Source organism: Paramormyrops kingsleyae, chromosome 16, assembly GCF_048594095.1.
Source record: "Paramormyrops kingsleyae isolate MSU_618 chromosome 16, PKINGS_0.4, whole genome shotgun sequence".
Taxonomy (NCBI): Eukaryota; Metazoa; Chordata; class Actinopteri; order Osteoglossiformes; family Mormyridae; genus Paramormyrops; species Paramormyrops kingsleyae.
Window position 1 is genome coordinate 929,333 of NC_132812.1, and position 288,358 is coordinate 1,217,690.

At 43.9% G+C, this 288,358-nt stretch overlaps 4 protein-coding genes and 2 long non-coding RNA genes across 8 annotated transcripts; 3 read left to right on the forward strand and 3 right to left on the reverse strand.

Annotated features, from left to right (window-relative positions):
• Positions 1 to 20,105: 20,105 nt before the first annotated feature.
• On the reverse strand, positions 20,106 to 193,667 carry LOC111836461 (sodium/potassium-transporting ATPase subunit alpha-1). The gene is made up of 23 exons (XM_072700679.1): positions 193,498 to 193,667; positions 192,499 to 192,612; positions 191,784 to 191,843; positions 191,156 to 191,359; positions 190,608 to 190,721; positions 190,377 to 190,511; positions 190,077 to 190,194; positions 188,359 to 188,627; positions 187,933 to 188,241; positions 187,693 to 187,827; positions 187,412 to 187,604; positions 187,043 to 187,218; positions 186,811 to 186,947; positions 186,545 to 186,695; positions 185,516 to 185,684; positions 185,273 to 185,427; positions 185,062 to 185,185; positions 184,587 to 184,732; positions 183,601 to 183,731; positions 183,358 to 183,459; positions 183,139 to 183,230; positions 182,908 to 183,045; positions 20,106 to 20,177 (listed from the first exon to the last, which is right to left on the reverse strand). The coding sequence occupies exons 1-22, from the start codon at positions 193,507 to 193,509 to the stop codon at positions 183,017 to 183,019; spliced, it is 3,075 nt and encodes a 1,024-aa protein (XP_072556780.1). The 5' UTR covers positions 193,510 to 193,667; the 3' UTR covers positions 20,106 to 20,177; positions 182,908 to 183,016.
• On the forward strand, positions 74,376 to 102,123 carry LOC111857798 (uncharacterized). The gene is made up of 4 exons (XR_002841445.2): positions 74,376 to 74,458; positions 92,129 to 92,326; positions 101,601 to 101,692; positions 101,995 to 102,123. It is a non-coding gene; the product is annotated as an uncharacterized lncRNA (long non-coding RNA).
• Positions 136,811 to 154,445, forward strand: LOC111836463 (calcipressin-1-like). 2 transcript variants are annotated; one of them, XM_023797746.2, is made up of 4 exons: positions 136,811 to 137,326; positions 145,149 to 145,322; positions 151,949 to 152,012; positions 152,097 to 154,445. In XM_023797746.2, the coding sequence occupies exons 1-4, from the start codon at positions 137,207 to 137,209 to the stop codon at positions 152,264 to 152,266; spliced, it is 528 nt and encodes a 175-aa protein (XP_023653514.1). In that variant the 5' UTR covers positions 136,811 to 137,206; the 3' UTR covers positions 152,267 to 154,445. The 2 variants fall into 2 exon arrangements, with proteins under 2 accessions (XP_023653514.1, XP_023653513.1); XM_023797745.2 differs by having other exon boundaries at positions 136,878 to 137,326; positions 151,853 to 152,012.
• LOC111836457 (small integral membrane protein 11-like) lies at positions 162,363 to 165,372 on the reverse strand. 2 transcript variants are annotated; one of them, XM_023797741.2, is made up of 3 exons: positions 165,228 to 165,372; positions 163,983 to 164,177; positions 162,363 to 162,549 (listed from the first exon to the last, which is right to left on the reverse strand). In XM_023797741.2, the coding sequence occupies exons 1-2, from the start codon at positions 165,240 to 165,242 to the stop codon at positions 163,989 to 163,991; spliced, it is 204 nt and encodes a 67-aa protein (XP_023653509.1). In that variant the 5' UTR covers positions 165,243 to 165,372; the 3' UTR covers positions 162,363 to 162,549; positions 163,983 to 163,988. The 2 variants fall into 2 exon arrangements, with proteins under 2 accessions (XP_023653509.1, XP_023653508.1); XM_023797740.2 differs by having other exon boundaries at positions 163,963 to 164,177.
• Positions 165,443 to 172,653, forward strand: LOC111836458 (uncharacterized). Its single transcript, XR_002836435.2, has 2 exons — positions 165,443 to 167,561; positions 170,895 to 172,653. It is a non-coding gene; the product is annotated as an uncharacterized lncRNA (long non-coding RNA).
• Positions 193,668 to 276,540: 82,873 nt separating the features above from the next.
• Positions 276,541 to 277,794, reverse strand: LOC140578607 (uncharacterized). The gene is made up of 3 exons (XM_072700207.1): positions 277,416 to 277,794; positions 277,031 to 277,183; positions 276,541 to 276,800 (listed from the first exon to the last, which is right to left on the reverse strand). Exons 1-3 carry the CDS (start codon positions 277,792 to 277,794, stop codon positions 276,541 to 276,543), a joined length of 792 nt encoding a protein of 263 aa, XP_072556308.1.
• Between the last annotated feature and the right edge of the window lie 10,564 nt (positions 277,795 to 288,358).

A 288,358-nucleotide genomic window follows, 5' to 3' on the forward strand; every position in this document is an offset into this window, starting at 1 on the left:
AGACTGGCCCCATTTTAACTGGAATTTATTGCAGTCTTGATGGAGTATAGTTTAATGTTAAAATCTGGATTTACTGAATATTTAATTTATAACCTGCATGATTTCCAAAAATGTCTAAAAGCCTAAACAGTTTGGGAAGAGAGTTAGAAAATTCACTTAGAAATGGGCCTGCAAGGCACGAATCGAACATGGCATGGATGGTATGTCCCCGCCTCCCTTTTTGAAAAACTCAAACAGCCCCTTTTTGAACATGGTTTGTCACGGTGGCTGTGCAGGGACCCACAAAGCTGGACTCAGGGCAATGCTCAGAGGATCCCACTCTAGGTCCTCTTGGCTTGACGGCCAGAGCTGGTGGCAGCTTGCATGTCAGGCACAGGGCTGGCAGCGCCATGCATGTCAGGCACAGGGCTGGTGGAGGTCACTAGTTGGCAATGGTTAGGTGGGGGTCTGGACAACCACCAGCAGCCTTGCGGTGGGCGCAGGTGTGGAGTTCAGTCAAGGCAAGACGTACACCGGTGAGGGGCCAGGCAGTGAAATTGACAGGCAAGCAGGTGGGATCCGTCTAGGATGCAATAGCCGTGGGCAAGCAAGCAGGAACCAACGAGGTGAAAGCTGTGGGTGAGCAGGCAGGAACCAATGAGGTGATGGCCGCAGGCAGGCAGGTAGAAGCAGGCATGATGGTTGGCAACTGCATGGCAGGAGCAGGTGTGATGGCTGGCAACTACGTAGCAGGAGCAAACATGACTGCTGGTGACAGCATGGCAGGAGCAGGCGTGACTGTTGGCAACAGCCTGGCAGGAGTAGAGATGGGAGCGAAATGGCCTTCCAGGGTGACTATGAGCCAAGGCCATCTTGTGGTGGGCCCAGCATGGTAGGACCCTCAGATGGTGGGCGCAGCATGGCAGGACCCTCAGGCGACGGGTGCAGCACAGTGGGACCCTCTGACAATGCTTAGATCCAGGGTGAAGACTGAGCGGCCTCCTCTGGGCCCGGGAGCCGCTAGCATAAGGGTATGCATGGTGGGGACCTCAGGTGGTGACAAGGTAAGGCTGGGACCTCAGGCAGCGAGAAAGGCATGGCAGGGAGCAGTATAATGTCTCTTTTCCTCCATTTGCATTCTTCACAGACTTCATATGTAATGAAGCACGCCGAAGAAATGACCCTAGCTTCACTTAACAGTTCCTACAATTTAATACATCTTTGCTTAAAGATGGAGATTTTACTAACTATTTCAAAAAAGAGTGGGCTTTATATTTAGACTATAATGACCTGCCTGGAACATGAGAGGTAAAATAATCTCATTCTCATCACATAAAAAGAAAAGAGAAAACAAGTGTATTCAGGAATTAGAAGAAACCATAAAATCCTTAGAAGAAGCCTATATATCATCCCCGGAACAGGAAATACTGAACAAAATACGTAAAGCAAAATTAGAATTAAATGAAATTATTAATAAAAGAACTCAATTCTTAGCACAAAGACTTTGATGGCAAAATTATGAACATGGTAACAAATCAGGTAAATTTCTAGCAAACCAGTTAAAAATAAATAAAGAGAAAACAACTATATGTGCTGTTAAAGACTTAACCGGCGATACAGTATATGACCCTGATAGAATAAACAACACTTTCAGGGACTTTTACAAATCTTTATACTCACCACAGATAAACCCATCTAAAGATGAAATTGACCAGTTTCTTGATAGTATAACCCTTCCAAAATTATCAGATAATCAAACGATGGCACTGGATTCTCCGCTGACACCAAGTGAACTCCAGGAAGCTTTGAACAGTATGCCCAATAACAAGGCTCCAGGCCCAGATGGATTTCCAGCAGAATTCTATAAAGAATTCTGGGCAATTCTGTCACCAACATTCTATAGAATGTTGCAGGAAACCAAGGAAAATGGTAGACTACCACCAAATATGAATTCTGCCAACATTAGTCTCTTGTTAAAACCAGGCAAAGACCCTATATTGCCTACCAGCTATCGTCCAATATCCCTTATTAATGTTGACCTTAAAATAATCTGCAAAGTTCTCTCAAAAAGAATAGAGAAGATAACCCCTCACATAATTCATCCTGACCAAACTGGTTTCATAAAAGGGAGGCAACAAACACACGTAGATTACTTAATCTGATAGACTATTCGTGCAATAAAAACCTTCAAATTACAATATTGTCTCTAGATGCAGAAAAAGCATTCGATAGAGTTAACTGGAATTTTTTATTTGCAGCATTACACAAATTTGGTTTTGGAACCTCTTTCATAAACTGGTTAAAAATATTATATAGTTCCCCAGCAGCATGTGTTAGGACAAATGACCAAACATCCTCCAGCTTCTGTCTCAAGAAGGGCACCAGGCAGGGATGCCCTCTCTCCCCCTCACTGTTTGCAATTTTTATTGAACCACTAGAAGCAGCAATTAGACAGGCTATAGTGATTAAAGGCATTAAATGTAAGAATGTAGAACATAAGGTCAGTCTTTATGCGGATGATGTGTTACTCTTTCTCCAGCATTCACAAACCACTCTCTCTCAGGTAATTACATTAATAAACTCTTTCTCAAGAGTCTCAGATTATTCAATAAACTGGTTAAAATCTACAGTTCTTCCAATTAACTGCTCCTTTCAGAACTCTTCCTCCACTCCACTGCAATCTGGGGATATTAAATATTTAGGTATTAATGTTTCACCTAGGCTGGCAGATTTAACTAAATTAAACCACATCCCACTTTTAAAGAAGGTAGAGGATGAGCTGGTTAGATGGAAGTCCCTGCCCATATCACTCATGGGAAGGGTTGCATCAATAAAAATGATGGTGTTACCAAGAATTAATTATTTATTTGCAATGATTCCAAGTAAACCATCACCTGACTGGTTTAGATCTCTGGACTCCGCCTTCTCTAAATTCCTTTGGAAAGATAAACCACCACGTATTAACTTAAAAACGCTGCAAAGGACCAAGGACAAAGGAGCACTAGATCTGCCTAACTTTCACCACTACTTCTTAGCCAACAGGCTTCAAAACATCTCAGGATGGCTAAAACATACCCTCTTAGATGAACCTTGGCTAGACGTAGAACAGGCTCTATGCAATAACATAGAGATTTCGGATCTACCATTCATTAGCTCAAACATTAAACGACACGAATGCTTCAAAAGCATCGGTATCAGCTCTTCTCTGACAGTATGGTGGGAGTTTCTAAAAATGACTGAGTCTTCATTAATCCCATGCAAACATACTCCCATCTGGAACAACCCTGACATACTACTAAACAATAATATGATAAATTTCCCGGATTGGAGTGGTAAAGGTATTAAATACTTGGAACATATATTCGAAGAAATAGACTTTATCCCGTTTGACTTATTAGTTAAAAGACATGGGATTAACAAGAATAGATTTTTAGAATATCAACAAGTTCAATCTATAGTAAAAAGGAAATTCAAGTCTAATCAAATCAAATTACAAATACCACCAAGTGTGGCAGAATTCCTTAATCTCAAAACCCCCAAATTACTGTCTAAAATATACAGGATACTTTAGAAAATGGATGAATCAATATCCCTTCCTATTGCAAAATGGGAGGCAGATTTATCAATCAGCTGGGACCACAATTTCTGGTCTAAGACATGTTTAAAAACCTTTGAACTGATTAGAAGTCCCAATTTACAATTAATACAATACAAAATCCTGCATAGAGTGCACTATACAAGGCATCGGATGTTCAGGATGGGTTTTACATCTTCTAACAACTGCTCACACTGTCAAGGTGATACACCTGACAATTACATCCATGCTCTTTGGTTCTGTCCACTTGCTCAGATGTTCTGGTGCAGGACTTGTGAGGACTTATCAAAGTGTCTGAAATGTACCATTCCAGCCTCTCCTTCAGTCTGCTTGTTGGGCGACCTAGATGGTGTCACTACAGAGATTAACACAACCCACATGGCTTTCACCGCTTTATGCATTGCTAAGAAGACTGTCCTCATGTACTGGAAAAATAAAAATAACCTTAATATCAACCAATATAGAGAGAGTTTGCTGGACCGTATTAGTCTTGATACAGCTTCTGCCGCCACATTAGACCAATCTCTCTGGGCTCCTTTGATCAGCTCCATCACCTAGTGGCAGTGGGGGGTCGCAGGTTTGTCCCACTTCGGTCTTTGTTGTTGGTGTGGGGGGGGGCATATGGGCTTGGGGCGTCTGGGGGTTTCTGGGGGGGTTCGGTGCTGGGACTGCGGTCCTGGCCTGGATGGGGCTTTGGTGGCTCTTGGGTGGCGTCTTTCTGGCGGCTGCATGCAGCGCTGCTGGGGTAGCCTGTGCCGGCGGACGTAGGTTGCTGGCCTGGCGGCCGTGCTGCTCCTGGGTGGGTCCGGGTTTAGCTGGTGGGGAGGTTGTTACCATCTGTCCGCAGGTGGTCCCTGCCTTAGGGGTATCCACTCTGTGGGGGTGGGGGTGAATCCAATAGAGTAGGAGAATGGACCCAACCTGGGTGTCTATTGTCTTATGTTTTCTGGGAGTTGACTGAATGGTGGGGTGGGTGTAGTTTTTCCCTCTGTGGTGGGGTCTGGTTGGCCTCGGCCCTTCCGCCCTGGGTGGATTTTGGGGAACGGGGGTGCTTATGGGGGTCAGTGGGGGAGCTGGCTCCAGAGGGGGGGTACTTTGCCCCCCCCGATCCTTTCCTCCCCATCCCTAAATGCTTCCCTCCTCCCGCTCCGTCACCCCAACACACATGTAGGGCTTTGAGGTGCAGGTGCGTCGCTGGGATGCAGGGAGGTATTCCTCCTCTGTCCCCCCGTGACCACCTGTGTCTCAATCACACATCACAACTTAGACACTCTCATTACTTACTCTCTCATGACACATACATTTAGGGCCTTGGGGGTGGGCACACGGAATGGCGTCCAGAGGGCAGTCTGTTCATTCAGCCTTACCTCTGGTGCCAGTGCCCACTTCTCAATTTTAAGTTGCACATAGACATTGAGGGTTCTGGGGAGGGACCAAGTTGACACCAGCTGCTGATTGGCAGAGGGTGGTTAGCACCATGCCCTTCCCCTGTTTTAAAGCACTTTAGAACAACACGCACCAACACCACATCTGAGCGGGCGAAGGGAAGCATGGGGTCTTTTCACACCCCCGTTCTCTGTTCACCATCTGGAGTGGGGGGCTGGGGGGAGCTGGTCGTCCGGTCGGGGTCTGGGCTGGTGGGCTTCTCGGCTGCTGTGGGGTCCGGGGTGGTCTTCTTGTCCCCATGCCAGAGGAAAAAAGGGATCCATCTCTGAGGTCTGGTGGTGGATTGCCCCTCTGGGGGTGGTGGTGCCTGGAGTATAGAGTATATATGGGGAGTGTGAGTGTGTGTACGGCGTTCATTTCTGTGTCTTCATGTTGGGCGAATGGGTGAATATTTGTTTATGTGTGCATGAGGGTGGGAACGTATGCTTGTGTATGTGTACGCCTGTTTGTCTATACGCATGTGTCAGGTTGGGTCTTAGACTCCACCTGAAATAACATCTCAGGCTCTATTGCCCCCTGCTACACTCCTTGCTGGTGGATGAGGCCCCCGGCTGCCGATGCGTTGGTGGTTCTCGATGTCCGGGGCTGGATGCTCTGGTGTGTGCTGGCTCACTCTCGGCGGTTGCCTGTCGGGGCCTGGTCCTTCCGGCTCTGTCGGGTCCCGGCTGGGGGGTGGGGAGGCCCTTGGACCTCTGGGCCCGGGGTCCGGTCTGCCCTTGTGTGGCCGGCCGCCGACGGAGCCTGCGTGTTCGCTGCCACGGCCCCCTGGGGCTCCTGCGATGTGGTTGCCGGATGGCCCCCCTCCGGAGCACTCCTCTGCCCTTTTCTGGGTGGGGGCTGCAATTGTCCCTGCAGTGGTCCTCCTGGGGTTCCCGTGCCCTGGGGGGCCTCTGGATGTCTGGGGCCCGGGTCTCCTCCGTGTCGGCTTCATGTCCTTGGTGGGCGGGGCTGTGGCTCCCCACACACACTACTAGACATTTACATGGAGAAACCTTAGGAACACCAGCGCACTGACACACACAGGTGTGCACACAGGTGCTCACGGACACGTGCTCACGGACACACACTGTCTTGATCAACTGTTGTTTCTGGGCATGTGTTGTAATGCTGGTTGTGTGTGCTGTTCAACAACATTTAATGTTTGATGGTCGTTGTGATTAGTACAGATGTTGTATGTTGTCTTTCTCTTTTCAGCAGACATGGAAGCAGATTATCTGTTTTGTTTTTTTTTTCTCCCTTTTTTTTCTCTCCACTCCTCTCTCTTCCTCTCTCTCTCTTCCCCCCTTCTTCTCCTTTGTTCCCCCCCCCCTCCCTCTCCTTCTTTTGAGGAAGTAAATAAAAATATAAAGTAAATAAATAGATACAAATAAAGTAGTCCTCCGCAGAGGGGGGGTGAAGGAGGAAATAAAAAAAAAAAAAAAAGTTCCTACAGTCTCTTCAAACAATTTTCAGAGATTTTCTACAGGTCCACCAAAACCTGAATGAGTGGAAAGGAGACTGGGATACATCAAAGATCATGTGTCCACTCATAAGACTGAAGTTGCAACACAGCACTCAGTGTCTCAGTTAGACAATTCAAGTAACAAGCTGAGCTATGTCAACAAGCAATGCCCCATGCATAAAAAACGCCATCCTTTAAAAAAGTGCAGAGGTTTTTGGAGCAAGTCACTGGAAGAACGCAAGGCCTTCCTTAGAGTGAATGGTATTTGTTTTAGGTGTTGTTCTAGGGAAAGTGAAACTAGCTCCTGCAGCTGCCCACACTGTCCTGAGGTTGGAGCTGGTTGCAGCTGTGTTAGCAGTGGAAGTAGCATGGGTTGGTAAAAAGCAAGTTAGACATCAGTATCGACACTTTGCAGTTTTATACGGATAGCAAAGTTGTCTTGGGGTACATACAGTCATGTGAAAAAATTAGCACCTGAATCTAACTAAACATTTAATGGGGTGTCCTAATTTTTTCACATGACTGTATATAATCAGACTAGGCGATTTTACGTGTACGTTTCCAACAAAGTACAGCGAATCAGAAAGGCTCACCAGGCCTCCTTTTCTGTCCCTACTTAAAGGAGCATCTCCTTCAGAAGAGGAGATATACGAGCTTGTTACTCCAGATCTTGATACAGAGGTGCGTTCTCATACTACCACGCTCTCTGTTCCTCCTTCTAATCTGCGATGTCATCGTTTCGAGCGATTCTCATCCTGGAAGTCTCTGGTGCGAGCCATAGTTTGTCTGAGGCTCATCACTCAGTCACAAAGGAGAGCAGCTGATGCGAAGTATGGGAATGGCAGTGGCTGGCGTCAGTACAAAAGGCCTTACAAAGCAGAAGAAGTGCTAAAAGCAGAAACTCTCATCATCAGATGTGTGCAAAGGGAGACTTACAGTAAAGAGTTCTCTTGCTTGACCATTGGGAAGGACATTTTGAAGGATAATCCTCTGAGAATCTGAACCCTTGGGTGGATGAAAATGGCCTTCTGAGAATAGGAGGCAGGCTTACCCACTCAGCACCCAACACAAGAGAAAAGTTCCCTCTTGTCATTCCAGGCCTCAGCCACATTGCAACACTAATCGTGAGGCATTATCATGGAAAGGTCAAACACCAGGGTCGTGTCTTCACAGAAGGATCTGTCCATGCAGCGGGATTCTGGATTGTTGGGGCCAGGAGATGTATCAACGGTTTCCTCCACAAGTGTGTTATATGTAATAAGCTTCATGGGAGAGCTGCTGAACAGAAGATGGCGAACCTACCCCCTAACCATCTTAGCATGGACCCACTCACCTATGTGGGTGTTATGTCTAGGTGTTGATCCGCCACGGGAAAACCACCATAACTGGTGAAGAATGACAAATAACCCAAACGGAGTTTTACGGTTCTTTATCTCAAAAGCGCAAAAAATTAGGTAAATAGAAAAGGTACAAGTTGGGCATGAGACGACACCAAAGCAAAGAACAGAATAAAACAAAACAACCCTACTATTTAATTTAATCTATCCCTGTGATTGAAAACAAAAAAACAAAATCTCCTATCTGTTCTAGGGCTGTAAAATAAAACCTACAGGGGTTGGTGTCCGCCTCTAATCTAATGCCACCAACACGATCAAGTTCTGCACACAGACTGCGAATGAATAAACCAAACAGCAATAAAACAAAAACCGAATATGAATATGACCCACCCTGACCAAAATAATCAGGGTGAGCTGTATATATCAGAGGAGCTACAACCAGTGAAAGGAACAGCACAGCGGTAAAAACAACCGACAAACACCCCACGACCCAGAGATAATCTCTGGAGAGACGCTTCAGGCGGGCTTTTAAAGCCTAGGGAACAGGAACTCTGGGAGCGGTGTCTCCAATCGCTGAGCACGCCGGGCATTCAAACAATCACACTAGTAGGTAGGCGGGACAAGCAGTTGTGTGGTCAAGCTGGAGGCGGAATGTCCGAATGCTGGCCCATCGGCTGACTAGATCCATCTGGGTCCTACAAAGAGCAGTAAAGGAGAGAGAAAACACAAAACCTGATGCGCCACTGCATGTAACAGTGGGTCTTGATGTGTTTGGCCCTTGGACTCCCATAACAAGGCGAACTTGTGGGGGTCAGGCTAACAGCAAACAATGGGCTGTACTCTTCACGTGCATAAGAACACGTGCCGTACACATAGAGTTGATTGAGGCAATGAACACCTCAAGCTTCATTAATGCCTTGTGTTGTTTCTTTGCTTTGCGGAGACCTGCTAAGCAAATCCGTTCCGACTGTGGAACCAACTTTACAGGTGCCTGCACGGAGTTGCACATGCTCATTACTGATCCTGAAGAGCCCTATGTCAGGAGGTACTTGGGTGAAGAAGGCTGCACTTGGGTTTTTAACTCGCCCGACTCTCTCCACATGGGGGAGCGTGGGAGCATATGATTGGCATTTCTAGACGAATACTAAACTCCATGTTCACTCAAAGCAGCCCCTCATGCCTCACTCATGAGGTGTTGTCTACCTTGATGGCAGAAGTAACGGCGATCATTAATGCCAGACCGCTCGTGCCTGTTTCTTCAGACCCAGAGTCACCTTTTCTTTTGACCCCTGCTTCACTCCTCACACAAAAGATTTGTACTAATCCTCCTCCTCCAGGGACCTTTGACAGCAAAGACCTCTTCAGCCAGCAGTGGAGACAGGTGCAGCATCTAGTCAATACCTTCTGGAACAGATGGAGGCGTGAGTACCTCCCAATACTTCAAAGCTGTAGCAAGTGGCAGGACATGCATCCCAATCTTAAGGAAGGTGACTTGGCCCTTCCTTTCCTTCCAACACTCATTTCCGCTGTTTCCTGCGTGAGCGAAACTGGTTGCTACCGCGCGAACTTTAAAACTATAGATATCACCTAAATAATAATTAGAATTAAGTCATCGGAAAAAATTAAAATCCTTACAAGCTTAATAGTCTTCTGATAATTCTCCAAACCCCTACGGATTAATCACCTTCGCAAGCACCGACCCACGATCTCCATTCAATCAAAAAGGTGCTTCCAGCTTTAGAACTTACCGTTTCACGTAAGTACAACATCATGTCTCCTGTTCCGTGTTCTGAGTGCAATATGTTTAGTTATTCTTCTCCGGTTATTAGCGGTACGTTTACCTGTGAGAAGTGTCAGTTAGTCGCTAGGCTGACGGAGAAGATTGTAGTTTTAGAGGGACGTATCCGGACGTTACGGGACATTCAGGAAATGGAGAGTTTTATTGATTCAGTGTTAGCGGCTCCGGATATGTCCGCCATAGGTATTCAGTCTCCCCCCGCTCCGGCAGCAGAGCCTACGCAGCAAGGCGAGTGGGTGACGACCCGGCGGCATAGTCGTAAATCCAACCAAAATTCACACCGGCACCATTCGCCCATTCGCGTTTCCAACAGGTTCTCCCCACTCAGTGAAACTCCCGCTGAGACACCTGTTGAAAGTGCTCCAGTAATAGGCGACTCTATTCTAAGAAACGTGAGAGTAGCGACTCCAGCGACCATAGTTAATTGTCTCCCTGGTGCCAGAGCGACCGACATCTCGGCAAACTTAAAAGTGCTGGCTAAAAGTAAACGTAAATACTCTAACATTATTATCCACGTCGGCACTAATGATGTCCGATTGAGGCAATCGGAGATCACGAAATCAAATTTTATAGAGGTGTGCAACCTTGCGAAGAAGATGTGTGTGTCAGTAACGTGCTCTGGCCCTATCCCTGCTAGACGTGGCGATGAAATGTACAGCAGATTATCGTCGCTACATCGCTGGCTGTCGGAATGGTGCCCGATAAATGGTGTGGGTTATATTGACAACTGGCGGATGTTTTGTGGTAGGCCTGGGCTTTTGAAGAGGGACGGTATTCACCCCTCGCGGGCTGGTGCTGACCTCTTGTCTAAAAGCATAGCTCATAGTCTCCAGACAAATCGCTGACTAACTAGAGCCAAGCCCAGGCGGCAGGCAAACCGGCATAACCGACCGCCTGCTAGTCGCCTAGAGTCGTCACCTAGGGTTCATTTTATTGAGACTGTGTCTGTTCCCCGCGTTTTTAATCATGGAAGCCGATTCCACCGTAGTGTGTGCCATAATAACTTAATAAAAATTACAATGAATCCGTTACTAGAAAACAGCTGTGATGCAGGGCTTAAACTTAAACTTGGACTTATGAATGTAAGATCACTGGCTCCTAAGGCACTATTAATAAATGAAATAATTACTGATTTTAGTCTTGGTGCCATATGCCTCACGGAGACCTGGCTTAAACCAAATGAATTCATGGCACTGAATGAATCTACTCCAGCTGAATACAGTTACAAGCATAACCCTCGACCAAATCGCAAAGGTGGTGGTGTTGCTGCAATTTTTCAATCCAGCCTAGGAGTGACTGAGAAATGTGGTCTTAGTTTCAGCACATTTGAAACTCTTGTTCTTAGTCTTGCTGGCTCATCTCTTTCTTGCTCTTCACCCCAAATCACCATTGTTATTGTTTATAGACCACCTGGGCCGTACAGTAATTTTCTTAAGGAGTTCGCTGATTTTTTAACTAACCTGGTGGTCAGTACTGACAAAGCTGTTATTGTGGGTGATTTTAACATTCATATGGAGAAAGATAGTGATCCTTTAAAAATAGCGTTTACAGCTATTCTTGACTCCCTAGGTGTATGTCAGAATGTAGTCGGACCTACTCATGCCTGTAACCATACCCTTGATTTGATTATTAGTCATGGCATCTTGGTGGAACATGTATCTATTATGCCTCAGAGTCCCCTTCTCTCTGATCATTACTTGTTAACGTTTGAAATCCAGTATAGCCTCCCGTTGACCGCAGCTCCAAAGTACAGAATCAGACGTTCCATTGCCTCACTAACTACAACAACATTTATGAAACAACTTCCACAGTCCTTCAGCCTTACATCTGAAGCATCGTGTATAAATGAACTTGAACAGGCGACTGCAAACATGGATAAATCCCTTCGTAGCACACTAGATCTTGTAGCTCCACTTAAGAAAATAAACCATAGAGATAAGAAACCTGCCCCCTGGTACTCTGATCATACACGTGAACTCAAACAGGCATCACGCAAGCTAGAGCGCAAATGGCGCTCAACTAAACTAGAAGTTTTCAAATCTGCATGGAAAGAGAGCCTGTCTAAATACAGACAAGCACTAGTGACTGCTAGGTCTGTGTATCTCTCCAGATTAATAGACGGGAACAAAAACAATTCAAAATTCCTATTTGAATCCGTGGCTAGGTTAACACAGAATTCTCCATTAAACTCGCAAGTCCCACAATCTCTTAAGAGTAATGACTTTATTACATTCTTTAATGGTAAAATAACTAAGATTAGACAGACCATCCAGTGCACATCCTTAGCTACCTATGACTGCCAGACTCCTGCTAGTCTTATGCCTATCAATAATGAGACTTTTGAATCTTTCATTCCTATAAAACACCCAGAACTCCTGAGCTTAATTTCCTCCTGTAAATCCTCTACAAGCCTCATAGACCCAATTCCTACAAAATTTTTCAAGGAAATCGCACCACAGATTAGCAATACCCTGTTAAATGTGTTAAACTCTTCTCTTAAGCTTGGATATGTTCCTAAACCTTTTAAATTGGCTGTTATTAGACCCGTTCTAAAGAAACCAAATCTTGACCCTAGTGTTTTAGGAAACTATAGACCAATCTCAAATCTTCCTTTCATTTCAAAGATCATGGAAAAGGTTGTAGTTCGTCAGTTGTCTACTTTCCTACAAAAAAATAATACTAATGAATTATATCAGTCTGGCTTTAGACCAAACCATAGCACAGAAACTGCTCTAGTCAAAGTAATGAATGATTTACTTATGGCTTGATATCGCTGTTGGTATTACTAGATTTAACTGCAGCATTTGATACTGTGGACCATAATATCCTCTTGGACCGGTTAGAAGGTGTAGTTGGCATTACAGGGACAGCACTCTCTTGGTTCCGCTCATATTTAACTGATCGCTATCAGTATGCACATGTGAACAACGAATCATCCAAGGCCACCAAAGTCACATACGGTGTCCCACAGGGATCAGTACTGGGCCCACTACTGTTTACACTATACATGCTACCGCTTGGTAACATTATTAGAAAACATGGTGTTGGGTTTCATTGTTATGCAGATGATACACAGTTATATATATCTGTTAACCCTGATGATACATCACTCCTATCTCGGTTAGAAGATTGTCTGTTAGATATTCGGTGCTGGATGGCAAAAAATTTTCTAATGTTAAACACAGAAAAAACAGAAGTACTGGTGATTGGTCCCAAGGCTGCAAGAAATAAGTTTCACCACCTCAGCATTAGTGGCCTTCCTACACAACCTAACACAGTGGTTAGAAATCTTGGTCTTCTAGTAGATTCAGATCTATGTTTTGATGCTCACATAAGAAGTATTACTAGAACTGCGTTTTATCATCTACGAAACATAGCCAAGCTTCGTAAGATGCTCTCACTTCGTGATGCAGAAAAATTAATACATGCCTTCGTAACTACCAGACTAGACTACTGTAATGCCCTCCTTTCTGGTTGCCCGTCTGGTTCCTTAAATAAACTTCAGCTGGTACAAAATGCAGCAGCCAGGGTTCTCACAAACACTAAAAAATTTGATCACATCACACCAGTCTTATCCTCCCTTCATTGGTTACCAGTTAAGTCTCGGATTGACTATAAAATACTGCTGTTAACCTATAAAGCACTGAATGGCCTTGCACCAGACTACCTTAATAATCTGCTGACCACATACAATCCCCCACGCTTGCTTCAATCTCAAGGTGCGGGATATCTGTTAGTACCTAGGGTAGAAAGATCTACGGCAGGCTGCAGAGCTTTCTCCTATAGAGCTCCTCAGCTGTGGAACGGTCTTCCACCGGATGTGCGGGTTTCAGGCTCACTTTCAATATTCAAGTCTAGACTAAAAACACACCTATTTAGTTTAGCTTATAGGGACACTAGTTCTAGCTCTAGCTAGCTTCTCACTCCCAGTTAAACCTATAGTGTGAGGTGTAGAGCTGGGTGGGGATCGGTGCCATTGGCTTTGGATAAACTGAATGACAGTGCTGTCACTCTAGCTTCACAATTGCTTGTGGGATTGGAGTGCTGACATTTCAGGGACTCCCCATGCCTGCATTCCCACCTGCCTCTCCCTCCTACTTATGCTGCCATAGCCATATCTGCCGGAGCATTGCACTTCATATTGCACTCATCTAACTTTTAGCACTGCCTATAGTCTCCCTTACTTTGACTAATTGCATTTATTTCCACCACCTTCTCCTGGGTGGTGCTACCTGGAGCCTTCAATCTATCAAGATGTCCAGCACACCCTGCAACATGTGACGTCGCCACTGCCAATGACGACCGTGCATCCAGCTCGCCGTTCTGCCAGTGTCATCTTCCTTGTATGACCCGCTCCCTGCCTTCTGGCTGCCTGGCGATTGGAGGAAGTGTTGGCACCGGCTTGTCATCTCCCCCCTGCTCTCCGTTTGTGTTTCAGACTAAACTGTATTTGACTCTCCCTGCCGGCCCCTGGAGGATGGGCTCCCCCTTTGAGTCTGGTCCCTCCCAAGGTTTCTTCCTTCTAGGGAGTTTTTCCTTGCCACTGTCGCCTATGGCTTACTCACTGGGGGCTTTGGGTGGGGATGCTGTAAAGCGCTTTGGGACAATGTAATGTTGTGATAATGCGCTATACAAAAATAAATTTGTTGTTGTTTGTTGACTTGGTGCTGCTGAAAGATAGCCAGGTGAAGCTAAATAAGTGGCCCATGGCTCTGGTCACGAAGACGTTCCCTGACTAAGATGGGAAGGTCAGGAAAATTCAGCTTAAAGTCACTAGATCCGGATTCCGGAATCATCTCTGAGATGATTCTTCTCAGGAGTGCAGAAGACACAGATTGAATTTTGTTCTCCTAGGGACCTTTAGACATGTTTAACTTATTTGCATAGTGGTCTTTGATTAACAGGGGCCTCATGTATAATGACGTGCGTAGAATTCACACTAAAACATGGCGTACAGACAAAACTAGGAATGTACGTATGCAAGAAAAAATCCATATTCACAAAACTGTGCTTAAGCACAGATCTACACACATTCCCTTTATAAATCCCAATTAGCGTGAAATTTTACGCACATGAATGAGCCCACGGTCACGCCCTGACTCCTCCCATAATTTTACATAGTGGAATATGCAAATCAATATAAGTACCCACTTTGTTCAGCGTTTTGTTAAAAAACAATGGCCAAGGCACGCGGTAAAAAGAAAACTTTCAGTGAATGCTAAGTGGAGGTCTTGCTTACTGAAATTGAGGCAAAAGAAAAAAATTCCATTTGGTGGATTAGTGGCATCAGCAACAAAAGAAAATTGATGGAGTGGAACTTAAAAATGTAAGTTAAAAATGTAATGGTCGGCCATTAAAGTTGATGTAAAAAAGCGAGTAGCGGCTCACCATAAGAGTCTCAGCACCACTGGAGGAGTTAGCAGAATTCCGGGGCTCATACGTTTTGGGCAGCGAGTTGCTGTGATTATTGGGGACACACTTTTAATGGGAATTTTGCCAGCAGGTGAGTTTTTATTTATTTATTTATTTTTCGTACTGTACTTGTTTGCATGGTTAAGTTGAGCAAGCAGGCAGCAGATGCGGCAGTACTCATGTTTATTATGTTTCAGACAATAGTACAAGAATGTCTCATTCTCGCCAGTACGGGGAAGCAATAAAAAAGGCCAATAGGATGTTGGGGTATATCTCCAGGTGTGTGGAGTTTAAGTCAAGGGAGGTAATGCTAAGATTATACAATTCCTTGGTGAGACCTCACCTAGAATATTGTGTGCAGGTTTGGTCGCCATATTTTAAAAAGGACATTGCGGCCTTAGAAAAGGTGCAGCGTAGGGCCACAAGAATGATTCCTGGTCTTAGAGGAATGTCATACGAGGAAAGGTTATTTGAGCTAAATCTGTTCAGCCTCAAGCAAAGGAGACTGAGGGGGGACATGATCCAGGTCTATAAGATTCTAACAGGTTTGGATGCTGTTCAACCGAATAGTTACTTCAGCATTAGTTCAAATACAAGAACTCGTGGCCATAGGTGGAAATTAGCGGGAGAACATTTCAAACTGGATTTAAGGAAGCACTTCTTTACATGGCGTGTAGTCAGAGTATGGAATAGTCTTCCTGATAATGTAGTGCAAGCTGAATCCTTGGGTTCCTTTAAATCAGAGCTAGATAAGATTTTAACAACTCTGAGCTATTAGTTAAGTTCTCCCCAAGCGAGCTCGATGGGCCGAATGGCCTCCTCTCGTTTGTATAGTACTTATGTTCTTATGTTCTTAAGTGACCCCCGTGCTGTGGACGAAACTTCTGGTGGTGATGGCTGCAGTCACAAAATGCAATAGTCAATGCTGTAACAGATGTTGCCAATGAACTAAAAAAACATTCAAACAAAGTAGTAACGCTGTCCCATTTGGTGGGACATTTGGTGGGTCGAGGTCAGGTTCATCAGGTACAGGCAAGCCACAATGTTGTGCCACATTCTGCAGCACACTACATGCGTGCACAATGCGACACACTTTCTGTGGACTATAGAGCAGCACTCCACCGGTCTTGTCCAGGCATCACCAATAGCCCTTAAGCTGCCCTATAATGCGCTCTACCACCGCCCGTGCCCGATAATGGGGCATCATTATAATGCCACAACATTAATGAGATGCATTTTCGCATCACATATTATTTGCATATTAATGGATGAAAATGCTTTCTATTCACATAAGCAAATTCATTCTCTGAAGGCACCTTTATAGCAATGTGTGTGCAGTTGATGGCTCTGATTACATTGGGAAAACAGGAAATGAGTAATGCAATTCTTACTTGAATGCCTTCTTCACATACTGGACGATTAACCAAATAAAGCAGCTCAACATTACAGTAACTAACAATAAATAAACCACTAACTTACGTGTAGCCTACTATTAGAGCATTTATGTAATTTATTTAAACTTTATTTTACCAGGTAAATTAACTGAAAACCAGTTCTCACTGCTTTACGTGATATTCGCGAGAAATAGCAGATTACGCATCGGAACTGCCTGGGATACAAACGTCATGCGTGTAACTAAACTCTTCAGCAAATATCTAAAAACATTGACTGCCCTTCTTTAACTTTTCAAGTAGTTAAATTTGGCCTACAAACAGTAAATAAAAAAATAGAATTTGGGATTAACAACTTATTCATAGTTGCAAAATTTTACATTCACAAATGCCGCTTCTTGAAGATTACTCCGTTTTTTGTTGGCTTTAAGAATGAAGTTCTCCTGTGGATGGCATCATTAGACAAATGTAACTTAATTGTAACTCACACCTTACTTGAATTTTTGATGCTGCTTTTCGATTGAGGTAACGAGATTGTATGTGCGTACTTATATCCTTATATGATAGGTCACTTTACTGTACTTGTATGCTGCCTTGTGGTGTTCCTGACCTATATTATTCTTTTGATGCTTTTTTTTTTTGACAACTGCTTTGTTCTTGGCCATTTATTCTTGTGTACTGCGATTTGTTGTATTGTAAATGCACTATATTGTTATCTTGTTTGAGAAGTTAAACAATAAAAAAAAAAAAAAAAACTCTTCAGCAAATAAGGGCAAAGGTGTGTCATCACGGAGGCGGTTCCAGTTTGTGCAGCCGGGTCGCAATGCATTAACTGTAATGCATTGCGTCAGGATCAGAATGCGTTGCTTTAAGCCAGCGCTGTAAGCAAGTCGAACGCACCCAATGACCGGACTGGGGAAACAAACTGAAACGCGGACTTAATACAGAGGACTAATGACAACAACCAGAAACAGCTGATCACATGGGGATCCCACACGAGGTTAACGAGGGGGCGTGGCACACGGAAGGAGCTGACGATCGGAGCAGGACACGGGTAATGTTGGGATAAGATCTTTCGTTTTGGAAGCCATTAAGAAAAAAATGCTCTTCTTGTTTTATCCTGTTCATTTTGTGTTTTAATGCTAAAAATAATACAAAAAATTAAAAAACATATTTAACTGTAATTTAGGGGGGCCGGGAACCAATTAATTGGTTTTCCATTATTTCTTATGGGAAAAATTCGATCAGAACTCAAACTTTTTAGGATTAGATCCGGAGTCTGGAACGGATTAAGTTCGAGAACCGAGGTACCACTGTATATATATGTATGTATGTATGTATGTATGTATTGCCCAGGTAAGCAGTGTAAATGTTTAATTACCAATTACCATTATGAAATGAATCAAAACAACTTTTTCATGTACTTTTCCCATCGGGTTACATGTCTGTCTGTCTGTCTATCTATCTCAGTCAGTCATGTTTTTTTGCAGTCACTTTGGTACATTTCTCGAATCATCCTTAACATTTGGAAAACAGTAAGTACTTTTCTCTAAACAAACAGCACCACAAGATGGATTACCTGCAAAAGCCTGTAACTTTCTCAAAATCCTTAGTTTATCCCTCAAAAGTAAATATTTATTTCAATGAACTTGTCATTGCCACCAAAATGACACGTCCTTGTGTCATTGTTCATGGACAAGATGGTCAAAATACACGAGAGACCATGTTGTCATTACCACAGTGCACTCTGTATTTTCTGATGTAAACTAGGGCTAAGGTTTTGAATACAATGATTGAAAATGCAATTGAACTTTTTCTGTAGAAAAAGATCTTCTGTAGGAAGATTGCATTGGAGGTTAAGGATGACATTAAAAGTTTCTTCCAGTATTTTAACTGCAAAAGAGCTCTGAAAGCTGAAATCACTAATTTGCAGGATAGTAAGGGTCTTCTAATTGAAAATAAATGTAATAAATAAATTAATTTAGTAAATGAGTTTAATGATAATTTTACACGAGTGTTCACAGTACAGAACACAAGTAAACCTGCCACCATTTAGTACAAATATAGTGTCGTCTATGACCAATATATGTATAACTGAGGCTGATGTGGTTCAAAGCCTAGCTAAACTCAAAATAAATAAATCACAGGGCCCTCATGGCATCTTACCTATAGTTTTAAAAGAGATGAGGGATATTATTAACCAACCTTTAATTTTACTATTTCAGAAATCCTTATCTACTGGTGTGGTACCTTATATTAGCATGCTTCCTATCAGAACATCAATATTCAAAAAAGGGGATAGAAGCAGGGCTGGCAACTCTCACGCATCTGGCATGACATTCACACTTTCAATCTCACGCTCATGTAAGATATATTACGGGAAATTTATTAAATAATTATTATTCAATTGTAAAGTTAAAATTAGCTGCATAAAAAGCGTTGGGGTAGTTTGCAAAGCTTACAGACTATTTACAAGTTAATAAAAGTGTAACATACATTTAAATGAGTGTGCAAACTTATCTCGAATAGAAAATCTCACGCCAGTCAGCTGGCCAAAATTGGTGGCACTGTAGAAGTAATCCAGCAAACTATCGGCCAATCAGTTTAACTTGCATTACAGGAAAGGTAATACAGGTCCTTCTCAAAAAATTAGCATATTGTGATAAAGTTCATTATTTTCTGTAATGGACTGATAAACATTAGACTTTCATATATGTTAGATTCATTACACACAACTGAAGTAGTTCAAGCCTTTTATTGTTTTAATATTGATGATTTTGGCATACAGCTCATGAAAACCCAAAATTCCTATCTCAAAAAATTAGCATATCATGAAAAGGTTCTCTAAACGAGCTATTAACCTAATCATCTGAATCAACTAATTAACTCTAAACACCTGCAAAAGATTCCTGAGGCTTTTAAAAACTCCCAGCCTGGTTCATTACTCAAAACCGCAATCATGGGTAAGACTACTGACCTGACTGCTGCCCAGAAGGCCATCATTGACACCGTCAAGCAAGAGGGTAAGACACAGAAAAAAATTTCTGAACGAATAGGCTGTTCCCAGAGTGCTGTATCAAGGCACCTCATTGGGAAGTCTGTGGGAAGGGAAAAGTGTGGCAGAAAACGCTGCACAACGAGAAGAGGTGACCGGACCCTGAGGAAGATTGTGGAGAAGGACCGATTCCAGACCTTGGGGGACCTGCGGAAGCAGTGGACTGAGTCATCTTGTAGTTATCCATCATGCCTTGTTACCACTGTGCAGGCTGGTGGTGGTGGTGTAATGGTGTGGGGGATGTTTTCTTGGCACACTTTAGGCCCCTTAGTGCCAATTGGGCATCGTTTAAATGCCACGGCCTACCTGAGCATTGTTTCTGACCATGTCCATCCCTTTATGACCACCATGTACCCATCCTCTGATGGCTACTTCCAGCAGGATAATGCACCATGTCACAAAGCTCGAATCATTTCAAATTGGTTTCTTGAACATGACAATGAGTTCACTGTACTAAAATGGCCCCCACAGTCACCAGATCTCAACCCAATAGAGGATCTTTGGGATGTGGTGGAACGGGAGCTTCGTGCCCTGGATGTGCATCCCACAAATCTCCATCAACTGCAAGATGCTATCCTATCAATATGGGCCAACATTTCTAAAGAATGCTTTCAGCACCTTGTTGAATCAATGCCACGTACAGTAGAATTAAAGGCAGTTCTGAAGGCGAAAGGGGGTCAAACACCGTATTAGTATGGTGTTCCTAATAATCCTTTAGGTGAGTGTATATTGACAGAGCACAACACAGTATTACAATTTGGCAATGGAAGAACAACAAGGAAATGAACAGAGTCAAAAGCTGAGGAGTAAGGCTGCATGGTGGAAGGGTAGGGAGGCAAATCAGAGGAAGAGGCAAAAGAGGAAAAGAACAGAGGCACCATCCTGATGAAATAAAGGCCACAGTTGTGGGTCACGTCTCAGGCCAAGGCTGGTGGAAGGGTGTAGCCTAGGGTGACCAGATAATCCATGTCAGGGAGGACACTCTGAGCTAGGACAGGAATTGTAAATTACCATTTCAATTAAACGGACCTGGATTTCACTTGAGCACTCAGCTCTTGCTGTGTGCTGATTGGACAGTCCTATAATGTATGTGCATGTGTCACTAATGCTAATGTGAAACAGCTGGATGAGTCTTTCAGTCAAGGAAACAAACCAGTCAAAGCACAAGAAGAGCTAAACTATTTAGCCGAGCACAGGAGCCTTTCAATTAGAAAGTAGTTTGTAAAACCCAAAGTAACTCAAAGTGTCCTCCCTGACATGGATTGTCTGGTCACCCTAGTGTAGCCAAATGTTCGGAGAACGACCGTGTCCTCAATCATTCAGATGTTTCATAGAGATAACAGGTATGTAATCCAACAATGTGCATTGTACTGTATTTCTTTATACACTGCTCAAAATATTAAAGGAACGCTTTGAAAACACATCAGATCTCAATGGGGGAAAAAATCATGCTGTATATCTATACTGATATGGACTGGGTAATGTGTTAGGAATGAAAGGATGTCACATCGTTTGATGGAAATGAAAATGATAAACCTACAGAGGGCTGAATTCAAAGACACCCCAAAAATCAAAGTGAAAAAATGATCCGGTAGGCTGGTCCATTTTGCCGAAATTTCATTACAGCAACTCAAAATCGTACTCAGTAGTTTGTATGGCCCCCACGTGCTTGTAGGCAAGCCTGATAATGTCGGGGCATGCTCCTAATGAGACAACGGATGGTGTCCTGGGGGATCTCCTCCCAGATCTGAACTAGGGCATCACTGAGCTCCTGGACAGTCTGAGGTGCAACCTGGTGGCGTCGGATGGACTGAAACATAATGTCCCAGAGGTGTTCCATTGGATTTAGGTCAGGCGAGCATGGGGGCCAGTCAACGGTATCCATTCCTTCATCCTCCAGGAACTGCCTGCATACTCTCGTCACATGAGGTCGGGTATTGTCGTGCACCAGGAGGAACCCAGGACCCACTGCACCAGCGTAGGGTCTGACAATGGGTCCAAGGATTTCATCCTGATACCTAATGGCAGTCAAGGTGTCGTTGTCTAGCCTGTAGAGGTCTGTGTGTCCCTCCATGGATATGCCACCCCAGACCATCACTGAGCCACCACCAAAACGGTCTTGCTGAACAATGTTACAGGCAGCATAATGTTCTCCGCAGCTTCTCCAGACCCTTTCACTTCTGTCACATGTGCTCAGGGTGAACCTGCTCTCATCTGTGAAAAGCACAGGGTGCCAGTGGTGGACCTGCCAATTCTGGTATTCTATGGCCAATGCCCATCAAGCTCCACGGTCCTGGGCAGTGAACACAAGGCCCACTAGAGGACGTCGGGCCCTCAGACCACCCTCATGAAGTCTGTTTCTGATTGTTTGCTCAGAGCCAGAGTTGCTCCAGAGTGGCCTGCTGGAGGTCATTCTGTAGGGCTCTGGCAGTGCTCTTCCTGTTCCTCCTTGCACAAAGAAGCAGATACTGGTCCTACTTATGGGTTAAGGACCTTCTACGGCCCTGTCCATCTGTCCTAGAGTAACTGCCTATCTCCTGGAATGTCCTCCATGGCCTTGAGACTGGGCTGGGAGACACAGTAAACCTTCTGGCAATGGCACATATTGATGCACCATCCTGGAGGAGTTGGACTCCCTGTGCAACCTCTGTAGGGTCCAGGTATCACCTCATGCTACCAGTAGTGACACTGACTGTAGCCAAATGCAAAACTAGTGAAAAAAACTGTCAGAAAAGATGAGGAGGGAAAAATTTCAGTGGCCTCCACCTGTTAAACCACTCCTGTTTTGGGGGTCGTCTCATTGTTGCCACTCTAGTGCACCTGTTGTTAACTTCTTTAACACCAAAGCAGCTGAAACAGATTAACAACCCCCACTGCTACTTAACGGACTAGATCAATATCCCAGAAGTTAAACTGATTCGATGCTATACTCTGATTAAAAAGTGTTCCTTTAATTTTTTTGAGCAGTGAATTTAATGAAATGCTTCATATTACAGTATTCCAATTCATTTTAAAATGTTCTCCCGCTAATTTCTATGGCCACAAGTTCTAGTATTTAAACTAATTTTAAAGTAGCCATTTGGCTGAACAGCATCGAGACCTGTTAGAATCTTCTATACCTGGATCATCCATCCACCATCTATACCGCTTTATCCATTTGGGTCATGGGGAAGCTGGAGCCAATCCCAGTCTCTTCAGGCAAGAGAAAGTTTATCATTCACTCCTATGGGCAATTTAGAGTAGTCAGTTGATCTAATCTCCATGTCTTTGGACTGTGGGAGGAAATCCACGCATGCATGGGGAAAACATGCAAACTCCACACAGAAAGACACCCTGGGCGACCTGGTGATCAAACCCAGGACCTTCTTGCTGTGAGGGGACAGTGCTAACCACTGCACCACCGTGCCGCCCATACCTGGATCATGTCCCCCCCTTAATCTCCTTTGCACGTTGAACCTTTTCCAAGGCAGCAATGTTCTTTTTAAGGTATGGTGACCAAACCTGCACACAAAATTCTGAATGTCTCAACAGAAATCGAGACTCATCAGACCAGGCAACATTTTTCCAGTCTTCAACTGTCCAATTTTGGTGAGCTCGTGTAAATTGTAGCCTCTTTTTCCTATTTGTAGTGGAGATGAGTGGTACCCGGTGGGGTCTTCTGCTGGTTGTGCATGAAAATCCCAGTAACTGAGCAGATTGTGAAATACTCAGACCGGCCCGTCTGGCACCAACAACCATGCCACGCTCAAAATTGCTTAAATCACCTTTCTTTCCCATTCTGACATTCAGTTTGGAGTTCAGGAGATTGTCTTGACCAGGACCACACCCCTAAATGCATTGAAGCAACTGCCATGTGATTGGTTGATTAGATAATTGCATTAATGAGAAATTGAACAGGTGTTCCTAATAATCCTTTAAGTGAGTGTATGCTTGCCAACTGAAGTTCCTGAGATGGATCTCTGAGATATTTTAGAGAACTGATTGATCACTGGTCGATCTAATGCTTCAAACATTCCCCTGTATTGATGAAAGTTCAGATTAAACTGAGAGAAATTCATCAATTAAGGACACGTACATAAAAAAACAAGCAAAATACTGTAATAGAAATATCAGAAAATATGCTTGACAGATTATGACAGCTATTTTGCATATAATAGGGTGACCAGATAATCCATGTCAGGGAGGACACTCTGAGCTAGGACAGGAATTGTAAATTACCATTTCAATTAAACGGACTTGGATTTCACTTGAGCACCGAGTTCTTGCTGTGTGTTGATTGGTCAGTCTCCTATAAGCATGCATGTGTCACTAATGCTAATGTAAAACAGCTGGATGAGTCTTTCAGTCAAGGAAACAAACCAGTCAAAGCACAAGAAGAGCTGAACTCTTTAGCCGAGCACAGGAGCCTTTTAATTTGGAAGTAGTTTGTAAAACCCGAAGTAGCTCAAAGTGTCCTCCCTGACATGGATTATCTGGTCACCCTAGCATATAATGACTTATACAATGAACTAATACCTAGATTTTGTTGGGGTAAGACTATTTAACAGAAAACCAGTAGATTTTGGCATGATTATTGATAATGTAGAAATCAGCAGAGGCTTTGCACAGTGGTTAGCACTGTCGCCTTCCACCTCTGGGACATGGGTTTAAGTCTCTGACTGGATTCCATGTTTGTAGTTTGCATGTTCTCCCTGTGTCGTTGTGGGTTTCCTCCAGGTACTACAGTCCCCCTCACCTCCACATTCCAGAAATACACTGAGGCTAATTGGAGTTACCAAATTGCCTGTAGCTCTGCATGTGTGAGTGACTCATTTTATTGAGACTGTGTCTGTTCCCCGCGTTTTTAATCATGGAAGCCTATTCCACCATAGTGTGTGCCATAATAACTTAATAAAAATTACAATGAATCCGTTACTAGAAAACAGCCGTGATGCAAGGCTTAAACTTAAACTTGGACTTCTGAATGTAAGATCACTGGCTCCTAAGGCACTATTAATAAATTAAATAATTACTGATTTTAGTCATGGTGCCCTATGCCTCACAGAGACCTGGCTTAAACCGAATGAATTCATGGCACTAAATGAATCTATTCCAGCTGAGTACAGTTATAAGCATAACCCTCGACCAAATCGCAAAGGTGGTGGTGTTGCTGCAATTTTTCAGTCCAGCCTAGGAGTGTCTGAGAAATGTGGTTTGAAACTCTTGTTCTTAGTCTTGCTGGCTCATCTCTTTATAGCTCTTCACCCCAAATCACCATTGTTATTGTATATAGACCACCTGGGCCGTACAGTAATTTTCTTAAGGAGTTTGCTGATTTTTTAACAAACCTGGTGGTCAGTACTGACAAGGCTGTTATTGTGGGTGATTTTAACATTCATATGGAGAAAGATAGTGATCCTTTGAAAATAGCATTTGCAGCTATTCCTGACTCTCTAGGTGTATGTCAGAATGTAGTTGGGCCTACTCATGCCAGTAACCATACCCTTGATTTGATTGTTAGTCATGGCATCCTGGTGGAACATGTATTTATTATGCCTCAGAGTCCTCTGCTCTCAGATTATTACTTGTTAACATTTGAAATCCAGTATAGCCTCCCTTTGACCACAGCTCCAAAGTACAGAATCAGACGTTCCATTGCCTCACTAACTACAACATTTATGAAACAACTTCCACAGTCCTTCAGACTTACATCTGAAGCATCGTGAGAGAGGTTAGTTGGTACATTGGGAGGAGCTTAAAGCTCTCTCCCATCTATGACGTCATAAGCGGGAGGTGGGCGTATCCTTTGTTCTGATTGGTCGGGAGGAGGGGGTTTTGGCCAAATGGTATCATACATGCTTATGCCACGTGTTGCCGATAGGGGGTCATATGGTTTGGGGGGGTTGTTAAACTTTAATAGAATAAAAATACATTACATGTATTTTATTAATGTGTTATTTTTAATTACGTTTTTAAGGAATAATAAAACATATAGCAGGATGAACATAAGCTAGGGCAAAACTTTAGTGTTACATTTAAAAAGAAAGAAAGAAAAGCAGGCGGAATTTAAACAAGTAGAGGCATACCCAAGCGAACCACCGTATTTTAAACAAACGACACAAGTCCCAAACTTTAACTTTTAAAAGAAAGAAAGAAAAGCAGGCGTAATTTAAACAAGTTGAGACATGCCCGAGCGAAACACTGTCAAGATAAAACACCGTATTTTAAGCACAAACGACACAAGTCCCAAACTTTTAACTTTTAAACAAGCACAAAAGAGCAAATGCGAAACAAGCACAAACATTTTAAACCCATTACATTTAACCAATGTGTTTAAAGAAGAAGAAGAAAAACTTTTAGCAATATTTACCAGTGTTAGGTTGAAGAAAACATTTAACCAGCAAACATTTTAGCCCGCAGCTCGTCCGTACATGGCCTGCCAGTTCAAACTTGCGGGTCAAATGAAGCACGGTGGGGGCAGCACGCGTGACGCAGGCGCCCTGACGCAGACACACGTTCAAAATGGCAACGGCGGAAATTGTAATCGCTAACCCATGGCCCTTAATTGTGTGAGCACGCCACCATCCTGACAGAATGCGCATTAACTCTATTTGTTAATCTGACTTATTTGTAAATAGTATAAATAATATATTTCTAAATTAAATAAATGTCCATTTGTAATAGCATTTTTTAAGTAGACAAAATGTATGGGCAGTAGTGACTAGCCTGAGCGCATGCTCTCTCTCTCTCTCACTCGCTCTCCATGTAGAGACACTTAAATAGCAGCGTCGCTGTCAAATCGGTGGCAAAAATGGCGACCGACGGACAAAATGTTTCCGATCTCATACAGACAGAGCTTGCAATGAGTTTGAAGACGACACCTACCCGTAACTTGGTACTGCTAAACCCGACTTGGGCTCCACGCAAGCCGTCGAGACAGCGCAAGCACGGAGCACTATGCAGCATATTCTCGCATAAAGAATGTATCTGTATAAAACTCGAGAAAAAATTTTGAACAAAGTGTGGTCGGCCCACTTCTGGTGATGACGACCAATGAGATGAGAGAGGACCATGTTGAAAACGTATTAAAACCCCGCCATCCTGTGAGCAAGCACTCACGACGAGACACATCTCCCAGCAAGCAATGGCAAGCGAACTGACATCTCCTGAAGCCGACCTACTGGAGCCTTCACCGCCTTCTGGCCTGCGATTCCCATCATGGCCTCGGGCATCAGGTTTTGGGCTGCGACTGGAGGCCCCGCCACCGCCTCCTCAGATCTTGCAGCAGTGGCCCCTGCCGCCACCGCGTCCTCAGATCTTGCAGCAGTGGCCCCTGCCGCCACCACCTCCTTCTAGCCCGACCTGGGCTGTGTGGCCGGGATCACAACAGCAACCTCCGCAGGAGACCTCCAACCTAATGGACACATCGAGGCCCCCTTTGCCGACAATGGATGAGCTCAGCGATCGTTTTGTGGGACTGTCATTATCTGAAGATGCTGTGGATGGGAGCATCACCGACTCTGCCATGAAGATAATCAAAGGATCACTGGCCTGTATTCTGGACCGGATCATCGAAGATGACATGCAGGAGAATTGTATCGGCTGTTCTGCACAAGTGTCTCTATGGGTGTGTCCGAAATCGCGCACTTGCGCACTTTTAGTGCGCGATTTTAGGGCGTAGTGCGTTCACACTGACAACTAAGCCAAAATTAAGTGCACTGAAAGTACCAGGATGGTGCACTGAAAACGGCCAGAAAACGCAGTGCAGAACGATGGACACTACTCGCACTAAACGGACACCATTTTGACTACGTAGCGGAAGGGGAGGGACTTTCAGCAAGTTTAAATAATGGCGGACAACACAGACACGCAAGCTCAAGCGGAGGCAACACGCGTCATATAAATGTAACATTAATAAAATTATTTTACTGATGTATACTTCGGTGTGTAGCCTGTCACTCTCTGACGACAGTTATAGATAATTTTGAGTTTGCGATTATATCGGCTTGGAAGAGTTCGCACACGTAAATGTTAGCAGTTTTTTAGCCGGTTAGGCGGTCGTAGATAAGTTATATACACGCAAATAAAACCACAAGGAAATTCATTGTAAACAAAACACGGCAAATATTTTGGGCCGCTGGAGAATCGCGATCAAATGCTAGTCCGTCACTTCCGGTAAGTGCAAAACGGACATTTATGACAGCACTTACCCATGGTAGTGTGCACTACAGGAGGAAGTGCGCAGTGCGCACTACATCTCAGTGCACTGAGGCAAGTGCGCGATTTCGGACACGGTCTATGAACCTGAAGCGTTTTATTTCTTTAACAATTTTGAAAAGCTGATGAAAACTCTGTATAGACCATGGTTTAAATATATTATCACAAAAGCAGTCGCGATGTTTCACCCCCACCCCCCACCTGTCAAAGTCCAAGGTTCAGTCGAGGCAGTAATTTCTGAACTTAAAACCGAAATTAATGTACGGGAAAAATTACGCGAGCTGAAACATGATGTTGAAGGGAAAGATTATGAGTGTGCTGTAGATGGGGCAATTAGTGATTTCTGGGATATGCACAAGTTTGAGCAGACTCTGGCTGGTGTGTAAACGTCTGTCAAAATGTGATTGGATGGCAATTTTTACATGCTTTTCTAAATAAAATGAGTTGATTCATGAAAGCATTGTGTTATTATTGCTAGAGGTTCACGATGGATAACAAGCACTTGAAATGTGTCTATTATACGCTATCAAACCCTGGGTCATTTGGTGGTGTCGATAGATTATACAGGGCACAGATAAATGACCAAAGTGGACATACTGTGGGTAAGAAGCAAGTTGCGACATGGCTGTCTGGTGAAGATGCATACACATTACATAAACTGATCAGATTTAACTTTAAAACTTTAGTCTTTGTGACTAATATCGATTCTCAATGGCAAGCTGACTTGGTGGATATGTCGGCTTACGCGGACCAGAATGATGATTTTAAATACCTGTTGACGTGTATAGATATTCTATCAAAATACGCATGGGTGTGCTGCCTTAAAAGCAAGACAGGTGCAGAGGTAAAGAAAGTGTTTGAAAACATTCTCTCTGAAGGCCGGATACCCAAAAAGCTACAAACCAATCGAGGGACAGAGTTTTTTAACACATTTCATAAGCTTACGGAGAAACACGGGATAATACATTTTGCAACCGGTAATGATGTTAAGGCATCCATAGTAGAAAGATTTAACCGCACTTTAAAGACACGAATGTGGCGTTATTTTACGGCTTATAATACAAGAAGGTATGTGGACATTGTACAAGATCTGGCGAGTGCTTACAATAACACCTGCCATAGCACCATTAAAATGAAGCCGGTTGAGGTGAATACGGAGAATGCCGGACAGGTTTTCAACAACATGTATGGCGTGACGCCTGGTGCAGCTGAAAAGCGTCGTTATAAGTTTAATATCGGTGATGTGGTCAGGGTATCGAAAGCACGGGGGAAATTGTGGACATTGTACAAGATCTGGCGAGTGCTTACAATAACACCTGCCATAGCACCATTAAAATGAAGCCGGTTGAGGTGAATACGGAGAATGCCGGACAGGTTTTCAACAAAATATATGGTGTGACGCCTGGTGCAGCTGAAAAGCGTCGTTATAAGTTTAATATCGGTGATGTGGTCAGGGTATCGAAATCACGGGGGAAATTTACCAAAGGATATGAGCAAACTTTTACGGACGAGTATTTTACAGTCACCGAACGTCTGCCTAGATCACCACCGGTGTACAGGATAAAAGATTATGATGGGGAGATCATAGACGGCACATTTTATGCAGAAGAGCTACAAAAGATCAGAATAGACAAAGACAAAAACTTCAAAGTTGAGAAAATCGTCGCGGAAAAAACGCAAAGGGGCAAAAAAATGTTTTTAGTGAAATGGCTGGGGTGGCCCGACAAATTTAACAGCTTGGTCCCCACTAGCCAAGTAGTCGACGTATAAGGGCGATGATGCGTATTTGTGGCAAGCATTCACATCAAAAGCAGCCATGGCGGAGGAAAGCGGTTTTTATGTTACGCTCCCTAGCAACGCGTCTATGGATGTTTTCCCGCACAATACCATATCAAGCTACACGACAAAACTAGCCAAGCCGATCGATCTGAACGGTAAATGGGAAGTAGGATTAGCGGAAATCCACTACCCGCGAACGTGGGATACGCTGGTGGAAGAAGACACATTATTTTACGTGGCTGGAGGGGTGTCAATACCGCCAATCCTGCAATACAAGCTAAAAGCGGGGCATTACAGAGATACTAAAAACCTAATCAGTGAAATTAACGATGCTCTAGGAATGTCAAAACTAAAACTTGACTATGGAGCGATAAAAAACAAAGTGTATATGGTTGGACCACCACACATGGCTTTAAAAATGAAAGGTAACCTTGCAAGGATGCTGGGTTTTGTTCCTGATGTATTTCAAAAGATTGCTGATAGATCAGCGGCACCAAATCCAGCAGACATATGTGCCGGAATTTACACAATTTAAGTGTATTCAGACATTGTCGAGCACCAAAGAGTGGGTGACAGTTTCGTGCCTCTATTACGGGGGGTACATATTACGGGGACTCACAACTCGATGGTCACAATATCGTATGACAGGATCCATTACGTGTCGCTCTGCAAGAATCACATTGATAATATTGTAATCGAGTTTAAGTCTGACCAGAACAAGGCGATACCCTTCCGGTACGGAAAAACGATCGTGAAGCTGCATTTCAGACCGGTTAAGCACTACCCCTAATAATAATAATAATGTACAGCGCTGACGGTTTTTCAGATCCACATAGATATGTGGAATACTACAGAAACCAAGCTGGTAACGGACTCCCCGGATACAACGGAGCACCCGTCATGTACGGAGGGGGTCTGGGGGGCCTTTTTCGAGGGCTCCTGAGAATGGCCGTACCATTTCTGAAAAGGACTTTCAATATGGCGAAGCCGCATTTAACTCTCTGGGGTCGAGTATGTCGTCGGCGACATCGCGTACTTTTCGCGTCTATTTCAGTTTATATCTCGCTGAAATCTTAATGTAGAATCATGAAAAAAACGCTGGATAAATCCGTAATCTGTCTTCTTTTCAAAACGTCCATTGTCGGAAGTATTAAAGTTTTTTTAATTAGGTTAAATCGGCAAAAAAGTAAACCTTGTCATCTTACTTTTTTTTACCTGCATCGGGGGCGTGTATACCGCTCTCACCTGAAGATCGCTATTCACATTCTAAATAGCCGCATTAGCGCGTATTCAAATCGCATTCGCATGGTAATTTGATTAACAGCGCAACGGTGAAACGCGATCCAGATACATCCCCTTCAGCGCCATAAAAGGGGGTTGGGGACGTGGCCAGGTGACAATGGCTCATTCATACACATGAAAGTTGGGTAACACTTTATAATAACGTTCCTTTGTAAGGCATTTATAAGTGATTAGTTAATGATGAACTAATTATTTATAAAACATTCATAAATGATTAATAAGTGATATGCTAACAGTTTGTATGTTTTGTTAATACATTTACAAGTCATTTACAAGTGATTAGTTAGTGATGAACCTACCATTTACAAAACATGACTGCATTCAAAAAGGAATGATAAATGTTAATATTTTTGTGTATGGTTTGTAGACTAAGTTATAAATCATTTACAAGTGATAAGATAATGATAAAATAATCATTTACAAATCATGACTATATGTTCACAAAGATTATTAAGTAATATGCTAATGATTTACAAACATGTCGTTATTTATCTTTAAAACAATAGCATATTACGAAATGATCAAACAAATCCTAAGCAAATTCTTATTTAGGTGCTATTTAATATGCTATTAATCACTTATAAATCATTGAAATGTCAACATTGTATACACAGTAAAGGTGTCAATTATGAAAAAATGATGATCAAACCATTAGTAAATGATATATGTATATAATTTATGTATGCTTTGGTAAAGTTGTAAGCTGGTCGGTTAAAAAGCACAAAAATGCAATTATGCTAAAGCTCTTTTTTTTAAGAATACTAAATTATTTGGAGTCAAGTGAATCAACGTGTAAATGACTTACAGTTAGGGGATTACAGTGGGTTGTGTTAAACCCTTTCTTTCATCAGCATACACTCTAAAAAACGCTGGGTTGTTTTTTCAACCCAAATGCTGGGTTGAGACTGCTGGGTAACAAAGTTGGGTTGATTTAACCCAATTTGGGTTGAAAATCGGTCTTGATCTATAACCCAGCAGTGCTGGGTTGGGAACGCGGACGTGAAAGAGAGCACGCACGTCACGTCAACATCCAGGGACATCAGCGAGAATTGACGGAGTTTTGCGCCGTCTTTAGAGGGAAGCCAGTGAAATTCTGTCTGAAACGTAAGTTATTCAGTGTGTATTTAACAATGTTCATAATAAAAAAAACATTTGCTTTACTGTATAATATATATACATGCAAATTTTAGGCTTTCGGTCAGTTGAACTGAGATTACCTAATGACTAAGCGACGGCCGTGCTCCGCCTCACGGCCGATCTCTTGCTCAGTGGACGGGAAAGCGCGCGTGACATCGTCATCGGAAGGAGCTTGGAAAGGATAACGTAAAATTTTTAAATATTACTTTTGTATATGTTAAATCTACTTTATTTATTATTAATTATTTACTGTGTTAGATACGGTTTTCATATAGCGGAGTTTACTTAACTAATTTGATTTTGTCAGCACATCCACATAAATTTCCCGCTCTGCTTGTAAGGTACATTTCGTTCAATTCGTTTGACTTAGTTGTACATTCGACAGCAAACGATGTTAATTTACTACGAACATGTAATTTCTTTAATCCTGTAAATGGTTTGATGCAGGCGGGAATGTCTGAGCTCAGCTCAGGCTAAAGGAGGCTTGAAACTAAGCATGTTCGACAGACATTTTCTAAGCATAGTGCTAAGGCCATGGTCAGTGGTTAACTAATGCTGATAGCTTGGTGTGTTATGGTCTTTAATGCTCCTAAAGGTTTTTTTAGGTGTTCTGAAGGTAGCTCTAAGGATATTTAACTTTTACACATTTTTGAGTTCTTAATGAATCTATACCATTTCTTTTTTATTTATTTTTCCTTTTTTCAGATTGGGACCAATATGGCTGAGTACCTTCGTTCAGAAGAGTCCATTGAATTTTCTTATGTTCTCATGCTTGGAGACAACCACTGCTTTCAAGCCTTTGCTATAATAAATGGCACAGCATTTGAGCAAAGTACATTACTTGCTGCAGTGGACGTTTGAAATGTTTTCATATTTTAAATACATATTTTCTTGGAAGTAAATTTGACTTCAGTCACTTTATATCTCAGGATATATTGATGTTTGCACATAATTGTTAATGGGAAAGTTATAAAATGTTTTCCTATTTTTTCCTAATCTTAAATTTGTATTTTCTTAAGTTTTTTTTTTGTTTGTTTTTTCAGTCAGTTTGATGGCGTTTCATTTTTACTTCTACATATTTTTTTTTCTACATTGCAGTTGATGATTTATATATATCAGGATATGTTAATGTTTATGCACAAATTTGTATTTTAAAGTTAATCTTTCTGACTTCAGTCAGTTAGATGCTTTTTCATTATTACTTCTACATACTTTTATTTTTCCTCTACACTGCAATTACATTGCAATTGATTCTTACTGATGATTCCTGTATATCTCAGGATATATTAATGTTTATGCATGATGTAAATGTTATGAAAAGTTTTCATATTTCAAATTGTGTTTTTCTAAAGTTAATTTTTCTGACTTCAGTCACAGTGTTTCTGTGATACATTTTGATAAATTTTAATAGAAATTGTCTTAATGCTGAGGTGGAGATGGGAAAAATGTCTTAAATTCATATGGACACATTTTTTACATGTTTTGTCATAAATAAAATTCCATTACTGAAGAATGTATTGCTGTAGAATTGTTTTTATTTTAGTAATTTTAATCACCAAAGTTTCTAGATTACATTTCTGACCCATTTTGGGTTACATTCAACCCAGCAGTGTAGTCATTTTGAACTAATAGTTGGGTTAAAAATCAGAACCCAATATGCTGGGTTAAAAGTGTAACCCAACTTGTTGGGTCAAAATAACCCAGCGTTGGGTTAGTCCCTTTTTTACCCAGCGCTGGGTTACCAAAATAACCCAGCAGTTTTTAGAGTGTAGTCTTGGAGAGTGTGGGATCTAGTGATAATGTGAACCAGTTTCACCTTCCACAGCGTTACAGTGTTAACATACTCCATATGTCAAAGAACACATCTGTCTGCAGTCAGCCCTTACATTGCAGCACACGTTTTACTCATCATTCGTAGATCTTTCTTACCTGTTTCAAATGATCTGTAGCTGTACACAAGGCATTTACAACACTTTCTGCATCCCCTAATCTAAAGTGTAAACTACTCATCACTTGTAAATGTTTTACTCATCATTCGTAGATCTTTCTTACCTGTTTCAAATCATCTGTAGCTGTACACAAGGCATTTACAACACTTTCTGCATACCCTAATCTAAAGTGTAAACTACTCATCACTTGTAAATGTTTTACTCATCATTCGTAGATCTTTCTTACCTGTTTCAAATCATCTGTAGCTGTACACAAGGCATTTACAACACTTTCTGCATACCCTAATCTAAAGTGTAAACTACTCATCACTTGTAAATGATTTACTCATCATTCCATACACAAACCATACACAAAAATATTAACATTTATCATTCCTTTTTGAATGCAGTCATGTTTTGTAAATGGTAGGTTCATCACTAACTAATCACTTGTAAATGACTTGTAAATGTATTAACAAAACATACACAAACTGTTAGCATATCACTTATTAATCATTTATGAATGTTTTGTAAATAATTAGTTCATCATTAACTAATCACTTGTAAATGACTTGTAAATGTATTAACAAAACATACACAAACTGTTAGCATATCACTTATTAATCATTTATGAATGTTTTGTAAATAATTAGTTCATCATTAACTAATCACTTATAAATGCCTTACAAAGGAACGTTATTATAAAGTGTTACCGAAAGGTGCTACATATTCAATGAAAGGAGCCAGAAATAGTTACATGAGTTAGGTTTTTCTTATTTATTTATCCAAATGAATGTTGCAACTACACCATTTAGTCATCTTCATGTAGCCAAGACTTTGGTGATCAGATATCTGGGATCAAAACAAACTGCCAGCATTGCTTACGATGTACTTTTATAATGTTTCTGCAAATGTTCCAAACTGCATTTTGCAATGTCTATATTTTGATGTCAAATTTCAAACTTAACAAACATCTGACATATTTACAATATATATTAAAATAAAGATGAGTGTGATGGCAAAACAAATATATAAGAAATAATTTATTTGTCATGAATTAAGTTTATGATATTTGAAGAAATGTGTGATCATGCCCCAGTCAGTGAGAGTGTGTTTCCTACCCCTAGGCTCCAGAGGGTTAAAATCGGCAGCGCAAAATATTGCAAAGGATGTCATTTCCGGTGCGATTACGGGGCAATTAACAACACGACAACAAGAGGGCTCTGGGCTCATGGTGTTGGCGCGTGGTAAGCGTCAAAGACCCCCCGGGGCTCGAATTACCGCGGCTAAAAAACGCAAGGTGTCGACCAAGAGATGCTCAGTAGGCAAAAAGAAGCGAGAGAAGAAGTTGCCCAAAAAAGTACAGAGAAGAAGATACATTTTCTAAAACTATGGCCCTCATACACAGCCTGTCAGAGGAGTGCATGAAATCAGAATTGGATATTTTTGCAGTGCCATACACACAAGCAAGCATCGATAAGAACATATACGTGGAAGTGCCGCCACTCTCAGCCTTGACAGATAATGGCCCCCTGGAGTTTTTCATCGCCGGTAATGGGGAAGATTACCTAGACCTCAACAACACACTACTGCACCTGCGGTGCCGAATCACAAAAGCTAATGGGACAAACATTGACCCAGCCGCGAAGGTGGGGGTCATAAATTACCCTATCGCCTCAATTTTCTCACAGGTGGACATATCCTTGGGTGACAGGCTAGTAAGCCAGTCTAGCAATATGTACCCTTACAAAGCCATGATAGAGTGCCTGCTTAATTGCAGCGCCGGAACGCTATCCAGGCAGTTTACCTGCGGGCTGTTTTATAAAGACAGTTCTGGTGCTATGGAAGATACAGACCCTGATGGCGATAACAAGGGCTTAGAGAAAAGAGCAGCATTTTCAGCAAGAAGCGGCATTTTCGATTTGATTGGCCCCATACACTCCGACATATTTTTTCAAGAGAGGTTAATGCTAAATGGGCTCGATACCAAAATTAAAATGGTTCGAAACAAAGATGAGTTTTGCCTCATGAGCGGAGATGCTGAACAGTACTCGCTCAAAATCGTATCGGCTTCCCTGTTTGTTAAGAAAGTTTCTGTGTCGACGGCTGTCAAACTGGGGCACGCCAGCGCCTTGCTGACAACCAATGCGAAATACCCAATCGAGAGAGTCTGCATGAAAACATTCAGCGTTGCTGCAGGCAGCCGGGTCTGCGCACAAGAAAATCTGTTTCTAGGCCAGTTGCCTAAAACCGTTGTCATCGGGCTAGTGGACAACATGGGATTTATGGGAGCTTACGATCGAAACCCTTTCAATTTTCAACATTACGATGCTGAATTTGGAGCACTTTATGTCGACGGTCAGCAATTCCCTGCAAAACCGTTTCAGCCTGATTTTAACAGGGGTAAAGTTGCACGTGAGTTAGAGCTTAGATCGGGCCCAAAAAATTAAACCCGATCCTACCCGAGCCCATGCACCTTGTGTCCGAGCCCGACCCGGTCCGACACATTAACTGTAATTATGAGCCCGAGCCCGATTTAAACCAGACTATTTTTTAATACGTGAGCCGTTGTAACAGACGTTCTCAACTACAATTCTAAGTTGTTTGAACTACAGAAATTAGTTTAGATTTATCTTAATGAAAAATGCAACAAGGACGAAGCATGTAAACTGCATTGTTTGTTTATTCAGAATGGATCGCAAATAGATCCGAATGAAAAAAAAACGTGAACAATGATAAACACAGAAAATGAACAAGTAATTAACTTTGGATGGCATATTTAATAAATATGATAAGTTTTAGAATATTTTTAAACAAAATAAGTAATAGCGGAACTGTTGTTCTGATGTCCGCAATTATTGAGACACGTTTAGAAGAAAAGCACGTTTTCACTTATCCAGTTCGCTTGCTGCTGGAACCAGTTTGTGTGCTCGGCATCGAACTTTAAGTAAAGGGTTAAGAAAAAGGTTAAATCCTTCCGTAAGCAGCCAACGAGGTATGTGTTAATTAAGTTTTAGTTAAGTTTGTTGTATTTAGCCATGTAAATACTAACTGAGGTTCGTGTTAACTGTATATGAATTCTCTAAGCTGTCTTTATTGTTATTTATGTTTATATTTAATTTGAATTTCAATGTTTGTTAGCTAATATTGTAAGTAAATGTGCTTGATTTTGTGTTTCCGTATCTGTATTTAGTTCTCACGTCTGCCATGATGGTGATAATAACGAAGCCACTGTCTTTCGAATAAACCTTCGGCTCAGTTAAATGCAAAGGACTCTTGTGCTCGTGTCTTATAGGAGGGAGCTACATTTATAATTATGGCATAGCTCTCCACCCAATTAGGCTAATTAAGTAATGATTTAAAAAAAAAAAAAAACACACACAAATGCTTGATCATGGCCCCGCCCAGCCCGGCCCGGCCCGGCCCGAAGATAGTGGCAGGAAATATCGGCCCGACCCGGCCCACGGGTCGGGTCGGGTCAAGTCTGGGCTCGGCCTCGGGCAGAGAATCTAAACTCTAACGTGAGTATTACAGCTTGGTTCTGGCCACGGGGAGACATTTGAAAAACGATCCTGTAGCTGTTGACAGAAACGAGTACACTTTGTACGCCTTTAACTTGTCACCGGACGAAGGATGCAATCAGCACCTATCTATGGTTAAAAGCAGAAACATGCGCCTAAAGATGAGATTCCGTCAACCTCTGACCAGGACTGTCACACTGATAGTTTACGCGACCTTCGACAATATAATCGAGATTAACCAAAGGAGAAACATTTTGTATGATTACTACTAGTCATGAATACCCTGGAGCTATCTAATATCCTTAGTAGAAACCGATGGACCGCGAGACATTTTTATGATGTTTTAGCTTGTGATGAGCTGGAGGAAGTAAAGCTTAATAAATTACCCGCAATCTTCATCGTCAATACACATCCTAGTTCTGCCCCCGGAGAACACTGGCTGGCGCTCTTTATTAACAATGACAGCTCCGCAGAGTTTTTCGTACGGGAATCCACCTGATCACTCCAACTTTCCGAGAATCATAAAGACATTCATGACGAGGAACTGTGACCGGCTTGTTTACAAAGCAAAGCAGGTTCAGGACGATTTTCAGCGTGATGTGCGGCCAACATTGCCTTTTTTATTTAATTAACCGCTGTAGAGACTTTTCTTTTTCTAAAATTCTATCGTTTTATAGCAATGATTTTAAAAAGAACGATGCCATGATTTCTCATTTTGTTTCTAAATTTAAAATTCTAAACAAATTCTAAATTTTGTAAGGCTTTGAAAAAGACTGTATGTTAAATAAAAACCACAAAGACAAAATATCACGTTTCAGTGTTTTATTAAGTAAGCACAAAAAACATTTTTAAAACATAAGCCAGTCTGGTTTTAAGAATTTCCGCGGGGTGCTACGGGTCCGTGGAGAATGACAAAAACTTTTGGGGGTACTGTCACGCGACACATCGGTGGGATTCTTGATCGCTTCTATGAGACGGCAGACATCTTGGTTAGGGATGAGGGAGCAAGGCATGTTGAGCCTTGCCAGTCCTTGTAGAAACTCGCCCCATCCCACAGGTCTTCTCGCATCGCCAACATTACGAGGGTTGGTAATGTTTTTAAGCAAATCGAGCATGTGCGACCCCGCGATAGTCTTTCCATTAAAAACAAACTCCCCGTGCGGGTTCCACGCGGTGACGGCAGAGTTTTCAAGCATTTTACCCATCATATATTCAACCTTTTTCTTGTTACGCGGGGCTGCATTTTTCACAACATCATCTATGACTGTGTCCCCAGCATCAACAGTGGCGCGTGCTGTCTCTTCAGTGGGAAGTGTCAAAGATAACGGTTCATTTTCACCTTGCCTGGCCAGATTCAAATATCTCTGTAACACCTCTGTATACAAGCGGACCTTTTCGTGATCAGCAACATCCGTTCTTGATAAAATATTGCGTATTGCAATGTCCAGCTCGCTTGCGGCAGTCTGCCTTATCGTATCTTTAGGCGCTGTGGCATCATGCAGTTTTTCAAGTTGTGACTTTGGGACCAGATACATTTTCCTAGCGTAATCCATTTTACTTAACCCCGATGAAAAAGACTGGTGAGAAACGGTATGGCGATGCTTAAAAGGGGTAGAATGAACCCCCCACCGGTCTGGTTAATAGCCTTCTTCTTTCTTTTTAACGATGCCCGTTTGCTCGCAAGTAGTTTAATACCGGTTTTTTTGCTTTTTAAGTCTTGCAGTCTGTGATTTCGTTAGCGGGATGTTACCGCACAGTACGTTCAAAGCTATTTCACAAAGAGTGTTCAGCAAACCCGGCGAGGCCGTCTTTAAAATTTTCTTTCTCTGTCTGGCGTTACTGTCAAATAAAGCTTTCAGGGCACTCCAGTTTCTTTTTATACGAGCCGACATCGTTAATATTTTTTCATGAGAACGTAAGCAACAGGCGTCTCCGGTCGAAGTAAACCAGATCTGAGTCTGTAGTCCTCGGGTGTCACGGCTTTTAAATCCACGAGCAGGTACCCGTAAGGGACTTTTGTGGCGTCTTAGAAAGCTTCTAGAAAAAATTTTGAATGCCGCGGGTACATCTGACGTGCCAGTACGCTCGTCTGTAATTTATCTCTGGGGTTTTTAAATAATACGATGTAATTGGCATTCAAATTGATGGTCCGACTTTTCTTACCTTGGAAGAAGAGATTCTGCACCAGATAAATAACACTCAGATTTCTGTGATGCGTGTACTTGGTGAAAGCTTTTTCGACTTCGTTATTGTCGCAGGCTTTTTCCATTAGATCGTCAATGATGATTAGGTTGATTTTATTTGGAGGCAAAAGTTCATCGTCACACAGAGACTCCGGAATTCCTTCCACAAATTTAATGTTCTTTATTTTGCACAGCAATTCATCATACAGCGGTTGCCAGCAAGAATAGCACCATACAACATTTTCAGGAACTCTGGATAATGTACAATCCACATTTTCCATTTCCAGAACTGTCTTTATAAAACAGCCCGCAGGTAAACTGCCTGGATAGCGTTCCGGCGCTGCAATTAAGCAGGCACTCTATCATGGCTTTGTAAGGGTACATATTGCTAGACTGGCTTACTAGCCTGTCACCCAAGGATACGTCCACCTGTGAGAAAATTGAGGCGATAGGGTAATTTATGACCCCCACCTTCGCGGCTGGGTCAATGTTTGTCCCATTAGCTTTTGTGATTCGGCACCGCAGGTGCAGTAGTGTGTTGTTGAGGTCTAGGTAATCTTCCCCATTACCGGCGATGAAAAACTCCAGGGGGCCATTATCTGTCAAGGCTGAGAGTGGCGGCACTTCCACGTATATGTTCTTATCGATGCTTGCTTGTGTGTATGGCACTGCAAAAATATCCAATTCTGATTTCATGCACTCCTCTGACAGGCTGTGTATGAGGGCCATAGTTTTAGAAAATGTATCTTCTTCTCTGTACTTTTTTGGGCAACTTCTTCTCTCGCTTCTTTTTGCCTACTGAGCATCTCTTGGTCGACACCTTGCGTTTTTTAGCCGCGGTAATTCGAGCCCCGGGGGGTCTTTGACGCTTACCACGCGCCAACACCATGAGCCCAGAGCCCTCTTGTTGTCGTGTTGTTAATTGCCCCGTAATCGCACCGGAAATGACATCCTTTGCAATATTTTGCGCTGCCGATTTTAAATGCGGCTTCGCCATATTGAAAGTCCTTTTCAGAAATGGTACGGCCATTCTCAGGAGCCCTCGAAAAAGGCCCCCCAGACCCCCTCCGTACATGACGGGTGCTCCGTTGTATCCGGGGAGTCCGTTACCAGCTTGGTTTCTGTAGTATTCCACATATCTATGTGGATCTGAAAAACCGTCAGCGCTGTACATTATTATTATTATTGGGGGTAGTGCTTAACCGGCCTGAAATGCAGCTTCACGATCGTTTTTCCGTACCGGAAGGGTATCGCCTTGTTCTGGTCAGACTTAAACTCGATTACAATATTATCAATGTGATTCTTGCAGAGCGACACGTAATGTATCCTGTCGTACGATATTGTGATGCTGAAGTCTATTGTCGAACCCTTCACTAGTAGCCATAAGGTAAGGTCGTGTAGTCAGACTGAAGCTGTCGCTTAGTGTACACGACCTTGAAACACTTGCTGACTGTCTTATTTTTTTAATGGATACCCCTTTTATCCCGCACAATCTGCTGCGTGGATGTCCTGATCTCTCTAGGGGTGTCACGTGGGTTACTCACATAGTCCTGAACCAATCCTGTCAGAGATGCAATATTGACAACTTTTGAATTGGTGTTATGCAACGTGACCCCCTTCACTTTCATGCTCGTTTTGCCCTTTGCCGTTCTGTACCCATAAGTTTTGGGTCCCCCTGAGACAAATTCCACAATGTGGTCATCTGGGTCCAGCTCGCTTGTTAGTTCACCGAGAAAATCGCCCAGAGGGGGCGCCCAGTCACCTGGCTTGCTAACAAAAATGACAGAGTCTGTATCATGATACAGTGAGTGCCGTCCCAAGCGGTCCATGAGATTGTACAGCTCAAGCCTGGCATAAGCTGTAGTGAAAGCGGCAATAAATACATTGACGTGCCGCGGCATGCTAGGGGCCACCTTTATGTGGCGCCATTGGACCATGGCCACATTGTCATTCAGGAAGGAAAAGTGAGACACATTGACCAGCTTTGAAAAAATGAAGGTGAGAAACTCATCGGGATCTTTGATGAGCGTCGTGCTCACCTGATTTATTCTCTGACCAAACTTTCCCCAAAGACTGTTAAGAAACAATTTGGAAATTTGGCGTTTCACTTTGTTAACCCCGATGTTCTCGGGGTTCAAACGGATGCCCTCCTTCTCAAAGTAAGTCTGAATGTATCTCTCTTTATCCTCAGCAGTCGTTGCCCAAGAGGGATATCCAGAAGCCTCCTGTTTTCCCTTTAAATGATTATTAATATAGCCAGCAAAAAGTGTGTCTGTCCGGTCGGGGAAATGCCAGACCTCATAAATCTTTACGACTTTGTAGCCCTTTTCAACAGCTTTGTTGATTTCGACACTGCACCACGTGCCGAGCAGAGCTCTCTGCTCATCTGTATGATTACAGACCCCTCGCATCTCGGTTTCACAGCAAGTTCTGCATAGTGTGAACATTAGTTTACCACCGCACCTGTAAGGCAGAACCGGTAGGTAAAGGCCTCTCGGTGGGTAAACTTTGGCTTTGATAACTCCAAAATAGTTTTCAATGCTGTCAAAATCACTGTAAATGATTACAGGGTGGCCTACAGGGTACTCCTTAAACTTGTTGACTGAGGGGTAAAGGCTAGTAAAGTCATAGTAATCTATGCGCTCATCACTCTGCCCTTTATAGTGCAGATGCAAAGCATTAGTTCTGCCACCAAACAGAGCATCCCGAGGATCGATGCGGTCTGGAAAGTCAAATTCTCTCAAGAATGCCTGCACATCAGCCTTTTCAGCCTTCAATTTATTCCACTGGTGCTCCCAAATAACATATACATTGAGGTTGTATGTGTTTTTAAGGGCAAAGATTTTGTCCTGAAACTGTTGATGCATGTCCCCAAAACACAGTTTTGTTACAGGATTCACTTCGTGTGAATCAAAGCATTCTGGGCACCCGTGAAAAAAACAACCAGCAAATTCGTACGCCGTACGAACCCCACCGGTTTCGGCATAGCCATCGAGGTAGTAGGGACCCATTTTCACCTCCCCTCTACACAGCGCGTGCTGAATCTGTATTTGTTCGCGATGGGCTATGTATTCCAGCCATTGAATAGATGGTGTGGAATATGCTTTTTGGCGCTTGATATAATTATCCGTAGTGGTTAGCGCGACCGTATTTTCAGGCAAAAAACTCATACAAAACTGTTTCATGCATACTGAGGCTATGGTCACACATTGAAAAGGGTCTAGATTACAACTGATGATGATCTCACCCCTGAATCTGAGACAGCCCTCTCTTAAGATGACAACATCATTTTTACAGTACTCTGCCATTTTTTTCCTAAAATCAAACACACCCCCAACAACAGTGTCGTACCAAGCCATAAACTCTCTCTTTTCCTTTTCCATCATGGTTTGCACACCGTATGCCTCAGGTGGTGGGTAGGGTCCGATGTAATTTTGATTTTCTACAGTGTTCCAAAAATGGGGGAAATAGCCTTTCTTTTCACTCTCAAAACCCAGAGCTGCAGGGAATGCGCTCAGCTTCATGGGGAGAAAGCAAAGTGAGTCAATGTATCTTTGGTTAAAGTCCTCGTCTGTCACACATAGCAGTTTGCTGCCCTGCGTGATAATGTGTGGGGCGACGCCATTTTCAACTAAATATTTCATAAGCAGGTAACTGTCATAGCCTTTAGAGTTGTGCGCTATGAATGTATACCCCTTGTATTTACAGTTGCGGTACTTCTTAAAAAATGCCGCAACACACCCGCCCCCTTTAGCGGACCAGCAATTGCCTGCATAGTCAATGCAACAGATGTAATTTGCAATGTGAACCCCCACATCTTGTCTGCATTCAAAATCATAAAACACATAGCGCTCTGAGAGGTTCTCAGGTGCTATTGGCTTGATAAAACACTGATGTTCACACCCATGCGTCAAGTCCTCTTTACAAAAAACACACCTTGTATTAGGTGTACATTTATGAGCCTTTGGGGTTTTTTTTTTAGTGACGACGTACCGTCGGCAACACTTGTCACAATACTTGACCGAATCACACAAAATATAAAAACTGTCGTCTGGCTGTTGCTTTGAGATTTTGTGCTGCTCATAGCAATACCGCGAGCAACAGAAAGAGCCACAGTCCTCACAATGGATGTGCGTTGTGACGTGCTTATACATTACAGTGATACTTGCATTTGTGTTGTGTTTTATAGCTGTACGCGGTATAACAATAATCACAGACGTACGATTCCCCAAAAAACGCAGTCAAGCTTTTTATGCCAAAATAATGTTGATCTTGAAGGTACAGAAAGATTGTTTTATCACAAGGCTCGGGGTTTGTCTGAAATTTCTTAAAAATGTCAGACTTGTCACAGCGGTACCACACAACAATTTTGACCCCAAGCATTTGCTCAAACTCTGCTATGTTTGAGAATGACACCATGTCTGACTCAGTTAGAACTACTGCTTCCTGCAAACGCTTAGCTTCGATCTCAGCAACCTGATGTGACATGTCGGGGTTTAACAGGTGGACTACGCAGTAAGCAAAGCATAGATTATTGCCAGAGTTTTCAGAAACGATAAGACAGCTGAGCTTCTTTTGCAGAATGTCAGACTTTAAAAGCTTTGTTAATTTCTGTCGGTTGGCTGCACCACCATTTCGATTATGAATAATTTGTACGACTAATTCCAGCGTATCATCGCTGAAAACCTCGGCGTTGCTCTGTGAAAGGTTGTCTACCATCGATAGCAGATCATTTAGATCGATCTCGCCTCGAACATGTATAGCTGTGTTATTGGTTACCCACGCCCCTTGCAGTTCCAACTGTATTATATCCCCATCCCCCACTAAAGTGTTCACTCTGTCCACCAAATTCTGGAATGTATGTATCACATCCCTGTAAACGTCTACTATATCATCATGCTGGATTCCATCAAAATGAAAACGCTGCCTTATTTCAGTGTTGTTAGACTGCGGCCTGCGTATCACATTAACATTTGCATCACCATTATCTACACCCCCACCTTGTTGTTGTACCCCATTATCAACATCCATTATTTCTGGCTCCCCCGCCGCCGCTGCACCCACACCCCTGCCTTGTGGCGCCCCATTATCAACATCCATAATTTCTAGATCCCCCGCCGCCGCAGCACCCACACACCCGCCTTGTGGCGCCCCATTATCAACATCCATAATTTCTGGATCCACCTCCTCTGCCCCATCATCATTTAAATCATTTAATAAGTTTTGCAAGATGGAGTTAAATTCGCCCGGATTCTCACCGTTCAGCTCTGTTAGCATCTGGTGCAGTTCACAGTGCATTTCCGCATCTGCGTCCAGTCCGCTGTCACTCCTAACACCAGATCCGGTCACGTGGTCGTCAGCCATTTCCGCCTCCATAGACACATATGCATTTCGTGGCCCCCCGTCTACATTATTACCCATATTAACACAGTCCATAGCTTCATCAGTACCATTCTCATTTAACTCATTTATTAAGGCAAGCAAAAGGGGGTTAACCTCAGCCGGCGGTCCGTCATTCATTTCATTTATCAACTGTTGTAGATCACGGTTAATCGTTGCTTCTCCGTCGTCGTTTACATGCATCGTTCTAGACCCCCCAGCCCCATCAAAACTACACATCCACCGTTTTTCAGACATGTCCCCCTGCTTATTCTTTAGATCTGGTCAGACAGATCCACCAAAAAATCACACATCTGATCCTGAAAAAGGAAGAATGCTAGTTTGAGCGCCTTCAAACGCTCCTCTTGGGAATCTGCTCCGGCTGGGGAATTTACAACAGGTAATTGCCAAGGTGTTAAGGGGGAGGTATCTTGCGACCACAGCGGTGGCTCCGTTAAGGCACGGGGTGAGGATGCTGGAACACCGCACGCAGATTCTCCTTGGTCCGATGGTGCACTTTGTGAAGCCCCAGGTCGCTCAAATTCCAGTTGTCCAGTCGGCTGGTCCTGCACGCTTTCCGTTGCTAGCTCCGCTTCAATTTTTTCGGCCGCAGCGACCAGCAATTCATCATCAACCGTGTCTATTAAAGAACAGTCACTGTTAAGCATTTCATACAGAAAAACCAATGATACGGGGTAAGCGATATAGGCCTACATACCGTTAAAACTATCCGCTCTTTTCCATTTATGGATAACTTGCCGGGGTCCGGGCCCTTCACAATTATCTCTGACAATAACCGTTGCCGTGCATAGCAGTTCACGCAGTTCAGTGTCGTCGTCGTTAGCTGCAAAATGTGAGCAAAAACACTTTCAGTCTTTTGTCACATTTAATCAGTAAAATCCATAGCTATGTTCAAAAACTTACCGCTATTCCAATCCTCTGTATCACAGTGTTGCCAGGATCTTTACAGCATGGAAAATTCTTGGTCAAAATAACAATAATATGTTTTCACAGCAGAAAAAAATCTATATCAGCAATTGTAAAAAACATTTAAATGAAAATGTAGCTTACCTCGAGAGTTCCATTTTCGAACGTTGATATGTCGCAGCTCAGAAAAATGAAGTGTCCGCTTCTTTCGCTCCTTGACGTGAGTGTTAATGTGGACCTAGCGCTCGCCCCCTTAATAAACCCCCAGCTTGGTGGGGGTATACTTGTCATCTGGTTTACCAATCAATATTCTTTGTTTGATGTACGGTTTCGGGAAAACATTAGCGACGTTTTATGACATTACGACAAATGGATAACCTGGGAACGGATGATTCTACCCCCATGTTTAATGGCTTGTGAACGGATGACCAGTCTATCCCGAGACAGACGTCAACAGGTGCGTGGCCCCCCGCCGTTTCATAGCCCCTGGTGTGAACCCATTTTAACAAAATAAGAACAGTAGACAGCCCCACCTAGCGGTATGTGCTGAGGCCGTACCACACCCCATGCTTGTAAACCCACGCGGACATACGTCCATTGAATCTTAAGTCCAACGCCTTAACCACTCGGCCACCCTGGTGAACATGGCACATGTACATACATTTTGTCTATTTAAAAAATACTATTACAAATCGACATTTATTTAATTTAGAAATATATTATTTATACTATTTACAAATAAGTCAGATTAACAAATAGAGTTAATGCGCATTCTGTCAGGATGGTGGTGTGCTCACACAATTAAGGGCCATGAGCTTGCATTTACAATTTCCGCCGTCGCCATTTTGAACGTGTTTACGCCCCTCCCCTTCCCCCAGTGATCGACCATTTGAGAGGGAAGCTTTGAACAGGCAGGCCGCATGCCGGCTTCGCTCCGTTGCGGGATAATGGCCGCCTTGCTACACTGACGGAACTGACTTCGCGTTTGGTGAAAATGCTTTTTCTCTTTTACATTGAAATAAACTGTTAAACTGATTACGGCTTTTCTCGTTTTTAAAAACTTGTGCTAAAATGTTTGCTGGTTAAATGTTTTCTTCAACCTAACACTGGTAAATATCGCTAAAAGTTTTTCTTCTTCTTCTTCTTTAAACATCGAAAAGAAGTCATCGAAAAGAAGTCGCCCGGCAGACTCCCCCGGAACAACTTCGCCGACCAGTAAAGACTTTACCGACATCCTGGAGTCAATCGACAAGCGATTGTCCAGCTTCGACGCGAGGTTATCTCTGGTCGAGATTTTACATCAGGAGTTCAAATCCCTGAGGGAGTCTTTGGAATTCAGCCAGCCACAGGTGGAAACACTCGCTCCCTACGGGACTCGGTCAAGTCTCTAACTGAGAATGTGACCAATCTAAAAGAAGAAAATAAAAAAATAAAAGAGACTGTCATCGATCTCCAAGCCCGTAGTATGAGAGATAACCTGGTGTTTTCAGGCATCCCGGAATCTGCTGAAGAGGACGCAGAAATTACGGTTAAAACATTTATCAAGACCCACCTGAAGCTTCCAGAGGACACTGTGGAAAGCATCTCCTTTGACAGAGTCCATCGGCTGGGAGCTAAGAGGCCTGGTGCCCTGAGACCGCGTCCTATTGTGGCCAAATTCGGGAATTTCAAGCAGAAGCAGCAGGTGAAGAGTCGTGGCAGGGAGCTGAAAGGAACGGACTTTGGCGTAAACGACCAGTTCCCCAAAGAGATTCTGGAGCAACGCAAAGTTCTGTTCCCAATCCGACGCAGCTCCATTCAGAAGGGCTCCCGAGCTGTCATCGCCGTGGACCGGCTCTAAGTGGATGGGCAGGTCTACCGCGACCCTAACATCACTCCCTGGTTATATTAACGCCACTCCAGATAAGAACCCGTTATATTTTTCTTCTTCTTTTCCCTAATCCTATTCCGTTCACATCAATCTAGCTTATACATGTTAATTCGCTAATTTAATGTTATGTCATAACAAATACACTACCGTCAGTCTCCGCAGCGCTTCAGTCCTAACAATGTTTTCGTTTCTATGTTTCTTATTTATACCCTTACTCGCGTGCCCCTTTGTATGTCTTTTTCACTTCTCCCTGCTTTCCCTGCACCGATCACCTGCTTTAAATCTCGACTCAGTCACTCACAACACCCTCGATTTTTACGCATCTGCACGGCACGACCATGTACATATGTACTCAGCTTCACCACAACCACTCCGACCTTATAGTGCACACAGACATATAGGATACACACGCACACAAGCGCTCACATGCTTGCTCATATCTAACTCATTTGCACGTGCAATATTAGCTACACACACATGTCTATGGGCACACTAAGGTTTGTCTCATGGAATGTGCATGGAGCTGGCTCCAGAGAGAAGAGGTTAAAAATATTTAGCCAGCTTAAAAAACTACAGGCAGACGTTGTTTTATTACAAGAGACTCATAGACCTGCCACAGCTACAGATGAACTTAAAACACCTGAGTTTCCTAATGTGTTCTCAGCCTGTTATAACTCTAGGCAAAGGGGAGTAGCAATTTTAATACATAAAAATGTTAATTTCACATTACTCAACACAATTATAGACCCAGAAGGTAGATTTATAATCATTAAATTATCTATACTTAACAAAAAGTTATGTATTGTTAGTATATATGGTCCAAATGTTGATAACCCTTCATTCTTCCACGTTTTCTTTACCGCACTCTCTGAACACCTAGATAGCTCACTCGTTCTTGGGGGCGACCTCAACTTCGCAGTAAATAAAGAAATGGACAGGCTCAGTACAGCTGCTCAGCGCAATTGGGAATCCATAAATATAGTTAAGCAGTACATGAGCGACCACGGACTTTGCGATGCATGGCGTTCTCTTCACCCCAACCGTAGGGAATATACTTTCTTCTCACACGTCCATCACTCGTACTCCCGTCTGGATTATTTCCTAGTCAGTAGCTCACTGCTGAGTGACATTTCAGACACTGAGATACACCCTATAGCTGTCAGCGATCATGCTCCTGTATCTTTAACCCTAATAAATAAGAAAGCCATTCCACCAATTAGAAACTGGAGATTTAATACATCATTGCTTAAAGATGGAGATTTTATTAACTATTTCAAAAAAGAGTGGGCCTTATATTTAGACTATAATGACCTGCCTGGAACATCAGCATCTGTTCTCTGGGAAGCAGGCAAAGCTGTGATGAGAGGTAAAATAATCTCATTCTCATCACATAAAAAGAAAAGAGAAAACAAGTATATTCAGGAATTAGAAGAAACCATCAAATCCTTAGAAGAAGCTTATGTATCATCCCAGGAACAGGAAATGCTGAACAAAATACGTAAAGCAAAATTAGAATTAAATAAAATTATTCATAAAAAAACACAATTCTTAGCACAAAGACTCCGCTGGCAAAATTATGAATATGGTAATAAATCAGGTAAATTTCTAGCTAACCAGTTAAAAATAAATAAAGAAAAAACAACTATATGTGCTGTTAATGACTTAACTGGGGATACAGTATATGACCCTGAAAGAATAAACAACACTTTCAGGGACTTTTACAAATCTTTATACTCACCACAGATAAACCCATCGAAAGACGAAATTGATCAGTTTCTTGATAGTATAACCCTTCCGAAATTATCAGATAATCAAACGATGGCACTGGATTCTACGCTGACACCAGGTGAACTCCAGGAAGCTTTGAACAGTATGCCCAATAATAAGGCTCCAGGTCCAGATGGATTTCCAGTAGAATTCTATAAAGAATTCTGGACAATTCTGTCACCAACATTCTACAGAATGTTGCAGGAAACCAAGGTAAATGGTAGACTACCACCAAATATGAATTCTGCCAACATTAGTCTCTTGCTAAAACCAGGCAAAGACCCTATTTTGCCTACCAGCTATCGTCCAATATCCCTTATTAATGTTGACCTTAAAATAATCTGCAAAGCTCTCTCAAAAAGAATAGAGAAGATAACCCCTCACATAATTCATCCTGACCAAACTGGTTTCATAAAAGGGAGGCACTCATCAACAAACACACGTAGATTACTCAATCTGATAGACTATTCATGCAATAAAAACCTTCAAATCACAATATTGTCTCTAGATGCAGAAAAAGCATTCGATAGAGTCAGTTGGAGTTTTTTATTTGCAACATTACACAAATTTGGTTTTGGAACCTCTTTCATAAACTGGTTAAAAATATTATATAGTTCCCCAACAGCATGTGTTAGGACAAATGACCAAACATCCTCTAGCTTCTGTCTCAAGAGGGGCACCAGGCAGGGATGCCCTCTCTCCCCCTCACTGTTTGCAATTTTTATTGAACCACTAGCAGCAGCAATTAGACAGGCTATAGTGATTAAAGGCATCAAATGCAAGAATGTGGAACATAAGGTCAGTCTTTATGCGGATGATGTGTTACTCTTTCTCCAACATTCACAAACCACTCTCTCTCAGGTAATTACATTAATAAACTCTTTCTCAAGAGTCTCAGATTATTCGATAAACTGGTTAAAATCCACAGCTCTTCCAATTAACTGCTCCTTTCAGAATTCTTCCTCCACTCCACTGCAATCTGGAGATATCAAATATTTAGGTATTAATGTTTCACCTAGGCTGGCAGATTTAACTAAATTAAACCACATCCCACTTTTAAAGAAGGTAGAGGATGATCTGGCTAGATGGAAGTCCCTACCCATATCACTACTGGGACGGGTCGCCTCTATAAAAATGATGGTGCTGCCAAGAATTAATTATTTATTTGCAATGATCCCGAGCAAACCATCACCTGACTGGTTTAGATCTCTGGACTCCGCCATCTCTAAATTCCTTTGGAAAGATAAACCACCGCGTATTAGCTTAAAAACACTGCAAAGGACAAAGGAGGACTAGATCTGCCTAACTTTCACCACTACTTCTTAGCTAACAGGCTTCAAAACATCTCAGGGTGGCTAAAACATACCCTCTTAGATGAACCTTGGCTAGACGTAGAACAGGCACTATGCAATAACATAGAGATATCGGATCTACCATTCATTAGCTCAAACATTAAACGACACGAATGCTTCAAAAGCATCAGTATCAGCTCTTCTCTGACAGCATGGTGGGAGTTTCTAAAAACGACTGAGTCTTCATTAATCCCATGCAAACGTACTTCCATCTGGAACAACCCTGACATACTACTAAACAATAATATGATAAATTTCCCGGATTGGAGTTGTAAAGGTATTAAATACTTGGAACATATATTCGAAGAAATAGACTTTATCACATTTGACTTATTAGTTAAAAGACATGGGATTAACAAGAATAGATTTTTAGAATATCAACAAGTTAAATCTATAGTAAAAAGGAAATTCAAGTCTAATCAAATCAAATTACAAATACCACCAAGTGTGGCAGAATTCCTTAATCTCAAAACCCCCAAATTATTGTCTAAAATATACAGGACACTTTCCAAAATGGATGGATCTATATCCCTTCCTATAGCAAAATGGGAGGCAGATCTATCAATCAGCTGGGACCACAATTTCTGGTCTAAGACATGTTTAAAAACCTTTGAACTGATCAGAAGTCCCAATTTACAATTAATACAATACAAAATCCTGCATAGAGTGCACTATACAGGGCACCGGATGTTCAGGATGGGTTTTACGTCTTCTAACAACTGCTCACACTGTCAAGGGGATACACCTGACAATTACATCCACGCTCTTTGGTTTTGTCCACCTGCTCAGATGTTCTGGTGCAGGATTTGTGAGGACTTATCAAAGTGTCTGAAATGTACCATTCCAGCCTCTCCTTCAGTCTGCTTGTTGGGCGACCTAGATGGTGTCACTACAGAGATTAACACAACCCACATGGCTTTCACCGCTTTATGCATTTCTAAGAAGACTGTCCTCATGAACTGGAAAAATAAAAATAACCTTAATATCAACCAATATAGAGAGAGTTTGCTGGACCATATTAGTCTTGATACAGCTTCTGCCGCCACATTAGACCAATCTCTCTGGGCTCCTTTGATCAGCTCCATTACCTAGTGGCGGTGGGGGGTCGCAGGTTTGTCCCGCTCGGTTTTTGTGGTTGGTGTGGGGGGGGGCATGTGGGCTTTGGGCGTCTGGGGGTTCCCTTGGGGGGGGGGTTTCTGGGGGGGTTCGGCGCTGGGACTGCGGTCATGGCCTGGATGGGGCTTTGGTGGCTCTTGGGTGGCGTCTTTCTGGCGGCTGCATGCAGCGCTGCTGGGGTAGCCTGTGCCGGTGGACGTAGGTTGCTGGCCTGGCGGCCGTGCTGCTCCTGGGTGGGTCCGGGGCGGGCTTGGGGTTCTGCAAGTTCTGGGTTCTGGAGTAATGCAAGTATAATGCCAGAAGTGCTAATTCAGGTATTTCTGGAAAAGGTGTGTTTTAAGTCGTCTTTTGAAGACATTCAGTGACTCAACTGTTCGGACATCTAGGGGGAGTTCATTCCACCAACTTGGTGCCAGAACAGAGAAGAGCCGGGAGGTGTGTCTTCCTTGTGCCTTGAGGGGTGGTGGGACCAGTCAAGCAGTGCTGGAGGATCGGAGAGATCGTGGTGCAGTGCGGGGTGTGATGAGGTCTTTTAGGTAGGATGGAGCCAGATCATTTTTGGCTTTGTATACGAGCATCAGTGTTTTGAATCTGATGCGGGCAGCCACAGGAAGCCAGTGTAGGGAGCTTAGCAAAGGAGTGGACAAGCTCCTTCTCCTCAGCAGGACGAACATGCACGTTCTGCTGCCCTGTGCTTCACTGAAACTTAGCTCAGTGAATCCTTCCCCAATGCTGACTTACATCTGCTGGGCTTCCATCTACACCATGCAGATCACGTAACAGAGCTTTCAGGGAAAACGAGAAGCGGCAGAATTTGCTTCTACATCAATGAAGGCTGGTACACAGATATCATGGTGTTAAATAAATAATGCAGCAGGAACTTGGAAACCCATTTCATAAACTGCAAACCCTTTTACTCACCACGGGAGTTTCCATCTTTCATCCTGGTTGAAGTTTACATCCCACCGCAGGCTAACGCAAACGACGCCCTGTGCACTCTGGCCAACCAGATAACTGGTCTTTAATGGAAACATGCAAACGCACTGCTCATCATCGTCGGGCATTTGATTGGATTCAATGATGGATTCAAGATGGCGGCATGTCTAGATGCTGCGGCTGTGTGCTTTCTGACTCAGAGCTTGGTTTTTCCATCCTGCCTGGTTAAATTCATCTATAACCGCCAAGATTACTACGGAGCAAGAGTTGCTCGACATCAGAGTTTCTCCGTGTCCACAACATTCCGGACGACATCGCACAGACACCAGGCTCTCCGTGGATTACAATTCCAGCTCCAAGGAAGCACTGGCGGCGCAGAGACCATAAACAAAAGTGGCAGTGGCAAGGCGGCGTGCTGGCGAGGCTAATGAAACAGTCACACAAGCCACCGCTTCCAAGCATTTTCCTCTCAAATGTAAGGTCTCTGGTGAATTAACTGGATGAGTGGAAGTTGCAGATTGCATCTGAAAAGATCATGAAGAACTGTTGCATTCTGCGGATTATGGAAACGTGGTTGAATCCATGCATTCCGGACATGGATATTGAGCTAACATGCTACACAGCACATCGACAAGACAAGTCAGAGAGCTCTGATAAGAAAAGAGAAGGGGGGCTGTGCATCTATGTGAACAACAGCTGGTGCACAAATTCCACCGTAGTTGTCAAACACTGCTCTCCAGATGCGGAGTTTATGACAATTAAATACTGACCCACTTACCTCCCCCGTGAATTCAACGCCATATTGCTAACAGCTGTATATATAGCACTATGTTAGCTCGGCCCTTGGGCTTTTGCACGCCACCATCAGCAGGAAACAGAGCAAGTACCCAGAGGCTACTCACATAATTTCTGGGGACTTTAATCATACAGATCTGAAAGTTGTTCTCCCCAAATTCCATCAACACATGTGTGTAACCAGGGGAGAAAAAACACTGGACAAATTATACACAAACATCAGACAGGCCTATAGGGCTAAACCCCTAGCACACCTTGGCCACTCTGTTCATACATCGCTGCTTCTGATCCTTGCATATACCCCCCTCAGGAAACAAGCTCCCATTACAACCGAGACTGACTTGGCCCGAGAATGCCACCCAACAACTGCAGGATTGTTTCCAGAGAACTAACTGGAAGATTTTCAATCACCAGGATCTGGAGTACCATACTACAGCAGTCCAGGATTAGGTTCTAACTTCACCAGGGACAGACGCCTGCTGAAAGACAGACATACTGCTTTTAGGTACGGGGACAAGGCACTTTACAGTGCAACCAGAGCCAACCTGAAGAGAGGCATCCAAGAGGCCAAGGCAGCCTACAGAAGAAGGATAGAGGACCATCTGAGGAGCAACAACACCAGGGAGGTATGGCAGGGTGTCCAGCACATCACCAGCTACAAATCCAGTAACCCCACAGCCACTGAGGGAGATGCTTCTCTGGCAGAGGAGCTGAACATCTTCTTTGCCCGCTTTCAGGTGACACCAACAGCAGCTCCACTGCAGCCACCTAACTACCACAGCAACACTCTCACAGTGGAAGAGTGGGAGGTGAGGCGGGTGATGAGGAAGGTGAACCTTGAAGAACACTGCAGGACCTGATGGTGTGACTGGATGGATGTTAAAGGATTGTGTAGATTAACTGGCTGGAGTCCTTACTAGGATTTTCAATCTGTCCCAGGCCACTGTCCCAGCTTGCCTTAAGGCTTCCATCATTGTTCCGCTGCCAAAAAAATTCCACAATGAACAGTCTGAATGATTTCCGCCCACTGGCACTCAGTCATTATGAAGTCCTTTGAGAAACTGGTGCAGAGTCATATCATTGCCTGCCTGCCAGCAGAATTAGACCTATTCCAATTTTCTTGGAAACGTTACTGCATTTATTGTTACGCAAATTAATCTTTATAGTTAAATACACTATATAAATTTACTGGGCTGGGAGTACGGGGTCATAGTGAGTTAGTTAATTATGGGGCCGGCTCAGTGTTGCGTTTGCAAGATGTTTGCCCTTCTGGACGTTAGTGTCCAGTCGGACTTCATCTGCAAGCGATGTAAGCTAGTGGACTCATTCATGGTCAAGGTTCGCGACCTTGAGGAGCAACTGGCTCTCATCCAATGCAACAGTGAGTTAGATGAGCTAGTTGATACGCCGTTTAGGGAGATGGTGTGTACGCCACTAGCAGGGGGGGAGGGAGAATGAAGAGCAGAGAGGTCGAGAGAGCTGGGTGACCGTAGGTCGTAGACGCAGGAAAAGGCGTACACACGTTACAGAGGCAGCATCACCTGAGGTGTCTGTGTCTAACAGGTTTCAGGTGCTTCCAGCTTTAGAGCCGGAAGGGACTGGGGAGGCAGGTGGGCCCTTGGGCACTGAGGAGCCCCCTCCCCCCAGAAAGAGGGAGGTTGTGGTAGTGGGGGATTCAATTATTAGGGGAGTAGACAGTTATGTGTGCACGTGTGATAGAGGGTCCCGTACGGTGTCTTGCCTGCCTGGTGCCCAGGTAGGAGACCTTCCAGATCGTGTGGACAAGCTTTTGGCCCCAGCTGGGGTGGATCCAGTTGTCGTGGTGCATGTTGGCACCAACGACATAGGCAAGGGTAGAAGGGCTGTTCTGCAGGATAAATTTATAGAAGTCGCCAATAAGCTTAGAAGCAGAACGTCCATGGTGGTATTTTCTGAAATACTCCCCGTGCCACGCGCAAGTCAGGCTAAGTTAGCTGAGATAAGGAGATTAAATGTGTGGCTAAAAGGATGGTGTAGGAAAGAGGGGTTTAGGTTTATGGGGCACTGGAGGACCTTCTGGAACAGGTGGGACCTGTTCAAGCCGGATGGGTTGCATCTGAACCGGAGGGGAACCAGTGTACTGGGAAGGCGTATTTGTAGAGTAGTTGAGGAATGTTTAAACTAGGGACTGGGGGGGCAGGGAGGTTAGTTAAGTATGTAACTGGGGGGAAATGGAAAGCCCCAAAAAATCATATTATAAGTAGGCACTGTAATAGTCCTACCCTTTGTTGTCTGTATTTAAACGCCAGGAGTATTAGGAATAAAATTCATGATTTAGAGGCTCTTATCTCATCGGACTCTTATGATATTATAGCAATAACTGAAACGTGGTTGAGTGATAAGGATGGACAAGAATATAATATGGATGGTTACACATTGTTCCGTAAAGACCGTATAGGTAAGAAGGGAGGTGGTGTTGCAGTATATGTAAAGGAAAACTTGCAGGCAAGGGAGCTTACTGATATAAGTAAAAGTACGGAAGCTATATAGGTAAAATTAGATGCTACAAACTCAAATAGCCTAATTGTCGGTGTTTGTTACAGAGCACCCAATGTAGCTGCTGAGGAAAGCAGATTGTTATACAGTGATATTAGGATTATGAGCAATAAAAATGATGTGGTAGTTATGGGTGATTTTAATCTACCGGGGATGCAGTGGGACATTGTTGCTGGCTCTTCTGAAAATGAACTTGAGATGGTGGAATTAGTACAGGATTGTTTGTTTTTTTACTCAGTTTGTTAACACCCCTACCAGGGGAGATGCCATTCTTGATCTTGTTTTGTCTAATAACCAGGACAGGATTGGTAAATTAGACGTTTTAGAACCACTTGACAGTAGCGATCATAACATGGTTAAATTTGAGGTTAAGTTTAGTGCCCGAAGAGCAAAGTCCAAATCAAAAATATATAATGTTAGGAAGGCTAACTTCAATTGTATGAGATTAAAACTAGAAACTGTGAACTGAATGGAGTTAAATAACAAAACTGTTGAAGAGGCATGGGAATTTTTTAAAAGCACATTATTGCAAGTGCAAGAGGACTTCATACCTGTTTCCAGCAAGAATAAATCTAGGAAATTGCAACCTAGGTGGTTTAATAGGGAAATAAAGTATAAAGTAAGGAGGAAAAGGGCTTTGTTCCAGAGATGGAAAATAACTGATGATGACATAATAAAGCAAGAGTATCTAAATCTACAGGCTGAATTAAAAAATGACATTAGACGAGCTAAAAGTAATGTTGAAAGGAAGATCGCATTGGAGGCTAAGGATGACGTTAAAAGTTTCTTCCAGTATTTTAACTCTAAAAGAGCTCTAAAAGCTGAAATTACTAATCTGCAGGATAGTAAGGGTCTTATAATTGAAAACGACATTGACATAGTAAATGAGTTCAATGATAGTTTTGCACGGGTATTCACTGTTGAGGACACTAGTAACTTACCAGTTCTTATTACTAATCCAACATCGTCTATAACTAATATATATATAACTGAAGCTGATGTTTTGCAAAGCCTAGCTAAGCTCAAAATAAATAAATCACAGGGCCCTGATGGCATCTTACCTATAGTGTTAAAAGAGATGAGGGATATTATTTGCCGACCCTTAACATTACTGTTTCAAAAATCCTTATCTGAAGGTGTGGTACCTTCTGATTGGAAGCATGCCAACATAACGCATTTTCAAAAAATGGGATAGAAGTAATTTGTCAAACTATAGGCCAATCAGTCTAACTTGTATAACTGGTAAAGTTATGGAGGCTATAATCAAAGAGAAAATGGTAGATTACCTGGACTCAAATAACATTTTGAGGGATAGCCAGCATGGATTTAGGAGAGGTAGTTCCTGTTTAACAAATCTGTTGGAGTTTTTTGAGGAAGCTACTCAGGAAGTTGATGATAAGAAGGCCTATGATGTCATCTACTTAGATTTCCAAAAGGCTTTTGATGTTGTTCCCCACAAGAGGCTCTCACTTAAACTCAAAGCGACAGGTATTTTAGGAACTGTAGCAACCTGGATTGATAACTGGTTAACGGATAGGAAGCAGCGAGTAGTTATAAGAGGCTCAATGTCACAGTGGGCCTGCGTTCATAGTGGGGTACCGCAGGGTTAAATTTTAGGACCCCTTTTGTTCCTAATTTACATAAATGATATAGACACCAATATATACATTAAACTGGTGAAATTTGCAGATGACACCAAGGTGGGTGGTGTAGCAGATACTGAACTAGCGGCTCAGCAGCTACAGCGGGATCTAAATTTAATTAGTGACTGGGCTGACACCTGGCAGATGAAATTTAACATAGACAAATGTAAGGTACTCCATGTATGGAGCAGAAATATAAAGTACAGGTATTTTATGGGACCTACTGAAATAAAGGTAGCTGATTATGAGAAAGACCTTGGTGTGTATGTTGATGCTTCCATGTCTCATTCTCGCCAGTGCGGGGAAGCAATAAAAAAGGCCAATAGGATGTTGGGGTATATCTCCAGGTGTGTGGAGTTTAAGTCAAGGGAGGTAATGCTAAGATTATACAATTCCTTGGTGAGACCTAGAATATTGTGTACAGGTTTGGTCACCATATCTTAAAAAGGACATAGCGGCCTTAGAAAAGGTGCAGCGTAGGGCCACAAGAATGATTCCTGGTCTTAGAGGAATGTCATACGAGGAAAGGTTATTTGAGCTAAATCTGTTCAGCCTCAAGCAAAGGAGACATGATCCAGGTCTATAAGATTCTAACAGGTTTGGATGCTGTTCAACCAAATAGTTACTTCAGCATTAGTTCAAATACAAGAACTCGTGGCCATAGGTGGAAATTAGCGGGAGAACATTTCAGACTGGATTTAAGGAAGCACTTCTTTACACAGCGTGTAGTCAGAGTATGGAATAGTCTTCCTGATAACGTAGTGCAAGCTGAATCCTTGGGTTCCTTTAAATCAGAGCTAGATAAGATTTTAACAACTCTGAGCTATTAGTTAAGTTCTCCCCAAGCGAGCTCGATGGGCCGAATGGCCTCCTCTCGTTTGTATAGTTCTTATGTTCTTATAAGAAATTTATAAATGAGAGGGGGCCATTCGGCCCATCAAGCTCTTTTGGGGAGACATACTGTAACTCAGAGTTGTTAAAATCTTATCTAGCTCTGATTTAAAGGAACCCAGGGTTTTAGCTTCCGCTACACTAGCAGGAAGACTATTCCATACTCTAACTACACACTGTGTAAAGAAGTGCTTCCTCAAATTTGTTTTAAAATGTTCTTCCGCTAATTTCCACTTATGGCCACAAGTTCTAGTATTTGAACTAATATTGAAATAGCCATTTGGCTGAACAGCATCCAGACCCGTTAGAATCTTATAGACCTGGATCATGTCACCCCTTAGTCTCCTTTGCTCAAGGCTAAACAGATTCAGCTCAGCTAACCTCTCCTCATAAGACATTCCTCTAAGACCAGGAATCATTCTCGTAGCCCTCCGTTGCACCTTTTCTAAGGCAGCAATGTCCTTTTTATGGTATGATGACCAAACCTGCACACAATATTCTAGGTGGGGTCTTACCAAGGAATTATATAAATGTAACATCACCTCCCTTGACTTAAACTCCACACACCTAGAAATATAACCCAACATTCTATTGGCCTTTTTTATTGCTTCCCCATGCTGGCGAGAGTGGGACATGGAAGCATCAACATACACACCGAGATCTTTCTCGTAATCAGCTACCTTTATTTCAGTGGAACCCATAAAATATCTGTTCTTTATATTTCTGCTCCCTGCATGGATTACCTTACATTTATCTGTGTTAAATTTCATCTGCCAAGTATCAGCCCAGTCGCTAATTAAATCCAGATCCTGTTGTAGCTTCTCTGCTGCTATAACAGTATCTGCTACACCACGCACCTTGGTGTCGTCTGCAAATTTAACCAGTTTACTGTATGTATTGGTATCAATATCATTAATGTAAATCAGGAACAATAGTAGCATACCTGTCAAGTATCCCGTTTTGGCCGGGAAAGTCCCGTAATTTACCCTTCTTTCCCGCCGTCCTCCCGTATTAGTATTTTCCCGTAAATCTCCCGTATTTTAACCTGCGTTATAAAAAAAAAAAAAAAAAACATCCCCCCCAAAAAAATCTGAGCTCTGTCACTAGCCTCGCGATAACTGCCACCTGCAGTAGCCTACTACAGGTACTGTAGGTGCCAGTTGTCGCGAGGTTAGTGTGTGAGGTCAGATGATGAGTTGATGAGTGACGACGCGGGGAAAAAAAGAAGAAAAATCAGACAGATGATGGACGCCAGGACAGAGAAGGAAGGCACTCCTTCCAAAACAGTCTTAAAGAATGCAAAGTCTGCAACAAATGAGTACAATAAGTCACTAAAAGAGTAAAGAAAAGTTATGTGAAATGAAAAGAAAAACTGTACAAAAAAGCAATATGAAATGAATGAGTGTGTGAATGTGAAAAGAATGTGGAATGAAAATGAAATGTAAAGACAAGCAATGTTAAATGAACAGAAAATATGCAAATAAGCCTTTAAATAAATGCTCTTCATATATACCCTTTTGCGTTTTCATTTAGGCTATGAATGTTCACAGCATGTCAATATCAACAAAGGTAGGCCTATCATTGGCTTTATGCACAGCTGCACTACTTCCTGAACTTCAGCCAGCTCCTTTGTTTCCTGTCTGCCATTATTGGACAAACTGATCACCTGGATTAATCAGTTTGTCCAGTAATGGCAGACAGGAAACAAAGGAGCTGCCTGAAGTTCAGGAAGTAGTGCAGCTGTGCATAAAGCCAATTGTAGTTTATAAGTGGTTGACAAGTGGTGATTAGCTTTCTTGTCACCTGTCTTAAAATGTAAGGGATACTGGATACTCGCGGCGGGCGCCGGAAAATTTCCCTTATTTTCAAATCCAAAACTTGACAGGTATGTAGTAGTCCTAAAATTGAACCCTGCAGTACCCCACTATGAACGCAGGCCCACTGTGACATTGTGCCTCTAATAACTACTCGCTGCTTCCAGTCAGTTAACCAGTTTTCGATCCAAGCTGCCACAAATGTGGCAGTAAAAATACACCATGTGAATGTACTGTAGAAGACCATCCCCCCCTGTTGGGGCAAAGAAAGACCTGGCTGACAACCTCAACAACCTCTATTGCAGGTTTAAGGGGGACATATTCACACCCCTCACTCAATCCAGCCCAACGACAACTGCAACTATCACACCTCACACCCCCTACCATTCCCCTCAGCAACTCAAGTCCCAGGAATTCAGATCCCACTCAGAATACGCAAAGAAGATGTGAGCTGGCTCTCCCAGAGACAGAAAATCAGGAAGGTACCAGGCCCAGACAGCATCTCCCCCTCCTGCCTCAAAACCTGTGCTGACCAGCTGGCTCCAGTCTTCACAGTTCCCACCTGCTTCAAACGTTCCACCATAATCCCAGTCACCAAGAAACCCTCCATCACTGGACTGAATGACTACAGACCCATCGCCCTGACATTGGTGGTCATGAAGTCCTTTGAACATCTGGTGTTGGCCCATCTGAAGAACGTTACAGGACACCTGCTGGACCCCCTGCAGTTTGCCTAGTGGGTGTTGGAGCACGGCGTCTCCACCGGGTCCGTGGATGAGAAGAGATTCACAGCTGACACGGGGAGAAGTTGCAAGTCACCGGTTTATTCTCTTGACTGATTATAATCAGGGAGCGGCCGTCTGACATACATTCAGCATGTACAGGAGGAGGCTCTGCCATATGTATCAGCTGTATCCCTTTTAAAGCCCTTTGGGCATCTCCCCCCCCTTTCTCAGTACCTTCCGTCTACGTGACAACCACATGTGTGACTCCAGCCGGCTCGTAGTTGTCCTTCTGGAAGGCTAAAAGATAAGTAGGGGCCGCTGATATTCTCTGTCGCCCCCCCTATCTGTTCCGATTAGGTAGCCTTGCCTTGCCGGCACGCCAGTCAGTTGTCGTTTTGATTAGTTACAGCCTTATAGAATCATTCCCTTTATTTTATTAATTATTCCCTCATGGGCAAACAGGTCAGTGGATGATGCAGTGAACATGGGACTGCATTACATCCTGCAACACCTCAACCGCCCAGGGACTTATGCAAGGATCCTGTTTGTGGACTATAGTTTGGCGTTCAACACCATTGTCCCAGAAATCCTCTCCTCCAAATTTTCCCAGCTGAATATATCTCCTGCCATCTCCCAGTAGATCACCAGCTTCCTGACTGACAGGGAACAATGAACAAGTGAGGCTGGGGGAGATCACCTCTGATGTACAGACCATCAGCACTGGTGCTCCTCCGGGTTGAGTCTTCTCCCTCTACACCAACATCTGCACCTCCATGGACTCATCTGAAGTTTGCAGATGACATCACAGCCATAGGACTCATCCAAGATGGTGACGAGTCTGCATATCGGCGGGAGGTTGAGCGGCTGGTACTTTGGTGCAGCCAGAACAATCTGGAGCTAAACACACTCCGGACTGTGATGATGACAGTGGACTTTAGGAAACACCCCTCAGCACTGGTCCCACTCACCATACACAGCACCCTTGTGTCACCTGTGGAAGACCTTCAAGTTCCTGGAAACTATTATTTTACCAAGACCTGAAGTGGGAGACCAACATCTCCTCCATCCTCAAAAAGGCCCAGCAGAGGATGTACTATCTGTGACAAGGAAGTACGATCTCCCACAGGAACTGCTGATCCACTTCTACTCAGCAGTCATTGAGTCCGTCCTATGCTCCTCCATCACAATCTGGTTTGGGGAAGCCACCAAACAGGACAGGAACAGACTGCAACGGACAGTCAGGACAGCAGAACAAATCATTGGTGCCCCCCTGCCCTTGATCCAGGACCTGTACACTTCAAGAACCAGGAAAAGGACAGGAAAAATCATTGCTGACCCATCACACCCTGGACACTGTCATTTTGAGCTCCTCTCCTCTGGCAGTCTGCAGACCAAGACCAGTCACCACAGGAACAGTTTCTTCCCTCAAGTCATCACCATACCTGTCAAGTTTTGGATTTGAAAATAAGGGAAATTTTCCGGCACCCACTGCGAGCCATCCCACCACCCCAACCAAGCTCCAGTATCCCTTACATTTTAAGACAGATGTACAAGAAATCTAAAATAACCACTTGTCATTTACATTTTATTTTCATTACACATTTTCTTTTAATTTCTCATGTTCACTCATGTGGCTCTCTGGCATTCACTAATGACTTATTATACAGATTTGTTGCAGACTTTGTATCCTTGTTGAAGTCGTCACAGAAGGTGAAAGTAACGTTGTTACTTGTTGTAATTTGGCACACAGCATTGCCATTTTAACCTCCGCATTTATGACCTGGTTAATGTTGTAAATGACCTGCAGACTACTGCAGGTGGCAGTTCTCGCGAGGCTACTGACAGTTCAGTTTGGAGAGGCAGAGGATTTTTTTTTTTAATGATAGTATAATATGGGAGATTTACAGGAAAATACTTGTAGCAGGGTTGACTTTTGGGGTAGAATTGATTATTTCCGGTAGGGCCGTGTATCTTACATATCTTGCCGGTATAAAAAGGCAAGTGGATAGCACACCTATGGTGCGGTGCTGTCATTGGCATTTCCTGATCCGGTAACTGCCCCCTCCCGGACTGCAGTGGCTTGGTGTGGTATGGTGGCACGCTGGCTGTGTGTTACCTTTATTGTGTGTCTTGGCGGTAGGTGTTGCTGTTTATTAGCGCTAATACTCTGCTGGGTTTTAATGGCTAACTGTCATTTTATATTGCAGTATCAGGGGAGTGAGAACAAGTGCGCTTTGTGGGTGCGATTGCGTTGCAGCTCCAGGTATGGTTGTGAGTTAGTCTGGTGGCGGGTGTTCTGACAAAACGTCCTACTTTATCAAAACATCCTACCGTAGTGCTAATCGATAGCCCTAACCCTAACTCTTACCCTAACCCTAACCCCCCAAAAACCCCTAAAACTCTTATCTTAACCCTAACCCTAATCCCTAAAACCTAACCCTAATCCCAAGACGGTGGAACTGCACATGCGCAGAAAGGCTCGATAGCACGTTTCGATAGGTAGGATGTTTTGTCAGAACAGCGGGGCTTATAGGTACTTGTTGGTGTCTATTGAAGGTGTTTTAATTTTACTTACGGTTGTCAGGATTATGGTCTCAATTTGTCATCTGTTCCTGTGTACGCCTCTTCAAGCAGGTATGCCGGACTTTTTTTTTTAGATTAAATGGTTTTCTTTTTCAGTGATTATTGTTTGTCGTTGCAGGCATTGTAAAAGTTTGAGCCTGCACTGTCGCTGCTGTTTTGCCTACGTTTGTTTTGTTTCGTTTTCTGTTCATTTTGGTTTCTTTGGTTATTCAACGCCGCCCGACAACTATGATTGGACGCTTCTGATCTTGGGAGTCTTGGGACGCACCAAGGATCATCGCGTCGTTTCCTGGTTCCTGGAGCAGTTAATTTCCCTAGGATTGTGGTTTAACAACAGACGCTGGGGCTGCCCTTTCTGTTTGGGACTGCTACAGGGAAACTATTGTTATTCATTGTTTTTTTGTCCACTGATTTTAGTATAATACCACGCCGATTCGTGGTTAATGTTGATATATATTTTTTTTTACTTTCCCGTTTGTGGTATACCAGTGGCTGTCGTTGTTTGATCGGCTGAGGAACAGAATTGATTGGTCTGGGGTGGTGGTCATACGTTCACCGTGTGCCGTACAGTTGTGTGGTGGAGCACGTGTGTGTGTTTGTGTGCTTGTGGTAGTGGACTTCATTCCTCCTTTAGATCAACTTTATTTAACGGCTGTTTCTTGCTGGTTGGTCGTTGGTTCTTTTCTCTTTTTTTCTTTGGGGTTGTTGATGTTAAAGTGTGTTTTATTTTATTTTCAATTAATGGTTATTTGTATAAAACAGGTCTCCAGCTCCACTCAGTAAGACGAACCTGTGTGCTCTTAATTTAGAGTAATATTTCCTGGGGTGAAATTCTCCAGGTGGCGTAGACGTGTACCAGTATCACTACCCGCTTGCCGCCACATACTAATACGGGAGGACGGTGGGAAAGAGGGGTAAAATACAGTAGTTTCCTGGCCAAAATGGGAGTCTTGACAGCTATGGTTGTCGCACCCACCACATGACAATTACCACCTCAGGGATGAGAACCTGAGTAAAGCCATGTGGCAGGCGATATCTCAGCACCAAATGGACCAGTGTGATTTTTTCCCCAGTGGCTCGAGTGCCAATTCTGCCATCAACGCCTAAGTTTTTTCCCCTGTAAGTTGGAGGACCTCCTTATAGGGCTGGATGTAGATTAATGTCATACCCAGGACAAAGAAATTGCAGGTTATGGGCCTTGCTCAAGGGCCCAATGGAGTAGAATCACTCCAGGCATTCACAGGATTTGAACCAGCAAGCTTCTAATTGCTGGCACAGATCCCTAGCCTCAGAGCCACAAATTCACCCTGGTGTTGTCAGGATGGGTGAGCGGCCTAAGATGCTAGATGCAAGATTCAATGCTTTCCCTAGAAATGGGTGTTCTGGTCTCTTGTTGGAAGTGTGTGTTCAAATCCCACTTCTGACACAACTTTTCATAGGCTTATAATAAATTTTTTTTTTATAACTTTTTATTTTTATTTTCATCAAACAGACAACAAAAACAGCATACAACAAAAACAAAGACAGGGCCTGCAGTTAAGAAAAAGTAAAGGAAAGAGAGCAATCTGTCCAAAACCAATCAATCAATCATCCCTCTCTTCAGCCACTTATCCCAGTCGTCCTCAAACATTTCTTCCTTCATTCTTATCCTGTAAGTTAGTCTTTCCATGTCTTTTATTTCATCCACTATCCCCTCCCATTGTTCCTGTGTAGGGGTGTCTACCCTAAGCCATTTCCTAGTGATGGCTTTCTTTCCAGCAGCAAGCAGGATCCTAGTCAAATATTGGTCCCCCTTAACCACCACTCCATGAATATGACCTAAGTACAACACCTTACAAGTTGATGGAATCTGGTATCCTAAGACCTTGCAAATCGTTGAATGGAATCCACTCCAGAAAGGGCGAATGTTTCTACAATTCCAAAAAATATGTGTATGGTCTGGGTTTGTGTGACCACATAATCTCCAGCATTGCTGATCTATCTTTGTTCGTTTACTTGTAATTTTAGGTGTAATAAAGAATCTAATTTGATTTTTCCAAATAAACTGCCTTCTTCTTGTGAATGTGTTGTATTAAGCTGGTCTTTCCACATGTGATCCCACATGTCCTCTGGGATTTTTTCACCCAGCTCCTTCTCCCATTTGGTCCTCACATAGAGGGTGGAGTGATTGTTCGATTGTAACAAACTTTTATACAAAGTAGACATTATTCTAGGTAGGACCCTATTATATGCCTGCATAAACACTTTAATAATTGGATTAACGTCCTCCTCTCTCTTCTTGATTTCTTTATTATAATAGTCTCTCATTTGTAGATATCTAAATAGATCCTGATTCCTTAAATGGTATGTGTCTTTCATGTCCTGAAAGCTAATCATTTCCCCATTCTTTATTATTTTGGATGAAGCTGTCATACCCCTTCCTGCCCACTGCTTAAAAGTGTTATCTAATCTTCCTGAATCAAATTTATCATCCCATCCGACCCATCTCAATAAGCCAAGTTCCTTTCCCACGTCTAGTCGTTTGCAAATGGTTTGCCAATTTTCTAAGGTAAAAAATGTAATGGGGTCTAATTCTAGGTTTTCTTTTTCTATACAGGGCAAAATCTTTTTTTCCCCTATCAGTGTTTGAATGGGGTATTTATTACCGGATAATTCAATATTTTTCCAATGATTTACATACCCCGGGTTGCACCACTGAATTAGTGGACACACCTGCGCTGCATTATAGTATTCCTTTAAGTTAGGAAGAGACCTTCCCCCTTTTTCTTTAGGTAACTGGAGGGTTGAGTAACGTATCCTAGGTTTTTTACATTCCCAAACAAATCTAGAGATAAGTTTATCCCATCTGACAAATTGTGAATTTGGAATGTTAATTGGAAGGGACCGAAACAGAAATAAAAGACGAGGTAGAATATTTATTTTTATCACATTGATCCTATCATACAACCCCATTGGATACGTGGACCATCTGTCAATGTCTTTTCTTATGAGTAGATCTAGTTCTTCATAATTATATTTATATAAATTTATTAAGTTTTTAGGTATTTTTATTCCTAGGTAGGTTAATGTCTTAGCTCCCCATTTTATTTTAAATTCTTTAAGATTCGGGGTTGGGGAGCAATTGAACATAAGAACCTGAGTCTTTTGTAAATTCAATTTATAACCGGAGTAAGAGCCAAACTGTTCTAGAATTTCCATTAGGTGTGTAAAAGTTTTAGCTGGATTGTCTAGGTAGACTAAAACATCATCTGCGAAGAGACTTATTACATGTTTTCGTTCTTTTATGTTTATTCCTGTTATTGTGGTATCCTGCCTGATCATCTGTGCCAGAGGTTCAATATATAACGCAAATAACGAAGGACTAAGGCAACAACCTTGTCTTGTTCCTCTCTCCAGTTCAAATCTTTCTGATAAGGATCCATTCACTTTGACACGAGCCGTGGGTGATTTATAAATTGATTTAAAGCAATCGATTGATTTAGCGTTAAAGCCGAATTTCTCCAAAGTTAAATATAGGAAATTCCAATTGACCCTGTCAAATGCCTTTTCTGCATCAAGGCTTATCAGTGCTGAAGGTATATTATTTTTATGTATTCTGTGTATAATATGCAATGTTCTTCTAATATTGTCATGTGTTTGTCTACCCACCACAAAGCCAGATTGATCCTCATCTACCAGATCGGGTATAAGTGATTTAATTCTATTTGATATAATGGAGGTATATAGTTTGTAGTCTGTATTTAAAATCGATATCGGTCTATAATTTTGGCAAAATTCTTTCTCTTTTGATGGCTTAGGTATTACTGTAATTATTGCCTCCTGCCAGGAGGGGGGAGTTATGTTATTTGCAAGAATCCAATTGAAAGTAGTATGAAATAGCGGCAGGAAATCGTTTGCAAGCTTTTTATACCATTCTGAAGGGAATCCATCACTTCCCGGAGTTTTATTTGTTTTTAATTTCCCTATTGCTGTTTGGATCTCCTTCTCAGTTATTTGGTTTGTTATACACTTGTTTTGGTCAATGCCAATCGATGGTAGATCTAAGGTTTCAAGATAAATTTTGATTGCATCTTGACTAGAAGCTGACGTTTGGGTATAAAGTTCTTTATAGTAATCTTTAAAGATGTTTTCTATTTCTCTTGATTTGTATTTCATTTGATTCGTTTTTGGATCCCTCATTTTAGTAATACTGGATTGTACTTGCTGCTTTCTAATACGCCTTGCTAGCAATCTGACTGATTTAGGGCCTGAGTCGTAATAATTTTGTTTTAAGTATCTTGCTTTTAGTTCATTTTCTTGCTGGAGTAAGTCGTTAATTTTCTTTCTAATAGTAATCATTTGCTTTTGTGTTCTTTGATCCATTTTTCTTTTTTCCCTTTGCTCCAATTGTCTAAGTTCATTTATAAGTGTTTTGTATTCTTTCACCTTTTCTTTCTTAAGATTACTTGTGATTGATATCAATTTCCCTCTTATGACTGCTTTTAATGCATCCCAAACTATAGCTGGGTCCACCTCCCCATTGGCATTTTCCTTTAAATAATTTTGTATTTCCTTCTTTATTTGGGCTACAACATTTTTATTATTCAGTATCCCTATATTCATTCTCCACGTTGTGTCTTTCCGTTCATTATTGAGTTTTATTTTTAAATAAACTGCACTATGGTCAGATACATCAGACACCCCAATTTGGCAGCTTTGAATTTTGTCTCTATGTTCCTCCTGTATATAAAAATAATCAATCCTTGAGTAGACTTTATAAGTTGCTGAGTAATGACTATAGTCTCTCCGCAGAGGATTCAGTTCCCACCATATATCTACAGTATTAGTCCTGTTTCTTGCATAATGTTTTTTACTAATTTTGTCAGTGATTTTTTGTGTCTCTTTGTACTTGTTGTGTCCAAATCATGATCCATGATGAGATTAAAGTCCCCTCCACATATACACACCCCCTCTGTTTCTACCGCTATAAGATCCAAGAGTGATTTAAAAAATTGTTTATCACTTTCTGGGGGGGCATATACATTTACCAAAGTGACAACTTCCTGTTCTAGCAATCCCTTTATAATAACATAACGTCCCCCCTTATCTTTTATTTCCTTTCGGCATTCAAATTTTATCGAATTAGACATAAGAATGGCAACCCCTCTTTTACGACTATTGGTATGTGAGCTATAATAAGTATTTTTGAATCCAAATTTCTTTAACTTTTCATGTTCTGCTCGCGAAAGGTGTGTTTCTTGTAGGAAGCTAATTTGAATCTTCTCTTTTTTAATCTTTGTCATAATTTTTGCTCTTTTGACTGGGTAACCAAGACCATTAACATTTAAAGATATAATCTTTACTCCCTGTCGATTACTCTCCATTTATAGTTATGAGTGTTCGTTCTCCAGTTCTCCTGCAGGTCAACAATAACACATTCCCCTGTCAACTGCTTCACAGAAACAAACTCAAAATACATAACAATAACAAACCTAGGTAACTTCCAGTACGAGATGTCAACAAACGTTAACTCTCTCCTCAGTCTTTTAGAGGTAAACCTTCCTGAAAGGAAGGGCCTCCGACTAGTTGTGAGTTTTAACATTACACAATTCCCTCCACTCACACTAGCTAACCCATAATATCCCCTTTTGTTCCTCTTGTGCCAACATACCAATTTACTATCAATACCATTCTCTCATAATATTCAGGTCAGGTCCCCCCCCCCCTCCCTCTCACCCAAGCCCGTGGTCCGTTCAGCCTTCTTTATGTTGGAATTCCTGAAGTCGATTTCTGACTCTTTTCCCCATCTCCTGTGATTGGACACGCCCGACCTGATTCCACGTCACCGTGCCGTTCCCTCGCATTCCCTCAGTGGAGGGGAATTCCTTAGCGTCTCCCTGAATGTCTTCCACCTTGTATCCCCGCTTCCTCATGTCGTCGACCGCCTCCTGCGCGCTGCCATACGTCTTCACTCCGTTTTCCCAGTATACTCGTAGTCTGTGAAGGGGAGTTTGGAACCGAATCTTCTCTCCTTTCAGTAATTTCTTAATAGGTGTATAAGCTTTCCGCTTCTTTAGTGTCTTTGCCGTGTAGTCATGGTCAAAATAAATTCTATCGGTTCCAAACATCACCGTTTTCTTCTCCCATGCTTTTTGTAATATTAGTTCTTTCATGGTGTACTGTTGGAAGCTAATGACAATTGAACGTGGCGGCCGACCTGTTTTCGGTTTCGGTGCCAGGGCTCTGTGAGTGCGCTGAATCTGCAGGTCAGAGTCTATCTTAAACTCCTTACGGAGCCATTCCTCCATCAACTTTGTCATCGTGTTGTCTCGCGATTCCGCGTCTTCCTTCACACCATAAACCCGTAGGTTATTTCTCCTAGATCTAGCCTCCAAGTCATCCATCTGTTCCAATAATTCCCCACGTTCTTTCAGTAAATTCTGCAGCATACAGTTAGCATCAGAGCCCCATTGTTCCATCTCCTCTATTCGTGTTAGAGCCGCGTCCAATTTCTCCTTTTGTTCTCCCATTTCTGCAGTTATTTTTACAAATTTGCAGTCGATGTCATTTTTAAGTTCAGTCAATTCATCTCCCAATCTGGATGTAATTTCTTCCTTGACTGATCTTAGATCGGCTTTCAACACAGATTGCATTACTTGAATCTGACTGCTAATGCTAGCTAGGCTAGTCTGGGACGCCATTTCTTCATTAGCTTCTTTTGTTAGCATCTTTTTGTCTTCACGGTTTGTTCCTTTACCTGAATTTTCCGGTTGCTTTCTAGTCGTCACCCTAGTTGTTCCTCCGCTCATAATGAGTTTTTATTTTTTTTATTTTTAATTACTCAGCGCAATTTACTCGAGTTTTAGCGGAGTTTTAAAGTTGGCACGAGGGAGTTCTTAGATTAGCCGTCCATGTTGTTCCACAGCGCCGGAAGTCTCTTATAATAAATTTTAATATTTTTTTCCCCAGAATGGTAGCTTGTGGATCATTGCGGAAGCGAATATGCACTTTGTTTTCCATATAATGTATCAATTTTTTATATGTTGTTATGGGTGCTTTTTCCTGGAAAATGTTTAAAATATATACCTCATTGCACACAGGATTACTCTGGAATATTTTAGCGTACAATTTTGTGACTTGGATGACCATACAGATCAAATAAGTTCTCTCAATTGCGCAGTTCGTGTTTGCTGGGTTCTAAGGTTTAAGAAACAGATGAATATTAAGCTGTTGTGATAAATATTGAGGCATTCTGATGAGTGGTCCTTTATGTCTGAGACTGAGTAAAAATAAAATCGAGTCGGAGATGAAACCAAGACTACAAAAAACGTCCCGTCTCAAGTAGTACTAATGTACCTACAAAGTTTGGAAAAGATTGGACAATTTTTTTATCATTCTGACAAAATTACAGGCTTTGTCTTTGCTATTGCTCTGCAGTGCTGCTTCAGTTTTGGTGCAGTTTGTGTCAACATTTTATCAGGTGCATTTCCTCACCCTTACAATATGTCTGTAAAGTTATCACACCAATAGGATCAAATGTCTAAGCTAGCCTTCTCTTTGCTATCAATTTTGGAGCAATCTGTCTCATGATATAACGTTCAGTTTTGCACCCCCACAATATGCCTGCAATATTTGAAAAAGATTTATAAACTACTTTTAGAGTTATTGTATTCATAAGGCCAAGTGTCTTCTACAGCTGCTGTTTCCTTCCTTTGCTGCCACACAGCACTGTTGCTTAATTTTTGGGGCAATTTGTTTGAAAATTAAACCAGATGTAGATCTTTGTCTTAAAACATGATTTTATGAAGTAGTAGTAATATGCATCCAAAACATCACATTTTGACTTTCACATTCACAAGGTCAAACTTCATTTGCTTTCACTGTTCCCTTTGGTGCCACTAAGTAGCATTGCTTCAATTTTGTCTCAAAACAACAAACAAACAAATTTATTTATTAACCTTGGGAGGGACCAGACTCAAAGGGGGAGCCCATCCTCCAGGGGCCGGCAGGGAGAGTCAAATACAGTTAAATCTGAAACACAAACGGGGAGCAGGGGGGAGATGACAAGCCGGTGCCACCGCTCCCTCCAATCGCCAGGCAGTCAGAAGGCAGGGAGCGTTTCATACAAGGAAGATGACACAGGCAGAACGGCAAGCTGGATGCACGGACGTCATTGGTAGTGGCGACGTCACATGTTGCAGGGTGTGCTGGACATATTGATAGATTGAGGTCTCCAGGCAGCTCCCCCCAGGAGAAGTAGGGGAAATAAATGCAATTAGTCAAAGTAGGGGAGACTATAGGCAGTGCTATAAGGTAGTTGAGTGAAATATGAAGTGCAAATATCAAAATTTAATACTTTTCAGTGCAGCACCCATTCAGTGCTTCTGCAAAGTTTGAGATCAAATGATAGATAAAAACCTTTTTGAGTTATCATCTTATTGGTATTAAGTCTCAACTCTGCCCTTTATTTGCTATCAATATGCAGCACTTCTTCAATTTTGGTACAATCTGGCTCAAAATATAATAATTTCTAGTTCCCCATAAAATACCTCTGAAAAAGATCCATGAAACAAGCAAAGCATCTGCAGTGCCAGCATATTGATGCCAAAACCAGATGTCCATTATTGTTTTCTATTGTTTACTAATTGGAACTAACCATTCTGGTAACACTGGGATTGCCGCAAAAATAAATATTGAATCTACAGTGCACTGTTGAATACTGCATCACTTTTCTCAGAGTGCTTCGCTCTGTCAGATGTAGGGCCCTCTTTATAGCATACGATCAGTGCTTTATCAGAGTCCATGGGTTCATGGCTCATGCTACCAACTGTACAAGGCAAGAAATTCAAGCTATAAAACAAAACCAGATTTGACTTGTTATGACCATCTATCGAGGCCAAAGTTCCTTCAGGAGTAGCACTGTGCCTACTGGTGAACAACCAGAACATCATGATAAAACGCTCTGGGCCATTAGCCGTTCTGTATGAACGACACTGCCACAGCCATTTCTCACTTGTACAACCTAATGACTGTGAACTTCTGTCAGCTGAGGTCATGGCAGGAAAATACACTCAGTGACAAAACAGTTAAGCACCCATTTGGTGTGGTGGAAATGAAATGAATCCGCACCTGGTAAAATGTCATGTAACTCTATCACAAGGATTATGATATCATATCGAATGGACAACAGAGTTAGCAGTATGGTGTTACAGTCCCCAGTCTAGGGTTGGGGATCGTCAGAAAAGAAAGGGTAAGGGGAACATGAGATACCAGGGAACAGGAAAAGGGAACACGAGACACAAAGGGATCTTTTTTTTGTATTTTATTTACAGACACTTCACAGACAGTAGGTGCAGAAAAAGCAAAGCCGGCATCCAACTGCTGTAACTGGCCCTCAAGGCCCTGCAAATTGACACTGGGTCTGAGTTGACATCCGAGCTGATCCCACATACGTTTGATTGGGGAAAGATCGGGGAACCTGGCTGGCTATGGGAGGACCTCAACATGATGCAGGCAATCCATTGACACACGTGCCATGTGTAGACGGGCATTGTCATGTTGAAGGACTGTACCAGGATGCTGTCTCAGGAGGGGTAAGACATGCAGACGGAGGATGTCACTGACATAATGCTGTGCCGTCAGGGTCCCCCGAATCACTACCAGAGATGACCTGAAGTCATACCCTATAGCTCCCCACACCATGAAGCCAGGAGTAACCCCCAGTGTATTTCTCCACAACATCGGCATGATTGGTCCTTAATTCTCTGCGCCGTCATCCGCACACACAACAGCTGTCCGTGGTAATGTAGAACTGAGATTCATCGCTGATCATGGTACAACACCACTCATCATCCGTCCATGCCTCCCGGTTATGGCACCACTTCAAACACAGCCGTCTCTGCGCTGGTGTTAACGGCCGCCTATGCATGGGACGGTGAACCCGTAGTACAGCTGATGCCAGTCATTGAAACATGGTGCGGGATAACACTGGGTGTTGTACAGAGTCCAATACCTGTGTCTGGGTGGCAGATGTCACGGGGTTCTGTAATGCTTGGCGCAAAATACACCGATCTATCTTGGGCGAATGGAACCTTCACGACCCAAAGATCAAACACTTTCACACAATACAGACAGTCTGTATGTAAGCACATATAAATAGCTGCATACACACTTTCAGATGATTACTTGCATATGATCTCGAACTTGGGGGGTAGAGGATACCTCTAACAAGTGCTGCCACTGAAAGCATATTCATCAGAGATTCAATGCAGTTTAAGCAAAGTGCATGTTAATGCTTAAATAGTGCAACACAGCCAGACTTGAAACAATGGAAAACCTTACAGTAAATGCAGAGAGCAGTGTGACTGTTTGCATGGCATGTAAAATCACGCATCGAAATACTAACTCAGATCTCCAATAGGAAAACCTTCAGCCTGCCCTACATCTATCCCTGCAGCTCTTTTATCAGCCAAGGAGTGAGAACACACAGATAAGAAGGCTGATCATTAACAAGCAGCTGGCCCTTTGCAGCCTTATCAGTGGCCCCCTCGGTGTTATTAATGGCAACAAGGTGACCCAAAGCAGTGCAGTCTTCCCAGACATATGAGAGGAAATCAGCCAGCTTGATCTAAAGCAGACACTGGGAGGTAAGTGGGGTCCCATTAACACCAGTTTTATGCACTTTATTCACTGAGGCAGTCTCGGTCCTTTGCATTTGCTCAGTGAAAGCACGTCTTGAATATGAGATGCGCTTGGTACCATTGCAGTTTATTTAACACCACTACCTGCTGTCCTTTTAGTCAGTGAGTCTGCCTCAGGGAGTCTCGCAGTTGTTTGTTGGTTGGTTAAATGATAAAGCTTCAACTTTTTTTTTTTATTATTTTGCTCACTGAATGAGAAAGAAGTTCATAGACACAAAGTATCTGGTTTTTCTATTTAGCAGCAAGCAGCTAAAATTGCCATCACTGTCTGAAAAATAATAGAATCAGGATGAAATTACAGTTACACAGGATCAAAAGAGACAGATCCGCAACAAGGCTTTACAGATCAGGAAGAGGGACAGAAGCAGCTGTACCACGAGTACAGACAGGTACTGAGGTTTAAAGTGAAAGAGAGGGAGAAATGATTATGTGGGTATTTTCATCAGAAATGAGGCAAATAGCAATGGCAAAAACAGCCAAATGAGTCAAATTGAAGAAGCAACACGAGAGCATCCGTTAAATGAGCCGATCAATTCAGCTGTAAATAAGTTTCAGCTGTATACTGAGAACTGCCCTGTTTTCACACACAAAAAGTCAGACAGATATACAGACAGAGACTGAGAAGGGTAAGCAGAAGAGTTATTCAGTTATGCAAAGCATTACTTCTGCTGAATCAGCAACTGTGTCAACCTGTGTCAACAGAATGGTACAGCTGAATCAACCTGCAGTTATTGTGTGAAATGTCTAAGATGTCAAAAAGAAAAGTTGCTATTGAAAGGAAGAGCGACAGGGAGATGGGACCCTCTTATTGTTGTCTCTGATCCTTTCTCTGTCTCATCAATCTATACCTCACTTGCACTCTTTAAGAGTCATCTTTCATCAGGATTAATATTTCCGGTAATGGCTCAGTTAACCCAGGAGAGTTAATAATTCATAATAATAATTCAGACAAAGCAATAATTCCAGTTCAGTTGAGCAAGACCAACCTGTAGGAAAGATAAAGAATTTGAAGCTGGTTTATTCTGATTTAGTCAAATAACCATTCAAGCTATTAGCAAACCATACTCTGCGATCCTGTGGCAAAAAGGTGATGGCTTCTCGCTGCTCAGAGCAGATTGCAATCCCGCTCTCTGTTTCAAAACCAGAGGCGGAGGAATATGTTTTTATATAAATCAGAAATGGTGCAGTGATGTGTCTGTCTTAAAAATAACATGTTCCCCATACCTGGAAAGTTTCATCATTAACAGCAAGCCTTTCTACTCTCCCCATGAACTTGCGTCTATTGTATTGACGGGGGGGGGGTGCAGTGGTGCCTTACACCTCTGGGACCCGGGTTCAAACCTCTGCCTGGGTCACATGTGTGTGGAGTTTGCATGTTCTCCCCCATGTCATCATGGGGTTTCCTCCAGGTACTCTAGTTTCCCCCCAGAGACATGCTGAGGCTAACTGGAGTAACTAAATTGCTCATAGGTGTGAATGGTATGTAAGTGTGCCCTGCGATGGGCTGGCCCCCCATCCTGTGTTGTTCCCCACCTCATGCCCATAGCTTCTGGGATTTGCTCCAGGCCCTCCATTTGAGCAGAAACACCCAGATTCTCCAGTAATCATCCTTGGATTCTTCAAACACACTAATTTGACTGAGGAACTGCAAAGGTAAACACAGTCCTACCAGGAAAGGCAAAACTCTGGGCCACTGTTATAGCACTATTAAAACCAGAGAAATATCCATGCCCCACTGGACCACTTTCTCATCCACATACAAAAGCTCAAAACTACAAAACCCAAAATCAAACTGGTGAAAACCTGGACCATTGCAGCCACAGATGCTCTGAAGGACTGCTTAGACTCCATTGACTGGGACATATTTAACCTCTGGAGACTTGGGGTAGGGCAGTGGTTCCCAAACTGGGGGGCACAGAGGTATTGCGGAAGAGGGCGCACCAATGGGATAGCCTCAGGGGCATGTGCCACCTTAAAATAATCTCTTCACAGACTGGACGATTAAACAAATAAAGCAGTGCAACATTACAGTAACTAACAATAAATAAACCACTAACTTACGTGTACTATTAGAGCATTTATGTAATTTATTTAAACTTTATTTTACCAGGTAAATTAACTGAAAAACAGTTCTCACCGCTTTACGTGATATTCGGGAGAAATAGCAGATAAAGCATCGGAACTTCCTGGGATACAAAGGTCACGTTCTTCAGCCAATAAGGGCAAAGTTGTGTCGTCACGGAGGCTGTTCCAGTTTGTTCAGCCGGCTGAGGAAAAGGGTCTGGCTGCAGATCTCCACCAGGAGGACTCCACTAGAGGGACAGAAACACGTGACCCCACAAGCGAATCCGAACATGACATTATGCAAACATGCATGGAGGTGGTACCAGATATCACATAATCGTCACACACAGCCCGGACTTTAACTTTACCGAACAGAAATCGAGTCTTTTAAAGTATATACTTATTATTTTGGTGATCGATTTAAATTATATTATTAACATTGGAAACGGACGTTAATAATGTATTTTAATTCTACAAGAAGGCATGTGTTATTTTTATTATTTCGGTACGTGTGAAATTCTCACTTTAATACACCGAAGTCCCATAGGGTGATTTTTTTTTTATTGTGAGGCAGAAGTTATTTTCTTGTACTCACAAATTATTCTGTGCGCACAAGATAATTACTCTGTGTTTGAGGCCGAGAGTAATATGACAACTATGTCTACCAAAATTATGTCTCGACGTCTAAACAAATCAGACTGGAGAGACATTTATTTACAGTCAACAAGTAACAGCATGAACTCATTTTCCATTTTTTTTTCTGCTGCAAACTGTTTCTTTGGCATTAAGGGTGAATTATACAGTCCGTGTTTACGGTCGCGACAGAGGTGAAGCGACATGAATTCATGCGACATGACAATATTTTTCCTTCGGTCATTATCGTTAATCATAATACACTATGATAAACAGGTACAGTAAATACAATAAATAGGTATCAGTAATATCAAAAAATGTTACTTAAACTCGGTGAGGTGAACAAATCAGCAAACCAATTAAAGTAGAAAACATAATCTGTTTTAACGCAACCGAACAAAACATCAGTGCCAATATTAGTAGGCATAACCCTATATTTCGTCAATTTGCGAATCATATTCAAATAATCAAAAGTACTACATAATAACTTATATAACTTGGTCACAATTTATTGCACGCAGGCTATATTTTGTGCATCTTTAATATTGTTGACACCGATGTTTGGTTCGGTTGCGTCAAGACATAGCCTATACTATGTTTACCACTTTACTCGGTTTATTGATTTGTTCGCCTCACCAAGTTCCCCTAACATTTCTTGTCATTACTGACACCTATTTATTGTATTTATTTTACTTGTTTATACCTGTTTTATTATTGACTACCGATAATGAAAGAAAAAAATATTGTTCATATCGCTTCACCTCTGTCACGACCATTCATACGGACTGTATACCTCAGCCTTAATGTCAAAGTAGTACGCGGCAGCGTTGTATTTACTCCTTCCAGTAATATTAATTACAAGGCTGTTGTATCTTACTGTACCCTAATGCCAGGTCTAGCAAACGTAGTACGGCGTCCTGAAATAAACCTAGCTAATCTATTCCTTCCAAATAATAACTTGTGCGCACAAGACAAATATTTATACATTTATTTATAATTTTATAAATATTTTTTCTTTTTCAGTAGACAGTCAGTCTTAGCTTAAGTAACCAATTTAAAGCTAAATTTGGAGAGAAAAAATCAACGCTCGAAAGCTACCATTGTTGCTTGTTCTACCCACTTCTTTCTTTCGACAAAGCTAAACACCCTCCCACTGACAAATCCAGGCTGTGGAGATCATGTGATATCTGGTACTGCCTCCATGACGTAAGTTTGCATAACGTCATGTCCGGACTCACTTGTGGAGTTCACGTGTTTCTGTCCCTGTAGTGGAGTCCTCCCTTGCGGCTAATGCTACTGTCACTGTCACTACCGAAAATGTGAGAAGGGTCCAGCTGCAGACGCCTGTAGAGTGGAGCTCCACCGGAAATACGTCATCTCCACATGAAATACGTGATTTTAAGGGGCGTAAAGTGGAGCTCCACCGGAAACACGTGACCAAACTGTGTGTTACAGCGGAATTTCAGTTGTAAAATTCTCAAAAAGTATGTTTTTGTTAATTTATACGCTAGAGAAATTATATATATATATATATATATATATACGCATATATATATATATATATATATCTGGTCTGATCTAGTTTGTGGAATATATATATTAGTCATAAGATGAGCAGTTATAAACATACCATACATACGCAATTGCTATTATGTTACTTTCCATACACATTACTAATATATATATTGGTCTTTCCTTAACTGTTATAAACATATACTATATACGATTGCTGGAACAGCGCAAATGCGTACGTATTTTATGTGCATTTGCGCTGATATGACAAGAAATTATTGTGCATTTTAACCTGTATATGCTAATTCGTACTTCATTTGCGGTATATAGGTTGAAATGCACGGTATTTTCTTGTCATATCAGCGCAAATGCACATAAAATACGTACGCATTTACACTGTCACAGCAATCGATTGCCGCACGTATCGCTTTTAAAGGTGAATGCGTACTTGCGTACCAGTTATATGCAGCCCTGTATGTGTTGTATAAATGATGATCAACATGTAACAATTATATTCAATCAACTGCTAAATTTATTTAGACAGCAGCAACAAACAGAATGAAATAAAAAAAAAATCAATCAACACACTCATGTGCCAGTAATTTAATCTTTCTCATAACAGACAGCATTAACCCGGAGGCCCCGCTGGTCAACACAGGCATGTAAAAATAATTCCATGTCACGTGTTTCCTGTGGAGCTCCACTTTACGTCCCTTAAAATCACGTATTTCCTGTGGAGGTGACATATTTCCGGTGGAGCTCCACTCTACAGGCGTCTGCAGCTGGACACTCTTGGAAAATGTTACACCTACCGAAAATGTAACTTCCGCTACTACGCATGCGCACATTCATCACGCATGCGTCCACGAAACCACATTTTCTGGCACTTCTTTATTACGCATGCGTAATGTACACTTCCACAGGCCCGATACTGCGCATGTATTCACATTTTGCGGCAGACCGTGATTGCGTGATTCAGGGCGTGGACGTCGTGTATCATCATTCATTAGTCACGTACTGTATTGTGAGATGGGTCATTGATGTTTATATTTTTAGTTCAGCCGTCACTTTATTGTGGTATTTAAACCATATTGCTTTGCTGATTGTAATAGTTGCATCTGTGTGCGCGTTGCTTTTAGTGCCTGACAGTAATCTTACATAAGGTTTTTCCCAATGGTATTGCTGAATAGATGCCTTTTCTTTAGAAAACGTAATAAAATTGGGGTGTATATCAATCTTGTGTACCCATACTGCTTATCAAGCGGCTGTGATATATGTACAGCATTTTCTAAAAAAAAAAAAAAACACCAAAATAATAGTTAAGAGCTTTTATTTGCACAACATAAGCAATGTTTATGTTGTGCGGTTTGGCCCAAAATAAAACAATCGGTCGTCTGCCAGAAACAAATATAATTTGCTTCGTTTAGCACCACAAGACACAGCTGCCATAACTGACACGAGTGTGTGGTAATTACACTGATACAATTAAGAAAAGAAATGACTAAGGAGAAAAAAAGCAAGCTTAGTTTAAGTAACTTCACAGCACATCGAACTGGGAGTAGTACATAATGGTAACATTAAAGTAATGTCACCTTTGACTGTAAAATTGATGGCCATACCCTGTATTTTACGTCGCTCCTTCTGAAGCACATTGGGCATTAAAGGCCTATGCGAAATAAAATATTTTAAAGTCGAAGGACTCCATCATTATCCGGTTAAATCTTCTCTTTCTTTTCGCTGTCGACATTCTTATCAAAAATCAACAGACGATGAAATGTGACGCGATGCCGTAAAAATAGCACGCCTCCTTCCAGAAGTCGCAAGCGTGCGCATGCGTAGTAGCGGAAGTTACATTTTCGTTAGGTGTAACATTTTCGGTAGTGACAGCTACGTTCACACTGCAAGCGGCGGGAGCGTCAAAGCGACCGGAAGTCATTCATTCTCTATGGGAGGGAGCGTCGGGAGGCGTCGAGGAGCGGCGCGGACAGAAGTTGATTCCCAGTCAACTTTATGGTAATGAGCTGTGACGCGGTTGGGCGGCAACCAATGGGAATGTAGAGATGCTACGCTAAAGAGAGCGCCGCAGAACATAAGCGTGTAAACTTTTGTTCCGACCCAACCGCTCCTAGGCACAATGAAGGAGAGACTTATTATTGCTGTGGCCGGGTAACCAGTTATATATGATGTGTCTCTGTTTGCATACAGGGACATAAATAATAAAAATGAGGCATGGACCAGAGTGTCCGAAACAATCGGTGTTCCAGGTGAGATGGTGAAGTGCATAATATATTTTTTGTAGTAATTTTGGCGCCATAGCAGAGAAAACAGTGCAAATTGTCGGTAATGTTAAACCTATTTATAGCATTAGTGTTTGTCAAAACATAATTATGTGTTTTAGTAGAACTGTCGTTAAAAAGTTCTCAGAGCCTGGCATTCTGAGTGGCCTTGTCCCCGCCCACTCTATGACGTCAGAGAGCGTCTCCGGCGTTGGCTAGCGTCGCGTTCAGGGCGGCGGGAGCGACGGCTGGCGTCTTTGACGCTTGCCGTGAACGTAGCATAAGAGGTACTGTACGATCTGCTCTTGCAAGGTTTTTGTACCATGTCACATGGTGACGCATGACGACGTTTTGCAGCGCCGGTCAAAAAATCTAGCCATATCATGAAAAACAAGGTTTAAAATTTTCTACATGAAGTGCAGGGAGACTATCAATTAATGGGTATGATTTAGTGTTATTTTGTGCTATAGTATAGGCTGAAACCTGCGGTTATCATTAAAACTTTAATTTGTGTACGCCAATGAATATTAATAGGAATGTTAAATCTGCATTAGCATAATTTCAAACTTATGCTGGACTTTTATTTTTAATTAATTGCTCTTTTTTCTCCCACAGTGGTGAAATTGCACCATTTTTATTTTGTAATTGCATTTCTTTAGCTCAATTAGAAAAGGGAGTTGTATTTCAAATAAAGTTTGAATCTGAACCTGTGTAGTTTGAATGGGGGGGCTCAATAATGTTCCTATCTAGAAAAGGGGGGCCCTGCAGAGAAAGTTTGGGGACCACTGGGGTAGGGAACACACTTTCACTTACTGGGGCATGATCACACATTTCTTTCAATATCATAAACTTAATTCATGGCAAATAAATTATTTCTTATATATTTGTTTTGGCATTACACTCATCTTAATTTTAATGTACTTTGTAAATATGTCAGATTTATTTTAAGTTTGTAATCTGATATCGAAATATAGACATTGCAAAATGTAGTTTGGAACACATTGCAGAAACATTATGAAAGTACATAGTAAGCAATGGTACCAGTTTGTTTATGTCAGATATCTGATCATCAAAGTCTTGGGTACATGAAGATGACTAAATGGTGTAGCTGCAACATTCAGTTGGATAAATAAATAAGAAAAAGCTAACTCATGTCACTATTTCTGGCCTCCGCCATTGAATATGTAAGAGCTCTCATGTATATGCATGAGCCATTCACACTTGGCCACATCCCCCTCCCTTTTATGGTGCTGATGATGATCTATCTGGATCATATTTCACCATTGCGTTGTTCATCAAATTACCATGCAAATGCGATTTAAATATCTGGTAATGCAGCTATTTAGAATGCAAATAGTGATCTTCAAGGTGAGGGCGGTACTACACGCCCCCGATGCAGGTAAAACAAAGTAAGGTGACATGGTTTACTTTTTTGCGAATTTAACCTAATTTTTAAAAACTTTAATACTTCCAACATTTTGAAAAGAAGACAGATTACCAATTTAGTCAGCGTTTTTTTCATGTTTCTACAAAAAAGATTTCAGTGAGTTATTAACTGAAATACACAAGAAAGATACGTGGCATCGCCGCCAATGCCCTCGTCCCCACAGGGTTAAATCCACAAACAGCAACCTGGACGATTATGCTGACGCAGTCACCTCTTACATCCGCTTTTGTGAAGAGACTTGTATTCCAACAAAGTCCATAGAGAAATATAATAAAAACAAACTTTGGTTTACAGCCGAGTTGGGGAGACTACACTTTGCCAAGGAAGAGGTCCATAAGAGTGGTGACATAATGGAATACAAAAAGGGTAAGCATGCTTTCAATAAGGGAGTCAAAGCTGCGAAACACAAATACAGGGACAAACTAGAGGAGTATTTTTCTTCTAATGACTGTTTCATATGGAAGGGAATTCACATTGTCACCAACTTCAAACCATATCCGCCAATCACTGAAGTAGGCCCTTCACTGCCAAACCAGCTAAACAACTTCTAAGCAAGATTTGAGAAACAAAGGACTGACACCCCCTCCCCAAAACCTGACCACAGTTATCTTGCAACACCTTGTTTGCCTCCCCCCCCCCCACTGCCAACTCTCTCTTCAAAGGTTTCCATGAGCCCACCCATCACAACCACTGATCAACAAGTGAGACGCATACTCCAGAAACAAAAGATCAGGAAAGCAGCTGGCAATGATCACATCTCACCTACTTCACTCAAGCACTGTGCTGATCCATTGGTCTCCATTTTTGCTGACCACTTTAATTGGAGCCTGAGTCAGTGCACAGTACCCACCTGCTTTAAATCCTCAGTCATCATTTCAGTTCCAAAAAAACTGAAAATCTCCTGCCTGAATGACTACATACCAGTATCCCTAACCTCTGTAGTTATGATCATCCAGCAATTTCTCAAAACCACTACTGAAACACTCCAGGACCCTCTACAGTCTGCTTACAGATCAAACAGATCTGTTGATGACACTCTAGCAGCCAGTAAGTATGGTGATCTGGAAAAGGTGATTGTAGAGGGAGCTTGTCCCCTCTTTGGTAAAAACAGAAACAGGGAAGTATAAACAGAAAAAGGAGATTAGCAGGGCTCCTGCTGTCAGTAACATGGATTCAACCTGTTGTGAAGCTCGGAGCCAGCAGGTAATCTGTGTTACTGGAAGCAGGGGTCCAAATTGCACAGACACTCTCATACCGTAGAGAACAGATACATAGGAGCTGAACATACCTGGGAGAAGAGAAGGGCTGCTTCTGGAATCACCTCGGAGAGAAGCCAAGAAAGACAGGAACACGTCTTTCATATTCATATGTATATACTCCTTTATATTCATAAAGGAGTATACATGTCGCGTGAAGTGTGTTGCACCTTTAAAGGATTATGCATTTTTTTTTGTGTATGTCTTAAAATGTCAGAACTATTTTTAAGTGTCTAAATATTTATAGTCAACTTATTTTTCTTTTTCACTTTGACCAGCCTCTGCAACAAACTGCAACAGATACAGTAATGGTACACACAGTTTTTTTCTGGGCACGATGTTCTAAATCATGTACTGTACAGATTTTAGTTTAATGTTCTCACAAAATACTAAATCAAACTCATAAAATGTATACACAATTTATTTTGTTGTGTTCTCCATTTGACATTGTGAGCTCTCAAATGAATTTTTAACTTGATTTAGTTTTAAGAAGAAAACACAACCATAAATACAAAAACACAAAAGCAAATATGAAAACAAACCAGCAAATGTGAAAGCACTACATCAGGCGTGCCCAATTTTATCCGCAAAGGGCCGGTGTGTATACAGGTTTTTGAGATAACCTGTAGGTCAGCTGTTCAAAGCCAGGTGCGAGGACTCTTCAGCCAATCAGTTCTCTAATTAGTAATCTAATTAGGGAGTTGAAGCGAAAACCCGCATACACACCGGCTCTTTGCAGATAAGATTGGCCACCCCTGCACTACATCATTAGCAGCACTGAAATTGGAAAGGGTATGTACTTACTGTACTGACAGTAGTGGAGGAATTACTGAAGCTTAGTACTTAAGTAAAAGTACAAATATCCTGCAAAATATGTACTCAAGTAAAATTAGAAGTGCTACATCAACAATCTTACTTAAGTGAAAGTACTAAGTACTTACTTTTAAATTTACTTTAAAGTATTTTTTTAAGTAAAAGTACCCACACAATGGTTTGTCTCAACGTCTGGGGTGTGCCATTTTGTAAAAGAATAGTAGATGTACTGACTTACGCCTCTACTGATGTCATTGCTCGTAATAATTACAAGCAACTATACAGTATATGTGTATTGGAAAGTTTGGTGTGCTTATTGTGCGTGCACTCTGCAATACTGTGTGTACCCTAACTTAGAATTATGTGGATGACAAGTTATCTACTAGGTATTATCCACTAATATACCATGAAGATAAACCAATCAGGACATGATATATCTTTAAATCATTTACTGTATGTACTTGCAAAACTATTCAACATATCTGTTAAGAGCAGTAAAAGGGAAACACAACAGTAACCAAACACTAGTGGTGGGGTGGCGCTCTCAAGAATATGGCAGTATGAGTTGCATTGTGAGCCCTTTAATCAACTACGTATCACCAGTACATTCTCTTCAACAAGAGTTGCTTTCCAAAGTCCTTTACCCTGGCCTGCATGAAAAACAAGTGTAGCATAATTGTGAAACTAGTAAATAAAAAGTGTCATGGATAGCACTGAGGAATCCCATCGACTTGCTTCCGGGTACTAGTCCACCTAGGGGACGTCTGTATTCCCTTTCTGCTCCAGAGAGGTCAGCCATGGAGGAATACATAGGACAGTCTTTAGCAGCTGGCATCATTTGACCATCCTCATCACCCGCGGGGGCGGGTTTCTTTTTTGTTGGCAAGAAGGACGGTTCGCTCCATCCTTGTATTGATTATAGGGGCTTGAATGAGATCACTATTAAGAACCGATACCCGCTGCCGTTGTTATCTTCTTTCCTGGATCAGTTACAGGGGGCACGGTTCTTCACAAACTGGACTTGAGGAATGCCTACCATCTTATCAGGATCAGGGAGGGTGACGAGTGGAAGACCGCGTTTAACATGCCCATGTGCAGCACGTACGCGAGGTCCTGCAGAGGCTCCTGGTGGTATTTGGAAAGGCTGAGAAGTGTGCCACCAACGCACCATCTCCTTTTTGGGATTCGTTCTCGCAGAGGGTACGGTCAGAATGGATTCCGCAAAGGTGAGAGCTGTCAGTCAGTGGCCGCAGCCTCGCACACGGAAGGATCTGCAACATTTTTTAGGGTTCGCCAATTTCTACCGCTGTTTTATCCAGGGTTACAGTATGGTAGCTGCTCCTCTCACAGCTCTCAGATCTTCCAAGGTTCCGTTCCAGTGGACTCCTGATGCCCAAGACGCCTTCACTAACCCACGGAATAGGTTTACTTCTGCTCCCATTTTGCAGTTACCTGACCCATCTCGCCAGTTCATCGCCGAGGTGGATGCCTTGGGTACAGGAGTTGGGACCATTTTGTCCCAGCGCTCCGTTGAGGATGACAAGGTGCACCCCTGTGCCTCTGTCGTTCGTAAGCTGACGGCAGCCGAAAGGAATTATGACATCGGAAACCGCAAACTGCTGGCAGTGAAGTTGGCTCTGGAGGAATGGAGGCACTGGTTGGAGGGGACAACGGACCCGTTCCTGGTCTTGACCGACCATAAGAACCTTGCATACTTACAGACCGCTAAACGCCTGAATGCCCTCCAGGGCAGGTGGTCTCTGTTTTTTGCCCGTTTTAACTTTCTGTTCTCGTTTAGACCAGGGGTGAAGAACGTGCCAACCAGGATTTGGAGCGCATGTTGCGCTGTCTGGCTTCTGACTCTCCCAGTTCATGGAGTAAATATCTGTCTTGGATTGAATATGCACACAATTCCCTACCTGTGTCTGCTACAGGATTGTCTCCTTTCCAGTGCTGCCTGGGATACCAGCCTCCTCTGTTTCCGGCCCTAGAAGAAGAGGTCACGGTACCTGTGGTGCATCGGTTCCTGCAACGCTGTCGTCGATGGATAGCACTGAGGAATCCACATCGTTGTCTCAGCCACGCCCCTCCAGGGGTTCCGATCGATAGGGCTTCCCCGAGGTTTCGCGTCCTGTCAACCAGTTTTTCTGGCCGTACCGGTTGCTCCCGTTCCAGACACTCCTCTCCAAGCTGTGTCTTGTTTTCCCCGATTTCAGTTTCACTATATCAGGCAACTCGGTTCTCAAATCAGTACGAGATCTTCATGGTGTGCCCTGAGTTTGAGTGTTTTTTCCGGTGTGTGTTTCCCTGTGTTCTGACCTCTGCTACGTTTCCTAGACTCCGAGTTTCTGCCTGCCCCGACGCCGATCGCCCGACCTCAGCTTGGACCCTCGACTGTGTTTTTCGCCTCTGCCTCTTTCTGGACCGACGCCAATCGCCCGACCCCTGCCTGGATTCTCAACCGTGTTTTGCGCCTCTCCCTCGTCTGTACCGAAGCCGATCTTCCTATCTCCCCGCCTGAGTTTCAACTACGTTCTCGGGCTCAGCCCTGGGTACCTCTGACTTCTCTGAGGAGAGTATTAATAAAACAACAGGACTTACAGCTTTGCCGCGTCAGTGTCCGTCTTATTGCCTTCACAACAAAAAAGTTTATGTTCCAATGCATGATTGTAGAAAAGCAAAAAACATTGGCCTAATAATGGATAACACAACACGTAGTCAATACAAAAGGCAGATGTTAGAATGAGAAACAAATGAAATGAGACCTTGAAAAGAAAATTTGACCATTGGCTGGGGGGTGTAATGGAGTAAAATAAAAAGTATGCATTATTATTTTTACTTAAGTAAAGTACAGATACATAAAAATGTACTTAAGTAGAGTAACAAAGTACAAATACTCCACCACTCCTGATTGGTAGGAAATGGCAAACATCGCCAGAACGCAATAGGCTAACTATTTTTTCATGCAAGATTTTGAGGAAATTGTGTTCATGAAATGTAATGACTAACGGCATAAATTGTAGAAATGTAGTGGAGTAGAAAGTACAGATAATTGCCACAAAATGTAATGGAGTAAAATAAAAAGTATGCATTATTATTTTTACTTAAGTAAAGTACAGATACATAAAAATGTACTTAAGTACAGTAATGAAGTACAAATACTTTGTTACATTCCACCACTGCCTATTGATCATCACGTGCTTGTTACTGATTGGACAGGCAGTCTGTCAATCAGCCGACAGTCATAACTATAGCTAATAGGAAGGTACACCTTTAGGAACTTTTATCATGCCCTGTTCACGTGAACACATACTGCTTTGTTTGAATCTTTTCACTGCAACTCTGCATCAACTTATTATTTTTTGTGATCTCAGCATAGCCTAAGTTGTTTTCTGAAATCAAAAAATAACAGTTATGTGGGGAAAACAAAAGTTGTAATTAAATTCGGGAACAGCATTTGTCTAGAGTAATAGTGAAGCGGATTCCACTAAAATGTGCTACACACAAGGGGGAATTCTCCCTTGTTGTGAGATATAATTTCAACATTAACTTTTAAAAAGTGACAGTGGCAGTAAAACTTCATGGTTAAACTTTAAATCCACAATATTATGGTTAAACTTTTTAGTTAAATCTGTGGTTCACAACATCCATGATGAATCAATTATGGTCTGCTTACCCCGCTAGTATGTTTATCAAAATTGCAGTGGTAAAGTTCGATAGACATTTATTGTAGGTGCTTGACAGTCATTCTTTTACAAGAGAAGGATCGCGCTCAAGGAATCAAGGTTCACTTGGACCAAAAGGCAGAGCAGTGTATTTTTCTGGCTTACCGGCTAATATTAGCTGACTAGGCTAAGGTTGACATATGAAGCCAGCGACCTTGTTTTAATCCTAAATCAGTGGTAAAGCTAACAAGTGATTAAAATGATCTCTGGTAACATTATACTATTGCATGTTTTAAAACATTTTTTAGGTTATTCACATGTGTACCATTTTCACCACATTGTTTTTTTTTTGTTATGAGGGACCTTACAGCTAATGATAAGGAGGTGTAAAATTTACGTTGAAACTATCTGCATGGTGCAATCGATTATTGTCTAGTACTTTGTAAACTCAAATGTAAGGGCAGTTTACATCCACTGTAGGCTATGATCAAACTTAAGCTTAGCTGGTGAAACCCACTGCAGAAAACTTGAAAATATCTGTATCCATGCAGGTCTGTCAGGAGGAAATATTCCCATTTTTTTCATGGTACTTTACCTTTGGAAATGTTAAATACAAAAGAGGGAGACAAAGAGGCTCAAGCAAACATAATAGCAAGAATACACTGTGCCTTAAATATCTTTTGTGCCATTTTAGTGAGAATTCTCCGGAACTTGAACAATAAAGCAGCATGTACTGATAAACCGAATAACAACCACTTCATTTGTGGTGCCAGTTGGAGGTTTGTTCCATATTGTGCCTTTAAATTTGAGTCAATGTGAAATCGCTTAAATCATGATCACTTTATTTACATACATCATAGAACTCAGCGAAAGTGAAATTCTTGTGCCACAGTTGGAGGGGAGGGAACAATTGCATGGGGGACAGCAGGACAAAACAGTATTAACAGTGCAATAAGAGATGGGACAGTGCATCGTGGGGAGTGGAACAATAAATATATTCAGTATGCTTAAGTTTGTGCTGGTTAGGCAAAGTGCAGAGACCATTGACAAAAGTACAAACAAATATGTAAGCAGTACACCCAAATATGTGAACTTATCCATCTTTCTTGGCAAGGAAACAGATTATCCTGGGAATAATGTATGTGGGAGTGGCTGACCTAGTGTGTAATTATAAGAACACAACAGCAAATTAATCGACGTTGAAACAAATAAATCAATCTGCAATTTACCTATACAACACATTCATTTATGTGTGATCAATCCAGATTTGTTGTAACGACAATGAAAATAAGCATAGCACTGTAACGTTAACATTACAGCTCAGAACAAAGTAATGGGTTACATGAAGATAATGATAATATACACTGTGTGCACAATTATTAGGCAAGTGAGTATTTTGGCCATATCATCATTTTTATGCATATTTTCCAACTTCAAGCTGTATAAACTTGAGTGCTTATTGGATTTAAGGTGTGCATAAAATTTATCAGGTGATGTGTATTTGCATAATGAGTGAGAGTGTGGCCTAAGGAGATCAACACTCTATATAAAGGTGTGCATAATTATTAGGCAGCTTCTCTTCCTCAGGCAAAATGGGCCAATGAGATTTAAAGGACTCTGAAAAGTCCTTGTAAAAAGTCTTTCACAGGGATGCAGCACTCTTAAAATTGCTAAGATATTGGGGCGTGACCACAGAACCATCAAACGTTTTGTTGCAAGTAGCAGGCAGGGTCGCAAGAAACGTATTGAGAAAAAAAGACGCAAATTAACTGCCAAAGATTTGAGAAGAATCAAACGTGAAGCTACCAGGAACCCATTATCCTCCAGTGCTGCCATATTCCAGAACTGCAACCTACCCAGAGTGTCCAGAAGTACAAGGTGTTCAATGCTTAGAGACATGGCCAAGGTAAGGAAGGCTGAAACCCGACCACCACTGAACAAAACACACAAGTTGAAACATCAAGACTGGGCCAAGAAATATCTGAAGACAGATTTTTCAAAGGTTTTATGGACTGATGAGATGAGAGTGACTCTTGATGGACCAGATGGATGGGCCCGTGGCTGGATCAGTAACGGACACAGAGCTCCACTTCGACAGCAAAGTGGAGGTGTGGTATTGGTATGGGGTGGTATTATTAAAGATGAGCTAGTTGGACCTTTTCGGGTTGAAGATGGCCTCAAAATCAACTCCAAAACCTACTGCCAGTTTTTAGAAGACACTTTCTTCAAGCAGTGGTACAGGAAAAAGTCTTCATCTTTCAAGAAGACCATGATTTTTATGCAGGACAATGCTCCATCGCATGCATCGAAGTACTCCACTGCATGGCTAGCCAGTAAAGGCCTTAAGGATGAAAAAATAATGACATGGCCCCCTTCCTCACCTGACCTAAACCCTATTGAGAACGTGTGGGCCCTGCTTAAATAGGAGATTTACAGTGTAGGAAAACAGTACACATCTCTGAATAGTGTCTGGGAGGCTGTGGTTGCTGCTGCACAAAAAGATGATCATCAACAGATCAAGAAACTGACAGACTCCATGAATGGAAGGCTTGTGACAGTTATTGAAAAGAAGGGTGGCTATATTGGTCACTGATTTTTTTTTTTTGGACATGTCAGAAATGTTTGTATGTAAATTGTGAGTTGTTTTATTATTCTCACTTTAACAGATGAAAATAAACAAGCGAGATGGGAAAATGTTCATTTTTTCATTTAGTTGCATAATAATTCTGCACACTAATAGTTGCCTAATAATTGTGCACACAGTGTATATTCTCTTAAGAAAGACAAAACCTCACTTTTACTTTCTTAAACATTCAGGTTTAGGTTCATTAACATTTTGGATTGACCGACAGCACTGTAGTTGTTCAATAATAAAATTAATCCTCAAAAATACAACTTGCCTAATAATTGTGCACACAGTGTAATAAATGATGAGCAGGCAAGTGATTTATATTTGTACTTATCTGTGAATACACAAAAAAAAATTTGTCTGCTTAAGAGTCACCCCTGACGTTTGAAAAACCATATAATTCATGATATCCTCATAACGTACAACGAGAGGCTCACATCCATCAGTCTTTTGATTTCAGTGTGTATAGTCACTAATAGTCATCTAATGACATCCATTTTCTCTTTGTATCTTTTGCTTGCATCTGGTACCAAAAGATGTACCTTTTGCATGCATTTGCAGGCATGTTTCTGTATTTGCTGACCGTGTTTTAATTGTATTTGTGTTGTGTTTTTGTCTTTGTTGGCATGTTTTCATATTTGCTGTTGTGATTTTGTATTTGCTGATGTGTTTTCTTATTTGCAGGTGCCTTCATATTTGTTGATGTGTTTTTATATTTGCTGGTGTGTCTTGCCTTTCAGGGCTTCTGTAGTTAACAAAACGTAACCGCAAAGTCAGACACTGCAATGGTGCATAATATGTCATCCAGTTCATCAGCCTTATAATATGCCTGCAAAGTCTGAAAAAGATCCATAAAATAGATTTTTTCTTGGAAGGGTAGAAAGTTACTGTGTTCACAAAACTAAGTGCCTTCTACAGCTGTCATTTCCTTTGTTGCCAGACACCAGTCATGCTTCATTTTTGGGGCAATTTCTCTGAAAATGAAACCAGGTACAGATCTTCATTCATATAATATTTACTGAATTATGTGGAAGCAGTAATAAGATCCATCAAATACTTTTGGGCTTATCACACTCACCAGGTCAAATGTCTGCTTTCACCCTTCCATTTGCCGCCACCAAGTGGCATTGCTTCAGTTTTGGGGCAATCTGTCACAGAATTTAAGCAGGTCCAGTCCAGCACCCATTCAATGCCTCTGCAAAGTTTGAAACAGATTCATCAAAATCTTTTTGAGTTATTGTCTTCATGGGATTGTATTTGTCAGGCCACATGAATGCAAAGCTCCTCTTTAAACTCATCAGGTGTTTTCCTCTTTCATCAGGATGACAAGGATTGGTGCCAACTGAAGGACCAGAGTGTAAGAGCAGTTGATGGCACAGCTGGAAAGTAGCAGTATCACATCACTGTCCTCATCCAAGTCACAACCATTAACATCTGCTTATAACAAACCAATAATTTCCAACAAAACCATGGAGGAAGATCTTTACCTATGCACCTGTATTGCAGGGGACAATTCCAGGTACAGTAATCCATTTTGATTTAATGTTAATTGGACAAATGTTCACTACCACATGAAATAAGTAATGTTTTATTATTCAAAAGCTTGAAGAACAGTCTACATTTACACAAGCCAAAACTTGCAATAGATGTTAAAAGCCACCAGCATCCAGTCTGCGGTCACTATGATCCCACAGTCTATTGGTCACAGTGATGTGTTACTCAGTGTGACACCCATATGAGACACCGACCCAAGAAACATGAATGCATATAGCAGTGTGCAGAAAATTCCCACATAGGGGCATTAATTAGGCAAAACTGGACAGGTAGAGAACCGAGCACAGGTAAAAATGATGGAACTAGGGAACACTGGAACAGAGAGCACTTACATACATGTCAAACATGGGGAAAAACAAAAGGCAGCTGTGGATGGTTAACAAGAGGGCAGGGACGATAGGAAGGACTAACAAGCATGAGATGTGGCTGGCGTAGGGACATACCCTAGAGGAAATGAGGGGATTGGACAGGTACAGCAGGCAGGATGTGACATCATGAGCACCATTGGAATTACAATCACTACTAATACAAATATGCCTTGATGGAAGAGGGACAACAAATACAACAAAACCAAAAAATGAAAACATAGTCCATCTAAAGTACCCTTGGTGGGTGGAACCATGGGCCATGGAACCCATTTGAATGGGGGGGGGGGGGTCATGGGGGGAAGGGGGCGTAAAGTCATTTGGCCAATGCAGCCAATGATGTAACATTAAATATACAGTATAATGTTGTAGTGCTCAAGACCGGTCTCGAGACCACTTTTTTGTGGTCTTGGTCTTTTCTCAGAATCAACTTTATTTTGACTCGGTCTTGTCTCAGTCTCGGACTTAGAGGACTTTAGAGGTTTTATTTCAATACCAATCAAGATCACTCATCAAAAGACCTCAATATTTAACAGAAAATCTTAACATTCATCTGTTTGTTAATATAGTTCTGAGATAGGGTGGTCTTGGTCTTTTCTCAGAATCAACTTTATTTTGACTCGGTCTTGTCTCAGTCTCGGACTTAGAGGACTTTAGAGGTTTTATTTCAATACCAATCAAGATCACTCATCAAAAGACCTCAATATTTAACAGAAAATCTTAACATTCATCTGTTTGTTAATATAGTTCTGAGATAGGGTGTAAAATGACCTAATTCAAAGTTCAAATGCAACCAATAAGATGTGTCTTATTTGAAAAAATGTTACATTTATACAGAAGCATTTATATAGAAATTTTAAGAAAAAAACATCCATTGTTGAAATTATACTGTGACACAAATTTTATGCCATACTGCCTAGCCCCAAGATGGTGCCTATGCTCCACATTTTATAGTTTTATATATATATTTCATAGTTATGTAGACTCAAAGATTAGTCTGTTTCTGATCTTGACTTCCTGCCTTCTTTTTGGTCTTGTCTCAGTCTCGCCCTGCTTAGGTCTTGGTCTTGTCTCGATCTCTATACACTCTGGTCTTGATACTGACTTGGTCTCGGTATAGGAGGTCTTCACTACATCACTAATACAGTGTAACAATACAGCTGATCCCATGGAACTATGATTAATTAACCTTTTGTTTTGTAAAGGAACTCATTGCAAGCCGAATAGTTTGAAATTCATGATCACATTTAGAAACTTTTTCATGTCTGTATCCAAGAAGACTAAGTGAACTGAACCATATTTGTTTGAATGAATTTATGAAACTTATATCAAGTCTTAAAGGGGGATTGAGTTTGATGATGATTGATGTTTTTGAATGGTTGAAGCTAATATTGTTGGATATTGTGAATGTGGTAAAATTGGGTGTTGTTAATTGAATTAATGTCTCAGTCTGAAGTAGGGACTAATAAATCCTTAAAAGAACCAATTAAGTCCAGTTCCTGTGTAAAAAGTCTAACAGAAAAGGAACAGGAGCTTCATGATCAGGAGGCAAATAAACAAAGAAAATCCTTTAATAAGGCACATGACTCCTGGAAGCTCACTGCCAAAAGATCTAGGTTGCTGTTAAAATAGTTTTGTTCTATAGATGACTTGGAAAAAATTCAAAGTGATATTTAAACAACTAAATTTGTGTCACAGTGTTATGAGCACTTAAAATGGAATAACACTAGCACTCCAGAAATTAATGGAGGCTTGTGGCACACTGAGTGAAGCATTGTAACCAAGTGGTTAGAAGATCTTGAAATGGACTTTAATGAACGATTGGAATAGGAATGAGTCAGAATTGTCTTAAATGAGGCTGAGCATGGGTTGGTGTTTGAAGACACTGACATAGAGACTGTATATACAGAAATGTCACAGAATCATGTTAGTTGTTCAGTTACCTCTAAGCTTTCCAGCAGAAATGTTGTTGCTGAAGCTGAACTTGCTGCTAAATTAGAGCAAGCCAGAACCATGTAGGACATTCAAGATCAAGAAGCAAAACGTAATCAACTTAAGAGTGAATGGAAATTAAAGGAAGCAAAGTTGATAACAATTGATACTCTTGGAGAAATTGTCTTTACACCTCCCTCTTTTTCATAGAGTAAATTGTCCACGAAGGGCAGCCACCCATAGTGGCACCCAGGGGTTAAGGGCCTTGTTTAAGGACCCACAGACATGTTGAGGCTGGGTTTGAACCAACAGCCTTCATTATTTAAAGGCACATAGGCTTATCCCACCGTGCCACACACTGATAGCCGAAACACTGATAAAGGAGGCACAAAGGCAGATAATGTTGGGAAGAGAATCTCTGAAACTGCAGCAATTGTGTGCAATTGTACTGTTGATTGTACTTCCTCCTGAGGTAGCTGGGAATGCTGCACTGTGAGGGAGTGGTATAGACGTGGTATGCACTTGTGTTGTGTTGTGCGCCTGTTGAAGTGGTTCATTGGAATTATTTGGAAGTGTATTTGAGTGTTTGCTAGTATGGTTACATGGGTGAATTGTTGTTACGTTTTTTTTAAATGCACTATATAAATATATTGGGCTGGGAGTAAGGTGTATGTCACAAGCGGGGAGGAGGGAGAATGAAGAACAGGTTGGGTTGAGAGAGCTGGGTGAACATAGGTCATTGACATAGAAAAGGGCGTACACAATTTACAGAAGCAGCATCACCTTAAGTGATGTTGTCTAACCTCTTTCAGGTGCTTCCAGATTTAGAGCCGGAAGAAACTGGGGAGGTGGGTGGGCAGGTGAGACAGGCAGGCAGGACGCAGCAGGCAGGAGAAGAGGGAGAGGCACAAGATAAAAGAACACTCAGTAATGCTCCTTATCATGGCAACTTTACTTCACAATGTTTGTTGAGTACCATCTGCTTAAGAAGCGGAGCTAATGAGCGGAGATCACCCGCAGCTGTTACGTCCTGCCCATGTGGGCATTGTGGTGTACTGGTGCCCTTTGGTAAGGTTTCGTGGAGGCGTTCAATAACGCAGCCGACATCAGTGTTTTTAAGCACAAAATCAGCATCTCCTTTTATTTGGTTCCTTTTACTATAGTTACACAGAACTTCTACCTAAACAGAGATCACAGTGCCATCTACTGGTTAGGCATAGAAGTACCTAAGGTCCATACATAACATTTCCCTTCCCCCTTAAGAACCATCATCAACAGTTTGGACCACACCAAACACAACTAATTCAACATTGTTAACTTTACATAACCTTCATGTGTTAAACTGAACTTATTCAAATGTCCATTTTTAAAAAATTTTTTTTGTAGAGGTAGGGGGTAGACTGCCCCTTCACCTCGAGCCAATTCAAGGGATTATTCTGCCCTTATATCAGAACAGGCTCACTAAATTAATGCTATTCCCGTCGAACCAGCAATCTGTATGTAGCCCTACAACGTCAGATGATCTGGAGCTTTAATTCTCCGGACAGGGTAACGCCTTCCGACTTCGGTGGTCGCATTGGTGACTTGTGGAGCAGGAATGGTGTTGGTGTCATCTTGGTTAGGTGAATCTGGTTCTGTTCCTGTTACTGCAGTAGGATTCGCAGTGACAGCTGTAGAAGGTGTTGTGGCACATTCCTGTAGTAGGGGTGCGTCCGTATCCACTGACTCCCGATGTGTATTCCGTGAACTAAACAACAATGCAGCGACTCATGCAACGCTTGGTCCCACGCAGAAACCACACCTTGTCGCCAAATATGTGGTGTACTGCTGCCCTTTGGTAAGGTTTCGTGTAGGCGTTCAATAACGCAGCTGACATCGGTGTTTTTAATCACAAAATCAGTATCTCCTTCTATTCAGTTCCTTTTACTATGGTTACATAGAACTTCTACCTAAACAGAGATCACAGTGCCATCTACTGGCTAGGCATAGAAGTACCTAAGGTCCATACATAACAGGCGTGACAGTAGGTGGGGGGCAGGGCTGGACTGGTAATCTGACATACCGGGCAAATGCCCGGTGGGCCGACGCACTTGGGGGCTGGTCGATATAATATGATTTTTTTTTTTTAAATTGGCCAACGACCGGCCCATAAAGCAGGGACAGCGGCCCATTGGTTCATTTTCTATACTGACACTGGGCTGGCCTAATCATCTCTTAACAGGCTCCACCCCTCCCCCTCTGTTTCTTGAGTCAAATGCAGTCAGTGGCTCAGAGCCAAAAATCAGTGGATTTAGGATGGAGAAGCAAAAGCGCAAGGGCAAGGGGGGTATGGAGAAGTTGCGGGCCAAAAAAATGCATATCTACAGGGACCGCAAGGATGGTGTACTTGTTGGTTGTGTCCGACCGATTGTGGTGGGCCGGTCTGAGCAAAAATGCCAGGGCCCTTTTTTTGTCCCAGTCCAGCCCTGGTGGGGGGAGACGGAAAGCTCAAATTAATATTAAAAGTGGGCACTGTAAATGGCCTACCATTTGCGTTCTGTACTTAAACGCTAGGAGTATTAGAAACAATATTCATCATTTAGAGGCTTTCATTTCACCAGACTCTTACGACATTATAGGAATAACAGAAACATGGATGAGTGACAATGATGGTGAAGCATATAATACAGTGCCTGACAAAAGTCTTGTCACTTAACCAAGTTGTAGGAACAACAAATAATAACTTGACCTGTAGTTAATCAGTTTGAATCAGAAATGGCTTATAAGAAAGGCAAAGCCCTCTAGATTATGCTTATTATACCAAAATAAAGTTTTTCATCATTCATTGAGTTTTGTCATGTAATTAGGACAGAAAGGTCAACTTTTGCCTGGATAAAAGTCTAGTCATATACAAAAGTAATGTAGAAATTATGCATATACTTCATTTAGAATACACAAACATGCTACAATAACATCACAACATAAAGTCATGGTGCCTTGGAAGAAAGAATTAATAACATGTATGACTTCCATGAGCTTGGAGGACCGCATCCATACGTCTTGGCAATGACTGAAATAACTTGTTGATGAAGTCATCTGGAATGGCAAAGAAAGCAGTCTTGCAGGACTCCCAGAGTTGGTCTAGATTCTTTGGTTTTGTCTTCCAAGCCTCCTCCTTCATTCTACCCCAGACATGCTGAATAATGTTCATGTCTGGTGACTGGGCTGGCCAATCCTGGAGCACCTTGATCCTCGTCAGTTTCAGGAACTTCAATGTGGAGGCTGAAGTATGACAAGGAGTGCCATCCTGCTGTAGAATTTGCCCCCTCTTATGGTTTGGAATGTAATGGGCAGCAAGAATGTCTTGATACTTCAGGCTGTTGATGCTGCCATCCATTCTGCAGATCTCTCGAACACCCCCATACTGGATTTAACCCCAAACCATTTTTCCTCCACCAAACTTGACTGTTTTCTGGGTGAATCTTGGGTCCATGCGGGTTCCAACAGGTCTCCTACAGTATTTGCAGCATTTGGTATGCAGTTCAATGGATGATTCGTCAGCAAAATCAACCTTCTGCTACTTTGCCACTGTCCGTCCTTGCTGCAAGCTGTGGCCCTTGGCAAATTCAACACACTTTTTTTGTTGTGTTCTCATTAATGCTGGTTTCTGTGCACTAATTCGGCCATGGAGACCACTGCGTGCGAGAATTTGAGAAACTGTTCTTGTAGACACAGCGGTTTCTGGTGACCAGTTCTGATGTCGCTCTACTGCAATTGAAAAAGGGTTGGCCCTGGACTTTCGAAGCAACAAACGGTCCTCTCGAAGAGTTGTCTTACGTTCTCTGCCTGACCTGGGCTTGTCATGAACATCACCAGTTTCTTCATATCTTTTTTTAATCCTCTCCACTTGATGTTTGGATACATTAATGATGTCTGACACCTCAGCAGACTTGGTCTGTGGTTGAATATTTGGCATGTTGTCAGAAGTCAGGTTGCACTTCAAGTGAACATAAGAACATAAGAAATTTACAAACGAGAGGGGGCCATTCGGCTCATCAAGCTTGTTTTGGGAGAACTTAACTTAACTAATAGCTCAGGGTTGTTAAAATCTTATCAAGCTCTGATTTAAAGGAACCCAGGATTTTAACTTATGCTACACTAACAGGAAGACTATTCCATCCTCTAACTACACGAAAGTTTTTTCTCAAATCCAGTTCCACCTATGGCCATGAGTTCTAGTATTTAAACTAATATTAAAGTAGCCATTTGGCTGAACAGCATCCAGAATCTTATACCTGGATCATGTCCCCCCTTAATCTCCTTCTCCTCATAAGACATTCCTCTAAGACCAGGAATCATTCTTGTAGCCCTATGTTGAACCCTTTCTAAGGCAGCAATGTCCTTCTTAAGGTATGGTGACCAAACCTGCACACAGTATTCTAGATGGGGTCTTACCAAGGAATTATATAAATGTAACATCACCTCCCTTGACTTAAACTCCACACACCTAGAGATATAACCCAAAATTCTGTTGGCCTTTTTTATTGCTTCCCCACACTGGCGAGAGTGGGACATGGAAGCATCAACATACACACCGAGATCAGCTACCTTTATTTCAGTGGAACCCATAAAATATCTGTACTTTATATTTCTGCTCCCTGCATGGATTACCTTACATTTATCCACGTTAAATTTCATCTGAAGGTCTGGTTTGCTGGGGATCTTTTTATACACACCTGGGATTATGTTAATTACAGTATTTGTCACAGGTGAACCTCAAATCTGTGATTGGTTAAATCATTAAAAGACATGACAAGACTTTTGTCCTTGCAAAAACAGGTGTTACGGACTTTAACAAGCTGTGAACATCAGGACACTTTTTGACTGTTTCATTTTGCACCCAGTTATTAATGTGAAAGTCCTTGGCATTAAATTGATCCATTTATCGTAACAATTGATTGATTAGAAATAAAGTTATATGCCTTTTTAAGTTACTATGTCCTTATGTGACAAGACTTTTGTCCATAACTGTATGTATGGTTACACATTGTTCCGTAGAAACCGGATATGCAAGAAGGGAGATGGTGTTGCAGTATACGTAAAAGAAAACTTGCAGACAAGGGAGGTCACTGAAAAAAATAAAAGTACAAAAGCTGTATGGGTAAAACTAGATGCTAAAAACTCAAATGGCTTAATTGTCGGTATTTGTAATTGGACGGATCATAACATGGTTAAATTTGAGGTTCATTTTATTGTCTGAAGAGTAAAGTACAAAATAAAAGTATACAATGTTAGGAAGGCTAATTTTAATGGCATGAGACTGAACCTAGAAACTGTAAACTGGATGGAGCAAAACTGTTGAAGAGGCATGGGAACTTTTTAAAAGCACATTGTTGCAAGTGCAAGAAGACTTCATACCTGTTTCCAGCAAAACTAAATCTAAGAAACTGCAACCAAGGTGGTTTACTACAGAAATTAAGAATAAAGTCAGGAGGAAAAGGGCTCTGTTCCACAAATGGAAAATAACTAATGATTTCAAAATAAAGCAGGGGTATCTAAGTCTACAGGTTGAGTTAAAAAATAACATTAGACTCGCTAAGAGGAATGTAGAAAGGAAGATTGCATTGGAGGCTAAGGATGACATTAAAAGTTTCTTCCAATATTTTTACTCCAAAAGAGTACTTTCTGATTGGAAGCATGCTAATATAACGCCATATTCCAAAAAGGGGATAGAAGTAATATAGCAAACTATAGGCCAATCTGTTTAACTTGCATAACTGGAAAATTAATGGAAGCTATAATCCAAGTGAAAATGGTAAATTACCTGGATTCAAATAACATTCCGAGCGATAGCCAAAATGGATTTAGGAGAGGTAGGTCCTGTTTAACTAATCTACTTGAGTTCTTTGAGGAAGCTACAAGAGAAATTGATTACAAAAAGGCCTACGATGTGATCTACTTAGATTGCTAGAAGGCATTTGATGTTGTCCCCCACAAATGGCTCTTGCTTAAGCTCAAAGCTGTAGGGATTTTAGGAACTGTAGCAGCTTGGATCGAAAACAGACATTAAACAGCGGGCAGTTACGTACATACAATACATACAGTAAACTGGATAAATTTGCAGATGACAGTACGGTGGGTGGTGTAGCAAATACTGAACCAGCAGCACAGAGGCTACAATGGGATCTTGATTTAATTACCTGGCAGATTAAATTTAACATAGATAAATCCAGGCAGGGAGCAGAAATATAAAGTACAGATATTTTATGGGTTCCACTGAAATAAAGGTAGCTGATTATGAGAAAGACCTCAGAGTGTATGTCCCACTCTCGCCAGTGTGGGGAAGCAATTACAAAGGCCAATAGGATGTTAGGTTACATCTCTAGGTGTGTGGAGTTTATGTCAAGGGAGGTGATGCTACGATTACACAATTCCTTGGTAAGACCATACCATAAAAAGGACATTGCTGCCTTGGAAAGGGTGCAACGTAGGGCTACAAGAATGATTCCTGGTCTTAGAGGAATGTCTTATGAGGAGAACTTAGCTGAGCTGAATCTGTTTAGCGTCGCGCAAAGGAGACTAAGGGGGGACATGATCCAGGTATATAAGATTCTAACAGGTCTGGATGCTGTTCAGCCAAATGGCTACTTCAATATTAGTTTAAGTACTAGAACTCGTGGCCATAGGTGGAAATTAGCGGGAGAACATTTTTAACTGAATTTGAGAAAGCACTTCTTTACACAGTGTGTAGTTAGAGTATGGAATAGTCTTCCTGTTCAAGTAGTGCTGGCTAAAACCTTGGGTTCCTTTAAATCAGAGCTAGATAAGATTTGAACAACTCTGAGCTTTTAGTTAAGTTCTCCCCAAACGAGCTTGATGGGCCGAATTGTCTCCTCTCGTTTGTAAATTTCTTATGTTCTTATGTCAATCAATTGCACTGCTAATTGACTATTTTCTACACAGGATCAGCATTTTAAAAGCAAAATGCAAGAAGTGTTTGCTGTGAAGGAAGAAGAGTTTCTGCAATTACAAGGGAGTAAAAAGTGGAGACTGAGGTACTTAAATTGAATTAGCATTTTTTGCACAATATTATAATGTATATATATTTCCATTTATGTTCTCCTAAATTGATGTGAGGAGTAACTTTTATTTTATTTTTGTATTACAAGTAGTCACATATTGCTCCAAGACTTGATTCACATTTGATGAACATTTTTGTGTAGGTGTTATGCAATGTGTTTTATGTCCAGTTTCTATGATATATGGAAACACACTGCATGAGAATTATCAAAAATAATTAAAACAATTTAGATTCTGTTGGGAATAAGTATAAGATCTAATTTTTCTTGTTTTTCAGTCGACGAGAAGATACTGGCCTCGATGATGTTTTAGATAAAATTGAAGAGGTGGTCTTGGCAGCCCAAGGACTGCAAGAAGTGTCCAATACAATGAAGGAAATGCCTTTGCCTGTGTTTTCTGCAAAGGTAACTGATTAAAAACTTCTTAAAAACCTGTTTTACCTGTAACTCAAAAGTTATTATTTACATAGAAAATAAAGAGTACATAAAATACACAAAGTTTAGTTATCTTAATAGAGATTTCCCTGCAACTTATTAACCCTTTCCCCAAGAAAATATACCTCCACATCATAAAAATGCCTTCAAAACAATTTTGTTTTCACATTTAAAAAAAAAAAAACACAGTGTTTTCTGAATCAAATTTGCAGGTCCAGTTTTTGAGCTCATGGTTTCATCATGCTGTCAAAGCCTTATTGGCTGCAGGAGCTACACTGAGGAGTGGCAGAACAATTCTAGCCTTTGTCCAAAATGTCGAGCTGATAATTTTGATGAGAACATACAAAGAGTCACTGGACTCTCTGATGCATTGGCTGCACTGGGAAACTTGTTTTGGGAGTAATATTGCACTGTGTTCAAGCATGTGAAATCGAAGCATTGCTGTTCTTAATTGTTCTGTTTTGCCTTAATAAGAGGTCAAGATAATAATGAAGAATGATGTTCAAATAATGTTCAACGTCTACAAAACACTCTTTGATGTGTATATGTAACCGGATGGAAAGGCAGTCTTTATTTTGGGTGTTAGCACTGGTTTGAAGTGGGGAAAAAAGGACTTTGTTCTCGCTTTGGAAAGGTACACTCTCTCCCTTTAAGGTGCTAGTCTTGTCCGCGTTGGGAACCGGCCGGAGGTTATGTTTGTTTGTTTTTTTTGGTATTCCTCTGCCCCCGCCCCTTTTGGAGAAAACATGGCCGCGAAGCACATGGGGAGGCCGGGGTGATCCTCGCAGAGATGTGTCTTGGAGGGGATTATAGTGTTACGTGCCGTAAGGGATATGTGACAGTCTGGTAGGTAATACTGTTTGGATGATTTTCGGTTTAAGTGTAAAACGAGTGTTGGAGCACGGCGTCTCCACCGGGTGCGTGGATGAGAAGAGATTCACAGCTGACACGGGGAGAAGTTGCAAATCACCGGTTTATTCTCTTGACTGATTATAATCAGGGAGCGGCCATCTGACATACATTCAGCATGTACAGGAGGAGGCTCTGCCATATGTATCAGCTGTATCCCTTTTAAAGCCCTTTGGGCATCCCCCCCCCCCTTTCTCGGTACCTTCCGTGTACGTGACAACCACATGTGTGACTCCAGCCGGCTCGTAGTTGTCCTTCTGGAAGGCTAAAAGATAAGTAGGGGCCGCTGATATTCTATGTCGCCCCACCTATCTGTTCCGATTAGGTAGCCTTGCCTTGCCGGCGCGCCAGTCAGTTGTCGTTTTGATTAGTTACAGCATTATAGGATCATTCCCTTTATTTTATGAATTATTCCCTCAATTCCCCCTTTTGATTAGTTACAGCCTTATAGAATCATTCCCTTTATTTTATTAATTATTCCCTCAATTCCCCCTTTTGGTCTCCGCAAGGAGATCACCCTATTGGTGGGGGAGTTGTAGTTCAAAGCTGTCCAAATGACCTTTGCCCCTCTCCGGCCCGACAGGCAGGAGAGGCATCATCCGCGCATAGGTGCCATCCCGCTTCTCTATCACGGTAGTGATGAGACGAACTGACAGTGCGCGCAGGCAGGGAATACAACAACACCCGCAAGTAACTAAAATCGCAGCAAAAGTAGCAAAGGATAATAAAAGCGAGCCCATTAACCCTTTCCACTGTCCGAACGCTGAGGTCAGCCAGGCATCCCAGATGTTATTGATCCCGGAGTGTGCATGCATCGTTCTGGAGAGGGTCCGGAGACCCTCGAGTGCCCTGGTCACTGAGCCGTCTGGTGCTGTGTTATTGGGAATGTAAGTACAGCATACTTCCCCGAACATAGCGCCAGCCGGTTTTGGACCGCCATCAGAGAAGTAGGGCCTAATTGCTCAGCCAGGCCTGCCACTGCGTCTCTAGTAAGGTTGGACAGGCGCAAAATGTTATAGTGTACATAGTTAATGCGGTCTACATTTTTATTGGGAGTGATGGGGAATATGGCCGCCACAATAGGGATGTTTTCAAATCCAGCAGCGACCTGGTCAGCCAATTTGAATTCATCTGGCACTCCTCTCGGGATCCCTATAGCGTCGATGTAGGTGGGTGAATCTACCGTGGCGTCAAAGTTGGGTGCCTCGCGTCTGCGTCTAATCAGTACGCATCTTCGTCGCCTCTGCACCAGTAGTGACCTGCTGTGTATCGGGTCGTTCCCCTATCAGGACTAACGGCGCCATTAGCCTTACCATGGCGCATACCCCGTGACCGCTGAGAGGCATTCTAACGAGTAACTTATCCCGGCCACAGAACCAGTAGAGGCCAGAACGGGCCCAATGCCCTATGTAGTTGTTCCTGGAACCATTGTGTATGATATCATGACATCGCTCGCTGGGAATGTCCCCCACGCGGGGACCAGTACCCGCGAAGCTAAAGCAGAGGTATTCCGCTTTACCTGGACGGGGAGTGAATGGTCCTACTTTAGTCCTGTTATGTATGGGTGGAAAAAGGGATGCCAAAGTGGTGCAGTCCCCCGGTGTGGCCTCCCTGGTCAAGGCTAACATGCAGGCATAGCCCCAGGCGTCCGAGGGATGCAATGGGGCTGGTTCCGTATAGAGCTGGGGTCTGGCTGAAGCACAGGCCACGCAGCCCTCCATCTGTTGTTCTCTGGCGTTCTGCGCAATCCAGGCCAGCCAGATGTTGCCGTTCTTGTACCCTGTGGCTAGTTCTAAAATGTCTAGGGGATTCAGTCTAGTGTAATCGACCTGGAGCACTATAGTATCGTTAGTGCCTTGGACCGGGGTGGTTACTTGAGCCATAGTGGGCCCTCTAGTGGGCTGTGGGGCAGTCTTAGGAGGGTCTACAAATAGGATACTCACCACGCCCCAGGGGTCCTTTCCAGACTGATCCACGCCCAGCAGGATATTCAAATCGTTTCCCTCATCCGGGGGGTGATAATACTTTCCTATCGACAACGCCAGCGGATTCAAACTGGGTTTTTGCAGTATACCCTTCCCTGGAGAAGGTGATGTTAGTCCACCAGCTCCTTGCGGACCTTGGCCCATAGGGCTCCCAGGGTCCGGTGTACTTAGCCACCCTGTCCCAGCTTTCACACGGTCGGGCCACGGTCCAACCGGCGCGACACCCTAAATGATGTTGCTGGTCATAACAGAGCCATACTGTACGTCGTATCCTCGGTACGACGCATTCTGGTACTGACAATTTATTACGTCACATAAGTCAAACAGGAAAGTGGTGGGGGTGCCTCTTATGTACTGGAGTCGCAGAGGTGCCTCTCCTCGGTAACCTACACACATGGCCGATCTTGTTTGGACAGTGGAAAGCAGTATTATCATATCCATAATCATTAACCCTTTAAACATTTTAAGCATCACACATAACACACTTGTTTCCCCCAACATTCCCCTTTTTATCTTGATCTTCATCCTGGTCCTAGTGTTGTCTGGCGGTGGATTAGGTGCTTTTGTTCTTTTGTGGACTACCCTGCTCTGGTTGCTCAGGTCAGGGGATTATTCTGCCCCTTCTGTTGAGACCTGAGTTGCGTCTAGTTCAGCCGAACTGACGCTCTGGATTCCTTCCCTCAGGGCCTCCTGGATCTCTGCTGTGGTTCTCCCTGGGTCCTCCGCAGCCGCGCACTGGCTCCAGTGAAACCACGTGTCGCCTTTGCCTTTCAGACGAACCGCGTGTGACGTCCTCTCAGTGACCTGGAAGGGGCCCGTCCACCTGGGCTCTGAACACTTCCGTTTGATGACTTTCAGGAGGACCCACTCCGCCGTGTGTGGTTTGGCTGGCTGGTTCTCTGGTCTCGCCTCCTGGATCTGTTTAGAGAAATCTGCAACGAGACCTTGCAAACAATCATAATATGCCCTAGGATTTTGCTCCCCCTCCTCGTCGGGGGTCCAGGTTAACCCTTTCTGGGGTCCTGGGAACTGCCTGCCTGTCTGGAGCTCAAAGGGGGTGAACCCGGTCCCCCTGTTTATGGAACACCTCACTGACATCATTGCCAGTGGTAAAGCGTCAACCCAATTCATTTTGGTCTGTGCGCAGATTTTTGCCAATTTTTGTTTTATTGTTTGGTTCATTCGCTCCACTTTTCCCTGGGACTGCGGATGATACACAGTTCCAAACGCATGTCTCAATCCCAACGCTTTCTCCACCGTCCGGAGGTCCTCGTTCTTAAAGTGGGACCCATTGTCTGACCGAATCCTGTTAGGAAACCCATGTCGTGGTATATACTGATTAATCAGAAACTTTATCACGGATACCCCATCCTCCTTCTTTGTGGGCCATGCTTCTGGCCACCCTGAGAATGCGTCCACACACATCAACACATATCTGAACCCTCTCACTGGAATCACCATGTCTGTATAATCTATAATGATTTCTTCCCCTGACCTGGTACACATTGGAAACTGCCCTTTCTCAGGCTTGACTGTGGGTCGCGAGTTATACAAGGTACAGGTAGCGCAACTCCGTACATATCCCCCCACCATCTCTTTCATAAATGGATGCCACCAGCTTGTCAAATTCTCTAACATTTGTCTCACCCCTGCATGACCCACCCCATGGGCTTCTGCCAAGATTGTCTTTTTTTTTTTTTTTTTTGTCTGGCGAAGGCCTGGGGGAAGGGCTGGCTTCCCTTCCTTACTCTGCCATAGCCCCTCCTTCTTGTGCCCCCCTTTCTCTCTCCACATTGTTTTTTCCTCTGGGGAGACCTTGTCCTGTTCGTGCTTAACTTTCTCTAGGGTCAGTCGGTAATTCGGGTGAACTTCCTCCTCTACCGTGATCATCTGTTTGGACACCACGTACCCTGCGACCCTCTTTGCTTCCTCATCTGCGGCCTGATTTCCTTTCGCTACCATTGTTCCTGACCCTTCATGTTCCTTGCACTTGACCACTGCCACTTTTTTGGGAAGCATCAAAGCCAATTCCCTCATTTCTGCTTCGTGTTTTATTGGCTTGTTTCCCGCTGTCAAGAATCCTGCCCTCAGCCATTGACTGAGTTCCACTTGCACTGCGCCTACAGCATATGCTGAGTCTGAGTATATGGTAACATCTTTCCCTTCTGCTAATTTCAGGGCCTCGATAACCGCTATCACTTCGGCTCTCTGGGCTGACTGGGCTCCCCCCAGCCTGTCTGCCTTCAAGGTTACATAATCCTGGCCTTGTCTGGCCACCACTGCATACCCTGCCTGCAAACCTCCTGTGTCTGTTCTAAAACAACACCCATCTGTAAACCAATCGTCTGTTTTCTCTATTTTTTCTGCCCCTAAGTCTGGTCTGACTTTCTCCTCCTTCTGAACTCGGTACTCACACTCGTGTGGTTCTCCCCCGCTCATGTGGTCTGCCATGTTGATCCCTTCGTGAGAAAAATTCAGATTAGGTGCCTCTAGTATTTTACTAAGTCTCTGTTGCCTGAGTGACGTCATGGTAAACGTCTGTGAATTCACATAAGCCACCACACTGTGCAAGGTCAGAATGTGCTGTTTTCTGAATAATTTTGGCCACTCCCGCCACCTGCCTTGTGCATGCAGGGTATCTTTTTTCTGTAGTATCGAATTTTACGCTGACGTACATCGGCACTCTCCTCTCTCCCCCTTTTTTCTGAAACAGGATGCCGTTGACGACTTCTCCTGTTTCAGAAACATCCAAGTGAAACGGGAGAGAGTAATCTGGGAGGGCTAGGTCCGCAGCCTGTGCTAGCCTCTGCTTTAAGGTGATAAACGCCTCCTCAGATGCTTGGTCCCAGTTAAGGGGCATCCTGAGGTTACGTAGGCCGTGTTCTCGGACAAGCGCCCTCAGGGGCTGTGTAAGCCCCGTGTAATCTGGAATGTAGGTGCGACTGTAACCTGTGAGCCCTAGGAAAGATAACATGTCTTTTACCGTGATGGGCTTTGGGTAATGCAAGATAGCCGACCGATGAGCTGGGGAGAGGCCTGTTCCTGCCCCCGACAACACTCGTCCTAGGAAGGTCACTGCTGTCCTAGCAATCTGCAATTTGTCTTTACTGACCTTAAAGCCTTTTTCTGACAGAAGGCGCAGCACTGGCTGGGTGGCCTGTAGGGCCGCCTCCGCTGTTGGGGCCACGATCAAAAGATCGTCCACGTATTGGACGAGGGTGACACCGTCCGGGAGAGGACACCCCTGCAAAGCCTGCTTCAGGACCTGGTTAAAGATACCTGGAGAAAGGGCAAACCCTTGAGGCAGGCGGGTGTACCGCAGCTGGCAGCCCCTGTAAGTGAATGAGAATATGTCCCTACACTCCTCTGCTAGGGGCAAACAGAAAAAAGCATTTGCTAGATCAATGCATGTGAACCATTTTTGTTGCGGGGTCAGATTAGTTAGGGCAACATATGGGTTTGGAACTGGAACAGTAGGGGTCAGCAGGAGGTTGTTTATGGCGCGTAAGTCGTGGGCCATCCGATATTTGCCTGTACCGGGTTTTGCCACTGGGAGGATGGGGGTGTTCCACTGAGACGTGGAGGGCTCTAACACCCCGGCCCGCAAGAGGCCCTCTATAGTTTCAGCTAAACCTTCCTCCGCTGCCGGCTTGTGCTTGTACTGTCTGAGCCAGAGGGGACCCTCCCCTGATTGAAGTTGGAACTGCATTGGCGAGCAGGATATTAGACCTACATCTGTGGGGCTGGTGGACCACAGTGAATCTGGCAGAGACGCCAGAAGGGCCGCCGCCTTTGGGTGGTCCATCTTTTCACACCCGTGATCTCTAGCTATCTGCTCATGTTGCAGGAGGGGGTGTGTCCTGTGTTGTGACCGGTATGCGATAGGTACTGCAGGAGGGCGAGAAGGAGACCGGTGGGATCTGGGTCTGTACCCAGTCCTCAGTTTCTCTGGCCCGTTTCAACATCGGGCCCAAATCCTTGGCCTGGTGTTTGGGATGGAGGGCCAGAGAGACATGTGGGACAGCTTCCTGTCCCATCATGTACCAGGGCAGCTGTTCTGGGGTGAGCAGTGTGGCTGAGGCTACCCCTTCGGGACACACATATAAGTTCTCAGAGGCAACTTGCCACTGCTGGCCTTCTAGTTGCTCAACAAACAGTTCCTCATACCAATCAGTACTATCCCTGTCGTAGGAAAGGGTCACATGAGGAGGGTCAGGTGGGGGCACATACTGTAGGGCTCTAGGAGCGAGATCCAAGGGCGCCACGCTGAGTAGGCCGCCAGGATGCCAGTCAGGCTGGGTTCTAGTAGGCCCCAATAGATGTCTGCCAGGGCCTGACTCTGGACCGGCTGTACCAGCCACTGTCCCGAGCCCGCGGTGCGGGCGTCGCACCGCAGGCGAGTGCCCTCCGGCAGGGTGACCACCAGTCCGTCTGCACTACACAGGATCGAGGCCCCCAGCTTCACCAGCATGTCCCGTCCCAGGAGGTTCACTGGAACGGAAGAAGACACCACGAACGGGTGGAGAAAGGTCTGTTTTCCCACCGCGACCTTCACCGGTTTATTCTCTTGACTGATTATAATCAGGGAGCGGCCGTCTGACATACATTCAGCATGTACAGGAGGAGGCTCTGCCATATGTATCAGCTGTATCCCTTTTAAAGCCCTTTGGGCATCCCCCCCCCTTTCTCGGTACCTTCCGTGTACGTGACAACCACATGTGTGACTCCAGCCGGCTCGTAGTTGTCCTTCTGGAAGGCTAAAAGATAAGTAGGGGCCGCTGATATTCTCTGTCGCCCCCCCTATCTGTTCCGATTAGGTAGCCTTGCCTTGTCGGCGCGCCAGTTAGTTCTCGTTTTGATTAGTTACAGCATTATAGGATCATTCCCTTTATTTTATGAATTATTCCCTCACGAGGATCGTACGTCCGTTTAGCATCTGTATGTCAGTAAAACGGAATGCAGTGTAAATGTCTTTTTTTTATTAATTCACATTAATGCATTGTTTTTGTTTCATTGCATGTTTGTAATCCATGAACGGGTGTATGAGTAGCCTGGGGCGGAGGGGAGCAAACCATATAGGGAGAGGCGCAAGATACGGAGATGTAAGTTAAAAGGGCCTATTGTTCATTTTTGTATTAAATGTGTATATCCTAGTATTCAAGACCAACGGTTGTATGTACTTTTGTATTTCCTTGTGCAGTTCCAGTCCACTGCCGTATTCTACACCAGAGCATGTGAGCGGAGCGGTCGGAATTTAGTCAGAGCGCGGAGCTGTTTTTTTAATTAAGGCTGGAGCGGTCGCTCTGTCTCGCTCCAATTTCGCTCCGATACCGCTCACACTATGATTCTGAGGCGTGCCCAAATCTATCCAGAATTCATCTGTACAATTATCAAGACTTACAGAAATTGGCCGAGATGGAATTCGCAAAGTATTTCACAAAGGAAACTGATAGATCATATGAGTGTAATATTCTTATCAAACGTATAGATGACAATAATGTAGAGCAAGAATGATGTGAGTGGTGAAACTGTTTCAGTGAGTAAAGATTCACTTTGGAATCATTTTTCTCAAAAACACGAGAGTGTTTTATGCGAACAGACGGAAGCCAGAGCAAAACGTGAGCAAGTTTTATATGGTTGTAGTATATCAAGTCTATAAATTAAAGTATAAAAACCTATATCGGTAAATATTGGTAATCAAATAAATTCGTTTTGTCATTCAAAGTAGGTCTAATAGGATTTTTTTTATTTCACGTGACGCTGTCAGTGAAATTTTATTTTGTAGAGACGCAGCAGTAGCATCAACAGAAAAAATTGAGGAATTTAAAACATAGATGCTTAGCCTGTATATTCTTTAGACTATTAAGACCATTGATTCCTTTATTTTTAAGCCTATTTTTGTGTGGAATGCCATTGCCAAACGTGTCCGTTGTTGCCTATATATTATATATGTGCGCTGTGGAGACGTTTTGGACAATGCGTTCAGCCAGGTCTCCTGCGTTCAGAACTGTCTAACAGGCGCAGGCAGCCTGGCGAACTGCTTCGTTCCCTAGCAAACGACATAGAGAGCCTGACTGCACGTGTCTATGCTCATATGCCCCCGTCTGTTCGGAATGAGCTGGCGAGGGATCAGTTCAACCAGGCCCTTGTTCCGGGGGATCTCCGCATACAGACACAGCTCGCCCACCCTAAGACGCTGCAGGACACCTTGGAGATTGCACTGGAGAGGGAGATCGTTTGGTGGACAGTGACCTCCAGAGAGCAGCCGGGGGGGTCACCAGTGGTGAGGGTAGCAGATGTGGATGGGGACCTTACCAGGCCTTCCTGGGTTTCGGGGCTGGAGGAGCTGATTCGTACAGTGTCTTTACAGCCTAACCGTCGGGCTAGTGCATGCCCTACAGTGTGTTGGGGGTGTGGCCAGTCAGGCCACCTGGTTCGCCAGTGCCCTCGTCTGCACGGTGGGCAGGGAAATGGGTCGGGGTCCGCATAGAGGGGACTGTGCTGGGCCCTGCCTCTATTCCCCAGCATGAAACATGGGCTCCTGCTAGCACCTGGCACCGGGTGTTAGGGGGGGATTGTGCATCTTTGGAGCCGGTGGTTATTGTGGGGCGGACTGGTATTGGGAACTTCTGCCACATTCCAGTCTTGGTAGAGGGGGTTGCATGTTCCGCCCTGGTGGACACAGGTTCCACTGTGACGTTGGTGAGGCCAGACATTGTCCCAGGTAACGTGCAGCTGGAGCCTACGTCTGTCCAGTTGCGCACTGTCACGGGGGAGCTGTCGCCTATGAAGGGGCGGGGTCTATTGACGCTCACTGTGGGAGGGCGGACGGTGTGCCATCCAGTGTGGGTGGCAGATGTGCAGGACCAGTGCATTTTGGGCTTGGACTTCCTCAGGGGCATGGCCTGCCAGTTGGACTTGCGGGGTAACTCGCTTTGTTTTCCAGGGGGTCCTGTTGTCCCCATGGTCCCTGATGCCCTGCCTGTTCATTTTGTGGTGCCAACAACACGCGTTCCTGAGGCCCCGGGAACCTTGATGCCTAATGGCTCCTGTGGTGGTTCTACACCCCCAGCCCAGCACCCACCGCCATGGGGCCAGTCACACCCTGACTCAGCTGCTGCCCACACCCTGCCTTTGTCTAGCAGGGACTGTTCTGCAGACTCTGCCCTGCCTTCCCGGGCCCCTGCCCAGTCTGATGGTGTCAATGAGTCGCTGTCGGTGGTCAGGGACATCTGGCAGCGTAACTGTTATGGCCTCACCCGAGAGCAGCAGGGGCAGTTATGGGAGCTGCTGGTGGAATTTAAGGACAGTTTTGCCGCACGTGAAGGGGATATGGGGCGGACACATTTAGTGCAGCATGAGATCGACACCGGGGATGCGGTGCCAATAAGGATGCGCCCTCGCCACCTGCCACTGTCTCGTCAGCAGGCTGCGGAGGAGGCTTTGCAAGAAATGCGACAGGCTGGGATTATCGAGCCCTCGGACAGTGCATGGGCGGCGCCTGTGGTGATGGTACCCAAGAAGGGGGGACACTGGCGTTTTTGTGTGGACTACAGGCGCCTGAATGCTGTGACAAGGAAAGACTCGTATCCCCTACCTCGTATTGACGAGTCATTGCATTTGGTGGGGGGCTCTTCCTGGTTCTCCTCATTAGATCTGCGCAGTGGGTATTGGCAAGTGCTGCTTGCACCTGAGGCCAGGCCCAAGACCGCCTTTTGCTTGAATGGTGGGCTATGGCACTTTAAGGTTCTGTGCTTTGGCCTTTGCAATGCACCGGCAACGTTTGAGTGATTAATGGATAGGGTGCTGTCGGGCATTCCCCGGAGTGAATGTCTGGTTTATCTGGATGACATTCTTGCACATGGCAGCTCCTTCCAGAGTGCTCTGCGTGCCTTACAGGGTGTATTGACTAGAGTGGCTGCAGCAGGTTTGAAGCTCCGCCCAGAGAAGTGCCGTCTGATGAGGAGGGAGGTAACATTCTTGGGTCACAAGCTGGGGGGGGGGTCGGGCATTGGCACTATGGAGGACAAGGTGCAGGCTGTGAGGGACTGGCCCACTCCAATCACGCAGCCACAGCTTAAGGCCTTCCTTGGGCTAGCCTCCTACTACAGGCGGTTTGTGCGGGACTTCTCTTGTACTGCTGCCCCCCTCTTTAGACTCCTGCAGAAGGACTGCCCCTTTGTGTGGTCCGACGAGTGCCAAGCTGCCTTTTCCTCCCTTAAGCAGGCTCTGATTGAGGCCCCTGTGTTAGCCCCCCCCAACCCCAGCCTGCCTTTCATTCTGGACACCGATGCCAGTAATGAGGGGTTGGGCGCGGTGCTCTCTCAGGTGGGGCAGGAGGGGGAAAGGGTGGTGGCGTATTACAGCAGGGTGTTCAATAAGCGGAGCGACGCTATTGTGTCACCCGGCGGGAACTTGTTGCTCTGCTGTGTGCTGTGCGCCACTTTAGCTTAGGGATGGGGCCGATCCGATCCAGTATCGGTATCGGGTTCCGATACCAGCTTAATTAACGGATCGGAAATTTCCAATCCAACCTGGAGTTATGTCTACAATGCTGTCTGCTGAAATGACTTCACAAGTGATCCCGGGCTAGGTGACGTGTCTGTGCTCCAATGAGACACTGAGAGAGATGACACGCCTCCTTTCAGGAAATCCTCTGCCTGACATACATAGACTTGCTTGTAGAGAAGTTTATTACAGCCTCATAAAATCAACAATAATGATAATAATCATAGTGATATTAAAGCAAATAGAGCTCTGGTATCGGAATAGTATCGGTATCGGCAGATATCCAAATTCAGGTATCGGAATCGGATCGGAAGTGAAAAAATGTGGATCGGTGCATCCCTACTTTAGGTATTACCTCTGCGGCTTGCCCTTCACTGTCCGAACTGATCATTCAGCGCTTCGATGGCTCATGTCCTTTAAAGAGCCTGAGGGTCAGGTTGCACGCTGGATTGAGGAGCTGCAGGCTTACGACTTCACGGTCGTACACAGGGCGGGGCTGCAGCATGCAAATGCAGATGCTCTGTCCAGGCGGCCATGTGCAACTGATGGCTGCAATTATTGTGAGAAGAGGGAGAATCGAGAACGAGAACTTGGTGATGGAAGGTGAGTTGCGCTGTTGCGGGACCAGTTTCATGGGGGCAGGCAGAGCAGCTAGGTGACATAACAGAGTGGGGGCAGCAGCAGGAAAGGGACACTGACCTGCAACCTGTGTTCCAGTGGGTCCGAGGCCAGCAGCGGCCGCCCTGGGAAGAGGTGGCTGCTCTGTCACCTACCACAAAAGGCTTGTGGGCTAAGTTTGGGGCTTTACGCCTGTGCGATGGGGTGCTGCAGCGTGCCTGGATTGAGCCTGCCACGGGGGAGGAGAGATGGCAGGTGGTCGTCCCCAAGTCCATGCGTGAGAAGGTCCTCCAGGCTGCTCATGGGGCCGTGGGGTCTGGACACTTCGGCGTTACGAAAACACTCCGGCGTGTTCGGCACTGTTTCTACTGGGGGTTGCTGAGGAGGGACGTGGAGGATTTCTGCCGTCGGTGTGATTCCTGTACTGCCCGGAAGGGGCCGCAGGGTCAGTCACGTGCCCCCCTCCAGCAGTTCCCTGTGGGCTCCCCCATGGAGAGGGTTGGGGTAGATGTGTTGGGCCCCTTCCCATGTTCAGACCATGGGAATCGTTTTGTGTTGTCTGCAATGGACTATTTTACAAAATGACCGGAGGCTTATGCACTGCCTGATCAGGAGGCAGAGACCATTGCAGACACACTGCAGGAGGGGATGTTCAGCCAGGGTCCATACATAGCGACCAGGGCCGCAATTTTGAGTCGCAAGTGTTCACCGCATTGTGCGAGAGGCTGGGCATTCATAAGACTCGCACTACCCCATTGCATCCACAGAGCGATGGGCTAGTGGAAAGATTTAATCGGACTCTGGCAGAACAACTGGCTATCCTCACAAGCAGGCACCAGAGGGACTGGGACCGACATTTGCCTGTGGTGCTGTTAGCATGCCGGTCAGCTGTCCAGGACTCCACTTGTTGCACACCAGCCCTTCTAATGCTGGGGAGGGAATTGCGGACGCCTGCCGAGATGAGCTTTGGCAGACCCCCTGATGCTCCTGCTGCTCCACCAGGTCCTGAGTATGCCCGGAAGATCCAGGACCGTCTAGAGTCTGCCCACAATTTCGCTAGGGGCCAATTGGTCAAAGCGGGAGTAAGACAAAGGCGGAACTATGATATACATGTGAGGGGGGGGAATTTTGAGGCTGGGGACCTCGTATGGGTGTACAGCCCGCAGAGGAAGAAGGGTCGCTGGCCAAAACTGGACAGCCAGTGGGTGGGACCCTGCAGAGTGATGGAGAGGATGGGGAGCGTGGTCTACCGGGTTCAGCTACCCCCGCGAGGAAGGAAGGTAGCTTTGCACAGGGACAGATTGGCTCCCTATAGAGGGAGCTCATCCCTGTCCACCCCTCAGTCCAGCCCTCTTGCTGCTCCCATGGTCACTTTGGGGGAGGGTGTTGATCCTGCTTTCCCTGGGAGTCCAGTGCCGAGGGCCTCTGCAGCCCCAGGTTCACCTGAACTGGTGGACGGAGTTCAGCAGGTGTCCAGCTCACCTTTCTCCCTAGGTCACCGGGATCCTTCCGACAGTACTATTCCAGGGGGTGACGGTGGCCTGCAGCGACCTCAAAGGCGGAGACGACCACCCAGGAGGCTACAGGACTTTGTGTGTTCCCTCGGGGGCGAGGAACTCTGTGCGGAGGGTGTAGTGTAGCGGCTAGAGGACTAGGACTATTTAATGTTTATTATAGGGCAGTCCTCCTACCCCTTTTCAGCCAATCTCAGGGGGTTTGGAGATAGCGGGAATGTGGGGTACCTGCGGAGTGGATAAAAGGACTAGTGGCGGGCTCCGCACAACCTTATATATACTGGGGAACATTAAGTGTTGCTGTTCTTTTTCTGTTGGATCCTGTTCTTTTGCAAATTTGGTGTGGGCTGCGGCCGTACAGGGTACATTAAAGTGCTCTTTTGAGTTACGCATGTTGTCTGGTCATTACAATATGTTGCTTAAAAATAAATATTTTCTGAGTGGCAATGTTGCCGTTGCTCATATTTCTTTATGATATTAGGCTTCGGTTTAAGGTGACATTTGTTAGGCATGCAGATTATTTGTCCCTCTTAAATTGGAGCGAGCGTGGAGCGATTTCACTGGAGTGGGAGGAAATTTTAGTGGAGCGAGGAGCGGTGTTGAGCGTAGCGGCGTAGTGCGAATTAGAGCGGAGGACCGGGCGGAGCCAACAGCCTAGTGAGCGAGGAGCGGAAATTCTCACCGCTCCACTCCGCTCACATGCTCTGTTCTACACACTGTTAAAAAATACAGAGTTTGATTTATTTTATTACTAGTATTTATTGCTGGGGAAAGTTGATCTGTACCCGTGTAGTGATATCGCGTGTCACTGTACCGCACGGTAAAATTTGTGAAGGAAGGAATGGGAAAACTCCGCTCAGCTGCCCTTCTATTTTCTTTGGGCGGCCAGCAAATAAAGAACCCCAAATTATATGTTTTTGTCCGTGTGATGTAAATTGCACTGGCTACATATATTTTAATAATTTGTTTTATATATATTTTACCCACGTTTCAATTCTCAGATTTGCAGTATTTTATGTTGTATTTTTTGTTTGACTTTAAAGAACTTGACAGTATTGGTGTAATATCTTTTATGGTTTTATGTTTTTGTATGCAAGATTATAGATATTTTGTTTTACCTAAAAAAGTGAAATAGAGAATAAAAAAGAAAATTAAAATGTTTGCAAATCTATTCAACAGCCTTTATGCCTAGTTAATTAAGAGCAACACACAGTAAATTAGTTTACTTAGCTGCTCAACACCAATCACACGGGGGACATGACATCATTTCAGTTACTTTTTTAGATATATCTTTGGGTCACATTAATGAGATACAGCAAGGAATCTTGGAAAGGAGCATAGTTATTGTTTACCACATTATTAAAAAGAGAGATATCAGGTTAGTTCTCTGCAATGTCCTGTTCTGCATGACATCTATCATCCTCAGATGAAAAGGGGTCAGTTCCAAAAACTGACACCCAAGTTAACGAGGATCCCAACTCTTGTTCATACAAGTTTGCCACAACAGCGGCACTTGGCAGGAGTTCCTCAGACATTATAGCAGGACAGCCACCTGCTGCAAGTTCATTGGGTATCCCACAGCCTAAAACAAGGAGACATGATAACAAATAACTACAACCCCAATTCCAATGAAGTTGGGACATAGGGTAAATTGTAAATAACAACAGAATGCAATGACATAGAAATCTCATAAACATATTTTATTCACAACAGAACATATAAAACATGTAAAATGTTTAAAGTGAGACATTTTGCTATTTAGTGAAAAATATTGGCTCATTTTGAATTTCATTGCTGCAACATGTCTCAAAAAAGTTGGGACAGGGGCAATAGGAGGCTGGAAAAGTTAGTGGTACAAAAACCCAACGGCTGGAGGAACAATTTGCAAATGATTAGGTCAATTGGCAACAGGTCAGTAACATGACTGGGTATAAAAAGAGCATCTTAGAGTTGCAGTATCTTTCAGAAGTAAAGATGGACAGAGGATCACCAATCCCCCTAATACTGCATCGACAAATAGTGGAACAATTTCAGGAAAAAAATTCCTCGGTGTAAAATCTGGAGAAATCTCTGTGTGTAAGGGACAAGTATTCTGGATGCCCATGATCTTTGGGCCCTTAGGCAGCACTGCCTCACAAATAGGCATGATTCTGCAATGGAAATCACTAAATGGGCTCAGGAATATTTCCAGAAAACGTTATCAGTGAACACAATTCGCCGTGCCATCCAAAGATGCCAGTTAAAACTCATTCAAAGAAGAAGCTGTATTTGAACATGGTCCAGAAGCGCTGACATCTTCTCTGGGCCAAAGCTCATTTAAAATGGACTGTGGGTAAGTTGAAAACTGTTCTGTGGTCAGGCGAATCTAAATTTGAAATTCTTTTTGGAAACCAGGGATGCCGTATCATCCAGACTAAAGAGGAGAAGGACCACCCAGTGTGTTATCGGCGCTGAGTTCAAAAACCAGCATCTCTGATGTATGGGAGTTAGGGTGTTTCATTTTTCCAAAGATGTGGATTTTCATATGACTTTGCTTACGACCCAAGTCTCAGTGATGTAAAAGATATATATGCCAAATTTCAAGAAGATTGGATAATATTTAGGGGTTGCACACATTGATCACTTTTATCTCAAACTAGTTCATATATGTTTGCTTTTGGCACGAGGCAATTGTAAGTCAATGGGCTCCAAAGAATGATTTGGATATGCTACAGCTTCTGAGCATTTACCCAGATGCAGACGTCAAAAAAGTGCTCTCACAGTTGCTAAGAGATGCCTTTGGTATCTGTCAGAAACAAATTTAGAATTGGCTTTTTTGGATGAACGTACTACTCAGGCTGAAAAGGAAAATATGACTAAAAATTTAGAAACCAAACCTGCAAAGAAAAAGGAAATTAAACGATTAGAGGGTAAAAACCTAGTTTTTGAAGGAAAAGACCTGAGCCATTTCATTACTAATAAAACAAAGACGTTCTTTGAATTGTTTAGGATCCACGACGTGACAGAATACTGCAGTGATTCTTTAAGAAGCCATGTGAACGCTCTTAAGGTGGTCAATGATACCGCAGAAAGAGGAATTGCTCTGATAAAAAAGTTTAACGAATCGGTCAGGGAGGAATAACAAAAACAATTCTTGTTGAGGGTAATCGAGCATCACAGAAAAGTCGTCACCAAGCGAACAAAAGAAGGGATTGCATCGTTCAAAGTTGATTAATATAACACGTTTTGTTTCATACTACCTATTAATCTTAGTGTCTAGTTTTAATATTATTTTAAGTTTGTGATTTCTAGTTTTCACAATAAAAGTAATTAACATTGAAAAATCGTATTTTTTGCCTACTTTTACAAAACTGATCAAAGTGTGCAACATAAGAACATAAGAACTATACAAACGAGAGGAGGCCATTCGGCCCATCGAGCTCGCTTGGGGAGAACTTAACTAATAGCTCAGAGTTGTTAAAATCTTATCTAGCTCTGATTTAAAGGAACCCAAGGATTCAGCTTGCACTACGTTATCAGGAAGACTATTCCATACTCTGACTACACGCTGTGTAAAGAAGTGCTTCCTTAAATCCAGTTTGAAATGTTCTCCCGCTAATTTCCACCTATGGCCACGAGTTCTTGTATTTGAACTAATGCTGAAGTAACTATTCGGTTGAACAGCATCCAAACCTGTTAGAATCTTATAGACCTGGATCATGTCCCCCCTCAGTCTCCTTTGCTTGAGGCTGAACAGATTTAGCTCAATTAACCTTTCCTCGTATGACATTCCTCTAAGACCAGGAATCATTCTTGTGGCCCTACGCTGCACCTTTTCTAAGGCCGCTATGTCCTTTTTAAGATATGGTGACCAAACCTGTACACAATATTCTAGGTGAGGTCTCACCAAGGAATTGTATAATCTTAGCATTACCTCCCTTGACTTAAACTCCACACACCTGGAGATGTACCCCAACATCCTATTGGCCTTTTTTATTGCTTCCCCACACTGGCGAGAATGAGACATGGAAGCATCAACATACACACCAAGGTCTTTCTCATAATCAGCAACCTCTAAATATTATCCAATCTTCTTGAAATTTGGCATATATATATTTTATATCACTGAGACTTGGGGCGTAAGCAAAGCCTGCAAAAATTTTACATTTTATTTTTTGCCTTAGAAAATGAAACACCCTAATGGGAGTGCATAAGTACATATGGCATGGGCAGCTTGCATATCTGGAAAGGCACCATCAATGCTGAAAGGTATATCCAGGTTCTAGAGAAACATACTGTATGCTGCCATCCAGATGACATCTCTTTCAGGGAAGACCTTCCATTTTTCAACATGACAATGCCAAACCACACACTGCATCAATTACAACATAATGGATTCGTAGAAGAAGGGTCCGGGTACTGAACTAACCTGCCAGTGGTCCAGATCTTTCACTCATTGAGAACATTTAACGCATCATAAAACAAAAATTACAACACAGAAGACCTAGGCAGTTGAACAACTAGAATCCTGTATCTGACAAGAATGGGACAACATTCCTCTCCCAACACTCGAGCAACTGATCTCCTCAGTCCCCAGATGTTTACAGACTGTTGTTAAAAGAAGAGGGGATGCCGCCCCGTGGTAAACATGGCCTTGTCCCAACTTTTTTGAAATGGGTTGCTGCCATGACATTCAAAATTACCTTATCTTTTCCTTAAAATGATACATTTTCTCAGATTAAACATTTCATGTGTTTTCTATGTTTTGTTATGAATAAAATATGGGTTTATGAGATTTCCATATTATTGCATTATGTTTTTATTTACAATTTGCACAACGTCCCAACTTCATTGGAATTGGGGTTGTAACAAAGCAATGCCATTTATGATGGATGTGACTACAGTGTATAATCTGTCTGAATGGACACTGTTCCGGACCTCCATTGTGGAAGTGGCCGTACGGAGCTGTGGCTGCAGGGTGGTCGGTGCCAGTCGTGGCGGTAACCCCCGTACCCAATGGTGGACACCAGAGGTGAGAGGGGCCGTGAAGCTGAAGAAGGAGGCTTACCGGGAATTATTAGCCCGGGGGTCTCCGGAGGCAGCTGACGGGTACCGGTGGGCCAGCTGGAACGCAGCTCGGGCGGTTGCAGAAGCAAAAACCCGGGCGTGGGAGGAGTTCGGTGAGGCCATGGAAAGTGACTTTCGGTCGGCCTCAAAAAGGTTCTGGCAAACCATCCGGAGTATCAGGAGGGGGAAGCAGCTCCTGGTTCCTACTATTTATAGTGGGGGGGGGCCTCACCTGGGGACATCACCCGGAGGTGGAAGGAATACTTTGAGGACCTCCTCAACCCTGCCTCAGATACATCTACGCACACTGCCTTTGAGACATCTGAGGGCACAGAGCCCGAGGGTGCTGGGGGGGGCTTGCACATCACTGGGGCTGAGGTGGCCAGGGTGGTTAAAGAGCTCCGTGGTGGCCGGGCCCCGGGGGTGGACGAGATCCGCCCGGAGTACCTGAAGGCTCTGGATGTTTTGGGGTTGTCGTGGCTGACACGCCTTCTCAACAGTGCGTGGAGGTCAGGGACAGTGCCGCTGGATTGGCAGACCGGGGTGGTGGTCCCCTTATTTAAGAAAGGGGACCGGAGGGTGTGTTCCAACTACAGGGGGATCACACTTCTCAGCCTCCCTGGGAAAGTCTATTCTGGGGTACTGGAGAGGAGGGTGAGATCGATAGTCGAATCTCGGATTCAGGAGGAACAATGCGGTTTTCGTCCTGGCCGTGGAACACTGGACCAGCTTTATAACCTTGCAAGGATACTGGACGGGGCCTGGGAGTTTGCCTATCCAGTCTACATGTGTTTTGTGGATTTGGAAAAGGCTTACGACCGGGTTCCCCGAGGTGCTCTGTGGGGGGTGCTTTGGGAGAATGGGGTCCAGGGTCCGCTGTTGTGGGCGATTCGGTCCCTGTATGAACGGAGCAGAAGTTTGGTCCGCATTGCCGGTAATAAGTCGGACGTGTTCCCGGTGCGTGTTGGGCTCCGCCAGGGCTGCCCTTTGTCATCAGCCCTGTTTATAATATTTATGGACAGGATTTCTAGGCGCAGCCAGGGTGTTGAGGGTGTCCAGTTTGGTGGCCTCAGGATTGCCTCGCTGCTTTTTGCAGACAATGTCGTCCTGTTGGCTTCATCTGCTGGGGATCTCCAGCGTGCACTGGGGCGGTTCGCAGCTGAGTGCGAAGCGGCGGGGATGAGGATTTGCACCTCCAAGTCTGAGACCATGGTTCTCAGCCGGAAGCAGGTGGTTTGCCCTCTTCGGGTCGGGGAAGACGTACTGCCTCAAGTGGAGGAGTTTAAGTATCTCGGGGTCTTTTTCACAGGTGAGGGTAGGCGAGATCGGGAGCTGGATAGACGAATCGGAGCGGCGTCTACAGTTTTGCAGGCGCTTAACCAGTCCGTCGTGGCTAAGAAAGAACTGAGCCGAAAAGCAAAGCTCTCGATCTATTGGTCCATCTTCGTCCCTACCCTCACCTATGGTCATGAGCTATGGGTAATGACCGAAAGAATGAGATCACGAATACAGGCGGCCAAAATGAGGTTTCTCCGCAGGGTGTCTGGGCTCTCCCTTAGGGATAGGGTGAGAAGTTCAGATATCCGGGAGGGCCTCAGAGTAGAACCGCTGCTTCTTCACGTCGAAAGGAGCCAGTTGAGGTGGTTTGGACATCTGGTGCGGATGCCTCCTGGGCGGCTACCCGGAGAGGTTTTCCGTGCATGTCCTACAGGGAGGAGGCCCCGGGGCAGACCCAGGACTCGCTGGAGGGATTATATCTCTCGGCTAGCCTGGGAACGCCTCGGTGTCCTCCCCGAGGAGCTGGTAGAGGTAGCTGCGGAGAGGAAGGTCTGGGTGTCTCTCCTGAAGCTGCTACCCCCACGACCCGAACCCCAGACAAGCGGCAGATAATGGATGGATGGATGGATGTTTCTCAATTGAATATGGAAACAATGAATGATACACAGATTCAAAGTAGTCAGGGGAATTAAATTTTTGACTAGAGGTTCCGATGCTATGACGCAACTTCGAATACAATGTGGCACTGTGCTTGTCCACACAATGCAGGATACATCCATTAACTTTCATTTCAGGTGCATGCATTTGATCAGCCTGTCTGTAAGGTGAACTTGAATACTCATATTGATTAATAGAACAGGCCACCAGCTATGTCTTTCATATAAAGCATGTTTTATTTGTAATAAAGTACTGTTTTTTAATGACATTGGCTTGCTTTTGCTTCAGGGGATCACAAATCAATGAATACATAATGAAGTAATAGTGACTTAATGATGAATTATCAATTACTATATGAAGAGTTTTGCGTCTACTTGAAGGTGCACATTTTTCTTGGGATAGTTAATTTGGTGACATATCAATTTATAAATGAAGTAATTGTGAATTAACACTCCTTAACTGATGATCTAGCAAGTGTAATCACAAAGTCATTGTGACTTCATGATTAGTTCATGGTGAACAAAAGAAATTCATGATACATCTTGTATTAATTCATCCATCAAATAATCATGAATAATGAATTAGTTAAGTATATGACTTGTACCCTTATATATAAATGGAATATTTTCCATGTTTAGAGGAGAAAAAAATGCTGTGTCAATACATACTTTGTCCCACATTTTCTGCCCCAATGGCTTACCATGATGACATCCTACACAGAATCATCCCTAGTCCACATTGCTATGATGACAACACCGCCACCTTAGCTCTCTATTCTGGCTGTGTTCAAATTCAGGGGCTACACTCTTCTCAGGCTGTATTCGAAATCCAAATGTGTCACAGAGGCGTGATAAGGCCATCACATTTCTCCCAAGTCTCCTTCAAATGCAGTGTAGAAATGCGTCCTCCTTTTGCCAAGTCATGAAAGGTCCACCTGATGGATCCTTGTAGCCAAACAAAAATGTCAGCAGTTTTAACTCTGGGACAGGACACAGCCTGATGCTACAAATACTGCACTCCTCCACTCATGCTGCTTATTATAAGGGGGCAAAAACGAACAGGGAAAAAGAGAAATTGAAATGATAAAGGGGTGGGATGTAACATGAAATTATGCCATGGAGGGACCAGCTATTCCTCAAGGAACTCTTCAGTCTGGTTGACATCAACTTTGTGCTCACCATTGAATATGACAAACAGGGGGTGCTTCCCTGGGGCCACAGCCTGCAGCTTTGGTGTTATCTGCAAATCTCATCGCATGTCATCTCATCTTGTCTTGTCTGATGTCATCTTATCTAATCTCATCTTATCTTTGTCTTGTCATAAATTATAACAGAACCCGTCCATAATTGAACCCATCTGCAACATCCTGCTGATGAACTAATATGAAACTAAACACTGCACATAGCTTTTTATTTTCTAGTACCATAATTACATTCCTGCATGATGAAGTGGGGAAATATATTTGAACCTGTCACCTGGGGGAGCTGGAGGGTTCCACAATGCCCTTCACTGAAATAACTGACATTAGGACTGCTCGTTTACCTCTTAAGGTCAACTGTGGTGATGCTGAAGATGATCCCCTTCAGCCATAGGATCATGAAGAGCCTCTGGGAGAGTGGACCAATGCTCTCTCTATCTGTACCAGTACCTGCCTGGGTAACATATATAAGAATATATTCTGTGTTTACCTCTATATGTGTATACCATATATTGGAACCTCTACAGCTGGAAATAATATAATCAATTATTTTAATTGTGTGCCTGTACCTGAAGCCAAGTTAGGCCATTATCATACTATCATAATCAGCAGAACACAATCTGCAGCTGATCTATGCAAATAACTTCTGGACCCTGATTACCAAATACTATACTGCTGGAAAAAATTGTATAAAAACATTGTCACCTTACCTTAACAAAGAGCTCAATAGTGGGGAATTCAAGCTTTTTCCTTGCTATTTCAAACTAAGCTATAGCTGCTGTTTGCCCATTCTCTGCCGCAGGTGGACCACACTAAGGCCCCAGTGCTGAGGCGCTCTCTGTCACTATGTCTCTGAGCAGAGCATTGTGGATCAACATGCCCTCCTAGGGGTTTTAGTGGAGAGCCACTAAGCATTCGCTTAGTTTGCCACGTATGGGCAGTGGTGGGCTGCGGCATGAAGGACATGCTGCGCCACCATGACACATCTAGCCTTTCTTAGCACTGCCGTCTGAATGGCAGCTTATTTATAAAGCAACTTCAGGGCACTGCCTCTGTACAAGTAGACTGCTAATCCAAAAACAATATCTCTATCATTGTTAACAGGTATACAGTGGTACCTCGGTTCTTAAACTCACTAGAACTCGAATTTCTTGAAAGTCAAACAAACCAGTTTGACCTAGAACTCGATCTGAATATCAGAAGTCGAACCATGAACGCTGACCTAATATAAATTGTACGCGCCAGGAAATGAGTCATACTACAATGCAATTCTTACTTGAATGCCTTCTTCACAGACTGGACAATTAACCAAATAAAGCAGCTCAACATTGCAGTAACTAACAATAAATAAACCACTAACTTATGTGTACTATTAGAGCATTTATGTAATTTATTTAAACTTTATTTTACCAGGTAAGATAACTGAAAACCAGTTCTCACTGCTTTATGTGATATTCGGGAGAAATAGCAGATTACGCATCTGAACTGCCTGGGATACAAATGTCATGCATCTAACTAAACTCTTCAGCCAATAAGGGCAAAGGTGTGGCGTCACGGAGGCGGTTCCAGTTTGTGCAGGCGGGTGAGAGGTCGCAATGCATCTAACCGTAATGCATTGCGTCAGGATCAGAATGCGTTGCTTTAAGCCAGCACTGTATGTAAGTTGAACGCACCCAATGACCGGACTGGGGAAACAAACTGAAATGCGGACTTAATACAGAGGACTAATGACAACGATCTTTATCGTAAATTGAAATCACCCATAACCACCACATCATTTTTATTACTCATAATCCTGATATTGTCATATAACATTCTGCTTTCCTCTGCAGCTACATTAGGTGCTCTATAACAAACACAGACAATTAGGCCATTAGAGTTTTTAGCATCTAGTTTTATCCATACAGCTTCTGTATTTTTATTTTTATCAGTGAGTTCCCTTGCCTGCAAGTTTTCTTTTACGTATACTGCAACACCACCTCCCTTCTTGCCTATCCGGTCTCTACGGAACAACATGTAACCATCCATATTATATTCTTCTCCATTATTGTCACTCATCCATACATCCTAAACTTCTCCTATACAAAGTTCCAATGAATTATGAAAATGATCTGATAAATACTTTTCATCATACAGACGGGATGAGTGTCTGAGGCTGCCTTCTCTTTGCTCTTTATGTGGCATTATTTGATGCAATTCATCTCAAAACTCCAAATCTTCACTCATTTGATGTGTCTGAGGCTGCCCTTCTCTTTGTACCACTGGTTAAGGGCCTTGCTCAAGGGCCCAACAGATGTGTCACTACGATGCTAAGACCAGAATTCAAACCGGGGATCTTGCAATCATAGGCCTATTCTTTAATTTTGGTTTGATTTGTCTCCAAATGCGTACTTAATACAGAGGACTAATGACAACAACCAGAAACAGCTGATCACATGGGGATCCCACACGAGGTTAACGGGGGGGCGTGGCACACGGAAGGAGTGGACGATCGGGGCAGGACAGGGGTAATGTTGGGATAAGATCTTTATCGTTTTTGAAGCCATTAAGAAAAAAATGCTCTTCTTGTTTTAATTAGCCGGGAACCAATTAATTGGTTTTCCATTATTTCTTATGGGAAAAATTCGATCAGAACCTGAACTTTTTAGGATTCGATCCGGAGTCCGGAACAGATTAAGTTCAAGAACCAAGGTACAACTGTATTTCCCTTGTGCTGTCCCTTCACTCCCCTTAGGTGCGCCCGGAATGCACGCCTTTGGGGGGGGGGGGGCGTCCTGTCCTGTCCCGATCGTCCTCTCCTTCCGTGTTAACCTTGTTAACCTCGTGTGGATTCCTCGTGTTTACCAGCTGTTTCTCTTTGTTGTTAATTAGTGACAATATGTAGTAATACCGAAACCACACTCTTTTAGAATACTCAAAAAGAACACTCACTGTATATTTTGAAATGAAGTGAGCCAAAATAATATGTTAATCAGTTTCATTGGTGGTGTGATATGGACTGAGCTAACACATATGGCCAGTTCAGGAGTTTCTTCACAGAGGGCTCAGTTGATGGAAAATGTGACAGAACTTTATGTTAGCAGGATGGAATAAAAATGTCAGATTTGAGTCCAGCTTCTACATTTAGTGTTGTACATACACTATGTGAAGAATAATTGACCTGCTCAAGCTTTATATATGATTTATATTGAACTGACGCTCCCGTGGGAAGAGGGATGCAAAGAGGCCTCAGAGAGGAGTACCAGGACCTGGTCCATCAATGCAGGGATAAAGGGTGGAAGACCTGGTTGTTTCCTGTGGAGGTGGGCTGCAGTGGCTTCGCGCACAGTTGGTATGAAAGATGTTCACAGCACTGGGAATTGCAGGAGGGGAGAGGAAGACGGCAGCACGCAGGCTGGGAGAAGCAACAGAAGGAGCCTCTTGCTGGATCTGGAGTAGGAGGGAGGAGTTGAGCTGGAAGCCAGGAGAAGATGGGCAGTGACTGGCTATCACTGCTGACCCGCCGACTGGAGGGCGTTGTGCTCAAGGGTCGAAAAGCCCAGTGAAAGCCGGGTTCCACCTGATGACATCTTCTCCTGGCCAAAAGCTCCTGATATGCGATTATAAGATGTATTTAGTAATAAGATTTTTGTTTAAGGTAAATAACTTGCTTACAGCACCATCTGAGACAAAGGTTTGTTTATTGAATCAACGAAGAAGTCATATGCAATTCCAGGCCATTTCCCTGAACTAGAGCATGCTACATACTGCCCATTCTAGCTAGAATCTGTTATTTGTCAGCTCCGCCCAAACCTTGTTTGACCCGATGTCATCATTTCTAAACCTTCTGCAGAAAATGACTATATCGAAACCAACAGCTCTTGTCAGCAACTCTGACTCTGGTAGTAGTTGATCCTCTCGCCAGAGCCAGAGCTCCAGGAGCCTTGTCTACTTCTTCCTGATGCGACGAGCACGGCTTTGACAGGTCCTCAGAGGTGGGCAGGGGAGCAGGGCAGACAATCTCCGTACTGGGTGATGTGGCCTCCAATTCCACTCTGGTGCTGGGCATTATCATCATGGGTCAGTGAGATGGGTGTTCTCAGGTATCAGCGGGGGAATCAAGGGAAATGACGGTTCTGTACACACCGGATAACCGCTTCATAGTCGTCTGAGCGTTTCGGTCATTATGTCACATAAACAGTGGGAGAAGGACAACCTGAATGGAGGCTGTGGGTGCGCAAACCATTCACAGGGTCATTTATTGCAGGGATAAGGCAGGACAACACATGACAGGACACAATGACTGAACAGGGAGTGCGAGACTATGTGACGCTCAAGTCAAGTGTCAAGTGGCTTTTATTGTCATTTCAACCATATACAGTGATACAGTACATAGTGAAACAAGATAACGTTCCTCCAGAACCATGGTGCTACATATCACACTATATCAACACATTGCAAAAACAGTGCAGACACAAGATAGAAGAAAGTGCAAAAGAAGAAATAGAAGAAATGATAAGTAAATAAGTAATACAGGCAGAGCAGAGCAGTACTACTGGTATAATATATGCTAATATACAGTACATTACTAATAAAGAAGTAAATGCAAGGCAGCTGTGGCTGGGTAACAAGAGATAAGACTAACAAGCTTTAGGCTAGGCTGATTAGAAGATACACCCGAGAGAAACACAGGAATCAGACAAGCAGGGCGGGGCTGGAACACAAGAACATAAGAAATTTACCAACGAGAGGAGGCCCTTTGGCCAATCAAGCTCGTTTGGAGAGGTAACTAATAGCTCAGAGTTGTTAAAGTCTTATCTATCTCTGATTTAAAGGAACCCAGGGTTTTAGCTTGCACTACACTAACAGTAAGACCATTCTATACTCTAACTACACGCTGTGTAAAGAAGTGCTTTCTCAAATTTACTTTAAAATGTTTGGCCACAAGTTCTAGTAGTTAAACTAATATTGAAGTAGCCATTTGGCTGAACAGCCATATAAGCTCTTTTGGAGTAAAAATATTGGAAGAAACTTTTAATGTCATCCTTAGCCTCCAATGCAATCTTCCTTTTCTAGATTCCTCTTAGCTAGTCTAATGGTATTTTTAACTCAATATGTAGACTTAGATGTATTCTTAATTTCTGTAGTAAACTACCTTGGTTGCAGTTATCTAGATTTAGTTTTGCTGGAAACAGGTATGTCCTCTTGCACTTGCAACAATATGCTTTTAAAAAATTCCTATGCTTCTTCAACAGTTTTTCTATTTAACTCCATCCAGTTTACAGTTTCTAGTTTCAGTCTAATACCATTAAAGTTAGCCTTCCTAGCGCTGTATACTTTTGTTTTGGACTTTGTTCTCCTCAAATTTAACCTCAAATTTAACCATGTTATGATCACTACTGTCCAGTGGTTCTAAAACCTCAAATTTTCCAATCCTATCCTGGTTATTAGAGAAAACAAGATCAGGAAAGGCTTCTTCCCTGGTTGGGGTATTATCAAACTGAGTAGAAAAACAATCCTGTACTAATTCCACCATTTCAAGCTCATTTACAGAAGAGCCATAGACTATGTCCCACTATATCCCAGGTAAATTGAAATCACCCATAACCACCACATCATTTTTATTACTCATAATCCTGATATTGTCATATAACATTCTGCTTTCCTCTGCAGCTACATTAGGTACTCTATAACAAACACAGACAATTAGGCCATTAGAGTTTTTAGCATCTAGTTTTATCCATACAGCTTCTGTATTTTTATTTTTATCAGTGAGCTCCCTTGCCTGCAAGTTTTCTTTTACGTATACTGCAACACCACTTCCCTTCTTGCCTATCCGGTCTCTACGGAACAACATGTAACCATCCATATTATATTCTTCTCCATTATTGTCACTCATCCATACATCCTAAACTTCTCCTATACAAAGTTCCAATGAATTATGAAAATGATCTGATAAATACTTTTCATCATACAGACGGGATGAGTGTCTGAGGCTGCCTTCTCTTTGCTCTTTATGTGGCATTATTTGATGCAATTCATCTCAAAACTCCAAATCTTCACTCATTTGATGTGTCTGAGGCTGCCCTTCTCTTTGTACCACTGGTTAAGGGCCTTGCTCAAGGGCCCAACAGATGTGTCACTACGATGCTAAGACCAGAATTCAAACCGGGGATCTTGCAATCACAGGCCTATTCTTTAATTTTGGTTTGATTTGTCTCCAAAATTTGATCAATCTCAAATATTCACCCATACAATGTGTTTGCCAAGTTTGAAAAAGATCCATTAAATATTTTTTGAGTTATCATGTTAAAAAAAAATCACGTGTCTAAGGCTTCCATTCTCAACTAAGATTATGCAGCACTGCTTCAATTTTGGTGCAATTTGTCAGAAAATTTGATCAGTACCAGGTCTTCACAGGTCTTCAGTGTACTTAAAAAGTGTGAAAAAAGACACATTCAATATTTTTTGTGTTATCGCGCTAACGAGATATGTATTTGCGGCAGTGGTCCCAAAACCATGTGCTTCCCATTCGGGGAATACAATGATGCATTTGGCACTCTCTACAAATAGCAGCAGTCTCAATGAACCTTCTGAAGCAGGACAGCAGGTGCTGTGGGGTTGAAGCCCTTGAAACTTAAGAAGTGCAACTTCTGAAGGATAAAGAAAAACAGACTATATATAAATAGTGTGCAATCAATAAAAAAGTACATTCCTGTTTTGCAAGAGCATAAGGAGGCAGCATCGCACACCTCCTGGCTGAATTTAGGCTCATAAACATCTTACTGAAATTGCATCATGGAGTGGAAGTCTTGAGGGACTAGAGATTAGCATACTTGATTTCTGTATGAGAAATGAGAATGAGAAATGAGTGTGTCCAGAAATTAGAATTATTGCCCCATTTTAGCAAGGGTTCTAGCAGTCTCAATAAGCTAGGATTTAGCCATATGTCAAAGGGTGTTAGAGTGTTAATATGTTAAAGGGTGTTGGAGTGTTAATATGTTAAAGGGTGTTGGAGTGTATTTGTATTCTGTTACAATTTCTCCTAGCATCAGTTAACTTACTCAAAAATCAGATCACAGCCGGTCACTTTGACATTAAATGATGCTTTATTTTCACATGTTTATATGAATGCTTAGATTTCCATATCCCATTTGTGCTCCTTTTAGGCATACACAGATACTGCACATACAGGGCCACAGGGAATTGATGCACTCCAGTGTTTCAAGTACTTAAGGGTTTTATTCATGCAAGGTATACAGTCAGACTATAACCTGTGGTGAAATACAAAGTGGTCAAAAGCAAAGACATTATAAAGGACTTTAAAAAGGAATTAAAAGTAATAATATAATAAATAGTCATAAATAAGTAAAGTGTAACAAAAACTAACAAGCGATGTACAACACTGATCAAATAAAGTGTGAGGTGCATAAATAAGGAGGGAATATCAATTACAGTACAATCCCATTATAACAGACTTTAAGGGATCTGGCAAAACAGTCCGTTAAATCCAAAGTCTGTTATATCTAGAGTTGCTGTATGCCCAGAACACAACTACAGGACACCATTTACTCATGCCACCCCCCAGTAGACACACTTGTGGTGTAGATTATTATATTGTACATGTAGTAATCCAACTTTACCTGACTGTTGGAAGTATATATGGCTTATAAGAGGTTATACATGTACGGTACAGTAGTAACCTTGACCTCATTGCTTACTGCATCCCTCTAGCTGCAAGAGTCATCTGCCGATGCACAGCGTGCCTGGTGATGGACAGCCACACAGACCAATCAGTTTTGCCTGCTGTTATGCCATATCTATTTAGAGAGTGTGATTATTAATAATCCCGACTATGTATCAGCACTGAATATCAGTGGCATGCTACGCACCTTGTAGGCGGAGCCTGCATGTCTGTTATAGCCAAACAAAGCTACAGTTAAAAGCGGCCCTAGGGACCAAATTGTTTGTCCGTTATAAGCGAAATTCCATTATATGCGAGTCTGCTATATCCGATGCTTTTTCTGCATGTTCATAAAGGCGCACGGCTGGGACCAGTGGACCTCATCTGTTATAAACGATATTCCATTATAAGCGAGTCTACTTTAACAGGATTATCCCTTCACATAAGGGATGGGGTGTACAAACCACAGTGATTGTCTGGAAGCTTGAAGATTACCAAAAAATAGCAGTGTCAAATCGACACAACATAAAGGAGCATATTGAATGGAAAGAATGGAAAGAATCATTAAAAGGCTTTTTAAAATGTTATGTTACAACAAACATTGTTTAACTGAGAATAGTACCAGTATCACACTATTAGCAGATATACATTGAGACAGAGGGAAATGTCATAAGTTTGGGTCTTAAAACTGTAGACTTTGGCTTTTTCCACACTAATGGTTGTCTTGAGGACCCCTGTCACCTCAGCACCATGTGAAAGCTCTGTCTTCCATCCATGAGCCTCATCTCTCACTGCTGGCAGCATGTCCTCTTCTTCATCCTCTTTCTCTCCCTCTTGAATTTTGGGTAATCCATTTACCAAACCATAAGCCCTCCTCCCACTGCTGCCTCTGCCTACTCCACCTACATCTCCTTGGCTACCTCAGATGCCTTCACTCACTCCCATCAAGCCAGGATCCCACGGCTTGCACTGGCTGTTCCATGTTGTTGCTTCCTGCCTCCTCTATGGCACTTACTGCATATGTTTCCATCGGTTCTTGTTGCTCTGTTATGTTGTACAAATCTTTAACTTCAAGCAGCAGCTTTGGCTCTTCCTCCTTCTTCTTGCACCCCCTACTTTTCAGCTCCCAGCTCATCCTCAGTAACCTGGCTCAGCTCTTCTCTCATTCTGTGAAGTTGCAGGATCATCAGAAACTTACTCTCGTTCACCTGTCTTGCCTCAGCCACCCTCCATTGTAGGTTCTGACTCATTATTAGCATCTTTCAGCATCCTTTCACTAACTGTCATACATCCTTCTCTATAGCTACCACTGGAGACTGACAAATTCACCCCGACTGCAGCCTCTCCCCAGGACTGTTGCATTGCTGTTGCAGGTCCACTTCCCCAAGTCTTTCTACCAGCTTGTCTGCCTGGTTTCCTATTCATATGGCATCCTTGCTGCCTGACTATCATCTTCTGGTTGTCTTCTGTCTGCTCTGCCTCTTTTTCCTTTTCATTAGCAAACTCAGGCAATAGCTTTTCTGGTTGTGACCTTACTCCCTTGTGTGATGGATTTTAATTACCTTGTAAAGTGACACTGGGTTTGTGAAAAGCACCTATGTAACTGTAATCTGTCATTATCTGTCGCGTTCAGACCGGGGAAGCAGGGGCAAGGAGACGAGGAAGCGGGGAACAAGTGGTTTATTATGGAGGCAAGGCACAAAACAGACGTAAGACTTCAATGACCGGACTGGGGAAAACATACCTAACACAGACTTAAATACAGAGGACTAATGACAGCAACAAGAAACAGCTGATAAACACGGGGAATCCACATGAGGTTAACAAGGGGGCATGGCACACAGGAGGAGTGGATGATCGTGGTAGGACAGGACCCCCCCCCCCCACAAAGGCGCGCACTCCAGGCACACCTAAGGGGACTGAAGCGATAAGACCGGGAGCACGACGGAACATGGGGAAACTGAACCAAAAATATCAACGAAGCACAGGGAACAAGACCGGCACACAAACAACTCAAACAACTGACACACGACAGGGAATGCAGACAGACACAGGGACACCAAAAACGAAAACACAGGACCCAGGGACACCAAGAGAAATGACACAGGGGGAACACGAACCGGAGGAACGAAAAGACCAGGAGTGAAGAAAGGCACAGAGGGACGGGGAGTACACACAGGGGACACAAAGAGACCAACAGGGAACAAAGGCACAGAGAGACGGGGAGCAAACACAGGGGACACAAAGGACCCAGAAGGGAACAACGGTGGAGCAGGATGGGGAATAAACACAGGGATCAAGGAAGCAAAAGGCGAGGGGAAATGGGGAGCTGGAGGGACCCCCGGCAGGTGTGAGGCGGGAGCCTCAGGGGCAGCAGGTGACCGCGAGGCTGGAGCAGGGGCTGAAAGGGGACACCGAAGGTGATGAGGAGGAAGGTGAAGGGGACAGTGGTGGAAGGGAGGAGGGCAGGCAGGCAGAGGCACAGCCACAGCCAGGTGCAGGCAACCGACGAGCTGCAGACGGGGAATCCACAGACGATCGACGAGGTGCCAGAGGCTGCTAACCCACAGATGATTGACGAGGTGCCAGAGGCTGGGAACCCACAGACGATCGACGAGGTGCCAGAGGCTGGGAACCCACAGACGATCGACGAGGTGCCAGAGGCTGGGCTGCAGCTGGCCAACGAGATGCCACGGGCAAAGCCGAAGGTAACTGTCGAACAGGAGCTGGAAGACCCGCAGGTGAGCGTTGAGCCTTAGTCAAGAGGAGCGAAGGTGAGCCAGGGAGCTGGACGGGTGGTACCCGTCCCCGGCATCGCTGTCCTCTCCCTCCCCGGGAGACTGAAAGACGGCGACCTAGCCTGGATCCGCCACAATGAGGCGGAGGTTGGGCTGACGCACCAGAGGGGTGCAGAGGTACAGTCAGGGTTATCCCCGAGAGGTCCCACTCGAGCTCCTCCTCCAGCTCCATTAAGGAGGGAGGAGCTGTGGTCAGGCAATCAGGCACCTCCTCGAGGACAGGGACTGGTGCTCTGGAAGCCGGGGGCACAGGAGCAGGGTCAGGAACCCGGGAGACTGGAACTGGAGGGTCTGGAACCAGGAGGGCTGCAGCCGGAGGGTCCAGGACCAAGGGGGCAGCAGCTGGGGGGTCAGGGACTGTGAGAGCTGGGGCCGGAGGGTCAGGGACTAAGGGGGCGGTGGCCAAGGGGTGAGGGACCAAGGGGGCAGCAGCCGGGGGGTCAGGGACTGTGAGAGCTGGGGCCAGAGGGTCAGGAACCAGGGAAGGCGGAGCATCCACCGCCGGTGCGGGAACCACTGGGGCCGGAGCATCAGCCACCGGCGTGGGAACAGCTGGGGGGCGGAGCGTCAGCCGCCGGCATGGGAGTGTCATATACCAGGACTGGAACCTCGTGGGGTGGCGCATCAGCCACCAGGACTGAAAACTCAGGAGTGGGCAACACGGTGACTGGAACTTCAGGAGCGGGCACCACGGGGACTGGAACCTCAAAAGCAGGCACTACGGAGACTGGAACCTCATGAGCGAGCACCACGGGGACTGGAACCTCAGAGGGTGATGCAGGGGCTGCCGGGTCAGGAACCTCGGGGGGCGGTGCAGGTATTGGGGGGACTAGAGCTGCCTGCACAGGAATCTCGGGCAGTGGAGCAGGAACCACTGGTGCAGGAACCTTGGGCGGAGGAACAGGAACCACCAGCACAGGAACCACGGGCGGTAGAGCAGGAACCCCCAGGACTGGTGCAGGAACCTCGGGGACAGGGGCAGGAACTGGAGCAGGAACCTCAGGGGGCAGAGCAGGAACTTCGGCCGGAGGTTGCACCTTGGGGGAGGCAGCTGCTGCCGGGGGTTGTACCTCGGGAGAGGCGGCTACTGCCCGGGGTTGGCCCTCGGGGGAGGCGGCTGTGCCTGCCCAGGAAGCCTGCTCTGTCCTTAAATGTATATATGTATACATACATATATATATAAAATGCATGCTTATACACACACACACCCACATATATATAATATATGTGGGGGTAGCGGATGGTTCTGGCAGTATCAATAGCGAGGCATGGGGTAGCCCACAGTCCAAATGCACCTGCCTAATCATACTCTCTGCCGCTCCACTCCTCATCCGCCTTAAGCTGTCTCGCACCTCCCCGTAAGGTGTGGGTCTTTGGATGGGGAGATCCTCTCGAGGATGTTCCTCGCCCAGGTAGCAAGGGTTCGTATCGTTGCTGCAGCCAATAAATTACCTCGGTAGTTAATTCGAGGTATTACTCTTTCGTGAGGGGAGGCATCTTTTTGGCGAGTCCGGTCATTCTGTCACATTCAGACCAGGGAAGCAAGGGCAAGGAGACAAGGAAGCGGGGAACATGGGATTTATTATGGAGTCAAGGCACAAAACAGACGTAAGACTTCAATGACCGGACTGGAGAAAACATACCTAAAGCAGACTTAAATATATAGGACTAATGACAGCAACAAGAAACAGCTGGTAAAGACAGGGAATCCACTTGAGGTTAATGAGGGGGCGTGGCACACGGTAGGAGCGGACAATCGGGGCAGGACATTATCACTATTATTAGTAGTGGTAGTTGTTGTATAAGTATGACATTATTCCAGAAAAAGTAGATGTAAAAAAAACAATACACTAGCTTAGAAGTCACTTTGGAAAAAGTTAATATAAATATAAATGCAAATGTATTAGTGTCATATTGTATGTCTTTCTTCTTTAGCCTTGTAAGGGAGAAAACCACTAGCTTTTTACTAGTTTGTTGTAACGTTTCTTGTTTGTTGTTACTATTTGGTTGTCTGTTGGGGGCAGTATGTCGCTCAGTGGACTAAGTCTCTGTGCCTGTGATTGGAAGGTTGCCATTTTGAGCCTGGCCTCGGCATGTCTGTGTGTCCTTAAGCAAGACCCTCAAACCCCAGCTTCCAATACGCTGCTATAGGTAGCTGCCCTTCACAGCCAGCTTGCTCTCATAGAGAACAAGTTGGGGGAGGCGTAAAGAGAATTTCTCCATGGGGATCAATAAAATAATAATATTAATGAATAAATGACTTTGTATTTCATAAAATTCCTCTTTTGTCTACAGTTGCAGCCAGGAATTCTATTAAGTAAGTTATTACATTTACCTGGATTGAAAAAAAAAACACAACAGATTTTACAACAGCATTTCGTATGAGTTAATTCTTATGACCCATTTCAAATTTCACCGTAAGGGGGCAGATATACACTGCAATACAACAGCGTGAAATTCGTCGATGTTTAAAGGACCTCTCCGGCATTTTATATGACTTAAAATTACAGTACACTGATTAAAAAAAACTTGTATTTCATATCGGTATGTACAGATGGTGGAGGTTCTCGGCATGGGCTGGACAGCTGCACTCGAGACGGAAACAGGAAGCTGCTCTCAGCTACAGTAGTACCTCCGAGGCCAACGGGAACGTCATCTCCCTTAATTTAACAGACGTTACCTACTTTCCCTTTGTATTTTTGTTTCATAACAAGGTACTGCCTCCGGATTTTTAATGCAGAAGTTGTAGGGGAGGCACTTAGCAGAAAAGTTAAAAAGGGCTCCTTTTTGTTTTCTGTCCTGTCTTTAAGAGCAGACTTAACATAAACCACGATGTCTTTCTAAATACACGTTTCTGGGCCAGTGTTTTCCCGTCGGTACCATGGAGCACCCGGATAAGGTGGGGAAAGAGGCTACTGTGGACGTGCACTTTACCGATCTGCCCGATGCGCTCATCGCATGTAAAGTGGCCGAGGACGTTTTCGGTGATCCGCTGGTGAAGGTGAGTAACACGGGCACCGGAATACTCGGTGTCAGCTTTTCGAGAGAATACAGGAATGCTACGCCGCCATAACACGTTCAAGTGTGTGTGTGTGTGTGTGTGTGTGTGTGTGTGTGTGAGTGTGTACACACACACACACACACACACACACACACACACACATACACACACATATATATATATATATATATATATATATATATATATATATATATATATATATATATATGTGGGTGTGTGTGTGTATAAGCATGCATTTTATATATATATATGTATACATATATACATATATATGTGTTTGTGTGTACACACACACATATACTTGCACAGCAAGGCTGTAATTAAACGTGCACAGGCAAGACATTTGTTTTTATAATACGTTTTGAAACACACGTCATTCAAAGTGATTTACATAAAAGAAAAGCCAGTAATGGGAAAGTAAAAAACTACAAGTAAAAGACAAAAAAAATAAAAGTAACATAAAAGGCATCAATACTGATTAACAGTGCTAATCAAAGGAATAAAAATCGAATAAAATAGTTTTTAGCCTGATTATAAAAGTGGTAACATTTGATATATTCAAGACATAATTTTGGGTTAACCATTTGAGGGGTACGTTGAGGTCTCCACCCACTTAAGGGGCTCCAGGGGGTTGATTTTGATTTTTCGGGGGTTTAATTATCCCCTCTGGATAATTTACGCCCATGGATGTGTTACATAAGAACATAAGAACTATACAAACGAGAGGAGGCCATTCGGCCCATCGAGCTCGCTTGAGGAGAACTTAACAAATAGCTCAGAGTTGTTAAAATCTTATCTAGCTCTGATTTAAAGGAACCCAAGGATTCAGCTTGCACTACGTTATCAGGAAGACTATTCCATACTCTGACTACACGCTGTGTAAAGAAGTGCTTCCTTAAATCCAGTTTGAAATGTTCTCCCGCTAATTTCCACCTATGGCCACGAGTTCTTGTATTTGAACTAATGCTGAAATAACTATTCGGTTGAACAGCATCCAAACCTGTTAGAATCTTATAGACCTGGATCATGTCCCCCCTCAGTCTCCTTTGCTTGAGGCTGAACAGATTTAGCTCAAATAACCTTGGAATGGGCCGATCCATATAATTTCAGATCCAATACAATCCCAATTCAGATTCTGATACAAGATCTTTTTAGTTTTTTTTCGTTTAGTTTTTAATTTATATATACAATATAATTAATACTTTTTAACAAGTAAATACAAATGAAAAAGTCTGCCTAAAAATCTTTAATTAGACTACTAGAAACATACATAACGTACTGTTCCACCTCATTTGTACATCTTATTTTAAGCATTTTTGAGGCATTTTGTAGTTAAATTTGAGTGCCTTCCAAAATTCTACACTTTTTCTCCCACTGGATGGATGGCAACAGGGTCACTCTTCATTGTGATAGCACCCCTCATATATCATAAGCTGTAGTGAGTGCACAAAGCACCTCAGCATTAATAAAAATGATCAAATTTAATGTTTAAATGTGTTTTTCATGTGTCGTATCCTATGTTGCATTTTTCAAAACTGGGGGGAGGGGCAGTATTCAAATTTCGAAATAATGCCTCTGACACTGATATCTACGGTAGCTGATTAGTGTCGACGGACTACAATTTCAAAAAGCACTTACCCACGTGTTAAGTGGGTTTTAGGTGTGAACAGAAAAAAACCTCCACCTTATGCTTTGAGAGCAGTGTCATATAAGGACAAAAATGAGTCTGCTGGTGGACATAGCTGAGTGAATTGCTTTTGTGTGTCATGACAGCTTTATTTAACCTGTGCAGCAGATTAGGCATGCTTTGATTTTTGTCTTTATTTTGGAGACTTATGTTCTGAACGAAGAAAATGTCTATATAGGGTAGTTGTTGTATATTTGCAAACAAGGAACGAAGTCCACACATTGTTTCAATAAAACTGTTATATCTCACCTGTGGTTTTTATTCAAAACTACATTTAAGGCACTTAACAGAAAATAAAATGCATTGCTATTCTGCTTAAAAATACTGATACAGTTTTTGATATGTATCGCTCAGCTCTACTCAACATACAGAGGAGGAACATGCAGTTTCAAGTCAAAGTAAGGGAGATCCATTTTGTGTGTGTGTCAGCTGATTATGACTGCGATAATCTGATCATGGTGTTTACTTTTTAATAACAGGATTACATCGTCTACGTGATTAGCATTGCAATTGGGTTACATAAAAAATTTAATCGGGTTATCACATGTAAACATAGTCATACATAGCTAAAATGAACAAAAAACAGATCTTGCCACATGTGAGACATAACAATGATTATTCCCCTTCAAATTCCCCGTGAATCAGGGGATCTATTCAGGTACAGTGTTAACAACGTTTGCTTGCCCATACAACTGAATGAGTCCAGCTAAGTAAATTGATAATGGGAGTTTTTGGGAAATGCACCATGGCTTGATCATAGCTGTGATTCTGGGACTCTGTGCAACATCACAACTGAAGCTTTCACGTTGCTTATAGCCAGGGACAAATACTTCTGGCCTTTATTCAAAATCTTTAATGGAGCCCTGATTTTAATGCATGATAAACTGATATAAACAGTACTGTGTCATTCTGTATCTAATTTTGAAAATATATCAATATACCACCCAGCCCCCAGGTCCATGTAGCTGAATACTGCACAATCTTGATCAGCGGGTCGAATACTGCCCCCTGTGGCATGGAGCACTTCCGGTGGAGCAACACAATAAGGGAATACAACACATTTAAATAATAAATTAGCCTTTTCTAACGTTATTTTTTTGCACCTTAATGTTTTTTTCATTTTGTTAATATTTTTGCATTGTGTTAATATTGACATGCTTTGGGCTTTCAGGGTCACCGGACAAAACGGCCCAAGCTAGCAACTCCTAAATAATCCATTGTTTTTTTCATAATGTTGTCTTGCACAATTGTGTGCGCTTTGTTTAATGGGATTTTCCAACAGCGTCATTAACGTCAGCTACAGTAGAGGTACAGAAAAGGTGTCATGACTGAAGTAGAGCTGGGCGATATGGCCTAAAAATAAAATCTGATTTTTTTCACAATAAATCCAATTTTCGATTTTAATCGATTTTCCCCTCCCCTACTCAAATTCAAACTACAGATGACAAATAAATGGTTCAAAACAAGTTTTAACTTTATTTTATTTATATATTTTTTTACTTTAGAGTTAAAGTGCAATCTCACAAGCCAAAAAAGATGCTTGTAAGTGAGATGGCAGACCATGCCATTGTAAACACTTTTAGAAGCTTGTAAAAACTTTTAGCATGTTAATGAATGCTGGCTTTTTCACAGTATGTATGGGTACCATGTCTTTTGCAATATACATCGCGACAGCGTTTATCGCCTTCCACCGTGCCCCATTCTTATCATATGGCACACAGTTCGAAAACGTGTCAGGGACAGTTGCTTGCTTAACTTTGGATGTTGTGCTGGTGCTGCGGGTATTTTCATTTCGCTGGGAGCTGCACTTCTCCCACTCCGATGTGTGCTTCTGCTTTAGGTGCTGGAATAAACTTGTTGTGCTGTCTCCTTTGGTTGCAACAGTTTTTAATCAGACTTTGCAAGGAGGACTTGTTTGGTCTGTGTCCAACGGCGCAAAACCGAACCATTGCCATGTTGTTTGTGAATCCACTACAGTGTTTGGGTGCGCCGCGCTAATTTACCTGTGAAGAACAGTGCATTGCATTAGTTTCACTTTTGGTGCTCGCGTGTAAAATAAGTAATAAAATTGATTTTCATAAAAACACATCGTCCTGACCTGTAAATTCGAATTAATCGATAAAAACGATTTATCGCCCACCTCTAGACTGAAGTATTCCCAAACTTTGGAAGACCGCGTGCGAGCATTTTTTGTTGCGTATTTCTCCAGAGGCTCCAGAGCTCTGCTGGTAGACACTGCCATGTTGCCTCGTGTGCAGGCAGCAAATTTCCTTTTTGCAGGGTGGTAGGAGATGTCTCATTAATATTTATGAGAGAATTGCTACATGATTGGCCAGTGCATGCCTTACAAAATAGTGCGGTACTGCTGGCACCGGCAATATTAGACAAAACTATATTGGCCTTACAAAATAGTGTGGCACTGCTGGCACTGGTGATATTAGACAAAACTATATTGGAATTCAGTCTATAATTGATATAGTTTTAACGGTACCAGCAGTGAAACAACTAGCCAGCTTATTAGCTGAATAATTTTGTATTGTATTTGTATTGTAAATGGAAACCAGGTCCAATAAATAAAATATTGTAGCTCTAGAGTGGCGAAGAGGTCATCAGGTGAACAGTAAAGTTCACGCGATTCTTAAAAGGACAGTGTTAACGTGCTCCCGAGGGGAGATAATCTGGAGGTTTTAACAACTTTATTTTTCAAAGGTGCAACTTCATCCAGAACCAGACTAACCACTCTACTGAAGTCATGTGTGCCTTCATTGACATCTGTGCTAGACATGAAGTTTACATTTCTTACTGTATTAATAAATCATAGGGAAATACTATTGTTTAGGTGATGTGTCAGCATAATCTTCTCTGCCATAGTTAAAGAGGGTGGCTGAATCACAAAGGTCCAGGAGGGACAGGAAACTTTTGCTGAAAACATTAGTCTCTATATAAAATCACCATGTATTTTAATGTTAACTAACTTAATAACTAAGTCAGTAAGAAGTTACCCCAATTCAGTCAGAAATGAAGTGTGTGGTGCAGGTGGTCTGTATACTGTAAGAATATAGATGGGCGGGTCAGAATTAGAATTTGCGTTGCTATAAATATCGTAAAATCTTTTATAATTTTGTGTCCAACTTTTAACAGTGAGAGAAAAATAGCTGCCAGGCCTCCTCCATGCCCAGAGCCACTTGGTTTCTCTACAAAACTAAACCTTTCAGGTCAGGTTTCAACCAGAGGACTAGTGTCTGTGGGTCTGAACCAGTTTTGTATTGGAAAACACAGGTTTGCACTAGTGTCAAGCACCACGTCATTGACAAGAAGTGATTTGTTTGCTACAGAGCTAACATTCAATAATGAACATTTTATAGTTATGTTGTGGCTCATTTAAACTTAATATCAGTCCAACTGAGAAGATATCTGCACAGGAGCTCCCAGTGGAAAGTTTAGGTCTAAGTCTTGGTCTAATAATATTTAATCAATTCTTTCTAGGCTCACTCAGCTCTGTTTTTGCATAGTCGCTAGATTTAGGGGATACCATGTCATGGATCACCTGGGTCATAGCCAGACATGAGCTAAAGGTGAAAAAATAATCAGCCTTCAATTTAAGATTGCAAGGCTGACAGCTGACTGAGGGAATCACCCAGGCGTCAGCTAAAATGTTTGTTTTGGGATAACATAAATGATCCCCTTCAATTAGGATGGAGACCATCCTGTTTATAAAAGCCTGACCAGTCCCAAATGTCAACAAAAACAGTGTCTCTAACCAGTGGTGTAGGAGAAGTAGCTGCTACTATAAGTTACATCCCCACTATAGAGAATAATAATGTTATTCTTCTGTGTGTAATCTTTGAATTGTATTTTGTAATAACATTGTTATTTTTATTAGACAGTCATTATTATTAAATATAATTTCACATAATGAAAATGTGATTATTGAAATGATTCAAACTATATTTCACACTAAATTTCTGCTTTTCACCTTGTTGTATTTCTAAATGACGGTTTTCCATACCAACTTTTTATTTCATAATGCCTCTTTTCAAAATAAGTGTGCTCTGTCAATCACATTGAGGTGGAGGATGTAAGGGAGGTCTGTAGTTGGATGCATAGATTAGCAGAACAAACACAGGAACAAGCAGGGCTGTGGAGTCGGAGTCGAGGAGTCGGAGACAATTTTGGGTACCTGGAGTCGGAGTCGGCAAAAAGTTAACCGACTCCGACTCCTACTAAATTTAAATGGGAATTAAAAAAGTAAGTTGAAATGTCCCAATTCACAAACAGTCATAATGAACTACTTCTCTGCTGTAAGAATAAAGCCCAATGCATGCAGTGCATAATGTTACCACAAAACGAACATATCAAGTAACCATGAAGCATGCTTTTCATTGACTGTATGCGTCACTATATGGGATGTAATGCACAGGAAAGGTGCGGCACCGCTTTCCATTGTGTCGTGTTCCACTGTTACAGGGAACTGTGAACCTAGCCTAAAGCCCCTCATACATTTACAGATGCACTGCCGATTTTTTGGCCGTTCAACGAGTCATGACGCGTCAAACGCCTGAAAAATCATCTGGTGAAATTTGCAGATGACACCAAGGTGGGTGGTGTAGCAGATACTGAACTAGCGGCTCAGCAGCTACAGCGGGATCTTAATTTAATTAGTGACTGGGCTGACACCTGGCAGATGAAATTTAACATAGACAAATGTAAGGTACTCCATGTAGGGAGCAGAAATATAAAGTACAGGTATTTTATGGGACCTACTGAAATAAAGGTAGCTGATTATGAGAAAGACCTTGGTGTGTATGTTGATGCTTCCATGTCTCATTCTCGCCAGTGCGGGGAAGCAATAAAAAAGGCCAATAGGATGTTGGGGTATATCTCCAGGTGTGTGGAGTTTAAGTCAAGGGAGGTAATGCTAAGGTTATACAATTCCTTGGTGAGACCTCACCTAGAATATTGTGTGCAGGTTTGGTCACCATATCTTAAAAAGGACATAGCGGCCTTAGAAAAGGTGCAGCGTAGGGCCACAAGAATGATTCCTGGTCTTAGAGGAATGTCATACGAGGAAAGGTTATTTGAGCTAAATCTGTTCAGCCTCAAGCAAAGGAGACTGAGGGGGGACATGATCCAGGTCTATAAGATTCTAACAGGTTTGGATGCTGTTCAACCGAATAGTTACTTCAGCATTAGTTCAAATACAAGAACTCGTGGACATAGGTGGAAATTAGCAGGAGAACATTTCAAACTGGATTTAAGGAAGCACTTCTTTACACAGCGTGTAGTCAGAGTATGGAATAGTCTTCCTGATAACGTAGTGCAAGCTGAATCCTTGGGTTCCTTTAAATCAGAGCTAGATAAGATTTTAAGAACTCTGAGCTATTAGTTAAGTTCTCCCCAGACGAGCTTGATAGGCGGAATGGCCTCCTCTTGTTTGTAAATTTCTTATTCTCTTTTTACTCTGGTTCTGGTCACTGCAGGTATTAGTCCAGAGGTTGAGAATCATATCTAATGTAATCTGAGGCATTGGACAGTTTTGGTTTGTATTCGGGTGAATTGTGCAGTTAAATTGAAGGATCTCATCTAGGGCTGCCACTAACCACAATTTTTCTTTGGATTAATCTACGGGTGTCAAACTCCAGTCCTGGTGGGCCGGAGCCCTGCACATTTTTGGGTTTCCCCTCATTTAACACATCTGATTCAACTCCTTGTGCTAATTACCGCACAGCTCTTGAGCTGAATCATTTGTGGTGGAACAAGGAAAGAACTAAGCTACACAGGGCTCCGGCCCTCCTTGACTGCAGTTTGACACCCCTGGATTAATCTATCGACTTATTTACCAATTGGCCGATTAATCTAAATGATTAATTTTCCTCCAGAAAATCAAATAATTAATATAAATTAATTAATTAATTAAAGTAAATTTTATTTTGCCAACAACATACTGTATGTCATTATAGGGCTTTAGATAATGGATGCTGGCTTTTCAGCACTATACTGATCATGGCAGCCCTAATCTCAATTTATTGCATTTTCTGGATGCATTTGCTTAACTGAGAAATGGATGGATGGATGGATGGATGGATTTCACTTATGTGCTCCCTCCATCTGCAGGCCAGCTTTGAGGCCTTGTTCCGATCCTTCGACAGTGACGTCACGTTCCAGTTCTTCAGGAGTTTCCGGCGTGTGCAGATCAGGTTCAGCGATGCACTATTGGCAGCCCAGGTCCGTGCTAGGCTCCACAAGAGTGAATTCAACGGGAAGGAGATGCGGCTTTATTTTGCCCAGGTAACATTTGACACCCCCTGAAGTTCCTGGACTTTTCCGGTCTTTCTAAACGGCAACACACTGAACACTGAAGCTCACCTTAAGCTGTATCAGGGCTGATCCACAGAGTAGAAACATGATTAGTAGTATCCCTACTTCTGCAGGAATTTTCTAGAGCACCAAAGGGTACCATTTCTTACATAACCAAGTGGCTCATGGGATACTATAGAAATCCCTACACACTGCTGATTCCTGCACTTTGTGACAAAAACATTTTGATTTTAAAGAAAGAAAAAAAAAAAAGCTTTGACATCCATCCATTAACTTCCACTTATCCGAGGTCAGGTCGCAGGGGCAGCAGTCTCAGCAGGGAAACCCAGACTTCCCTCTCCCTGGCCACTTCTTCCAGCTCCTCTGGGGGAGGAAGGCGTTCCCAGGCCAGCCGAGAGACATAGTCCCTCCAGCATGTCCTGGGTCTTCCCAGTGGGACATGCCCGAACACCTCACCAGGGAGGCGTCCAGGAGGCATCCTAAGCAGCAGATACCCAAGCCACCTCATCTGGCTCCTCTCAATGCGGAGGAGCAGCGCCTCTACTCTGAGTCCCTCCCGAATGACAGTGCTCTTTACCCTATCTCTAAGGGAGAGCCCAGCCACTCTGCGGAGAAAACTCATTTTAGCTGCTTGCACTCACGATCTTGTTCTTTCGGTCACTACCCACAGCTCGTGACCATAGGTGAGGGTAGGAACGTAGATCGATTGGTAAATCGAGAGCTTTGCCTTTTGGCTCAGCTCTTTCTTCACCATGACAGACCAATGCAGCACCCACATCACTGCTGATGCCGCACTGATCCGCCTGTCAATCTCCCACTCCATTCTTCCCTCGTGAAAAAGACCCCGAGATACTTAAACTCCTCCACTTGGGGAAGGACCCCGATCCAGAGAGAGCACTCCACCCTTTTGTGGCTGAGGACCATGGTCTCGGATTTGGAGGTGCTGATTTTCATTCCAGCTGCTTCACACTCAGCTGCGAACTGTTCCAGTGAGAGCCGAAGGTCACGGTCTGATGAGGCCAACAGAACCACATCATGATAAAGGGCAGCCCTGGCGGAGTCCAACCCTCACCGGGAACGAGTCCGACTTACTGCCGGCAATGCGGACCAAGCTCTGACACCGGTTGTACAGGGACCGAACAGCCCTTATAAGGCAGTCCGGCACCCCATACCCCCAGAGCGCTCCCCACAGGACTCCCCGAGGGAAAAGTTTTGACAATTTTATAAAAATATTTCATCAGATGACTTATAGCAGGGATGGGCATCTTTACTCTTCATTTAGGCCATAAAATTTATTAACAGCTGTGATGTGTCCAGTCAGGTTTGTTGAGTGATTAGTTACTCTGGTATTGGCCCAACACCATCCATCCATCCATTTTCTCCCGCTTATCCGAGGTCGGGTCGCGGGGGCAGCAGTCTCAGCAGGGAAACCCAGACTTCCCTCTCCCCGGCCACTTCATCCAGCTCCTCTGGGGGAATCCCGAGGCGTTCCCAGGCCAGCCAAGAGACATAGTCCCTCCAGCATGTCCTGGGCCTTCCCCGGGGCCTCCTCCCAGTGGGACATGCCCGGAAGACCTCACCAGGGAGGCGCCCAGGAGGCATCCTAATCAGATGCCCGAGCCACCTCATCTGACTCCTCTCAATGCGGAGGAGCAGCGGCTCTACTCTGAGTCCCTCCCGAATGACCGAGCTCCTCACCCTATCTCTAAGGGAGAGCCCAGCCACCCTGCGGAGGAAACTCATTTCGGCCGCTTGCACTCGCGATCTCGTTCTTTCGGTCACTACCCACAGCTCGTGACCATAGGTGAGGGTAGGAACGTAGATCGACTGGTAAATCGAGAGCTTCGCCTTTTGGCTCAGCTCCTTCTTCACCATGACAGACCGATGCAGCGCCCGCATCACTGCGGACGCCGCACCGATCCGCCTGTCGACCTCCCGCTCCATCGTCCCCCTACTCGTGAACAAGACCCCGAGATACTTAAACTCCTCCACTTGGGGAAGGATCCCATCCCCGACCCGGAGAGAGCATTCTACCCTTTTCCGGCTGAGGACCATGGTCTCGGATTTGGAGGTGCTGATTCTCATCCCAGCCGCTTCACACTCGGCTGCGAACTGTCCCAGCGAGAGCCGAAGGTCACGGTCTGATGAAGCCAACAGGACCACATCATCTGCAAAAAGCAGAGACTTAATCCTGAGGTCACCAAACCGGACCCCCTCAACGCCCTGGCTGCGCCTAGAAATTCTGTCCATAAAAGTTATGAACAGAATCGGTGACAAAGGACAGCCCTGACGGAGTCCAACCCTCACCGGAAATAAGTCCGACTTATTGCCGCTCATGCGGACCAGACTCTGGCACCGGTCATACAGGGACCGAACAGCCCTTAAAAGGAAGCCCGGCACCCCATACTCCCGGAGCACCCCCCACAGGACTGCCCGAGGGACACGGTCGAATGCCTTCTCCAAGTCCACAAAACACATGTAGACTGGTTGGGCAAACTCCCATGAACCCTCCAGAACCCTGCGGAGAGTATAGAGCTGGTCCACTGTTCCACGGCCGGGGCGAAAACCACACTGCTCCTCTTGAATCCGAGGTTCGACAATCCGGCGGACCCTCCTCTCCAGAACCCCTGAATAGACCTTACCAGGGAGGCTGAGGAGTGTGATCCCCCTATAGTTGGAGCACACCCTCTGGTCCCCCTTCTTGAAGAGGGGGACCACCACCCCGGTCTGCCAGTCCAGAGGCACTGCCCCCGATGTCCACGCGATGCTGCAGATGCGTGTCAACCAAGACAGCCCTACAGCATCCAGAGCCTTCAGGAACTCTGGGCGGATCTCATCCACCCCCGGGGCTCGGCCACCGAGGAGCTTTTTAACCACCTCAGCGACCTCCGCCCCCGAGATAGGGGAGTCCACACCCAAGTCCCCATACTCTGCTTCCACATCGGAAGGCGTGTCGGTGGGATTGAGGAGGTCTTCGAAGTATTCCTTCCACCGACCCAAAACGTCCCGGGTTGAGGTCAGCAGCACCCCATCCCCACCATAAACAGTGTTGATGTTGCACCGCTTTCCCACCCGGAGCCGCCGGATGGTGGACCAGAATCGCCTCGAAGCCGTCCGGAAGTCGTTTTCCATGGCCTCACCAAACTCCTCCCAAACCCGAGTTTTTGCCTCAGCGACCGCCGAAGCCGCATCCCGCTTGGCCTGCCGGTACCCGTCAGCTGCCTCTGGAGTCCCACAGGCTAAATAGGCCCGATAGGACTCCTTCTTCAGCTTGACGGCATCCCTCACCACTGGTGTCCACCAGCGGGTTCGCGGATTGCCGCCGCGACAGGCACCGACTACCTTACGGCCACAGCTCCGGTCAGCCGCCTCCACAATGGAGGCACGGAACATGGCCCATTCGGACTCAATGTCCCCCGCCTCCCCCGGGACATGGGAAAAGTTCTGCCGGAGGTAGGAGTTGAAACTCCTCCTGACAGGGGATTCAGCCAGACGTTCCCAGCAGACCCTCACTATACGCTTGGGCCTGCCAGGCCTGGCCGGCTTCCTCCCCCACCAGCGGAGCCAACCCACCACCAGGTAGTGATCAGTTGACAGCTCCGCCCCTCTCTTCACCCGAGTGTCCAAGACATGCGGCCGCAAGTCCGACGACACGACTACAAAGTCGATCATCGAACTGCGGCCTAGGGTGTCCTGGTGCCAAGTGCACATATGAACACCCTTATGCCTGAACATGGTGTTCATTATGGACAATCCGTGGCGAGCACAGAAGTCCAACAACAGAACACCACTCGGGTTCAGATCGGGGGGGCCGTTCCTCCCAATCACGCCACTCCAGGTCTCACTGTCATTGCCCACGTGAGCATTGAAGTCCCCTAGCAGAACAAGAGAGTCCCCAGAAGGAATGCTCTCCAACACCCCTTCCAGAGACTCTAAAAAGGGTGGGTACTCTGAACTGCCGCTCGGCGCATAAGCGCAAACAACAGTCAGAACCCGTCCCCCCACCCGAAGGCGAAGGGAGGCTACCCTCTTGTCCACCGCGGTAAACCCCAATGTACAGGCGCCCAGCCAGGGGGCAATAAGTATGCCCACCCCCGCTCGGCGCCTCTCCCCGCAGGCAACTCCAGAGTGGATAAAAGGTCCAACCCCCTTCAAGGAGACTGGTTCCAGAGCCCAAGCCGTGCGTCGAGGTGAGCCCGACTATATCTAGCCGGAATTTCACAACCTCGCGCACCAGCTCAGGCTCCTTCCCCATCAGAGAGGTGACATTCCATGTCCCAAGAGCTAGCTTTTGCAGCCGAGGATCGGACCGCCAAGGTCCCCGCCTTTGGCCACTGCCCAGCTCACAATGCACCCGACCCCTATGGCCCCTCCTACGGGTGGTGAGCCCATTGGAAGGTGGACCCACGTGCCTTGTTCGGGCTGTGTGCAACTTAGCTCCTGGGATCACAGGAACACGCAAACCCCTCCACCACGATAAGGTGTCGGCTCCAGGAGGGGTTGGCCCAACACATGCAGGCAATATAAAATTGTACTGCAGCCATTTTTTATTGTATTTATTTATTTTATAATATAGTATGTTTATAACTGAACCCTACAGCTTTATGTGGTTAGGGTGCAGAATCAAGTGCATCGAATAACTCAAATACATAGGCACACTATATGTTAGCAAGAAATCAACAAATTGTTTGAAAATACTGCCAAAACAGTGCATACTGCAGAATTATGTAAAATGCACACAAGGGAGAAAGAATAAGCACAACATGAACTACATAAAGCGCATGAGCCATCTAAGTAGGCTTGGGCAGTATCTAATTTTGCTACCATAATACTGCCCAAGCCTACCAATCTCTAACCAAGAGATTTTAAAATGCAAATAATAGAATGCACAACAGAAAATGGAAAGAAGCACTGAAAACAGACATGGGTATTTGATCAGTAAGGTTTGGATGGCAGTCAACTTTGGAAAACTGTGCCACAGTGAAACATTAACAGCAGCTGTTGGGGAGCTGTGCATCACCAGACAGTGAGACCATAGCTTTACCCCTTGTGTTTTACATTTCTCCCAGTAACTGTTTCTAGCTCCTCCTAGTGGTCAGGCAACATCACACGATAGTATGTATTTGAAATTGTGTTTATTTCATTCTTTTGTAAATACCTACATACATTTCATATTTGTGCACAGCGAGCAGGCTGGAAAAAAGAGTGGAGGGGGCTAAATGTGGCCACCAGCTGCCCATATCTGACTTAGCTGAAAGGAACACAGTCATACTCTAACACAAAGCTGTCTTTAAATACACAGTGACAAAGAAAGTTAAGCACCCAGATGGAGTTGTGGAAATTAAATGAATCGGTATGTGATGAAAAGTCATGTGACTGTATTGCAATAATTATACCCACTGCTGGTCCCATGTCAGTAGGGTGTGCCACTGCCCCGGGCCTGAATACATGCAGTGATACAGTGCGGAAGGGAGTTGTACAGCTATTGTATCATCTCCTGTGGCAAGTTGGCCCACAGCTGTTGTAACTGGACCTCAAGATCCTGCAGATTGGCACTGAGTTGACATCCTAGCTCCTCCCAAACATGTTCAATTGGGGAAAGATTGGGGGACCTGGCTGGCCACGGGAGGACCTCAACATGACGCAGGCAGTCCATAGACACATGTTCCATGTGTACACGGGTGTTTTCTTGTTGAAAGACTGTACCAGGGTGCTGTCTCAGGAGGGGTAAGACATGCGGACGCAGGATATCACTGTCGTAGCATTGTGCCATCAGGATCCCCCGAATCACTACCAGAGATGACCTGAAGTCATACCCTATGGCTTCCCACACCATACAAGGAGTAATGCTGGTGTGTCTCTCCGAAACATTGGCAGGATTTGTCCTCTCCCCTCATCGAGAAATGGCACGGGATGACACAGGGTGTTGTAGAGTGTCCAAAACCAGTGTACGGATGGCAGGCGCAGATGTCTTGGGGTACTGCAATGCTTGGCACACAATATGACGATCCTTCCTTGGTGTGGTCTGTCTTGGGCGACCGGAACCTTCACAATGTGTGTGGGTACCCTCACATGCCCATTGGTTCCAACATCGGGTGACTATGACATCTGCATGCCCCATATGCTGGGCAATTGCACGACACGACCACCCGGCCTCATGCAAACCCATGATGGGACCCTTATCAAACTCTGGCAAGTGCTGGTAATGCTGTCTAATGCATCTACGAGGCATCCTCTGTGTCTGGTGACTAGACGTGCCAGCTCCTTGCAAATCGAATCATTTACATATTCATTGCTGGTCTGCACATGTACCAAATTACATCCAAATTGGGCCATTACTTCTGTGTGCTTAACTTTTTTTTGTCACTGAATATATATTCCACCTGAGTTATGTGTACATATGAGGTCCATATTCTTGCTAGTGTTGAGGAATGGTGAAGGGGGGGGGGGTGTCAGATTTAAATTATTTAAATCTCTTCCTCTCTTTCTATCCCACAAAGTCTGTACACATTGGGGGTCCCCGCCTGGAGCCCCCCAAGCCAGATAAGCAATTCCTCATTTCCCCTCCTGCGTCGCCCCCTGTGGGCTGGGAACAGGTACAGGACGCCACACCTGTCATCAACTACGACTTGCTGTGTGCCATCTCCAAGCTCGGCCCCGGTATGTGAGTATGCGTGCGAGCAGCATTGAAACACCACCCCGCCTATGCACTTACAGTACTAACAGTGCATCTGCTCCTTACAGGAGAGAAGTATGAGCTGCACACGGGCACACCCACAACACCCAGTGTAGTGGTGCATGTCTGCGAGAGTGAGCAGGACGGCTCTGGGGCCGAAGATGACAAGAGGGGCCAGCGTGTCCGACCCAAAATTGTTCAGACCCGACGGCCGGACTATGCCCCCCCACTACATTGAGGGCACACTGCACTATTATCTCTGCCAGCGGGGAGGTGGGGAGCATGTAAGCATGCAGTTTCTCAGCACTGCCGCCACTAGAGGATGTCTGAGCTTAAAGGTCCAGCTGAGACAGAAATGTCAATATCATCTTCACTGGGGTTTATTTGTCCTGAATCCCAGAGAGGCGAGAAGAGAGGATGGGTTTTATTTTTCATTTTTTCTTTTATCTTTCAGCTTTTGCATGCCTGCTGTAGGAATATTATGGACTGTACGTGGCCATAGTTTGTGCCAGGGGAAGGTTCAGCCCCAAATTTTGTGCATGGAGAAAACCTTGGTGTTTGTAGGCTTGGATACTTTTGACACGGGACAAAAAGACTCTGCACCAGCCTAGTGTTTCAGCATTACATGCAGTTTTTCCTCTTCATTTGGCTCAGGCTGTGTTGCTCTGTGTATGTAATTGAGTATATGTGTGTGTAGCATCCCGAGATTAGAAGAGAAGTTAGACCATTTTAATTAAAACAAATAAAGATAATTTGGATTTTAAATATTTATAGCATTAGCATTGATTTGAATCTTCAGTCTTCATTGAAAGCTATGCTAGAAGGTTTATTCCCAAAGGGCTCCATTGTTATTCCAGACTCAGTCTCACATTCAGCCAGAGGGGCTGTTCTCTCCGTGTATTGGCAGTTTGACAGTGTGGCCCGACTGTAGGGCATTACAGTGGGATGATTTCATGTGCCAAGGCCCATGCGCTTCTCTCTGACTGTTAGCTGATTATGCCGTTTGTTCCCTTCTTCACTTCATGCTGCCCCCCTCCGTCCTGCTGCTAACTGGCAGCAAGCCACTGTGTTCTCAGCTATCAGAGATATCAGTGAGCACACACCACATTGCCCTCTGCTGTGTGGATGAGGTGCTTTCTCTTTATGCTCTGCTCTGCCATGTGTGGAATGTCATACGAGGAAAGGTTAGTTGAGCTAAATCTGTTCAGCCTCAAGCAAAGGAGACTGAGGGGGGACATGATCCAGGTCTATAAGATTCTAACAGGTTTGGATGCTGTTCAACCGAATAGTTACTTCAGCATTAGTTCAAATACAAGAACTCGTGGCCATAGGTGGAAATTAGCGGGAGAACATTTCAAACTGGATTTAAGGAAGCACTTCTTTACACAGCGTGTAGTCAGAGTATGGAATAGTCTTCCTGATAACGTAGTGCAAGCTGAATCCTTGGGTTCCTTTAAATCAGAGCTAGATAAGATTTTAACAACTCTGAGCTATTAGTTAAGTTCTCCCCAAGCGAGCTCGATGGGCCGAATGGCCTCCTCTCGTTTGTATAGTTCTTATGTTCTTATGTTCTTATGTTCTTATGTGACATGACCCTTCCACACAACCAGGAAAAGTGAGCAGTTTGTCTACCCAGTGAATACTGAAGTTGGGGCAGAATTTCCCCCTGGGATCAATAAAATTCTATTTAATTCTGCCCTGCCCTCAATCTGTGACCTTTGACCTATTTTTAATGTCTTCTATTGTAGGTCTTTTGTCTGCTTGTCTTTTCTGTGTAAATTGCCTTGAAAACCTATGGAAGTAGGTTTGGTTGGCTAGTTCCAGCAGCTTTCATAATCGTAGTTCATAGTATTTTATTAACCTTACATTAAAAGCTCTCCAACATCCCTAGTTCATTACTGAGAAAACTAAATACCGGTAATTTTTTTGAACAGTGCTTTTGAAAAGAAGGCATCTGAAACTTCCCACTGATGCTGATTGTCCAACCAAATGTTACAGTGTAGCAGGTAGAATGGCCGTCTAGCAACATTAGGAGTATAAATGCTGCTGTACCCTTGAGTTAGGTGCTCCAGTACCTCACTGCATGAGTTGAAATGCTTTGGATAAAAGCAGTTTATAAGCAATTAAATTGTGGTCAAGTAACCTCATGTTATGGCAGAGTATAGCGATATGATGCTACGAGCCCTTGGGAGTTTTGCTGTAAATGGAGAGCGTTCCTGTGTATCTGAGATGTCTGCTATGCTGCCATCTTCTAGTTTCTGATCCGGAATTTTGTGGACCTTTTTTTTTTTTTCTTCACCACTTTGGCACTCTGCTATCCAGTATGGAATCCATATCAATCTGTTACCCCTATTTCAATGTGTGTTTCATTTCTGACTGCTCTGAGCTGTGTATTAAAAAGACTTGTGATTACCCTACCTGACATCAGACTGTTTTAAACAAGCACTATTTATTTTATGTGTGGATATAGATTAACTCAGGAGCTAAAGTGCAATCGGTGGTTTTAATGTACCGTATTTTCCGCACTATAACGCGCACTGCATTATAAGGCGCACCGTCAATCAGTGGTCTATTTTCAAACTTTTTCCACATACAAGGCGCACCGGACTTTAAGGCGCTTTAAGCAAAACAAAACAGTCAGATAAGCCAGTCAACGAAAATGAATTTTACATTACGTGTTCACAATGACTGTCAACATTGTTCAAACGTTTATGAGCGTCTTCACTACTCTTTAACATGTAAAAAAACAAGAGTCTAAATCGAAAGTCAGCCTATTAACAATAACTCAAAATTGAACACTTATAATACGGTCCTATACCGCTAAATCAAAAGTCAGCGTATTCATAATAACTCTTGAAATTGTTCATTTATAACACGTGAAGCACTACACAATACACTTACTTTTCAATACTAAAACATTCAAATCGCTTCGAGTTCAGTATGCACAACAGAAATTAATCCACGTTTAAAGCGCACTGGATTATAAGGCGCACTGTTATTTTTTAAGAAAATCAAAGGCTTTTTAGTGCGCCTTATAGTGCGGAAAATACGGTAATGTTTTTAAAGTATCATATGGTGAATATCCTTGTAGGTTTAGATTCAACAGCTGATTATTTTGCAGCATAAGTGCAGTAGGGGCACCGGAAGGTTTTAATGGAAGCCTTACAAAATCGTCCTTAAAATTTCATCAGACTGGCTGTACCACCATCCCCACCCTCAACATTCCAAGCACATGGTTGGATTCTGGCTGAAGGACTTTGGAAGGTGACTATGTTCCTTCCTACTGTGACTAAATAAATTTTGTTGGCCTCTGTGCCCCCCATCAACATGGCCATTGTGAGCATGGGCTTATACTTACTCTTGCCAAATCCAGTCTGTTCACACTACTGCCTGTATCTGATCCTTAGACAGGGATTAGGCTGTCAGCACTACTCTGTATAGTAGCTCTTCCATTTCCTCATAGGAATCACTGATCTGTGACCTATGAGAGACAAAGCACCAAAACATCTCGCTGACCATCTTTAACTCATTTAAGAATGAATCCATTTCACATATCATCATCCTAGATTTTGAAGCTGGTTCTAGTGAAGCACAGAATCCCCTATCTGTTCAAGAATATGTGAAGGGCAACATCACAAATGTGCCAACCAAAATGTAATGTGGACGTGTGGGGTAATGTATCATTGATTGGTCAACCTTAACCCTCATTCCAGCTGGCAGAACAGGGTCACCTTGCCTTATCATCTCAGACTCATTAAACTCTGAGGATGCTGGACTCAACTTGACCTTGAGAGTGATGGTGTGAGTGGTCATGTGGCTGTAATGTGGGAGGGATTCTGTTGATAGGTGTGTCCTTTGGTTGGGGTTGTGTTATAGAGATTCGTCCATACATGCCCCTGTCTGTAAGGGGCTGGCCAAATTAGAGGCTGGCTGTCTATTTCCCCCAAATTTATTTCATGAATAGGGTGTCTGTGGCCTGACATCCACTGGTACACAGGACCTTCATCATTCTCATTCTCACCACCGATGTCCACTTGCAGCTTACTGTTCTAAAGACAGGTATGTTATTTAATTTATGTGTCAGAAATTAGGAAATACATAGGTGGGCTTCATATTACGTGAAATTTGAAAAAGCATTTGATAATTATACGTTGCTATTTGACTGATTGCAATGGCAGTCGACAATGTCTTTGCTCTGTGTCTCAGCTGGAACCAGGTGACAAAATTACAAATTAATTTTTAACTGACAAAATAATAAAAGTTCCACTTTATCCTTTGTATACAAAAACTGTGAAGGAATATACCTGAGAAAAATGTTAGTATAAATATGCACATGTGCATTTTCAGAGCAGAGGGAAGCTCACGAAGTGCAGATGAGAATAAGCTTGGGAAACTTCACCAAGCTGCCCTCCTTGCTGGCCTCCTATGTGCTTCATTGTCTGAACAGCACATGGGGGCCTTCACCCCCACAGGAAGTTAGTCATGGACCTGACCAGGGTCACGGCTGGGACCAGGGCCAGGGCATGATCTACCTGGTGTTTATGGTCTGTCTCTTCAGCTTCTTCACCTTCGGCATCATGCTCAGCTACATCCGCTCCCGGAAAGTGGAGGGCTCCCACGACCCATACCACCAGTACATTGCGCGTGACTGGAGCCGCCCGCAGGTGCCACCCTTCCTAGCGCTAACCCACAAGGACTCGGTGGTGCTCAGTAACCCGACTACACTGGAGCAGCTGCCGGGGTGAGGGTGCCCATTGTGGAAAGTCTGAACCCTTTGATAAACATATGTTTGTATGGCAAGGGTGCATGGATAATCCATTGGTGAGTATCAATGTTTGTGGAAAAAAAACTTAAACCAATATGACAGAAATATCTGTCCCTAAAACATTCACTGAACATCTGTTTCCTGTGTTACTTTGATTTGTTAAAGCCAAAGCATTCAATTTCTAACTATTATATACATAGCAAGTCATGTACTAATTTCTTCCCCATCCCCACAGTTTAATAAAAACAAGGACTTGACCATGCAACCATCTGCTTAATTTCCATTACTACAATGGTGCCTCCTTCTAATGTTATGCCATTTCTGTACAAATGTATTACGTTCTTTGGGAAAATTATTAAAGTCAGCAGAGTAAATTAGCAATAGATTACAGGGGCATGGAACTCTCCCTTATAACATATTATGTTTGTGTTCAAGTGGTTAGCACTAAGCATTGTGACCCACAGCAGCACCCGGGGAGCTAGGGGGTTAAGGGTCTTGCTCAATGATCTGCAGATGTGCCGAGGCAGGGCTCGAGTTGTCGACCTTTCGATCACAGGCAAAGAGGCTTAACAGGGGCAGGATGAGCCAGGGGCAGAGAAGGGGTTTCACTGCATGGGGGCATGGGTAGTGTGCTTTTTCTCTTCAGGTGCTTATGCTGCTGTGGCATGCCGTGGAAACTTTGCATAGTGTAAAACCACCTTTTTTGGTCTGTGATCATTTGAACTACTCCCATAATTATGTAGTGACTTTAAAGGAAAACATGTATTATAATGAAGTGAACTGTTTTAGAAATCATAAAGGTCATTTTATTAAAATAATAATAAGCCACGCCTGTTAATCATCTTACCTCTTGTTGCTGCTCTTGTGACTTGCCTCTCATTTGCTCCCCTGTCAGTCTTGTTTAAAAGTGCTTCTCAGTCCTATGTTCCCCATTCCTGTCATTGATATTGTACCCTTGTGTTGCCTGTGCCCTGCCTTCCCCTGTTCCTCCCAATTATGTTCCCCTGAGATTGTATTTATTTCTAGCTGTTGTTCTATTGAGTTTAAATAAGACCTGTTGCTTTATAACCATACCCACTCCCATATCCTTCATCCTGGCATCACAAAACATTATTTGTGCCATCCACTTTCTCAAATGGCTTATCTTGTTCATGGGGGGGTCCAGAGCCTATCCTGGAGGCTATAGGTGCAAGGCAGGGAACAACCCAGGATGGGACACCAACACATCACAGGATGCACATGCACATGGGCAATTTGGCAACCCCTATTAGCCTCAGCATGTTTTTGGACTGCGGGGGGGAAACTGGAGTACTTGGAGGAAACCTCATAATGACACAGGGAGAACATGCAAACTCCACACATGTATTAAAATGGAGGTGAGAGGGATATAGGGCTCTCGAAGGAACAAACAGGCACGCTTAGGTTCACTCAAAAACACTTTATACAAAATAATCTCGCATTTACATCAATACTAAGCTATCATATCGAAAGCAATGCAAAATAACCTCGTACTACAATGGGTATGAAATAGTATATATACTGTATATATATTATAGCTAATAATAGTAGAGGCAAAGATACGAAAATACAGTTGTGCTCAGAATAATAGCAGTGTGTCTAAAAAAGTGAATAAAGCTGAAAATCCTTATAATAGTTCTTATTTCCATACAAGCAAATGCATTGGGAACACTACAAATTCTATTCCAAATCAAAACAAGAAGAGAAATTCATCACATTTGTGTTATTCCTTTACAGAAAGTGAAGGAACAGGAATATTAGGCTGTTCAAAAAAATAGCAGTGTCCTCATTCTTCTCAAAGATTCACTGTATGAACTGTAAGATTTTGCTTTCCTTTGAATCATTGAACTAATATTTAGTTGTATAACCACTGTTTCTGAGAACTGCTACACATCTGTGTTGTATGGAGTCAACCAACTTCTGACACATGTGAACAGGTATTCCAGTCCAGGATGATTGGACTACATTTCTTGGTTTTGCCTCAGAAACAGCATTTTTGATGTCACCCCACAAGTTTTCTATTGGATTAAGGTCCAGGGATTGGGCTGGCCACTCCATAATGTCAATCTTGTTGGTCAGGAACCAACAAGATTCAGCAAGCCAATGAAAGGCATAAGCAGTTGCAAAGCTATTTACACTCAGACGTGCCCTCATCACCCACCTTCACACATGGCCCGGGGAGCCCTTTTCAGTCCTGGCAGGAGACCAACACGTGAGTTCCGAGAAAGTGCCGGGCAATGCGCGCTTTATCCCACGGCTGAGCTCCGGTCAGTACTGGGTTTTCCCCCCTTCTTATACTAAATTAGGTGCTGCGTGCGGGCAGGGGACAAGCTGGCAGGACGCGGGGAATGACAAGGCAGGTAGTCGAAAGTCCAAGAAACGGGTTTATTAAGGGCATACAGGACAACACGGAGACTAACGCTAATGACAGATCTAGGGATACTGACACAGACACGGACTAAATACACAAGAAAAGCCAGGATTCACAGGAAACAGGTGCACACAATCAGGAATTAACACGAGGTAACGAGGGGGGCGTGGCACACACGAGGATCGGACGAGCCGGGCGTCACACTATGAAGTCAGCAGACAGATTGGAAGACCATTGGGGGTCATGAGGTCTCTGGAAAGGGGTGTGTGGCGCTCCCAATGTCATTGCAAAAGGATGAAGGTACAAGTCTTTAGAGTCCTGGTGCTCCCTGTCTTGCTGTATGGCTGTCTATCGACTGAGGTGAGACGATGACTGGACTCCTTTGGTACTGTATCTCTTCAGAGAATTCTTGGATACCGCTGTTTTTTTTTTTTTTTCTTTTTTATGTGTCCTGTCCGGCAGCTTTCGCAAGCAGAATAATGGTCTGAATGCACTGCTGTGTCAGACATATTTGCTTTACCATGAGGGGCTCTATAAACTCTGTATAGGCCCTTCATGTTGGTCAATTTCTTTTTATTCGTATATTTATTGAATTTTATTTAATACATGTAAAATATTCCAGTTGCCGTGCTGCCTGGAAGGAAGTGATAGATTAGGAAAATGAGTGAAGAAAAGGGGTAGGGAGAGAGATTAAACAGAAGGAAGGAAAGAGAGAGAGAGAAAAAAAAAGAACAAAGGCGGAGACAACAGTGGGACAGAGAGGCTAAGAAAGACAGGAGTAACGTAAAAAGCACATAAGGCAAGAAAAGAAAAAAAAAACGCACTTGAAATACAACCAAAAAAGGATAAATACAAAGACACAACCAGAAATAAAGAAAATAAAACAGATATACAGACATACAAAATTATTGCGTGTGCTAGGAAGGGAGCGTGGAGGTGTATTTACATGTGTGTTCATCTGTTTGGGGGAGGTGTTTGAACACGTATGCGTGTGTTGGGTGCGTGTGAATTTCTCCATGGAATGCACTTGATAGCGAGGGTGGGGGGCCGCAACCACACCCCACAAGAACCAGAGGCCGGCGGAGACAGGCCCAGGAGACTCAAGGCGTTCGCAGCCCCCCAAGAGCACGGAAGAGCCAAGGCCCCACGTCCCCATGACAGCCGGGTCCCCACCCCAGCAGGAGGAGGAGGGAGGACCCAGGCGCAGCCCCTACAGCCAAAAGGGCACGAGCCCCAGAGAACCAGAGGCAACAGGCAGCCGACCCCGCGAGGGTGACGGCCGCTCCCGCACGGGCCAAGGCCAGGACCCCTGGCGGCCGGGAGCCGACTGGCCCTCGGCAGAGAGCCCTACCCGCGCCGGAGAGGCCTGAGCCCCCCCCAGGCCACTACCCGGGGAGGATGGCCAGCAACCATGCCAAGGAGGCAGCCGCGCCCAAGAAGGAGCAGCTAGCCCCGGACCCAGGCCCACACTGCCCACACAGACACCTCGCAGACACACCTCTCAGCCATACACATAGACCATACACCCACTCACACAACATACACAGAGACAAAAAGACATAAGCCCATCCACTCCTGACTGCCCTCCGCCATGCGGGGGAACGGACGCCACCCCCCAGCGCCAGCCGCAACCCCAGGGCGCCGCCAGCGAGTGCCCCCCCACCATAGCAGGCAGGGAGCAGGGGTGTAGGAAGACCCGCCCACTCTCCTCACCCACGCACCTGTGTGAGAGGTGAAGTGTTGGATGCATGTGTTGGTGATTGTGAGTGTATGTGGTGTAAGGGATGAGTATGACTGTTGAGAAACTTAAGATGGATTTAAAATTGATGGGGGAAGCACGGAGGAGCGCTGCTTGCAAACAGCTCTCCTCCCCATCACCCCCCCGCCAAGACCCTCAATGTATATGGTGTAAGTAAAATTGAGGGGCGGGCAGCAGTGAAGAGGTGAGTGAGACCACCTCAGCGGCCCCACCCACCAACCTCTGAGTAGTGCCCCCACCCTCCAAGGCCCTGTGTGTATACTGATATGCGATGACTAAAGTGCAATTAAAACAAGGGGAGGCAGAGGGCTGCGCAGCACAGCGAGTAAGGCCATGTGGATGGCCCCCTCACCGCAGCGTGCGTGGCACATTGCCACCCCAAGATCCTACATGTGTGCGGGGCATGTTATGTGAGTGAGGGGGGAGAGGGGCTGAGATTCATGATACCAGGGGGGAGCTTACTACCCCCTGGCAGAAGAAAGCCAGCTAACCAGCTGGCTCATTAGGCACCCCAGCCCCCCACCGCGGCATGGGATGGAGTGGACCCGGGGCCCCCCGGCGACAACACCCCGGAGCAGTGCCGACGCCAAGAACTAGCCCCCCCCCCCCCCGATGGGCAGCCCGCACTCAGTCACCCACTCATTCGACAACAAAAAAGTGGCAGACCAGTCCGGGCTCGAGACATGCCACCCTCCAAACAGTACAGCCTGGCCCCCCAGTTTGAATACTGCTGGTTTGACTTTGTGTCGAATGAGCGGTTGCTAGAAGAGCCCCGAATGAGGCACAGTACCTGCATTGTGAGGGAGCGTCATTTACGGTATTACGGCCATGGGGCACGGTTCCCTGAAGGTGATCCAGCTCACAGGATCCTCATTGCTGAGAACCCAAGTGGCTGGATCAGCCCAAGGAGACACCCACGTAACACCTGGCTGCGGCAGATGAATGGCCATTTCCGGAGAGTAGGACTGGACCGTGCATCTGCCTGGGGGATCGCTGGCTGGGATCCCGAAGTTTTGCTGTGTAGTGGGTGCAGCAACGCACTGGATCAGCACATGCTCCCCAACCAGACCTGACACCTTAGGTCAACAAGAAAGACTAGCCTTTGCTTGATATTTATAGTTTGAAGCGCTTCTTTTTAGTTACTAACATATGGTACGATGCTGGAATAATGCCACTAACATTGTTGACTGGACTCTAAGTCTTGAAGTGACAGTGAAAAACACTATAGCTAGGTACCTGTTGAGTTACACTGTATGAGTGTCATAAGCAAAACTATTGGCTGTGGAAGAGAGAGCGTGCATTTAGTGGATTACCCCAGTTCTCAAAGAATTTACAGTATATCGATACCTCAGAACTTCAGTCATCACAGATTACATCCTGTTTGAAAAGTTTCTAAATTCTCATATTGAAAAGACTGAGAATTGTCAGAAAACAGCTTTTATTTACAAATCACATGAGTAAACTGAAAGGTTTCCCTTTAAATAAATAAATAACTCCATAACAACCAGGTATATGTGGCTGTCTTAAAATCCAACAGTGAATCTTCTGTCAAGCCCAGCCAATCACAGCTCTGGGCAGATTCTTCTTTCAGACCAGTGATGCATCATCCTGAAGAAAAGCGACTAATCAAAACCGGTTTGCAAAATACGATCATCTTACGTATAAGTTTAAATACATATATTTTAACCCCAATAACACAACCAGTGGTAGCCTAATGGTTAGGGAAGTGCAGTTGTCATCGAAAGATTTAAATCCCCAACCAGCAAAGTACCCTGAGCAAGGTACTGGTCCCCAGGTGCTGAATTAGCTGCCCCCTGCAATATCACATATGGGTTAAATGCAGAGAACACATTTGTTGTTGTGCACCGTGGTGCGTCAACAATGACAACTTTTCACTTCACTTTCAATTCAATGTATAATTACCAAATTTGTATGCAAGACCATGGAAAAAATAAACAAATGTTCCCTTCCCTTTCCACATTACTCCATTCTACAAAAAATAAGACAATCAGCTCACATCATCTCACAATGCCCTAACTTCACAATCAGAATCAGTATTATACCCTTGAATTAGCAATCTAGAACCAGTGTGCTTAGTACACATAAATGGTCCAATTACTCATTTAAATATCTCAGTTTCTGTACCAGAGAACACCAAATACCAGGTTACAAGTAGCATATGTGTTAGGAAGGTGACATGCAGCTGAAAAGAACAGAGCCTGTGAGCTGGGCATTGAATCAGAGTATTAAAAAAAATAATAATAATAATTATATTATATTATATTATATATATATATATATATATATATATATATATATATATATATATATATATATATATATACACACACACATATACACACATATACACAGTTCTATACAGGAAATGCAACCCATGAGTAAGCCACCACACATAACTGTTTATTAAGCTTCTACATAATGTTAGGCCCTGGATAAGGCTGCATACTGACATCAGTGTTTCCCCTACTATTATTTTAGGGGGGCACCCAGCCCCCCCAACGGCACCTCCCGCCCCCCCTTGAATGTCAAGTTAATTTTATTTTCTATATAGCGCCAGATCACAACAGATGTCATTTAAGGTTACCTTTCCTATAGAACAGGTCTATACATTGTCCTTTTATTAAACAAACTAAATAGCCTTGTTATTTATCTTATTTACACAACAGCTTGTCATTTTTGTCTCTACACGGTCACGTGTTTACAATTCTCCTCTGCTCTCTGTATCGCGCATGGCGGAGTTCTGACCCAATGCACGCACACAGACACATGCACGCACACACAGGTGAGCACACTCACGGACAGAGAATACACATCAGAAAATGTCACGTCAACCACCTGAAAAGCAGACAAAAATATCTGCGTTGTTATATTGACTGCTGTCATTAAAAGAAACACATGAACACCATGAATCCTGTCGGTGTCCCTCTGCACTCCCAAACCTGTAAACCTAGGGGAAACACTGTGACATCACTGTAAAGCCATGGGTGAACCTAAACACACCTGCAGGTCTGGCTACCTACAAGCTCTCAGTCTTCCTTCTTCCCATCGAGAAGCTCTTGTGTCTGCTGTGCGAGCTTCCTCCGTGCCTCTGCCCTCCGCTTCAGCTCAGCTTCTGCTCGCTTACTTTGGTACATCTTCACAGCTGCGAAGGCCAAACACAGCAGGAGGGTTTTGGCAGCCAGTATGTAGAAGAGCAGGGGCACGTTATCCAGAGCCTGGAGGACCAGTAGCATCAGGTCATGGAAAAGGGACCAATTCCAATTAGTCAACATTACTGCTGCGTATGTGATCCACTATTCTGAATACAACTCATGCATACAAAACCAAACAATTAAGCACTTAATCTGGCAGAACTGATGACCAGAATGTGGCCAGAAAATAGGAGTTTAGCTTCTGGATGCTTATTCCTGTGTAAGAACAGCTACAGAACTTGGTACAGTCAAGTGATCACGGTCTTCTTCTGAAGTCCCACATTGCAATTCTCTCTCCTACCCTTCCCCCCAACTATACAGCAGTCTATAACAGCTGCAGGGACTCCAGAATATCAAGCAGGGGCAATTGTAGAACTTGATCCTTTGGGGGGGGGGGGGGGCTCAGCCCCAACTATGGTTCCCACTTTCAATCTAAAGAATAACATTTGCAAAATGCAAAAAAAATATGAAAATACTGGACAAATCCATAAAAGTATTCCGAGACAACATTTGAAAAAAATAGGGTCGCTAAAGATACCCCCCCCCCCCCCAAAAAACGTCTTAGAACCACATACGGTTTCAAATATGCTCGATTTATGACTCTCACTAGAATAAAGAATTAGGTGTAATATGTGTCTCTTAAAAAATTAAAAATTAAATCACCATGTGTGCAAAGTAATCCACTAAAATGAATGAAGATTAAATACACACAATTGTGCTAAGTGAGTAAGTAAATAATATGGATGGGGGTTACAGTTCGGGGAGATACCAATTAGTTATTTCTGGGATTTTTAACCTGAGTGCTGGAGAAACGTTTCGTGAATTGACAAATATCGTCATTAACCGAAGGGTTATATGCACCCTTAAACGTCTTTATATCCACGTGGGTGTATAGAAAGTGTACAGAATGAATTAACTGGTATAGCACACTAAGACAGGAACTGTACAGCGTCCTCGATTACCCGGCTGTGCTTTTCTTATGCGCAGCTTATTAGAACATGCAGCACGCTACAGTAAGAGAAAAGCTGCCGGGAAAATGGGTTTTCATACTCAAAACCATCCGCGGGAACTCACCTTCCAGTTGATCATTCTCAGTTTTCGCGCGACGAAACTTGTTCTTAGAGGAAAACGATTATGGAAGCACAATAGTTCAACTACGTGGAGGGCGTAAATAAGCTCATACCCATCTGCGTGGTGCTCCAACGACCAATCATAAACCAGTGCTCTGGGCGGTTCTTAAGGTTTAATGTCCAATCAGGACGTTGTAAGAGAGCCAGGGGCATGTTTATTTGCCGAAGCAGAATAGGACGGTGTCCAGAAAGGTGTGGGAACTTGTGAGCGTTAATATTCTTCGTTGTTTCATTAGTTTGAGAAGCTTGTACAGTTTTGAAGTAAATGAATTTAATTCCGCTACTTAACGGTTTTCCTGATAGGGGTGCGACGGGCAGTTCGTCACCACCAAATGTGTATGCATTCTGAATATTAAATTGATCTGCTTTGCAAAATTATCTTTTCGCCTACCCCATCTTGCTCTCCATGAGCAAGCTTGGCAGCAAAAGGCTGCCACCCGTAGCGGCGCTCAGGGAGCTGGGGGTTAAGGGCTTTGCCCAAAAGGGCACAGATCTGCTTGAGCATAGGCTTGAGCTGGCGACCTTCCGATCACAGACAGAGAGACGTAGCTCACTGAGCCACAGGCTTGTTTTGCGGGTATTTATTACGTTAGATAAAGTTTGTTAGTGAAAGTAACGTAAGAACCCACGTTTGACAGGGGAAAGTTAATAAATAAGTCATTTATATAAATTACGAATTAAATTACATATATATGTAGGCAAGGAATATATGTTCCATACTGCGATGTTGGATTTGTCTTTGTGCGGTTAGGCTTTGTAGAGCATGTGGGTCATTCAGGCCTATATGTGGCTGGTAGGCAGATTATAGCCCACAGAGTACCAAACAAGGTCAAAGGTGACTTTGGAAGGTTCTTGTTACACCAGTTACATGTAGATAAAAATTAGTATCTTGTATTTCACTTCTTAGGGGGTGCTGGTACAGAAGCATGCCTATGGGCTTCAAGGGCCACTAAAGTTAATGTCATAATGTTATAATTACAGAACTGTAGCATATTTAAACACAAATGTTGCATGTTGCTGCACATATTATGTTGTGCTTTATTCAAGCTTTGTGAGTAAATTTATATCGGTAAATCTCATATCTTTCATAATCTTTGCGGGCAACTTACTCTACAAAGAGCAAGTTGAGGGAGGCATAAAAACAATTTCCCCACGGGGATCAATAAAGTATCAATTATTATTAATTCACGTAAATGACATAGGCAAAACATAAGGAGACATTGAATTGTTTCAGCATCTTTGTTCTCCCCCTTCACCATATCACCTTCAAGATTTTTCAGAGGTGATGCCGGAGCTGGGGACAGCATTTGTACACAATGTATGGTACACCACTGGGGCCCAGAGCAGAAGCAGAGCGTGCCTTAATTATCTCCTCAACCTCCTTCAGGCTCGGCTTCCTCAGATCGAACATTGTTGTTGGTGGAGCTGGGTTGATGAGGGCTCTGTTGGGTTCAAGCTCCTGTTCTCTCATTGGATTATGGAATATTATTTAGCATTTCATAACGCATAGAGAATGTAATGATTAGGACTCTATAAGAAGCTGATGTAAACTGTTCAGGAAGTGACTTTGTAACCTTCAGAGAATGCAGACCAATTACTGCTGTGCACAATGTGACGAAAAACAAGTATGAATGAGCACCTTGTGTTGGCCTAGAAGTTTCTGTATCTGTTAGCCATTTGGTTAGCCTTTAGTGTATGAATATGTACTTTATTAGTGTTGCAGCTTATCACTATGTAGAAGGACAACCACCTGGCCAGACAATCTGCAACAAGCAGAAGCTGCCAAGGTTTGCTACTGAAGGAAGGGATTCGCCTCAGTTCACCAAAAGTACATGGCTGGGCATTTAAAAAAAACTGAGTAGAGATGGTCACATCACCGTTATGTTCAGCCGAGGCACCAAACAGTAAAAGAGATGATTGACAAACATCATATAGGGGTGTGGATTAAGGGAGAAAACAACGATGGTGAATGGTTGAGGGAATGATGATGCTTAAGTGGCGAGATATTGTTACGCAATGATAAAATGTATAAAAATTGGTGTAAAACAGTATTGGTCACACTTTAAGTGTCCGGCCTTGGTTGTAACTTCATTATTGCAATAAAGACTGAATTTGGATCTACACCAGCGGCTTCTGACTTCTGATTTGGAGGAGAAGGAAAAAACCACAACATAAATTGGCATCACGAACAGGATCGGAGAAGAGACCTGGGGAGGCGACCACCTGGCGGAGAACCGGGGAACACCCGTTTGCATTAAAGTGGCGTGCCCTAAAATAGGTAAGGAAAGGTTTTTATTATTGTTTAAAAGAATAGGGAAAATAGAATAGGGAAACGGAGATGGGGGTGTCTCGGGGGACATACGCCACCAGGCAGGGCCTCCCGGTAAGGTTGCAAAATAAATGTTTTAAACGAAGGTGCTGTTGGATTGCAAACAATTTAACAAAATATTGGTAAAGTGATAAGGCCAGAGAGAGCCTAAGTATTAAAAGTTGTGGGGATTTTAGAGGTCTGCTGGATCAGACTGGTGTGTTAAGAAAGGTACGGTGAGAGAAAAGGGCCTGGAGAGACTTTAGTTGAATGGGAAAATATTATGTATTCAGTTTTGGGCTGAATCAGGGGAAGGCCATGTATATGTTTAACGGATAAGTTGAAAGTAAAGGTGTATAAAGCATAAATAAGTACTCTAAAGGTAAGAAAGCTTGAGAAGCTAAAATTAGAAGAGATCAAGCCAGCAGGGGGACTGGATAGAGCATTTGTGCATTTCCGTAAAAAGTCATTGACAGTAGTGGAAGTGTGGGTTGGTGAATTTAGAACTTTGACAAATCTTAAAATAATGTTTTTGAATGATATGTTGTCATTAGAAGATTTTATGGATTATAGAGACTAAGTTTAGAGATAAAGGGTATTAAAGCACATCTTTGTGAGAGAACAACAGTTCATAGACAAGAGGCTTCGGTATATGTGTGCCCATACATAATTGGATGCAGTGTTACAGGTTTTAGTTAGGAGGGGGAGTAAGTAGAAAATAATTTAGAGGCATCAAGGTGAAGCAGGTACAGTCAGGGAGAGAATTCTTATTTATAAAAAATATATTAAAAAAAGAACAGAGCAAGGGTTGACTGTGAGGAACCTTGTTAATTTTTATACCAGACAGGAAAACAGTTCAAGTGACAGTAGAGTGCAGGAATGTATTAAAATGCAGGCCCCAGTAAAGGCAGCAGAAACACCAGTACAGCAGTTGGGGAGAGAGCACCCCCTGCTTAAAGCGAGGATAGTAAAGATGTCTAAAAAGTGGGGGAATAGAACAAAGGCCCTGGTAGCTAAGTGGCCTAAAGGGGGTACATGGGATGTGGCAGTGTGTGAGGAGATGAAGACTCTGATAAAGTTATAATCATAAGGCTAATAAGAACACAGAAAGGCGTAAAAAGAAAAGGAGTAAGGAACTGGAAGTTTTGAGGTTATTTAGAGCAAAGGGAGAGGCCTGGAGAAGGGACCAGAAAGCAATGAGAAAGGCACTAAATGAGAAGAAGGGGGGTGAGAAAGAAGAGATGAGGCTGGAAGTAATATGGCCACCGTCTTATCAAAGTCAGCCCCCCGTTCCTTCATACAAGGGTCAGTTTCCAGTAATAGAGGGGAAGGTAGAATTCAGAGGTGAGGTGACACAGAAGGATGAAGTAAGTAGGAGCAGAAAGGAATGGTAAATTGGTTAGATGGGTACAGGGAAGTGAGTGCATTGCTGCGGCAGGCCGGGGAGGAAGGACTGCGAGGGAGTGAGCTAATAACAGAAGGCCAGGCATGTGGGTCTGAGAAAAAAGAAAGTGCTAAAAAGGTGGGGTACAGAGCAAGTGGTAGTAATGCAGAAGGGCTGGTGCATCTGCTGGACACCCCTAACCCTCCATCTAAAGGATGAAGTCAATTTCAGGAGACGGAGACAGAAACGGAGAGTGAGGAAGGAGTACAGGAGGATAATGTAGATCATAGAATAGTGAGAAGCAGGAGGGCTATAAGGCCCCTCACCAGGTATACTCCGATGCTTCCGTTGATGGTGAAAGGAACACAGACACAGTATGTGCCATGGGCAGGACAGGATCTGGAGGGCCTGCTTCTCAGACTCCCAGTTCTGGCAGAAGGGGCCAGAAAATTGATAAAAGCATTTAAGGAGGAAACTATGGGTCGGCTCCTGGCGATAGGGGACATAAAGGCGGTTCTGGCTCACGTTTTGGGGGTAGACGGAATGGAGAGACTGCTGCAGAGTAGTGGCCTGGCAGCGGCGACAGGGACTCCTGTGAATGATGCATGTCACTTTGACGGTTACCGTGCTAACCTCTGGCACCAGCTGCGACTAATGTTTCCTCCACGGCTGAGTGTGGTTGAAATGAAGGTGGAACCCATTAAGGAGGGGGAGAGCCCAGCTGCTTATCTGCAAGCTCAAGAAAAGTGCTGGCACACTGGGACAGAGCAGGACCTGCAGAATCCGGCATTCAGGGGTCTGTACCGGAGGGCACTGCAGGACGCACTCCCTAAGTCAGTGAAAAGCAGGCTAAGGCAGGTTGTGGGGCTCGTTACTATGCCTGAGGAGCAGTACCATGAGCAGCTGATCCATGCTATTGACTTGTACAGAGAGGAGGAGGACTGTGCTAAAGAACGTGAGAGGGAACTGACAAAGAAATTGAATCAGATACAGCTTGAGGAGCTGACCGCTAAAAAGAAAAAAGTCCAGGCACCTGTGGTCTCTCTGGACCCAAGCCCCTGGGGGCAGCCTGTGAAAAGCTGACAGTCTCCTGTCGCTGGGGCCCCCCAGGATACAAATTGGCCTCAGGTCCCTAATTGGAACAGAGTGAGTAGATACAATGGATGGGGGTTTCCTCAGAGGGCACCCATTTACCCACAAATTTGATGATCCCAGACTCTGGAGAGACTGGGGAACAGGTTGTTTCAGCTGTGATCAGCCTGGACACACCTGTATGTTCCAAAATCTTGTTTAGTAGAAGTTCAGATAGGGGACAAAAATGTAAATAGGCCCATACTAATATCAGAGCACACCCCAGTGAATTTGTTAGGCAGAGATGCTTTGTGTCAGCTGCAGATAGACATAAAATGTACAGAGGGGGGCGTAGAGGTGCTCAGTGGACAGTACAGCCTTCTGCGATAAAATTTGTTGTTCAATAGGGGACAATATAGTTTATACGGGATGGAAGATGTTACTGGTAAAGTTTGGGAAATTCTAGAACAGTGGGGCCCGTTTATACAGGAATAATATAGCAATAAGCTGAATTGGACACAGGACAAACATACTTGTTTGTTGCGATGGAGAGATTTCTGTGCGATGGAGTGCAGAGTGTGTAGGAGATTTAAGAGGTTTGTGGCTGTGGAGCATGAAAGGAGTGCAGTGTGAAGGGAATTAAAGTGCAGAGGAATGTTGGCAGGAGATGGAAAGGGAAGTGCCTGAGGTGTGGACCGCCGTGATATGGATGTAGGCCTAGTAAAGACAGGTAACCCAGGTATAAGGAAGATGAGTGCGGGGTGGTTCACAGTGGTGGATTTGTAGATGGCATTTTTCAGTGTGTCCCTAACGTACCAGTCACAGTTTTTGTTTGTCTTCACCTATAGGGGTCAGCAGTTCATCCACATGAGGATACTGCAGGGATGTGAACACGTGCTTAGGTCAAATTTGGATGGATTGACAAAGCACAGCGCCACAGTATGTGAGTGATCTGCTCTGTGTTATATGCACAGGCACTGAAGCTGCCGTTGCTGAAGGTCTTAGCGAAAGGGGGGCTTGAGGTGCCCCAAGCTAAGCTGCAATACTGATAAGAACAGGCTGAAATACTGATAAGAACAGGCTGGGGTGTGAATTCAGCCACGGGAGGGGCCCTTATGAGGCCTCTGTGTAGAAACAAAGGGGGCCACTAAGGACACTGATGGTCTGTTTCACAACCGTGATGGATTTTTGGTTGTGTCTTTGTCGGTGTCTGACACCTTGATAATTAATGTGCATGGTCTTGACCATTGCGCAAGGGGGGAGTGCTACAAAAAAAAAAAGAAGAAGTTTATGAGTTGAAGTTGTACATGGGGTGTCTAACTCAAATATGCAAAGTTATTTTCAAGCAGGAAAAGGGGAAAGCAAGACGGCAAGAGAAGACGGACGAGGACAAACCAGTCATCTCCCCAGGAGACAGACTATACCTCAAAGTGTAAAATCATAGGTGTTACAGGATGAGATGGCAATAAATGCAGGACAACATGACAGGTTGTTTGACTGGTGGTATAATATGTGAGGCAGTTGGCAGCAAGTCCTTACGAAAGCGCTATGTGTGGGTGCTGTGCTTGTTTTTGCTCTGCTACTAATCTTTTGTTGTGTAGTTCCTCTTGTTCACTCCCTAGTGGGGAGAGCACTGTCCCGGCAGGCGGCTATAGCTGCAATGTCTAGTGTGGTGGGAGGACCGTTTGGAGTGGCATCCTCCTGGACCAACGCGGAAACAGATGGCGACACAGACACCTTGGATGCGGTCCTGCCCATAGCTGCAGTTCAGCCGTACTGCCCGGGAATACTTCAAGCAGGAGACCTGCAGCATGCCTGCCTCCCACGACATCTGGGATTGTTCTGCTTACGGAGAGGTGTCTGTTGTACTAGTCTGTAATGTTATTAGTTAACCTTTTAGTTATCTTTGTATTACATATATCTGTTTTTGTATTGGGTTTGTAATAGATTTTGTAGTCCTGCTGTATATGCAATATATCCAGGGGAGATCATTGTATGGCGATCCTCCCCTCCCTTTCCTGCTGTACCCCCTGTGCTGCTGTTGGTTGATTCTCAGTGTTAGTAGTTTGTGAGCCATGCCAGCCCTGGACCCTGAAGGGGGACTGCGCCATTTGCCGGGTTGGGAGTGGAATTTCCCTGATGCTCAGGGTTTTTGCCCTCCTTCCTAGGTTGGATGGGCAGTATTGTCTGTGGGACTCTTTGGAGTGCCAATGGGGGGAAATATATGGAATATTATTGTGACAATCTGAAACAAGCAGAAGCTGCCAAGGTTTGCTACTGAAGGAAGGGATTCGCCTCAGTTCACAAAAAGTACATGGCTGGGCATTTAAAAAAAACTGAGTAGAGATGGTCACGTCACCGTTATGTTCAGCCGAGGCACCAAACAGTAAAAGAGATGATTGACAAACTTATTATATAGGGGTGTGGATTAAGGGAGAAATCAACAATGGTGAATGGTTGAGGGAATGATGATGCTTAAGTGGCGAGATATTGTTACATAATGAGAAAATGTATAAAAATTGGTGTAAAACAGTATTGGTCACACTTTAAGTGTCCGGTCTTAGTTGTAACTTCATTATTGCAATAAAGACTGAATTTGGATCTACACCAGCGGCTTCTGACTTCTGATTTGGCGGAGAAGGAAAAAACCACAACAGGACCGCTCAAAGTGTCATGCAGGAAAGCATTAACTTCCTCTGCTGAGCAGGCGAGCTGGACGCTATGTTTGTCCCCGAGCAGTTTTTTTGTGAAGCCGAAGGGAATAGCAATGAACGCCGCACGCTTTCTAGCCCTCACTCTTCCCCTTCTTCTATGCTACTCTGCTCTCCAAAGGGTTGCCAGTCTTCTCCTTAGGATGTCTCGAAGGTCAGCTAGGGCTTGTTTCTCCTCAGTAGAACTCATATCTTTTCTTGAGAGCTTGGAGCTCTTGCTCTAGCTGCTGGATTTTGGCCGCTCTGCGGTTCATGGTGTAAGTGGGTTTGATGTTTCCTTTCTTGACAAGGCTGAATCTTTCTGCCGCATAGCCATTGACGATGGCAGTCATCGTATGTAGTCGGCGGTCTCCATCTCCTTTTGCTGTAACTTGGATGATGTTCATCACATCTCTGTCAAACTGTGACCATTCACCCCCCTTGCTGGCTGGGAGCCACTTGATCCGTTGTTGTTGGTGAACTGCTCTGCTAGGATTAGGGGACTGTGGTGCAGGGAGGGACTGGGCTCTGTGGGGTGCCTCCGGGCCGGGCTCCTCCTGCGTCTGGCCTGATAGACTTTAAGGCCACGTACATTCTTGCACAGCTTGTCGCAGATACATCTCATAGTCATGTCGTTAGCCTGGGTCAATGCTGTTTGGTCTGTCCGGATGGAGATCTCATCCGCCCCCCCTCTCGGGACCTCCTGAGGGTATCTTTTGGAGGACTGTTCTGTAGCTTGGTTAGGGTTCTTTATGTTTGCTAACATTCAATTTTATAATTAGCAATCGATTCGGTACTATCAGACTTTTTTTCCTCGGAAGTTTAAATCTCCATTCACTTACATTTAGCCCAAAGTTATCCAGCTAAGCAAGATATCATGCATTGTGAAACAGCCACCAGTTCTAGCCAGGTTCATTATTAGCCATAGTTAGCACTGTCAGTTGATAACAATGCATTACGAGGTATTTTGTGCATATAAACCCTGAAGCAACATGTCAATAGCTAGTAGTTGGACAGTACTGTGTGTACAACCAATTTAATGAAACAAAAATAAGACATAAGTGCTAATAAACAGTATATAACTACTGCTATCACTTCTGTTGATAAAGGCCGCAGCCATCTTGAATTCTGAGGTAGCATTTGCAGAGGTTCCTCTGACTTTCCGAGGTGGAATTCTGACTTAAGGGGGTGTTCCAGTTGAAATTTCAAACTAGGAATTTGGGGTTTCCAACATCCGAGTTCAAATGGAATGCAGCATAACTACAGCTTCATGTCTGTTGATGAAGAGTGATCTTGAGTTCTAAGGTATGGGTTACAGAGGTTCCTCCAACTTTTCAAGTGAGAATTCCGACTTAAGGGGGCGTTGCAGTGTAAATTTCTGACTAGGAACTGGGAAATTTGGGAACTGGGAAGTTTAAAGTCCTTTACATAAAAATACAAAGACCATAAGTCCATGCCTGAGATAGACATCATTTCCTTAATGTCACGGATTGGATCATGATGATATAAAGGCAACCACATGTTATATTTATAAAATGCCGGCATATTAACTGTCAGGGTCAGCTTCCGTCTGACCCCACCCTCTGACCTTTCCCTGCTTGGCCAATTTGAATTAAATTGTATTTTGGAATAGTATCTTTTAGAACTGTTAGTATGGAATGTTTTTTATTGAGAATGTTAATTGTTTGTTGATTTAATTGCTCCAGGGGGAGGGACTGAAGTTTATATAAGCCCTATGGAGGCCTTTACTTGAGACGGAAGTGTGCTGATTGGTGTGGTTGTTATTGATGCAGGGTCTAATATAGCCTGCTTTGCGTGATTATTTTTGTTTTTATTAATATTATGTATTTTTCTTTTTCTGTAGATCAGAATAAAGGTTTGTCTGAGCATTGGAACCCATTTGCCCCCTCTGGTTTTTGGAGCCTCCAGCCAGTCGGCCATTCTTAACATATGGTGTCAAAAGTAAACAGCTGAGTAATTCTGGAAACCAGAGGAAGAGAGAAGCAGGGTTGACAAGATGGAGCTGTGAGAGGCCAATTGGAGGATATTCCAGAGCAGATTAGGCCCAAGTCAACAGGTGATTCAGCAGTTATCCAGCTTGCAAGAATATTTGAGAATTTTATGGACTTCCAGAGGGTAAGAGATGAGAGGATGGAGAAGTGGTCTGCTATTCCTAACACATACCCTCAGATGAAATTCATTGACAGAGGAAGTTTATTCACAGGTGAGGTCTACAGCCAGACCATTTTGGGGGGACTAAACAGACCCCAATATGAGAAAATGTTTCAAGGTGAAATCTTCCTGCTATAGTCAAGGTCAGAGGGTCAGAAATACAGTGAACAAATTCATTAAGATTTCAAACTATACTGCAGTGTCCGGTTTCATTAGAAAGCAATGCAACTTGGGGAGAACATGCAAACTCCACACACAGTGCAGGGGGTGAGGTTCAAACCTACAGTATAGCCCTGGAAGTGTGTGCTACAAATGACATCACCATGCCACTTTTTATTTGTTCCGGTGCCAATACTATGAAAGTGACACCTAGTTAAGCATCCAGCAGTTAAATCTGAAGGAAACGGTAGAAGAAGAGAAGTATGGTTGTACAAAAGGAGCACAGACTCAAGAAATGTGGTCAGGATGCCTCCCTGGTGAGGTGTTTCGGGCATGTCCCACTGAGAGGAGGCCCCGGGGAAGACCCAGGACACGCTGGAGAGACTATGGCTCTCGCCTGGCCTGGGAACACCTCAGGATTCCTCCGGAGGAGCTGGACGAAGTGGCCAGGGAGAGGGAAGTCTAGATTTCCCTGCTTAGACTGCTGCCCCCATGATCCGACCCAGAAAAGTGGTATGAGATGGATGGATGGATGGATCACAATGCAAAGGCAGACAATAATGACCCAGCATACAGACACATGCTGCTTAGCAGTAGGTCACTAAAGATAAGCATAGCAATATAAGTAAATTTGTGGCACATGAAACTCAACCATGGAGAAACTGGTACTGTCCCACCATACTGTAGTTGTTTGAATGCAGTTGTTTACTGTCAAGGCTCTGTGAATCGGTAGTCTTGTGAGGCTATGATCGTGTTCTATCCTGACACTGTGCACCACCAGTTTATTGGTACCCAATAGCTAGATAATAGGTTATGTGTAGGGCGGCAACTAATGATTATTTTGATAATCGATTAATCTGTCGATTACTTTTTCGATTAATCGGGGGGGGAGGGGGTGCAAAAACCAATTCGATTGTTTGGGATTGTTTTTTGGAGTGTTTTGAGTGTTTGTGTGCTTTACCTGTTTACGTGGGTGGCTGTTTAATTCTATTTATTGTTCTTATTTCGGTCAGCGTGAGTGCTTGTCTGTCCTGTCTGTTAATTAACAGCGCGATTTTTCTGAGCGGCGTTTTTCTGTCCGCGTTTAAACTCCGTAACAAACACCCGCGGGGCGATTATAACTAATAATATCTAACGTCGGTATCGCTACCCGGCGCCGGAAAAGGACAGTTGCTCCTGAGCTTTGCTCGGTCGCCAGTCGGGGCCGGGAGGACATTTTCCACTTTTTTCCCGCTCCGGCAGTAGCCTGCTGTGAGGGGGTTTTTGTGGTTTTTCGACCTCCCAAGAGCAACTTCGATTTCGCCTTGTTTTTAGTTCATACTTGGTTCAGGCAGAGGTTCTTCTGGTAAGTAGTAGTAAATTTATCAGGTTTAAAATTTTAAATAAATAATAATTAAGTTCCGTTTTAACACAAGTAATTACTTATTTTAGTGTACTCCGCACGTTACTGCATTTATTGTTACGCAAATTAATCTTTATAGTTAAATACACTATATAAATTTACTGGGCTGGGAGTACGGGGTCATAGTGAGTTAGTTAATTATGGGGCCGGCTCAGTGTTGCGTTTGCAAGATGTTTGCCCTTCTGGACGTTAGTGTCCAGTCGGACTTCATCTGCAAGCAATGTAAGCTAGTGGACTCACTCATGGTCAAGGTTCGTGACCTTGAGGAGCAACTGGCTCTCATCCAATGCAACAGTGAGTTAGATGAGCTAGTTGATACGCCGTTTAGGGAGATGGTGTGTATGCCACTAGCGGGGGGGAGGGAGAATGAAGAGCAGAGAGGTCGAGAGAGCTGGGTAACCGTAGGTCGTAGACGCAGGAAAAGGCGTACACATGTTACAGAGGCGGCATCACCTGAGGTGTCTGTGTCTAACAGGTTTCAGGTGCTTCCAGCTTTAGAGCCGGAAGGGACTGGGGAAGCAGGTGGGCCCTTGGGCACTGAGGAGCCCCCTCCCCCCAGAAAGAGGGAGGTTGTGGTAGTGGGGGATTCAATTATTAGGGGAGTAGACAGTTATGTGTGCACGCGTGATAGAGGGTCCCGTACGGTGTCTTGCCTGCCTGGTGCCCAGGTAGGAGACCTTCCAGATCGTGTGGACAAGCTTTTGGCCCCAGCTGGGGTGGATCCAGTTGTCGTGGTGCATGTTGGCACCAACGACATAGGCAAGGGTAGAAGGGCTGTTCTGCAAGATAAATTTATAGAAGTCGCCAATAAGCTTAGAAGCAGAACGTCCATGGTGGTATTTTCTGAAATACTCCCCGTGCCACGCGCAAGTCAGGCTAAGTTAGCTGAGATAAGGAGATTAAATGCGTGGCTAAAAGGATGGTGTAGGAAAGAGGGGTTTAGGTTTATGGGGCACTGGAGGACCTTCTGGAACAGGTGGGACCTGTTCAAGCCGGATGGGTTGCATTTGAACCGGAGGGGAACCAGTGTACTGGGAAGGCGTATTTGTAGAGTAGTTGAGGAATGTTTAAACTAGGGACTGGGGGGGCAGGGAGGTTAGTTAAGTATGTAACTGGGGGGAAACGGAAAGCCCCAAAAAATCATATTATAAGTAGGCACTGTAATAGGCCTACCCTTTGTTGTCTGTATTTAAATGCCAGGAGTATTAGGAATAAAATTCATGATTTAGAGGCTCTTATCTCATCAGACTCTTATGATATTATAGCAATAGCTAAAACGTGGTTGAGTGATAAGGATGGACAAGAATATAATATGGATGGTTACACATTGTTCCGTAAAGACCGTATAGGTAAGAAGGGAAGTGGTGTTGCAGTATATGTAAAGGAAAACTTGCAGGCAAGGGAGCTTACTGATATAAGTAAAAGTACGGAAGCTATATGGGTAAAATTAGATGCTACAAACTCAAATAGCCTAATTGTCGGTGTTTGTTACAGAGCACCCAATGTAGCTGCTGAGGAAAGCAGATTGTTATACAGTGATATTAGGATTATGAGCAATAAAAATGATGTGGTAGTTATGGGTGATTTTAATCTACCGGGGATGCAGTGGGACATTGTTGCTGGCTCTTCTGAAAATGAACTTGAGATGGTGGAATTAGTACAGGATTGTTTTTTTTACTCAGTTTGTTAACACCCCTACCAGGGGAGATGCCATTCTTGATCTTGTTTTGTCTAATAACCAGGACAGGATTGGTAAATTAGACGTTTTAGAACCACTTGACAGTAGCAATCATAACATGGTTAAATTTGAGGTTAAGTTTAGTGCCCGAAGAGCAAAGTCCAAATCCAAAAATATATAATGTTAGGAAGGCTAACTTCAATTGTATGAGATTAAAACTAGAAACTGTGAACTGGATGGAGTTAAATAACAAAACTGTTGAAGAGGCATGGGAATTTTTTAAAAGCACATTATTGCAAGTGCAAGAGGACTTCATACCTGTTTCCAGCAAGAATAAATCTAGGAAATTGCAACCTAGGTGGTTTAATAGGGAAATAAAGTATAAAGTAAGGAGGAAAAGGGCTTTGTTCCAGAGATGGAAAATAACTGATGATGACATAATAAAGCAAGAGTATCTAAATCTACAGGCTGAATTAAAAAATGACATTAGACGAGCTAAAAGGAATGTCGAAAGGAAGATCGCATTGGAGGCTAAGGATGACGTTAAAAGTTTCTTCCAGTATTTTAACTCTAAAAGAGCTCTAAAAGCTGAAATTACTAATCTGCAGGATAGTAAGGGTCTTATAATTGAAAACGACATTGACATAGTAAATGAGTTCAATGATAGTTTTGCACGGGTATTCACTGTTGAGGACACTAGTAACTTACCAGTTCTTATTACGAATCCAACATCGTCTATAACTAATATATATATAACTGAAGCTGATGTTTTGCAAAGCCTAGCTAAGCTCAAAATAAATAAATCACAGGGCCCTGATGGCATCTTACCTATAGTGTTAAAAGAGATGAGGGATATTATTTGCCGACCCTTAACATTACTGTTTCAAAAATCCTTATCTGAAGGTGTGGTACCTTCTGATTGGAAGCATGCCAACATAACGCCCATTTTCAAAAAAGGGGATAGAAGTAATTTGTCAAACTATAGGCCAGTCAGTCTAACTTGTATAACTGGTAAAGTTATGGAGGCTATAATCAAAGAGAAAATGGTAGATTACCTGGACTCAAATAACATTTTGAGGGATAGCCAGCATGGATTTAGGAGAGGTAGATCCTGTTTAACAAATCTGTTGGAGTTTTTTGAGGAAGTTACTCAGGAAGTTGATGATAAGAAGGCCTATGATGTCATCTACTTAGATTTCCAAAAGGCTTTTGATGTTGTTCCCCACAAGAGGCTCTCACTTAAACCGCAGGGTTCAATTTTAGGACCACTTTTGTTCCTAATTTACATAAATGATATAGACACCAATATATACAGTAAACTGGTGAAATTTGCAGATGACACCAAGGTGGGTGGTGTAGCAGATACTGAACTAGTGGCTCAGCAGCTACAGCGGGATCTTAATTTAATTAGTGACTGGGCTGACACCTGGCAGATGAAATTTAACATAGACAAATGTAAGGTACTCCATGTAGGGAGCAGAAATATAAAGTACAGGTATTTTATGGGACCTACTGAAATAAAGGTAGCTGATTATGAGAAAGACCTTGGTGTGTATGTTGATGCTTCCATGTCTCATTCTTGCCAGTGCGGGGAAGCAATAAAAAAGGCCAATAGGATGTTGGGGTACTGTATATCTCCAGGTGTGTGGAGTTTAAGTCAAGGGAGGTAATGCTAAGATTATACAATTCCTTGGTGAGACCTCACCTAGAATATTGTGTACAGGTTTGGTCACCATATCTTAAAAAGGACATAGCGGCCTTAGAAAAGGTGCAGCGTAGGGCCACAAGAATGATTCCTGGTCTTAGAGGAATGTCATACGAGGAAAGGTTATTTGAGCTAAATCTGTTCAGCCTCAAGCAAAGGAGACTGAGGGGGGACATGATCCAGGTCTATAAGATTCTAACAGGTTTGGATGCTGTTCAACCGAATAGTTACTTCAGCATTAGTTCAAATACAAGAACTCGTGGCCATAGGTGGAAATTAGCGGGAGAACATTTCAAACTGGATTTAAGGAAGCACTTCTTTACACAGCGTGTAGTCAGAGTATGGAATAGTCTTCCTGATAACGTAGTGCAAGCTGAATCCTTGGGTTCCTTTAAATCAGAGCTAGATAAGATTTTAACAACTCTGAGCTATTAGTTAAGTTCCCCCCAAGCGAGCTTGATGGGCCGAATGGCCTCCTCTCGTTTGTATAGTTCTTATGTTCTTATTAAAACATCCTACCGTAGTGCTAATCGATAGCCCTAACCCTAACTCTTACCCTAACCCTAACCCTAACCCCCCAAAAACCCCTAAAACTCTTACCTTAACCCTAACCCTAACCCCTAAAACCTAACATTAATCCCAAGACGGTGGAACTGCACTTGCGCAGAAAGGCTCGATAGCACGTCTCGATAGGTAGGATGTTTTGTCAGAACACCGGTAGTAACGCCATTGGTTGCACTTGAAGTTATTAGTTATCCAATCCGACAGTAAATGGCTTATTAATAAGAATATTCTCAGAGTTATGGTCTCAAAATAAAATCCCGAGTCCATGACAAGAACGAGCATAAATACGGCTGATTCAAAGATAAGATCGAGACCTTCAAAAACTGGTCTTACTATAGGAATTTAAATACATCTCTAGGATTTCAATTTCAAAAAACTTTATTTGTCCCCGAGGGGCAATTTAAAAGGCATAGTGGAGCAACGCACACAAATAACAGTAGTAACATTAGACACAAAAGATGACACACAGACACACAATAACTATGAACATAATAAATGACAAAGTACTGTACAGAGGCAATAAGATGCATGATGATGAAAGTGAAAAAAAAGAGAAAAAAAGTGAGACTCATTTGAGGAGGTCTGGATTGTAGGGGGGAGGGGCAGGTGGGAGTGTGAGGTGATAATGGTGGGTTTGGGGGGGTATCAGGAGTTCAAAAGAAGGACAGCTTTAGGAACAAAGGTGGCTCTCCTCCTCTGTGTCCTGCAACCAGGATATCGGAGCCGACGTTTGGAGGGGAGCCACTCAAAGGCAGAGTTCAGTGGGTGTGAAGGGTCTTTAATGATTTTGAGTGCTAGCCTGTGTGTCTGCTGGTCACAGATGCACTGGGATGCATCATCTTGAATCTTGAATCAGTGATGTTCCTGGGGTCATTGGGGGTTTCGGGTCTTTCAACATCAGACCCCCTGACACGCAGGTGACCCATCTGGGATTGATCAGGTCCTGGATTGCATCCCAGCAGCACTAACCCACGGGCTCGCCCTCTTTATCCAAAGCCACCGCGTGGCTTTTTCTGCGGCTTCAGTGATGGAACATATGGCTCCCCTCTTGACAGCTCCGGTTACTACAAGACCTACCAGAGCTCTGCATAATGACCGGCCAGTAAACCCCCGGCAGCCCACTTCAATTGGCTCACAGTAAGCTCGCCAACCCTGGCCTCTGCACTCCTCCACCAGGTCTTCGTACTTTGCCAACATTTGATATTACTATAAATTTCTATCATGAAGTAATGAAGCAGTGGTGTAGTGGTAACAAGAAATTTAAGGTGGGTAGACTCTATGTACAGCAGTAAAAACAGTGGGTAACTATTTATATCCTTAACATTAGTGATCTCAAAAAAGGTGATCACCTGTTTTGTAAATTTAAAAGGTGTGTAAATGGCGTGCATTTACCCTCCACTACACCACCGAATGAAGAATTTGCGTTAAGTAATTGAATAATTCAAATACTCCACAACGTCACATAATACATCAGTGTCTCTCCAACCTAATTTCAGCTAATTATCGTCAAATTCTGGCAGAATTAAAACAAGACTCTGCTGTGTCCGCCTCCGCCATTTTTTAAACATCTTTTTCAATTCTCCCAGAATTCATCTCGTAAGCTACTCAAGGCACGCCATTGGTTCTCATCACCTCTTTTTTTTATGGCGGTTGGCTTCCAGCTTAATGGTACTTTACTGCCACCGCGGCTTTGGTTAGCTTACTGCTCCCAAATTAAGAGGTAGCCACTGTATTTATGTGTATAATAACGCAGACCCATCTAATCGATTATTAAAATTAGTTGGCAACTATTTTAATAATCGATTTTAATCGATTAAATGGATTAGTTGTTGCAGCCCTAGTTATGTGTGCATCAGATATTAGCACATAGGATAAGTATGATGTGTTTATTTTTTGCCAGCCCCCCCAAGTGCCAAGATCAAACTCCACTTATGTGTCCCACCGAATGAAATTGGCTTTGGCCCTGATAAGATTTTCGTTTATTAATGACGCTGCAATAATCATCTTTCACTGCTGTTGGTAGATAGGGAGATTTTTCTATCTGCAGGGTATTTTTTCATTCAGAATAACATACTTGTCATCAAATTTTATGTAAGTTAGGATATGCAGTGCTGTTGTAGAGTTTTTTAAACAAGAATTAAAAAATAAATGTATCTGATGAAAAATATTTTATTTACTTTATTTGGCTAAATGTGATATTTAGTTTAAACACTGGGCTGTACGCTAGGATGAAATCTTGCCTCTGTCTCTTAAACTTGATCATATCAATTAACTGGGTGCTGATTCTTTGGACTAAATTAAAACAAATCCTACCATTTGGACAGCACCAAGTACAATCAATAACTTAAAGAAATGGTATTTAATAAGATGCTGTATGGAAACAGTTATGTTACTAGTAACATATCAAAGCTACATCATGATTTAGTCCTTTCAAACTTCTGTAGAGAAGAAGAATAAAGAGTTTTATTCAATAATTGTTTTTCTTATATACTGTATAAACGAATCCAAAATATTTATGATAAGTGCAAGATGACTTCAATGGAAGCAGATCCGTTGCAGATCCCAAATTGAATTGCTGATCCAGACAGGACATTGTTTGCTTAGTAGTATGTTTCCCTTTCTACCCAGCCTGAAAATGAAGAAACAAAGAGTTATGTGACGTAATTGTAAAGTGTTCTGTTACGGGGTGTTCTTACAAGGCTTGGTCCATAAGTGCTCTTACCTCCCGGACTACGCCGAAGGATGTACCTTCTGGCTTCATCATACAGGAAGATGAGGAGGGAGTAGGGGAAGGCGCAGAACCACCAGCAAGGTCTGGCAAGACGAAGACAGCCACACAGGAAAGCAATCATTAATTCATTGCATGGTTTTCCAGAGAGCTGGTACAGTAATGGATTCCTTTCATGTGGATGATTTTAAATATAAAATGACAAACACTCACTTTAATGGGTACATTCTAAGGGCAACATCCATGCCTGGGCAGTAAGAGAGAAAGGCAGCCAGAGCTGTTTCCTCAAATAGTCCAAAGATGAGTATCTTATTCCTGGCGTGGATGAAAAATGCCACATTTTCACATGACTTTATGATTTTATGCTACAAAACACTCTTTTGAGTTGAGAGAGCTGCACTTTGTTACTGTATGTTTGCTTATGTTAAGAGTAAGTCTGATGCCTCATATACGCACTTCATGCCTTGTTGAAGTATAGAATTTCTTCTGGTCTTGCAGATGATCAAGTCAGCCCACTGTACAATCACAATGCTGGCAAAGAAAGCAGTGTGGCAGGTGTATTCCACAATTTTTCTCTGTTCATAGGTCTAAGATGTGTAAGAGAAAAACAGAAAATTAGTATTCCATTGGTTGCATATTCTCACATGAAATTTAGCGGTCAAATGAGTGGTCGTGGGTACAGACCAATGGTGGATGGGGATTTTTTAAATGTGGGAAGCATAGTACCAGCAGTTGGCAACTTCATCATATTTTAGCCAGACAGCTACTTATATGTAAATCCTGTAAGAAATCATCTATTATCCTGTCATACCAGCATGGGGTCTTCTCAAGCAATTTGACTATCTTGAACATACAGACAGCCAAGCTAACTACAAAACTAGTGTAATCTACAAAGAAAATTACTGAACTTACTGAAAATCAGGAACATTAATGTTATTGTAGTTTATCCTGTCTTGTCAAGATATCTCCCAAACATCATGCAGGGATGCCTGGCTTCCAAGTAATTCTAAAATATATGACTGTAAGTCTATCTGTCTAATCAATTTTGTTTAAGCTAAAAACCATGTATGAAGCTCTCATAAACTCCTAGTCAAGCACGGTGCCTGTGCAGGCTCTGAAAACACATCATCGAAGCTGATTGACAAATAAGGTTTTGTCAATTCTTTATTTAGACAAAGTGTACAAGAATCTTCCAACTTCCAGTGAAGCACGGTGTCAGTAGGTATCAATGGCCTGTATTTATCCTGGCTTCAAAGGGTATATGTTGTCAAAAGCAATTCCCATGAAAGGATAGGTACTGTAGTTCAATTAGTAAGATAGATTATACTTTTAATCACAAATAATTAAAATTTAAAGTGTTGACTAATTAAATTCTTTTGGCAATGTTATGGGGGAAGCAGAGCTTCTTGTGTAGTCTTAGAGCAATCGTTTGAGGTACTGACCCACTGCTGGCCATAGCTGTCCTCCAGGTCATTGTCATATTTGTCGTCCCAGCGAACACGGATTCCCAGGAGTGTAGAGGGAAGGAAACCATTCTCAGCCAGGATGACAAAGTAGGTGAAGAACCCTGCCGTTGCTTGCATCATGCCTAAGGAGTTTATCAGATGTCAGATAGGATTGTAAAACTGCTTACAGTGGGAATTTATTGGAAGCTCGGCCTAGCTGCACTTATGCCTAATGACTCCTCGAGCATATATGGCCACACCTGTATGTCACTCTGGAGAAAAGTATCTGCTCCATAAAAGGTAATGTAAGACTTATAGTGTTACAGAGTAAAGATATAATAATTCATTTTTAAACTAATTTTAATAGTACAACCGTCAAATCTAAGCTTCTGAGGTTCCTGGTGGATATAGATGAAGATCACAATAGTCCACATGATATATGCATGATATCGCTGCATTTGTGATATCTTACCTATCTGACCATAGGCTATACTGATAAGTCTCTCATTCACCAACTTGTCTGTTATGGGATTTCTGGGCTGCCTCTTCATGATGTCACTCTCGGCAGCTTCGTAGGCCAGGGAGATAGCAGGAACCTGCCGGTTTAAAAAGAGAATATTAGTGATGAGGAACCTGATAATTCAGCCACCGATCTACTCAGTAAAGCTGTTTTATTCACTCACCATGTCAGTTCCCAAGTCAATACAGAGGATGGTGACTGTTCCCAGGGGTAGAGGGATGTTGGCAATAATGAAAAGGAGGAATGGAGAGATCTCTGGGATATTGCTGGTCAATGTGTAGGCAATGGATTTCTTTAGATTGTCAAAGATTAAACGACCTGAAAATAGTAGTAGAAGTCATCAATGGCTGAAAATTAGACTGGTTAGGTAACTGTTTGGACACGCCATTATTTGAACTTGCTTTACCTTCTTCAACCCCAGTGACAATGGAGGCAAAGTTGTCATCCAGAAGGATCATATCAGCAGCCTGCTTGGAGACATCAGATCCTGCAATGCCCATAGCCACGCCAATATCGGCCTTCTTCAAGGCGGGGGAGTCATTGACACCATCGCCTGTCACAGCTACAATGGCACCCTGAAGGTTAAAAGTAGGTGGTTGGTTGTATTTTATTTGAAATTTCTTTTTCTGTTATAGGTCTGGATATATACAGCAGTCTTAATATCCCATACAAAACTCATACAATGAATACATTGAGTAAGCATAATGAAAAAATACAATACAATACGATAGATAGATAGATAGATAGATAGATAGATAGATAGATAGATAGATAGATAGATAGATAGAAAGAAAGAAAGAAAGACTTTATTTATCCCACACTGGGGAAATTTACTTGTTACAACAACCAGTAAATAAAAAGCAGACCAAAAAATACTGTAACAAATACAGTCAATAATAAAATTAGTGCACACAATTACACACATTGCACAGACCCAAAATACACATACATACAGATTGCACCGAGTGATGTAAATATACTTGTATGCCTATGCAGCAGATATTGCACAATGTACAGAATAGTGACATAATTTATTAACTTTAGGTGACTGAGGTGTTATAAAGTCTGATGGCAGATGAAATGAATACATACATACATAAATACATACATACAATGTATGATAAACAGGATTAAACTGAAAGAAATAAAAACTACGTGAGTAACACAAATGAATTCATTTGTATTGCATGAAAGATATAAACTTCCACATGATGCGGTGAGTTCAGGCAACTCAATGCTTCAGTCGCCCTGAACAAAATCAGTTTTATGTGAACTTTTAATAAACTGGGAGTAGACCAGTAAAAACGTATCCCTCCATTTCTGGTTAGTCCAATTATACTCATCTGTGAATGGTTAAGGCATGGTTTTGTCAGGTGCTTGAAACAGTTTAAAGAGAGAATTATAATTAGGATTCCAAAAGAACATCGCAATGTACCTGTCTCTGGCAGCCCTCCACAATGATCAGCTTCTGCTGTGGAGAGGTCCTAGCAAATACAATTTCTGTGTGGTGCTTGAGGATGTCATCCAGCTGATCTGAGGTCAGATCCTTCAGTTCTCCCCCATGGACCACACAGGCCTTGGCATCTCTGTAATTTACAGCATAAAGAAACTTAACACACTGTGATAGAATTGACCTTGTAGCAAAAGTGATTATTCTTTGTCTCCGAGGATAATTATTTGAAAACCATTATCAAAGCATACCTGGGGTTCACTTCTCGAACTGGAATGTTCAACCGGGCAGCAATGTCCTCCACAGTCTCATTGCCCTCTGAGATGATACCCACACCCCTTGCAATGGCCTTAGCTGTGATTGGATGATCACCAGTAACCATGATAACCTGAATTAAGAGTGGAATATTAATTATAAAATGCAAGAGATGCAAAAATAGGTCATGTTCAAAGATAAGGCTGACTGAGAACTTGGCAGACATACTTTGATTCCAGCACTCCGGCATTTGCCTACAGCATCAGGCACTGCAGCACGAGGAGGGTCAATCATTGACATGAGACCAACAAAGCACAGATTTTCAGTGGGGAAGTTCACATCTTCAGTGTGAAACTGAAAGCTCTCAGCAAACTGGTCATCCGGAAGGAAGAAATGGCAGAATCCTACAGTACAGCAGTATGAGAACATACTGATACTCATTGTCTGTGAGCTTTTTTTTACAAAAAACATTGCATTTGAAAGTCATAAAAATATGTACATTTGCATTTTTAAATTAAATACTGTAAGGCTGAATAATGGAGGCTGAAACAGAGTTTCAAATTTGAGAGTATGAGTTTATATTTCACATTCATTGACCTAATACTCTCTCTCCTAGGCCACCCAGCTCCAGATAGGCATTTTGAAAGGCATCCTTCATCTCATCATCCAGGGGCTGCTCCTTGCCCTGGATCAGGATGGTGGAACAGCGGTCCAGGATCCTCTCTGGTGCTCCCTTCATGACCAGCAAGTGCTTCGACTCAGAGGTGTTAGGGTTCTTGTGGATGGAAAGCTGCACGGAAATTGGGTATGCAAAAACTATTTAAAAATGTACACATACAATGACTTTATACTGGAAAGATGGATAAAGCTTTATTAACCTGATATTTGTTGGTAGAGTTAAAAGGAATCTCTGCAATTTTGGGATACTTATCCCTCATGTCCTTCACAGAGCCACAGCACAGTTCAATGCATTTCAGCAGGGCTGACTCTGATGCATCTCCTGCAACATCTCTCTAAGAAATCAGAAGATAAGTGAGCAGTTTCACAGAGGAGTACACATTGATCCTCTTTGAGGGAGGTTTACAATATTAAGGACTTTTTACATAAAAGGGAAATACCTTCAGAATAGGAACACTGCTCTGTTCAGCCAGGAAGACAGCACGATTGCAGAGGCCTGCAACTCTGGCCAGGGCAGCCCAAGTGGCAGAGCTCCTATCAAAGGAGGTGCCACTCTGGTTCTCTGTGGTGTCAGCCTCATGGATCTGGTTGTCAAACCACATGTGAGCCACAGTCATGCGGTTCTGAGTTAAGGTGCCTGTCTTGTCAGAACAGATGGTGGAGGTAGAGCCCAGGGTCTCTACAGCCTCCAGATTTTTCACTAGGCAGTTCTTCTTAGCCATACGTTTGGCAGTTAGGGTCAGGCACACCTGGGAGAAGGAAGCAATATGATGAGCAAAGCAGGTGGAGATGCCTACAAAGTGCATGTATTTTCCCTTTACTGATCTTTACAGTTTAGAATGATTACAGGGGTTGACTCCACTCACAGTTACAGTGGCCAGAAGCCCCTCAGGCACATTAGCCACAATGATCCCGATGAGGAAGATGACAGCTTCCAGCCAAACATATCCAAGAATGAGGGAGAGGATGAAGAAGGTCACGCCCAGGAAGACAGCCACACCCGTGATGATGTGGATGAAATGTTCGATTTCGATAGCTATTGGGGTACGTCCGACCTCTAAGCTCGAGGCAAGGGTGGCGATGCGGCCCATGACGGTACGGTCTCCGGTGTTGATGACAATACCACGGGCAGTGCCTGTAAGGAGGAAACACAGGGCAATTTTGGGCTGGATTTACAGCTAGGAAAAAAGTATTCAATGGAAAAAGCAGCTAAAAGTGTAATATAGTGTAAATCTGAGTCTGGAGTTTATCCCAGGAAACACAAGGCATAAGGCAGTTTAACACCCTGGACAGTATCCCAGTTCATTGCCATATACAAACACACACACACACACACACGCACGCACATGTAGGGTAAACATATCCTTATGGGGACCGCTCATTCATTTCAATGGGAAAAATGCTAACGCTAACTATGATAACCTTAACCCCTACCCTGCCCTAATCATAAGCATAAGTAACCTAACAAAATAAAAGAGTTTTTGCATTTTTAGTTTTTTCATAGCAGTCACCGATTTTTATAAAATAGAGTTTTCACTTATGGGGACCAGGAAACCGGTCCCCATAAGGGAAAAAAAATGGATATTTATCACGTTATGGGGACATTGTGTCCCCATAAGGATAGGTAAACCCGCTCGCACATCACACACACACACACAATTTATAGATACAAGTTTCTAATCACAGGAGGAAACTGGAGTACCCAGAAAGGACACAAAACACACATGGAGAACATGCAAACTATACGCTATGAGTGGGGGAAAGCCCTAATGATTTGTATCTTGGGGTAGATGCAACTGTATAGAACAATAGATCTGACCTAAAAACCTGGGTTATTCAAAGGCTGTGATAGCTAAACAATTATCCTGCATGTGTGAAGCAATATACACGTATCCTCCACTTTACAGAAGTTCACTTCACTTTATTGAAAAATCTGCATTAGTATCTGTTTTCGCTAACTGAAAGAAATCCGAAAAGGATTGTAACTTGAAGAATGAAGGTGAAAAACAAAAATAGCATTCAGTGTTTGTTTTACATCAAATTGATATTTGGGCAGCATGCACCCCGATCAGCAAGAGTGGTGTTACCAAACTCCTTTTCATGGAGCAACACTCAACATCAAACTATGTCTATGAGCATCTGTGTTTTATCTCCAAATCCTCTTTGGATTTCTTTCAGTTACCAAAAGTACACTGTATATATATTATTTCTGCTTTAAATAGGCTGTGTATTTATCATATTATTCTTACTTTTACCATATATTAGTCCTATTATAGGTTATATTTGTTATTTAGTATGATTTGGTAGGTTATTTTTTTGGTCTGGGAACGCTCAAAATTTTTTCCCATATAAATTAAGGATAATTGGTTCTTTGCTTTACTTCATTTAGCTTGTGAGAGGTTTCATAGGAACACTATTTTTGGATGGTGGAGGAAATGTGTATTTGAAAAGTATTACAAACATCATACTGAATTCTCACAGGATACTCTTATTATATTCTCATCTAATTACAATAAACTATCCAATCCAGACCCACAATATTTTATTCACATAAATGTTTTTCAGTTCCTCTGTGTCGATATACCTTCTACACAGTTAGTGGAGAAGAATACAATGTTTCTGGTCTCCAGGGGGTTGTCATTGGAAAAGTCAGGAGACCGAGTTTGAGGTTCTGATTCTCCGGTGAGAGAGGAGTTGTCCACCTAAATAAAGATCAACTGGTTAAAAACAGAGAGAAAGATGGACTAATATAGATTGCTCTAACTACTACTCCCCAGTAAATCATGACCCCTCAGATCTAGAACACTGATGAAGACGAGAGCATCCATGAGGTGAAAAGGGTTCTGCTTCTCTGTTAGGGGCCCAAAGTGCTTGGTCAACTTACCTTGCAACCATGAGCAGAAATAATGCGCAAGTCAGCGGGGATTCTGTCTCCTCCTTTCACCTCCACCAGGTCTCCTACTACTACATCCTCGGCATTGATGCTCTTCTTCTCACCATCCCGGATCACCAAGGCTTGCTAGAAGACATACACAGTTGAGTTTGCCTTCACAGAGTAAGGCCCAGCAAGCAAAGTCTAAAACATATTTGCTATATATATTCCAGAAGGTGACACCTGAGGAACCAGGTTCTTGAAAGAGTCCATGATTTTGGAGCTTTTAGCTTCTTGGTAGTAGGAGAAGCAGCCAGTGATGATGACAACAGCAGAAAGCACAACCCCAAGGTACAACTATGGAACAAGAGGGCAGACATAAAAACCTTGAAAAATATACTGTCTCTTCCTGGCTATTCAAAGGCTGGGACAGCTGGCATATTACATTGCATGTTGAAATATCTTGTCTGAAATAGCAGGGTATTCATTTTCCATTTTTAAATTTCATGCAATTGTGAAAGGCACACTGACAGTCATACACTATATGCAATATAGAAATGCCAGTTAACCTAATTGCAAACTTTTTGACTGCAGGTGGAAATCAGAGTACCCAGCGGAAACAAGCACATTACAGGGAACACATGTAAACTTCACTGCCAGAGAACAGCGGTGACATTAAAACCCCAAGTCATAGAAGAAAGTGTGAAGCAACAGTGCTATCCACTGAGCTGACTCAGAAATATCTGCATTTTATATTTTAGCACACTTTAAAAACTGATTGATGATATTACATTATCGTTGGCAGGCTCATCTTCAGAGGCAGCCTGGATTCCATATGCCAGGAAGCAGAGAATGGCACCAATCCACAACAGCATGGAGAACCCGCCAAACAGCTGCCTGCAGAACTTGACCCACTCTGGAGTGGTGGGGGGTGGAGTCAAGGCATTGGGGCCGTCACGGGCAAGGATCTCTGCGGCACGCATGATGGTCAAACCCTGGGCAAGAAAGACAAAGCTCCATCCATTCATATTCCCAGTAAGATCACTGTGAGCCTGTATCCCAAAATGGACAGGGTGCATGGCAGTGTACACTTTGGATGGGATGCCAGTCCATCGCAGGGCATTAGGCAGTAAACACTTTGGATGTGGGAGGAAACTTGAATACCAAGAGGAAACATAAATGAATGTGGGGAAAATATGAAAGCTGCACAATTATGTAGATGTGGTGGAATCAGTCCCATAATGCTACCCACTAAGGCACTGTGCTGCTCCTAAAGTAAAAACAGAGATGATTATCGCATAGGTCAGGCCACATCCTGCTTGGATCACCATCATCTGGTCATTTGTACAGGCTGATACATACTTCATGAATCTGTGTAATAAATTATGTCTGTTATGAATATGTGAACCAGAAGCTCACCCTGCTCAAATCTGTGCCGTATTTCCGGTGAAGTTCATCCAGCGTCAATTTGTGGTCATCCTGCAGAGGAGCAAATCAGCAACAAATTATGTGCCAAAAACCATAATTAAAGTCTTTGAAAGACAGTATTTAATATCAGCTTATCAGTTATTATTACCAGTTATATCCTCCTGAGACCCAAGGAAAAAAGTGTCCTTCAATTTTAGGATATTTGCCTTTGGAGGAAATAAGACATCTAACAATTTAGATTTTTTCTAATTTATTTTTTATTTTTAATTTGACAGCATGTCCTCTTTAGTGTACAACAGGAATAAATATGTTTCCTTACAAGACTGAAAAGATGCAAGGTAAGGAAAGATAGAATAGGATAAGGTAGGATAGAAATGGGTAAGGTAGAATAGCATAAGGTAGGATAGAAATGGGTAAGGTAGAATAGCATAAGGTAGGATATGAATGGCTAAGATAAAATAGCATAAGGTAGGATAGGAATGGGTAAGGTAGAATAGCATAAGCTAGGTTAGGAATGGCTAAGATAAGTTATAATAGGATGCAAAAACAAAATGTCCACTACAATGGACATAAATGAATGGGTGGGGTCTCAGGAGGATATTGTTTGTTATATCAGCTTATTTCTTTATTCATTCTTTCAGTGTAAGTTTCACCTTTATAAATTTTGATTTTGATATTAGTATAAAAGCAAGCATTGAACACAGACCAGGTCCACTTCCTTCTTCAGCTCATCCATGTCCTTCTCTTTCTTCTTCCCCTTAGACTTTTTCTTGCCATCTTGCTCAGATGTAGCTGCCAGCTGGTACTTCTCATGGCCTTTCTGTGCCAGGTAAGGGAAAGAGGGCAAGTTGATGTGTGACAAATTCTTACTACCACCCAATACTTGAATCATTCACACCAGACTGCTATTCTTCAAATTCCTCCTATTATGTCTTGATTTGTTACCGAATGTTACTATGATTATATGATAAACTGAATAAGCTTCTACCCCTTTTGAAAAATCACAAATCCAGTGCAAGATCACAATGACCCTGAAGCCTTTGTCAGGATATTGAATATGCTAGCCAGAATCCCAATGCATTATAGGCCACACACACCATGGGAAAACCTGTAACTTGGATAATATACAACTTCATCCCTGGGGAGGAGGCAGGACAACAGGAATGCCATTAAGCAAAGAGCCACACTAACCTATGATCCTCCAATCCAGAGCCTAATCAACTAATCATTTCAGCTAAATTGTCAGCAGTTTAAAAATATAATTGTAGAATCCAAGACTTGTAAATCGCCCTTGAGGAAAGCTGCTGTATCTGATTAACCCTGAGAAAGGCTGCTGAGCTAAGAAATCTTTAACAATGATCTTTGCTGACTTCACAGGAAAAGCTGATGTTATGTGAAAATAAAATCATGCTGTGTCGTGAAATTATCAAATGCTGTGATCTAGCTAAATATTTTCTGGCACCAGTAAATGCCAGTGCCTGGTCATTCAAATTTATTTTACTAAGTTCACTAAGTAAAAAAAGCCAACTGTTGATGGTATTTGCAAGAATCACTCTAAGTTTTTCTGCACTAGTTTTAGTTTCTTTTGGAGTTATATGAAGATGGACAAAGAGAGAACAAATAAATAGAACAAAACCTTACATACAGGTATCACTAGCTTTTTAACAATGAAAACATAATAGATGCTAAAAAATAGAGCACTTACCCCAATTCCCATCTTTATGGCCCTGATGTATCAGTCAGAGATTTCAACACTGAGTCAAAAATAATGCCAAACGTGCTTCAGAGCTGTAAGACTGTACTAAAAAAGCTATTCACTCCCTCTGCGCCATCTGCAGCACACTCTGAGCGACCTAGGTCATCCTAGAAAGCCAGAGATGCTTATATACCCTCCCAGTGCAATCCTTAGAGGGAGGTGCAGAAGGGCGGGGCTTGGGGATAACCTTCAGCTTTCATCTCTCAACTTTCATCTCCCCATCTAGGTTAATAAAGTCAGTTGTTTCATTATTGCAGTCCTTCAATACAGGAGACAGGAAGCTGGACCACAGATGGCCTGTTGTACCAGATAAGGCTGAATCAGTCAAAAGTAGGATATGATCTGAAATCCACATAAACATGACATTTTGTATATATAGTTGTGAATATGTGCCACTCTATTGCATGTGAATATTCCATTAAATATTCTATTAAACATATGACATTTAAAAAAAAACTTATGTGCTTTTTTTACCCCTACTTAGAGGCAACACATAGCAATATTTTTGATAATAAAGCAATCTGGTATTTTCCAAGCAGAGTTTTCTTTCAAGGTCAAATAGTCTGAAAGTCAATTCTTTTTTGTAAGCTTTTCTTTTATATAGGCATAATTTAAAATCTGTTTATAACTTTAGAACTAACACAACTAAAGACAAAAGAAGACTAAAACTAACTAACAAAGGTTACTTTATTTTGTATATATGTGCACAATAAAAAAACTTATGACCACTGCAGTGGTCATAAGCTATTTTGTTTTATAATTTTAAGAAGCTAAACCTGTTGAATCAAATGAAAAACAAACTTTCTGCATTAGGGAATGTTATAGTCTAAAATTGCTAAAATGGCATTCTCAGTAAACATGGATAAAATCACTTGTCTGTCATAGAGAAAGAAATCAGTCTTTTAACACTCTTTCATTTGTTTGATAGGCCATTCTTATTAAAGATCTTTTATAAAAGCAGGGCTTTGTTTCAATCAGCCAATGTAAGATAGTAACAGTATGATAAAGGAGTAAAAATGGAGGGTATATTTATTTCCCTCAAGTTAAGCTTGGACAGATTCATTAGAAAATATGAAAGTATTATGCAAAATATCTATGGTGACCCTTAAAGTAGTATTTATTGTTAATCATTTATGTTGAACAATCTCTTAAAATAGTTAAGCTGAGTAATGCTATATTCTCGCAGGGATACAAATATATTTCTTTTAGCAAGACAACCTTTAACAAACTTCAGAATTGCTTAATCTAATTTGATTATGCAAAAAGCCTCCTTAAGCGAGGATTGTATATCTATTTGCATTACACCTTGCATATTTAACTCCTTATGATCTGAGTTCCCGTACACACAATGACTAGTACACAGAAAGCAGAAAGACCAGCCTGTCTGATATATAATACCCCAAGACACTATTCTGTATGTTTGGTAAAGAACTTATGGCATTTTCCATTAACCAGCAAAAGGGTTATAGAAAATCTACAAAAGAGAGTGATGGAATGGTGCTGAGGGATGTAATTGGCCGTATGGGTTGAATTTGGAGGGCAATTAAGTCAGTGGGACTTGATGATATGATGAAGGCTACACTCCTGCTGTTACACACTAAGGCACTTATGTGATTAGAGCATATTTTAATGATTAAAATCTAAACAAGCAATAAATGGTAAGATAATCTGACCACTTCTTTTTTTTTAGTTTTACTGCAGTAGCACAGCACAGGTAGTTTGGTCAGGGATACCATAGCAGTGCTATTCACGAGTGGTGTATTGTCCTCTAGACGGGTCAATATATGGTTTAACCTAAAAAAAATTGATACAAAAGGTTTTTTTATGGATTCTGTTACTATTGGACCTGCTAAATGACATACTAGAAATCTAGTAAAATCTGACCTTGGGAAAGGGGTCATTTTTAAGATGGCCGCCAAGGCCTTAAAAGGGGTCTATCTCAAGTACTATCCAGCTTAGAAGGTTGAATTTGAGTTTAAATAATAGGTTTTTGACCCTGTAAGCCAATTAGTATCATCAGTTAATATTAGAAGTATTTGTTTGTATAAGTATTTGCTGTTAGTAATAAAATAATTGAATAATTATATAATCAATTTCACCAAATTTAAAAATAGGATTTAAACAACCTTTCATATAATTTATCATTCATCATCCTCTTCATCTGATTTTTTTGGAAGGAATTTGTTGTGTGGATTGTCACACCTTTGATTTTTACAGGATCCACAGGCAGTAGTACATAGTAATCCATATCGTCTACAAGAGCAGCGGAGTGTCTTGCAGGGTTTGGTGCAGTTACAATGAATAACTTTCAGTAGACTATCAGGAGCAGCATTCATTCTTGACATGATAGGGATGAACTGATTATCCAGCAAGTTCTACCCCCAGTTTTTGGCATTCATACCCTCTGCCTTTCCCATCCAGATCATAACCTGGTAGTATACTCTGCGACAGTGAAGTTAAGTAGCAGATTCAGTTGGAGGCAGGCGCTCAGGTGCTACAAATGATGAAGCAGTAGCAACCTTCTTGCTGAAGATGTTGTGCCGTAATGTTGCAAGAGAATCTGTTTTCTTCCCACCAAAGATCTCCTTTTAAAAGCTTCTGGAAAGCAGTCTTTTTTCCCACACCAAAAATCTGAGATGTTGTGTCACAACCTGTCATGGCATGGACAAATAACAACTGAGAACATACCTCATGTCCAAGAACTTCTTTGACATGGTTAATGTCAAACACTTTAGGTCTACCTGCAGCTCTCGACCTGTCTGATCATTAATAGATGGGATATTTGTTTTGATATTATAAGCCTTGCTGCCGTCTCAAGTATTGCCCTCTTCTGTGACTCTTCATCACATTCTTTTTTTAGCATTTTTGAAGTATGACCTGAGGATGTGTGATGTTTTCTCTCTCATAGTGTCATCCAAACCTTTGCCTTCTGCAAAGAAAATTTTATCCCCGAAGCGCTCCTTCAACTGAGCTTTTAGATACTGATAACCAAAGGGGAGAGAATCAACCTCGCACAAATATTCTTTCATTTTAGATTAAAGGTCAGAGACAGTCAGCTGTTCTTCATCATTTGCTCGAAGATATGCACACATTTTTGAGAAAGCTTGTTCTTGGTCTTCATTCTTTGGCCTTCCAGGTTTCCTACGTTTTGGGTCTGGATCACGTTGAAACTGTAAGGGCAGATCACGTCCACAACGGAAATGGTGACTGCAAGTATGATGGTAACACAGAATCTGCAGCATGCAGGTCGCTGTGATAATATTCAATCCTGCATTTAACAGTGTATGACCACTCATCGTGTTGGTTGTCACAGCATTGAAGGATGGTCTTTGCAAAGTTATCTGTTTTCACATAGCTGTAGTCTGAGCTTTCTTTATCCACAGTGATACCACAGAAAAGGCAATCTGTTTTGCTGTTGAATAAAAACCCAGAGACCCTCGCACTTCACTTAACAGTACTTTGTTCACCACCCTGTTTGTTCTTTAAATGAATGCTAATCTCTATGCTGTTGGTGTACGTTTTCCGGCAGCTACAGTACACTCTTGTGCCAGCTGTCACAGCAATAGAGTCACCTCTGTGGATACTAGCTGCATTTATCCCATCTGCACCTTTTTGTCGAATTTGGACAACATCATGTCCATCTTCAAATCTGCCCTCACAAATAGGACAGATGCCATCATCAGACACGCTCATTCTGGTGTAAGCTTCTTGAGTAAAATATCAGACTGAATTGACAACACGGTTGCTGGGTATTTAAATAGTAAGGACAGAGAAAAAAACACAATCAATAATTACACTAGAATCTATGCATTCTAAATATTGTCAAAATAGGGATGAACTAGTTGTGAACTTCTAGGCGAATAACGATGTTTAACAGTGTAACTGGTAATCAATGTCAATACAAATATCTTGGTTTACCCAGGGTATTTTTTTTAAGGAATTACTAATTTAGCCTAAAAAAAATCAGCAAAGTAATTGTTTCTTAGTGGTCTTATTCCATGTCAAACAATATACTTTAATGGACTTAAGTAGGGCTTAACTAACGAGTATTGGAAATCTCAGCCTGTCTGAAATTAGCTAATAAGCTAATGAGCTAGCATATAATATCTTTGAAAATATTTATTGGAAATTGATCAAATGAAAATGTAGTGAGATATACATCATCCAGTGACCTCTAAGTCTGATTAAACACTGACAACATCTTTCTAAGCTAAACAGTACTCAAGATATAGCCAGAATTAGCTTCTTACCGCCACCTTGGACACCATCTTGAAAATGACCCCTTTCCTGAAGTCAGATTTTACTAGATTTTTTATATGTTATTAAGGGCACCTACAGGTATCAAAAGCAGTTGAAAAACTTTTGTATAATTTTTTTTTGGGTTAGGGGGTTATTTTCCATATATTGATCTGTCTACTCTATTTCCCAAAGCTCTAAACTTAGGAATCCAGCCCCTCTTGAAAAAGCACACGTTCACCTACTCTTAGTATTTCCCCTTCTGAAACATGAGCTGAGCATGACTAAGATAATACAAATGTCTGTTTCTGGTATCTGAATGAGAAACAGGACATGTGATAGCAGCAGGACCCTGAGTAGGGAAGCTGACAACAAGGACAAGGAAAGTGTATTCAGTCACAGCTGTGATGAAGTTGCTTAACGTCAAGCTTGATTACATTCTCATTTTAGGGCTCAAGAGCAAATTTCTCCAATCATTCTATTTCAGCAGTTGAGAATCAAAGTATTCCTTATTACCTTCAGCTTAACAGCTGGGCTCTGTCTGGGCATTTCCCCATGAAGGCATGCAGAAAGTAATGTGTGAAATACATGCAGGGTGTATATGAAGGAGAGCTTTGATCTCATGGGACTTTGGCCTGTGAAAATGGAAGCTTGCCAGTGCTCCCTGCCTACTTTCTGCTTTGGTTTGGCCTCCATGAGTTTGTTTTGAAAATAGCACGTTGTTGTCGAATATCGGTGCTGGGCGGGTAGCGCCTATCGCACCTGCATGGGTCACATGACCGCACGGCCGGCCCTGCATGCTGGCTCTGACCTTCCCACAGTCATGCTTTAACCCATTCACCTCCGCTGTGCAGATGGGGAAAACGGCATTAACATCTGTATTGAAATACTTATTAATAAGCGTTACTTTATCAGGGCTCTGGGTTTTAATATCATATTTTAATAAATAATGATATTTTAAGCAATGATGGAAAAGGGTAAAAAGTCTGAAAATGCAGGAATGGTTTTATTACCTGATTACCTAGGATTGTAAACCATGCATTAAGATGCCATGTATTATGTATTTTGTATAGAATATACATATACCATATAGTTAAGTACACATTAAACTGGGAAAGACACAGTAGTGTGTCATTTTTCTAACCCTAGCTTCAGCTGGCTAACTTAGAGTTACACAAGCTTGATATGGGGGTTGATTTTATCTTTGTTTTGAAATGCACTATGTGTTTAAACTATACTTCTTGAAATATGATACTATATGAAAACTCGCCAAACTATAGGCGCTGAGTGAATTGACTACTGTATTTAAATCTGAGTAGGAGGTGGCTGAACAGAAGTGGGTGGCCATGCTACCATTGTTTTATGTTAGGAACACTAAACAGACTGCAATGGGGTAAACAGTGGCTAGGCTTAGCTGACTGTGAAATTGCTGTTTTCTTTCATTTACAGAGACTGCTTCACTTTTTACCCAGAAGAGTAACCCACTGAGCATTTGTTTACAGTCAATTAATGAAGATAAGAACAAAGTTGAGTGTAAATGTAACCATTGTTTAAGAGGAGCCTTAAGGCACACTTTATGCAACCTCCAGCTTGTGCGTCCTGCAGACTCACCTTTTCCAATGATTAGCACTGTGCCCCAACACCTCCCGGCTTGGGGATCTGCACCCTGCTCTGTCTGCAGGGTTTGCATCTACCTGTAATAGCTTCTTAATCATTTAACTACTGCTTATGTATAATAAATACTCCTCTGTCGTCCAAACCCGTTTCATCATCTTCCTGTTTTTGCTCTCTCACTTTCTTTATTATGCATTTAGTGGTTTTTTTTTTTAAATGTCCTTCACCAAATGAAGGATTACAAGGAATGAAGAGGAGTACTGAACAGGGAGAAGTTCTTATCACCTGAGTATTTACACTCTGTTTACTGCAATAATAATCAAATTCCATATTGTAACACATGCCCTATACTTAAGAGACTTTTAATAAGGCTGCTGGAATCACTACATTGTTTCTTTCAGTAAACATATTTATATGGTTCTTGAAACTGATTTGCATGACATACAGGGAAATGCATTGCTATTCTAGTTATGTTAATTTAGTTTCACATGATTACTGAAACCATATGAATAATGCACTGAGAAAAGGCTGACTTTTTAGAGTAATGTGGGGCTCATCTGAGCTAATTACATTTGTTTTATTCTACAGACAAAGCCCTAGTCACAAAATGTCAAAGCTGTACATGTCTTATCAAAGAATCTGTGAATGTTGAAAGTTGAATTGAAAGGCTTGTTTGAAAAAATTAGTTAAATTAATTAACATTTCAAAGGGCTGTATTTTCAAAACTATTAGAGATACAGACCTAATATTTGGGATTTCTTCAAAGGTTTGGTATAGGATCACCTGTGATTTTTTTTTGCAGGGGAGGGAAGAGGGTGACTTCGCATATATTCCTCAGACTAGGTGATTTGATATGGAATGACTCACCTATTTTCTTGCAACCAGAGGAGAGTCCCAAGATACTAACAGTCATAACAAAATGTAGGAGAAGATTTTCATGATACAAGCCAAATCATTGTGTTTTGTCCAATGGCAGAAACAAATTACAAAATGGATTGCTGATTGCCATGAATCTTTCAGTGATGCAGGCATCGTCAAGTAACTGGGCTATAAATGCCTGTGAAATAGACCAAATGAATGACTTTGTGGTTTGAGGGGCAGATTTGTGAGCCATTCTGTTGATTGCAATGTGCCCTGGGGCTCATTCCACCACAATGTCACCTCTGGTATGCCAGCAGAGCTCATGGGAGGTGTTTGGGAATGATACTGCTCCTGCAAAGGTACAGCTGGAAGTGTTTAGCGCACTGGAACTCTCCTTAAGGAATGCATGAGTGTAGAGCTATTATGCTTTATTTTTCAGATTTTTTTTATCCAAAGCATCATACAGTTTTAAATTATATTAATTTATGGAGCTGTTTAATTTAATTGAGCAAATTAGAAGATCAAGCCTTTTTGAATTCAAACCTAAAACCCTTTTTGTTATTGCTTTACATAATGCAGTCCAGTTCATGACCACTTATGCCTGCTTCTCAGCAAACTGCAGCCTAGCTCCTTAACTTCTACTGTTATTTCATCCACATCCTGCATCACTCTCGAATCACATTACTGGAAACGGCAATGTTTTCCATTCTGGGCAGCTCAAACTTTTTCCTCTCTATGGTTGAACGTGTCACTGTTGCTATATTGTCCTTGAACTGCCCACTCTGCTTGGTTACTCCCTAGATTTAATGAGAGACCTTGTTCCTTTCTTCCATCCTGGTATTTATTCAAAAGTAACTGAAGCATTTAAAACGCTTTGGTGCAGGAATCATTTACCCATAATAAAAGGATGAATATTTCAAGAATCTGCACCACCACTGTACTCCACCCCTTTTTAAGAAGGTCCCTGTGACGTGGAAAAGTACAAGAAAACTAGCATATTGAGAAGAATTAAAATAGTTCCTTCCAAAAATATCTTCATTATGGAGTACTAAGAAATATTTAGATGTAATTGATTCAAGCTTTTTGGAATGTTCAGTGACCTGTAATCAAGTGAACCCCTCAAATAGTGTGTTTGTTACCCATTTACACATGAATGCATATATTTTTGCTTGGTGGAACAGACTAGAAGTTTAAAAACAGATCTATATCTGAGCCATAATCTCCTCCAGGCAGTCAATCATTCCCTTACACCCCAGCCCGTCTGACATTTTATGGTGATGGAGTTTATGATATTTGTAGTGTTTTCGGGTGACTGAACTTCACGAATGAACAATGCTCCTGGTGCAAATAAACTGGCAATTATTTATAGGTCTGTTTCCTTTAGTAGAAGATTTGCTGGGTGCTCAGTGAACACAAGCACCTGTTAAGACTGACATTACCCCCCCAGGAATGAACATAAAGCACTTTCATCTGAGGAGCAATCATATTTTCTATTAATGCCCATTGACATGGGTTCAAAAACTAATCAATGAATAATTTTCTTAGCATATGAAAAGCAAACAAGGAAGTGTGAAGTGTTACAGATATTGTTAGAATTAATTCCTTCAATCTCTTGTTGCGTGTCACACTCAAATTTTGTATGTACTGGATGAATATTGGGTAAGTCTCAGCTTTCTGATAAGAATAGAAAACAGCTGTTCAGTCCGTAAAAATAAAGGGCTGCTTTGTAATAAATACATAATTGAAACATTATAAAAACCATAACTATAACAATGACCCAGTGTAACAAAAAACACTTCACACTGAACAGTTTATCACACATTTTCAGGTGATTATGTCAGTTTTGCTCTTTGACACCAAAGTGATGTTATCATAGGAGTCACAAATAATATAAATTATCCCAGTTCACTTCCACTTGCGTTCAATTGAACTGAATTTGCTTAGTGTACAAAAGAGGCAGCAGGTCCTGTAAGGCCACTTTACAAGGTGGTACATTCCAAAATAATGCCTTGACAATGAACGACAAGGAATTTAGCATTTAGCACATATAGTTCTGGGTAAGCACAGAGAAAGCGATGGAATTTCATATTTCAAATCATTTTCATCCATCCATCCATCCATCCATCCATTATCTTCCGCTTGATCCGAGGTCGGGTTGCAGGGGCAGCAGTCTCAGCAGGGAAACCCAGACTTCCCTCTCCCCGGCCACTTCATCCAGCTCCTCCGGGGGAATCTCGAGGCATTCCCAGGCCAGCCGGGAGACATAGTGCCTCCAGCGTGTCCTGGGTCTTCCCCAGGGCCTCCTCCAAGTGGGACATGCCTGGAACACTTCACCAGGGAGGCGTCCAGGAGGGATCCTAATCAGATGCCCGAGCCACCTCATCAATGTGGAGGAGCAGCGGCTCTACTCTGAGTCCCTCCCGAATGACCGAGCTCCTCACCCTAAGGGAGAGCCCAGCCACCCTGCAGAAGAAACTCATTTGAGCCGCTTGCACTCGCGATCTCGTTCTTTCAGTCACTACCCACAGCTCGTGACCATGGGTGAGAGTAGGAACGTAGATCGACTGGTAAATAGAGACCTTTGCCTTTTGGCTCAGCTCTTTCTTCACCATGACAGACCGATCCACCTGTCGATCTCCCGTTCCATCATTCCCTCACTCGTGAACAAGACCACAAGATACTTAAACTCCCCCATTTGAGGGAGGACCCCACCCCCGACTCAGAGAGAGCATTCTACCCTTTTCTGGCTGAGGACCATGGTCTCGGATTTGGAGGTCCTGATTCTCATCCCAGCTGTTTCACACTCGGCTGCGAACTGTCCCAGTGAGAGCCGAAGGTCACGGTCCAATGAAGCCAACAGAACCACATCATCTGCAAAAAGCAGAGGCCTAATCCTGAGGTCACCAAACTGGACACCCTCAACACCCCAGCTGCACCTAGAAATTCTGTCCATAAAAACTATGAACAGAATCGGTGACAAAGGGCAGCCCTGATGGAGTCCAACCCTCATCGGAAACAAATCCGACTTATTGCCGCCCATGCGGACCAAGCTCTGGCACCGGTCATACAGGGACCAAACAGCCCTTAAAAAGAAGCCTGGTATACTCCTGGAGCACTCCCCACAGGACTCCCTGAGGGACGCGGTCGAATGCCTTCTCCAAGTCCACAAAACACATGGAGACTCGTTGGGCAAACCCCCATGAACCCTCCAAAACCCTGCAGAGAGTATAGAGCTGGTCCACTGTTCCACAGCCAGGGCGAAAACCACACTGCCGCTCCTGAATCTGAGGTTCGACAATCTGGCGGACCCTCCTCTCCAGAACCCCTGAATAGACCTTACCAGGGAGGTTGAGGAGTGTGATCCCCTTATAGTTGGAGCACACCCTCCGGTCCCCCTTCTTAAAGAGGGGGATCACCACCCCGGTCTGCCAGTCCAGAGGCACTGCCCCCGATGTCCACACGATGCTGCAGATGCGTGTCAACCAGGACAGCCCCACAGCATCCAGAGCCTTGAGGAACTCCAGGCGGATCTCATCCACTCCCGGGGCCCGGCCACCAAGGAGCTTTTTAACCACCTCAGCGACCTCCGCCCCATAGATCAGATCAACCCAGCCCCAAGTCCCCATACTCTGCTTCTGCGTTGGAAGGCGTGTCGGTGGGATTGAGGAGGTATTCGAAGTACTCCCTCCACCGACCCAAAACGTCTCAAGGTGAGGTCAGCAGCACCCCATCCCCACTATAAACAGTGTTCATGTTGCACCACTTTCCCGTCCTGAGCCGTCGGATGGTGGACCAGAATCTCCTCGAAGCCATTCGGAAGTCGTTCTCCATGGCCTCGCCAAACTCCTCCCACACCCGAGTTTTTGCCTCAGTGACCGCCGAAGCTGCATCCTGCTTGGCCTGCTGGTAACTGTCAGCTGCCTCTGGAGTTCTGACGGAGGTAGGAGTTGAAACTCCTGACAGAGGATTCTGCCATACGTTCCCAGCAGACCCTCACTATACGCTTGGGCCTTCCAGGCCTGGCTGGCTTCCTCCCCCACCAGCGGAGCCAACCCATCACCAGGTAGTGATCAGTTGACAGCTCCGCCCCTCTCTTCACCCGAGTGTCTACGACATGCGGCCACAAGTCCGACGACACGACTACAAAGTGGGTGTCCTGGTGCCAAGTGCACATATGGACACCTTTATGCCTGAACATGGTGTTCATTATGGACAATCCGTGACAAGCACAGAAGTCCAATAACAAAACACTGCTCGGGTTCAGATCAGGGGGGCTGTTCCTCCCAATCACGCCACTCCAGGTCTCACTGTCATTGCTCACGTGAGCATTGAAGTCCCCCAGCAGAACAAGAGAGTCCCCAGGAGGAGTGCTCTCTAACACCCCTCCCAAGGACTACAGAAAGGGTGGGTATTCGGACCTGTCCCCCCACCCAAAGGCGAAGGGAGGCTACCCTCTCGTCCACTGCGGTAAACCCCAATGTACAGGTGCCCGGCCAGGGGGCAATAAGTATGCCCACCCCTGCTCGGCGCCTCTCCCCACGAGCAACTCCAGTGTGGAAGAGGGTCCAACCCCCCTCAAGGAGGTTTGTCACCGATTCTGTTCATAAGCCGTGCGTCGAGGTGAGCCCGACTATATCTAGTCGGAATTTCACAACCTCGCGCACCAGCTCAGGCTCCTTCCCTGCCAGAGAGGTGACATTTTCATGTTAGTTGGAATACTGTTATGGTCAGTAGTAATACCAGGAATGCAGCGCCCGCATCACTGCTGACACCACACTGATCCACCTGTCGATCTCCCGCTCCATCCTTCCCTCGCTCGTGAACAACATCCCGAGATACTTAAACTCCTCCACTTGGGGAAGGACCCCCTACCCAACCCGGAGAGAGCACTACACCCTTTTCTGGCTGAGGACCATGGTCTTGGATTTGGAGGTGCTGATTCTCATACCAGCTACTTCACACTCGGCTGTGAACTGCTCCAGTGAGAGCCGAAGATTAAGGTCCGATGAAGCTAACAGAACCACATCATCTGCAAAGGCAGAGACCTAATCCTGAGGTCACCAAACCAGACACCCTCGACGCCATGGCCTAGAAATTCTGTCCATAAAAGTTATGAACAGAATCGGTGATGTAGGATCACACATGCACATATCACAGGGCCTAAATTCCAGGTGGCCTGTGACAAGGCCGAGCCTGGTACGAGAGGCATCAAAGGGGGGTTATACACATAAACACAAACACACAGATAACCATGGAGGCCAGCACTCCAACTTTTATTGCCCAAAGATTTAGGGACCTACAGACAAGCAGAGTGGACCTAATGGACAGAGGTCCCTCGACTTGGCACACAACCCCCTCTCCATACATTCTGCCTTACATATCACTCACCCAACAGACGAACACCCTAAAGGAAATTTCATTTAAGTTTGGCTTTTGTATACCCTGTATATTGATTTACTCACGACTACTAGTCTCAATATACAGATAGGTTATGTTTGTATATGTCCTTAGACAATCTTAGTGTTTTGTGTGCCACCCTTATAACCATGTTCACGGAGTATCACCTATTTTACCCCTTTGCACTTGAACACATATAAATTTAAATAAATAGATAGGTATAGCTACCATTGTATATATGTTCTCATGGTATACCAGAAGAATCTGGAAAGTGAGTGTAACCAATGTGTCCTAACTTTTAGAGAGTCTTCTTTGTTAAAACCCCCCCTTCTCTTCCAACATTCCTTTGTGGTCCTTATCTGATCTTGGTGGACAGTCACCAAGTTTCTTTGTTTCTACCATGCTACTGTATGTTAAAAGAACTGAATTTAGGTGTATCTTATCCATTCTGGAGAAGATGAATTGGCATAAGCCACACCAAACAAAATATGTTGTTTCCAGATGTGCAACTTATATTGATATTACCACAAACTAACGGCCACGCCTATCTATGGATAAGATGTGCTGTTTGTAATATGAATATTTGATGTAATATCTGCACAAAGTGTAACATCTGTTGAGGTGCAACCCAAAACACCTGTATCCTATACTGATGTGAATCAGTCACATAGATAAAATAATTAATTGTTTAATGAATTAATACAGATGGTATGAGGTATGTACCTGTGAAGCTGGTATGGCATGTTTGGTGTCAAACTGATTGTTAATCACCCCTGATTCCAAATCTGGTCAGTGATTACCATAAAAGTGGATGTATCAAAAGTTATAACAGATTAATAAAAATCATCAGTAAAGGGAGAATCAGTCGGGCCATAAATCCCAAAAGGACTGATACAGACACCCTTCCGAAAGCCCGCCAAATGGATGGCCAGCCATTGGGCCAGGAGTCGAATTCCTGGTCATCCCTATTCATGAACTTTAGACCATAAAAATCTAGCACCTCAGAACAAAGGTGCGCAGAGAATAACCGCCAGCCCGAAGAAAAACATCAGCCGGGGCAAACAGATCATCAAGCGCAGAGAATAACCGCCAGCCCGAAGGAGAACATCAGCCGGGGCAAACAGATCATCAAGCGCAGAAAAGACCATCAGCCCGGGAGACGAGAAGCCCACAAGAAACCCTCCGGTGAAGGCCCAGCTGAACAGAGAACAGCACCCAAGACAAAGCTTCACCAGGAGAGAGAATCTAAAGAGACTCCACTCCACTGCTCCAAACGCTGCGCCTTCCTGAGTGCCATCAGCTCAACAGCTCTGCCAGCAACTTGCAAGACCCCCCCCCCCCCCCCCCACTCTTCAACCAAGTAAACCAACTTCCTTTCATTCTAACAACTTATGCTGTTCTGTTTAACCTGCTATAGACTTTAGGGTCGTGTTTCCACAAACTGTGCTTGCTTTGCAGAACAGTATTTCCCATTTAGGGTTACTCATTTAAAATCCGGTCATTGCATTTTCATAATTACATCGTTTGTTTTATTCCGTTATTTCGTTTTTGTTGTTTGTGTTAGGTGTAATGTCTGTCTTATGTTAGTTGTAGTGTTAGCTAGGAATAAATGCATGTCTTTTACACAGCTTTAGCCTCCGTCATTGAGTGTCTCGCAATAAAGTCCCTGCCTCTGTGCGATCTTGCTACACACTCTGAACCTCAAACTCGCCTGAAACATCGCGAGACTCTCTCTCATCGGCCGTGAGGGGAGCTTCGCAACTAATCGTTTACATTACCTGGTGATGCAGCTCGCTGGACGAGCCTTCTAACCCAGGTTACTAAGCGATACTGGTAATTAGTGAATCCCATTTAAGTCTCACATTAACAGGCTCACAGGGATACCGCAATTGAGTTTGGAGGAGCCGACCATTCGGCATAACGATTGGTTAATAATCAGCATTAAATAATAATTAATTAAACTTTAATTAATTTCAAACATATTGGTGGAGATATTAAAAATTACCTGAGCTAATAATTCCTACAGTGATAAAGGGCAGCCCTGGCGGAGTCCAATCCTCACCGGAAATGAGTCCGTCTTACTGCCAACAATGCAGACCAAGCTCTGACACCGGTTGTACAGGGACTGAACAGCCCTTATAAGGAAGCCCAGCACCCTATACTCCCAGAGCACTCCCCACAGGACTCCCCGAGGTACACGGTCGAATGCCTTCTCCAAGTCCACAAAGTACATGAATACAGGTTGGGTTATTACTCATGGAGTTTCTTCTCGTCATGTATCTGTCTGTCCATGAACTTCTTTAATGATAAAATTACAAACATTAGACTTCAAACATGTGTCAGGGTCAGCCCCTGTTGTCCCACCTTGTGTCCCTTCCCCATTTGGTCAGCAGGCATTGCTAGTCATCCCGTTCTTCATGTTAGTCTTTGTTCTCCCCTGTTTCCTGTCTGGCCACATCGCTCAATGTGTTGAGCATGTGGTTGCTTGTGATCCTTGTCCTGTTTTTGTATTTTGCTCCCTAGTGTTTCATTTGAGTTTCTCTAGTTCTTGTGTCAGATTTTGTAGTTGGTTTTTGTTTTGTTCCTTGGGCCCTTGCTTGTGTCTTTACCTGTTTATAATTCCCTACTGTTGGTTTCTGTTTCCCTGTTTCCTTGGTTAGTTCTTAGTTTTCCTGTTTTGTTCCTTTGAGTTTATTAGTTTCATCTGTGCCCCGTTTTCCTGGTCTCTGTTAATTAGTCTCACCTGTCCTGTGTTAGTCTTATTACCCAGTTTGGTTTCTGTATTTAAGTCCCTGCTTCTGGGGGCTGTTCCACGAAGCGAGCTAACCTCAAAATCCAGGCTTATTTCGACAATCCCGGCTTAATTTTTCCAAATTCGGTTCCACGAACGAGGCTAACCTGAAGCTCCACTTAGTTAATATGTCAACATATGCTCTTGGACAAGCCTGCTCCGTGGCAGGTTAGCTGCGAAGCTTAGCTTAGCTTGATGAATATGATTGGACAAGCCATGTGATGTCACAGCACGACATTCTGCGGGGCTGGGATTATTCTGCTGCTGTTTTCTCCCTCTTTCGCACACATCGACCCTCCAATATAAAATTATTACAGATTACATGCAGGCAATTCCAATTACTCAGAAAGTATAAAATGACAAGGAGTGCATTGAAGGCTTTTACATGAATAACCATGGCGTGCCCATTTATTCATAATCCAGTTGATGAGGGAGCAAGGCTCATTCGTAGAGCTTTAAGGCAACAAGTTCCACAATTACTTCGGCCCAGGATAGATCCGTTGCATTTTCCGGATGATTATTTATACGAGCGCTATAGATTTAGTAGACACAGTATTGCATATTTGTGTCAGTTAATGGAACCTTACATTTCTAAAACCACACGTCGCTCTAAAGCCCTTACGGTTGCACAGTCTTTGTGTATCGCTTTGCGTTATTTTGCCAGTGGTTCATTTCTGTACAGTGTGGGGGATGCTGAACATTTAAGCAAAGCTACAGTGTGCCATGAAATCAGGAAGGTTTACGTTGCATTAAAGTCCTTTTTAAATATATTCATTACCTTTCCTGGCCACCGAGGAATTCTTGCCATTAAGGAAACTTTCTTTGGAATTAATGGTGCTTAATCTTTAAACATCTACTCATTTACAACACATAAATCATTACCTGATAAGTAACTGAATTTAATTTTTGAGGCTTTCCTAACGTAAAGGAGCCATTGACTGTACACACGTGAGGATAAAGGCTCCAGCAGGTCCAACAGAGCCTGATTACATAAACCGCAAATCATATCACAGTATTAATGTACAGGTAAGTACTGATAATACCTCACATTTATATATGAGAGGTGAAAGTGTAGTCGTCCAACATTAGCAATGTATGTCATTACCATTTCCTAAAATGTTTCAGATGGCAAGCACTGCTGACCATCTAATTTCAAACATTGTGGCAAAATGGCCAGGATCAGTACATGATGCCAGAATTTTTCTCGAGTCTTCACTGGCTCAAAGCCTCAGACAAGGCAAGTCAACTAAAATTCACAAATATACTATAGTTTATTATACTACAGTCTAATGTGTCTACTTTCTATTATAGGGATTTTTCCTGGTGTGCTGCTTGGTGACAGAGGATACCATGTCTACCGTTTCTTCTCACACCATATACAGATCCTGCAACACAAGCAGAGAGATATTTCAACCATGCCCATTGTAAGACATGGGCACGCATTGAAATGACATTTGGACAGTTAAAATCCAGGTTTAACTGCTTGCGGCATCTCAGAGTTACACCAGACAGAGCATGTGACATTGTAGTAGCCTGTGCAGTTTTACATAATGTGGCAATACTGCAGCAGGAGTGTATGCCAATATTGATGCAGGATGAGCAATGGGAAGAGGGCCTAGCAGTGGAAGACCACATGGACGGTAGAGCTGTGAGAGATGTGTACGCAAACACATATTTTGGTTGATTCTGTTGCAAATTTCATTTATTTTTTTCCCCCAACTGTTGGGGGAAAGGGGAAGCATTTACAACAGTGAACAGTAAATGTAGACAATAAAGTGATGTTAACCACTTACATCTTTCTCCAATTTTTTTATTTCAAGCTTCAGTTTTTTTATTTTCAGTTATCTATATTCGAGGTCTGCTTTTCGGACTTCTACTTTCTGGATCAAATACCTCTTGTAAATAGCATGGATATCTGTCTCATTAGAAGGAAAAAATAATTATTCATTCATTCTTATTAATTACATTAAACAGTTTATTACTTACCTTCTTCCTTTGACGGTCTTGGAGTACATGTGGGCTGTGCTGATGAGGGCTGAGAGCATTGGCCACCTGGGTCTTCAGACTCCTGTACACAGCAAATACTGCATGGGTTTATAAGGAAGAGACAAATGTTATTCGCTGCAAAATAGTTTCAAGTTCATACGGCTAGCATTTCTGAGCAAACAGAAACAGTTTCCTCATCCTCCTGTGTCGTGGATGGCCCCGCGATCTGCAAAAAGGGAACATTTGTTGGTTATATTTACCATGGCCACAATGCAATCAAATTCAACTTTTGTCACATACAAAGTACGACATGCAGTGGTATGCTATTGCTGTACAATGCCTGACTACAAGTATTAACAGTACAAGTAAAGCTATTTCCATTAGAAGCGGGACTTAACTTACAGAATTAACTTAAGTGAACAAAAACCACAATACTGTACATGACAGAATTAGCAGCAGATAAAGGCATTGGACTGGAACATTAAATATAAAACCCACAGTTATTGCAGTGTATTAAAGTATATGATTAAATACAATACTCACAACAGATTCTAATGACTGTTGTTCAGGATCCAAGAGGGTCAAGACACCATCCACTACTGTAATGCATTAGAATATTTGTTTAAGACATTTAACAGAAAGCAAGGCAGAGAGGAGAAACAGAGTAAAGACCTACCATACCTTTAACATACGATTGCACATTACTAGAAGGAACAACATCTGAGGATGTTCCTCCCTCAAACCCCTCAATAATAGGCCGTGCACGGTTCTGTGCAAGGGCCATCACCTCGGCTGGGGTACAGGCTGTTGGCGGTGGGCAGTTGCAGCAGCCGCAGCTCTCTTTTTGGTGGCTAAATTATACAATGCAAAAGTGGCCTTTAAATGAATTCTTTAAAAAAGTGGTTCTAATTAAATTTACGTTTTACCATTCTGAAGAATATTTTTGTATTTAATCTTCACTTGCTGCCAGGACCTTTTCTTTCCACTCATGTTGCTCCTGAAACCAAGCATTATTAATAATTACAATTATATATCACTTTTTATCCAAGATGGACCCATATAATTAACATGCTGTCCTGTTTATCAATGTGTTAAAATAACCTTAAAGTACCTTACAACTGGTAACAAAATGCATATGTAAAAGGAAATTTTAATGACTATACATTTTGAAGGCTTGACACTGTTCTCATTTAGTTGTTAAATAGTTTGACATCCTTAACACAAAGGTTACTTAAATCATATTCTTACGCATTTAACCTGTCAGCTATTTTCTGCCATGCAGCCTCACGAGCTTTAATAATACAGCTCGTGTTCCCCTTTCTAGTTATTATATCTTTGTAGTTTTCATAGGCTTGTAATAATAATTCTTGCTCTGCCTGGGAAAAAACCGCAGCTCTCTCCTTAGTTTCCATTCTTACTTATCCAGCATCGATTAACAAGGCTGCCTTTTATATCGCGCAGATGCGCACGAGCCTCGCTTATCAAGCTTGGCTTGAATTAGCGGAGATTAAATACACCTGAATTTTGTTCGTGGAACTCAATGAGCCTGAAGTGAACTGTTAGGCTAACTCAAGCGAGGCTATTACAAATAATCCTCGATTTTATAAGCTCGCTTCGTGGAACAGCCCCCTGTTCTGTTCCCTAGTGGTTTGTTGATTGTGTTTGATGATTGTGATGGTGGTTGATTGTCTTAAGTTTTGTGAGGTTGATCTGTATTCTGCTTACCTGCCCAGTTTTTGTTATTTGTGATTTGTAGTTTTTGTTTATCCCCTTTAGTTTTTGACCCCTCGTGGTCCTTTGTTTTGTTAGCCCTATCTTGTGTTTTTAGTTCAGTTAAATTAACCCTGTTTGTTTTCTTGGAGCCGCCAGTGGGTCGTCCACCTTTTTTATGCCTTGGTCATGCCACGTTCTCGCACCCGAGCCGCCCGGATCCATGACACATGTCCCAATGGCTAACAATTAACTTCAGTGCAAATGGATTGTGAACACACCCTTAATGATTTTGAATTAATGAATGAACAAGATCTAAAAACTATTATAATTAAGACTAAATCAACCACGTGTCCACTGGACCCAATCCTCACTAAGCTTCTTAAAGAATTCTTGGGAGTTCTGGCAAGACCTATAACTGCCATACTGAATGCATCCCTGTTGTCAGCCGATGTCCCTGACTAACTGAAAGTAGCAGTAATCAGGCCACTACTGAAGAAGCCAAGTTTGAATCCACATGAGCTCAGCAGTTACAGACTTATCTCGAATGTACCATTTTTGTCTAAAGTTCTGGAGAAGACAGTTGCTGCTCAATTTAACTCATACTTGGAGAGACACAGCATACTGGATTGTTTCCAGTCGGGCTTCCGCCCAGGACACTGCCTTGACTAAAGTTGTAAATGAAATAACAATGGCAACTGATGCTCAGAAAACTGAGGTTCTGTTGTTTGGAGGCAGGTCGGCAGATAGGAATAGTATAATCTCCACACTTCGCTACAAAGGGCTAAACTTTTCCCTCAGCAGCTCAGCCCGTAACCTAGGTGTCATCTTAAAGATACAAGCCTCTCATTTAAATCACATGTAGATGCAGTATTGAAGCCGTGCTTCTTACAGCTACGCCAAATCGCCAAACTGCGACTATTTCTTACTATTTAAGACACTGAGAAATTCATACATGCGTTTATATACAGTAGGTTAGACTACTGCAATGCTCTCTTATCTGGGAGCACACACTGCACACTAAATTCCTTGCAGCTTATTCAAAATGCAGCAGCTCAAATTGTCACCAGGAGCAGGAAGTTTGAACATATAACCCCTGTTCTTAGTTCCCTGCATTGGCTTCAAAGTTCTCCTACTTAAATATAAGGCACTTAATGGTCTACCACCTGCTGACAGAATTACTTCAAGTTTGCAATCCGCATTGAACACTCAGATCACAGAATGCAGGTTTCCTTGTCGTTCCACATATAAAGTGAGAGTGGGCGGTAAAGCATTCTGCTACAGGGCCCCTATATTGTGGAATGGTTTACTGGCCTATGTTCGGGATGTTGATTCAGTCTCGGTCTTTAAATCTCGACTGAAGAACCATTACTTCAGTTTAGCTTACCCGCAAACTACTACACCATAACTATGGCTGCTGGTGCTGCTGTACATGTCATTTTTATGTGCTATGCTTGTCTGTTTAGGTATCAACGCATGTTCTGACCATCCATGCTCTCTGCCTTCACACATGTCCGGGTGGTGCCCGGGGTGGGCACCATCTGAGCTGGAGTCCTGGTTCAGTCCCCTGCAGGGGTGACATCGCAAATGAGCCATACGAACTATATCATCGTGGGTGCAGCCTTCAGTGCCACCAGACACAGCCCAACGTGGATAAAAGACCTTAGCTACTCCTCAGAGGCCAACATGGATAACTCATTGATGGATTTTGTCTTTATTCTTAATCCCAGCATATACCTCCCTTTTAGCAAGCATGTCCGCTCTTTTCTGTTTTCGGTAAGATAAGATAATCTTTATTGTCATTGCCACTTGACAACGAAATTGCGAAAGTGCAGGCGACTCAATGTGAGGCATGAAAGAATATATTACAAAATATACAAATTGCACTAACTATACATATTGCACTGGAGAAATATATGAATTGCACTTGTGAATATGAAAAATTAACAGTTCTTTTTAGAGTTTAAGTTTAAGGTCATGATTGCTTTTGGATAAAAACTGTTGTTTAGGCAGTTTGTCTTGGTTTTCATGGCTCTGTATCTTTTTCCTGATGGCAAAAGCTGAAAGAGACAGTGACCGGGATGTGATGAGTCAAGTGAAATGTCCATGGCTTTTTTCCGGCATCGGGAGGTGTAGATTTGTTCCAGGGTGGGGAGAGGGCAGCCAATTGTTTTCTCCACTGCCCTGATGACCCTGTGGAGTGCTTTCATGTCTGAGGAAGTGCAGCTGCCGTACCACACGCAGAGTCCGTATGTAAGTACGCTCTCTATGGAACAGTGGTAGAAGGCAAGGAGCAGATTTTTGGGGAGACGGTTCTTTCTGAGGATTCTCAGAAAATATAGTCTCTGCTGAGCCTTTTTCAGCAGCTCCTTGGTGTTGGCACTCCAGGTCAAGTCATCCTTCAACTCCATACCCAGGAACCTGAACACTGGGACCCTCTCCACTTGTGCCCCAGCGATGATGAGTGCCTGAATGTCAGTTTTATTTTTCCTGAAATCAATGACCAGTTTGTTTTGGTGGTGTTGAGGAGCAGGTTGTTGACTCTGCCAGCTCACTCTCCTTGCCTGAGATAAGTCTGATCACTGTCGTATCATCTGCAAACTTAATGATCTTGTTGTTGCTGTGCGTGGGGACACAATCATGTGTATAGAGGGTATAGAGGAGCAGGCTGAGCACACAGCCCTGCAGTGACCCGGTGTTGATACTGAGAGCAGAAGTGATGTGGGAACCCAGTCTGACCCTCTGGGAGCAACCTGACAGAAAGTCCAGTATCCAACTGCAGGTAAGTGATGGAAGTCCAGTTTGGACACCAGTCGTTGTGGGAGGATGGTGTTAAACGCCGAGCTGAAATCCACAAAAAGCAGTCTGGCGTAGCTCCCCTGTTGCTCCAGATGAGTCAGGGCAGCATGAAGGGCTGTGGCCACAGCATCTTCTGTGGATCTCTTTGCCTTGTTAGCAAATTGGAATGGGTCCTGCTGGCAGGCAGGCAATGATATGACTCCGCACCAGTTTCTCAAGGCACTTCATGATGACTGATGTAAGTGCAACTGGGTGGAAATCATTCAGACTGTTCGTTGTGAATTTTTTTGGCAGCGGAACAATGGTAGAAGCCTTGAGGCAGGATGGGACAGTGGCCTGGGACAGGGACTAATTGAAAATCCTAGTAAGGACTCCAGCCAGTTGGCTCCAGCTCGTCCAGCCACACCATCAGGTCCTGCAGCCTTCCTTGGGTTCACCTTCCTCATCACCCACCTCACCTCCCGCTCTTCCACTGTGAGAGTGTTGCTGTGGTAGCTAGGTGGCTGCACTGGAGCTGCTGTTCGTGTCACCTGAAAGCGGGCAAAGAAGATGTTCAGCTCCTCTGCCAGAGAAGCATCTCCGTCAGCGACCGCGGGGTTACTGGATTTGTAGCTGTAGGATGGTAAAACCAAGCTCTCAGTCAGAGAGCACACAGTCTGGTCGCGCCGCCATCTATTAAAAAATAAATAATAGGTGGCTATATAAAAATAAATTGAATTGAATTGAAGTCCCATGCACCCTCCAGGACCCTGCCATGAGTATAGAGCTGGTCCACTGCTCCTCCTGAATCCAAGGTTCAACACTCCGACGGACCCTCCTCTCCAGAACCTCCGAATAGACCTTACCAGGGACGATGAGGAGTATGTTCCCCCTAAAGTTGGAACACACCCTCCTATTTTCTTGAAGAGGGGGACCACTACCCCAGTCTGCCAATACAGAGACATCGCTCCTGATGTTTACGCGATGCTGCAAATGCGTGTCAACCAGGACAGCCCTGCAACATCCAGAGCCTCGAGGAACTCTGGGCGGATCTCATCCACCCCTGGGGCCCAGCCCCCGAGGGGCTTTTTAAAGAAATAAGTCATTTTAGGGGCAAGAACTTTATTGATTTATTGATATTAGATTACAAATCTGCAGTACAGTTGCAGATGAAGACTGTTGCTAAAACAAGTACATTTTTAAATATAAATATGGAAATGACTTCAAACCAAGTGTATAAGTCTCAGGCCACTAACATTCTGTATTTTTGTGCTGCACTCTGTTGACAGGTGTTCTGTGTGCTCGCCCAGGGTGGCTGTGTCATATCATACCATCCCTGATAATACCAGTATAATACCAGGGTCAATGCACGCAAAGCTCCGGGTCCTGACAACATTCCTAGTCGCGTACTGAGAGACTGTGCGAGTCTTTACAGACATCTTTAACATCTCACTCAACCAGGCTGTCGTCCCCACTTTCAAAGCCACCACCATTATTCCAGTCCCAAAAACGTCATCTCCCTCCTGCTTTAATGACTACCGTCCTGTTGCACTACCGTCACACAGCTCCAACCTCTTCATTAAGTTTGCGGATGACACAACTGTGGTGGGTCTCATTAGCAATAGGGATGAGACGATTACAGAAGCGAGGTGAGCCGCTTGGCCGCGTGGTGCGGAGACAACAATCTCTCTCTGAATGTGGAGAAGATGAAGGAGATTGTTGTTGACTTCAGGAGAGCGCACACTCAGCACGCCCCTCTGACCATCAATGGTGCTTCTGTGGAAATAGCTTTAGGCATACCAGTAGATTTTCCCTCTCCCCACCCTCCATGTCATCTCTCACCAAAAAAGCTCTCGGCATAGCAGCCAGTCCCACCCACCCAATGCAAAGCTTCTTCAGCCTGCTGCCATCAGGGAGGAGACTGCGGTGTCTCCAGGCCAGGACCAGCAGACTGAAGGACAGCTTCATCCATCAGGCTGTTAGGAAGCTCAACTCTCTCCCGGCTTTGCCCCCACTCCCCTCACTCCCCTCTTCTGAAACTCTGATACACACACACACACACACACACTGACCTGCACCAGTCACTTTTGTGTAGCATTGGTCTGCTAATTACCTCATCCTACTCATAACCTACCTCATAATGACTCTTGTCTGTTCAAGGCTGCTCTTTATCACTTATCATAATTACAAGCTCTATGTGCACTTTATGTCTGGTTTGCACTCTCTGCCATGTGCCTTTACTTGTATATTGTATTTATTCATATTTTCTTATTTGTATTTTTAAGATTTTATTTTTTGTATTAATGTTTTCTGTTATCTACCAAGGGTTTGAGAGTAATGTAATTACAATATTCTGTGTGTTCTGTACATGTGGCAGTATTGACAATAAAGCTGACTTTGACTCTGATAAATTTTTATGCAATAAAAAAGTGTCATATTGCGATCAATGACAGAGACCTGATGCATTTACATTCCCTAGGTTGCACAACAAGGACACAAGCCCAAACATACCACATTTATTTAGTCTCAAAATCAGCACATTAAAAAATCACTGGCTTGCTCGCTCGACCCTCTCTCTGTGCTCTTATCTGTGCAACATTCACTGGCTCGCTGGTCCCTCGCATCTGAATAGGAGGTGTTTCCTGCAAAAAAGAAAATGATAATGACAAACTAAGAATGCAATCTCCACTTTGCCATTTAGTTTTCAAAATGTATGCACAAAGAATCTGCAAAAATGAAACATAAACTGAAATTACACCATGTGGATTTAAATTTTCCACAAGTGATTTGTGAATTTTTTTTAAATAAAATAAAAAAAAACCTTTTCATTTTCCAATTTGACTTTTCATGTACTGCTTTGCATTTTCATTTTCCAATTTGACTTTTCATGTACTGCTTTGCATTTTCATTTTCCAATTTGTTTTTTCTTCAGTTCATAACATACAAATACAGTAGAAACCACTTAAAGTGATCACGTCTGTCGGGATGAAATTGATCACTATAGGTGAATGATCATTATTATTTTTTCCTTCTTATGTTTGAGGCAGATTACCATTTAACTAAAATTTGTATATTTCTTACATGAATATAAGGTAATAAAACGGATAGCATCGCTATTTACTAGGGTTGCACTGATACCGATACCAGTATCGGGTATTGGGCCGATACCTCGTTAAAATACTCGTACTCATATTCGTAAATAATAAATGTATTTCACTACATCAAACTGGTCACAGCCAGTGGATGTGATTTGTTGTCCTACCCGACTTCAATGTCTAGCGGGAGACAACGAGCCGGAATTTCTGTGAAATAGCTTTAGGCATACCAGTGGATTTTCACTGGGAACAGCCAACAATGTCTGTGATCGGGGAATATTTTAAGATAAGTGACGACGACAGGAGTAAGGCAGTTTGTAAGATCTGTACTGCTAAGGTGTCGAGGGGGGGAAAAGAAAGTTTAACACCAGCAATTTAATTAGACATACCATAGTGCTAAGTACACAGAGATCACTAATGCTAGTGCAAGACCGCAGCAACCAACCTCAAGTTTTGCAAAAGCAAGAGATAATGTCCAAAGACAGCTCATGGGCCATAAAAATAATAGAGGCTTACTCACTTTATTGTGCTCGATGACCAGCCACTTTCGGTTGTTGATAATGTTGGATTTAGCCGTTTTCTTGGCGTGCTGAAGGCATCCGGGCGCCCACTCCGGACCTGCCCGCGGCACCGCCTGCTGCTGCTTCCGCCGCTCTGCCCGCGGCACCTGCTGCTGCTTCCGCCGCTCTGCCCGCGGCACCGCCTGCTGCAGCTGGCGCCGCTCTGCCTGCAGCACCACCCGAGGTGCCCGCGGCTGCGCTCCCTGCTGGCCGCGTGATGGCGGCGCCCGCCGAGGCACCCCCTGCTGGCCGCGTGATGGCGGCGCCCGCCGAGGCGCCCCCTGCTGGCCGCACGCCCGAGGTGTGCGCCGAGGCACCCCCTGCTGGCCGCACGCCCGAGGTGCGCACCGAGGCGCCCCCTGCTGACCACGTGACTGCGGCACCCGCCGAGGCGCCCCCTGCTGGCCACGTGACTGCTGCTCCGGCTGCACCGCCTGCCACCACGCCTGCAGCCTCATCAGAGGCCCTGCCTCTAGTTCCCGCAGCCTTCATCCCTATCCCCAAGGAGGTCCCAAACTGTTGGACTACCGCTCCTTCCTCCGGGGAGGAGGAAGGACTTGAATGGAATCCATCGGGGATCACCCTGTGGACTCCCTCGCCCAAGCGAGACCGACGCCCCTCGGGACCCCGTCTTTCAATGTCCCATAAGGGACGGGGCCACAGGTGTCGGGCCCAGTTCCCGCCCGCCCTGCCCCCTGGCTCGCCCTCGCCCGCCTTGGCTGGGGTTCCGGGGTCGCCTGCGGGTCCTCCGGCTCGGGGTCGGCGGTCACCTTCGGGTCCTCCCCCGGTGCCTTGGTGCCGGCCCTCGGCCTCTCCTCCGGCTCCTTGTCGGTCGCCTCTGGGCCCCCCTGCTTCGGTGGGGCGTCGGACGGCGCCTTTGCCGGCTCCGGCTGCGCCATCACCTGCCGCGGCTTCCCCCTCCTGCCTGCCTTCGTCGGTGTTCCCTCCTTGTCGCCCTTTTCTGTCTGCCTGTCTGCGTTCCCCGTCCTTTGTCAGGTCTTGTCGTTTTTCTGGTCCCTGTTCCTGTTCTGTGTCTCTGTCCTATTTCCGGTGTCCTGTTGATGTTTTGCTTTTGTTTTCCAGGTTTTGGGCCCCTCGTCTCGTCCGTCGCCTCCCCTCGGGCGCGCCCGGTGTGCGTGCCTCTGGGGGGGGGTTATGTCACGTTCAGCTCCGAACGATCCTCGTGTGTGCCACGCCCCCTCATTACCTCATGTCGACTCCTGATTGTCATCACCTGTTACCTATCCCTTTTGCCTTGTCTCATGTATTTAGTCCGAGTCTCAGTCAGTCTTCCCCAGATTCGTCATTGTATTGTCCGTTAATGTCCATGCCTGTCTCTCCTTTCGTTGCTATTAAAACCTCGTTTACCCGTATCTCCGGCTGATCTCGCCTGCTTTCCGGCTCGCTTGCCCCGGAGCGTGACAGTATGCAATAATATATCATTATTGTTGTGCAGGCTAGGTTTTTTTTTTTTTTTTTTGGTGCTGATAAAGAAACTGAAATGGATTCCTGGATTCTCTCTGGATGGAGGTGGCAAGCCTGTGCCTAGAACTGAACCGAACCCTTGTTTGAAGAACTTCATTCTTCTCTCCAGAGAAACACCAAACTGACAACTCAAATCACCAAACCAAAAACAAAAGAAAAAAAAAAGAACTGAACTAAAAAGGTTTTGACTTGACTAATGACCAAAAGGATAAACTGAAATATTGAGCTCAATAGGGTTGTTACTTTTGTGATGCCGGCTTATTGTTATTGTATCTCGCTCATTTCCTGCCTCTAGCCATTTCATTTCCCATTCATCTCAGTTCCTATTGTAATCCTGTCGAACCTAGCAACTGCATGGTCTGTACTTTTGGCTTGTCCTAGACTACTTAACTTGAGTCAGGGGTAGGGCTGCAACAACTGCAACGGTGGCAACTTGGATCAAAAACTGGCTAACTGACAGGAAGCAGCGAGTAGTTATTAGAGGCACAATGTCACAGTGGGCCTCCGTTCATAGTGGGGTACCGCAGGGTTCAATTTTAGGACCTCTATTGTTCCTAATTTACATTAATGATATTGACACAAATACATACAGTAAACTGGTTAAATTTGCAGACGACACCAAGGTGGGTGGGGTAGCAGATACTAATCTAGCAGCAGAGAGGCTTCAACGGGATCTGGATTTAATTAGCGAATGGGCTGATACATGGCAGATGAAATTTAACACAGATAAATGCAAGGTAATCCATGCAGGGAGCAGAAATATAAAGTACAGATATTTTATGGGTTCCACTGAAATAAAGGTAGCTGATTACGAGAAAGATCTCGGGATGTATGTTGATGCTTCCATGTCCCCCTCTCGCCAGTGTGGGGAAGCAATAAAAAAGGCGAACAGAATGTTGGGTTATATCTCTAGATGTGTGGAGTTTAAGTCAAGGGAGGTGATGTTACACTTATATAATTCCTTGGTAAGACCCCACCTAGAATACTGTGTGCAGGTTTGGTCACCATACCTCAAGAAGGACATTGCTGCCTTGGAAAAGGTGCAACGAAGAGCTACGAGAATGATTCCTGGTCTTAGAGGAATGTCTTATGAGGAGAGGTTAGCGGAACTGAATCTGTTTAGCCTTGAGCAAAGGAGACTAAGGGGGGATATGATTCAGGTCTATAAGATTCTAACGGGTCTGGATGCTGTTCAGCCAAATGACTATTTCAATATTAGTCTAAATACTAGAACTCGTGGCCATAAGTGGAAATTAGCGGGAGAACATTTTAAAACAAATTTGAGGAAGCACTTCTTTACACAGCGTGTAGTTAGAGTATGGAATAGTTTTCCTGCTAGTGTAGTGGAAGCTAAAACCCTGGGTACCTTTAAATCAGAGCTAGATAAGATTTTAACAACTCTGAGCTATTAGTTAAGTTCTCCCCAAACGAGCTTGATGGGCCGAATGGCCTCCTCTCGTTTGTAAATTTCTTATGTTCTTATGTTCTTAATTCATCGAGTAATTCGATTACAAAAAATCCTCAATGCAAATTCTTTGCTTCGATGCTTCGTATAATCCGCACGATTATGTACCGCCTAGTGATCAGCGTGTTTCACTCGGAGGATTATTACTGTCGCATAGTGTGCTTACGTTATATTACGTGTAGCAGGTTTGATTTGTTGCCGCATTGGAGGAAGACAGGGAAAATAGCGAGGAAATTTAGAGAAAAAGACGAAAAATGTCTAAAGTTTGGGGCCATTTCAAACAGAAGAAAAGCGAAAATACTGTACAGTGTGTCCATTGTAAAAAAGAATTAGCTTACCACAATAGCACAACATCAATGATTCAACATCTCAACAGAAAGCACCCAGTGCATCCATTCCACAGAACGGAACCAATACAAGGTAAGTGCGAGCGTTTCACATTTGTGGCTAAACAAAGACCTGCGATAGAAACGTATTTATAGAAATATGTGTAAATAAAAAAGTATACCAAGATTCAGCCCAAGCAGCCCCTATTTTTCCTCAACAAAAACAATGATAATACAACAGCAGTGAAAATGATGCTGTCGTAGTCTAATTAACATGGAGCTGGAGCCTGTCTATACATTAACAGCAAAGAGACGGTTCCATTACAGAGATGGTGAACTCGGGTGTAGTGAAGGAAAACAACAGCAGTGTTTGTAACTCTGAGCTATTAGTTAAGTTCTCCCCAAGCGAGCTCGATGGGCCGAATGGCCTCCTCTCATTTGTATAGTTCTTATGTTCTTATGTTCTCACTGCTTTATGTGTTTTTCGGGAGAAATAGCAGAAAACGCATTGGAACTTCCTGGGATACAAACGTCATGCGTGTGAGTAAAATCTTCAGCCAATAAGGGCAAAGTTGTGTCGTCACGGAAGCGGTTCCAGTTTGTGCTGCACGGTCTGTCTCAAGTCGTCTTGCTCGCGCGAGGATTTTGTACCATGTGACATGGTGACGCGTGGTGACGTTTTGGAACATTTTCGCTATCATGCGATGTGTATGAAGTGTGTGGACTGTGAAGCACTTGCAGTGTCCATTGAGAAAATGTATACAATGTAACTTTTTTAAAGTAGATGCATCTGACTGGTTGCATTTGAACATAATGATACTGTTTTGTGAGGATGTGCTGTTTTCTCTTTTTTCCCCCATCCCATCAAAACCGCTATGTCCGAGACCAAGATAAGACCGAGACCAAATAGGGTCGAGACCAAGACAAGACCGAGACCAAATAGGGTCGAGGCCAAGACAAGACCGAGACCACAAAAAATTGGTCTCAAGACCGGTCTCGAGAGCAACTTCGTTTTCACCTTGTTTTTAGTTCATACTTGGTTCAGGCAGAAGTTCTTCTGGTAAGTAGTAGTAAATTTATCAGGTTTAAAATTTTAAATAAAAATAATAATTAAGTTCCGTTTTAATGCAAGTAATAACTTGTTATTTTAGTGTACTCCGCACTTTGCTGCATTTATCGTTACGCAAATTAATCTTTATGGTTAAATACACTATATAAATTTACTGGGCTGGGAGTACGGGGTCATAGTGAGTTAGTTAATTATGGGACCGGCTCAGTGTTGCGTTTGCAAGATGTTTGCCCTTCTGGACGTTAGTGTCCAGTCGGACTTCATCTGCGAGCGATGTAAGCTAGTGGACTCACTCATGGTCAAGGTTCGCCACCTTGAGGAGCAACTGGCTCACATCCAATGCAACAGTGAGTTAGAGGAGCTAGTAAATACGCCGTTTAGGGAGATGGTGTGTACGCCACTAGCGGGGAGGAGGGAGAATGAAGAGCAGAGAGGTCCAGAGAGCTGGGTGACCATAGGTCGTAGATGCAGGAAAAGGCGTACACACGTTACAGAGGCGGCATCACCTGAGGTGACTGTGTCTAACAGGTTTCAGGTGCTTCCCGCTTTAGAGCCGGAAGGGACTGGGGAGGCAGGCGGGCCCTTGGGCACTGAGAAGCCCCCTCCCCCCAGGAAGAGGGAGGTTGTGGTAGTGGGGGATTCAATTATTAGGGGAGTAGACAGTTATGTGTGCACGCGTGATAGAGGGTCCCGTACGGTGTCTTGCCTGCCTGGTGCCCAGGTAGACTTTCCAGATCGTGTGGACAGGCTTTTGGCCCCAGCTGGGGTGGATCCAGTTGTCATAGTGCATGTTGGCACCTACGACATAGGCATGGGTAGGAGGGCTGTTCTGCAGGATAAATTTATAGAAGTCGCCAATAAGCTTAGAAGCAGAACGTCCACGGTGGTATTCTCTGAAATACTCCCCGTGCCACGCACAAGTCAGGCTAAGTTAGCTGAGATAAGGAGATTAAATACGTGGCTAAAAGGATGGTGTAGGAAAGAGGGGTTTAGGTTTATGGGGCACTGGAGGACTTTCTGGAACAGGTGGGACCTTTTCAAGCCGGATGGGTTGCATCTGAACCAGAGGGGAACCAGTGTACTGGGAAGGCATATGTGTAGAGTAGTTAAGGAATGTTTAAACTAGGGACTGGGGGGGCAGGGAGGTTAGTTAAGTATGTAAGTGGGGGGAAACGGAAAGCCCCAAAAAATCATATTATAAGTGGGCACCGTAATAGGCCTACCCTTTGTTGTCTGTATTTAAACGCCAGGAGTATTAAGAATAAAATTCATGATTTAGAGGCTTTTATCTCATCGGACTCTTATGATATTATAGGAATAACTGAAACGTGGTTGAGAGAAAAGGATGGACAAGAATATAATATGGACGGTGTAGGAATTATTAGCTCAGGTAATTTTTAATATCTCCACCAATATGTTTGAAATTAATTAAAGTTTAATTAATTATTATTTAATGCTGATTATTAACCAATCGTTATGCCGAATGGTCGGCTCCTCCAAACTCAATTGCGGTATCCCTGTGAGTCTGTTAACGTGAGAATTAAATGAGATTCACTAATTACCAGTATCGCTTAGTAACCTGGGTTAGAAGGCTCGTCCAGCAAGCTGCATCACCAGGTAATGTAAACGATTGGTAGCGAAGCTCCCCTCACGGCAGAAGAGAGAGAGTCTCGTGATGTTTCAGGCAAGTTTGAGGTTCAGAGCGTGTAGCAAGATCGCACAAAGGCAGGAACTTATTGTGGAACACTCAATGACGGAGGCTAAAGTTGTGTAAAAGACATGCATTTATTCCTAGCTAAGTCTACAACTAACATAAGACAGACATTACACCTAACACAAACAACAAACACGAAATAACGGAATAAAACAAACGATGTAATTATGAAAATGCAATGACCGGATTTAAATGAGTAACCTTAAACTACGGCAGGAAGGCGAGCAGGGAAGCAGGATAGTTAGCCGAACTCACGGGTGATCATGGGTTTTAATGGTCGGACTGGCAACAAAACACTAAACATTACCACAATACATGACACTACAATGACGGATCTGGGGAAGACTGACTGAGACTCGGACTAAATACATGAGACAAGGCAAAAGGAATAGGTAACAGGTGATGACAATCAGGAGTCGACATGAGGTAATGAGGGGGTGTGGCACACACGAGGATCGTTCGGAGCTGAACGTGACAGTTAGGAAGGCTAACTTCAATTGTATGAGATTAAAACTGTGAACTGGATGGAGTTAACAAAACTGTTGAAGAGGCATGGGATTTTTTTAAAAGCACATTATTGCAAGTGCAAGAGGACTTCATACCTGTTTCCAGCAAGAATAAATCTAGGAAATTGCAACCTAGGTGGTTTACTAGGGAAATAAAGTATAAAGTAAGGAGGAAATGGGCTTTGTTCCAGAAATGGAAAATAACTGATGATGACAGAATAAAGCAAGTGTATCTAAATCTACAGGCTGAGTTAAAAAATGACATTAGACGAGTTAAAAGTAATGTCGAAAGGAAGATCGCATTGGTGGCTAAGGATGACGTTAAAAGTTTCTTCCAGTATTTTAACTCTAAAAGAGCTCTAAAAGCTGAAATTACTAATCTGCAGGATAGTAAGGGTCTTATAATTGAAAACGACATTGATATAGTAAATGAGTTCAATGATAGTTTTGCACGGGTATTCACTGTTGAGCACACTAGTAACTTACCAGTTCTTATTACTAATCCAGCATCGTCTATAACTAATATATATATAACTGAAGCTGATGTTTTGCAAAGCCTAGCTAAGATCAAAATAAATAAATCACAGGGCCCTGATGGCATCTTACCTATAGTGTTAAAATAGATGAGGGATATTATTTGCCGACCCTTAACTTTACTGTTTCAAAAATCCTTATCTGAAGGTGTGGTACCTTCTGATTGGAAGCATGCCAACATAACGCCCATTTTCAAAAAAGGGGATAGAAGTAATTTGTCAAACTATAGGCCAGTCAGTCTAACTTGTATAACTGGTAAAGTTATGGAGGCTATAATCAAAGAGAAAATGGTAGATTACCTGGACTCAAAAGTTTGAGGGATAGCCAGCATGGATTTAGGAGAGGTAGATCCTGTTTAACAAATCTGTTGGAGTTTTTTGAGGAAGCTACTCAGGAAGTTGATGATAAGAAGGCCTATGATGTCATCTACTTAGATTTCCAAAAGGCTTTTGATGTTGTCCCCCACAAGAGGCTCTTACTTAAACTCAAAGCGACAGGTATTTTAGGAACTGTAGCGACCTGGATTGATAACTGGTTAACGGATAGGAAGCAGCGAGTAGTTATAAGAGGCACAATGTCACAGTGGGCCTGCATTCATAGTGGGGTACCGCAGGATTAAATTTTAGGACCACTATTATTCCTAATTTACATAAACGATATAGACACCAATATATACAGTAAACTGGTTAAATTTGCAGATGACACCAAGGTTGGTGGTGTAGCAGATACTGAACTAGCGGCTCAGCAGCTACAGCGGGATCTTGATTTAATTATTGACTGGGCCGATACCTGGTAGATGAAATTTAACATAGACAAATGTAAGGTACTCCATGTAGGGAGCAGAAATATAAAGTACAGGTATTTTATGGGACCTACTGAAATAAAGGTAGCTGATTATGAGAAAAACCTTGGTGTGTATGTTGATGCTTCCATGTCTCATTCTCACCAATGCGGGGAAGCAATAAAAAAGGCCAATAGGATGTTGGGGTATATCTCCAGGTGCGTGGAGTTTAAGTCAAGGGAGGTAATGCTAAGATTATACAATTCCTTGGTGAGACCTCACCTAGAATATTGTGTGCAGGTTTGGTCACCATATCTTAAAAAGGACATTGCGGCCTTAGAAAAGGTGCAGCGTAGGGCCACAAGAATGATTCCTGGTCTTAGAGGAATGTCATACGAGGAAAGGTTAGTTGAGCTAAATCTGTTCAGCCTCAAGCAAGGGAGACTGAGGGGGGACATGATCCAGGTCTATAAGATTCTAACAGGTTTGTATGCTGTTCAACCAAATAGTTACTTCAGCATTAGTTCAAATACAAGAACTCGTGGCCATAGGTGGAAATTAGCAGGAGAACATTTCAAACTGGATTTAAGGAAGCACTTCTTTACACAGCGTGTAGTCAGAGTATGGAATAGTCTTCCTGATAACGTAGTGCAAGCTGAATCCTTGGGTTCCTTTAAATCAGAGCTAGATAAGATTTTAACAGCTCTGACCTATTAGTCAAGGTCTCCCCAAGCGAGCTTGATGGGCCAAATGGCCTCCACTTGTTTGTATAGTTCTTATGTTCTTATTGCAACCAGCATGAACTACCTACCAGAAAACCACTTTGGGACCAGGCCAGCAGCAGTTTAGACAGTACATTTGATGAAATTGCAAATGAGTAAGCATCAGCAGCACTGACCCTGTCATGTTTGCGGGCATCTCGGGCACGGGAACGAGGCATGGTGCAGGTACAAAAAAAGGGTGGACGACCCACTTGCAACTCAAAGAACAAAATAGGGTTTATTTAACTGAACTAAGACAAACACAAGGAGGGGCTAACAAAACAAAAGGACCACAAGTGGTCAAAAACTAAAAAGGGATTAATTAACAAAACTAAATAACAAAACCTAAATACACAACTAATACTGGGAATCTCTGAAACAACAACCATGAAACACAAGCAATACAAACCAACTAACACACAATCACGATCAACAAACCACTAGAGAACAGAACAGAAGCAGGGACTTAAATACAGAAACCAAAACTGGGTAATAAGACTAACACAGGACAGGTGAGACTAATTAACAGACCAGGACAACAGGGCACAGGTGAAACTAATAAACTCAAAGGAACAAAACAGGGAAACTAAGAACTAACCAAGGAAACAGAAACCAATACTAGGGACTTTAAACAGGTAAAGACACAAGCAGGGGCACAAGGAACAAAACCAAAAACCATATACAAAATCACCAAATACAAATAACTAGACAAACTCAACTGAAACACTAGGGAGCAAAATAAAACAGGAGGTGGGATTCAAACACAGGACAGAAGGTACAAAGACAACCAGACACTCAAGACATTGAGCCACATGACCAGACAGGTAACAGGGGAGAACAAAGACTAACATAAAGAACGGGATGACCAGCGATGCCTGCTGGCCAAACGGGGAAGGGACACAGTAGGACCACAGCAGGGGCTGACCCTGACAGACCCCAGCTGCTGCAGGTTTTACTGCAAAATTAGAGACCTACCTCAGAGAGGCCCCACTGGCCCATGAGGACAAACCATTGCGATACTCGGAGGTGAACAAAGTGCGGTTCCCTTCTCTGGCGAAAATGACATGCAGATACCTTTCAGCACCGTATAGTAGCGTTGACAGTGAATGGCTGTTTAGCTCTGTCACATATTGTGAATGAAAGCAGAAATAGCCCCTCCTGGAGCTGACACCTTATCGTGGTGGAGGGGTTTGCGTGTTCCAGTGATCCCAGGAGCTAAGTTGCCCAGGGCTTTATGCCCCTGGTAGGGTAACCCAAGGCAAACAGGTCCTGGGTGAGGAACCAGATGAAGTGCGGCTCAAAAGACCCCTTATGAAGAAAAACATGATGGAAACACGTTTTCCCTTGCCCGGACATAGGTCACCGGCTCCCCCTCCGGAGCCTGGCCTGGGGGTGGGGCTCGATGGCGAGCACCTGGTGGCCAGGCCTATACCCATGGGGCCTGGTCGGGCACGGCCCGAACAAGGCACGTGGATCCCCCCTCCAATGGGCTCACCACCCATAGGAGGGGCCATAGGGGTCAGGTGCACTGTGAGCTGGGCGGTGGCCAAAGGCAGGGACCTTGGCAGTCCGATCCTCAGCTGCAGAAGCTAGCTCTTGGGACACATCTCTGATGGGAAAGGAGCCTGAGCTGGTGCGCGAGGTTGTGCAGTTCCGACTAGAGATAGTCGGGCTCACCTCGACGCACGGCTTGGGCTCTGGAACCAGTCTCCTCGAATGGGGTTGGACCCTCTTCCACTCTGGAGTTGCCTGCGGGGAGAGGCGCTGAGCGGGGGTGGGCATACTTATTGCCCCCTGGCTGGGCGCCTGTACATTGGGGTTTACCGCAGTAGACGAGAGTGTAGCCTCCCTTCGCCTTCGGGTGGGGGGACGGGTTCTGACTCTTGTTTGTGCTTATGCGTCAAGTGGCAGTTCAGAGTACCCACCCTTTTTAGAGTCCCTGGAAGGGGTGTTGCACTCATTCTGGGGACTCTCTTATTCTGTTGAGGGACTTCAATGCTCACGTGGGCAATGACAGTGAGACCTGGAGTGGTGTGATTGGGAAGAACGGCCCCCCGGATCTGAACCCGAATGGTGTTCTGTTGTTGGACTTCTGTGCTTGTCATGGATTGTCCATAATGAACACCATGTTCAGGCATAAAGGTGTCCATATGTGCACTTGGCACCAGGACACCCTAGGCCGCAGTTCGATGATCGACTTTGTAGTCGTGTTATCGGACTTGCAGCCGCATGTCTTGGACACTCGGGTGAAGAGAGGGGCGGAGCTGTCAACTGATCACTACCTGGTGGTGGTTTGGTTCCGCTGGTGGGGGAGGAAGCCGGCCAGGTCTGGTAGGCCCAAGCGTATAGTGCGGGTCTGCTGGGAACGTCTGGCGGAATACCCTGTCAGGAGGAGTTTCAACTCCTACCTCCGGCAAAACTTCTCCCATGTCCCGGGGGAGGTGGTGGACATTGAGTCCGAATGGGCCATTGTGGAGGTGGCTGACCGGAGCTGTGGCCGTAAGGTGGTCGGTGCCTGTCGCGGCGGCAATCCGCGAACCCGCTGGTGGACATCAATGGTGAGGGATGCCGTCAAGCTGAAGAAGGAGTCCTATCGGGCCTTTTTGGCCTGTATGACTCCAGAGGCAGCTGACCGGTACCGGCAGGCCAAGCGAGATGCAGCTTCGGTGGTCGCTGAGGCAAAAACTCGGGTTTGGGAGGAGTTTGGTGAGACCATGGAAAACGACTTCCAGACGGCTTCGAGGCGATTCTGGTCCACCATCCGGCGGCTCCGGGCTGGAAAGCGGTGCAACATCAACACTGTTTATGGTGGGGATGGGGTGCTGCTGACCTCAACCCAGGACGTTTTGGGTCGGTGGAAGGAGTACTTCGAAAACCTCCTCAATCACACCGACACGCCTTCCACTGTGGAAGCAGAGTATGGGGACTTGGGTGTGGACTCCCCTATCTCGGGGGCGGAGGTCACTGAGGTGGTCAAAAAGCTCCTCGGTGGCCGAGCCCCGGGGGTGGATGAGATCCGCCCAGAGTTCCTTAAGGCTCTGGATGCTGTCCTGGTTGACACGCATCTGCAGCATCGTGTGGACATCGGGGGCAGTGCCTCTGGACTGGCAGACCGTGGTGGTGGTCCCCCTTTTTAAGAAGGGGGACCAAAGGGTGTGCTCCAACTATTGGGGGATCACACTCCTCAGCCTCCCTATTCTGGTCTATTCTGGGGTTCTGGAGAGGAGAGTCCGCTGGATTGTCGAACCTCGCATTCAGGAGGAGCAGTATGGTTTTCACCACGGCCATGGAACAGTGGACCAGCTCTATACTCTCCGCAGGGTTCTGGAGGGTTCATGGGAGTTTGCTCAACCAGTCTACATGTGTTTTGTGGACTTGGAGAAGGCATTCCACCATGTCCCTCGGGGAGTCCTGTGGGGGTTGCTCCAGCAGTATGGGGTGCCGGGCTTCCTTTTAAGGGCTGTTCAGTCCCTGTATGACCGGTGCCAGAGTCTGGTCCGCATGGGCACAATAAGTCGGACTTGTTTCCGGTGAGGGTTGGACTCCGTCAGGGCTGCCCTTTGTCACCGATTCTGTTCATAGTTTTTATGGACAGAATTTCTAGGCGCAGCCAGGGCGTTGAGGGTGTCCGGTTTGGTGACCTCAGGATTAGGTCTCTGCTTTTTGCAGATGATGTGGTCCTGTTGGCCTCATCGTACTGTGACCTTCAGTTCTCGCTGGGACAGTTTGCAGCCGAGTGTGAAGCGGCTGGGATGAGAATCAGCACCTCCAAATCCGAGACCATGGTCCTCAGCCGGAAAAGGGTAGAATGCTCTCTCCGGGTCGGGGATGAAGTTCTTCCCCAAGTGGAGGAGTTTAAGTATCTCGGGGTCTTGTTCACGAGTGGGGGGACAATGGAGCGGGAGATCGACAGGCGGATCGGTGCGGCATCCGCAGTGATGCGGGCGCTGCATCGGTCTGTCATGGTAAAGAAGGAGCTGTGCCAAAAGGGGAAGCTCTCGATTTACCAGTCGATCTACGTTCACCTATGGTCACGAGCTATGGGTAGTGACCGAAAGAACGAGATCGCGAGTGCAAGCGGCCGAAATGAGTTTCCTCCGCAGGGTGGCTGGGCTCTACCTTAGAGATCGGGTAAGGAGCTTGGTCATTCGGGAGGGACTCAGAGTAGAGCCGCTGCTCCTCCGCATTGAGTGGAGTCAGATGAGGTGGCTCGGGCATCTGATTAGGATGCCTCCTGGACGCCTCCCTGGTGAGGTGTTCTGGGCATGTCCCACTGGGAGGAGGCCTCGGGGAAGACCCAGGACACGCTGGAGGGACTATGTCTCTTGGCTGGCCTGGGAACGCCTCGGGATTCCCCCAGAGGAGCTGGATGAAGTGGCCGGGGAGAGGGAAGTCTGGGTTTCCCTGCTGAGACTGCTGCCCCTGCGACCTGACCTCGGATAAGCGGGAAATAATGGATGGATGGAAGCAGAAACAGGCTAACACCTGATCATGCAGAGATGATCAGGTGTTAGCCAAATGGCCCCCTCTCGTTTGTAAATTTCTTATGTTCTTATGTTTTATTTGCAAAAACGTTAGACCGTTGCGGTGTTAAAAAGTGTTGCTCGTCAAAACGTTGGATCATCGCATTTAAGTCAAAGGTCGCTTGTTGGTCGGAAAAACTACGCATCACATTGGATCTTGAAAAAACTGTTTGTTTGCCTCTGTAAGTAGCAATATTACTATAATAATATTATTTTATATAGTAATATTACTTGTAATATTATAGGATATGGTACGATTTACATAGCTATTTTATATACTGGGCATTGTTAAATGTTTCTTGTTATCATCAATAATGTTTATTTGAGATCCTGTTTATATGAGAGTATTTGAAATATGAGTGCACCTGTGTGGGGATCTATTGAGAGATGTCCCACTGTGGGTGAAAACTTGGCAATGTCAGATGGCTATACATGCAACAGTTCTTAAATAAGTGTTTGTTGTTAGGGAGACAATTGTCTGCTTCTGCAGTTGTAGTCCATCATGTTTTCGCTGAAAGTACTCCAATGGTTTTCTGATAAGTTTTGGGTGCTTTGTTGCGATATGCCGCTTGAGTTTTGATTGTTTTATAGCCTCGTTTGAAAGTGTTAATCCACACTCCACACACTGTGCCTTGGGCTTACAGCACTGGCTTAAAGCAATGTATTCTGGTCCTGACGCAAGGCATCATGGTTAGATTTAAACGTGGTGCTGGCGGCCCTATACGGACCAATACCCAGTCTCGATTTTAAATTCGCGGCCCAATCTGTAGCCTTCGCAGCCCATCAGTGGTTGAGAAGCATGATTTAAAAGATATTTTGTTCCCTGTTAAAGCAGCTTTAAAAGACAAGAAAGAAAGAAAAGTCTACTCCTTCGCGTACACTTGATTGGAAAGGTAGGTTGAAAATAATTTCTTTCATAAATAGTTTCAGAATGATCTAAATTATTTTCTTTTTGTTTTTGATGATACAAATAAATTTAAGTTAACAATTGTGTTTTGATTAATTATTTATTGTTACAAACTTTTTATCGCACTTTAACCATTTTAACATCTATGGCTATGTTCACGTTGTCACGGTTGCGGGGCAGGCGAGCCGGAAAGCAGGTGAGCGGAGTCGTGAAGACGTACTAAGCAGGGTTTATTGGCAGACTGAGGGTCGATAGGTATGAACACCAAGACAATACAATGACGGATCTGACGAGACATATTCAGACGCGGACTAAATACACAAGACTAGCCAGAAAGAACAGGACACAGGTGATCACAATCAGGAATTGACACGAGGTAATGAGGGGGCGTGGCACACACAAGGATCGTACGGCGCTGGGCGTGACACACGTTACCATGCTCGACCTTTTGTGTGATGTGTCTGTATGTTACTATTAATTTGAGTTGTATTACTATTAGGGGTGTAACAATACATCGATTTGAATCGATATATCGATTCAATGGCAAATGATCCGATGCATCGATGTGACCGCATAAATATCGACATATACGTTTTTATTTTCTCACCTGTTCCAGTATTGTTCTCATGATCCACTCTGACGTATACATGGTCTACACCAGGGGTGCCCAATACATCGATTGTGATCTACTGGTCGATTGCAAAGGTAGTGTGGGTAGATTGTATGGCATAAAAAATACAGGATGGATGACACATTCAACCGCGGCAGCTGCTGCAAGCTACCAAGTTGCCTAGTTAGCCTCCAATTTATTTCTACTAAACTTAAGAAAGGGTATAAAAATGAATGGGGGAGCTGGACCAAGTAAGAAGCCAAAAACCCTACCACTGTTTTTTTTTCCACCATGTCATATTCGAGGTGCGTTTGCCTTATCTGTTAGTCTACCATTGCTATTCCGAAGAAGGGAAATGTGGAGCAGCATTTGTGGACTGTTCATAAAAACTATGACATTAACTTCCCTCCGAAAAGCGAGCTGAGAAATAGAAAGGTGAAGGAACTAAAATCCCAGTTCAATTCAAAAATACTTTATTTATCCCAAAGGGAAATTATTAATAATAATAGTAATAATAATAAATAATATTAAAGAATACTAAATATTTTTATACATAAATATATGTTTTGCATTTTTATAGTAGGTAGATCACTTTGACTTAGTCATTTATAAGTAGCTTTAAAGTTAATGTAGCTTTAAAGTTAATGTATCTTCAGAGCCTGTGTTTAGTACGGCAGGCGACATAGAACACTATGCTCAGAGCACACAATCTCCTGAACACGTTGACCATTTCATTTTTCTTTAAAAAAAAAAAAAAAAACACCTCTCAAAGAAGAAGACTGACATACTTGTTTCACCGCAGAAGTCAGTCATGTTGATCTTCCTCATTCTACATGTCTGTCCATGCAATGTTTTTTATTTGACTTTATTGCACTTAATTTTACTTGTTATCATTGTATCCCAGCGTAGGGCGAGCGAGCAGAGAACGAGGAGGAATCAGGGTCAGGCAGACGGAAATCCAACAAACGGGGAACACGAGGAAAACTTCAATGACAGATCTGGGCGACTGGACTTAAATACACAGGACTAGACGAAACAATAAAAAACAGCTGGGAACAATCGGGATTGCACGCGAAGTTAATGAGGGGCGTAGCACACGAGAGGGTCATACAAGCAGGTCATGACAGTTATGGACATACTTTGTTACACTTTTATATTATATAAAAGCTAAAACTTTGGATGGATGTAGATTAACACGGTGACTAATTTTTATTTTGAATCAAGTCTTCTCCAGACAAATATAAAAGTGTAACAAAGTATGTCCATAACACATACTTTGTTACACTTTTATATTTGTCTGGAGAAGACTTGATTCAAAATAAAAATTAGTCACCGTGTTAATCTACATCCATCCAAAGTTTTTATTTTTACCTTATTGCACTTTATTTTGCTTGATTTATGGGACATACTTGACTACACTAGATTTTGTTTACAGTTCCAAATAAAATGTGATAAAATGCTAATTATATTTGCCTTTTTAAATTCATTGAAATAAGAAAATAAGAACATAAGAACTATACAAACGAGAGGAGGCCATTCGGCCCATCGAGCTTGCTTGGGGAGAACTTAACTAATAGCTCAGAGTTGTTAAAATCTTATCTAGCTCTGATTTAAAGGAACCCAAGGATTCAGCTTGCACTACGCTATCAGGAAGACTATTCCATACTCTGACTACACGCTGTGTAAAGAAGTGCTTCCTTAAATCCAGTTTGAAAGGTTCTCCTGCTAATTTCCACCTATGGCCACGAGTTCTTGTATTTGAACTAATGCTGAAGTAACTATTTGGTTGAACAGCATCCAAACCTGTTAGAATCTTATCGACCTGGATCATGTCCCCCCTCAGTCTCCTTTGCTTGAGGCTGAACAGATTTAGCTCAAATAACCTTTCCTCGTATGACATTCCTCTAAGACCAGGAATCATTCTTGTGGCCCTACGCTGCACCTTTTCTAAGGCCGCAATGTCCTTTTTAAGATATGGTGACCAAACCTGTACACAATATTCTAGGTGAGGTCTCACCAAGGAATTGTATAATCTTAGCATTACCTCCCTTGACTTAAACTCCACACACCTGGAGATATACCCCAACATCCTATTGGCCTTTTTTATTGCTTACCCGCACTGGCGAGAATGAGACATGGAAGCATCAACATACACACCAAGGTCTTTCTCATAATCAGCTACCTTTATTTCAGTAGGTCCGATAAAATACCTGTACTTTATATTTCTGCTCCCTACTTGGAGTACCTTACATTTGTCTATGTTAAATTCCATCTGCCAGGTGTCAGCCCAGTCACTAATTAAATTAAGATCCCGCTGTAGCTGCTGAGCCGCTAGTTCAGTATCTGCTATACCACCCACCTTGGTGTCATCTGCAAATTTCACCAGATTACTGTATATATTGGTGTCTATATCATTTATGTAAATTAGGAACAAAAGTGGTCCTAAAATTGAACCCTGTGGTACCCCACTATGAACGCAGGCCCACTGTGACATTGAGCCTCTTATAACTACTCGCTGCTTCCTATCCGTTAACCAGTTATCAATCCAGGTCGCTACAGTTCCTAAAATACCTGTCGCTTTCAGTTTAAGTGAGAGCCTCTTGTGGGGAACAACATCAAAAGCCTTTTGGAAATCTAAGTAGATGACATCATAGGCCTTCTTATCATCAACTTCCTGAGTAACTTCCTCAAAAAACTCCAACAGATTTGTTAAACAGGATCTACCTCTCCTAAATCCATGCTGGCTATCCCTCAAAATGTTATTTGAGTCCAGGTAATCTACCATTTTCTCTTTGATTATAGCCTCCATAACTTTACCAGTTATACAAGTTAGACTGACTGGCCTATAGTTTGACAAATTACTTCTATCCCCTTTTTTGAAAATGGGCGTTATGTTGGCATGCTTCCAATCAGAAGGTACCACACCTTCAGATAAGGATTTTTGAAACAGTAATGTTAAGGGTCGGCAAATAATATCCCTCATCTCTTTTAACACTATAGGTAAGATGCTATCAGGGCCCTGTGATTTATTTATTTTGAGCTTAGCTAGGCTTTGCAAAACATCAGCTTCAGTTATATATATATTAGTTATAGACGATGTTGGATTAGTAATAAGAACTGGTAAGTTACTAGTGTCCTCAACAGTGAATACCCGTGCAAAACTATCATTGAACTCATTTACTATGTCAATGTCGTTTTCAATTATAAGACCCTTACTATCCTGCAGATTTGTAATTTCATCTTTTAGAGCTCTTTTAGAGTTAAAATACTGGAAGAAACTTTTAACGTCATCCTTAGCCTCCAATGCGACCTTCCTTTCGACATTCCTTTTAGCTCGTCTAATGTCATTTTTTAATTCAGCCTGTAGATTTAGATACTCTTGCTTTATTATGATATCATCAGTTATTTTCCATCTCTGGAACAAAGCCCTTTTCCTCCTTACTTTATACTTTATTTCCCTATTAAACCACCTAGGTTGCAATTTCCTAGATTTATTCTTGCTGGAAACAGGTATGAAGTCCTCTTGCACTTGCAATAATGTGCTTTTAAAAAATTCCCATGCCTCTTCAACAGTTTTGTTATTTAACTCCATCCAGTTCACAGTTTCTAGTTTTAATCTCATACAATTGAAGTTAGCCTTCCTAACATTATATATTTTTGATTTGGACTTTGCTCTTCGGGCACTAAACTTAACCTCAAATTTAACCATGTTATGATCGCTACTGTCAAGTGGTTCTAAAACGTCTAATTTACCAATCCTGTCCTGGTTATTAGACAAAACAAGATCAAGAATGGCATCTCCCCTGGTAGGGGTGTTAACAAACTGAGTAAAAAACCAATCCTGTACTAATTCCACCATCTCAAGTTCATTTTCAGAAGAGCCAGCAACAATGTCCCACTGCATCCCCGGTAGATTAAAATCACCCATAACTACCACATCATTTTTATTGCTCATAATCCTAATATCACTGTATAACAATCTGCTTTCCTCAGATTTTCCCCTCCGGTTCAGATGCAACCCATCCGGCTTGAACAGGTCCCACCTGTTCCAGAAGGTCCTCCAGTGCCCCATAAACCTAAACCCCTCTTTCCTACACCATCCTTTTAGCCACGCATTTAATCTCCTTATCTCAGCTAACTTAGCCTGACTTGCGCGTGGCACGGGGAGTATTTCAGAAAATACCACCATGGACGTTCTGCTTCTAAGCTTATTGGCGACTTCTATAAATTTATCCTGCAGAACAGCCCTTCTACCCTTGCCTATGTCGTTGGTGCCAACATGCACCACGACAACTGGATCCACCCCAGCTGGGGCCAAAAGCTTGTCCACACGATCTGGAAGGTCTCCTACCTGGGCACCAGGCAGGCAAGACACCGTACGGGACCCTCTATCACGCGTGCACACATAACTGTCTACTCCCCTAATAATTGAATCCCCCACTACCACAACCTCCCTCTTTCTGGGGGGAGGGGGCTCCTCAGTGCCCAAGGGCCCACCTGCTTCCCCAGTCCCTTCCGGCTCTAAAGCTGGAAGCACCTGAAACCTGTTAGTTGGATTCCCTCGCTCAAAACGAGCATAAAAGTTGTTGAGCTCGTTGAGGAAGGAGACATCAGAGGATGCAGGGGAGGGTTTGGTAGTCCTGTAGTTTGTAATGGTCTGAAGTCCTTGCCACATGCGTCGGGGATTGGAGTTGGAGAAGTGTTCTTCTACCTTCTTTTTGTAATGGTGTTTGGCTCTTTTAATGCTCCCCTTTAGCTTAGCCCTGGCTGTATTGTAGGCCTGTGCATCTCCTGACCTGAAGGCAGTGTTGCGGGCTTTCAGGAGGAGATGAACATCCCGGTTCATCCAAGGCTTCTGGTTGGGGTACATGGTGATCCGTTTCTGGGTGGTGACACTGTCTGTAGTTTTGGAGATGTAATCCAGTACAGATGAAGCGTACTGGTCCAAGTCTATGTGGATGAACGTATTCAAGTCTGTGTTTTTGAATCTGTCCTGGAGCACTGCGTCTGTCCCCTTTGGCCACACTTTAATTGTCCTCATAGCAGGTTTCACACGTTGGATAAGTGGTGAGTACCGAGGTTTAAGGAACAGGGAGAGATGGTCTGATTGTCCAATGTGGGTGAGGGCTGTAGCTTTGTAGGCTCCAGCCAGGTTGGAATAAACATGGTCTAAAGTCTTGTCCCCTCTGGGGTGGCAGGAGACATGTTGGTGGAATCTGGGGAGAACTGTCTTTAAGTTGGTGTGGTTGAAGTCACCAGCAACAATAAAAGCAGCCTCAGGGTGTTTAGTCTGGTATTTGTTAATGGCTACATAAAGTTCTTTCATGGCCAACCTAGTATTTGCATCAGGGGGGATATACACTGCAGTGAGTGTAATAGAAGTGAGTTCTCTGGGGAGATAATAATTTAACCATTAAAAACTCCGCATTAGGTGAGCAGTGGCTCTCAGTAGTAGTGGAGTTCATGCACCAAGCATTGTTAATATAAATGCACAAACCTCCACCTCTGGTCTTGCCGGAGTCATCCGCTAGCCTGTCGGCTCGGTGTGTGTGGCATCCTGCTAACTCAATATCATTGTCCGGGCAGCTGTTGTTCAACCATGTTTCCGTAAAAAACATGACATTTGAGTCCATAATCCTTATGTTGTTGGTGATGGAGAGCCGTATCTCATCCATTTAGTTTGCCAGAGAATGGACATTGGCGACGAAAATGCTGGGTAAAGGCAGCCGGTGTGGTGTTAGCTTCAACCTAGCTCGTAGCCCTCTGCGCTTACCTCACCTTTGTTTACGTTCTCGGCGCCGCCTGCGTGCACTTCCGGCCAAACGGGGAGAGTGGGCAGCCTCCGGTGTTCTGGAGATCTCTGGGATGAGTCGGAGATCGGTGATAAAACTGTTGGAATTATTAGTCCAAATGTCCAGAAGCTCTTGTCTGCTGTAGATCAGCAACGCACAGCAATTCTGGATAAATAATCCGGTCAAAAGTAGATAAAAAATCGCTAAATAGCAGATTCTGGAGAGACACTGAGCCTCGCGTTGTTCACATGCCGCCGCCATTTTGATGCAAATTCCATTTCTACAAATGTTGGAGGAGTTGCAGAACCAGGTCCAACACCTGACAGAGATTGTTACCCAAAGACCTCCCTTTTTGGGTAACAGTCCTGCAGACACACCATTAAGAACGGCAAGTGCACTGTACAAAATTGCTTTATGATCTATTTAAAATTTTTTTAGATTGATTTTGGAAATGTTTATTTTTTCCTAGTCTAAATAATAAAGGTTTTCCGTGCATGTCATAGAGGGAGGAGGCCCTGGGGCAGACCCAGGACACGCTGGAGGGACTATATCTCTCAGTTGGCCTGGGAACGCCTCGGCATCCCCCCCGAAGAGCTGGTAGAGGTAGCTGGGGAGAGGGAGGTCTGGGTATCTCTCATAAAGCTGCTACCCCCGTGACCCGAACCCCGGACAAGCGGAAGGTAATGGATAGATGGATAGAAAAATAAACAATAAACAAATAAACAAAAGATAAGTTCTCCTCCATATCAGATTACTCTATTAATTAGAACAAGTCGAGTACTCTTCCAATATCTTGTGACTTCCAGTCCAATCCAACTATCCCACTTCAATCTGGGAACATTAGATATCTGGGTATTAACATTTCTGCCAAGCTGTCAGATCTGACGCGATTAAATCACAGTCCTCTGCTTAAAAAGATAGAAGATGACCTTGCACGGTGGAACAATCTACCCACATCACTTCTGGGAAGAGTAGCAACAATCAAAATGATGATCTTACCAAAAATTAACTACATGTTCTCAATGGTTCCGAGTCAACCTCCGCTGACTTGGTTTAAATCACTGTACTCCTTAATTTCAAAATATCTATGGAAATCCAAACCACCACAAATAAGTTAAAAAACTTTACAGAAACCCAAAAACTGTGGGGGTTTGGAGCTTCCCAATTTCTACAACTACTTTCTTGCCAATAGATTGATATATGTCCTAAAATTGACTACGCAAAATAACTTAGACCTTAACTGGCTGGATATTGAGCAAACTTTCTGTAATGATATTCGAGTCCAGGACCTGCCATTTATCAGTCATATACTTAAATGACCTTGCTGTTTTAAGAGCATCAACATCAGCACATCGCTGACAGCCTGGTGGGAATTTCTTAAAATGAACCAAACTTCACTGGTCTCATGCAAACTGACACCCATCTGGAACAACCCTGACATCCTGTTAAATAAAAAAGTGATAAACTTCCTGGCTTGGCATAATAAAGGAATCAAGCGCCTCATATAATCCAAGACAATCACATGATATCATTTGACAAAATTAGCAGAAACTTATAGCATTGAGAAAAACAAATACTTAGAATATCTTCAATTTAAATCAATAATGCATAATAGATGGTGCCGTAAGCAATTAGATCTGGAGCTTTCACCTAAAATAGCAAACTTCTTAATAACTACAACTAAAAAACTACTGCCTAGGATTTACGTGCATCTAGCAGAGTCTGATACAATGCTCTCACTCCCTACCCACAAATGGGAAAGGGATTTAGTCATCAACCCAGACACTAATTTCTGGAGGCGAATTAGCTTGAATACCTTTCGAATGAATCAGAACTCCAACCTGCAGCTATTACAGTACTAAATTTTACACAGAACACACTACACAGGGCAGAGAATGTTCCAGATGGGTATCAGAGATACTAACATATGCGTAACTTGTAAGAAGCACGCACCAGTCTCTGCCTCACCTGGGGGGTGGCCGGGGGCGGGGGTCACCCCGCCTGGCCAGACCGGCTCCCTGTTTGCCGGGGGGCCTGGGGTTGTCCCGTCCTTGGCTGTGGTGGGCGGCGGTCTGTCCTGCTGGGGGACGGGCTGGGGGAGCTGGGGGGGGGTGGTGGTCCCGGGTGGTGGGGCCCTTTGGCCCTGGACCCACCTAACTTGGTGGGGGGGATTAAGGGCGGGACTGGGGGGCTTGCCGCCCTTCCCCCCTCTGTGGGCCTCCCTGTACGGGGGTTGGGCGCCCACTTAGTCCCTCGCGGACTCCCTCTTGGATTGGGCGGGTGGTTGTCTCGGGGATGCATGGCCGTGGGCCCTTGTGCTGGGGGGGCAGCGGGGTGGCCTTGGTTGCCTGGTTTCCCCTGCCTTCGCCTTGGGCCTTGGGGGGGGGGGGGGGCTGTCGCTTCCCCTGACGCCATCAAATGTCAGCACATCCAATGACAAATCAGTTCACTCCTACATTTGCACATACAAGAATGGTTGAGTGATCAATATCATTATTATTATTACTTTGTAGCGTATGTTATAGATATAGTAATTGAAATGCAGTGGTACCTCGGTTCTCGAACTGTAATCCGTTCCGGACTCTGGATCGAATCCTAAAAAGTTTGAGTTCTGATCGAATTTTTCCCATAAGAAATAATGGAAAACCAATTAATTGGTTCCCGGCCCCCCAAAATTACACCTAAATATGTTTTTTTTTTTAAGCATTTAAACACAAAATGAACAGGAAAAAACAAGAAGAACATTTTTTTCTTAATGGCTTCCAAAACGATAAAGATCCCAACATTACCCCTGTCCTGCCCCGATCGTTTGCTCCTTCCGTGTGCCACGCCCCCTCTTTAACCTCATGTGGGATCCCCATGTGATCAGTAGTTTCTGGTTGTTGTCATTAGTCTTAAGTCCGCGTTTCAGTTTGTTTCCCCAGTCCGGTCATTGAGTGCGTTCGACTTGCTTACAGCGCTGGCTTAAAGCAACGCATTCTGATCCTGATGCAATGCATTACGGTTAGATGCATTGCGACCTTTCACCCGGCTGCACAAACTGGAACCGCCTCCGTGACGACACACCTTTGCCCTTATTGGCTGAAGAGTTTAGTTACACGCATGACGTTTGTATCCCAGGCAGTTCCGATACGTAATCTGCTATTTCTCCCGAATATCACGTAAAGCAATAAACACTGGTTTTCATTTAATTTACCTGGTAAAATAAAGTTTAAATAAATTACATAAATGCTCTAAGTTCTAGGTCAAACTGCTTTGTTCGACTTTCAAGAAATTCGAGTTCTAGTGAGTTCGAGAACCAAGGTACACTGTATATGTATATTGGTAGGATCATGTGTGTGTCTGCTACATATATATAATACATATATATTAGTGCTGTCAAAAGATTAAAATTTTTAATCACATGTTGATAACACATTATGCGAGGTGCTTTATGTATAAAACTCCGTAGCAACACGTCCACAGATAAGTTGGACGATATAGCGTATGTGATTTAATGAGCCACAAATGAGAAACAGTGCTTAAACAGTATAAAACTACAACTTTCCCTTCTGTTGATAAAGGGCGCAGCCATCTTGGATTCTGAACTCGGGATCCTCTGTGCTGCATGTTGTCACTTCTGGCTTCAAAACTCGGAATCTGACTCAGAATACTAGTTCTGAGGGCAAATGGAACACAGCATCTCATTTCAGGGATTTTGAGTCATTCTGCGCTGCAGATGGGTTAATTGCATTAAAAATTTTAATCAGATTAATCATGATGATGGATTAATCCGCGTTAACCCGTTAATTTTGACAGCCCTAATAAATATAATACCTATTTGTAACATTATTAATTATTATTATTATTATTGATATTGTTGTTGTTATAATTTTTGTTGTTTGATGTCCTTAAAGTAATGAGTGTTATGTTTCTTATGGTTGTTTGTATTTTGTATTCCCCTACACTTCATTTTCTCCATCCCACCTTCATTATTATTATTATTGTTGTTATATTTTTTGTTTGATGTCCTTAAATTAATGAGTGTTATGTTTCTTATGGTTGTTTGTATTCTGTATTCCCCTACACTTAATTTTTTCTATCCCACCTACATTATTAGTGTTATTATTTCTGTATACCTTTGTTTTCTTTTCTTTTTTTTCTCCCCATGGTGATTAATGTCTGTTATTGTTACGATTGTTGTTTCTGTATCCCCCCCCCCTTTTTTCTTCTTCACGGTACTAGGACGGGTGAGTTCGGAGTGGCCACACTCTTTGCTCTTGAATTTAATGTAAAATTAAGTTGTCCTCCGAAGAGGGAGGGTGGTGGTGGGCAATAAGAAGACGGAAAAGAAAGAAGAAATAAACAATCAATATCAGGAATTTTACAGAAAATTATGTACCTCTGACAAACAGCCAAGGCAATCAGATATCACCTCCTTCCTCATTTCAATAGATTTACCCCAACTTAATAAGGACCAAATAGATTAATTAGACAAACCATTAACATCAAAGGAACTCCATATTGCACTCAATAAAATGCCAAATAATAAAGCTCCAGGACCTGATGGCCTTCCTGTCGAGTTCTACAAACACTTCTGGAATACAATCTCACCACTACTTTTCAGAATGGTACTTGACCTCAAACACAGTTCCAAAATCCCCCAGCACATTAATTCAGCAATCATCACAGTACAAATAAAACCCAACAAAGACCCAACCCTTTGCTCCAGTTACCACCCTCTATCACTCATCAACACAAATCTCAAAATTATTACAAAGCACTCGCCACCTGACTTGAAATAGTAAACCCATCATTAATACATCCAGATCAAACCGGCTTCATCAAAGGTAGACACTCATCTAATAATATGCACAAATTGGGTAATTTAATCCATGTCTTAAAACAAAACAAATTGGAAACAATAATTGTATCCCTAGATGCAGAAAAGGTAATCGATAGAGTAAATTGGACATTCCTGCATAAAACACTTCTTAAATTTGGTTTTGGAGAGTCCTTTATTCACTGGATAAGAATATTATACTGTTCACCAATGGCCACAGTGACTACTAATGGATTAACATCACATAGGTTCACACGGCAAAGGGGAACCAGGCAAGGATGTCCACTTCAATGACTCCACAAGGAACACAGCAGGGGGGTATTCCATGAAGCAGGATTAAGCGAAAGTCTATCTTACTTCGACAAGTCTGGCTCATTTAAGCGGGAGTTCCATCAACGTGTCTTAAATGAATCACCGCTGAGTTACCATGGTAACTTACGCAAGTGAACAAGTCTTTTCCGGACCAGGGGTGCGTTTCTCGAACAACGACGGAAGTTAGCATTAACGATGCATCGTACTATGGTAGTTCAAACTAACCAACATCCGAACAACGACTGTTTCCCGAAACCGTTGTACCACAGTAGTTCGAACCACGTTAGTTAGTTAGGACTTCCGTAGTTGGAACTACAGTGGTTCCAGCGCTGATTGGTCAGACTCACAGCAAGTCGTGCGCAACAACTAACAAAGTACTTTCACGTACTTTCACAGCCGGTCGCGTACAAAAACTCGCGAACTGTGTAAAATATATAATAATCACACACACACACATATATATATATATATATTTGTGTCATCAATTTCTGTCAGTCACATAACGCCAATAATATGAAAATTAGCAATCACGCAAAAATAATGCGACGCTTCTTGGAGTGATAAACAGAAGAACTTTTAGCTATGACACTGCATTTTTTGAAAGACGCTCCATCTGCAATTACGTTGATTGCAGTTCATTGTGTTTCAGTCACACTATGACCACTTACAAATTCCTGGTCCGACGTTGTCACTTACAGAATGTTAGTGGCTGACTGGAATATACAGGTGCGTGTAATATCCAGACATTAGAGACGTAATTTCCCGAGTACAAAGGCATGGATTCGTATCTGACCGCTGTAGTGTCATTTTACTCTTGCATTATGGCAATGACAGCTGTCAGTGAATAAGGAGTACTTCATCAAAATGCTGTAATCTTTTCTAAGGCGACTGTTGTCCCTCTTAAGTTATGTGTGTAATGAAGAAACTGCAAAACACCCAATGGTCTGCATAGGGCTACAAATACACACATGTATACACATACAAGGGATAATGATTTATTATTATTTTATTTTTATTTTATTAATGTTTTTTATTATTATTATTATTATTATTTCTTGTTTTTTCCATATATGGCGAAGTGTACCATATGGCACACAACATTCTTTAACAAGCAATACACACTAACTGCATAGGGGAGAGTGGGGTGATTTGTGCCAGGGGGGAAGTTGTGCCACCCCCTGTTTCTAGGGAACCATAGAAGAAATTAGTCATGTGACAACACATTTTTGAAGGGTCAGCCATTTTACTCATCCTGCAAAGAAGAGAGCGTAATTGCATGAGAGGTAAACACATTTAAGTTCAAAAAACTGTTTTTTGCCTTACAAAGTAAAATTTCTATGATCAAGGTTTTTTGATTGTTGCGTCTGAACAGTTATACACAAGTTTTAAAAAATTTCACACATGTTTTAGTGCTTTTGTAAGCTACACTATGAGTCTATACAGCTAGCATGATGTTAGCTGAAAGCTGCTGGATGATGCATTTTTTCGAAAAGGATGGTGTTGGGGTGATTTGTGCCAAAGGGCCTGGGTTAAGTTGTGCCAATGGCATAACTCACCCCCACTTATGAATATTTTAAACATATTATTTTATTGTAATTGTACATTGTATTCTTACATTTTATCACTAAAACTTTGTGGCATTCTTAATTTTATACCAAAAATAGAAATAGACCATCATGCCACGGAGTTATAAAAGGAAGACAGGCAGGGCTCCCACTCCTCTAGATGAGATGGACAGAGCAGTGAAAGAGGTGGAGAAGGGGAAGTAATGAGGTCTGTGGATGGAAAGCCCATCTTCACTTTCAAAGAAAACGATGAAGGACTCATCCCTATAGAAGATGTGCATAAGAAACTACCCACACCACAAAAACTTGGTGGTACAGCCAGAAGGGAGCAGAAATTTATATTCCCCTATAGCTTCAACAAGTGGGATATCATGTAGTAGGCCAGATCTGTGAAGAGAACTGCAGTCAATTTGGTCTTGTCACATCCTGCTCCGTACGATCCCGATGTGTGCCACGCCCCCCTCCTTACCTCATGTTCAGCCCTGATTGTTCTCACCTGTTGCCTGTTCCATTTACCAAGTCTTGTGTATATCAGTCCGCGTCTCCCCATGTATGCCAGATCCGGCATTGTATTGTCCATTGGATGTCCCTACCTGTCTGTCTGTCGAAGATTAAAGACCCAGTTTACCCGAAGTCCTGGCTTGCTCTCGTCTGCTTCCCGGCTCGCCCGTCTCCGAATGTGACAGAATGCCGGATCTCTCATACAACACAACGCGGGAGACCGAGCACCACCGGCTCGGTCTCCTGCAAGACTTTGTGTTTTGGCGCTCCCAACCCAAAGTACTAGAGGATCCTGTAGCCCTGGAGCTGGCCACCCGGGGCGCGGACCTCCTCACGGAGGAGCGCCCGCCCGGACAGCAGTACCCGCTCGAGCGGGCACGCAAACTCCTGCGCCGTCTCAGCGAGCGTCTCACACGGCGGAGAGGCGAACGCGTCGCCCGGAGCCCGGGCGAAGTGTTCGCGGTGGCTCCGCTTTCCACGGTAAGCGGCAAGAAGAGGCGGAACAAAAACAGAGTGCAGCAGGAAGAGGCTCCGTCTCTCTTCCTGGGGGCTTGCACTCTGCTCCCCGCCTGGGAGTTAGCCAGGGAGCACGAGGGCTCACCGCTCCCCTGGGATGACTTCGCCGCTACCCGCCTGCTCGGCGTCCACGGTGAGATGCCGCCTCCGCGGGAGGCATATCCATACCGGCCGGAGCGCCTGCAAGGAAAAGGGATCAGCCCGGTGAGAGACGCGATTCCCCGGGTCTCTAGAGCCCTTAAAGGGGCAGTCCTGGACCTGCCCGCTCCGGACGTACCAGCAGCGCCTGCTGCTGTCGCCGCCGATCTGCCCGCGGCTGCGCTGCCTGCTGGCCTGTCCTGCCTGTCTGGCCTGTCCTGCCGGCGCCTGAGCTGCCTGAGGTGGCCGTGGTTGCGCCCCCTGCTGGCTGCGTGATGGTGGCGCCCGCTGCGGCACTCCCTGCTGACCACGTGACGGCGGCGCCCGCACAGGCACCCCCTACTGGTCGCACGCCTGCAGCTGCCTCCGCTCTGCCCGAGGCGCCCGCCTGGGCCCCCTGCTGGCCGCACGCCGGCGGAAGAAGACGCCGCTCTGCCCGCAGCGGCTCCTGCTGGCCACTCGCCTGACCTGCCCGTCTCGCCTGTCCTGTCCGGCCAGCCCTGCTCGCCGGTCCTACCCGTCTTGCCTGTCCTGTCCTGCCCGGCCAGCCCTGCTCCTGCTCGCTGACCGTACGCCCGAGGCGCCTGCAGTGGCCCCTGCTCTGCCTGCAGCGCCCCCTGCTGGCCGCTCGCCTGACCTGCCCGCCTCACCCGTCTGGCCTCTGGCTGCACCGCCTGTGGCCACGCCCGCGGCTGCATCGCCGGCTGCTGCCGCTGCTCTGCCCGCGGCGTCCCCTGTTGGCAGCTCGCCGGTCCAGCCCTGCTTGCCTGTCCAGCCGGTCCAGCCCTGCTCGCCAGCGGCTCCGCCTGCTGCTATGGCCACGCCCGTGGCCCCGCCCGAGACTCAGACTCCTGTCCCCGAGGGGGACCTTGAGTGGGATCCCTCGGGGACCGTCCTATGGACCCCAGATCCCTCTCCCTGCAGGGACCCACGCCCCTTAGGACCCCGCCTGTCAGTGTCCCGAAAGGGACGGGGCCATAGGCGTGGGGCCCCATTCCCGCCCGCCCTGCCCCCTGGCTTGCCCTCGCTCGCCTTGGCTGGGGCTCCGGGGCTCGGCCTGCGGTTCCTCCGGCTCGGGGGTCGCCTCCGGGTCCCCCCCTGGTTCCGCGGTGCCGGTCCTCGGTCGCGCCTCCGGCTCCTTGTCGGTCGCCTCCGGGCCCCCCTGCTTCGGCGGTGCGTCGGACGGCGCCTTCGCCGGCTCCGGCTGCGCCGTCGCCTGCCGCGGCTTCCCCCTCCTGCCTTCCTTCACTGGTGTTCCCTCCTGCTCCCTCCGTGTCCCCTCCATCACTCCCTCGTCCCGTTCCCTTGGCCCCTGGGTGGTCCCCTCCTCCCTCTCCCCTGCGGCCCCTCCGGCCGCTGCCCGTCGCCCGCCTGGGCTCCCTCGGGCTCCCCTGGTCCCTCCTCCGTTCCCGTCTGTCCCCCCTGCCTTTGTTCCTCGTCCTTCTCTGTCTCCTCTGTTCACTCCTGGCCCTTTTGTTCCGCCTTTCTCCCCTTCTTCTGTGTCTCCCTTCCTGGTTTGTCTGTCCGCCTTCCCTGTTCTGTGTCGTGTCTTGTCTTTCTTCTCATCCCTGTTCTTGTTCTGCGTCTCCGTTCTGTTTCCTGTTTTTGGTTGACGTTCTGCTTTGTTTTCCAGGTCCTGTTTTCCCGGTTCGTCTCGTCCGTCACCTCTCCTCTGGCGCGCCCGGTGTGCGCGCCTTTGGGGGGGGGTTCTGTCACATCCCGCTCCGTACGATCCCGATGTGTGCCACGCCCCCCTCCTTACCTCGTGTTCAGCCCTGATTGTTCTCACCTGTTGCCTGTTCCGTTTACCAAGTCTTGTGTATATCAGTCCGCGTCTCCCCATGTATGCCAGATCCGGCATTGTATTGTCCATTGGATGTCCCTACCAAAGTCACTTTAAGTAAAAACTGGCACAACTCACCCCACTCTCCCCTACTGTATGCCACTACAGGGGTGGGCAATCTTATTCAGAAAGGGCCGGTGTGTTTGCAGGTTTTTTTGGGATAACAGTTTGATCAGTTGCTCAAACCCAGTTGTGCGACCTCTTCAGTCGATTGCATTTGCAGCGAAAAGCTTCGTGCCTAATGGCCCTTTCTGGATGAAATTAGCCACCCCTGTGCTAATCAATACTTTGCAGTCTGAGATTTGTCCCTACTGCTCACTAGACAGTTATGACCAGAGACCCACACAACAATTACGTTTCAAACTACATTTTCAGACAACTTAATATTATATATGATCGTAAGGCTAAATTATCCTTTATTATGTATTAAACATTATTACATTTCTTACTTACATGGTGACTATACCCTTATTAAACTGAATTTTCCACCATCGCTGATGAATTTACATGGAACTACGCTTCTAACTACAGCTCACGAGCTGTACTTTGAACTACACAACTTAACGACAGTGTTTGTGAACGTTCGTTCGAACTATGGTTTCGGGAAACACCTGCGTCGTTTAACGATGCATCGTACTACGTAAGTCTGCAGTATCGTTACCTATGTAGTTCGAACTATGGTTTCGGGAAACACCTCTGTCGTTTAACGATGCATCGTACTACGTAAGTCTGCAGTATCGTTACCTATGTAGTTCGAACTATGGTTTCGGGAAACACCTCTGTCGTTTAACGATGCATCGTACTACGTAAGTCTGCAGTATCGTTACCTATGTAGTTTGAACTATGGTTTCGGGAAACACCTGCGTCGTACTTACGTAGTTCGAACGACGGAAGTTAGCAACGATGGTTTCGAGAAACGCACCCCAGGTTAACTGTCTTGCTTAGTTAACCGTTGTCTCAAAGAACGTCCGACATGTGGGGACAGATTCTCAAAAGATCGTTCTGTCAGACAAAATTTCGTGCTCTCACTACTCATGTCATGTAATAAATATAATAAAGCCTATTTTGTGCTTTTATTTTAATTATTTTGGAATTAATTGGAATGCTGAGACGTGATTTTTATAGGCTTTATTATATAAATTTATATATTATTATATATGGTCCAGAGCAGACTTCTTCACAAGCAGGCAGGCTTGGCAACGTATTGCAGACTGAGTAAATGCGTACGTACCTTTTCATGGTCATAAAACGTGGTCTAAAATATCTCATGACCGATTATTAGAATATGAAGTGATGTCTGAAAAGAATTGAAATACTGTTAATAAATACAGAGGCTCAGAGATGCGACAATTCAGAAGTAAGCCTATTATTTGCTGTTAAGTAATGTAATGCTCCCTAAAGTTCCATTACTGTGATGTTACTCATAATGTAAACCTAATGTTAACAATAACTTCCCTAAAGTTCCATTACTGTGATGTTACTCATAATGTAAACCTAATGTTAACAATAACTTAACTGAGCCATTTTCAAATTCAATAGTAGTGAAAAGCATACTTGGCAGCAAATCAAGATGAAATATAAAAACATCATGTCAAGTGGTAGGGCTATGTATTTATATTTCTACTCATTATGAAAGATTTGTTGTGTCTAGCTTCCACTTAATAGTGTGTTTCTATGTTTTACAGCTAATAAGAAAAAGGTGTCTGTTCGTATGACACTTAATTGAAGGTGAGCCATTGTTTAACAAGCAAATGATTTACAACAGGACAAAATAGAAGCATATGTGTAGTGAGAAAATGACTAGGAACCTGTCAAATTTTTCCTTATAGTGCAATACTATCAAAATAGTAGATTAATCATAACAGATATATGTCACAGAAGAAGGTAACAAATTCCAAATCACCACCTTATGTGACTCCATGTAGTCACTAGCCCATATATCAGATCTAAAAGCATATGAGAAAAATATCTGTACATTAATGCTGTGAAAAGATTTGCGATTCACATACAGTAATCACCCTCATGCACTCCAGGGGTGCACTAATTGGGATGTGTGTGAATTGATGATTCCTATGACCCTTGGGAATCCTATGAGAAATTTCCTTATGAAAATAGAATATTTTGATGCTGCGATTTACCTGCAATTGCATGAAATCCTTCTTTATTCTGCAGAGCACTTAAGTGACCAGGGAACACCACAAATGTATCCAACAGTTTAGATAGAGCAAGCACCACTTTGCGAACCGCACAGCAAACAGTATTCTTGCTCAGAACCAAGGCTCAATGCTTCTTTCTCTATTTGCAGATACTTCTTCTCTGGTGGGGTGTCATGAACTTGGATGGTTCTGGCACGAGGGCGGGGCATGGTGAAGGCGGGAAAAAGAGGTGACAATCCACTGGTGGCTCACAGGAACACAGGGTTTTATAAACAGAACTGAAAACACCGGAACACTATAAAATAAATGGACCACAAGGGGTGAAAAAGCAAAATAGGAAAAACAACGACCAACTACAAAAGGTCAGGGCAACAGGGAGCAGGCAGGTAACAAAATACAAAAATTAAACAAAACAGGGGAACTTTTAACATTCTTAAACACACCTACTGAAATGCACATGGAATACAATAATGACCCACTGGGGAACTGAACTGAGGCGGGAACATATATACAGAAACTGGCACAAGAAACCAGACAACAAGTGAAACGACTAATTAAATTAACTGAGGACTTGGAACTCAGCCCATTATTGTGTCAGTGGATTGTCAACTTCCTTATGGACAGACCACAAACAGTAAGGGTAGGAAAACATGTCTCCCCTCCAATTACCCTCAGTACTGGAGCCCCCCAGGGTTGTGTTTTCAGCCCCCTACTGTACTCTCTGTATACATATGACTGCATAGCCTCATCAGACTCCACCACCACATTATCAAGTTTGCTGATGATACTGCAGAAATAGGCCTAATCTCCAGTAACAAAGAGGCCAGTAACCTGGGGCCTCATGTATAACGATGTGCGTAGAATTCACACTAAAACATGGCGTACAGACAAAACTAGGAATGTGCGTAAGCAAGAAACATTCCAGATGCATAAAACTGTACATAAGCACAGATCTATGCACATTCCCTTTATAAATCCCAATGAGCGTGAAATTTTACGCACGTGAACGAACCCACAGCCAACCCCCCACCCCCCCAAAATTATGTATATTTGCATATGTAAATCTGTATAAATACCCAATTTGTTCTATGTTTTTTTAAACAACAATGGATAAACCACATGGGAAAAAGAAGTATTTCAGCGAGTGTGAAGTGGAGGTCATGTTATCAGAAATCGAGAAAAGAAAAGTGATATTATTTGGTGGCATCAGCAATAAACGAAAGTTGATGGAGTGGCACAGCGTGGTGGAGTCAGTTAAAAGCATTGATTGCGAAATTCGCACGCTCACCGTAAGAAGCTTAACAGCACAGGTGGACATCGTGGGATTCCCGGTCTCACACTTTTATCGGGGGAGGGGGACGCCGATGTCAGTGTGGGTGAGTTTTTCTCGCACCATACTTGTTTGAATTACTTGCATGTTTATGAATAACAAGTAGGGTGCAGATGCAGTGTTACTTTTGTTTATTCTGTTTGTTTATTCTTACAGACAATAGTACAAGAGGACGACATAGGCGGTGATGGTGCTGCTGTGCCGATCACATCTTTGGGCACTGGGTGCACACATTCCCGTGCCTCAGAAACCGGGGGGCGACCATCTGGCCGTGTGCTGACTGAAGCTGTGCTGCAGTCACAAAAAGAAATGTTGAATGCTGTAAGATGTTGCCAATGAATTAAAACATCTAAATGATATGCTGTGTGATATTAAAGTTGTAACGCTGTTCCATTTGGTGGAAAATTTGGTGGCTCAGGGTCAGGTTCATCTTGCCTAAGCTCTTCAGATACCGGCAAGCCACGATTTTGTGCCAGATTATGCAATACGCTACATGCGTGTACAATGCGACACACTTTCTGCGGGCTGTATAGCGGCACCCCAGCGGTCTGGTCCAGGCAGTGCCAGCAGCCTTTAAGCTTCCCTATGGTGCGCACTACCGCCACCTGAGGCCAGGGATGGGGGGCATAATTATAATGCTGCTCTTCTTCATTTTGTGGGTTTGCGAGCGGCGTGAGAAGCCACAACTTCAGTGGGTACCCACTGTCCCCTAAGGAGTTGTCAAATGGTTAAATCAAACAAAGCTTACAAAATTGGGCCAAATTATAAAATGGGAAGAATCTTCTTACCGAGCAGCCAGCCATCACATACCACCCCATTTTCAAGTTTGTTTCCAAAACCACTGTTTTTGAGAATGAACAAATCATGGGTTGAGCCAGGCCATCTAGCCACAACATTAACTAATATTTTATGTTAAAAGTTGTGGGATCCAAACAAATAATTATGAAATGTGAGGGGGACACGTCCCCTTTTAATGGCGGCGACACCCGTGCATTACTGAGATGCATGTTCGAATCGCACATAATTTGTACATTAATAGAGTGATAGTGCTTTCTATGTACATTAGTAAATTCGTTCTCTAAAGGTGCCTTTATAGCAATATGCATGCAGTCGATGGCTCCGATTACATTGGCAAAACTGGACATTGCTGCAAATTGAGCTTTAATCTTTGCCCGTTCAACCACAGTGTGAGGAGATTTTATATATTTGATTTTATATATTTATAATCTATAGCAGATTATGCCATCCCATACAGCTGGCATGGCGCGACTTGGTGTTGACTGAGAAATACCTGATCGGTCCGCAAGTTCTCGCTGAAAAGGACCTGTGGCTTTGAACCTGAGAGTGGACAGAACTTGTAAAGGAACAGGTACAGCGCAATTCCTCATCGTCTGCCTTTGTGATCACAGCTCCAAAAGGAATGCTCTTGGAAATCTTAATCGACTTAGAAGTCAGTCACCATCATGGGCCCGGAAATCACTATGATCCCTGAATACGCGCTCTCTTCTAATTCTTCCATAAGCTATGTCTTCCAATAACGCAAGAGCTGCCATGGTAGTTGTAATAGTTCGGTCATTTTCTGCATCGTTTTATTGTTACAAATTGATTAACATCGGGTGCCGTACATTTGTAAACAACATACAATTAATAAGAACATAAGAAATTTACAAACGAGAGGAGGCCATTCGGCCCATCATGCTCGTTTGGGGAGAACTTAACTAATAGCTCAGAGTTGTTAAAATCTTATCTAGCTCTGATTTAAAGGAACCCATGGTTTTAGCTTCCGCTACACTAGCAGGAAGACTATTCCATACTCTAACTACACGCTGTGTAAAGAAGTGCTTCCTCAAATTTGTCAGTGTATTGGATAAAGTCAGCATCATGATTGTGAGTTTAAAAAGGGAAACCACAGTAGCAATGACTTGCCACTGAGTGCTGTCCGTTTACAAAACCAAGCAGAAACGTGCGTACACCATGTCTGGAGCTGCTGTGAGAATGTGCGTTTTGTTTTCATACATCTCGACGTGAGCATGGAAACGGACATGCGCAACATTTTCATGCATACGCACCGTTTATACATGAGTCCCCAGGTTCTTCAGTTGTTCGGACTCATCTCTGCTGATAATAAGAAGGTCATCCAAGTAAACAACCACTTTAAGGTCCCTCATTAGATTCTCCATTATTCTCTGGAAAATGCTAACAGCAGAGTTTAGGCCGAAACAAAGACAATTGTACATGAACAAGCCTTTTTGAATGCTGATTATTGTGTACTTTTTAGAGTCTTTGTCAAGGAGCACTTTATAAGCAGAAGCCAGGTCTATTTTTGAAAACAACTTTCTGCTGCTGAGTGTCGCCAGCACTTCTTCAATACGTGGCAATGGGTGTATGTCAGTGTTACCTTGTAGTCACTGCACAAATGGATTGTGCCATCCCGCTTGACCACCGGGACTACTGGAGCCGCCCACTCGCTGTGCTTCACTGGACAGATTATGTTCTCCTTTTCTAATCTCTCTAGTTCTTTTTCCACTCATGCTTTCATTGCAAATGGCATGGGCCGGCTTTTATGAAATTTGGGTTTAACAGACATTGTTGCTTTTATGTCCTTTAATGTTCCCAATTCGTCCTTGAAGATATTATCATATTTTTCTAGCATATCGACTTTGGTGAGGGTAGTTTTGTGTTTTTGGCACTTTTTGCTGACCATTTTGATCATCTTCCAATCTATCTTTATGTTTTTGAGCCAGTTCCTATCATTGGCTTTTACTACTATTAATGGCAAGTCAGCGGTCTGATTTTCGTAGGCTACTTTGGCTAAGAACTGTCCTCTTATCTGGATAACCTGTCCCATGTAAGTCTTCAGTGTGACATTGCTGCCCTCCAGTGGCAAATTCATGAATGACTTCTTGTACATTGACTGATATTATACTAACTGCGGTCCCAGTGTCTATTTCCATCAGAACATTTTTCTGATTAACTGCAAAATTCACTTTGAATGTCTTTCTGTCTGTTTCATTTACACTGAACACCTCTGCTTCATCCACTTGCACATAGCCCGTAACTTTTTATTGGGTTTTCCTCTGCTTTCCCTTCTTCTCGGTAGCCCTACACGCCTTCTGTATATGCCCAACCTTATCGCATTTATGGCATTTAGTGTTTTTAAAGTAGCAGAAACTTGATTCTTCCCTTTGCATCTATAACACACTGCCCGAGCTGGCTTAGAGGGTTTTTGTTTCTCATTCACCTTATGAACAGAAGTTGAAGGAGCCTCACTTTATCTCAGCTGCTGTGTGTCTCGATGGGCTGTCTCCATGACAAACGCCACCTCCAGGGCATTTGCAAATGTTATTCCATCCATTGAGAGCAATTTGTGCTGGCAAGATTCATCATAAATCCCAATAACAAAAATGCAGGATGTTCACAATCTGTTGAAAAGTCTTTTCTTTGGGCTTCGGAGGTTGGACGTGATTCCGTAAAAGACTATATGTTGAAGCACCGACAGCACTCAACAGGGTGGCTACTTTTTTATCATCTTCGATGTCATATGCCTCATAAAAGAGCTCCATACCTTCGACGTATGCCATCCAATGTTTATTTTCGGGCTTGAATTAGTCCAACTTGGCGAAGTTTGCCATCATCATTCGCCACTGTTCAATACAGCTGCTTTCCCTCGTTGCCAATTATGTGGTGTACTTTAATAACAAGACGACTGCACACGTGTACAGCTTTATTGGAACTAACAGCTCAGCTTAAATTTTAGATAGCAGGCTCACGCTCTAGCGCATGCTAACAGAAGGCTACGAGAATGATTCCTGGTCTTAGAGGAATGTCTTATGAGGAGAGGTTAGCTGAGCTGAATCTGTTTAGCCTTGAGCAAAGGAGACTAAGGGGGGACATGATCCAGGTCTATAAGATTCTAACGGGTCTGGATGCTGTTCAGCAAAATGGCTATTTCAATATTTGTTTAAATACTAGAACTCGTGGCCATAAGTGGAAATTAGCGGGAGAACATTTTAAAACAAATTTGAGGAAGCACTTCTTTATGCAGCGTGTAGTTAGAGTATGGAATAGTCTTCCTGCTAGTGTAGCGGAAGCTACAGTAAAACCCAGGGTTCCTTTAAATCAGAGCTAGATAAGATTTTAACAACTCTGAGCTATTAGTTAAGTTCTCCCCAAACGAGCTTGATTGGCCGAATGGCCCCCTCTCGTTTGTAAATTTCTTATGTTCTAAGCGAGTGTGACAAGGGTCACCTCGTACTTAAAAGTACGGTGAGCCTGACAGCTCAATATACCACAGTATATTATTGGCCTGGACGATGTGTAATATTAATATCAGTTTCCGCTGATTTTGGCCCTAGTATCGCCAGCAAGGGCTTGTGATCGGTTATTAAAGTAAATTAAGTACATACAGGTACTTATGGAACTTCCGCACTCCATAAATGATGGCCAGCGCCTCTTTTTCTATTTGGGCATACTTCTTTTCTGCCTCTGTTAGAGTGCGTGAAGGAAAGGCAGTCGGACGCTCCTCTCCATGGCTCATGACATGGGAAATGACTGCCCCCACTCCATAAGGGGATTCATCACAGGCTAACCTCAATGGCTTCTTTGTATCATAATGCACCAGGACTGTGCTGTTCAAGAGCATTTCTTTTCCCTCCTTGAAAGCTTTTTCACAGGCTTTTCTGCAAGAATTGACACTTTGCTAGCTTCACCCTCACACCATAGTGTTCCAGACAGTTCAAGACTGCTCTCAGCCTTTTTAAGTGTTCATCTTTTGTACTGGCAGTAATCAGAATACCATCCAAAAAACATGTCACCCCTTCCTGACCCTGGAGAATCTGGTCCATCACTGACTGGAATATCGAAGGTGCGCTTGCAACACCATAGCCGAGTCGATGATAGCGATAGAGTCCTCTGTGTGTGTCCTCACGTCACCCACGGGTCCCATGTTGGGTTGCGGTGCATGAGCGGCTGGTTCAGAGGGTAATTAGGGCATTTCGCAACTAAGGTTTCAACTTAGTAGAAACAGCCGTGCACGAAATTATTCTGGTTAGGATCGGTGAGGATAAAAGCCGTGGGAAGGCGGTGGTAGGGGGCGTGGTCCGGTGTTTCCGTGACATTTCTGCGAGCGACTGGGATCGTGGTGAGCGGCTGGTTGTTCTGTGTCGGGCTGCAGTGCAAGGTAGTAAGCGATGGTGGTTGAATGGTGTGGCAATGTGTTTATTTCTTTTTTGGGGTATGTAATAACTGCCGATCTTTTCTTAGACTGGGTGCCAGGTGACGGGGGCGTGTCTGGGTTTATGCTGAAGCCCAGGTAGGATGCAGGTGGATATATGGTGCATATAATAAATGCTCATGTATTTTGTGGGTATGGTATAAATTGTGTGCATATGTTTGCAGGAGTTGTCATTGCTGTTTTTCCTGTTTCTGTTTTTTTATTGCTCTCTTGTTTTGTGAGATGATGATGTGGCTTGTGTTTTTGGTATGGTTGTGAACAAGTGAGTGGTCACTACCAATGCTAACTGGGTACTGGCTGGTCTAATTGGTGGGGGGACGTAGTTTTTTTTAAAAGAGGTAGTACACAATTGAGAGTTACAGTTATTCAAGAGAAGATGTACATTTGTGTACTGTATTTCTCTGAGTGTTAACTGTTAAAAGAACAGTGCATGTTGTGTGTTGTGCATTGGTGAAATATAATGCATCCATACATTCATTGTAAGTTTGATGAACATGTAATGTTGTGATTTATTCATTACAGTTTGAACCTGAAGCCAGCAACACTGTCTCTCGTTTCAATTCTTTATATTCCCCCTTACAGGGGCGTAACATTTTGGAGGCACTGCTGGGATGAGCACGACATGGGCTAGCTTCTATCAAAAATCACCCAGTTGTTACTCAGCCCCTTATCTTACCCAGTCCGGCGACATCAGGTGGTGAAGTGGTAGCAGTGAATTGTGGGATATCTGAGCACAGTTTGCTTGCAATCTGAAGTACATTAAAGTTACCAGGAGAGCTGACGCTGCCAACTCAGAGCTAACGCTATCACAGCCTACTACTGTCCGCCACCGCGTGGAATATGGAGCCCACAGAGATAGAGAAACTGCAGCTGGAGGTGATACAATCATTATGCAGGCTGCCAAGGGTGCATCTTGTGGACTTGTGCAAATTTTTGACCATTGCAGGTCCAGAACTTGAGCATGTAAGTGACAAGAGTAGAACTTCACTAATATCACTGATAAGCAGCCACCTGGAGAGAGAGGAGTTAAAGCAGCTGGAGGATCACGATATAGCTGAACTCCTCTGCTTCATGGATAAAGTGAGTGAATGTGAGACTATTATTGCAGCACCTCCCACTGAGCTTATGTCTCAGCCCCCTGAACCAGTTGACATACCCCAAAAGCAAAATGAGAATGAAAATCAGCAAAGTCAGGCAAATGAGGAACAGGAAAAATTATCTAAGGAAATTGAGGCCCTTCAAATTAAATTGTTACTGCTGCAGAAACAAAATGAGCGTGAAAAATTAGCCAATGCAGCACAGATAGCCACTGCATACAGCAAGGTGTCAGCTTCTCATGCCACCCCCTGTCAAGCCCCACCCTCATGGCATAAAGATTTTAAGATAGCTGGCCAAATTGGTGAGCCCAGACAGAAAGACCGTCTTACCTTCTCCAGCCTAGCACGCCAGATAGAACATGGTTTAAGCAAGGGCTTCCTAGAGGTGGAGATAATGGATGCGGTGATAAGAGCTATTGCTCCTGGCCTGCAACTTCGTAGACACTTAGAAGGGAAAGCTGATCTTACATTGCCCACACTGAGATGCATTCTCAGGTGCCACTATCAGGAGAAAAGTGCGACAGATCTGTATAAGCAGCTAAGTTCTGAGGTGCAAGGTACCAAAGAACCCCCCCAAAACTTTGTCATCCGTGCAATGGACTTGAGGCAAAAGATTTTATTTGCCTCACAAGAGTCCAAGTCAGGATTGAAATACGACCCTGGGCTTGTCCAAAACATGTTCCTCCACACAGTGTTGACCGGTTTGCACAGCGATAACATAAAACATGATCTCCAACCATATCTTGAGCTACCACATGTTCCTGATGAACTGTTGCCAGAAAAGTTTAACACATCTTGTGCCTATGAGAGTGAGAGACACGAGAAGGGGAGAATGTTAACGCCACAACGATCTGCAACCATCCATTCTGCTCAGGCCAGTGACAACCCTGCAGAAAGGAAAGAGAAAATACCAGTTCAACCGAACAGCAGTAAAACGCAACCAGACATTCTGTCTCAGCTCAAAGAGATGCGGTCCAACATGGCCCGTCTGAACAACCTGAAAGCGGAAGTTTCTCAAATTAAAGAGTTCATGCAAAAACCCCAGTGCTCACCTCCACAGTATCAAAACCGGGTAGAGGGCCCGCAAAACAGTGTTGCTCAGCAGATGACAGTACCTTCTCTGCCACAGTGGTTAACAGGACAGTGGTCCAGGCCAGGGTATGGCCAGCGAGGCAGTCACAATCAGTATAACCACATGTTTGCCACCCAGTCTTCATTCCCTGTGCTAGCCACTCGATGCCGAAGAAGATGTTTTGCTTGTCAGCAAAGCAATAAGGAGGATTGCATGCATTACTATGGGTGCGGCAGCAACAAACACTTCCTGGCTGGTTGCAGAATGAGAGGAGCAAGACCGTTCCGAGGTAATCCTTTAAACAGACAAGGGTCACTCCAGTGGGACAGGGAGTGACTCATCCATCCATCCATCCATCATCTGCCGCTTGTCCGGGGTTCGGGTCGCGGGGGCAGCAGCTTCAGGAGAGGCACCCAGACCTCCCTCTCCCCAGCTACCTCTACCAGCTCCTCGGGGGGGACACCGAGGCGTTCCCAGGCCAGCCGAGAGATATAATCCCTCCAGCGAGTCCTGGGCCTGCCCCGGGGCCTCCTCCCTGTAGGACATGCACGGAAAACCTCTCCGGGTAGCCGCCCAGGAGGCATCCGCACCAGATGTCCAAACCACCTCAACTGGCTCCTTTCGACGTGAAGAAGCAGCGGTTCTACTCTGAGGCCCTCCCGGCCCTCCTGATACTCTGGATGGTTTGCCAGAACCTTTTTGAGGCCGACCGAAAGTCACTTTCCATGGCCTCACCGAACTCCTCCCACGCCTGGGTTTTTGCTTCTGCGACCGCCCGAGCTGCGTTCCGCCTGGCCCGCCGGTACCCGTCAGCTGCCTCCGGAGATCCCCGGGCTAATAATTCCCTGTAAGCCTCCTTCTTCAGCTTCATGGCCTCCCTCACCTCTGGTGTCCACCATCAGGTACGGGGGTTACCGCCACGACAGGCACTGACCACCCTGCAGCCACAGCTCCGTATGGCCGCTTCCACAATGGAGGTCCGGAACAGTGTCCATTCAGACTCAATGTCCCCGACCTCCCCCGGCATGCAGTCGGAATTCTGCCGGAGGCACGAGTTAAAGCTCCAGCGAACAGGAGCTTCTGCCAGACGTTCCCAGCAGACCCTCACTATGCGCTTGGGCCTACCAGGTTCCTCCCCCGCCACCTGAGCCAACTCATCACCAGGTGGTGATCATTTGACAGCTCTGCCTCTCTCTTTACCCGAGTGTCCAAGACGGAAGGCCGCAGATCAGATGATACGATTATAAAATTGATCATCAACCTGTAGCCCCGGGCATGTTCGTACCATGTCCACTTATGGACACCCTTATGCTCGAACATGGTGTTCGTTATGGACAAACCATGCATTGCACAGAAGTCCAATAACAGAACACCACTCGGATTCAGATCAGGGAGGCCGTTCCTCCCAATCACCCCCTTCCAAGTCACACTGTCATTGCCCACGTGAGCGTTGAAGTCCCCCAGCAAAACGATGGAATCCCCCCGCGGCACGCCAAATAGCATACCGCTAAGGGAATCCAAGAAGGCCGGGTACTCCGAACTGACATTCGGCGCATAAGCGCAGATGACAGTCAGAGACCTATCCCCGACCCGAAGGCGTAGGGAAACAGCCCTCTCGTTCACCGGGGTAAACTCCGTTGTTAATACACCGAGCTGTGGGGCCACCAATAGCCCCACCCCAGCCCGGCATCGCTCACCCGCCGCAACTCCAGAGTAAAAGAGCATCCAGCCCCTCTCCAGGAGATTGGTTCCAGAACCCAAGCTATGTGTTGAGGTGAGCCCGACTATATCTAGTCGATACCTCTCAACCTCACGCACAAGCTCAGGCTCCTTCCCCACCAGAGAGGTGACATTCCATGTCCAGAAAGCCAGTTTTGTCAGCCGGGGATCGGACCGCCAGGGCCTCCCTTGGCCGCCACCCGATCCACAATGCACCGAACCCCTGACATTCCCCTTGCGGGTGGTGGGCCCACCTGGGGACAGTCCCGCGTGCCTCTTTCGGGCTGTGCCTGGCCGGGCCCCATGGGCCAAGGCCCGGCCACCAGGCGCTCGCCAACGGGCCCCTCCCCCAGGCCTGGCTCCAGGGTGGGGCCCCGGTGACCCTAGTCTGGGCGAGGGAAACGGGACTTTGATTTTGTACTTTTTCATGAGGTTCTTTTGGATGGCTCTTTGTCTGGCCCCTCCCCTGGGACCTTTTTGCCTTGGGAGACCCTACCAGGGGCTATTGCCCCCGACAACATAGCCCCCAGGTTCACGGAGGCACGCAAACCCCTCCACCACGATAAGGTGGCAATCCAAGGAGGAGAGGGAGTGACTCGTCTCACCACATTGTCCCAGCACTGTACCCACTGTTGCAGAAAAGGTGATAAAACAAAACTCAGAAAATGTGCATCATGCAAAAAAGTACTTTACTATTCCAAGTCCTGCCAAGCTGAACATTGGACTGTTCACAAGAATTACTGTGCACAGCCGTCATGCGAGACAATCCGGGCCGAGGCACATAAACAAAAAACGCAAGTGAAAGTGGCTCCGCTCGTTGGAAAAAAATACCTGATTTACTGTTACATCCAAGATCAAATTACCAGAGCTCTATGGGACTCTGGAGCTCAAGTGACAATCATAGATGAGAAATGGAAGAGAGAAAACTTGCCAGATGTCAAACTCAGGGATATTTGTGAAATACTGGAGGCAGACAAGACTCTAGATCTCACTGCAGCGAATGGAGACAGTATCCCATATGTCGGCTGGGTCGAAGCCCCTTTCAAGTTAGCCTCTGACGGAGTCCCAGCGACAGAGGTCATTGTCCCCATACTTGTCATGAGAGGTGCCAGTCTTGCCCGACCCATCATTGGGTCCAATGTTATATGATTCATTGTTGACACAGAGTTGAAGCAGTCCAATACAACTAATAAGCGCGGGCTGATTCAGACTGTTGTGGCAGCTTTTCCTGGTTTTGAGATGAGTGATGTTCGAGCCTGTGTGGAACAAGTGAGTACCGAAAAAACATGTGAGTATGTGGTTAAAAGTACAAAAGAGAGACACTGTGTACCTAAGCACACTTAAGTAAGAGTAGAGTGCCGTGTGCAGATGACCCCCTTTCAAGAGGACACAACTCTCATATTTGAGCCTGATGTAAATCCACAGTGGGCAGAGGGGTTGGAGTTCTGTGACACACTTGTAAAGGTGAAAAAAGGAGGAAAGCTATTCATCATTGTCGATGTGCAGAATCCCACTGACCATGATATCGTCCTAGGTGGGAGAACAGTCATAGGAACAGTGCAACCAATCCAAGCCATTTACCCTGCCACAGTCTTTGCACAAACCCACCCTGCCACCTCAACCACAGTGAGTAATGTGGATGCGGAGAAAGATAAAGTCTTCAGTAATGTTTGGGACCCCCCAGTTGACTTGAGTCATCTCTCTGAATCTAAGAGAGAAGTGGCACAAAAAATGCTGAGGGATGAATCAGCTTCCTTCTCCAAATCAGAAAACGACATTGGATGTATTCATCGGATGCAACTTTCCATCTCCTTGAAAGATACAGAGCCTGTTGTCAAAACTTATCTGTCTGTGCCCAAGCCATTATACAGGGAAATGAAGGACTATTTGCATGACTTGATTACGCAGGGCTGGGTAAAGAAGTCCAATTCACACTATGCATCTCCAGTCATTTGTGTCCGCAAAAAGTGTGGTGGTTTATGCTTGTGTATTGATTACCGTGAGCTAAACAAGAAAACCATCCCTGACCGCCAGCCTATTCCAAGAGTTCAGGAAATCATGGATGGCCTGGGAGGCAACTGTTGGTTTTCTCTTTTAGACCAAGGTAAAGCGTATCATCAGGGCTTCATGGATGAGCAGAGCAGACCCCTGACCGCTTTTGTGACCCCCTGGGGCCTATATGAGTGGATTTGGATCCCGTTTGGCCTTATGAATGGGCCCGCTGCCTTTCAGCGATGTATGGAGGACTGTCTGGAGGGTTTGAGAGAGGAAATTTGCATTCCATACCTGGATGACACAATAGTTTTTAGTAAATCATTTTCAGCTCATGTGGAAGATGTCAGAACAGTACTCAAGCCCAGCAAATGCGAGTTGTTCAGGCGGGAAGTACGCTACCTGGGACTTATTGTATCAGCAGAGGACAACAAGATGGATCCAGCTGACACCCTTGCAGTGAGAGCTTTGAAAGATAAAAGACCCAGCACTGTAGGAGAGCTCAGAGCTGTTATGGGACTCCTTAGCTACTACAGGCAATATATTAGGGACTTCTCCCGCATTGCTGGCCCCCTCTATAATCTCCTAAAAGTGTCCCCAGATATGCAGCACTATGAAAATAAACGAAGACACACAAAGACAAAACCGATAAAAGACAAATGCAAAGGCGTCCCCTCACATCAGCCCATTATATGGACTGAAGAACACCAAAAGCTGCTCGAGAAATTGATAGACTATCTGGTAGAGCCACCTATCCTTGCATTCCCAGACTTCAGTAAACCTTTCATTCTCCACACAGATGCCTCCAATCAGGGCCTCGGCGCAGTCCTATATCAGGAGCAGGCTGGAAAAATGTGAGTCATTGCGTACGCATTGCATACACTCACAGAGGCTGAGAAGAACTATCACTATCATTCGGGAAAACTGGAGTTCTTGGCTCTAAAGTGGGCTGTCTGTGAAAGATTTAGAGATTACCTGATCGGCTCCTCCTGCACCATATACACAGACAACAATCCACTAACTTATGTTTTGTCAATGGCCAAACTTAATGCTACTGGATGTCGGTGGGTAGCTGAGCTCGCAGACTTTCATATCACTATCAAGTACCGTCCAGGCAGGGACAATACAGACGCCGACAGCCTCTCCCGGATGCCTGTTGATATTGAGACCCTGATGGAGGGGTGTACCGAGGAACTGTCATCTCGATTGGTGCAAGCTACAGTACAGTCTGTTGAGAAGCAGGACACCATTATATGGTCTATGGCCTTTTCCGCCCAGTGTGCAGTGATTATTAACACAGAGCATCAACCCATCCCTAGAACATATAAGAACATAAGAACTATACAAACGAGCATTACCTCCCTTGACTTAAACTCCACACACCTGGAGATATACCCCAACATCCTATTGGCCTTTTTTATTGCTTCCCTGCACTGGCGAGAATGAGACATGGAAGCATCAACATACACACCAAGGTCTTTCCCATAATCAGCTACCTTTATTTCAGTAGGTCCCATAAAATACCTATACTTTATATTTCTGCTCCCTACATGGAGTACCTTACATTTGTCTATGTTAAATTTCATCTGCCAGGTATCGGCCCAGTCACTAATTAAATCAAGATCCCGCTGTAGCTGCTGAGCCGCTAGTTCAGTATCTGCTACACCACCCACCTTGGTGTCATCTGCAAATTTCACCAGGTTACTGTATATATTGATGTCTATATCATTTATATAAATTAGGAACAATAGTGGTCCTAAAATTGAACCCTGCGGTACCCCACTATGAACGCAGACCAACTGTGACATTGTACGTCTTATAACTACTCGCTGCTTCCTATCTGTTAACCAGTTATCAATCCAGGTCGCTACAGTTCCTAAAATACCTGCCGCTTTGAGTTTAAGTGAGAGCCTCTTGTGGGGGACAACATCAAAAACCTTTTGGAAATCTAAGTAGATGACATCATAGGCCTTCTTATCATCAACTTCCTGAGTAGCTTCCTCAAAAAACTCCAACAGATTTGTTAAACAGGATCTCCATCCAGTTCACAGATTCTAGTTCATACAATTGAAGTTAGCCTTCCTAACATTATATATTTTTGATTTGGACATTGCTCTTCGGGCACTAAACTTAACCTCAAATTTAACCATGTTATGATCGCTACTGTCAAGTGGTTCTAAAACGTCTAATTTACCAATCCTGTCCTGGTTATTAGAGAAAACCAGATCAAGAATGGCATCTCCCCTGGTAGGGATATTAACAAACTGAGTAAAAAAACAATCCTGTACTAATTTCACCATCTCCAGTTCATTTTCAGAAGAGCCAGCAACAATGTCCCACTGCATCCCCGGTAGATTAAAATCACCCATAACTACCACATCATTTTTATTGCTCATAATCCTAATATCACTGTATAACAATCTGCTTTCCTCGGCAGCTACATTAGGTGCTCTGTAACAAACACCGACAATTAGGCTATTTGAGTTTTTAGCGTCTAATTTTACATATATAGCTTCCGTAGTTTTACTTATATCAGTAAGCTCCCTTGCCTGCAAGTTTTTCTTCACATATACTGCAACACCACCTCCCTTCTTACCTATACGGTCTTTACGGAACAATGTGTAACCATGCATATTATATTCTTGTCCATCCTTTTCACTCAACCACGTTTCAGTTATTGCTATAATATCATAAGAGTCTGATGAGATAAGAGCCTCTAAATCATGAATTTTATTCCTAATACTCCTGGCGTTTAAATACAGACAACAAAGGGTAGGCCTATTATGGTGCCCACTTATATGATTTTTTGGGGCTTTCCGTTTCCCCCCAGTTACATACTTAACTAACCTCCCTGCCCCCCAGTCCCTAGTTTAAACATTCCTCAACTACTCTACAAATATGCCTTCCCAGTACACTGGTTCCCCTCCAGTTCAAATGCAACCCATCCGGCTTGAACAGGTCCCACCTGTTCCAGAAAGTCCTCCAGTGCCCCATAAACCTAAACCCCTCTTTCCTACACCATCCTTTTAGCCACGCATTTAATCTCCTTATCTCAGCTAACTTAGCCTGACTTGCTCGTGGCACGGGGAGTATTTCAGAGAATACCACCATGGACGTTCTGCTTCTAAGCTTATTGGCGACTTCTATAAATTTATCCTGCAGAACAGCTCTTCTACCCTTGCCTATGTCATTGGTGCCAACATGCACCACAACAACTGGATCCACCCCAGCTGGGGCCAAAAGCTTGTCCACACGATCTGGAAGGTCTCCTACCTGGGCACCAGGCAGGCAAGACACCGTACGGGACCCTCTATCACGTGTGCACACATAACTGTCTACTCCCCTAATAATTGAATCCCCCACTACCACAACCTTCCTCTCTTCCTGGGGGGAGGGGGCTCCTCAGTGCCCCAGGGCCCACCTGCCTCCCCAGTCCCTTCTGGCTCTAAAGCTGGAAGCACCTGAAACCTGTTAGAGACAGTCACCTCAGGTGATGCCTCCTCTGTAACGTGTGTACGCCTTTTCCTGCGTCTATGACCTACAGTCACCCAGCTCTCTCGACCTCTCTGCTCTTCATTCTCCCTCCTCCCCACTAGTGGCGTACACACAATCTCCCTAAACGCCATATTAACTAGCTCCTCTAACTCACTGTTGCATTGGATGAGAGCCAGTTGCTCCTCAAGGTCACAAACCTTGACCATGAGTGAGCCCACTAGCTTACATCGCTCGCAGATGAAGTCAGACTGGACACTAACGACCAGAAGGGCAAACATCATGCAAACGCAACACTGAGCCGGCCCCATAATTAACTAACTGACTATGACCCCGTACTCCCAGCCCAGTAAATTTATATAGTGTATTTAACTATAAAGATTAAATTGCGTAACGATAAATGCAGTAAAATGCCAAGTACACTAAAATAAGTTATTACTTGTGTTAAAACAGAACTTAATTATTATTTTTATTTAAAATTTTAAACCTGATAAATTTACTACTACTTACCAGAAGAACTTCTGCCTAAACCAAGTATGAACTTAAAACAAGGCGAAAACGAAGTTGCTCTTGGGAGGTCGAAAAACCACAAAAACCCCCTCACAGCAGGCTACTGCCGGAGCGGGAAAAAAGTGGAAAATGTCCTCCCGGCCCCGACTGGCGACCGAGCAAAGCTCAGGAGCAACTGTTCTTTTCCGGCGCTGGGTAGCGAATCGATACCGACATTAGATATTATTAGATATTATTAGTTATTATCGCCCCGCGGGTGTTTGTTACGGAGTTAAACGCGGACAGAAAACCCCGCCATGCGACACCCGGTAATAATCGCGCTGTTAATTAACAGACAGGACAGACAAGCACTCACGCCTACCGAAATAAGAACAATAAATAGAAATAAAACAACCACCCACGTAAACAGGTAAAGCACACAAACACTCAAAATATACGTTCAAAATACGTTCAAAACACTCCAAAAAACAATCCCAAACTATCGCTGCAGCTCAACACCACTCTCTCGCAGCAATCCCAGCAATCCTTGTGCACAACCAATCCCCTGTCAAGAAGTATGAGAGCTCCCTCCTGAAGACCTTCAGCTGGCTCAAAGAGAGGATAAGTGTATCGGCCCTGTGATTGAGTGTCTGATGTCGGGCATCAAACCTGCAAGCCAACAGCTGAAATTATTCAGTGGGCAGTCTAAACGGCTGATGCGTGAATGGGAGAGACTGATACTGGACGATGATGGCATTCTGTGCCACAAAACAGCTGTAAGAACACAACTTGTCCTTCCTGAAAAATATAAAGACACAGTGCTAAAAGCATTACATAATGAGATGGGACATCAAGGAGCGGAAAGAACCACTTCGCTGGTAACTGACAGGTTCTTCTGGCCGCAGATGCAAAAGGAGATCGAACATTACGTGTCTTTGAGTTGCTCCTGTCTAAAAAGCAAGAAGCCCAGCAGAGAAATCAGAGCGCCTCTCACCAGTATTGTTACTACTCAGCCTTTTGAACTAGTGTCTGTTGATTTCCTGCATGTAGATAGATGTTCAGGAGGATACGAGTACATATTAGTCATCATTGATCATTTCACCCGATTTGCGCAAGCTTATGCCACAACATCAAAATCAGGCAAAACAGTGGCTGACAAGATATCTAATTTAATTGGATTCCCCTTGAGGATACACCATGACCAAGGAGGTGAATTCGAGAATCAGCTGTTTGACCAGCTAGCAAAGAACTGTGGCATGGCAGACTCAAGGACAACACCTTATCATCCAGAAGGCAACGGTCAAGTCGAGCGTTTTAACCGGACGCTCCTTCAAATGCTGAAAACACTCATAGAGAGAGAGAAAGCCAACTGGAAGGAGTCCTTAAACAAGTTCATTTACTCATACAACTGCACAAGAAGTGAGGTCACAGGGTTTTTCCCCTTCTACCTGTTGTTTGGGAGAGCCCCACGACTCCCCATTGATTTACTGTTTCGACCAACGCCAGAGACTGGAACCTCAGACCACCAACAATACATGAAAAGGTGGAAGGATGGGATGCAGGAAGCATATGAGAATACCAGCGAGAAAGCACGGAGATCTGCAGATAGAGGTAAGAGGAACTACGGCAATAAAGGTAGGAGCTCTGTCATGGAGGAGGGCGACTGCGTTCTTGTCAGAAACATGACTACCAGGGGTGGAACAGGCAAGCTTCACAGTCACTGGGAAGACTGTATCTACAAATTTGTACCCAAGTAAATAAGGACCTCCCAATCTATTAAGTTGTGCTTGAGCAAGGGAAAGGAAGGGACAGCAGGATTCTGCACCGGAATCTTCTGCTTCCATGTAACCACTTACCACTAGAGGTTCCCCTCGAAGTTGCTAAACCCTCAAAGAGAAAGAACATCAGCAGAGGCAAAGACGAAAATTATGTCGCACCATCTGAAAACAGCAGTGATGATGAAGATGACTGGTATTACGACTCGCCGGTACAACCTCCCCCAGCAATACAATCTCAGGCAGATGAAAACAAGGACCCCACTGAAACGGAGTATGCTAATGATGGGGTGGACTCTGAGTCCAGCGAGGAACCAGCGTCACAGAGGGATAAGGATAAAAATGAAACACACTTGTTGGATCAAAGCGGCATACCAAACTCGGTGGAAACTGATGATTCTGCTGTAGAGGACAGCATATCAGCACCCTCATCAACTGGTCCCAGTGAAAACTACAATGAGACTGACCGGCGGCCAAGGAGGGAGAGACGAGCACCAAAAGTCTTCACCTACCATGAACTGGGTAAACCAGTTTGTTACAGCATTGGGCCACCTGTTCACAACACATCCTGAAACCAGCTTCTGCCTTATGGACTCGAAACTGAAGGGACTCAGTGGAGGAGAACAGTGCCATTTCTCCACCACCAACCAGTGCCTGTACATGGATTCTGACCCCAGGACACTCTCGTGGACAATTCAGAGAAAACTGAACACACTTATCGTCACTATTTCATAGACTGTTTCTAAAACAGTGAACTCACAACACACCCACACACAATTCATGGACCCTTTCGAGGAAATTGAACACATTCACTCACACATTGCTTGGACTCTTGAAAGCAGAGACTCTGGGAAGACAGAGCACATATCCACACTTCCACTAATCCAGAGGATATTTACATGCATTTCATGGACTGTTGAGAACAGTGAATATTCATGTACAGACATTTGAGATAGAGTTAGTGTACCAGTAACAAGAGTTTTACAGTGTGATGGACTGTCAGAATCAAAGTACTCATGTGTTACAGCCTAGTAAACCTGTATTAAATGTAACTCGAACAAGCAAAAATCACAAACTGTTATGGGTGTTTCCACATCTTTAATTTCTTTGTTAGTGAGTGTTGAAATGCTCTTAGAAGTTAGGATAATTGACGGTGGATGGTTTTACTACAGGTAGACATCATACGTCTAATGCCTGGTGCAAGATGTCGGGACGACATCTGTTTTTGAAGGAGAGTGTGTAATGGATGTGACAATCCGTGTTAAAGGAAGGGGAAAAAAAACTAATAGTTCAGGTGCATTCTAATGTGTTTTTCATATCTGAAAAGAGACACTTTGAAATGATACTTTAAAATATTTTGTTATTCCTCCAGATTCATTACTACTTAATTAATATTTACTCTGAGATATCTGCAATCGATTATTCCAGCGGAGTAACATGTTCTGATTGATTGTTCTTGTCTTCCGGAACCCGCCTGTAGCCGATGGCTCGTTCATTACAGTTTGAACCTGAAGCCAGCAACACTGTCTCTCGTTTCAATTCTTTATATTTCCCCTTACAGGTGAGGAAAATTGTTGTATACAGTATATATGGTTCAACAGTGTACAGATGCTCTTTATATTACAAGGGAGGGTTTACTGTGTTTGGAGTAACTTTAGCAGTTGAATTTAATCAGTTAAACTTGGACGCGTTTGTACTGATGTAGCATGCTAGCTAGCGTGAGCCACGCGGAGGGAGAATAATATGCACATACCCGGCGCTACTCGGTAAGAATATAAGAACATAAGAACTATACAAACGAGAGGAGGCCATTCGGCCGATCGAGCTCGCTTGGGGAGAACTTAACTAATAGCTCAGAGTTGTTAAAATCTTATCTAGCTCTGATTTAAAGGAACGCAAGGATTCAGCTTGCACTATGTTATCAGGAAGACTATTCCATACTCTGACTACAGGATGTGTAAAGAAGTGCTTCCTTAAATCCAGTTTGAAATGTTCTCCCGCTAATTTCCACCTATGGCCACGAGTTCTTGTATTTGAACTAATGCTGAAGTAACTATTTGGTTGAACAGCATCCAAACCTGTTAGAATCTTATAGACCTGGATCATGTCCCCCCTCAGTCTCCTTTGCTTGAGGCTGAACCGATTTAGCTCAACTAACCTTTCCTCGTATGACATTCCTCTAAGACCAGGAATCATTCTTGTGGCCCTACGCTGCACCTTTTCTAAGGCCGCAATGTCCTTTTTAAGATATGGTGACCAAACCAAAATTGTATAATCTTAGCGGTAAGAAAGCACGTGTCGCATATGTTCATTTTGGAGTATGTGGAGAAAATAACAGTGTGAATGTGTTTAAGCTTAAAGGATATTGTGTTTATTAAATGTGCATTTGCTTAACTGACATGTGTGATAAAGTTAAAGTAAGAGTTAAGTGTATTCAAAGTAAAAGTGCCTTATTTTTCTAACTGTAGTTTTTTTTTAAAGAGGTAGTACACAATTGAAAGTTACAGTAATTCAAGAGAAGATGTACATTTGTGTATTTCTCTGAGTGTTAACTGTTAAAAGAACAGTGCATGTTGTGTGTTGTGCATTGGTGAAATATAATGCATCCATACATTCATTGTAAGTTTGATGAACATGTAATGTTGCGATTTATTCATTACAGTTTGAACCTGAAGCCAGCAACACTGTCTTTCGTTTCAATTCTTTATATTTCCCCTTACAGGGGCGTAACATGTGGAAATCCTGGGGATAACATCATACATCCTAAGGGGCTGGGCCTTTGGTGGCGTAGTCTGGTCTCCTATGTGACCTAGAGCGGTGAGGCTACATGTGTATTTATGGTTAAATACTTTTCAGAGTTTTGGTTTATTTTGAGTTGCTGGTAAGCATGAGTCCAATTTTGAAAACCATTTTCCTCCAGCTAAGGTTGCAAATAAATCCTCAGTATTGGGCAGAGGGTACGTCTCTTCTTCCAGCTGACTGTTTACTGTGATCTTATAATCTCCACAAATATGAATTGACTTATCAGCTTTTGGAACCACCACTACTGGAGCGGCCTATTCATTTCGCTCCACTTTTGAAACTATTGCATCTCTCTCCAAACGTTCCAATTCCTTCTCCACAGCATCTTTCAGAGAATAGGGCACGGGGTGGGCCTTAGAAAATATTGGCTGTGCATTTGGTTGCATCCTAATTGTTGCCTCAAAATCCTCTATAGCACCTGCATTCTCGGAAAAGACCACCGCTTGTAACTCTGGATCGCGTTGATTTGCTTCATTATCAACTGTAAAAATGCTCCTCCAGTCAAGTTTAAAGCTTTCAAGCCAGTTTCTTCCCATCAGGGCTGGTCTATCACCTTTTACTATCACCAGAGTTAACCTTGCTTTCTGGTCACCATATTTCACTGCTGCCAAAACATATCCAAGCAATGGAATGTTTTCTCCAGAGTAAGCTTTTAGTTTAATGTTAGTCTCTTTTATGGGTGTGGAAATTTTCTCTGGTACAAAACTTCAGACGCCAAGGACACTGCTGCCCCCATATGTAACTGCATGCTAATGTCTTCATTATCCAACTTCACATTGACGGTGATGCCCCTGTCCCCACTGGAAGCAGTATACACCGTAAACACTCCTAAAGTGTCATCATTATTGACCACTCTCTGATCCTCCGTTTTCACAAACTGGGTTTTAGCTGTTTGGCTCCTGTTTCTACATGCTCTTACAACGTGTCCTGTTTTTCATCAGGCATGACATTTCTCATTTTTAAATTTGCACTCTCGTGGCAAATGTCTTCCCCCACAGCGGTAACATTTATGTTCATTAACCCTTTTCCAGTCATTCTTCTGAGTTGAATTCCCATTTCCGTGTCCAAATTGCTTTTTTCCTTTGTTTGCCTCTTTTATTATTTAGACTTTATTTACAGATGCATTCTGTGTTTTCCCCAAGATTTCCAGAGAATTCTTTGACGCCATTTCTATGGACTGCGCTAACTAGCATGCTCTTGTAAATGTGAGGTCTTTTTCAGTCAGCAATTTAAATTGAATTGACGCAGAGATCAGCCCACTAACTAACCAATCTCTCAAAGCTTCATCTAAGTGATCGGCATACTCACAGTGCTTTGACAATTGGCGTATCGCCAATATATAATCAGACACTGACTCTGATTCCTTTTGATTGCGTTTCTGAAAGCGGTATCTCTGTGCCACTACTAAGGGCTTCGGCTGGTAATGAGAAAGCAATGTCTCCGTTAACTGTTTGTACGTCATCGCTGCTGGCCTGTGCGGCGTGACTAAGTACTTCAAAAGCCCATAAACCTCTGGTCCAGTAGTCGCTAGAAAAACACCTTTTTCTCATCCCAAATTTCATTTGCCAACATCCACAGTTCAAACCTCTCCAAGTAGGATGTGAAATCCTAACGCGACTCGTTGAACTTTTCCACCCGTCCAATTAATGCCATGTTTCACAGATTCTAACACTGTGACGCCAGGGATGTATTCCATGAAATTAGCTAAAAAAGGCAGAGTTTCCCGAAAAAGTCATACTCAACCTACGTCCATCTCTAAACTTAGCCTCACATCGTTCAGTTTTAATTTATCAAGTTTCTGAATGTTGCAGTCCGTTACATCCAGAGTTGCTGTATGCCCAGAACACAACTACAGGACACCATTTACTCATGCCACACCTCAGCAGATACACTTGTGGTATAGATTATTATATTGTACATGTAGTAATCCAACTTTACTTGACCAGAGGCGTGACTACTAATAATCCCGACTACGTACGTATCTGTGCTGGATATCACCGGCATGCCACACGCATTGTAGGCGGAACTGCATGTCCGTTATAGCCGAACAGAACTACAGTTAAAAGCGGCCCTGGGGACCAAATTATTTGTCCATTATAAGCGAAATTCCATTACAGTAAAACTGGTCTAAGTCGCCGGCTTGTAACAATTTGCCTACAGGGAGAAAAGGTCCACAGTGGGTGCCATCACCATCACTCTTCACATGTCAATGTGCACAAGTCGATGCTCAAGCAAAAGTCCCGATTTTTCCTAATGGTGTTTCCTTTAATATTCCTTGTGTAAATCGCCGCTTGTAAGTCGTCAAATTCCCTTAGTCGTCACCTAAATCCCGGTCCAGAAACAACACAAATTAATGGATTTTCCTACATGTAAGTCGACACCCAAATCGCTGCATTCCCGCCGCCTGCTTCACACCGCTTGCTTGTCACCACGGCAATGTAGAAACGGGGAATCCCCACCTATCGCACTAGTCGCTCCCTGGTCTTAAGTCTCGCGTGTATAGTGCGGTTATTATATTTACTAGTCGGCAAAACGGCGAGATAGACATAAGTCGCCGAAGTGTCGACTTTATAAGTCGGCAAAACGGCGAGTTATATTTACTAGTCGACAAAAACGGCGAGATAGACATAAGTCGCCAAAGTGTCAACTCAGGTGTATCTCGTCAATTCTCTAATGGCGCTTTTCCACTGCATAGTACGGCACGACACGGTTCAGTTCAGCTCACCTTGGTTTGGCTCAGTTCGGCTCGGTTTGCGTTTCGACTGCAGTTTAGTGCGCTTTAGAGTGGGCGGGATTATTCACGTGTCGTTATAGTTGCGCCGCCTCTACTGCCGTGACATCATCGTAAACGCGCCACAAACAAGCACACAACAATGGAGCATATCGACGGAATGGTGTTCTTCATTCTCGGCATGTGGATGTTTTTAACAGCAAGACGAAGGAGTTTGTTTCAAAAGAGGCTGATGGCAGCCAAAGAAAACACAGCTAAAAAAACCAAGAGAGTTTTGGAACTTTTACAACAACACGCAGACGACGACAACACTTTAGCTCGACGACGCGCAAGGGTAAGCATCTAAAAAAAGCACATCGCTAGCTAACATTTATCACTGTTGCAAAGCATAAAATGAACTTAACTGCCAGTGTAACATTAAAATGCTGATTCTGTATATTACAGATCTTCCACATTTTGCAAAAAAGTCGCCGCAACAGACCATCTGTTTGGACATTTAACCGTGCTTCAGAGTGGTGGGATGTGATTGTTCCCGGTTTTACAAACACTCAGTGGCTGGAGAACTTCCGAATGTCTGAAGAAACATTCCTCCACTTATGCAACAAACTGCGTCCAGCGATGCAGAGACGGGACACAAACTTCCGCGTGTGTGTACCTTTAAAGAAAAGAATAGCCATCGCACTGTGGAAGCTTGCAACCGGCGCTGAGTACAGAAGTATTGGACATCTTTTTGGTGTAAGCATAACAACTGTGTGTCGGTGTGTTCAGGAGTTCTGTGCAGCAGCAGAAACCCTGTTGGTACCAGAGCTAATTCGTTATCCAGATCAGGAAAAGTTTAAAGAAATGGCTGCCTACATTGAGAACAGGTGGGGGCTCCCACACTGTATTGGTGCTATTGATGGATCACACATCCCCATCATAGCACCAGAGGAATATCACTGTGACTATTTCAACCGTAAAGGCTGGCACTCCATCATCCTTCAAGGTGTTGTGGATGGAAAGGGACTTTTCTGGAATGTTTTCACAGGACTGCCTGGAAGCCTGCATGATGCTCGGGTTTTGAGACTGTCAACACTGTGGGAGTTGGCAAGCCGTGGAAACCACATACCAGCTAACACCAGAAACATAGGTGGGGTGACTGCTGGCTACTACATTCTAGGAGACTCTGCCTATCCCTTGCAGAACTGGCTCTTAAAACCATTCATTGACACTGGACACCTGACAGCAGAACAGCAGGTCTACAACATTAAAATCTGCAGAGCACGCGTAGTTGTTGAAAATGCCTTTGGTCGATTAAAAGGAAGATGGCGATGCATTATGAAAAGAAATGACTGTGCTGTCAACCTTGTGAAGTCCATGGTACTGACATGTTGTGCTCTACATAACCTTTGTGAGAGTCATGGTGAGACCTATGAGAATGCTTGGGATTTACCTGCAGCAGCAGAGACTGTGGTGGCAGTGCCACAGGCTGTAGAGGAGGAGGGCAGGGATGTCCGTGCAGGTCTGATGCGTTACTTGAATAGCTAACTATTCACGTAGCATGTTCTGTAAAGTGTATTATCAATGAATTTTTAAACAACATTTCAAAGTTTACAGTGTATTCCTTGTTTTTTAAAATTGTTTTGGCTTGTATCGTGGCGGCATTAATCATTTGTCTTTATCAAGAGGTACATTACCTGCTCATACAATAATAAATCTTTAATATAGTCATGGGGTACACGTATTTGATCAGATTGTTTTTATTAAAGCAAAACAATTATAAAAGGTAAAAATACGAACAGAAACACCATTTTTTTTAAGTGCAAAAAGTATATACATAAGAAACTTAAGTGTGCAGACATGTAGTGCAAACAGTATCAAAAAACAAACAAACACACATGCCTATGGGATTAGTCAGCAAGAGTTCCTATTCCCGTCGGCCACTCATTGCCTGGACAAGCATCCCCATGACATTGAGGAATGCTTGATTGAAAGCAGCCGTCTGAGTGTGTTCCTCTGCCCTCAAGGCCGCTTCCTGCTCCCTCGCTTGTTTGACCTCTTCAAGTGCCATCTGCAAGTGCCGCTCCCTCTGGGCACGGTTCAGCTCCTGCTGCTGAATGTCTGCCACCTGCATCTCTCTCAATGCAGCAAGATGTTCCTGATGGTGCAGGCTCCGTTTCCTCTTGCCTGGACCAAAGCGTTGAGAATTGGAGTAAAAATGGGAGAAATTATTTTTTTAATTATTTTGATTTTACTCAATTAAATTTACAGTATTTATGGCATTATATGGTAATATTATACTATTTATGGTAAGCAACTGGAATTCTTGAGACACGGTATATAAGGATATATATCATATATTGTGATATCCTATTTGTACATACTATGATATATGACATATCAAATTTGTATCATACCCGTTACCACACGCTGCGGTGTCGTCGTGCTGCTGGAGGTTGATGGTGATGGTGTTGGCGGGTGTGGCGGAGACGCTGCTAGCACCGCTTGGGAAGAGGCGTCGTCGTTGCATTGTGAAGAAAGTGCAAGCGAATCGATCGTGGACAATGAGTCTGAAACGCAAAGTTTGTCTAATCAGTTGGGAATGCAGAAAGTACTACAACACACCAAAAAAAAAACATGAACATCATGAACAATAGCACTACCACTGATAAATGTTAGCTACTAGGACTTCGTGCTTCATTAGGCCATGATTTTACAGTCAAATTGCGATATAAAATAAGAATCGACGGTCAATAAAATCAGTAAAGTTAAGATTTCAAATGTTATATTAACACAACGTACCATCCTCGATCGTGTTCTCCAACAACAATGGCGTGGCCGAGTCCAACGGCGTGGCTGAGTCCAGGGCACCCTCCCTTCCATTGTTCGCTGGTCTAGCTCCGTAGATTGCGTCCATTTGGTCGAACCACTTCCACGAGCGCCTGTTTGAACCACTCCGGCTGTTGTGGTCCTTTATGCTCCTGTAGTCGCTCTTCATTTTTTTTAACTTGTCCCTACACTGTTTGTAAGTCCGATGGTAGCCGTGTGCGCCCAAGAGCTTAGCGACCTCCTGAAAAACTTTTTCATTACGCGTCGCCCCATCCAGCTCTCGCTGGATCCGCTCCTCGGCTACCAACGAGAGGAACGTCTGCACTTCGTCAATAGACCACGAAACAGCCATTTTTGGTTAAAACAAAATGGTGCGTCCGAACCTTCGCTGGCTGTGCTAAAAATCTAGCGGGTCTGTTGTGTCTCGTGTCGCAAGTTCAGTGACGCAGTAATGACGATTTTCTCCGGTCAATCAGTGACCAGTAGAGTTTACACGTCACGTTTTGGTAACGGTTCGGCACGCTTGGAACCTCGGCTGAGGTGGTACTAAAAAAAGGACCAAGTACCAGGTACTGTTCCCAGTGGAAAACCCCCCAAAAGTGAGCTGAACTGAACCGTGTCGTGCCGTACTATGCAGTGGAAAAGCGCCATAAGTCGTCACTTTTAAGCTGGTCCCGCGAGTGTCGACTTAGACCGGTTTTACTGTATATGTGAGTCCACTATATCCGATGCTTTTTCTGCATGTTCTTAAAGGCGCACGGCCGTAAAATATTATGTCAGATGAGGACACATAATTCAACATATTACATGACATGAGTAGTAAGATAGCGGAATTTCGTCCAACGGAACGATCTTTTGGGAGTCTGGTCCCACTAATCTCCCACTAAGCAAGACAGTTAACCTGGTCCGGAGCAGACTTGTTCACTCTCCTAAGTTACCATGGTAGCTGTCATGCCCCGATCGTCCGCTCCTCTCATGTGCCACGCCCCCTCGTTAACCTCATGTGGATTCCCTGTGTTTATCAGCTGTTTCTGGTTACTGTCATTAGTGCAATGTATTTAGTCCGCGTTTCAGTTTGTTTCCCCAGTCCGGTCGTTGTAATGTTACGTGTGTCGTCCTGGAAATAAAACCCATTTGTGCTTATTCACGGCTTCCTTCTCCTGCTTCCCCCGTGGATCATAACAGTAGCTCAGCGGGGATTAATTTAAGACACGTTGATAGAATGAAATTTCTACTTAAATGAGCCAGACTTTTTTTTCCCTTAATCTTGCTTCGTGGAATACCCCCAGGGTTTATTAAAAAACTGAAAACACTCAGAACACTACAAAAACAAAACAGACCACCAGGGGTCAAAAGTAAAAAGGGAAAAACAAAGACTAAGTACAAATGGGGGCAGGCAGGTAGGCAAATCACACAACATTCAACAACCGTCACATATAATGACCCACTGGGGATTCCCATTTTCAGTGGCTTAGGTATGATAAAATGGCCAATGTGATGCACTTCATTTACTGCAAAGAATGTGGCCAAAGCATGGCAGATCGCTCTGAGAAGGAACAAGACTCTATTAGCATCGAAGTGTTCACTAATGCCATGGGAGATGCGGACATCGTGCAAAGACTGCTGGAAGAACGACCACGTACCCTGGCTCGCGCCTATGAGATTGCACACAGGTATGAAACTTCACGTCGAACAGCCACTAGTGTAACATAACTCATGCAATCTGCCGTAAGACCGATGGAATGAAAGACGAGAGCAGCAGCAGTACGTGAATGTCCAGACCAGAGTGGGAGTGAACGAGGAAAGTTCAGTGCCGTCGAACCATGAGTGGAGACAGAAAAATTCAAAAACAGAATTCAAACATCACCTGCAAAAATTCAGCAAGAGGAATAAGGTCAATTGGAAAGAGATTGTCTGTTACAACTGCCGAGGCATCGGTCACACGAGGCGGAACTGTCCTTCGCCCAGGCTCAACCTGGAACGTGTGACTCCAGCACTTCCTCGGCCAACAGAGATCCAGCCTGCCTCCACAATTCTCAGAGTCAAGGGGAGAAGTCCAGAAATGTGCATTCATCTGCTGTTGTACAACATGGAAGTCTGTGCCCTATTGGACAGCGGGGCCAGGAGGAGCGTATTACCTCGGCTCTGTTATGAAACCATCAAGGCTGATGTAAGGCCCCCACTCAAGCTATCCACTGTACAGGCCCTGCAGGGAATAAGCCCACTAAATGTCGATGTCCTCGAGGAAGTTGATGTTCCAGTGCAAGTTGGAACCCAAAAAGTCAGTGTTAATTTCATTGTAGCAGATGTAGCCAAGGGCACAGAGGCCACTCTGGGGCATCCATTCTTGGAGCAGGCACAGGCACAGGCACGCCTTGACTTTAGCAGTCAGAAGATTGTATTGTTTGGCGAACAGATTCCATACTTTAACCCAAGGAACAAACCCCAGGTGCATGTGGTCCGCATAGCATGCACAGCTGTCCTTGAGGCGGGACGTGAATACATCGTTCCAGGCAATACACATTTTCGGGAAGAAGTACAGGGCGACATGATGCTAAGTCCAACTAAAGGCTTCATGGAGAAACACCAGGTGATGGTAGCACAGATTATAATTGGTGCCCAGCCAAGTCATCGAGTTCCCGTTAGACTGTATAACCCGGGTACTGTTGCTGTGAAGGTGAGGAAGGGAGTAATTGCCGGAATCCTCCAGCCTGCCGATGTGGTTCAGGCCTCCACTGCAGAGATGCCCCCGGCGGATTCATGTCCCACAGTTGTCCCAAATCACTTACAGCCGCTGTATGCAGAGAGTACAAGGGATCTGAAGGAGGCAGAACAGCGTGTGCTTGTGGAACTGCTTTGTGCCTACGGTGATGTTTTCTCCACTGGACCAACAGACCTCGAGCGCACGAACCTTGTCCAGCATGACATTCAAACCCAGCCTAGCCCACCTGTGAAACAACAACCTCGTAGAATGGCGTTTGAGAAACAGCAAAGTGCCGATGAACAGATCCAGCAGAATCTCGATGTTGGCCTAGCCTCCCCAAGTAATAGCTGCTGGGCTTCACCCATCGTAATGGTGTGAAAGAAAGACCAAACATACCGACTCTGTGTAGACTACCGGGCACTAAACGAGTGCACCATAAAAGATGCCTACCCACTCCCAAGAATACAAGACACACTAGACACTCTGTCCACAGCAAGGTGTTTTAGCACATTGGACCTTGCCTCCGGCTACTGGCAAGTGGAGTTGACCCCGCAGGCAAGACAGGCAGCTGCATTCTGTAGCAGGAAGGGGCTATTTGCGTGTAACGTCATGCCGTTTGGCCTCTGCAACACCCCGGCGACGTTCCAACGTTTAATGGACCGTGTATTGGCTGGAATGCAGTGGGAGATCTGCCTAGTATATCTAGACGACATAATTGTGCTGGGCAAGGATGTAAAGGAAATGCTCCAGCGCCTGGCAAAGGTGTTTGAAAGGCTGTGCCAGGCCAACCTGAAGTTGAAACCCGCCAAGTGTTGTCTCTTCCGCCGCCAGGTGATCTATTTGGGCCACATCGTCTCGGAGCATGGTATAGCTACTGACCCCGAGAAAGTGCAGAAAATCGAGACTCCCATGAGCGTTAATGAAGTCCGGCAGTTTGTGGGTCTCACATCCTACTACAGACGATTTGTCAAGGACTTCGCCACAGTTGCAAAGCCCCTCCACAACCTATTAAGAAAACATGCCCGATTCCACTGGACCCCTGAGAGCCAACAGTCCTTTGATAAGTTAAAGGAGCTGCTCACTACTGCCCCCATCCTTGGTTACCCTATGGACAGGGGTGATCTTATTCTGGACACAGAAGCCAGCAACTTTGGAATCGGGGCTGTGCTGTCACAACTGCAGCAAGGAGAGGAACGTGTACTTGCATATGGGAGTCGGAGTCTGACACCAACTGAACAGAATTACTGCACCACACAGAGAGAACTTCTAGCAGTAGTGGAGTTCACAACACGTTTCCGTCAGTACCTGCTGGGCAGATCCTTCACCGTGCGCATAGATCATAGTAGCCTGCAGTGGCTAATAAGGATGAGAGAACCAGAGGGACAGTTGGCCAGGTGGCTCAAGAAGCTTGGGGAGTATGACTTCAAAGTTGTTCATCGCCCTGGGCGCGGTCATGAAAATGCTGATGTGCTTTCTCGGAGGCCATGCCGTTCAACTTGCCCCTGCAACCTTAATCCCATCTTGAGTAGCCCTCAGCTCTGCCACCAGGCAGTCCAGTGCGACTTCGACAATGAACTCGTAGATAACGTACCTGCAGCCGTTTCCCCGGAGTCTTGTCAAGTGGGGGTAGTACAACTTGCCATCACCGCCAGTACTTCTTCATTCTCTGGGTGGACTACTGAAGAACTGTGTGCTACCCAAGCAGCTGATCCTGAAATTGCTCCCATCAAGAGGTGGATGAAGGAAAGCGAGGAACGACTCTCCTGGGAAGATGTGTCACCCTGCGGCCCAGCAACGAAAGCTTACTGGAGTCAGTGGCAAAGACTTTACTTGAAGGATGACATTCTAGTGCGACGTTACTACCTAAATGAGTTCAACTGGATTTACTCCAAACATGATGCTCTTTGGGCGAGAGATAACAGAGCCTATTGACCTGGTCGCAGGAAAGCCCCCCAACGACACACTGACTGAATCAATCCCGCAATATGTGGTGCAGATGAGAGAAAGGCTGGAGTTGGCACATCAGGTTGCAATGGACGCACTAGGCCAATCAGTGGAGCGTGCTAAAAAGCAGTACGACAAGAGAGCAGCCAGGACATGCTAGAAGGTCGGTGATGCGGTGTGGTACCTTGACAAGGGAACAAAGCGAGTGAAAAATGAAATCAGGAAGTTTCTCCCCAACTACGATGGTCCTTACTTTATCCTGGGACATCTAGATGATTTAGTGTACCGGATCCAGAGAAACCCGAGGACCAAAGTAAAAGTTCACCATGACAAACTCAAACCTTACCATTCTCGGCAACCCCTGGAGAACAGCTGGGTGTTTAAAGACTCAGAGGTTTGGCAACCTCAGGAAGTTCCTGCCCCAAACCTGGAGGCCGATGGAGCTGAACTTGATATGGATCTGTCTAGTCTCTTCACGGAGGAAACCAGAAATTCCGGTGGGCCAGACAGTATGCCTCTCATGGATGATACTAGTGTGCCAATGAAAGATCAGGAAACAGAGAATGTTCAGTGGAGAGAAGGTAGCACGGCGCAACAAGATTTAACAGAGACTGTTAACGGCCAAATGAGGGGTAGCCCGCAACGAGCCAGTAGACCTCCAAGGAGGTTTGGAGACTGGACTAATTGATGGATGACTTAAAAAAAATGGAGAAGAACGTGTTGTTGACAATTTGTTATTGTTCCACTGTTTAAAAAAAAAAAAAAAGACTGATGTATGTCTTGTTGTGGGAAATATTTGTTTCTTTTTGTAACCCGGGTGGATTTTGTTGTTTACCATTTTGTTGTTAAGGAAACAAGCCAAGTGTATACTTAATTAAGCCTGATTGTTTTGCTGGTATGCAATGGTTGTTATTAACCTCATTCCCTTATGCAGGCCAGTAGTGGAGAAGCCAGTCAGTCACTTCGCTGGACTGAACTAACTACCTCACTAGTCAAGTTGGGACTGAATTGCTATTGCTTCAGTGAAGGACCCCCCTTTTCAAAGCTACTCTTTAACCCCTCCCAGCACCGTGCTATCCTTCCACCTTATGGACTGTTTACCCCGTCACGTGGGGTTGGAACATGTTGGCCAATGCCTCCATTGAACCGAGTTGCTTGAATGGACTGTATGCTTTGACAATGGAGCTGCCTATGGACTGTTGATAAACAGAATAGAGAAATGAGAAAAATATGGGTAGACATTGTGTTGAATGTAATTCTGCCTTCTGTTAACACTGTGAATGTATGGTAATACCCTTGTTAATGTGTGCGATATATTTTGTATCAGTCATGTTATGGTACTGGAGTGGTGTTAAGTTAATCACCATCCAGAGTGGGGGTAGTGTTGCGGGAGAAGGGAAATATTAGTTGCCGCTTTAAGATGGCTATTTACGGGAGTTGTAGTCCAAAGCGAGATGCAATGTGGAAAAACGTAGTCGAGTGACGTGGGTGCGGTGTGTCGATCAATCTGTGTGTGTGTGCTGTGCAGGTGAAAACGGAAAAGAGGTTCGTATTCTGTTTTTGCTTTATGTTCACTTAAGTCAGTCCACCCGGGAGCTGTTTGCACTGTGAATCTGACGACACGAAAAAGGGTAAAAAAAACGGCATGTATCGGCAACTTTGTCCATCTCATCTTTTGCACAAACATGAATTAATGAGCTGTTACGCTGCCGCCGGGAATTACTGAAGCGGAGAAAGTAACGCTGGTAATATACTCCGATGCTAGGCCATTGAATGCCTTATAGTAAGTAGTAGCATCCTGGAATCAATACAAGACCTAACTTGAAGCCTGTGGAATGAGGTCAGTACAGGACTGTTGCTGCAGCATTCCTGCACCAAATGGAGTTTATTTAATGATTCAGAGGCACAGCCAACCAATAGGGCATTGCAGTAGTCCAGTCTAGAAGTTATAAGAGCATGTACTAACTTTTCTGTATCCTGAAGTAAGAGCATTGTTCTAAATTTTGCAATATTTCTCAAATGGTTTTAACCATGTTATTTATGTGATCATCTACAAACAAGACTGAGTCAATAGTGACACTTTCAATCACTGTGTGAGGCAGCTGTCAAGTTTTATGATATCAGCAACAACCGTATATCTTGGACACTCAAGCCGTTTTTGGGGGCTGCCATCTTTTACTACAGTGGCACTTTGTAGCCTGCTGACAATGACAGATAGATAGATAGGACTTTATTGATCCCACAGTGGGGAAATTTGTGCGTTACCAGAGCTCTACACAGAATAAGAATACAAGAAAAAAAGAAAAAATAAATAATAAAAAATACAATAAGATCAACACTAAATACAGCAGTAGTGCCTACAGTATGTACACCCATACACAGTATGTAATATATGGATAGTGGGTTGTGGGAAAAAGTGCAAGTAATAATAAATAACTATTTCACTATAAGGTGCCTTATGTATGAAGTGGTAAGTAGTGGTGACCATAGAGGTAAGTATCTGGGTGACTTATGACATCATGATATGTTATAGAGTCTAACTGCTGTCGGGATGAATGATCTGCGAAAGCGCTCCTTTCTGCAGCGAGGGTGTATCAGTCTCTGACTGAAGGAGCTGCTCAGCACACTCACAGTCTCGTGCAGAGGGTGATGTGGGTTGTTCATGATGGATGTCAGCTTTGCTAACATCCTCCTCTCACCCACCACCTCCACAGTCTCCAGAGGGCATCCCAGCACAGAGCTAGACTTCCGCACCAATTTGTTAATCCTGCTTCTGTCCCTTTCCATGCATCCGCTCCCCCAGCAGGCCACTGCATAGAAAAGGGCGGATGCTACCACAGAATCGTAGAATGTCCTTAACAGGGTCCTGCATACTCCGAAGGACCTCAGTCTCCTCAGCAGGTAGAGTCGACTCTGGCCCTTCTTATACAGGACGTCTGTATTTGTTGTCCAGTCCAGTTTATTGGTGAGGTGAACACCCAGGTACTTGTAAGAGTCCACTACCTCAATGACTTTTCCCTGGATGCTCACCGTTGTTGGAGGGGGTGCCTTCCTCCTAAAATCTATGACCATCTCCTTCGTCTTGCTGGCGTTGATTTGGAGAGCATTAGTCTCGCACCAGCCGACAAAGTCACTGATGACCCCCCTGTATTCCTGATCGTTCCCGTCTGATACGCATCCGATGATGGCTGTATCATCCGAGAACTTTTGTAGGTGGCACTGGTCTGAATTATAACGGAAGTCAGAAGTGTACAGGCTGAACAGGAAGGGTGAGAGAACCGTGCCCTGCGGCGCTCCCGTGCTGCAGATGACCGTCTCGGACACACAGTCATGGAGCCTCACATACTGCGGTCGGTTGGTTAGGTAGTCGATGGTCCATGCAGTCAGCTGCTTGCCCACACCGGCTCCCTCCAGCTTCCCTCTCAGTAGTGCAGGCTGGATAGTGTTGAAAGCACTGGAGAAGTCAAAAAACATGACCCTCACAGTGCTTCCTGCCTGCTCTAGGTGAGAGAGGACTCGGTGCAACATGTAGATGACAGCATCATCCACCCCTATTCCAGACCGGTATGCGAACTGCAGGGGGTCAATCGCTGAGCTCATCAGTGGGCGGAGGTGGTGCAGGATGGTCTTCATCAGATGAGAAGTCAAGGCCACAGGTCTAAAATGGTTGGGCTCCTTGGGGTGTGCAATTTTCGGCACCGGGATGACACAGGAAGTCTTCCACAGTTCAGGAATCCTCTCCAAACTCAGGCTCAGGTTGAAGATATGCTGAACCACCTGACAGAGCTGGTCTGCACATTCCCTGAGCAGTCGGGCGCAGATTCCGTCCGGACCTGCTGCCTTCCTTGCCTTCGTCCTCTTGAGCTGGCTTCTCACCTGATCGACTGTGAGGCAGATATCAGGCTGGGCTGGGTTGGGGGATGGGGCTGGCTGTCTTGTGGGTAGATATGTAGATGAGGGTGAAACTAGGTGGTGGTGTGAGGAGAGCTCAGGTAACAATGGGATTGCACCAGGACGGAGGGGGGGCAGCATAACGAGGGGGGTTGATGGAAGCTGGGGGGTGGGGGAGGTGGTTGATGGCCCCGAGTCGAATCTGTTGAAAAAAAGATTCAAGTCGTTGGCCCCCCCCTGGTCAGCAGACACTGTGGCTCCTCCAGTGTCTTTGAAGTGTCCAGAGATTTTTTTCATGTTCCTCCAGACTTCTCTGACGTTATTCTGTTGGAGTTGGTTTTCCATCTTCTTCCTGAAGTGCTTCTTGCCACCTCGGATCTTATATTTGAGATCCTTTTGAACTCTCCTCAGCTTTTCTTTGTCTCCAGATCTGAAAGCTCTCTTCTTCTCATTCAGCAGAGCCTTCAGTTCTGAGGTCACCCACGGTTTATTGTTAGAGAAACACCGTACCTTCTTGGTAGGAACAGTATTCTCAACACAGAAATTTATGTAGTCCGTGACGCAGTGGGTGAGGGCGTCGATGTCCTCACCGTGGGGCCTGCAGAGTTCCTGCCAGTCTGTGCATTCGAAACATATAAGATACAGTATAAATGGAATGACTACGTTATACAGTTGACTGCAAGTTACTGATCAAGGCACCTTATATGGATGGTAATCTTCACATTAAATAAATTTTACATATTACACATTGGTCATGTCAATAGCCAGAAAGAGAAAAACACTTTACCATCGACTACATACTGTACTAGCAAGTTGGATTTAACCATTACAGATCAGTCACATCAGTAAAAAATAAAACAAAAGTATGCTTTTGTTTTTATAGGTATTCGAGACTATTTCATTAATTGTATGGCCTGTGATGAACAACAGAATGCCAACTATAGGTCGCTCGTAGAGCATCAAAATTACTGTACACTGTGCCAGATGATGAACACATTACTGTAAAAGAACCTGTGCGATAGTCCATTAACAATCATCATAATGGGATTCTGTATAACATCACAACCAAAGCTCTTTGGTTGTTTACAACCAGGAAGTAATGCTATAGGTTTCTGTTAAAAATCTACTAGTAGTACTAATCTAATAATAGTACTAATAGGGGATCACGTGACTCATGTTTGTAATGGCAGTGAAATTCTGAGCTCTTGCTTTATTCCCACTATTTTGAAATATTACAAACCTGCAACCTACAACCTACAAAGGATGCTATTACACAAATCTTAGTTAAACTACAGAATGTGGTGGCTGGTTAGGGAAGCACTGGGTTAAATACATGAAAGTATTGTTTCACTGCAAAAGGAAATGATTGGAAAAACTTTGTCTATTAAGGAATGTTGGATAAAATGGACCATGTTCAGTCAGAAGCGAGGGATTTAAAACAGAACGTGACTACACTGTCCCTGGGGTGGCGTAGTCGGCTATTTATAAAAGGGGTATTGTAGATCACTCCGCCACACAGGGAAACAATTTCTTTGGAGGTTGGTGGCAGGACTGGCAATCCAGCCATCGTAATACAACTTACAACTGCCTGGGGCCTCTTTTCCACTTTCGGGGTAGTTTAACATGCCTTGACATTTTAAAATATTTCACCTATCTAAAAAACATTTATCCCAAAGTGTTACATGTGCTTTTATTCAGCACAAACTCAGCACCAATAATCTGAGACCACTTAAAATGTTGTTATTTTTTGTTAAAATCAACTTTAAAAATATGCTTTTCAAAAACCTATTTTCAGACATGCTGAGAAATTGTAAAAAATCACATTATAGACATTTCTAGCTAAGACTTTTGAGCTCTGAAGCTTATAGACACAGGGGTTGGCTACACATAGGTGAAAGACATTCTGAAATTTTATGTGGTTTGATTACTAAAGTGTTAGAACTTTGGAGTGACACTCTTTTTTTTGAAAGTCAGTGGCCTGCACAATGAATATTGATGGGATAGGTGTCCCCGCACCTGTAGTACATAAGAACACGGAGGGAGAATAATATGCACGTACCCGGCGCTACTCGGTAAGAATATAAGAACATAAGAACTATACAAACGAGAGGAGGCCATTCGGCCCATCAAGCTCGTTTGGGGAGAACTTAACTAATAGCTCAGAGTTGTTAAAATCTTATCTAGCTCTGATTTTAAAGGAACCCATGGTTTTAGCTTCCGCTACACTAGCAGGAAGACTATACCATACTCTAACTACATGCTGTGTAAAGAAGTGCTTCCTCAAATTTGTTTTAAAATGTTCTCCCGCTAATTTCCACTTATGGCCATGAGTTCTAGTATTTAGACTAATGTTGAAATAGTCATTTGGCTGAACAGC

Bases quoted from the DNA above. Each gene is read 5' to 3' on its own strand.
- LOC111836463 (XM_023797745.2), top strand. From the start codon at position 137,207: ATGGAGCACCCGGATAAGGTGGGGAAAGAGGCTACTGTGGACGTGCAC. The intron at 137,327-145,148 runs GTGAGTAACACG...CTCCATCTGCAG, and splicing joins TCGGTGATCCGCTGGTGAAG to GCCAGCTTTGAGGCCTTGTT. The intron at 152,013-152,096 runs GTATGTGAGTAT...TGCTCCTTACAG, and splicing joins CATCTCCAAGCTCGGCCCCG to GAGAGAAGTATGAGCTGCAC.
- LOC140578607 (XM_072700207.1), bottom strand. From the start codon at position 277,794: ATGGCTGTTTCGTGGTCTATTGACGAAGTGCAGACGTTCCTCTCGTTG. The intron at 277,184-277,415 runs GTACGTTGTGTT...TTTGCGTTTCAG, and splicing joins GGAGAACACGATCGAGGATG to ACTCATTGTCCACGATCGAT. The intron at 276,801-277,030 runs GTATGATACAAA...GCTTTGGTCCAG, and splicing joins ACCGCAGCGTGTGGTAACGG to GCAAGAGGAAACGGAGCCTG.
- LOC111836461 (XM_072700679.1), bottom strand. The intron at 185,428-185,515 runs GTAAAGCAAGTT...TACTATTTTCAG, and splicing joins TGTCACTGGGGTTGAAGAAG to GTCGTTTAATCTTTGACAAT. The intron at 183,460-183,600 runs GTGCGTATATGA...CATCCACGCCAG, and splicing joins ATACTTCAACAAGGCATGAA to GAATAAGATACTCATCTTTG.